The 288,358-nt window shown below is 38.4% G+C and overlaps 10 protein-coding genes and 1 long non-coding RNA gene across 15 annotated transcripts in view; 5 read left to right on the forward strand and 6 right to left on the reverse strand.

Moving 5' to 3' along the window:
* The first annotated feature begins 18,718 nt into the window (after positions 1–18,718).
* LOC129417766 (snake venom vascular endothelial growth factor toxin ICPP) lies at positions 18,719–56,584 on the forward strand. Its single transcript, XM_055172591.2, has 7 exons — positions 18,719–18,937; positions 42,631–42,667; positions 45,561–45,757; positions 49,807–49,886; positions 50,079–50,108; positions 50,194–50,256; positions 55,274–56,584. Exons 1-7 carry the CDS (start codon positions 18,815–18,817, stop codon positions 55,293–55,295), a joined length of 552 nt encoding a protein of 183 aa, XP_055028566.2. The 5' UTR covers positions 18,719–18,814; the 3' UTR covers positions 55,296–56,584.
* LOC141362543 (uncharacterized) lies at positions 49,745–55,388 on the reverse strand. The gene is made up of 3 exons (XR_012368289.1): positions 55,251–55,388; positions 50,010–50,089; positions 49,745–49,874 (listed from the first exon to the last, which is right to left on the reverse strand). It is a non-coding gene; the product is annotated as an uncharacterized lncRNA (long non-coding RNA).
* Positions 56,585–57,191: 607 nt separating the features above from the next.
* On the forward strand, positions 57,192–63,559 carry LOC141362542 (CLOCK-interacting pacemaker-like). Its single transcript, XM_073864775.1, has 4 exons — positions 57,192–57,514; positions 57,916–58,085; positions 59,349–59,518; positions 61,659–63,559. Exons 2-4 carry the CDS (start codon positions 58,040–58,042, stop codon positions 62,493–62,495), a joined length of 1,053 nt encoding a protein of 350 aa, XP_073720876.1. The 5' UTR covers positions 57,192–57,514; positions 57,916–58,039; the 3' UTR covers positions 62,496–63,559.
* Positions 63,560–68,968: 5,409 nt separating this feature from the next.
* On the reverse strand, positions 68,969–71,395 carry LOC141362600 (palmitoyltransferase ZDHHC22-like). Its single transcript, XM_073864889.1, has 3 exons — positions 71,249–71,395; positions 70,131–70,688; positions 68,969–70,057 (listed from the first exon to the last, which is right to left on the reverse strand). Exons 2-3 carry the CDS (start codon positions 70,684–70,686, stop codon positions 69,771–69,773), a joined length of 843 nt encoding a protein of 280 aa, XP_073720990.1. The 5' UTR covers positions 70,687–70,688; positions 71,249–71,395; the 3' UTR covers positions 68,969–69,770.
* Positions 71,396–71,819: 424 nt separating this feature from the next.
* On the forward strand, positions 71,820–150,827 carry LOC141362532 (calcium permeable stress-gated cation channel 1-like). 2 transcript variants are annotated; one of them, XM_073864760.1, is made up of 23 exons: positions 71,820–71,958; positions 95,044–95,314; positions 98,732–98,811; positions 104,088–104,175; positions 104,676–104,713; positions 106,625–106,767; positions 111,516–111,567; positions 111,669–111,777; positions 112,192–112,265; positions 114,222–114,302; positions 114,853–114,973; positions 115,303–115,436; positions 131,191–131,313; positions 134,207–134,360; positions 134,488–134,594; positions 142,869–142,955; positions 143,183–143,248; positions 143,356–143,518; positions 143,839–143,944; positions 144,383–144,550; positions 148,867–148,982; positions 149,664–149,738; positions 149,961–150,827. In XM_073864760.1, the coding sequence occupies exons 2-23, from the start codon at positions 95,081–95,083 to the stop codon at positions 150,183–150,185; spliced, it is 2,544 nt and encodes an 847-aa protein (XP_073720861.1). In that variant the 5' UTR covers positions 71,820–71,958; positions 95,044–95,080; the 3' UTR covers positions 150,186–150,827. The 2 variants fall into 2 exon arrangements, with proteins under 2 accessions (XP_073720861.1, XP_073720862.1); XM_073864761.1 differs by having other exon boundaries at positions 111,519–111,567.
* Positions 150,828–180,953: 30,126 nt separating this feature from the next.
* Positions 180,954–190,947, reverse strand: LOC129418155 (neuroglobin). Of its 2 annotated transcripts, none has more exons than XM_055173076.2 (5): positions 190,791–190,947; positions 190,316–190,556; positions 189,585–189,693; positions 185,325–185,444; positions 180,954–185,159 (listed from the first exon to the last, which is right to left on the reverse strand). In XM_055173076.2, the coding sequence occupies exons 2-5, from the start codon at positions 190,411–190,413 to the stop codon at positions 185,007–185,009; spliced, it is 480 nt and encodes a 159-aa protein (XP_055029051.1). In that variant the 5' UTR covers positions 190,414–190,556; positions 190,791–190,947; the 3' UTR covers positions 180,954–185,006. The 2 variants fall into 2 exon arrangements, with proteins under 2 accessions (XP_055029051.1, XP_055029052.1); XM_055173077.2 differs by having other exon boundaries at positions 190,316–190,612; positions 190,791–190,939.
* Positions 190,948–201,904: 10,957 nt separating this feature from the next.
* Positions 201,905–220,292, reverse strand: LOC129417631 (protein FAM161B). The gene is made up of 9 exons (XM_073864735.1): positions 220,155–220,292; positions 211,662–211,954; positions 211,118–211,551; positions 208,575–208,906; positions 208,379–208,500; positions 208,128–208,295; positions 207,202–207,301; positions 206,927–207,105; positions 201,905–203,382 (listed from the first exon to the last, which is right to left on the reverse strand). The coding sequence occupies exons 1-9, from the start codon at positions 220,170–220,172 to the stop codon at positions 203,301–203,303; spliced, it is 1,728 nt and encodes a 575-aa protein (XP_073720836.1). The 5' UTR covers positions 220,173–220,292; the 3' UTR covers positions 201,905–203,300.
* Positions 220,215–234,425, forward strand: LOC129417633 (ubiquinone biosynthesis monooxygenase COQ6, mitochondrial). 2 transcript variants are annotated; one of them, XM_073864736.1, is made up of 13 exons: positions 220,216–220,352; positions 220,926–221,093; positions 221,369–221,503; positions 222,414–222,472; positions 224,672–224,798; positions 226,067–226,197; positions 226,269–226,376; positions 228,263–228,325; positions 228,486–228,593; positions 230,198–230,400; positions 230,707–230,822; positions 233,376–233,542; positions 234,291–234,425. In XM_073864736.1, the coding sequence occupies exons 1-13, from the start codon at positions 220,277–220,279 to the stop codon at positions 234,318–234,320; spliced, it is 1,491 nt and encodes a 496-aa protein (XP_073720837.1). In that variant the 5' UTR covers positions 220,216–220,276; the 3' UTR covers positions 234,321–234,425. The 2 variants fall into 2 exon arrangements, with proteins under 2 accessions (XP_073720838.1, XP_073720837.1); XM_073864737.1 differs by lacking the exon at positions 220,926–221,093 and having other exon boundaries at positions 220,215–220,352.
* A 3,056-nt stretch (positions 234,426–237,481) lies between these two features.
* Positions 237,482–246,135, reverse strand: LOC129418330 (ectonucleoside triphosphate diphosphohydrolase 5). Its single transcript, XM_055173274.2, has 13 exons — positions 245,362–246,135; positions 244,601–244,680; positions 244,070–244,213; positions 243,519–243,594; positions 242,970–243,005; positions 242,778–242,866; positions 242,614–242,693; positions 242,457–242,518; positions 242,260–242,361; positions 240,839–240,982; positions 240,688–240,744; positions 239,422–239,537; positions 237,482–239,178 (listed from the first exon to the last, which is right to left on the reverse strand). The coding sequence occupies exons 1-13, from the start codon at positions 245,639–245,641 to the stop codon at positions 239,095–239,097; spliced, it is 1,350 nt and encodes a 449-aa protein (XP_055029249.1). The 5' UTR covers positions 245,642–246,135; the 3' UTR covers positions 237,482–239,094.
* A 19,633-nt stretch (positions 246,136–265,768) lies between these two features.
* LOC129417636 (methylmalonate-semialdehyde/malonate-semialdehyde dehydrogenase [acylating], mitochondrial) lies at positions 265,769–287,606 on the reverse strand. Its single transcript, XM_055172456.2, has 12 exons — positions 287,448–287,606; positions 286,847–286,888; positions 283,953–284,027; positions 283,499–283,660; positions 283,232–283,310; positions 282,766–283,068; positions 281,960–282,081; positions 279,975–280,164; positions 275,323–275,504; positions 275,032–275,211; positions 268,416–268,514; positions 265,769–266,400 (listed from the first exon to the last, which is right to left on the reverse strand). Exons 1-12 carry the CDS (start codon positions 287,484–287,486, stop codon positions 266,296–266,298), a joined length of 1,578 nt encoding a protein of 525 aa, XP_055028431.2. The 5' UTR covers positions 287,487–287,606; the 3' UTR covers positions 265,769–266,295.
* A 252-nt stretch (positions 287,607–287,858) lies between these two features.
* The window catches only part of LOC141349095 (maleylacetoacetate isomerase-like), a 5,921-nt gene continuing 5,421 nt past the window's right edge, over positions 287,859–288,358 (forward strand). Inside the window, exons 1-2 of one of the 2 annotated variants that reach the window (XM_073864922.1) lie at positions 287,859–287,905; positions 288,329–288,358. The exon at positions 288,329–288,358 is cut by the window's right edge and continues 25 nt beyond it. In XM_073864922.1, the coding sequence (XP_073721023.1) occupies positions 288,354–288,358 (5 nt within the window). In that variant the 5' untranslated portion in view covers positions 287,859–287,905; positions 288,329–288,353. Of the gene's footprint in view, positions 287,906–288,069; positions 288,102–288,328 lie in introns of those variants that run through there. The other variant, XM_073864923.1, reaches the window with a different exon arrangement.

Raw genomic sequence — 288,358 nt, forward strand, 5'->3', positions numbered from 1 at the left:
ATAGGATTTTTTTGGGCCGATACCGATACCGATTTAAACAGACAACTTCTGGCCGATACCGATGCCGATACCGATATGAAACACTTTACAACACTATACAGTTGTTCTATTAGCTAGTTTATTTCTGCATCAAATTATTTTTACTGAACATGGATAGTATCTAATTAACATTCAACTGACCAACATAATAAGAGGCACAAATTAAGCTAAAACAAATATAATAAGACAACATGACAACCTTCAAAGGTGGTTTTTGCTATTCAGCATTTCTTTTATTAACAACATTAACAATTTATTTTTACATATAATGGATTTCTTTAATAAACATAAATAATGCCAGTGCTATTTCTTTAAACAGAGTATAAATATTGCTACTTCAAAAAAAGTTGGACTTCTTGCCCCACTAAAGTGCAGTCTGTTTCTTTTATTGTCCAAGACATTTGAGTCAGCTCAACAAAGGTTTTCTGTCTGTGCTTAAGTATAGTGCACACTAGGGCTGGACCAGAATGTTCGAATATTCGTTCCGTTGGTTGACATTTGATTTTCAGTTTTGAGATTCGAATATATATATATTTTACACCGTTAATGCAGAGCTTTTGCCAAGCAGGAAGTGCGCTTCACGCTCCAGCTCTATAGGTGGCGCAGAGAGATCAACATCCATAGCCAACAGCCATCAAACGCAGCCAGTAGAAGAAGAGATCGCCTCAAACAGAAAGCGCGCTTCCTGCTTTGGCATTCACGCTAATAGTGTTGTAAATAACGTTCAGTTTCTTGCAAAAACGGATTGATTTGCTTCACAAGACGTCAATATGTCACACGGAGTTATGGGGGATTACTTTTGTATTAGATATATATGCTTAAAGTGGCGGATCGGTTGACTTGCATGACGGAGCACTGGGGTTTCTGCAAAATATCTTCTTTATTGGTTTACTGATGAAAAAACATATTGGATGGTGTAAGTGTTAGTAAATAAACTTGATTTTGAAAGTATGCTACCGTTTTATTACAGTTTGTTGAACTTCATTAATTCGTTCATTTATTTACGTTGTTTTATTTAAATGGCCTAAGTTACCCTTTACGTAATAAATAATTACTATGCTTCTAATTTCTGATACGGGAGTGTTTGTTTGTTAGAAAAATGTTAGGCTACCTTATTAAAAGTATTGCTGGTGTTTTGTTTCACTAATGCTGTTCTCGCAGCACGCGTGACAGGCACGCCGCTACATACACACACAGATTCCTGCCTTTATTAAAGAGAAAAATATGTTCAGCTCCTCCTTCCGAAGCTTTGAATATTTGATTTGATTTCTACTAGAGCTTCGAAGCTCAAATGGTATTCGGAACAGTCCTAGTGCACACCCAAACATTAAATCATTTTAATTGAACAACAGACATGCAAGTCATTGCCTTTATGCGGTTAATTAATAAACAATCGGTATCGGCCTTTCTCGTGCTATTGCCGATATGCCGATGGTTTCAAATTCATCAAAAATCGGCCGATAAATATCGGCGGCCGATGCATCGGTGCATCACTAAATGAGAGAGAAATGATCGACAGAATTTTGGCTCAACCGCATACTTCTCCGGAATAGGGAGGCGTGGTTCAGACTGGGAAATACCCCCGGTGACGATCGGCGGTGTGGGTAGCGTGGGAGGGGCAGCGGGTGGCGGTTGATGTGGTTGTTGAGCCTGGAGGGCGAGCTCGGAAACCTTCGTCACCATTGCTTGGAAAGCTCTACCCATCTCATCTATCGCCTTGTCCTGGCGATCCATACGACCTACGGCTCTCTGTAAACACTCCTCCAGATGAGATGGGGAGCGATCGCCTGCTGCTTCCATGTTGGTCAGATCCTTCTGTTACGACACGATAGAGAGGAGGAAGCAAGTGAAGGCAATCAGAACAGGTTTATTGAAAATTATGGTAAATACAATGATAGAACTGAAATAATGACAGAGTCCAGAATGTTGGCAATGGTGATCGAAGGTATACGGTGGCGTGAGAAGTGCTGAATGGTGAAGTCGGTGGTGAGTGTGAAGATGGCCAATGGATGAAACCAGGAACGGACCGGAACACTCACACGGAGACGACAACACGAAACACTAATCCAAACACACGAACACGGGAGACGATAATCCAAACAGTGTGGCTGGAACATGAATGAGGATCTGACAACAGGGAGAGAGATGAGTGAGTATTTGTAGCTGAGTGGAGATGAGGATCAGCTGGAGCGAGACAATCAACACACAGGTGACAACACTTAATCAAACAAGCACATGGAGACTACGTGAGTACGAACACAAACACAAAACATGACACAGAGGAAACAATGGATTTCCTACCGTGACAAGTTTAGATTTTTTTTATAAATGATAACATGACTTACAGTGAAATGGTACATCTAAATGATTTTATTTTGTATTATTTTGCACTATATATTTAACTTTTTGGTAACATGTTAAAGTAACTTTCCTCTCCTGCCAACTTTAAGGGGGGGCAACCCAGCGCCCCATATTACCCAGCCGCCACTGGCCAGTCATGAATTAAAGTGGGGCGGTCTAAGGCATGAAACTCCAGGGCTGAAAATGAGTCCCAGTCCGGCCCTGGTAGTCAGGGGACTGTGCTTATTGCGGGAGAGTGAGCTGTGATCCTTGTGAATCCGTAACAGTGGCATTATGCTGTGTGATAAAACTGCACATTTTAGAGTGGCATTTTATTGTGCCCAGCCCAAGGTATCCCTGTGCAATAATCATGCTGCATCTTGATATGCCACATCTGTTTGGTGGATGGATTATCTCGGCATAGGAGAAGTGCTCACTAACACAGATTTAGACAGATTTTTGAACAATATTTGAAATGGGGGCGAAAACAAAAGTGTTGCATTTATAATGCTGGTGTACTATATCTTTACCATGAAAACAGTATCTATTAAGCACTCCGGGCTAGGGATGCATAACGATTAATTGTGATTAATCTATAGCAGAAAAATAAAATTGTTTACATCATATGTGTGTGTAAACAGTGTATAATAATTATGTATATATAAATATGCACACATGCATGTATACTTTTAAGAAAAAAATATTTATATATTAAGTATTTATATATATAATATAAATTATACATAAATATACAAATGTAAATACACATGTAAACATTTCTTAAATATATAAATGCATATGTGTGCATTTATCTATACAAAGTTATTATACACAGTTCACATACATATATGATGTAAAAACTTTTATTCTGCTATAGATTAATCGTGATTAATCGTTATGCATGCATACCTACTCCAGGCCAGATCCACACCAGATCTGGCCGGAGTCATCTGACGTCTACAGAATTTCGTTTGGAAGTAGACGTCCATTTAGTTGGTCACAATGCTAACAGAACCAGAAGTTTGTTCACCTAGAAAGTGGTCCCACTTCAAAATGTTAGAAAATTTAACCCAAACAAAATATGAACCCATACATGTTCCATAAGAATTTTAAAAAAATGTAGGAACATTTTTAATACTTTTTTGTAATTGACAGCAAATTATACTTAATGTGTGTCATTGGAAATGTATACATAAAGTGTAGAAACCTTTTAAAACTCTTGCATTTGCCTTGTTGGGGAAAAAGCGTATTAGTAGTGCTTACATTAAATATTATTTTACTGCAATAATAAACAGTACCGCTCCAGCAGAGCAGAAGTCTGGAAGAGCACATTGTTGTTATAGGACTCCTGCACTTGCAAATATTATTCAAAACAAATACAATTAAACAGTTTAACCTACCTCATTTCAGATACAGTCCTGAGGCATCAGTGTGTCGGAATGATTTAGTGCTTAACCAATATGTTGTGATAGGTTTTTGTTTCACCTGAAGGCATCATGATGTTCAATTGCATCAGTGGATCGGATCAATGTTTTTCTAACTTGACTGTAAAGCTAACATGATCCAGAAAGCAGCTTAGTTTGTTGCAATACAGGCTACATCAATATAAAACTACATCAAATTTAGCAGCAAACTACACATTGTCTAAAAAGTACTTTAAAGGGAAAGTTCACCCAAAAATGAAAACTCTGTCATCATTTACTCATGTTGTTACAAACCCGCATAAATTTCTTTGTTCTGATGAACAAGGAAGATATTTTGAGAAATGTTTTTAACCAAATCATTCATGGACCCCATTCACTTCCATAGGTCCCGCCCAGCGCTCTTTGATCTCCGCTGGTCCTGCCCAGTGCTATTTCGTCTCTGGTTGTCCCGCCTAGCTCTTCTTCGTCTACACTGGTCCCGCCCAGCTCTCCTTCATCTCTGTTGACCAAAACCATAAATATGCACAATGTACCACCATCGTGTTTAATAGCCAGCTACTTTAATTACACAATAATGTCTAATTCTGCATTCAGAAAACAAATGTACCATTAAACAGCTATTTGTGGTTTTTTTATATGTCGCTAATGATATCCTGACATCCCCTAAATATACTAATTTAATGAGAAATAATCCACTACAAACACACTGATGCACAAAGTGATTTGATTCACATATAGTGCTAATATACAATTTTATTTTTTTAAGCATCTTAAAACTTTAAAAAAGTTGATCACATTCAGTCTTTTCTGCTGCAGCTCTATGGGGCTGACAGTAACTTCCAGGAACTCTTGAGAGGATCCATGATCCGCCATTGCTGTAAAAATTACTCTTCCATTGGAGTGAACGGAAATGAAGCGACTCTCTTTCTAAAGAGCTCTGGCTCCTCCCACTTTCATCACCGCCCTATCTCCTCCCATCTTCATCACCACTCTGATTCCATTGACTGTAATTTCGTGTTATTTGGGTCGTCCTCACATTTGTCTTGTTTTGTAATCATCAGTCTTGAGTATTTATACCCTGTTTAAGTTCTAGCACGGGTCGTTTATCGTTAATGTTTTGTGTGAACCCATGCCCATCAATGTTATAAGTCATTCTATTCCAGTCTGTCTGTTTGTCTTGTTTTTATTAAACATATTCACATTAAGGTGTTACTTCTCATCTCCTCGTCTCACTCCCCAACTGTGAGAACAGGCATGCAAAAAGCACTTTATTTTTTAGTAAATACGAATGAATGCAGAGGATTTAAACAGTTTATATTAAATGTTAGGGATTGACATCCATTTCATGTAAATACATTCTCATCTGAATGAAAATATGAAACTAGTCCTTAAATGACTTAAATCTCATACACATCAGATTTCATTACAGTATGGGCCTGCAGCACATATGCATACATGCTGTGTAAAATAAGTTTGCAAATACAAAAGATTTTATAAATGGCTCATAATGAATTATGATTATTTTTTCCAGTTGTTGCCCTTAAAGGGACACTCCACTTTTTTGCTCATTTTCCAGCTCCCCTAGAGTTAAAAATTTAATTTTTTATCGTTTTGGAATCCAGTCAGCTGATCTCCGCGTCTGGTGCTAGCACTTTTAGCATAGCTTAGCATAATCCATTGAATCTGATTAGACCATTAACATCACGCTCAAAAATAACCAAAGAGCTTTGATATTTTTCCTATTTAAAACTTGACTCTTCTGTAGTTACATCGTGTACTAAGACCGACGGAAAATTAAAAGTTGCGATTTTCTAGGCCGATATGGCTAGGAACTATACTCTCAAACTGGTGTAATAATCAAAGACTTTGCTGCTGTAACATGGCCACAGCAGGCGTAGTGATATTACGCACTAAGCTATGCTAAAAGTGATGAGCTAAATGGATTCCAAAATGAGAACATTCAAATGTTTAACTCTAGGGGAGCTGGAAAATGAGCATATTTTCAAAAAAGTGGAGTGTCCCTTTAAGTTGCCCAAAATGTATGCCCTAAATGAGTTCTAGAGGACCACCGTCCCACAGCGTTTAGCACCAACCCCAAGCAAACACATCTGCATGTAATTTTTAGGTATTCTTGAAGACTTTGATTTAGTGGCTCAAGTGAGCTAACATCTGTAAGACTGTTTCTTCCAAAACAGGTTTGTTGCCCCTGCTCTAAATAAACAGTTTTCTTGTTCAATTTAAACACCCACTGGTCTGATTGGCTAACATCATTGAATAGAAAAAGCGCCCCTGCCATAATAACCTGTAGAACTTTAAAAATCCATGTATATAATGAAAAACAGTAGAATACAGATACATTTTAACAAAAACTTTATCCAGAATGAGAATGAACTTTCTCAAAATCACAAGCCGTCCACAAATTAGAAATCTCACAGAGAAAATATGCAAAGTACTGCATGTTCTTTGGTCAACATGTTTGTTTCTGGTCCTGGAACAATAATCTTGTCAAACAAATTAAAGTCTAAAATCAGGAATGTTGTTATACCCTGCTGAAAATACCAGCATCTTTCATGATGGTTTTTCAATGTTTGAAAGAGTTGTGAAACTCTGATAGGCATTCAAGATGTTTGCTTGGGAAACTTGGAATTTAAATGGGAGGTTTTTGCATTTTTGATGAACGGATATATTGTAAGAAAAATACAGTACTATTTACAAAGTGTTGCCAAAATGTGATTCCTTTATGATTCCATTTTGTTAGTTTTGTATCATCCGATATCCGATTACAGACAAGGAAATCTCAGTGTCACACACAAATCACCAGAATTGGTTATGATTGTAGGCACTAAAATTTAGAGAGACATTTAATCTCCAGATTTATCTCCAGAAAACATCAGACCCTTGGGTATCAGTAAAAGAGATATCAGTAGAGTTCAGTAAAAATATCTAATATGTTTAGAAGTATTATAAAGCTCATTCTTTTGAGGTGGAAATCATTTTCTAGGAAGAGGAACTTTCCTGCCATACAATCAAGTTATATTTACTATTAAAATTTATCTAAAATAAAAAATGTGTAGAGAGAAAAGCTATAAAAACCAGTTGGGACTTTTTAGGACACCAAATTTTGCAGTTTTTCCTACAGTTTGCATGCAATGACAATAAGATTAATTCTTTCTGGTTGGACTTCTCCTGTTCTCCTTACTATATGTCAGCATGGGTTTACTTCGGGTACTCCGGTTTCCTTCTACAGTCTTAAGGTATGCAGGTGAATTAGAGAACCCAGGTTGTCCTTCCCAAACATTTGGGTGGTTCTCGCGAAATTAGACTTATGAGGTGTCATGAAACATTTTGATAAAAAAATAAACGCTATCAAAATAGGAAGCATACAGTTACAAACATCTCTTCACATACTATTTTGCACATGATTTCAAATGACATCATACATCATACATTTTGTTGTTTTTTCCACATTTAAGGGGACATTTTTCATTACAGCAACATGTCCATGACTGGAATTGGGCTCTTTGACATGGAAATATTTATAATTAAAAAATCTAAAAAAATAAATAAATAAAAAAGCTTCAGTGCATGTTGTACTATAAACATTTACAGCAAAGAAATATGTGGTATTTGGTGATCATTGGTATATGTAGAGACAATAATAAGGAATATAAATGTGTCCAAGACCAATTTACCCTCTCATCCTCCACAACAATTTTTAATCATTGTTTAAGCCCTCAAGGAAATAACATTTTCCAAAAAATAATTGTTGGAAAGGACATAATTGACTGTGACAAGATGGCTACCAGGTAAGCAGTTCTTATTTTTCTCTCCAGATAAAAGTTAAAATTTTGTTTGTCATAGTACATAGACAACTTTTTAGTTCCCATTACCGAAACATGAGTTTGTAAATGCATATATTTAATGTAATGTCATGTTGCGGTAATGATAATTTTTGATAATGGTAATCTAAAAAAATGTAAATAATTCTATAGGAAATATTTTTTAAATCCTCTAAAATAATGGTTATAGTAAGTTCAGACATTAGTCTTAAATGTGCACAAAAAATGGCTTCAAGGGCTTTTTAAAAATTCTGATGCTGGACACCTTCTGAAACTGGATTTCATGAAAATCAGCCATATGTGTGATTGACCGGTGTAGATGTGTGTAGATTGACCGGTTCTCATCATAAGTGTGGCCATGGATGCTGGAATGGCATTAAGAAATGAGTAAACAAAAAAACGTGCACACTGTAGCTTACTTACAGTACCACGTAATTGTGTATTTAGGGATGATACCTGAACTTAACCTTATCCCAGCCCTAAGCCATAATGACTAAATGTAGTTACAAAGATTTCGTATGCAACCAGAACCCATAATCTCATATGCAGCCACGGAAAACAATTATGAGACCATTCCAGTTTTACCTTTAATCATCATTTCCACAATGTTTCCAGTCCAGTGTCTGTTGAATTCCAACAAAAGCAAACTGCAGGAGTGACATAAAGTCACCCAACAGCAATGTACAGTCAAAGATCGAACGCATGCCAAGATACATGAAAGATGCATGTGATTAAAAAACAGGGTTATTCCATCAAATTTTTACTTTAGGAAATTGGTAGAAATGTTATCGCTAGTTGACAAAATTAAACAAAAATGAACTAAAATATTACATAATGAACAGAAAATGATATTTTTCACAAATAAGTCAACTGCTTTTAAAGATTTTTTTTACATTTTTTAGGAACAGCAGCAAATTTTTACAACATTTCACAGCAGTGACCTATGTATGCACCTGAGTTGAGTTAAAGTGAACTGAATCTTATTCCATGTGACACATCATTCCCAGACAATAATGACTATGTGCATGTGCTGAAGGAGACTTCCTACATAAACAACAAATCATAGCCCCATACAATAGAGCAGTATGCCTGAGGAAGCTGTTTAACACCTGTAGACCTTCTAGACGTGAGAAAGACTGTCATCTCCGTCTTGCAAATAGGAAGTGATACCCAAAAAACAAACAACAACAACAAAAATCTATTGCAGTAATATCAAAGCCTTTTTCTACAACAATGAAGAGGGGATTTTAGTGGAGACTCATTTCCAGAGCTGTCTAAGGCCGCATTCGTACTTAAACTGGAAACAACAGGTGCAAACACATACAGTACATGACTTAGGCCAGTCAATTGCAGGAAGGTAAATCACGCACCGTCATTTCCGGGTGAGGTGCTGGCCAGATGCTCTGCGGTAGCGATGACCTCATAAACACTGCAGTAATGGAGATTGCTAAATACCTTAAATCTCCATCATCATTTAAATGTTTATCATGTCGACTTAGATAATGTTCCCATGTGTAAAATAGACCTTCATGGAGGAAATCAGATCTCCTAAACAGCGATGAATAGATAACTTTAATGTAGATCTTGTTTTGCCCTTTACAATCTGGGAAAGTAACGATTTAAAAGATCTATGCTACATGGAGATTACAACTACATTTCTGATAATAACAAAAATCTGAAGCTTTATTTTTTAAGTGAGGCTTTTTAAACAGATTTTTCTGCTTGCTATTTCAGCACATTTCTGGTTTTGTTTTACATTAGCCTAAGAGAGCCGGTACCCTGCAGAGTGTAGTGTCACAGGTCGGAGCGGACCACAGGTGTCGTGAGTCTCGCCCCTCCCCAGTTTTCACCTCGAGGAGGTCCCAAGAACACCCCAATGACCAGACACACAAAGAGCATAAGTAAAATTTAAAACAAACTTTATTTAATTTAATTAAAAGGTAGGTAGGGGAGGGGAAGGGAAGGGAATCTAAAAACAAACTCTCGGGCCAGAGAGTGTTGGGCCTGGAATGCTCTGACTCCGTCACGGGGATTCCTCAGGTAGGTCTTCAGAGAGGCTTACACCTTTCTCTCACGTGACTTTAACCGCTGATTCCAACTAAATCTGGGTTCTGTGTTTCAGGGTGACTTTCGGGGGAGCCTTTCCTTCTTCCTGAAGGCAAAGAGATATACACTGCAGTATCAAGTTGGACTGAGGTGAGTACCTTGTGTCGAAGCGTCAGCTTCCGGGGCCCAGCTCGGGAGGTGCCTAGACGATGGACAGATGGAGGTTCCAAGGCCAACTGAAGCTTCACTTAGGACACAGAGATGGTTAGTATTTAGCTTTAGGCGCACAGATGTATATGCAGATGGATAACTGGATCTTCGCTTTGGGCATGCAAGTAAGTATTCACAGGTAAGTAGCTTTTAGCTTGGGCGTACAGGTGCGTGTACAGACAGAGGTGGAAAGTAACGAATTACATTTACTCACGTTACTGTAATTGAGTAGTTTTTTTGTGTATTTTTACTTTTTTGAGTAGTTTTTAAAATCTGTACTTTTACTTTTACTTAAGTATGTTTTATTTAAAGTATTGTACTTCGCTACATTTTAAATCATATCCGTTACTGAGTAAAAAAATATTTTAAAAAGCAAAGTGATAAAGACGCGAAACGGATGTAAATGGGCGGGGCCCGGGGGAACGCGCAAAAAGAACCATGGAGACGGACGAGACAGGCGCGCGCTAATGCAGACCCGCCTCAGTTCAAATCTTATGAAAGAAACCCCTGGTCATATTTAAGCGACCACTTTCCACTGACGCGAAGCGAGTGTTTCATTTCTATGAAAGGTAGGATTCATGCTCTTAAGTACGAAATTGCACGACGCGTTTTTAATACCATGCGCATTATCTTCCGAGGTCTAGCAGCTTCGCGTCAAGTCAAACACAACTTCAAAACGTCCTCGAGAATGCGCAGGTAATTAGACATTGCAGAGAGAGAGAGAGAGAGAGAGAGAGAGAGCTCGCGAGAGAGAGAGAGAGAAGAATAAATGTCATCAGGTACCCAGGTCAGGGAAGTACTGTAAGAAGATAATAAACGTGTCAAATGTATATAGACATGGCACTCATCTCATATGCTCATTTAAACTAGATATATAGTTTAATAAAATAATGTATGTTACCAGCAATACATCAATTACAACCTTACTATAGTGATTGTATTTACAAGCTGCTGACCACCTTCAAAAGTGCATAACTCACATGTAAAAATCATTAAACAATTCCATAAATGTTTCTTACTTTGAAAAAGCTTTTTATTTTATTAACTTTTTGTTATTGCACTTTAATTGTAAAGATGTTCCTAAAATTAAAAACAACTAGTTTGAGATGTATATTCCCTTGTCGTTTTTGAACTATACTAGAATCCTCCACCTCTCCCCGCTGTAAAAAAAGTAACTTTTACTCTGAGTAAAGTTAAAATGACTTACTTTTTACTTTTACGTGAGTAGATTTTTAGACAAGTAACTTTACTTTTACTTAAGTAAAATATTATTAAAGTAACTTTACTTTTACTTGAGTACAATATTTTAGTACTTTTTCCACCTCTGTGTACAGAAGTGTAACTGAATCTTCACTTTGAGCATACAGGTAAGGATTTAAAATTAAGTAGCTTTTAGCTTGAGCGTACAGGTGCGTATAAAGAATGGGGTAACTGGATCTTCACTTTGGGCATACAGGGACGTATTCAAGCGTAGGTAGCTTTTAGCTTGGGCATACAGGTGCATATACAGAAGGGGAACTGGGTCTTCACTTGGGCATACAGGGAAATATTCAAAGGTACATAGCTTTTAGCTGGGGCATACAAGTGCATATACAGAAGGGTACTTGGGTCTTTGCTTCAGGTATACAGGTAGGTATTCAAAGGTAAGTAGCTTTTAGCTTTTGCGTACAGGCGCGTGTACGAAAGGGTAACTGGATCTTCACTTTGGGCATACTGGTAAGTATTCAAAGGTAAGTAGCTTTTAGCTTGGGCGTACAGGTGCGTGTACAGAGGGGTAGCTGGATCTTCACTTTGGGCATACAGGTAAGTATTCAAAGGTAAGTAGCTTTTAGCTTGGGTGTACAGGTGCGTGTACAGAGGGGTAGCTGGATCTCCACTTTGGGCATACAGGTAAGTATTCAAAGGTAAGTGGCTCTAAGGCGCACTCACACTATCCAAACCAAACCGCGCTCGGGCTCGTTTGACCCCCAAAGCCTGGTTTGTTTGACTAGTGTGATCGCTCTGACCGCTGAGTAGGGAGGGGTGACAATCGCACTGGGTCATGGTTTGGTTTGGATAATGTGAGTCTCACTCCACAACAGGTAAACATACACAGAGGCCACACAGCTAGTGTTGCACGCAGCAGCCAATACTTCCCTCCGTTGACGTTTTTCCCACAATATCCACATGGTCCCTTACTTGCGGTTGTTGCCTCGCCACCGCCAGATGGGGAAAAAAGGATCAGTAGTTACGAGCGGGCATGCATAGAAAAGGTGGTCGTAGCCAGCACCAGCGCCCGTTCTCTTTCACATGATTTCCTTCTCGGCCTAGAGAGTGAATGCTGACAACAAGGACACGACACAACACTGCAATCTTCAGGTGTACACACGTCAAAGTAGGACTCACCCACTGCACTCCAGTGAAATAAGGTCAGCACTCACCGTTTGGACTGGGGTTTCGTCCTGAATGATCGAAGGCACTGATACCATAGATGGCCAGGGTAAACGTTGCAGCCACGGCAAGATAACGTCCTCCCACTTAACTGGTTCCGTCTCGCCCACCAATCCTTTCCACGGTGGGGCCGTTACACAATGTTTCACAACTCAACAGAGAAGACACTGGTATTCCATATTTAATCAGAAACCACAGACACGATGGCGACTCAGCGTACTCACAGTTCCGGTGTTGCTAATTCTTCTCTCCTTCTTTCCAGCTACTCACATAAACACCGCCAGAAGGGCAATATCCTCGTTCCTGCTTCTTCACACCGTATTCCCAATGGTTCTTCGATGAAGGCAGTCTCTTCACAAGAGGTAACACACCTACTTGTGATTTGCTAGTGATCATGAAGACATTGATTAGCTTAGTTCAGGTGTGTTTGATCAAGGTTGGAGCTAAACTCTGTAGGGCCTGGCTCTTCAGGGTAGGGTTTGAGGAACCCTGGCCTACAGTATATGCTTTGGCCTAATGTGTATTATTAAAAAAATGTATGTGTTTTGTTGGAAAAGTGTACACATTCTCTATAAATAAGTAACATCTGGTTTAATATTTTCTTAGTATTCTAAATAAAAATTAATAAAAATGTATAATTTAATATTTAATGTATGTTATAATGTACACTCACCTAAAGGATTATTAGGAACACCATACTAATACTGTGTCACGGTAGGAAATTCATTGTTTCCAATGTGTCATGTTTGTGTGTGTTTGTTTGTTCACTCACCCCAGCCATGTGCTCATTAGAGTGATCTCCTGCACCTGTGTGTTGATTGTCTCGCTCCAGCAGTTCATCATTACATCACCTCCATAAATACTCACCTGACTTTCTGTTCCTCACCAGATCATCACTTTGTGTTGGCTCCCGTGTTGTTTGGTTGTTCCGTGTGTCTTGGATTACGGTTTCAGTTGGATGTTGTTTGTCGTCGTCTTCATTTGGATTTACCCGTGTTCAGTCTGGATATCACCACTGCTCACCACTCCATTACCGACGCACTCAAAGGACAACATCTGCCACCGTAGTCAGGCCACCATTGCCCTCAACACCAGACAGAGCTACTTCCGCGTTGACTTTGAATACTCTCTCTCTGTTTACATTTCAATAAACATTGTTTTTTACCTGCATTTGCTTCCACGCATTTCGTGTCATTACATACTGTGTTTGACCCCCTTTCGCCTTCAGAGCTGCCTTAATTCTATGTGGCATTGATTCAACAAGGTGCTGAGAGCATTCTTTAGAAATGTTAGCCTATATTGATAGGATAGCATCTTGCAGTTGATGGAGATTTGTGGGATGCACATTCAGGGCATGAAGCTCCCGTTCCACCACATCCCAAAGATGCTCTGTTGGGTGGAGATCTGGTGACTGTGGGGGCCATTTTAGTACAGTAAACTCATTGTCATGTTCAAGGATTGACATGGTCAAAAATAATGCTTCAGGTAGGCCGTGGCATTTAAACGATGCCCAATTGGCACTAAGGGGCCTAAAGTGTGCCAAAAACCATCCCCCACACCATTACACCACTACCACCAGCCTGCGCAGTGGTAATAAGGCATGATGGATCCATGTTCTCATTCTGTTTATGCCAAATTCTGACTCTACCATCTGAATGTCTCAACAGAAATCGATACTCATCAGACCAGGCAACATTTTTCCAGTCTTCAACTGTCCAATTTGGGTGAGCTTGTGCAAATTGTAGCCTTTTTTTTCCTATTTATAGTGTAGAGATGAGTGGTACCCGGTGGGGTCTTCTGCTGTTGTAGCCCATCCGCCTCAAGGTTGTGCTTGTTGTGGTTTCACAAATACTTCGGTTGTAACGAGTGGTTATTTCAGTCAAAGTTGCTCTTCTTTCAGCTTGAATCAGTCGGCCCATTCTCATCTGACCTCTAGCATCAACAAGGCATTTTCGCCCCCAGGATTGCCGCATACTGGATGGATTTCCCTTTTCACACCATTCTTTGTAAACTCTAGAAATGGTTGTGCATAAGAATCCCAGTAACTGAGCAGATTGTGAAATACTCAGAATGGCCTGTCTGGCACCAACAACCATGCCAGGCTCAAAATTGCTTAAATCACCTTTCTTTCCCATTCTGACATTCAGTTTGGAGTTCAGGAGATTGTCTTGACCAGGACCACACCCCTAAATGCATTAAAGCAACTGCCATGTGATTGGTTGATTAGATAATTGCCTTAATAAGAAATTGAACAGGTGTTCCTAATAATCCTTTAGGTGAGTGTATATTCATATATTAATAATGTATATTTCAACAATATATTAAGAGCAACCAGGTATTTCAAAGCACCTGATGTTAACATGCTACATGTCAAAATGAAGGCTAATAAACACAACAAACTTAGTACCAGCTCTATAAATAATCAAGACTCCTTACCCTCATTCTCCGGAATTATCGCAAACCCCCCTCCACCCCTTCGCCTCACTACGTACATTTAACTCAGCACCGGGGATAATCCGGGTCAGGGCACGCCCCAGGCCTGGAGCTCCTTCCCCGGTCAAGGGACGAACGTTCCGAACTCGGGGGGTATTTCCCGAGCTCGGAACCTTCGCCCCGGGACAGCACGCCACTCACGCATATTAGCAGTCCCACTTTATTGTCAGTGAGGCAAACTCGGTAAATCAGACTTTTAGAGAAAGAGGGAGAAACAAGTAGTCCAGTAATACTAAGACAGAGAAGAACAGAGAGAGGAAAGCTAAGAATCAGTCAGTCAGAATTGGTTAGTTTTGAGCTACAGAGGTAGTGAGCTTATAATAAGAAACTTTTCTGAATTTATTCCATGCCTATTTTTTACATTAAATATTATGTTTAAATATGTTTTTTTTCAAATGTATTTTTTTCTCCAGGCAGGTGACAAGATGCACCAGTGGAGCCAATGACCGAGCCAGTGACCGCACCAGTGGAGCCAGTGACCGCACCAAAGGAGCCAGTGACCACACCAAAGGAGCAAGTGACTGAGCCAGTGACCGCATCAGTGGAGCCAGTGACCAAAGCCATTGACCGCACCAGTGGAGCCAGTGACTGCACCAGTGGAGCCAGTGACTGCACCAGTGGAGCCAGTGACTGAGCCAGTGACCGCACCAAAGGAGCCAGTGACCGAGCCAGTGACCGCATCAGTGGAGCCAGTGACCAAAGCCATTGACCGCACCAGTGGAGCCAGTGACCGAGCCAGTGACTGCACCAGTGGAGCCAGTGACCGAGCCAGTGACTGCACCAGTGGAGCCAGTGACCGAGCCAGTGACTGCACCAGTGGAGCCAGTGACCAAGCCAGTGATCACACCAATAGACCCAATGACCAGAGCCAGTGATCGCACTAGTGGAGCCAGTGACCGAGCCAGTGACTGCACCTACCAGTTTACAAATTGAAGAGCTCAGGGCTACTCAGAAAAGAAGAAACAGGAGATGTGTTTCAAATCCTTAAAAATGGAAAGCATGTCCCAGCAACAAACTTTATCAGGAGGGCAGGAACGTATAACTCCAAATTTCTGCAAAAATGTGTTTAATTTCCCACCAAATTGGTACCAAAAATTAACATCTGCTTGACAAAATATTTGCCTTGCTTAATTTGAAATGTCCTAAATACATGGAAGTGCTGAAAATATGGAATAAATGTCAAAGAAAGGATTAAATTTTACCTTCTAACATATGTTGAGACATTGTTACAACATTAATTTTATATTTAATGTTCAAATAATGTTTTGGCAGATAAAACCTTATAAGTCTAAGCGAAAAGTGTTTTCTTTTTATTAGAAGGTATTATCTGCATTTGACCCGTTCCAAAAATCCCCATTTACAAATTTGAGGGGATTTTGATATTGTATATTTAGATAACATTTAGGGTCCCTGTTATTTTCATGTTGGAAAGAAACCTGTTCCCCATATAAGTTTTCCTATATGTAATGCTCAATATCTTAAAATTGCTCAGAACACAGATAGAACCTTATAATTCCAAGGGGACATACTATGGTTACAATCAGCTGTGTGCTTACCATCATTTATTAAAATATCTTCTTTTCTGTTCATCAAATTAAAAAAACTCATACAGGTTTAGAACAACATGAGGGCGAGTAAATGATGACAGAATTTTTTTTGTAAACTATCCCTTTAATATTGCCTTTTTAAAAGATCCATAGCAACCAGTGGAACATTTTAGCAACAGCATATCAAAGTGCCACAACCACTTAAATTACAACAATTTAGTATACCAACACCATACCAACAACCAAACCAGACGGTGAGCTATACACTCACCAGTGTGAACATCAACGTCATTTTAGGAATCACTTATATAGACATTGCGGCAGTGAGTTCTGCATTCACCTCATTTCTCAGAAAATGAATAAATCTTTATACTTATATTATATCACAGTATAAGTATTTTTGTTTGTCTCACATTTGAAAAAAGATGAAGGGTCATGTTGAGTTAAAAATGCATGACTATTAAAATCTTTTGGTTGCTTTCAGGCTCATAGTCCACTGACTTCCTAAGTTTTGCTGGCGCACAAGAGCAAGTGCTGTGGGAATGGTTGGGTTGGGGAGGTGGGGGTAATCTAAAGCAGAGCAACTCACACTATTTGCTGACACCATCTACTAAAGCGTGCACTTCACAATAGCACACAGAGGCCCTGTCAGTCAACATAGCGTGAAGAATGTAATGAAACTGAAGAATCTCTAGCCTGTGCATTCCAGCACTACAGCAAACACCACATCCTTGTATATAAACATTGTGTGAGTGAGATAGGAATCTTTTACACGCACACACAGTGGCAAAATTTGCAACAGCGCATCTCTAAGCATCATCTGATTCACCACAATAATCCTGTTACATGTGTTCCTTTAAACGTGCTTCATTGCGGGTGGTAAGTTACGTTATAAGCATTCCAAGAAAGGGATATTGTTTGTTTCTCAGGGTGTCTATTCTGAGCCTGTGCTTTTTCTGGTCTGATTGTAGACCCCATACTGCTTTACTCAGAATATGAGATGAATCATGTATCTTTTGACCACACAAAAGAGTATTGAGCGGACCAATATCAACATGCCTGCTTTCAGGTTTTTATTGTGTTATGACGCAATTACAACTGCCAAGTACAACGAGCATATATTGTGTAATAGTTTGATGAGTTGGGACTGATGTCAAATATGCAGTTATGCATATTAAACCTTTGATGTGAGACATCCACTAGTGGACAAAACTTTAAAAGCCATTTTAACCATTTGTGGAGCATTATTTAGACCAGATTTTAATTTTGACTCTTTAGATGCAGCATAACTCTATGTAACTGTCATCTATGTCAGTGTGGTTTATATTTAAATTTGTAATAAAAGTATTGATGCACCATTAACTTCTATAACATTTATTTATATTTTGTTTATTTATCTGGAATAGATGTACAATATTGCATGGTGTACAGCAGAGGATAGATGTACAAAATATTTAGGGAAAAGGGGAATAATTGGACATCATATTACTGTTGTTATGAAGTAAAGAATTAAAATTTGCTGTACAAAAAGTTTGTTTTGTGTATTGGCGCTTACCAATGACAGTAAAATCAAATATGATCAAATATAAAATATTTAAAATATCTAAAAAGCTATAAAATCTACCAGAAGCTAAGCTAATATCATTGTGATTTGATGTGAAGCATGTGATTTAATGAATCAGATGGTTTTAAACAACAACTTTAAAGACACAGAAAGATGATACTAATGTTTTATGACGTCCACTTATCACATCTATTCTTTTCTATTATATTATATTATATTATATTATATTATATTATATTATATTATATTATATTATATTATATTATATTATATTATATTTATTATATTATATTTATTATGATATTTTGTATAATTATGCTGCAATGAACTATACTCAAAAAAGTAAATCATGATGAATATTGTGTTTTACAGCTTTCATTTCTTTATACATTTGGTGGCAGCACATAAAAAGAAAAGCATACATATCATTTATTAATTAAAAAAGTAAAATAAAGTGAGAGGTTGGGGCATGGATGAGAGGGCAGTACTGTATATGAGCAGGGCTTTAGGAGGAGGAGGAGATTGAAATGATCCACTTGTTGAAAGGTAGTCACGGCGCTCGTGTGGAAGTGTGCCACACTGTTCGGAACATGCGCGAGCAGGAATACTTTACTTTAAAACGGACGCTGGATCTTCATCGGCGCTTGGGGAAGATTAAAACCAGCAAACTATAATTAAAAACAATATTCACACCTGCTTTCAACATTTTACCTTTGAAATGTTCGTCCATCTTCCGATTTAATAACAATTGGGAGTCAATTTTTTGGCGTTTTTAATTTTACCTTGAGAAAGCTATACTTCAGTGCCGTCAAGGAAAGCAGAACCTGGGACATTTCTCTGGAATATTTGTTGAAATATACACATATTCAGCGTATTGTTTGGATGGACAACCGTTTGGATTTCTTTGTGATCAGATTTGCTATTGGACTACACTTCGAGATGAGTTATCTGACGTCATTGTTACATATTGCTGCTACGCTCCAACTGAGCCTTTTACCTGCACAGGTGAGCATACGGGCCGTCCTGTATTAAAGGTAACCTGCATGTAATGATACACCATTTACGAGACGTGATGAAAGGACAACTCTACTGTTATAATCAACAAAGCGTTTGTATAGCGTAGATTTGTCGCGTCACTAATGAGTATTCACGCGCTTTCTTGCATTCCTCTCACGTTGAGCCTAGTCAAAAGTATTGATAGTTAAAACTTATGTTAATGTAAAGTATAAAGATTAGTAAATTTAAAAAAGAGTGCATGATATGGATTTAGGTCTACGTGCAGTTTGACACACATAAAGTAATTGGTTGAGTGAATGGAGTCGGTTTACTTTTGTCTCAGTAAAGCCTCACAGGCGTCTGTTTTCACAACTGGATCTCTTTTTGAAGTGCTGCCACAGAAATTGTTGAGTCATGAAACGTGATGGACTGCATCACTAAGCCGCAAGCGTGTGACACAGGGGTGTGTTCATAATACCTTTTTCAATAACAGAAATGAATGCCACAAGTATCCAGTATTAATTATATTTGACATAGTACTGTCATAATTTTATGGTTTTTGGACATGTGCCACCGTAATAAAATTACATTCTTTGAAGTAGGCCTATTTTTGGTAGTAGTGTAATGTAAATGTCACGCTCATGTATTAGTGGCATGCTATTTATTAGAATTAGCTCATGTGGTTTTCCACATGATATTATCACTGTATCATAATAGCCTACTGTTGTTTTTCTAATGCACGAAATACTTTTTCTCGCTCAGGTACTTTTGAGCATCTCTACTGACAGATGTTGAGTAGCCTACATGCTGTATGTATGTATGTATGTGTGACTGAGCGATATAGAAGATCAAAGTCAGGCCTATTTGTTTTATTTGCTTTAAAATATATATTTTTTAAACATTTATATGTTTCTTTCAAGAATAGCCCATTCAGCATTTCTCTTCATTTACACTCTCAGAAATAAAGGTACAAAAGTTGTCACTGGGACTGTACCATTTGAAAAGGTCCAAATATCATTTTGATACAGATACTGTCACTGTTAATCCGTGTCATGTCTTGTCTCTGTTCCGATTGTTATCACCTGGACATTCATTGATTAATTACCTGCCTCATCACACCTGTTTGTCATTTAGTCTGTGTGTATATATACCTCTGTCTTCTGTTTGCTCACTGCTGGATCATTGTCATTGCTACCCCGTCTGTTCCCTGTCTTGGATGTTCCTGTGTTCACCGTATTCACAATCTTATCCCTCGTGTTTTATTATTAAATGTTATTTATTTTTGAACTTTGCGTTTGCGTCCTCTCTCTCCTTCCGTGTCGTGACAGAATGATCCAGCCAAACTGGATGCAGCAGGTTCACGGAGGGCGGCTCCCCCAGGAGTTTCGTCGAGGGGGAGTAGTGACATCGGGGTTCATTCCCCATCAGCCCCGATGTCTCTTGGGGACCACCATGAGCGATCGCTCACTCCTGCGGGCCTGCGGGAGGAGGATCGGCCCAGGCGGTCCCCCAACGGTTGAGTCGTCGTCGACGGTCCCTCGGAGGACCACCATCCTGCTCGCAGGGGGATCCGGAACGGACCACGCCCGATCATTTCCCCGGGGTGGCTACCGAGGGTCTCCGTTTCCGCGAGGGGATGGGAGATGATTTCCGGGGGCATCTGATCGTCGACGATTCCCAGGAGGGGGGTAATTCGTCTGCCTCGGTTCTCGGAGCGATCGCTCTGGTTCTCCTGGCGCAGTCCGGCCAACCGTCCTGTTGGTCTCATCCCGGCGGCTGCCGGCTTCGCCAGGGTCCCCAAGCCCTCCACCCCTCCCTTGGACTCTCGCTACCAGACTTTGTTTTTGTTGTGTTTTATGTGAGTGTCTGGTAGCCACTCGTAGAGGGGAGGGTAATGTCACGGTTAATCTGTGTCATGTCTTGTCTCTGTTCCGATTGTTATCACCTGGACATTCATTGATTAATTACCTGCCTCATCACACCTGTTTGTCATTTAGTCTGTGTGTATATATACATCTGTCTTCTGTTTGCTCACTGCTGGATCATTGTCATTGCTACCCCGTCTGTTCCCTGTCTTGGATGTTCCTGTGTTCACCGTATTCACAATCTTATCCCTCGTGTTTTATTATTAAATGTTATTTATTTTTGAACTTTGCGTTTGCGTCCTGTCTCTCCTTCCGTGTCGTGACAGATACAGTAGGCGCTACAGGTACCAATATGCACCTTAAAGGTGCAGTGTGTAATTTTTAGAAGGATCTCTTGAAAGAAATGCAAAATAATATACAAAACTATATTATCAGTTGTGTATAAAGACCTTTTAAAAAGAACCGTTATGTTTTTATTCGCACCAAACACAAAATGCACAAAAAGCACCGCGCACAGCACTCAATTTGCGCCTTTCGCTCGAGCTAGACGCGCAAATGAGGCAGAAACGCATCGTCCACGCCAAATGCCTCATCCGCGCAGTGGGACCTCAAGATGGGCGTCAACACGTCTTCACATTGAGTTAACATTGAAATCACTCGCGCTTCATGCCTCTTCCGCGGTTGGTGTAAACGCAGCATAAAACCTGGTGTGTCCACATACGTGGACATCACATTTTTTGTTGTTTGCACCATAATACTTAATTTTGTGTAACTGGAACCTGTTGTACACAAATGTGGACAATTACACTGCTTCATGTTCAAGAAAAATATTTGGTTATTGGTTCTTCCTAGCCCCAAATAGCTGGAAGAAATCTAAAATGCAAAGCTCGGGTCTTAGGAGGTTAAGGTACAAAAGGGTACTTTTTGAAAAGGTACTGCCCCAGTGACAACTTTTGTACCTTTATTTCTGGGAATATAGTGAAAAGAATAGGTAAATTTGATATCAAGGATTTGTTTTCCTCCATTAGTGGGTGAGGCGTACCTGCTGAATATATCTGTGGTCTTTGGTTATTTAGCATTAATCCATCTACTGGGCACGTCAGAACAAGGTAAACTAGCGTAACAACCCCCCACCAACACTTTTCAGACCCCACAAATGCCTTGAATCTCCGTTCACATTTCCAAAATACACTTATGCTGTCTCTAATATCACTGGATTAAACCAGATGTCTGTGTGTGAGTGTGTGTCATCTGTCTCCTGTTTTCCCCTTACGCCCATGGCAAAAGTTTGCGACTGTTTGTCAGACTTTATTGTAGTAGTTACAGGAAGTTGGCAAACACCTGCTGATACTAAAAGTAAAGGCTCAATTAGGAACTTCTTTTGTTCAAATGAATGGACTTGGACATCCTCCCATCTTACCACAGCTTGCTGCTTGTCTTATTAAATTTCCATGAAGCTATTCACTTCTGCTAATACATCTTTTTGAAACTGGTCGTGTTGTCTTTGCAAATGAATGGATATTCACATTTCTTTTTAACATTGTGATTTTAGTCCTCGCGCTTTCCTGTTGAGATGTGACAGTCTCCCGTTCCCTGTTTTAAGAGGATCTATATAGAGCAACATTGTAAAGAGGAGTCGCTGTATCATTTCTAAAGCCGGATAATCTCTGAAATCCTTGGTTTAGGTGTGAATGTTTAAACTTATACATAACACAACAAAAAACTCTTCACTGAAAGCTGGAAATAATTGTCGAAATTGGCTCACGCTTCAAACCTCTAGCTTTGTTATTCAAAATCTGATGCAGAATCACGAGATGCTTATTTTTGCGGTCAAGCAAACACAGAAAACCCCTTAATGCAATAGCATTCAAGCAATTATTTGGAGAGGATCTTAAGTACCAAGCATTGCACGTTTTAAACATATGCTATACATTATAGTCTATAAACGCCTGGTTTTACCGAACGTTTTGGGGCGGTTTCCCGGACAGGGATTAGACTAGTCCTAGACTTAAACACTTTTAAGAGCTCTCCAAACTGAAAACAACTTGCACTTACAGATCTTAAAATACATCAGGGCCCTTTGTTTTACTTCAAAATGCACACAGGTAATGTTTTCAGTAAGATATGTTTGTTAAAACTAGTTATATTTCCTAATTAAACTAAGGCCTAGTCCTGGATTAAGCTAATCCTGGTCCGGGAAACCGCCCCTTTAAATGCTAACGATTGAACATGTAATACTTCATAAACGCTTTACTCCTTTAGAAGTCAAGATGCTGTGAAGAATTTGTATAACCATATGAGATGCACTCTGCAATTGCAAACACATAAGCTGTGTCATTTGGATAAAGTCCAGGCTTTAGAATACTTTTAGCACCTTAAACTGGTTTAAGTTCATTTAAGTTTGTCTGAGACTAAAAAACATCAAGTCTGCACTTTCGATGTACACACTGGCCACCTAGTTGTCCATAATACGGTGCAGTGCATTCAAATCACTTTTTGCCCCTGGGCGAATAAGATGCATTTCCCAGTGGGCCAGGACGAGTCCAGTGTGTGCTGAATAATGTGAACTCCATGCTCCATGGTTTCTCCTCCCAAGAGAGAGAGAGATGTCTCCTTTATGCTGTCTGTCTCATCTGCTTTTCCACCGTTAACCATTCTAGAAAAAATCAAACAGAATGGAAAAGTAAATATTGGCCATGTGGTTGTGAAGACTGTATATAAATGTTTTCTTGTGCTCTCTGTCTTGTGGGGTGGAGTGCCTGGTTTACCCGAAATATTCGCAATGTTGAGTCAGACACTTGGAGAGATTCTTCCATGTGTCATTGTTATACAAGCTTACGTGTCGCCAGTGATGATGTGTCCATAATGGTTTCTGGTTTAAAGTGATACATCATCATTTTCATGTGACATCCAACATCATTTTAATGCTTGTTTACAGATTATAAATATGTGACCCTGTCTTTGAAAAGCCAGCTAAAGTATTTTTTTATTTTCTAATACATAATAATGTTAAAACATTCTGTAAAAATATAACTTTTAGATTGAGTATATAAATACATGACAGGTGAGTTTAATGTGAGCTGTTTATCTTGGTATTAGACATCTGTTGTTATTATCTATGAGCGAGCAAGGTGTTTAACCGATGTTGGGAGTGAGGAGTGTTTCTGCTAAATTTAAAATAAAATGTGCAGTATTTTAATGCAGGGTATGTCTTTAAAATTTTAAGTAGGAAAACTTTTTAAGTGACAGACATAATACATTATAGGGGCAGTGGTTGTCTATTTCAGTCCTGAGGGCCAAAGCATTCCAATTTGTATAATTACCTAAAACTGGTGTTTTGGATGGAGACAACAAAAAAGTGAGATGAGTATTATTGTAGTTAAATTGGACTGCAGTATGAACAAAAATAATTATTATGAACTGCATGAATATTGAAACAGACCTCTGTTTGTGCTGAAAGAAGTTTATGCTGACGCAATTTACGTTTATGCCTTTGACAGACACTTTTATCCTAATTGACTTTTAAGCTTTGCATTTTTATCAGTATCGAACCCTTTGACCTTTGCACTGCTAAGGCAATACATTATGAATTAAGTTGCTGAAACACTAGAGGGAAAGATGTGGTGACTGCTGTACTGTAGGTGGTGGGACTACTTCTTATTTGGATGTTGTAGACACTGAGGCATATTACGTACTCTGTAATTACAGAGGTCTATAATCTCATATTGTCCCTGAATGTTTACTGTATAAGTTGATGTGACATGTTGCAAGTTTTGACCTGTTAATCTGTCTCTCTGAGGATGTGTTTTTAAGCTTTTAGTGTGTGCTACTAACAGGCTAAACAGTCAGGCTCTTAAATACATCCACAGCCAACCCATTTGATGAGAGAGTCTGTAATTGCTTAAAGGTCCTCTGTGTAGATTTTAGCGGCATCTAGCGGCGAGACTGTGAATTGCAAAGAACGGCTCTGTCCACTGCTCACCCCTCCCTTTCGAAGCGCATAGTTAAGCTACGGTAGCCGCAGGACAAACATGTCATCATCTGAGACAACATTGTGTGCTAATTTACAAATTTACCAGTATTTGGTTTTGAAAAGTATCTTCTGGTCATCTGATCTTATGTCAGATGTTGGCAGTGTTCCCTCTAAGCCGCATGCAAGCATGACTGTGCACTTGTGATACTGTCCCTGCACCGCTCCAGAAAATCCAGGCAGAAGGCAAATCACACAGAGAGAGGCATAATTTTTTTCTGTTTTGTTTCTTGAGTCATCTGTAGTATAGACAGAAGTAATGTTTTCTAAGTGTTTTCCAAGTCTATGCCATAGCAGCTTTCACATGATGCCTAGGACCACCCAAGAGTCCGTCTGATTGACATGTAAAGCAACCAGTCACACTTTCCAAGCAAACTGTTTGAAATTCTGTATAATTCAACCAGTGCACGACATTCAAGCAATACAAAGCAGACTGCTCCTATATCTGTTAACATTTTAAGTCTCGCTGTTAATGTCATAAGCCAAAGGTTAGATGATGGGTCATTTGGAATGCGATGACACGGGCCTGTATGTTTTTGTGCTGCGCATATCAAAAGAGTGTTTTACAGTGACAGCTGAAGTTTCGCATTCCGGCACGCGTGCCCAGCCCCCAAATCAAGGGAACCGTACCTGAGATCACCTCTGCAAAGTGTACCCAGGTTCACTCTGGGGTGTCCAAACCTGTTCCCGGAAGGCCGGTGTTCTGCAGAGTTTAGCTAAAACTTCCCTCAACACAACTGCTTGAAAGTTTCCAGTCTGCCTACTAAGACCACGATTAGCTGTATCAGGTGTGTTTGATTAGGGTTAAAGCTCAACTCTCCAGAGACAACGGCCCTCCGGGAGCAGAAATGGACACCTCTGGCTTAAGGGCGCACTCACATTATCCAAACCAAACCAAACCATGCCCCAGCGCGATTGTCACCCCTCCCTACTCCCCCAGGTGCACGCACTCACACTGTACTTTTTATCGATCCGAGTCCGGGCGCGCTTTCGTCATTAAGATGCGATTGTTTTGAAAAAAGCAGGAAGTAAAGCTCTCTCTTAACACTGGAACCCACCGTAATGATAAGTCTGTGTTTTTTTATTAGGAGTCGTTTGGTGCACAATTACAGACAGCCCTTTCACATGTCATCATATTGCTTAGTTGACCTGTCACGTGCGCAGCTCGGACATTCACGTAACCCTGCTGCGCGCATAAAAAGGTTTTTACAGAGGCAGATGAAGGTGAGTGGTCGCGCAGCTGACGTCTTCACCTTTTGAATCGCGCTCAGGCGCGATTGCGCTCACACCACAGCCTTCCACGCCTGAGCCTAAGTAGAGTTGTTCCGATTCCGATACCAGTATCGGAAATGCGGCCGATACCACAAAAAATTCTGGCATCGGAATCGGCGAGTACTTGAACCCATGTACCGATCCGATACCATTTTCCTAATAAACCTAGTTATGCCCGTTATAGCTAACACTAAAGCTAACGCTGCAAAGCGAAACTCATTTCTTCTTCGCTGCTCTGAATGCGAACACCAGGAAGTTACCACACGCGTGACGCAACCATTGTTTACTTAGAGCGGCGAAGGAATGAAAGCATGCAGCCGTATGTCCGCTGTTTGTAAGTATTTCAGACTAATAAAACATTGACATGTCTCAACGGAATCCGCCCCCGCAGATTTCCACGGAGAACTCCGCAGATTTAATGCCCGTGATTGACAAGCACACATACCCCGCGCTTGAGATTTGAGATGTCATTGACAACAAGCACACATACCCTCATGCGTTTGTGAGCAGCATTGACAAATACATGAACCCCGCGCGTGCTGTTTGCTGTGATTGTTTTTAATGATAAGAGTATGAGCCGTTTGATATATGAGATTAAATAAAATTTACCACTGAGTTTAACCGCAGATCTTACTTGTCTCTGTCGTCTATGTGACGCGAAAGTCAGCACACATCATCATTTCAAATCAGTTTACAAGACTGCTCTTGTTAGTTTACATTGCGTTGTAAAAATGATGAAATTATCTTCATACGTGCTTAATTCATAATAAGAACGTAGTAACACAAGCTTTTATTTTGCTATAATATATATTAACAATAATATATGTCATTTTAGGCTACAAACTATAATTCTATATTGACAATCACATTATCTGTTTCATGTTGGTCCAGTTTAATTCAGAGGACTCATTGGTTTGGTGTATTCATTTTAATTGTAAGCCTTTAAAAAGTCATTATTTTAGATGCAATTTTATACTATTTAATAGCTTAAATTCTTTAATTTAAAACCATCCCGAAGAATTCCACAGATTTTTCCAGTAATTCTAAAACTAAAACAGCCTTTCAGTTTACAGTGTTAGATTTGTGGCTGATTTTCTCATAAGAAAAATAAATATTACTGTTAAATGTCTTTCAGATAATAAAAATACTAGTTCACTGTATGTATTTGTTAATGTTTTATACAGGAATAAGTCTGAAGCACACCATAAAACAGTTATGTCCATTCATACAGGGCTAGTAGTATGTACAGCTGTATATTATACAGAGACACACCCAGGTATCGGATCGGTACTTGGTATCGGCCGATACCCTGAGTCCAGGTATCGGAATCGGTATCGGGAAGAGAAAAATGGTATCGGAACATCTCTAAGCCCAAGTGAACTGTGCTCCGGCCCACCTCTGCAACCCGGCCGCGGCGCGATTAACCAATCCGCGCTCGGGCATGGAACAGAGCGATCACACTTGTCAAACAAACCAGGCTTTGGGGGTCAAACGCGCCCGTGCGCAGTTTGGTTTGGATAGTGTGAGTTAGGGCTGTCAAAATGGCTGAACAAGTACATTCGAAATTCGTCCTTGAAAAATAATAAAATTCGAATTATATTCGAATTATAAAGAGCTACTTTATCTTGGAGAAAATACTCCTAAAAGCCCACAAGAGGGGGCAGCACAAAGCCCCAATAATATAAACAAATCATGCACAGCATATTTTTGGTTAAAACGAATGTTATAAACACTAATAAATTAAAGATAATTTCTTAAATTCATATGCAAAGGAACAAAAGTGCACATAGATATCTGAAAGTGCAAAATGCCTCAACAGCCAGCGTGTGTAGGCTATTAACACAAAAAAAAACTATCCATGTATACATTTACAAATTATTTTATGTACCGTACATTAATTAAATTTAAAAAAAAATTACAAAGCCTCAGTTAATACAGAACACAACAGTGTCTTAATGAAATCAAAATTAACCAGTATATTTGTGCACCTGTAAATGTACAAAACGAATGCCATACATAGACAATGCATATTAATATAGGGCATTTTATATAATATATAAGTAGATAAATGTACGTGTTTCTAATAAAGTATGAAAACGAATGAATCTTTATTTAAGCCAAAATAAGTGGGAAAGATCATTAGTCATTTAAATTTTGTCAAGCTTAAACGCGATTCACAACAACTTATATTATATTTTGTGTGTTCCTTGGTTGAAAATATGTAGAAATATAAGCGAGTAATAAAGTACAGAACAGAAATGTTTAACTTACGTGCAGAGCGAAGCCGTTAATAAAGCAGACTCTCCGTAATTAATAGAAACGTACTGAAACAGTCGAGTTGGCAGATGATCATCATGTTTATATTTCACGCAGATAATGTTGATGAAAAACTTGCATATCAAATGTCCAGGTGAAAGTCAAGTTTCCAGTCAGTCATAAAAATAAAGCCACCGCGGCGCTACATTGCAACTCTCTCATATGCGTTGTGGACTCTGTAGATGCACATATGGTTTTAATGTTGCTAAACAAGCAGCTGTATTATGGCACTTTCGTGTTGATCAGTTATTTTAAACTTTAAAACTGCATTTAGAACCAGACGACACTAATTCTGTCATCTCAGCTCACTTTGCGGTTGAATTCCAGTTGATGCTCCAAAAACCAAAGAAGCATCACACAGCCCTTTTAATACGTATTCTGTCCGACTCGTAATCCCCACTGTCTTTTCTTGCTATTTTTCAAATGAATAACGCTGGCTTGCTCCGCAAAGTTGGCTGAGCCGCTAACGCTCTGTATAACAATCCGCGTCAGTTACGTCATCATAACGTTGCGTGAGCTTCCTGACACAGGTAAAATTCGAATGCAAAGTTTTACGTTCGAATATGCATATTTTTTTTACATTCGACGAATATTCGAAATTCGAATTAAAATTTGACAGCCCTAGTGTGAGTGCGCCCTAAGTGTACCGCACCCTAGAACAGTATGGAGGGATCAAACTAGCTAAAAAAAGACTTACTTTAGGGTCAGTATTCAGGTATGTATTCAGTAAGTTACTGGCAGCTAGTTGCCAGTAATACCCAATAATACTGTAATTTTTACAGATTTTTTTTACAGTGTACACCCTTATAGTACTTAGGATGTTTTTGCTAATGCTAACCACACATTATACAACTTTTGCTCAGCCCTTGGTGCACATCAAATCGGTAACACTATTACTTATGAAAATTTACCATGGTTTTACTACAGTTAAAACAAAAAAAACACAGTTGATTTTTGTAAGGGGTCAAAAGGAAAAGTTGGATCGACTTCTAAAACACTTTGTTCATTCTGAGTTTTCTCACTTTAAGGGGAAAATGTAGGTTGAAAATGTTTAAATATTATAGGTGTTACCAATTGAAGTTTTTTTTTTTTCATTTTCACTTAAGTAGCTACACAAGAGATTATAGACAACATTTGATGACAAGAAGATGACATAGTTTGAAATCTAGACTATATATTTATATTGGGGCACTCTGCGACCTACAAGCATTAAATGGCTAAAAAAAGAAAAGGATTAGTTTAGGGTTAAGGTTGCAGTTAGTGTATTCACAAAGCAACATGGATGCAGATCCTTCATAATTGTCTCAGACGGAAGTCATAATGAGGATGTTATGCAGACAGTGAAGAGCAGTGTATAGAGACCTACGCCAAGGAAAAAGAACTGAAGCAATAAATCAGGAAAACTCCCAAATAAGGGATAAGAGGCAAGGGAGTGTCAAGAGCGACAGCGACCGTGTCATCACGCACAAGCTCCGAACATGATTCACTGCAGGTGTTTCCTCTCCGTCAACACTCCGAGCAAAATAATACTTGAGACGGGCCATCTGCGTCTGTGCTGGTTTCCTCTGCCTCTGTAACGTGGTGTGGCAGCTATTTATACAAGCCCCATTGACGGCGTTGCTGGCAAAGCAAACACCTGAGCCCTGAGGTTACAGAATTGTTAACCGATCCAACTCAGATCTTCAGCTCTGCCAACATACTCGATTCACTTACAGTAAGATTCTTTTATGAGTCCGTAATGAAAACCCAGCTGTTCATTACACCAGTAATAGATGTTTTATCTAGAGACTGCACATTCAGTGCATATTGCTTTTCTTGCATTGCCTGTTGTAACTACACTGTGTGCATGCTATTGTGTTATGTAAGTGTCTCACAGAAACAAAGCCTTTTCAGCCTGGTTCAAAAGGTTAACGTCTGCTTTTGCTACCAAACACGTCCGCTCATCACCACAGACTTTAGCCTTTTGTGTCAGTGGATTTAAAAGAAAACACAGGTCGACACGGATGTAGCACATCCTGAAAGTTTTCCCCTGATGAAATCAATCCGGGTTTAAGAAATTATTACGAGGATCAAGTTAATGACAGCAAATGTAAGATTCAAATAATATGTAACGTAGGCGATTTATGAAATTATTTATGTGTATGTTTAACTCTCATTAAACCAGTGGCGGCCGGTGACTTTTCTTCCGAAGGGTGCAAATTCAAAACATGTGTTCGGAGTGTCATGTGTGTTGCTCGTCATTTCAAAATATGTGTTTGTTGCGTCATGTAAAACATGTGCATCATGCCTTTTGTCAAAGTAAGTGCCTGCTGCACAAGAGGTTTTATGATAAAAGAGACGCTCGTTTTCACAAAGTACTCGCAAGACACAAAAAGAAGTCACCGGCCCCCATGCATTAAACACATAAATTATTTCTTTCATGTATTTACTGTGGTAATATCTGTTTTTATACAACAAGAGCTGCCACTATAGTTAATATTGATTAAAGCAATCAGACAATTAACGCCACAATATGTAAGCAGTGTTTCCCGCAGCACTTTTCAGTTTGGGCGGCCCGCCTAAGCTGGGAAACCCTACCGCCTTAACTAGGTCGTTAAAAAAATTTCGCTGCAAAAAAGGCCATCAAGTGCATCTCGGAGCATAGCGCGGACGCTCTTCACACCGCGAATGGGCACACACGTGGTCCGTCATGTCTGGAGGATAGCCAGTTGATAAAACACGTGTCCGTGAAAACTGTAAGTGCACTTGTGTTTTGGGTTTATTTAAGCCTGTTATTGTATTAGTTTATAGTTCTTGCAAATTTAAAGTAAGTTAGCTGGTAATTTTGTTGTTTGAGCAACCTGCTAGCTAGGTTTCACGTGCCTGTTGATTAACGTTAGATATAATTGTTGAGCGCTCTTGCTCACGTTATTTATGTGCATTATTTACATGCTACAGTAGTTACACCCCTTTCAGATAATGTATTAATAGTGGAAAATAATCAGTTTTTACCATTTTTGCGCTATCTATCATCATTCGCCAGATGTTCTACAACATCTGCTTTAGTTTGTGTTTATTAACCCTTTAGTTTCACTTCATCACGCAGCTATTCCCGTTAGAGGTAAAACATTTAATTAATTAATAATCTAGTATGTGTTCATTTTCTGTCATAGTTTCTTCAAAATTAAGTTTATTTGAGTGTTTTAAATAAAAATATTTTAATTTTCATCATGACGCACCCGGCCCCGTCCAACCCTACCACCTTAACTAACACATTTTCTGCGGAAAACTGATTTTGTATGTTAGAAAATATACTTGCACTGTGAGATATGTTTCATGCAATTGTGTACGTACCCAAAAGTTCCCAAGGATTTAAAATCCAGAGAAATTCCTATTTTTTTTAAATGTAGAAACTACGGCAACACGTGTCCACAAATGCTGAAGTTATGCAGCATCTAGCATGTCGCTGTTTTGCCTGGCATGTGATCAAGCGTTTAGGTAATAAAAACATTAATTCATAACCCCATATGTGAACATGATTAGTGCTACGCCTCTGTATGGTGTCCCCATCGTTCCACCACTTTTAGTACTTTTAAAGGGCAGGTCAATTGGTATTTCATGCATTCTGACATATTAACACAGTTAAAGAGTTGGATTCCTCATGCTAAACATTGGCAAAGGTTCAAAAAAGCAGTTGGACATATGACAGAATATTTCTGAGCAAATACACTCCTCCACTACTCCAACTTTATATCGACTTCTGAATCTGGTGCCTTACAGAGCCCCCTGGAACATTGGAAGTCTTTATATGGAGATATGGAATAGTGCACACACCAACCAACCAACCAACCAACCAGCGAAATCAACGTCACTGAAGTAGTGTGTTGTTGTTTGTGAGTGAAATATAAGCTTGTTCAGCTTCCCAATGAACCCAGCCTTATGGAAACAATGAATATGGTTTGTTTATAGGGGGTAGCAGCAGAGTTGTGTGTGTGTCTTTGTTTAATGCTGGATTTCGTTGAAATGGGCGGTCCCAACCGGGTCGGTACTCGCAGGTGATTTGCTCCTTCGCGTTACGCCTCAAGGGGGCGGGTTTTTGCAGAAATGATCGGTAGAGCTGATCTGTCTCTTATATAAATCTGATAAAACGAAAGACTCTTTGGATATGAAGACTGCAGTACTACTCTATAGGTACTCAAGATTAACGTGAGATAAGCAGAAACAGCGTGTGTTACAGTATGTGAGCTTATAATGAGCGCCATATTTGCAATGCCTCCAAGTCTTGTTATATCAAGACACACGAGACCTGTCGAATCTGTGCATGCGCAAAGTCTCTCTCCCAGAGGATTCTGATTGACAATTGGCTCGTTTTACTGGGAGGCGGGACTAGAGCGGCCATTCTGACCATTGCGATCATTGACCATTGCGTTCATACTGTATCAATACCAATGACACATCTTGGTAATATTAAATTACCTTAAATCTTTGGTTCCAATCACATTCATAATGTTATTAAGCTCCGCCTTTGTTTTTGTTTTAAAAAATGTGACTTCTAGTGGTGAAATCTTACATTGAGTGCATTTAAGTGACTTATTTGAACAGCAATAAGGGCAAAAAAGTAAAAATGTTAAATTTTATTAAATTAAAATTTTATAGAAAATTAAAATTAATCAATAACATTAATTAGTCAATAACATTAAAAATAACATAAAAAATATTATTGATAAATAAATAAAAAATCTGTAATTTCAACATTGTAAATTAATATTTCATTTAATAAATACATATATACAATTAAAAATAACTTTATAGCATTTACAATGTTAAATCGTAAAATAGAAATGTGCATTATTTTTGGTACTTGGAAAATTTCCGCTTTGGCAGATGTTTTTGTCCAATCTGATTTTATCTGTATGTGTTTCCTGGGATCAAACCCATGCTGTTGCACTTGCTGTTACGTAATGCTCTACCAGTTGAGCTGCAGAACACCAACATTTACCAGTTTGCGATCAAGAAGCTGCATTGTTTTCATTATAGAAAAACTAATAAATAGAACCCTCATAAAACCGTGCACCACACCCCCTTAATCTGTGCCACTGAGTACATTAACGCACACATTGTACTTATAGACAACTCATGTCAGCATTGGGCTGTTTTGGTGACAAGACCCCAACTCTTTCCTGTACGGATCTGGTTATGACCTAGGGGGCGAGGTGCAATCACGATCAGGAAAAAATGGATCTCTCCTTCCTTCAGTGGCACTCAAGGGACTGTCATCCACTCTGTCCGCTTTAATCTCTCATCTGGAGGCAATTTGCTTCCATTTACATAGCCACAACAAGGTTTACTGTAATAAGGAGCATAATTATCCCTGGCTGGCCAGTTTCAAGGGAGTTTATGTGGAGATGTTTTCGAGCAAATGAATATAGTTTGTCTCCAGGATGTTTTGGCAAAATATGTACTATAATAATATTTAACCCTTTATTGACATAATAACATAATGCTCAACAGATCAGTAATACGTGTACTTGTTAATACTTGTAAAATATATATATATTTTTTCCCCTATTAAATTTCAGAAGCTTTATTTTGAGTTTCCTATTAGTTTGCTAATCTTTCATTTATTCACTGAACCCTAAAAATGAATAAATAAAATAAATTTGTGTTTCTCTCAGTTTATTTTGTTTTCTTCCATCATTAGACTGTTAACATATGAACACCAGCTGTTTAAAGAAACACTAATCGACATGCTTATATGTATTATCGCAAAAGGCAAAATTAATTCTGAAAATTGCTTTCACGGCTGACTGAATGAATGTACCATCAGCTATTCTGTTGACATTAATAGTATTACCTTGTGGTTATTACGCATCACAGAAATATTTCAGTGATCCTCCCAGTCTCAATTAGTTTTGCCAATAAAGGCATGCAGCCTGGCAGCAGTTTAAAGGACGTTTGTCTTAAGTTGTAATGTTGGAAGTAGAAGTTCCCATAGACTTTATGTCTGCTTGAAGTCTCTTTTTCAGTTTACTCTCTTGTTGTAGCAGGCCAGCACATACCCACACTGTTTCATCAGACACTATAGACTGAGGATAGATGGATGCTCTTTCTGTTTGACTTCAAGTCACTGTGGTTTTTATACAATATTTAGACAGGTCATTTTTGTATGATGCCGACGTGCTTTCATCTATGAAGTTACAGTTGGCAGCAGAAATTGAGTCATTAATTGTGCATTTATTTTGACAGTCCCATTGAAGGTGCACTATAAAGATCTCTAACACAACATTCCAACTTGACCTCCTCTCAGCCTAAACAGCACCAGAAGTGCACAAAGTAACAAAATATTTAGATAGCAAGTAAATGCAAACTTTCATTTTTTTTCCAGTTACAAGCATAAGCCACTATCTCTGAGTCTCTGACAATGAACTTAGTAGGCCTACTTGATTTGTACTGCTGTTGTAACCGGTGAAGCTTCAGTGTTTCCCAGAGGATTTTGAGAGACTGTGGTGGTGATGACGTCACCCGCTAATTAGCATATATGTGATGTCATCATGTCGTGTTTGCGTTTGATCTAGTATCTTTTATCTGTATCTGTATTTGATCTGTATTATATATCAAATTATATTTTAAGCCAAATTAAGCTGTTTTAAATAGTGAAATAAAAATGTAAATGGGAATCATGAAAATTCTATTTGTGGGGGCCAGTGTTGATTCTGTGGTGGGCCACCACAAATAAATCAATGTATGGGAAACACTGAGCTTGAGTGTTAAAGATTAAATTATTTAAAGTCAGGGTTATTTTTCAGTAGTTGTGGGATTTAAAATAGTGAGCACATGAAGTAGTAGTACTTACATTTACATACATATTGCTGAGGCAACGACATATGCAGTACCTGTTTAAAATGCCCTATCCTCTCATTTACTGTGCATGCCAGTGGGTAAAAGACAACCCCATGTTCACTTTGCTTATTCAGTGAGATTTGCCTGCCCGATGTTCTGCCTCAGCAGATTTGTAATTTTTGGGCTGTATCAGCCGTTTCCGTTGCAGCTTTACATGGTAACTTCACCTGTGCGTTGTTATTGGCTGACAGCTAGGCTACATACCCACCCACTGGCCAAAGTTTGCAAACAAGAAACATCCCAAGCACTAAAAAACCCATACAAAAACAAGAAAATACAGGCAGAGGGCAGTGATTAAGTAGACAAACACCACCACATACTAAGATGATGGTATTTTATAAAAAATCTTGCATAGTCCACCTAACTATTTAAGTATATTATTTTAGCAAGTAGCTTCTGTATAATGACTCATTTTTGTTATTTTTTAAAATATTGGGCCCTAATTTAACGATCTAAGCACATGGTCTAAAGCAGTGTTTCTCAACCCTGGTCCTCAAGGACCCCCTTCCAGAATGTTTTAGATGTCTCCTTAATTAACACACCTGATTTAAATTATTAGCTTGATAGGGAGACATTCTGGAAGGAGGCTGATGAGTTGGTTCAGGTGTTTTAAATAAGGAGACATCTAAAACTTTCTGGAAGGGGGTCCTTGGGGACCAGGGTTGAGAAACACTGGTCTAAAGTATACGGCGCACGTGCATTTAGGGCGTGGCCGAATCCACTTTTACTAGTTTAACGATGGGAAAAATGATCTATGCGTCTGGCGCATGGTCTAAAAGGGTTGTTTCTGTTAATGAGTAATGGGTGTGTTTTGGGCGTAACGTGCAATAAACCAATGAGAGTCTTATCTGTCATCCCCTTTAAAAGCCAGTTGCGCTCCCTCCATGCCAATTCCCTATGGGAAAAAACTGTAAGAAATCCACCAGTTTAAGATGACATTATTATTTTTTTTATTTATTAAAATTGTTATTTTTTTTTTAATTAAAGCTTTGGTTCTCTTCAGTTATTTCAGTAATGAAGTAAAATAAGCAGTGTTTTAATTGCTGATAAAGTTATGATGCATGATCACTGTAATCACTGTAATTATAAAGTTTTTTATAAGAATAAATATTTATAAGAGAAAATATGCACAAAAAAAGGTTTACATACGTAAAAATACTTTATTTGTAACAAACAGGAGATAAAAAATGTACAAGTGTGTAGAACCCTTTCAGCACTGGGACAGCGCCATGAGTGTTTTGAAAAATATAACTTAAAAATTGTTCTCATCTCACCATATTCGAAGGTACAAAGTCATCATATTACAATAAATCTGTGGGGTAGCATTTAAAAATAAATATATGCAATATTAGCACTTTTTAAAAGCAAAAAAATCTGCTTGCTTAAGAGGCTACAGGTGAAGCAGCTCTTCTGTCAGCTGATCTCAGCTTCACGCCTTTTAAAGTCATGTAAACTGTCCTTATTTATGTCCAAGAGATTCAATAATAATAATCTTTTACATTTTAATCCTTTTAATTTTTGATATTTAAAAATTTTTGTGTGCTGTCCATGTGTGTAATATGCAAATGCGTGTTGTTGTCTCCTTTATAGACGCATATTACTAACGCGCTCTTTAAATAACCAAAACAATATTGCGCCATTGACTTTAGACTTTAGACCAGGTTTTAGTTGGTCAATGGCATAGTCTATTTTAGTTTTTTCAAATAGCGATGTGCCTAAATGCACCTTGTTTTCAAGCCCCTTGGTACACAAATGGGCACAAATGCCTTTGCTATTTAAACAACGTGATGTTGGACGTGACAGTGATAACTGCGCCGGGCTGAAACTAGCAAAAAACACTTGCGTCGTGCATTGTGCTGCATTGCGCCGGGTGTATGATAGGGCCCATTAAGTGAAATAATATATAACATATAAAAAGGTTTACAATATTTCCTTGCAATTTTTGTTTATTTTCTTTGTTTATTTGGGAAGAAAATTTTACTAGGTCTACTGAATTTACTTGAAACAGTTCAAAATGTCAGTAGCTGGAAAGCATTAGAACAGTTGCAGTAGTAGGCCTATTTCAGTAAAATCCTTCAACCCAGGAGCCAGCACATTTTTCCCAAAAAAGCCTCTCATACTTTGCTTTTTCTTTTGTAACAACCTTAGATTATATCATAATTCCACATTTTAATGCCAAATGCCTGCAGTAATGTTTGGTTACCATTTTGTTTGCTTTTCTATTTCTCCCCAAACTTTTTCCCTGCATCCTCCAAACCGTGTGATTACGTATTTATGTATTTGATTGTAAGAGACCCTTAAGAGCATGGCATTGTGTTCACATGCACATATGCTCAGTATAAAAACTGACAATATAGACAGACAGGTACACAGACAGTGATTGAATGATTAAAGCTTGTTGTAGAATCTGAGAACTATTTTTTCTATTTCAGATTTAATGAAAAGTCAGGTATCTGCCTTCTTGTGTTTGCATGTACTGTAAACAAGTTCTGAATCTACAGTACCTGGTAAAACACCCTTTACACTTAAAAGTCCCACCCGAGTCCGACCCGTCACCCAAACCAGTGGCATTGTTTTTAACCCGACTGGACCCGAATGTAAACTGACGTGTGCGCAGTCTGCAGCCCTGGTGGTCTCACAACAAAAAATGTTTTAACCAATTTGGCGAGCTGCTCCATTTGTTTATATGACGATGACACCAAGGTAATCGCTAAAACGTACATTTAAAATGATCTGACATGTCGGTCTCAACGAAATTGTACCTATCGCCAGCCACACAATGTCGCAGGCGCTCTTGGCAAACAGAGTAGAGGTTTAAAAAGGACATTAACACACACATTAACACACATAGTTCAGGGTTTCTCGGGTCTGTTTCGGCAAAAACACATTCATTTTAAGTAACCCGATTATTGTACCTGACCCGAGGCCGAGGCACGCGTGAAATTTTTAGACCCGAACCTGATCGGATCTCGGGTCGGACCTCGGGTTTTCGGACCAGTGAAGACCTCTTCTTCACATAAGCCCAAACACGGGACTATGTTTACTGTGACGATTCGTGGGACCTAGCGCCCCCTCCTGGTTGAGAGGTTTTATGTCCTAATACAAAAATCATAATTTTAAAAGTATTTGATTACGTATAATATGGTCCAGTGGGCCGTATTAAAATTTACCCCGGGCTGTGTGCCGCCAATTGCCCATCCCTGATCTACAGAGCATTTGATTGGACAGAAAATTTGTTGAGAAGCTGAAGTGTATGATGTAATGAAAATTATTTTTTTTTAGTGCACGTGCCAAACTGTAAGTTTTGAATGCTTATATCTTCTGTATCCAAATTTTCTCAACGTTTTGGACAATACCACTTTATTTATATATCATAAAGCCTAATGTATTTTTACTAAGAGGAAAAATGTTTCATTTTGATTTCAGGGGGACTTTAAAGGTTCTTAAGGTCCAGTGAGGAACCAGTGTGTTTTTTTTATAACAACACTACTAAGAACTAACTTTCTAACATTTTTCTTTAAAAGTGTTGCTGACAAAAGCTTTGTTGTATAACTTGAATGAGTTGCCTATATCTAGACAGCAATTTAAGGAAATATTGGCCTCCTTCTGAGGTAAAGAATGTTCCAAAGCTTTTAAAGGTACCTTATTATGACAAAAATCCAAGACGACATTAGTTAATTTGCAGACTAAGCAATCACAGATCAAACTAAGTGAAACACTTTTTTAATGCTTCTCTATAGCTCAGTGGTAAAGCATTGTGTTAGTAGCTCAAAGGGTCATGGGTTTGAACCCGGATCAAACCCAAAAAGTTCGCCACCTTGTAATGCACTGTAATAACTTATAGAGCTTTAATAGACATTGATACGTACTGTAGTCAAAGTGGACATATGCCGTAAACTCAATTTAATATATAATTTCATTCACACAGCACTTTGGTCCCAAAATATTTCTGTAAAATTGGCAGTGTGAACAAAAACGCTTCTCGTAAATGTTCTGTGATCGCTCCCGTAAAGCGGACCTACAGTAGTAACATTGTCGTAACATACACGGAAAGCATTCTGTGTGAACAAGACACAGAAACAATGCCGTAAGGGGCGTGCCGTAGTGAGGACGTGAGTGTCATTGCAACCAGAAATTTTGGTTCAGCTCAATGACAAAGGGATTTAAATGCAGATCAACATTCACATCGAAAAATGTCGACAAACTGGATGAAGCAGAGATCAGGGAGCTTCTCACTATCATTCACCAGCATGACAGAACAGCGCATCACGCGCTCCTTATGATCTTGTCATAAAGTAGAATGCACGTGCCTGGTCTCTCAAGAAAGAAATCACAGATAATTAGCAAAGTTCAGACGCTGTGGAAAAAAACTACCTGCATTTTCTGTATATTTATCTCTGTGTGAAAAGGGCTGGTGGGTAGTAGCTACCTGAATAACACACCCAATTATAATACACATATATTGAGGTTTGTAACCTCACAGCAAAGCATTTTGTACAACGTGACCACATGCTTTGCATTGGAATCTGAATTTTGGGCTTTAGAAGGCACCTGCTACAGTAACTGCCTATATGTAAGCAGTAGACTGTGAGGCAGCTCAATGGGTTTTGGGACTCATCCGAGGTCACATTATGTGCACAAAGAAGAATGCTGTCTATTCTTGAGGAGTGCACATGCTTGAGGAGACAACAGGAACTTCTGTGCTCTCAATTGTGTTTTACAGTGTGTGGGTCATTTAAAAACTTTCCTGTAAATGTCTCTCTTCCCTCTATTTAGAAATGCAGATTGCAGACCACATAGTGACCACACTGACCTTGTAGGACTTCCTGACACAATGAATAAACTAGGTTTGCTGTGGTAGCGGAACTTTAAAAGAACAAATGGAGATGATCCCAGATCTTTTTATTGCCTAACTGTAGCCATTAAAGACCCAAAGTGTTCATATTTTGTGGGTAATTTTCAGTTTCTATGACATGGTGGTAAGTTAAAGTAAATAATGTAATTTCATTTATACCAAATTGTGTTCAAGCTGAGCCATTCGAAATGTATATCTAAACAAAATCACTAAAATACTTTAATTAAAGAGCCAGTAAGATGCCAATTTTAAGCGTCATATCACTGAGCTTGTTTACATGCACACCAATAATGTGATTGTAATGGGATTTTGTCAATACTGCGATTATACTTTACCTCATGTAAACTCAATAATTCGATAAAAATAATGCGATTAAGCTCATAATCGCAGTAAGTATAATCGCATTAAAAGAGGTGGCGTACGCCGTTTATAATCGCAGTATGTGTCCATGTAAACGCTTTAATCGTATTTATACCGCACTAACTGAAGTGCGCGTGTGTTTTAGTCACGCACCTTAAGCACAAATTCGTTTTAAACTTGACATTAGGAAGTTTTACGTGAACTCTGCCAACACGACTCGCTGTCAGCAGTCTGTCTTCATTCAGAAATAGCTCAAATAACACAACATCAGTGTATTAAACCGTTAAGGGACATTATAACAATAAATATATTAGTGACCAAATCATAATAATAACTTCATGCTAATTCGCTCAACCAGCGCGACACAATTTTTTTGCAATTGTTTACATGTCAATGAATATGCTGTTCTTGTTGCATTTACACAGCGGGAAACCAGCAGATGTCCTCAACTCGCTCATTTCGCGTAACTAAACAATGAATGTAGTAGTGTGTAATAATATCTTACCTTTTGGCGTAGTTAGTGTGGTAGAAAAATTTCACAGCAACTGCATCAGCGCTGGATACCTGAGGTAATTTTATGTTATAACCTCAGCAACGAATGAGCTTTCTACTGCATTTTAAATGTGCGTGCACTTCAAGTTCAAATAGATTTGATTGGCTGTCAATGGTTTATCGTTCATCGTGTGCCAAAATCGCTATCGTTATAGTTGTTATTGCTATTATCTTTAATATAAAACGATTTTAAAACTATATTTTTATATCGTTTTAATATGAACGCCCTTTACAGGCACTGTCATATTTATATCTTCATCACAGCACCGGATAATGAAATGCATCTATAACAACGTGTTTGTCATTGAACGTAAGTAAATTAAAACAGTGGACCATATATGTGAGTTCATCATTTGTGCTCTGCATTGGGCTATGTGTGAATAATCCGAAAATAAAAACTGCATGTTAACCGGAGTGAATAGGTTAGCTCCAGTCATGTAAACATCTTACTGCGATTAAGACCTTACTCGCATTATTGGAAATAATCGCATTATTGGTGTGCATGTAAACGAGCTGACTGTTTATAAGTCCCGGACAACAGGTTTTAATGCATGCAAGGTCAAAAAACACTGTAATTTTCTCAAAATATAAATGTAAAATTAGGCAGAGATTATTATGCAAAGTGTTGGTATCACGTGGATAAAGTCAGGAAGGAGATTCATTCCATATGATGACTCAGTTCAGCGATTCAAAGTCGACTCCCTACTTTAGAAGCCAATAATTTTATTAATCGTGCACTTTTTGGTTCAACTACTTTGCGCATTGTTTACATTGATGGACAGCTACATGACACACTGCAGTACAGGTCAGTTTCAATTTTGGATATGGGTGGCTCTTTAAAATTATTGGAAAGGTATAAATAAAAAAAAATTCCAAACTAATGTTTGATCCCAAATCCCAAAGTTTGGTGAATGTGTCTTCCCAAAGCAATTTCCCTCAATGAGAACATTTGAAACCACACCAATTCCTACAATTTCTGGTCAAGAGAACAAAAATAGGCTAAATTAAAAATAACCACAAAGGGAACTGGACCAATGGGAAATTAAATAGCTAACTCTAAAAGGAAATTGATTTTAACTTACTTAAAAAGCACACACAAACGGCAATATGATGTGGCTCAGCTTCTTGTCCTGCCACAAGTCTTGTTACCGGGGATAATGTCATGTAAGAAAATGCATTATTTTCTTTCACCACTAGTTAGTGCTGTTGTATTTTTATGCCATTCTATGCTTTATTGAAGCCACTTACAGTACATTAGGCCAGTGTGTCCTTTAAACTGTATCTTACATTCAGCTCTACAACAAACCGTATGGAAATTAATTCAGTTGCTCTTTAAAACGTAACACCTTTCTGTTGTGATGTGTGTATTAAATCGTGCATGGATGTTGGTGTATTATTTTAATATTCTCATTTTTTATTCTCCAGATGTCCTAAAAAATGTATTACGTTTACTGCAATCACTACAACACGGAAGAATACATGTTTACAACTATTTGTTTGTTTTTCATAAATAAATGAGCTTCAACTTTTACGTGACTTCTAATCTGTGTTTATTCACACTGTTTTTTTGCAGAGTTTTCCCTTAGTAAGCGTAAACAGCACTGCTAAAGGTAAGAAGCATCACTATGCAACACATTAAACAGATTATAAACATTAGTATCTTACAACCTATTAAACTACATTTTACTTCCTTTACTTATTTATATTGAGGTGATATTGTTGAAAAACATGACTGTAGAAGCCGCTTAGGTGCAGTAAATGTTTACATTGATGTGTTTAACAGATGTGTTTAGCAAAAGCGTTCTCTGGGAATTAAACCCATTACTGTGGTGTTGCTATTCTCTGTTGAGCTACAGGATGAACCAAGCATAATGAATGATGATTTTGGACATCTTTTGTTTTGTTTTTCCTTTTCTGTGTGATAATGAGAAGCACCCATAAATACCAAAAGAAAAATACCACCGAGAAAAAGAACCTTACATCGGCACTTACATCTCTTATAACAACTGTCCAGTTATTTTCTATTTGTGATTTTTTTTGGCATTGTAAAAAATTCTCACATGAAAAACTGTAGAAGATATTAGTAAACTGTAATAATATAAGATGTATCCCAATTTGAAGCTATACGACCTTCTAAGGACGCAACCTCAGAAGGTGAGCACTCAGTCTTTGAAGGTCGCAACCTCCGAAGTCCACAAGAGAACTGAAATGGGATGGTCTAGCCTTAGGAGGACCCATAAGAACCCACCGCACCTGTCAGCAGGGACATAGCGGAGACGTTTCTGACTTATTAGAATGAATATGGAACCAAAAAAATATTCATTTTATTTTAGAAAATATGACACGTTGATGTAGAATAGATTAAAGTAACCAAAAGTATATCAGATTTATCAAACTTAGAAATATACGCAACATATACAGAATATTATTAATACAAAACATAACTTATAATACTAAAACAGAAACTTTTTTTCTACTAAATAGACACTTTTATTTAATAAAGGATTTATGTTAAAATATCCAGCCATTATATTCAGCCGTTACAGGCGCACAATGAATTTTGGGATAGCCTCGGTTGTGAAGGATCCATTCGTTCTATAGCAACGCACAGAAATAAGGAGCATTTCGAGGCTTCATTTTAAGCAGCCTTCAAATTGGGACGGCCTTACTAACCTTCAGTTGCGCTGCTGTGACGCAATCTGTTTTATAATATGTCCTTTGAAGGTCACAGCCTTTGAATTGGGACACAGCTATAGAGTGCCACAGGTGACATATTTTTGTAGGCTTACCCGGTAGTAGTTATCTGGATTCTGGTTCCCTAACAAAAAGCCCATTCATAGACTTTTGCATTATCACAAAATAAGCTCTTTGTTTAATAAAAGTTTATGACACTTTTTATCCAACAAGTTAGTCTTCACAGATGAACACAAATTGGATAAATTTTTATAAAAATGTCTAAATTGGGTTTTTTTTGTTTCTAGTTAAAGGTGCAGTGTGTAATTTTTAGAAGGATCTCTTGACAGAAATGCAAAATAATATAGAAAACTAAATTATCATGGGTGTATAAAGACCTTTTTTATAATGAACCGTTTTGTGTTTATTACCTTAGAACGAGACCTTATCTACATACACTGAGTGTTCCCTTACATGGAAGTCACCATTTTGTGCCGCCATTTTTCTACAGAAGCCCTTAACGGACACATTTTTTACTAAGTTGTCTCCGACGATGATATGTTTGTCCGTTGGTGAGTTCCGTGGCTTCTCTATGTGTTTCAAAAGCGAGGGGTGAGCAATGGACTAAGCGGTTGGTTGCAATTCACAACCTCACCACTAGATGCCCCTAAAATTTACACACTGCACCTTTAACGCATTTAGACTTTTCATAAAAGTTGTGTTAATTTGTGAAGATTAACTTGTTGGACAAAACGGAAGCAGTGGCGGTCGGTGACTTCTTTTTTCGAGTGTGCACGATGCAAAGCTTGTCACAACATGTATTTAGCCCGTCGTGTGTGTGGCTCGTAATGTCAAACCATGTGAACCACATCGAAAGGGTTTATGATAAAACAGACGCTTGTGTTTGCCAGATACTCACTTCAACATGTGTAATCAGAGTTTACTGTTAAGTTAGTGCCTTGTGAGTATTTGGTGAATTTGAGTGTCTATTTGATCATAAACCTTTCGACGGGTGTACAGTATGCATGTATTTTGACAAGACGCATGATGCACATGGTTCACATGACGCAACAAACACATATTTTTAATTGGTGCCCCTCTAAAGACTGCTTGTAAGTGTCTTAAATTTTTGTTAAACACACATCTTTTTTGTGATAATCCAAAAGTCTATGAGAAAAATTAATGGGCTTTCTAGCCAGAAAACCCAGTGTCCCGCTAACTTCCAGGTTTGCTTACAAAAATACGTCATCCCTGCGGCACTTTTCTCAGTTTAAAGGCTGCAACTTGCAGAGGTTGTATATGCAGGCTCCAAACTTTGTTTAAGTTAACTGAGCATTACATTTGCATGTCATAAGCATATTACAACAATTTACGATTAACTAAGAATAACAATAAACTTTATAATTGTTAATATTCTGAAATAAGACAGTCTTGATGACGTATGCAGCCTGGAAAGGTGACCTCCATAGGGTGCGGCCTTCAAGATTGAAATATGGCCTTTATTTCAAAAGGCGAAACATAATGGCTGCCTCCGTAGGATAAAATGAGTATTACATGTTGTGGTTAGAAAATATTTCATGTGTTTCTATCAATTAACTTTAGTAGTTGAGGGCAAATATAAAGTATTACAGCATACAAGTCTTCATAGTCGGGGTACATTTTAAGTGTAATAATAATAATGCTTAATTTTGTGTAGAATGTGGCAAGAGGTGCACCAAGTTAATCTCATTTGCAGGTTTCAGTTTCTCCAAAAAACACATCAAATGATGAAATATTTTTGTTTACATCTGCTGTGGTTGTAACTTATTGGCTTTCAAATTTTTTTTACAGTTTTGCTGTTTCAAGAGGTGTGGGGAAAAAGCTTCTGCCGCACTATAGAGAAGCTAGTGGAAGTTGTTCAGGAATATCCCGGGGAGGTTGAGCACATTTTCAGCCCCGCCTGCGTGCCATTGGTCCGCTGCGCTGGTTGCTGTGGAGATGAGAACTTGGAGTGTCACCCTACGCTTACTTCCAACACCACCATGCAAGTAAGAATTTTCACTTTGACAAGGTCAACAGTGCTTAGTGGCTCAGAAGCACCCCAAAAGAGCTTAACGTTAATTAGAAACACATTTTAATATTCTTTACACTTGGTGATTTTTTAAATAGCTGTTATTAATGAGAATACATCAATGTTGTAATGGGTTCTAGGTAAGCAGGTTCATAAGATGAACTGTAGAGTATACAGTGAACCGTGAAACACATTCATTTAGTTGTAGGAGAATCATAGTGTTCCCGACAATGTCACATTGTCTTTAAAGTTATTTCTTTTGAAAGGATCGAACTTCCGTCCGTGCTAGTTTATCAACCTGGCTTGTGACAAAACCGACCTCTGGGACAAATACCTTGTGGAAAATAAAAATGTTTCGGTTTCAAAAGATAAGAGGAGACAATGAGCATTGATCACCACTGTGCTGATTTGGCAGCCAGGCAAGAATTTAAGAAATTGTAGCTAACATTGTATACATTCATTTTACACAGTAAAATTAGCTAGTATCTAGAGCAGGGGTCGGCAAGTAACTTTGGCCGCGGGCCAATATTTTTTTTAGCCAGTAGATGGCGGGCCAACTGTTGTTGGCACACTTACGTCTTATTTTGAATTAGCCTAGTATAGGCTATCTGATCTTTTGTCAAGAAACATTGTCTTTATTTCCTATTTAAAAGACGAAAGACGGCATTAAAAATTGCTAAAAACATGGTAATGGGTCTGTGTATCATTCGTTCAATCGTTTTTTTTTCAAATTAAAAACAAAAATGAAAAAATTTACCACCACGGGTTTTCTGATTGTGTGCTCAGATAAAAAAATTAATTACTGGATTAGACATTTTTTTATTTAACTCCTTTATAGGCATAATATATCAATGAAATCATTTTAAACAGATCAAGTACTATAGTGGTAATATTACAGGCATTTATGCTCTCATGAAATACTCTTACAGTCCGACTTTTGAACTATTCCTTTTTTTATTAATATTTAACCGGGACACACACATACACACCTAAGGTTTAAGGAGGTCTCCGCTGGACTGTTTTTTGTCCAGCTCCGACAAGGTTCTATTCATTCATTTGTGTTCACCCGCTTTATTTCCCGACCTGACGGGTCCGCAAAACTTAACGTCACGTTTCGTTTCCAGAATTTCACATTCAAATGTCTCTAACGAAAAGAGACAGATAATTTTAAATGTTATACAAAAATTGTGTTCGTGCCAATAAAAATATTATTTTAACATTGTATTCATTGTATTTATAATGAAATATAAATAATAAATTAAATAGGACAAAGCCTCTCACTCAAATTTCTCACCATCATAAACCGAGTTGGTTGCGGAGTTGCTGTTCAAATTGCTGAACATCCTCCTTTGCCAAATTTATAACGTTTTAAACGGAGGTAAAGATCAAAGAACTATGCGTTAGGAAAATTAATAGTGGCTTTATTTTAATAGACATGTAAAACCATATTTTGGCGGATTACTTTCATTTTTTTAACGAATTTACCTGCCCATTTAGTCTTAATAATTAACGGTAAACGAACTTGACTTGCTGTTTTCGAAGGCAGGTCGAACCTTAGGTCGGGCGCTCGAGCCCCAAGTTCAAGTAGCAGAAAACAACAGTATTCCTTTCAAATCTACTTTAAAAGTGTATTAGTTAAAATATTATTGCAGTAAAAGAGTTTATTTTTATCATATTTTGTAGTGGTTTCTAAAAGCCAGCAATTACTTTTCAGTAATTTGCAATGTCACGGAGTTTAACGTCTTCACGCGTGATGAATTGACATGATTTACGAGGTAAATTTGCAAATGATTCATGAAGTCATACCTCTGCAATTATTTGATCGATTGTGTTTTAGAAGTATGCTCAAACTCTAATGACAATTATGATCGCGGATGCGCTGTTAGAGAAAGAGAACGAGAAAAAGCGGCCCGTTAAGATAGCTATTATACGCATTTTTTTCAGGACATTCTTGCTATTTGTCAGTGTAGCAATAAATAATAATAATAATAATAATATACGCGAATAAATAATAATGAAAAAAGTTCAAAAGTCGGACTGTAAGCGAATGAGACTTACAGGAAAGCATGGTTGCTATTCAAACCCTTATTAAAACCCTTATTAAAATGTAATCTGTTAGTACCTGATCTGTTTAAATTTATTTCATTGGTATATGTCTGCTAAGGTGTTCAATTAAAATTTGTCCGAACCCGTTTTCATTCATTTTTTTATTTGTGATCTGAGCGCACATTCAGAAAACAAGTCGTTTGATTTTAGTTCAGGAAATAAATAATAGAAAAACAAGTCGTTTTTCTTTATTTTCTTTTTGGTTTTGATTTGAAAAAACGAATGAAGGAATGATACACGGGGACATTTTTGTAAACTGTTATTGTAAAATAAAAAAGTCTGATTAAAAAAAAATTAAAAAACGGACTTCAAATTAATCCGGCGGGCCAGAAAATATTGCTGGCGGGCCACTTTTGGCCCGCGGGCCGCCAGTTGCCGACCCCTGATCTAGAGGGACTCTAGAGGGATCTAGAGGGCCTAATGGAAGTTTGCTCCAGAAACCATATAAAAAAATAAAATTTAAAAAATCAATATTCATAATTCCATTATTGACTTCATCATTGGCGGCCAGTGACAATGTGACGATTTTTTCGTGGGCGCTCGATACATGTGTAGCTCGTCATGTGTGTGGTTCCTTATTTCAAAATATGTGTTCTGCGCGTCGAGTGTGTGTATGTGCATCACGTGTCCTGTCAAAATAAGTGCCTGCTGCAGATGCGTCTAAAGGGATTGTGATAAGAGACGCTCGTGTTTGCCAGATACTCGCATAATCTCATGCGTAATCTGATGTTAAGGAAGTGTCTTGTGTGTATTTTGTGAACGTGAGCGTCTCTTTTATCATAAACGGTTTGACGCGTGTGCAGCAGGCACTTATTTTGACAAAACACATGATGCACATGGCTCGCATGACGCAACAAACACATATTTTGAAAAACGCAAGCAATACACATGACACTCCGAACCAAGGGTGCCGCACAAGCCCTGAAATGTGAAGCCAAAACGTCTCGATCGCCCCCCAGTGACTGGTCCCAGTATAGGTCATAAAGCTCGCCTCCCCATGTTATTCAATGGTACTTGAGACTAACAAAAAAAATTTAATTACACTTCAATTATCTTTTTTTCCGAAGCTGGTTTCTGTCATTTACCGTAGTTTTTATCACGCTGATGTAAATTAAAATGTTTGTTTTTAAAATAAGTTTGTGTTTAGTTAGTTATTTAATGATATAAAAACGGTGGTGTCACGTCATGATTGACAGCTGTGATATCGTGTGATATGCGCATTCTGTGAGAGTGAGGGCGGGGTCTTGATTTCGCGGCTTTGCTTCCTGCTCACTACTGCGCAGGACTGGTCCCGAAATTGCTACTGCGCAGACTCAAGACCCAAGATGTCAGCGCCGTTGTCATGAGCAATTCAGTCACCCCTGGCAATTCAGTCTACCCTAGGACCCCGATTGGTACCTAGCACTAATGCCTGGTCAAAATGTTGTCATTGCGATATCTCGTCTGCGTTAGTGGTCTAGTAAGCTAATTACGTTGTACAAAATAGAAGCATAATTTTTTTTTTAAATAAACATTAACAAAAAAAATAATCTAGTAAACTAATATTCATGTTGCAGACACATAAGTACTTTTGTGTCATCATCTGCTTTACAAAAACAATACTTTTACTTTTGTAAATTATTAACAATGGAATCACGCGGGGTCCTAAGAAGGCAGAATTGCCAGGGGGGACCGAATTGCTCATGACACCGTATCGGGACACTGGCGGCTTCACTTTTCACCAATGGAAGAGAGCAAACTGTTTTTTACAGTCTGTGCTCCGAACACTTATTTTGAATTAGCGCCCCTCAGAGAGCAGTCACGAGCCCCACTGGACTTCATGTTGACGCGATGGTTTTGTACCTGAAAGAATGACTTTGTTTTCTCTGTGTCAACGCTGGATTTAAAATAGATGAAAATTTAATGGTTTTTTTTCTCCAGTTATTGAAGATAAAGCCAGCAGAACAGGGCCAAGAATATGTGGAGATGTCCTTTGTGGAGCACAAAGCCTGTGAATGTAGGTAAGGACAAAAATCAATTCAGTGTATTTATGTAACTACCTATGTTTTACACTGTGATAGAGCTTTGCACTGATATATTTATCCAAATTCAATCAAAAAGTTGTTTTCCAAGTTTATGTATACCTATGTAACAGTATCTTATCTTCTCTCATCAACTACCTGACATGGTTTCTCTTGCATTGTGATGCCAAGACTAAGAAAACCTACGACAAAACATGACAGGTAATAAGTTGCAAAATGCAATCAAAGTTAAACATACAGGCAAACTGAATTACAGTGACTTCAGTGACTCTTCATTTTAATTTAGACGGAAACCAAGAAACAGAGGGAGAAAAAGGAAGGAGAAACAGAGAGTGAAAGATTGTGACAGGTAAGTTAAATATAACAAAATGAGTACATAACAAAGCTTATTTGGCACAGTGTATATAAATTTAAAGGGATAGTTCACCTACAAAAGAAAATTCTGTAATTATTTACTCACTCTCATGTTGTTACAAACCTGTATACATTTCTTTGTTGTGATTAACCCAAAGGAAGATATTTTGAGAAATGTTTGTAACCGACCCGTTTGTGGACTGCATTCACTTACATAGTAGGAAAAAAAGAATACTATGGAGGTAAATGGGGTCCACAAACGGTTTGGTTACAAACATTTCTCAAAATATCTTCCTTTGTGTTCATCAGAACAAAGAAATTATACAGGTTTGTAACAGCATGAGAGTGAGTAAGGGTGCTTTCACACCTGCCGTATTTAGTTCAGTTGAATCGTACCAGAGTTCGATAGCTCACTTGGTGTGGTTCGTTTGGGCAGGTGAGAATGCAGCAATCGAACTCGGGGTGCACACCAAAACCAGACCAAACAAGCGGCCCAAGGCCTACTTGAAGAGGTGGTCTCGGTACGCTTTCAAACAAACTCTAGAGCGGTTCGATTGTGGTGAGAACGCGATCCGAGATCGAACAGACTTAACGGCAAAAGTACTGGACTAAACCAGCTGCCGTAGTCAGTTGCGTTGTGCATTATGGGATGAGGAACAGAGTATGTGAGCGGAGTGGAGTGGAAAGAATTTGCGCTCCGCGCTCAAAGCATTTCATAATTACTCCGCTCAAGCTCCGCTCTGGGTATACAATTTTCCGCTCCTCGCTCACTCCCCGCGCCGTTCTTACTTACGTATCGCTCCGTTTTCGCTCTACGGCAATTTTTTATAAAAAAAAAAAACGAATATGCAGCACTAAGAGAAGATCATCATATACTTTATTGGAATTTGAAATAGTAGCTAATATTAGCCCAAATTAGGCTATCATTTAGCTCACGTTTAAACAAAGCAAAACAAAAAAAAAAATGTGTTGAAATTAAATAAATGATTAAATGAAAAACCTCATATAAAATAAATTATCAAACGAAAAACATTACATTAAATCAAAGAAAGAAATCACAAACTAAAATATTAATTTAAACAAATAGCCAAACGAAAAAATATAGGGCTACTGCCTTCACTTTATGCCAACTTTTATAGGCTATTAATTATAGAACTATTCTGAACAAAACAAATGCTGGCTGGTTGAACATATTTTTATTTTATACGCAGTTATTAAGTGAAGAACATCACATACGGAAATAGTAGCTAATATTAGCCCAAATTAACCTATCATTTACATAACTTTTAAACAATAATGATTAAAGGGTTATTACTTTTAAATAAATGATTAAATGAAAAACCTCATATAAAATAAATTAAACGAAAAACATAACATGAAATAAAAGAAATAAATCAAAAACTAAAATATTAATTTAGACAAATAGCCAAACGAAAAAATATAGATAGTCTACTGCCTTTACTTTAAGCCAAATGCTGGCTGGCTGAACATATTTTTAATTACAGCTATATCTCCAATGCCGCATTCACTTTAAGAAAAACGAGCTTTTGCAGAGTGGCAGGTGCCAAGCACATGCACTGAATTTCTCTCCGCTCTTGCACGCAATTTATATCTCTTCAATCACTTCCATGCAATTGTTCTATATTTCCCGAAGTGTGTATGCGCTCAGACTGCGTCCTCTTGTGCATTCGCAAATCCATCAGCTCTCTCGCGCTCTCTGGAATGTGGGGCTTTGGTCCGAAACGCTCCGCTGATCACGCGCGCGTCAAACGGTCTCTGTGCGTTGCGCTTGGTGCAGAGTGCTCATGGGAGTTGTACTTTCCCAGTGTCGCATTGCGTATTGTTTATCATTTCGCATCTTTTAAGAAAACTACAAATTAAAAAAATTATATTCAACCTGCCAAAGTGGCTAGTGGGATTGGCTGTCTTACCCGCCACAACCGAAATCTACCCGCATTTGGCGGGTGTTAATGTCAAGCCCTGTATATAAATGTTTGTGAAAGTACTAGTGAGACAACAATACAAATGCAAACGAATGCAAAATATGTTAAGAAACATTTTAAGTTCCCCTCTGTTTTCAATAGCAATAGTGGAGCGTTTTCGGAGCGAGAGAAAATCACCACGCTCCGACATGAAAAAAAACGCTCCTCGCTCCTGGCAAAATTATGCCACTCCACTCCTCGCTCCGCTCCCACTCCGCACCGCTCACATACTCTGATGAGGAAGTGTTTTATTGACAGTTTCTATTAGCAATATTAGCACAATGACAGGTCGCGGACATACCTGCAGTTGCGAGGAGGTGTGGGCGGAGCCCAGAAATTTGGTGGTTGCATTAAAACATTGTTTTCAAGCCTCATCTGTGCTTCATTCTGGAAATGAACAGTTTGTCTAGAATGCTATATACAACCTATGTACCATATTTTCCGGACTATAAGTCACACTTTTTTCATAGTTTGGCTGGTTCTGCGACTTATAGTCAGGTGCGACTTATATGTCAAAATTAACATGAACCAATATAAAACATTACCGTCTACAGCCACGAGAGGGCGTTATATGCTGCTTCTGTAGCCTACCCCCTGAAAAAATTTACTTAAAACAACTGAAACTGTAAACTTAAAGACAACTGAGAAAGACTTAAAGGCACACTGCGGAACTTTTTGGCCACTAGGGGGCACTAGACATGTATTTTTCATGCCTAGCGCCCCTAGAGGGCACAAGCGCCGCAGCACTGTCGCAAAGGAAAAGAACTGGCCAACCTTAAAACTTAAAACTAAACTAAAAACTAAACCTTTAAAGCGCTAAACGATCAACATTTTGAGGCATCAGGGAGAAACGCAGTCTTGTTACAACTTTCTGATGAGGAACTCGGGGCAGAAGCCATTTCTCAATCTGAAGGTTGCAGCCTCCGGATGTCGTATTTCTAAGCTGCATACGTCATCAAGACTGTCTTATTTCAGAATATTAACAATTATAAAGTTGACTATTATACTTAGTTAATCGTAAATTGTTACAGTATGCTTATGACTTGCGAATGTAATGCTCAGTTTACCTTAATAAACCAGGTTGCAGCCTGCATATTTGACATCCGGAGGCTGCAGCCTTCCAATTGAGAAACGACCAGAAGTATTTCCTTGCCTTTTTCGAAACAAATATTGTTGCATCGTCCCTCTCTCCCTCGCCACCAGGATTTTCTGCAATTGTGCTCGTTTTTCCTCTCTTTTGTGTGAAAATTTTCGCTCCAAATCCAAGTAAACCGATGTGTTTAGGTCTGCCACTTTGTAATACAGCGAGTGACAGCGGAACACAGCAAATGAGGAAGAGAGAAGAGAGAAACGCTCGGATCTGATTGGTGAATGAGTAGGGATTGGTGAATGAATAGGGTTTGGTTTTACACTGTGTGAGTTTGAGCAAGTTTGACTGCTATAGCATCCTGGATTGTAATGTAAATACCACAGACAGTAAAAGAAAGGTAAATACGTGAACACGTGAATGCAGCATCTGAATACAGGGAACTATATGCAAGATAACCGCCGTCATTTATAAAGAAGATCGCATTTATGTATGAATCAAGATCGTGAGTTTATATAAAAAATTGCCTTAAAGGGGAATCGAACCCAGGTCGCCGATGTCATAGGTCCGTGACACTAACACGATGCCACAGAGTCACATAATTGAAGTTGCTCTCTACACTTATTAGCCTCCAGCAAAATTCACGTTAAAAAAAATTGTGTTGAGGCAGTGGAGGAAGTGACGTATGCCGTAAAGAAGTCAAATTTTGTAGTTTTTTTTGTGCTCTGGTTACTACCCGAAACCCTAAGTTTTAAAGTACAAGTAAAAGCGATACAGACCCCGTCAGGCTATGGTAGACATGTCATTCAACCTATTTAAAGTCGATGTACTATCACAAGGGTCTTGAAAATGTATTATGAAGGTTGAAAAACTACATGGTGTCGCTTTAACAAAATGCCCCCAAAAAGAAAATCCTATTCTGCAGATTACAAACTGCAATTAGTAAAAATTAGAAAAAATAAATTTCTAAATAAATGCAACTTATAGTCCAGTGCGACTTATATATGTTTTATTCTCTTCATGATGCATTTTTTGACTGATGCGAGTTATACTCCGGAGTGACTTATAGTCTGAAAAATACGGTAGTATATTACAACCACGGACATAATTACAGCGCGCAGTCTGTCCATGGTGTCTGCTGTATTTTTCTCCTTTTTGTTTACTTCCAGGGTTCCGTTGAAATTTCTGCACTTTGAACCTGACCAACCGAGAAGCAGTTTAGGAAATACGTTCAAAGACATGTGGCCAATGAATAATGTGGATGTTATCACATGACTGCATTTTGGTCCGTTTCAACTGGTGCGGATCAGAGCAATCAGTGTGGTGTGAAAAGGAACCAAAACTGCTAAAAAAGTTACAATGTATCGTTATTTGCTTTTGGTCCGGAGCAAATGAACCGAACTACAGATGTGAAAGCACCCTGAATGATGACAGAATTTTCATTTTTGGATGAACTATCCCTTTAAGGCCATTTATTGTAATACACAGTAACAGAGATAAAGCAACACAGTACAGTACTGTGAGTACATAAAGTACCTAAATTAAGTTTTGGAAAACTGTACACAGGCATAAACTATGTAGGTAGAAACATACATATAATGTAAACATATACATAGCACACACAAATATTAGGTAAAATCACCATTTTATTAGATTGAACATTTTACTACACTTTTCTCTAATAAATGAAATGTGTTCATTATCAACACTTATTGGATTTTTAAAAGTTTGGTGCAGTGCTTTCTGGGTTTTTCTTTGGGAGTGATATATTCAACACTTTCCCCAAATTTAGCCTGTGCATTTTAATAAGCAAACTTTAGGCTTTAGTACAAAACTATAAAGAAGCCTCCATATTTCAGTCACAATTTTCATTGTTTTTCAGTTAGGTTATTGTTCTGTGAGTATTAGCAGCACACTTACCTCAATGTATGTTTTTTTCACAGGTGTCAGCCTCCTCGCAGGTAAACTCTGTCTCATCGTGATCTCAGCATATCGCGTGTATCCGGCCCCTACTGTGTGACCCTCATCATCATTATCTTTCACTTATGGATACTGACACAGCTCTGCACCCCAAGATCCCAGAAGCAGAGTTGTTATGGTGATAGGGCTTCTCTCTAGCACACGGGGGCCTGTTAATGATCTACACAGGAAGCTCCTGTTGTGCAGTGAGGCATCTTGACGATAGCTTCTCACAGCTCTTTTAAGAAGAATACTGTAAAAGCAACGGGATCAAAGCCAAAACCTAAGACTGACAAAACACAAAGGACCTATATTATATTATATTATATTATATAATAATGTTATTTTATTATATTTATACTGTTTGTAAAATTAGAAATAGTAGTAGTGATAGTAGTGGTAGTATTGGGTTACACCATTGTCAGTTCTTCCCTGTTATTTATTAAAATTCACTACAGTAAATCTAAATGATTCCAAAGATTTGTGATTTATCATATCACAAACCATTAATAATAATGTTGGTGTATGCGTTTTAGATTAGCCATGCTAATGCTAAGACAATATTACACTTATGTTCTACCTGAGCTTTTCTTTTAAAGTATTTGACATCTTGTTATTCAAAAACTTTTCTGTGCTTCATACAGTATCTCAGTTTGGGCATCAAATGGATTGAAATCCTGACCTCTAGTGGTAATACTAATACAGACATCATTTAACATTTGATAACACTAAAAAAGCCATTCCAATTTAAAATAACAAAACTTTTAAAATATGCACTGTGCAAGGACAAAAGCCTTAGTACTCTTAAAGGGCCAGTCAACTCCCATGAGACAGACATTCATCATGATATGAGAGAATGTTGGTGTTTTGTATTATTTTTTGTCAGTGAAACATGACTGAATATCCCAAAGTTTGGATTTAGGTCTGTAAAATGAACGAAGAAAGCATTGTTATTTATGCTGCTGACTAAGTGTAGGGCCCTAAATACAAATGCACCAGTTTTCAAAGAGGGCAATGTTATTCCCAGCGTATGAAAAGTGGTCTACTGGTCAAAATGTTAATATGTATGAATATTTTACAGAATTAAGAGTATCTTACTTAATAGAGTGTTTATGGTTTTATATTTCTGATTATTAACAGATATGCTGTCAAACATTATAGTGTATGTGTGAATGAGGGTGTGTAAGCATTTTTATGAGAGTGAAAGTTGTTGCGGGTTTGATTTGGTTAATACAGATATGGTCTTAAAAAATGTAACATATGTATTTCTCCTAATAAAGAGATACTTTCTTCCATTCTGTGGTATGGTAGTTTATTATTATCATAAATATGTCTTTATTAGGATTCAAGAGTCAAAATAATATCATTATGGATTCTAATTTAACGTATGGTCAAAACGTATATTTGTCTTATTATTGTGCCACCCCTAGTGTACGCCACGATGTGTGTAGGTGGCTTGAGAGCTTTGGCTGGATGTGATACAGCTTCTGCCAAATCTCGCGAGATGGTAGGTTTAGGGGTAGGATTAGGATGAAAACAGCGCTCATTCGGCGAGATTTCACGAGATTATGGCCGTAGCTGTATCCCTTATAACCAGAACCGTAGCTAAGTAGTGATGCACGTTTGGGAGCATCCAGCCGAAGTTTGTGTTGTGTCTCCTACTTTCAAAAAGAAAAAGATTACTCAGTAATAAAGAAGGTTAATCAAGTCAAAACAAACACAACAGGATTCAAGCATTTTTAAAAAAATAAGATGAACCGTACTCAATAACTCTCAATAAACTGTTTTTATATCGATCAGAGGGCGTCAAAACTCATACAATAGTTTTTATGTTGCTTATATTCATAACTACCGTATGTTATGATCAGATGGAGAGGATGACGCTGAAGCGCGTGCTAGATTCACTCTTGACACAGCAGTGCAGATTTCACGGTTTATTATTAGTCACGTTTACAGTCGCAAGGGTTGAGTCCGGCACCAATCAGAACGCGATATGCAAATAGAGGGTGGATCTTGCATGCTTAAACGGGCCACGATTATGCCGTTGCCCTGGTAACAGCCTTTTAAACCAGCAGTGTAGGCGGACCTACGTTTGTAAACTCACGTTGCACTCAAGGCAATCCAATGTCAACAGCAACCGAAATGCACGGTTAGTTTCAACAGTGAGGCATCGTTTCACACGCGGATCTCCACAAAAGGAGAAGGTTGATCGAAACTGTTCTTTGGTGAGTAATAAAAACGTTTGTCTTGTGCTGTAATGTGTGTTTATAGGAAAGTCTCGTGTTTGGCATCGTGTGTCAGGTGCTGCAGTAGTAGCTCGTCGTAGAAATTCACGCTGTGAATATGGCAAAAGTATTCATTTTATTTATATAAATAAATAAAACGAACTGCTACTATTTTAAGATAAAAATGTGTGTTATAAAACGTTGAGTTGTCTGTATGTGCATCGGATACATTCGGGCGGTTTGATTACTATCAAACTTTTTAGTATAATCTGTTAATTCGCATTAAAATGTTATTACTAGCACAAAACAACGTATGGGTTGTGCTGTTTGTGTTAGGTTTGAGCTGCATTTTGTTTTGATTCGTAGTTGTACTCATGTTTCACTGGACTATCATTTTACAGGGTTTAGATTTTCCTTCATTTAATCCAGTGGCTCTGTTCTGCTCAGTCACTGCCTGCATCAGGCCAGTAGGGATGGACATCACAAAACACTGAAATCAAACTGGACTGACACTCAAGATCCAACATGGGAAACAAACGCAAAACATCTAGTGAGATCGATAAATATTCAGGTTTGTTACTTATTTCCTGTATGGGTTTCATATAGACATGACAAAGTAGTGTGGTATTTGTGAAATTTGTAAGTCTTTTTTTATATATTTCCAATGCATTTATTGTGGGAACATTTTATTGATATCTCTTTGACAAATTGTTAAATGCTCTCTTTTGTAAGTCACTTTGGGAAAAACTTCTGCTTAAATCTAATATTAAATCTCTATTTGTAATAAAAGGTTTTGCTTTAACATTTTTAAAATGTATTTTAAAATTGATTTTAAACATATTTCTAGTTTTACTTTATTTAAAGGACAAGTTCGGTATTTTACACTTAAAGCCCTGTTTTCAGATTGTTTATGATGAAATAGAACGGTTTTGACAGAAATTTTGACATATGATGCTGGCCCGAGAATTTTTTCGGGTGTTTGTTGTTTCACCTCCCACCTCTACAATGGCTGAATAGGTGCACTGGAACAATTCTTCCTAAAATGCATTAAACTTTCGTTTACAAAGACGTGAAACTCACCGAGTGGTCAGGGGTGTTCACTGATATGCTCACACAAAAATCGCTGCAAAAGATGCTTTCTAACAGGTGTTTTAGCATTCGTTGTAAACTTGTGGACCTATTTTTCCAAACGCCTCACACCTGTATATTCTTCCGTTGAGAGCTTGAATAATAGATGCTCCAGCCCAGTTGGTGGCGATAATCCACCTTTGCCAATTCCAAGAATACAAACAACGTTCCCGGCGCGGAGTAATACCGTACCTCACAGCACAACTAATACAAGTCAATGGAGTTGGCAAAAACTACGATAAAACAGCTGTTGGAATGCGTATTTTGCAGCGATTTTTGTGTGAGCATACCAGTGATCACCCCTGCCCACTCTGTGAGTTTCACGTCTTTGTAAACGAAAGTTTAATGCATTTAAGGAAGGATTATTCCAGTGCACCTATACACCCATTATAGAGGTGAGAGGCGATACAACAAACACCCGAAAATTCTCGGGCCAGCATCATATGTCAAAATTTCTGTCAAAACCATTTTATTTCATCATAAACAATCTGAAAACGGGGCTTTAAGTGTAAAATACCGAACTTGTCCTTTAATTACACTTTATCTCGCCATGAATATAGACTTAGTAGCTGGTATGGCGTTTAAAAGAAAAGAAATTACACAAATATATAAGTTTATTTATAATAAATAGAATATAGTCGTCTCTTATAGGTGTATAACTGCACAAAACTGCTGGTTCTTGCTAAATTTCTTTACATTTCCATAGATGCCAGCTCAGGATATTTTAGCGCTTTGGACCAGACAGATTATGAAGATGTGGGTCCAACCACTGCTGCACCACAGAGCATGCAGACAGCTTCACAGATCCCTTTCATTCCTGGTTCGCATTCAAGCGTCTCTCCCATGATCATAATGAACAACCTTGTACTAAAGCAGGTAATGCACGTTTCAAGCTTAAAAATATTTTTGACATATAATAAGTAACTAGGGTCAGGATGATTGTTTAAATACATTTAAATGAAGGCTGTAGTTTTATTTTAAAGCCATCTGATTAATGTCATTCTTGAGCCAATTGCATAAACATAACCACTTGTAAAGTAAACACCATCTAAGAACTAATCTGACAAACTAGCAATTAGTTAGGACTGAACAGTCTTACTTTTCGGCTTCAAATTAGACCAATTTACATTTTTTATGACTTTAAAAAGTAAAAAAAAAATTGGATGATGCACGCTTACTGTGTTTTATACGGTAATTTAGTCACGTCGAGTTTTGTTTCTACTTTAATATACGTATTGTCATTTATGTGCATCATCTTTAGCACCCAGAATCTTTTGTGGCTCAAACATATTTGTGTTCGGCTGCTATTTTTATCACATTAATGTTTTTAAAACATTTCCCCACATGTAATGACGGGGAATGAAGCTGTCCAATCATAGCAGTGGGTGTTTACGTTCAGGTCTTCAATGCGGCCCGCCCCTTCAAACGAACCATTTCTCCAGAGAGCCACTAATCCATGTTACAAAATAGCCTATTACTTATTGCTTTTGATGGTTTTGAATGTAAAAACCATGCGAACATTATAAGTAGACATCAGACAACAGTATAAAACAATAAAATCAACAAATTCACCGCCCCTTTAAGATGTTATATTTGTCATTATGCTTTCTTTTTTAAACAACGGTACTTTGTGTATCCTAAAAAGGAGACATTTTTCATTGACAAATTGTTTGTTTAATTACATTTCTGCAGAGTTTAATTAACCTCCTAAGACCCAAGCTTTGGTTTGTCTTTTTTTGTCAGATATCTTCCAGCTATTTGGAGTTAGGAAGAATATAATAACCAAATATTTTTCTTTAAACATGAAGCAGTGTAATTGTTCACATTTGTGTACAACAGGTCCCAGTTACACCGAATTAAGTATCATGGTGAAAACACCAAAAAATGTAATGTCCATCCAGGTCTTAGGATGTTAACTTCCTGGGGTCCAAAAACGCGGCGCCTCGTTTTGACGTGTTTTCTCCTTATCATAGCAGAATCAACTTAAAATGCTCCATCATTAATAATCATACACTTACGTGTCTGACATCATTTGAAACTGTGAAGGGTCTTCTTTAATTTGTGTACATTCACAATAACAACAAATCTTTGTGTTTTTGTCAAATAAAGAAAATAAACAGGGTGCGCATTCAGACATTTCTGTCTCCGCCAGCTGTCTCTCAAAGCACGTTACAAAAATCAATTGAAACTCCTCGAGTACTCGTCACACAAACATGATACACATATCCAAAGAAAGCCTGAAATGTCTTCTTTTAAACAAGTAAAACTAATTATAATTGAAAACAAATATTGCCTGTTTATATAATCTGTATTAAAGTAAAGAGAGTACAGTTTTCCTGGCTGAGCTCATTATCTCTAATGCAGTCACGTCCACATTAGAGATAAATAATATGTATTTTACATGCATATTATTGTAGCACAGTTTGTGCTGAATACAGTGTTATGTGATATTAGCCGTTAATATGTTTTAAAGAAACTGAAAAAAGGCCAAATGTAAGAGCATGTCAGAACCTCTGCCAGTGTCCCAAAATGGTCGGACCCCAGAGGGTTAAACCACTATCGTAGATTTGTATTATTTTAGGAATGGACATGAACAGTGTAGATCTAGATCTGATTATTTTCACTACATTTATAGTGTAACAACTGTGAACTTTGCTTTTTCAATGGACATAATTGATTGATTAGTGGCAGTCTATGGCAGTGTTTCCCAATCCTGGTCCTCGAGGCCCCCCTTCCAGAAAGTTTTAGATGTCTCCTTATTAAACACACCTGATTTAAGTCATCAGCTTGTTAGGGAGACATGTTTACCATTTTGGAAGGAGGCTGATTAGTTGAAACCGATGTGTTAAATAAGGAGACATCTAAAAATGTCTGAGAGGGGGGCCTTGAGGACCAGGATTGGGAAACACTGGTCTATGGTGTTTTTTTTGTATCAGCTGTTATGTAGCTAGTCATTATTGTGAAAGAAAGCTGTCTGTTTTTAAAAAATGGTCATTGAGTATTCTCTTATTTTCAGCCTAATTCGGCGGCCCCCGCATTAAAACCATGGAGCTTAAAGCCTTCATTGGATGTGGTTCCTCAGTCCCAGCTACTTTTCCTCCAGCCGGTCACCTCCCAAAACTCGGACAATCAGAAAAATTCCTGGACGTGTGCTCCCATGCAAAACACCTTACCAAAAATTGCCCCATACCATTCAAATGGGACTAATGCTTACCTTGGTCCCAATGCCGCCAGTAAAAAGTCAAACCATAGTGAAAGGCATCAGCGTCATCGTCATGACGACAGACTTTTTCACAGGTTGAAGCAGGATGAGACATTTAAGAATTATGACGAACACCACAGTGATGTTTCCTGGGGAGAATTCAGTCACTCTGCCACAGACGTTGATGTGGAAGACTCCAGGTCCGGTTTTTCTGACTCTGAGGAGCCCCATACCACATCTACACCCTTGTTCCTTTGCTCTGACTCAGTCCTCAGTTCATACCCTCAAAAGTGTTCCAAAGCAACTTTTAACCAGACTGATGATGAGGAAAATATCTCGGAGGCGCTCTCTCCAAGTACCAGCAAACGCAAACGCTTCTGCAACACATACAATATTCTGAATAGGTCAGGTTTGCTGGGCATTACATTGCGTACCAAGGAGCTTATGCGACAAAACAAACGATCCCAGGCCCAGCTTCGGAGTCTTCAGGCTCAGACTGACCTATTCTTGGAGGCCATGGGTACTGGAGACCCAAAGGTCTGGACCAAATTGCAGCTTACCTTCCAAAATCTTGGAGGCCGTGAGGAAACTGCACTGGACTTTGTAAGGGATGTAGATTCTGATATTAAAGTGTCTGGTTGCATGATGTAGTGTACACAGTTGTGTAGACCAGAATATTTCAAATGTTGTATTTTCCTGGGCCCATTTGTAAAAAAATACATTACATGTAATTGTAGGGTTATTATTTTCAGTGTTGGGTGTAACTAGTTACTAAGTAATTAGTCATTGTAATTTATACTTCTGACGTAATTGAACTAAATACTGTGTATAGAAAATTTTATATATATAATACAATAGTGGATTTAACATTGATCGTAGATTTAAAGACTTACGTTGAAAGCGGGGTGCATGATTTTTGAAAAACACTTGGGAAAGGGAGTCAGGCCGAGTACAAAAACACACTTGTTGCCAATCAGCAGTAAGGGGCGTGTCTGCAAACCGACATCATTGCCTGGGTTGTGTATGTGTGGGGCGGGTCTATAAAAAAGAAGGTCCAGATTCTATTGGGGTTTGTTTAGGTGATTTCAAATGTCAACTTGGCTTTCAGAGATCATGTACCCCCCCTTTAAAATGCATGTTTTTTAGGGATCCTTCTCACTTTAAATACAGGGTTCCCACGGGTCCTTGAAATCCTTAAAAGTTTGTGAATCTGGGGGAAATAATTCAAGGCCCTGGGAAGTTTAAATATACATACATAGATAGATACAGGTCATTGAATGTCTTGAATCTATTTTATGGAAGAAGTTTTCTGGAAAAAAATCCATATTATTCTCTGTGTAGTATAGGATAATATCATAAAATTTCTAGCCTTTTAAGCACACGTGCAAAACTCTTCCCTTTAAATGCTTATATCTTCTGTATGCGAATGTTGATTCATACCAAAATGCTTTTTTGCATAGTTGTGTTTGACACATGAAAACGTCTCGGTTACGTATGTAACTGTTGTTCACTGAGAAGGGAACGAGACGCTGCGTCTCCCTTGCCATACTTCCTGCATCCCTGTAACGCCGTCTTTGACAATATTTCAGATAGCGATATACTTCCTGGCTCCCGTGTCACCCTGTCTTTGTTGTTAAGCCTCACCATTGGTTGAATTTGATATACACATTCAGACTCACTTACCCCTGGAGGCGTCCCCAAAGTGTCACCGCAGTGACGCAGCGCGAGTTTCCTTGAAAGGGAACTGTAACATTCTATCTTAAAAGGTAACAAGATGTAACCTTGCTCTCACTTGAAATGTCTCCCCACATTCAGTCCTTGAATTTGATGTTATTGGACCTGGAAAGTTCTTGAAAGGTTCTTGAATTTTAAGTTAACAAAGGTGTGGGAACCCTGTAAATACTTTGGAGGGTTAGAATAATGGTAACAGACTAGTTTAATTTCCAATTCGCACTAATATTCCTGGGATATTGGCTGTTTTTTATTTAAAAAACACATGCCTTATTCTACATCCTTAATCAATATTTTACTAAGTACTAATAAAGACTATATCTGGTCTCTAGCAGTAAATGTATACTTTTACTATCTATAGGCAGTGGACTTTGTTAATTGTATTCTCATGATGTTTTATGTAAGTCAGGGCATATTTGAGGTACAGTAGCACTTTTGTGGTTATTGTTTGTCTTGCCTTGTATCATGCTATGTTAGTTGAATACTTTTTTAACAGATTGTGACTCACCATTAGTTTGGGTTGTATCTGCAATGCTTTTTTTACAGCAATCTGCATGCGACAGAGATACCATTAGGCTTGTCAATGCACATCCGTATTCTTGCAGAGGTTCTCAATTCCAGCTCCCAGGACCACTTTCACCCTGTCACATTTTATATGTCTTGCATAACAAGACTGTTTCAAATAATTATTTCATTAGCAGAGAATCTTTGAACTGAGTTGTGCATGTCAAAAGGGAAACACACAAAATGGGCAGAATTGAGAACCGTTGCACTATGACCATGTGCACTGCTGTATAATAAGTCATGTTTCTTACAGTACAGGTGTACTGTAATCTGAAATGTGTTTGTATTTGCTTGCAACAAAAATAAATGCATTGTATTTATTAGATCATAAGGATAATTAATGGAATTTTTACAGCAAAAATATGCAATAGCCTTGTTTATCATTAGTGACATGCTGTTTTGTATTCTTTTGGTATTCATTTGACTTTTTAATGTGCCTTCAAAAATAAAGGCATTTGTTTTCTTACACCAAGCCCTGGTTAGTAGTTTTTTTCTCACATTAGTGTTTTTTAGCATTAAGCCCTAATGAAAAACAAATGTCAATCCCAAAACTTCCATCTTCATCTATCTTCAGGTTTTAATTTTAAAGGCATACCTAATATATCATTTTATTTTACTACATAAAATATGAACATTTCAAATAACCTAACAAAATCCTAATGTAAAACACTCAGATTTACATTGTGAAAATGATTATTTCACCCTATGTACATACTGTTTGTTGTCATAAAAAGGTACAAGAAGGTACAAAAGTTGTCAATGGGGGGGTACCTTTTAAAAAAGTATACTCATGGTACTTATTGGCACAACTTTTATACTTCTTTTTCTGAGAGTTTGCATAAATAAACAAATGAAGAGTTTCGTTTCAAAACGAGATAACCACCGTTTTTTTAATTGTTCAGAAATCGCGTTTTTTGGTTGTGCATTCCAATTAATTTCAATTCAACTGCAGTTGGTTTGTTTTGATTTAAACCTTCATAACTTAAAAAATACAGCTAAGTACCACCATAAAATAAAATAATAACATGATAACATAATATTAAACATGTTTTGACAAAAATGTAAAAAAAATTGATTTATCTTGTTTTGCAACGAAACTCTTCAAATCAGTAAGCGATTGTTTTGGGGAATGGAAAACAAAACTTGAGTTACAAAAAAGATTTAAAATTCCCATTGCTAGATGGTTTAAATAACTTTCTGAAAGTGTATTTATAGAATTAACTGCTGTTTTGAAAGAGTATTCAATTTTATTGTTATTATTTATCTCATTTTATCCCTAATTTAGCACTATTCTTACAAGTTCCTATGCATTTTACGATTGTGCATTTTGTTCAAGAATAACTGTTTTAATATCAATAAAATTGCTATTAAAGTAAACTATGTATTGATCCAGTCAATATGTTCAATCACTGGCCACTTTATTACTGCAGGTACCTGTTCAATTGCTGTTAATGCAAGTATCAAATCAGCAAATAACCTTGCAACAACTTAATGTATGGTCAAGAGGATCTGCTGAGGTTCAAACTAAACATCAGAATGGAAAAGACATGTGATTTAATTAAAATTAAACAAAAAACAGCTGGGACTGTCCTACATAATTACCTTTAGGGGACAGAATAGAGGGTATGTATTGACGTCACTTTCCACGTAACCACACCGGAGCGTGCTCTGTTGAGTGGCAAAAATTTAGCAAAAATGGCTGGCTGTTCTAGCGGCAGCCACGAAAATGTCAGTATAACTGACAATTATCAGCAAAAAATACATTTAGTTGGACTTGAAAGTCTTGATAGTTGATAGTCAACCCACCTGTGGTCAGTGGATGTTGGCATGGATGATCAATTTACAGTACTTCTCCTTTCTGTGTTTTTTGGCAGTCTATGAAGCGATAGCTCTGAGTTCTTGTTAATCTGTTAGTACAGTCTATCGCACAACAGCTTTTTTCCATTTAGATGCGTTTTCCATGTGTTTTCGCTGATTTCACATTGTACCTAAATTCTGCCGCTCTGTCTTTTGCCACTCAGTGGGCGTAACCACAGTCACTTTCGCCGAAGGTGACGTCACGTGCATACATTCTATTGTCAATGGTGGCAAAGTGGCACAGTGGGCACTGTTGCCTCACATCAAGAAGGTCCCTGGTTTAGGCCTAGGTTGGGTCAGGAGGCCTTTCTGTGGAGTTCCCCATATGCCGGGTTGGGTTTATTCTGGGTACCCCGGTTTCCTCCACAATCCAATGACATGGAGGTTTCTGTGACTTGGAGATGCCAAATGTTCTTCCCCAGCTTGTGAATAGATCGACTTGTGATTCATTCTGCCATGAATCAACAGCTCAGGCTGCTGGTGATGATGAAATAGGAGATATTTAGGGGATATTTTCCTGGCACACTTTGTGCCCCTACAAGCTGAGCATCTTTAAATGCCTCAGCCTACCAGAGTTGCTGACCATTACTTTTTTCTTTAAAAGGCCAAATCCAACGGGACAAGGAGCCATGTCACAAACCTCAGATCATCTAAAACCGGTTTCTTGAACATGATAATCAGTTCACTGTACCCAACAGCCTCCACAGTCAACAGATGTCAATCCAATAGAGCAAGTCTGGCACGTTGTTGAACAGGATGTTTGCATCATGAACGTGCAGCTGACAAATCTGTAGCTATGTTATATACATGACTAAATATGAATGTTTCCAGTACCTATGCCATAAAGAATTAAAGGAGTCATATGATCCGATTTCAGTTTGGTTTTTTTTGCCTTTAGAGTGTTTAAAGATGTCTGTGCATATAGAAGATCTGTAAATTTGCAAATTAAAGGTCATATGGGACCTTTAATGTATTTATGTAGATCAAACAGAGTCCAACTAGTAAGGTGTTTCTAATAAAATGTTCAGTCAGTGTACTGTATGCAAAGTGCGTCATTTTCAAATCAACAGCAGTCAAAGGATGTTAAGTACCCGGTTTCAAAACAGCACAGCTGAAAGTGGAGCACCTGTAAGCGAGCACTTACAATAATTAAAACACTGACATGAAACTTAATCATGGATTGTTGTTTTATAACAGGTTTTCTATTATGGAATAGTGTGACCCTCCAGTGTTACTTAGGATGATTTAGGAAATATGATATATAATGTATTTTCATTAAAAAAATTACCCTTGTATGGTACTCCTTTTTCAGATGTGTGTTGCCAGATTACAGTATCAATATAATACATCTCTGGTTATTTCTTATGTGATAATAAAAATGCATAAAAAGTGTCTTCAACTTATTAGCAAACACACTAATGTTCATTATTAGGGAAACATTGAGATGGCCTTCTATGATAAACCTGGTCACTAGCAGGCCACTTGTGTAACTTAGCGTGCTTGTTTTATAACAGTTTGAACTTATCCACCCTTTTATGGCCACCTTCCCTGATAATCACTGCTGGCCAAAACTAGGGATAAAATGAACAGTGCTGATGGACATCTATATGGGTCCCCCAACATTTTTTATGATATAACCATCTTTGTGTCATGATGACAGCAATGTAAAAAATGGATCAGTTGCATGGTCTTACACAAGCCCACTGTCTGAATTGAAACCCCAGTATCACACTTAATAGCTGATTCATACAGATTAAATAATAATGAACTCATTTACTGTTAAAAAAATCCAAATGTTAACCTTACTAAAAAAAACATGTAGACCATTTACTTTGAAATAAGATAGGAATATATGTTGTTAACTTACAAATTAAGCTCAGATGCAAACCCTCTAGGTGCATCTGGCATGTTTTCTTGAAAATTAGCATTTTTTTATCAGACTCTTATGTATTCTGCAAACCAAACAGTCTTTCTGAATGGCCTGAGATTTGAAGTGAAAGTATTTGAGGTATAATACAGGCCGAGAGCATTCGGTTAAAGGTGTAGTACACCCCAAAATGAAAATTCTCTCATCATTTACTTACCCTCATGTTGTTACAAACCTGTATAAATTTCTTTGTTCTGATGAACACGAAGATATTTTGAGAAATGTTTGTAACCCCATTCACTTCCATAACTTTTTTCATACTATGCAAGTGAATGGGGCTCATAAAACATTCCTCAAAATATCTTCCTTCATGTTAATTAGAAAAAATACATTTATACAGGTTTGTAACAACATGATAGTGAGAAAATGATGGCAGAATTTTCATTTTGGGGTAAACTATCTTTACCATTATCTTATTTATGTCGGCTGTGGCGTTTAGCGGCTTTTGCATCTGAGCTCTTATTGTTAGTAAATTATTATTATTAAAATATATTAGTAGGGGTGTGACAAGAAGACACTTACCCCACGAGACGAGACGAGACACAAGATTGGGTTTACAAGAACAAGATGAGACGATTATTACACTTTTTAAGGAATTTGTGTTTAACTTAGGGCTCTTACTTACGATTGTTTTGGTAATTGATGATGATCATCTGATATTTTTTGGTAATAAAATAGACCTAAGTGAGCAATAGCCTTTAAAGCAGTGGTCTCCAACCTGGTGCCCACGGGCACCAGGTTGCCCGCACTGAGTCTGTAAGTTGACCGCCAAAGCACATTCTATGAATAGCCTTAATTTTGATAATTATTTATTACATATATTTTATATTAGCTTGGCTTCTTTGATGTATGTTAACATTTTAAACAATGATAAAACATATCAACAAGTAAAATAAAATAAAATAAACAAAACAAAAACGTTTTGAGTATACTAATTCAAAAAGTAGCCCGCCAGATTGTTTTATCCGTTGTGAGGTTGGAGACCCCTGCTGTGTAACATATAATAATAATAAGTTACAAATAAAGAATTAAAACCAAGTAAATAGATGGTTTTATTAAACAATAATGATAAAATATATAATGCATTTCACCTCAACAAGAAATCTTGTGATGTTTAAACATTGTGATATTTATATTTAGTACATATTACATATTATTTGTAGTACTGTACTACAAATTAATATTTATACTTTTTGTTTTATCTCATTAAAAACACTGTACTTGTTACTTAATACATGTCGTTTTATTTCAATTATCTAAATGTCATAAAAAAATTAATTTTGTGAAAGTTAAAGGGACAGTAAGTAGGGTTTACCCCGATCTAAAGGTGAAATTGTATTTTGCATTCAAACGAATAGTGCTCTCTTGGATTTACCCGTTCAATTTAAGTAAAGAGAAGAAAAAGGAGAAGATCATTGGCAGAGGTCATTTGACACCAATGAGGACATATATTATGTATAAACAAATTGATTTTGACTAATAAAACACTTAAAATCCTACTTACAGTCCCTTTAAGGGTCAAGAACCCAACTGAAGGAAACATTGATCACCTAAAGGTGACTGCAAAATAAAAATATTTAGGCTAAATTTCTGGTAATTCTTATTGATATGAACTTTTGCAGACATATGAAATACAGTCAAACTTGTAATAATGTGGTTGTGACATTTTTTATCTTTTAAGTTAGTGTTACTCAAATCAATTACATTGTTTTATTCACCAAACAGATTAAGTATAACATAACAAAAACTACTAATAAGTGATAAAGAATAAAATGTACTAACTTTGTCTTAAGTCAGAACAGATATTAGAATTTACAGTGTTGATCCAAAAGTGAATCCTTTGGTCTTCATTCATGTTTATGGTCATGGTAAACCTGCCAATTGCCAGGTATGGTCTCAACAGTCCGTACAGGCAGAAAAAGGCCCAGAGCCCAGCGGGAACCGAAAACGTCACTTAGGTTGGCCATCCAGCTGCCGTGACTCTCTTCCAATTGCCCTTTTTGGAGCTGACACCAGGTCTGCCCTCGGGCTACTAGCAGAAGCTGTTGACAGCAGAAGCCCGCACTCACTAGCCCAATACCCAGCCAAATGTACAGCATTAAAACCAGAAACAACTGGAGACCAGATATCAGACCTGGAGAAAGGGAAAAAAGGTTTAAGTAGGGAAATAAACCAGAACACTAGAAGCAAAGCAAAAGCAAACTTACCAAGAAAGAAGTAACCTGTGGAGAGCGGCAGAAGTGTGAGGAACGTCAGTGGATTCTCAAAGGAAATGGAGTACTCCACTGTTAGATAGGCCACCCCAATTACCAAAGAGTACAAGCAGCAACTGGACGTGTAGATGCTGAACATAATAAAGTAGCGCATGTTCCTATTTCCAATGCAATTTCCTGTGAAAAAGCAATGGTGGTCCCGTTTCAGAATGACCTTCTTACACACTTTACAAAAGTGGCATCCATTCAGAAGGTAGTGTGCATCAATTCTGTCTGGGCAGTCAGGTGAACACACCGGGACAACTGTCTCATTGGCACTCTCAGATGGGAACCATATAGTCATTGTGTAGTTACCCAGAGCATTTGCCATGAGGTACAGAAGGACCACAGCGTGGACCAGCATGGTGGGATTAAACATCACATCTGGGGTCCGGAAAATAGTGGGCATGAAAAGGAAGAAGTGGAGGACAAACGTGACCACAGTGGCAGTGAAGAAGTATGCAGGTGCGATCATGTTGAGTAGTCGGAGTTTAACCATCCTGAACAGCATGCCTGTGTAACATTTATAAAAGAAAAAGATGACATAAAAGTGTTATGGGCCGAATTGGATTTATAGGATTTTTGATAATCATGCTATAGGAGAACTGATATGTGGCAAGTATGGCACAAGTTTTGCATTAGTCCCGCCCAAAGAAAGATGACTGGTAAACTTAACATGCAGTTCAGACCGATTTTGAGCATGCTACAGATGCACGTGTATTGGGATTAGTAATGCATTTAACATCAAACTAATAAATATATTACATAAATACACCAACTTTAAATTTTAGCCAACACATTTTCAGGAAAATAAACAAATAATGATTTACGTTCACTTCAACACAAAACAAAATGTTATACTGGCTTATTAGCTTCTCTCACATTGCATGCCATACGTTTAAAGACATGATCACGCGTTGACATATTAAAAGTCCTTTTAATTACTATTAAATAATAATTTATTGACAGGGTGATGTTCTTGATGAACGTGAACACATTTAGAAATTATACAGCCTATACATTACATTTGCCTTAAGCTTGATGCTAAAAAATAGGATGTTATTGGATATTACCTGACGCCGGTTAGATCAGACGAGCTGCTGTATCAGCACATACCTTACTATCAATTTGATCTATGTAGACCACATAAAATTCATCCAGAAAAGGCAAATATTTATAATACTGATTATCCTGCGCACTAGCGGAGATGTCTTAGAATTGTTTAGCACCACCTGTTGGTGTGGATATAGTATAACAGCCCCTAGAAATAAAAAAACATCAAAGAGACAAAACGTGATACCTATATTTTTTTACCATGCAGTTGTTTATTATTTACTTGATATTGTAATTATTATTATTTACAATCATACTTATATAAGTATTATTATAAATATTTAATTTGTGTGCATTTGAATTACACATGTTGTCTTATTAATATGGAGGGAATGCAAGCACTTACACTTGTCTACCAGTAGATGGCACGGCAAAACAATGCTTTTTTCATCAGATAGATTGCGTCAGCATACGTGCATTTATAAATCATGTTTTAAAACAAAGATATCTTAAGATACAGGTCTTTATGCTAACAAGTGTACATATGTGATACGTATAGGTATTAACACATACTATAGGCAACTTTTTGATATCCCCAACCCCTTGGTTTTCGTCTCTGTTGATGGTTTGTCACATTATACATAGTCCCTAAGCACATGGGCGCTCCCCGTGTGTTTCTGGTGCTGATGCAGACATACAGACGTAGCATCTAACCGGAGGTGTTGTAAAGGTAAGCCATACTATTGTTGTATTCACATCGGGTCTAATTAACTTTTAATTACATAACAAGGTACGATTCAATGATTCTTAACTAATCGTTTTTTTTAAGTGGGCGTATGGATTTAACATTTGTAAATAGTGTATATAAATCTCTGCAGCGAACTATGCTTTGGTGCTATACCTAGAGGAAAGGAGTGATAAGTTAATAATTTAACATCTGGAGGTGTCTGAAAATGCTATTTGTTTGAACTGCGTTAGAAAGATTTGCTTTGGCTTGTTTGTTTACTGCCTCGTGCATAACACCTCCACGAGCCGCGCTGCTTTATTGTACCATGGGAGTGTACGTTGTTAATTTATCGTAAAATCCTAATATTATCTTATTAAAGTTTTGGTTGGTTTGCTGTTACTGCTAATATTTCTCAGTACTCTCACGCCAACAGAAGAGAGTTTAATGTTTGGATAAGATAAGAGATTTGCGTTGCAAATAAAGGGATGGGGCGGATATAATTCTCCACGCTGTTGCCAAGATGCCTTGATGATGCTCAAGCAGATAGCAGGTATACTGTACTTAACTTTCAAAATAAGACACCTCTTATCTTACACTTAAAAAATAAAAAAGTATTACATATAAAGGGTTTGGTAACAGGTATAGCAGGGTCAGTCTCACAAATCATGCCAAGAATATATAATATATATAATATTTTAGCCTAAATTATATTTTGCTTAAATAAAATGAAGCCTATTTTAAGAACAATTCAGTTAAATTGCTTTGTGACTTTTCATGACTTTTAATATCTTTCTGTAAGGTATAAATTTATATTTTATAAATCATGTTTGTATTAGCCTATTGAACTTCCTTTATGGTGTTTTTAAATGTATAGTATTATAGTAATTTCTTTATGTAATACAGTAGAAAGTAGTAGAAACATAAAGAAGTTTACCATACTATGCACTAAATCATTAATCACAGTAGTATAGAGTTGTGCTCTTACAAACATAGCACTCACTGGCCATTTTATTAGGTACAGAAGGTCAATTGCCCATAAATGCATATTTAATCATGTGACAGCAACACATTTCGCCATATGTACATGGTCCAAAGAATCTGCTGCAGTTCAAATCAGCCTTTTAGTACCAAATTATTTAAGCATCATTTAAACACAACCGCATGTGTGAGTATTGTTGATGACAGTATCATTCCCTTCGTCACCAAAGTGTTCCCATCTTCTAATGACTATTTCCAGGATAACGCACCCTGTCACAAAGCTTACATCATCTCATATGGTTGCTTAAACAGACAAGGACTTCAGTGTATTCAACTGACCTCCAATGTCACCAGATCTCAATCCAATAAAGGCTCTTTGGGATGTGATAGAATAGGAGATTCACAAAAGGAGTGTGCAGCCAACAGATCCTCAATTGTGTTATGCTAACATGTCAATAAAAGCCAAGAGGATTGTTTCCAGCACCTTCCAGAATCTATACCACAAAGAATTAAGGCCGCTCTGAATGTAAAATGGGGCCCAACCACTTCTAACATGGGGTACCTAATAAAGTTGGTAGTGTCTGGTATGTCTGTGCCAGTTTAGGCTAGGTTATAATATAGTGAAGTGGCCTAGATAGTAACGTTAACATGCTGTTCACAAACAAAACAGCAGCAAACAAGCTGGTTGACAAAGGTGTCACACCTGTTAGTGAAACAGTATATTCATAATAGATAAGCAGGGTACAGTACACTAATTTGGTTTTGGAGGTTTGCACTAAGGACGTTAACATGCACCTGTATCAAATAGTTGGCTTGCAGTCAGATTCAGGGCATTTTTCGGACTTAAAGACTACAGTATGTACTGTAAATCCCCTAAACGTTTCGAATCAAGTATTTTCGCAATCAAATAAAAAACTGTGCAGTGCAATGGTGCATGTTTATTTTTAAACACCTTACACTGACGTGTTAAAGGGACACTCCACTTTTTTTGAAAATATGCTAATTTTAACTCTAGCTCCCCTAGAGTTAAACATTTCATTTTTACCGTTTTAAAATCCATTCAGCCGATCTCCAGGTCTGGCGGTACCACTTTTAGCATAGCTTAGCATAATCCATTGAATTTGATTAGACCATTAGCATCGCGTTAGAAAATAACCAAAAAGTGTTTCAATATTTTTCCTATTTAAAACTTGACTCTTCTGTAATTACACGTGTACGAAGACTGACAGAAAATTGAAAGTTGCAATTTTCTAGGCCGATATGGCTAGGAACTATACTCTCATTCTGGCGTAATAATCAATGACTTTGCTGCCATACCATGGCTGTAGGAGGCACAATGATATTACATAGTGCCAGAAAATAGTCCCCTGCTATTGGAAGTTACCAAGGGGACTACTTTCAGCCGCTGCGTAATATCATAATATTGTAATATCAGGAAAAATATCAAAACTCTTTGCTTACTTTGGAGCTAAATGATCTAATCAGATTCAATGGATTATGCTAAGCTATGCTAAAAGTGCCACCAGACCCGGAGATCGTCTGAATGGATTCCAAAACGGTAAAAATCAAATGTTTAACTCTAGTGGAGCTGGAAAATGAGCCTATTTTCAAAAAAGTGGAGTGTCACTTTAAATATTAACTATATAGTAACTCGTATTACAAGAATGGAGCTGGCAGTGTACATCCTGCAGGGCTCATGTGTTCTTTCATAATATTACATAATGCAAAAAAAAAAGAGTTGCATCATTCATCTGAAAACTCCTTACAAACAACTGACCAGTCATCCCCCATTCATACAGAGATGAAGTGTGAACAACAGATGCTGTGCAATGTTGCTAAGTCCATGGCTTTCCAGCTATAGTGAATGGCCATTGGCTTATTTTTGCTACAGTGATCTGGCAACCCTGCCTGTGCCATTGCGCAAATGTTTTGTTTGGAATATACAGGATGTACATGTAAAGGAAATTTTTTAATTGGATTGCAATGTTTAGTTTATATATAAAATAGGGCTGTCAAAAGAATAATCACGATTAATCACATCCAAAATAAAAGTTTGTGTTTACATAACATATGTGCGGGTACTGTGTATAATTATTATTTATATATAAAAACGCTCCCAATAATTTAGATATTTAAGAAAAATTGGTAATCTTTATATATAAAATATTTATATTTATATATAATATAATTTATATAAATGTATATACAGTATTTAAATGCAAATATTTCTTAAATGAATGTGTATGTTTTTATATATACATAATATTTACACACAGCACACACACATGTTATGTAAACACAAACTTTTATTTTGGATGCGATTAATCGTGATTAATCTTTTGACAGCCTTAATATAAAATACTCATAATCTGTAGTTTAAATGAATTTAGTCGGATAGACGAAAATGTCATACTGTGTCTAAAACAAGTGTGATTGAGAAACAGTGATGAAACCTCTTCCAAACTCATAGAAATTCATGGAAACCGTCACACTACATTTTCACTTTCAACATTCACAGAAAATAAAAATATAAAAAACTTGGTTTACCCAAGTTAGGACCCAGTTTGAGAAGTCAGTTGTCTGCAGTTAACCAGTCTGATGGACACAAACCAGTACATCAGTTTCACACAACATGTGTTGGCAATTTTTGAAATGAAATAATCAGCATTGTTATGCAACAAACTTGTTATATCTTTCTTGATCTTAAAAAAGTTAAAATAAGATTGTAAACCGACAGTAATCGATTTGTAAATCGACAGTGATAAATGCCTGACATTTGTGGCCTTCATCAATGGCCAGTGTCCATCTGACGATTAAAGATCAGACACAATAGTATGGCACAGGTCTTCTAGTCACTTTCCATCTGCTTTACATATAAATGGTGCATCATGGTATGATGTTTATAGCAATGCCTGATTATCAAACTGGTTGAATAAAGCAATTAGTACAAGTGGAAATGTCACTGCATTTGTAATAGAATGATGGTAGTAGCTCATAATTGGATCATGAATAAATCATCAGAATAAACACATGCTCTTGGCTGATGACTGTTTCAGCCTTTAGTTCTTCCTGTTCTCTTTAACTAAAAAATATTAGTGGCAGCTTGCTTACATTGGACAAAATAGAGGCTGGGTTTTATAAGAATTAGCATCAGTTTACATGCGTTTTAAAGTCACAAGAAGAGCGATGTGCCCAATTTAACTGGATATAAAATTCTGTAATGATTTTTCTCAACCTTATCCCTCATTCAAAACCCACATGAAACACAAAAGGCAAATCTGGCTCATATCTTGAGATTTGAGATAATTTATGCACCGTAAAAATGCAGCATTTTTGTCAAATCAACATATTTTATGTTACATTTACTTAACAAATTAAGTTAAACAATTTCAACTTGTTTTTATAAGTTATGTTATCACCGGCCTAAACTTAAAATAGTAGGTTGAATTGACTTGCAAAACCAAGTTGTTTTAACTTCATGTTGCATTTTTTAAAATTGTGTAAGTATGATAGTAGCCCAGATTGTCACGTTCAATGACTGGGGAAGGACGATAGAGACAAGGAGTGGAATAAATGATAAACTTTAATATAATAATAATAATACAAATAACAGGCAGACTGGAAAAATTATGAACTTTAATATAATATAATAATAATGTCCATGCTATCTAGTAGAAATGTTGAAAAATTAATTCACGATTTTATTACATCTAGATTGGACTACTGCAATTCCAAAAAACAGAAGCATATTACACTGGTTTTCTCTACACTGGCTACCCGTGCGCTATAGAGTAAATTTTAAAATTCTACTTTTAGTGCTTAAATCATTAAACAGTCTGCCCCCCAGCTATCTTTCTGACTTATTGACTGAACACTGGCCTTTTGTCTTTTGAGTCATCCAAAAAGAGATTATTATGCATCTTTAAGTCGTGATTGAAATGCATTGGACACCGTGCTTTCTCTGTACAGTAGCTGACCCTAGATTGTGCAATGCCTTGCCCCTTTATATTGGATATGCACCTTTACTATCTGTTTTTAAATCTATGTTAAAAACTTACCTTTTTGATCTGGCGTTTTTGAAATTGTAAATTTTCTTCTGTATGGTTTTATAGTATTAACTAGAAAATGACAACATTATCAGAAGCACCTCTCTCTCTCATTCGGTCGGTCAATCGATCGCGCGCACATACACTGTGCGTGTGGATCAACTTCTGCATGAAGGCAAGAATGTGCATCCAAATTTCGGAAGTTAGATGACTCTGCTGCAGCGGGCAGGCATAAGATTTATAAAAACACACTTGAGAAGAAATGCGCAGCAACTCAAAAAGACTTGTTTCTAAGACCATAATGCCATTTCGCGCTTTGTTTTCTGAAGCTGGTGGAGCAGCATACACAGTTATTAACTTATGTGCGATCTACCGCCATTGCATTTGCGATTGACTGGTTGTATTGGACACCCCTGCATTAAATTAACATTAACATGTAGCCCTGAGATGTATGAACCTGTTTTAATGAACAGTACCTTAAATAAGAACAACAAATGCACACATAAACAACACATTAAAACACAGTGCACCTGTTACTGCCTTCTGCCATGCCTTCTCGTGCAAAAATCCAATGTTGCATGCGCGTGCCTGCGTCAAGCTGATTCTGGCTGGACAGGATTTACCGCGATTTTTCAAAATCATGGTAATAAAACACGGTTGTAATGATAATTTCATTTTAAACGATAATACTAACCGTCAGGACATTTTATCATGGTTAACCGTGAAATCGGTAATCGTCCCATCCCTACTGCAAAGACAAAGGGCGAACAACAGGTGAAGACAATAATTAAAAGAGGAACAGATGATGATGATGAAACAATAATGATTAAATAAAGTTCAGACTGTTACAGTACTCTTAGGAGTGGTTTCTCGGACAGGCTGATCCTAGTCCCAGGCTAAAATGCATATCTGTGCTGCCTTAATTTGAAAACGGCTTGAACTGACATATCTTAGCATATCAGTGCCATCGCTTTGTCTCGAGATGCACATCAGTATAGTTTTTCGTAAGGTTTGTTTGTAAAAAACGACTTAAATGTCCTAATATAAGGCCTAGACCTAGATTAATCTAAACCCTGTTTGGGAAACCATCCGCTAGAAAACTATGATAGTAATCTAGAAGAAGATTAAGATCCAAATGTCCGGTCAGCTTGCCAAGTGGGGGAAAAAACTCTCAGATGTGCCTTTAAAAACATCGGTCCAGCAGAACGTGATTTATATTTTAAACACGAGGGATGTATTGCTTCAACTCCTTGAAATGCATATCATAAACAGGATTACTACCTAGTGATCTGGCTTCGGACAGAGCTCAGCTCTCTGCACGTGCGTGAGAGTGAGAGAAGTGCCAAGATGCAGCGGTTATATTTTAAGCAAAATGGATAGTTTGCCTCAGCTCGCATGAAACTACTTTAGTTTATGTTAAAACTTCGGACAGATGCGAGAGAAGCGCAGCTGCTTATGATGCTCTGAATTTATTTCAGATGCTAGGAGTCCAAGACGCGCACATTAAGTCTATGCGCGTGCAAGAAGGAATCCTCTCTCTACAAGCTCTCTCGCGTAAAGTGAAGCCCACAAACCCCCATGCGAGGAAAAGCATGCATTGTGCATGTTAATGTGAAACTATAATATTAAATAATAATGGCATAGCATTTTTTGTCTTTCAAAAAAAAGAGAAAAAAATCGAAAATCAAATCGTGACCTAAGAATCGAAAATCTAATCGAATAGAAGATTTGAAGAATCGTGACACCCCTAGAGCAGACGGAGAAGTTGGCGGAAGCAGAGACTCCGGAGGGTCAAGGCGGAGCTGGCAGCTGGTGACGAAGGTGGAGCTGGAGGGAAGAACAATTCCAACATAGCCGCTGGGACATAGGGATAAGACATAGCTGGAGGAGTGGAGTCCTGAGGCAAGGGCAGGATGACGACTGACCAAGGCGGAGCCGGAGGGACGAGGGAGCCAAGCGGAGCTAGTGCAATGACGGGCCATGGTGGAGATGAGGAAGCCAAGAACCATGGTGGAGCTGCTGGGTCAAAGGGCCAAGGTTGAGTCAGGGTCTCAAAGGCTGAAGGCAGAGTTAAGGGATGCTCAAGCCCTGAGTTAGCTGGCAGCTGGAGACCCCGAGCACCCCCGACCCAGCGGCGATGGCGTGCTGAGGATGAGCTGAGGAATCTCCTGCAGACAACCCAAGGCTGGCGATTTGACTGAAGTGAAAAGAGGAGGAGGAAGGCTGAACCTGCAGAGACAAAGGGGAGCTGGGCGGGACCAATAGGCAAAGGGGAATCTGGGCGGGACCAGCGGAGGCAAAGGGGAGGCTGGGTGAGACCAGTGGAGGTGAAGGGGAGCTGGAAGGAACCAGCGGAAGCTGCAGACAGCAAAACAATTCATTCACACAGTCAATATATCCAAAGTAGTTGCTGCTCACCCTCAGCGGTGGGAGTGTGGGCGGGGCTTTCCTCTAAGCCCTCGTACTCCGTCAAGACTCCTGTTGCCGGCTCACACACCTGTTTAGACGCTCTGTGAGGCTCTGGTTTCGGGGGGATGATAGGCTCATTTGCCACAGGCTCTGGCTCCGCATCTGCGGTGGGCATGGGCTTTGTGCAGTCGGGTGAAGGCAGGCTGTTCTCTATTAGGGGAATGGGGCTGGCATCGTCCTCTACTGTGTACGATGATCCACATTTACCAATACCCACTCCACGTATGTGGCAAAGCTCCCTCAAGGACCCTCCCCAGACAACAAGCACTTGTGGTGGTGTTAAGGCTAGCACGGAGAAACGTGCACAGGCAGTAGTCCGGGAAGGGGGAGTGTGGAACCAACATCAGGAAGTCCAGTAAATGTTCCTCAACGGAGCGATTCCCCTTGCTCCTGGCACAGGAGCTTTACGGCGGGGATTTCCATGAAGTGCGACGGGGTAGCTAGACTAAACATGAACACTGAGACAAATAAAAATAAAACACTAAATATAAACATTGTAAACTGTTGTTGGTCGGATCTTCTGTCACGAACTGTGACGGGGAAAGGAAGATGGAGACGAGGAGTGGAATAAATTATAAACTTTAATATAAAAATAATAAAAATAACAGGCAGACTGGAAAAACTCACATGTAACAGACGAGATCCGACAAAGACAAAGGGAGAACACAGGGCTTAAATATACAGGGATGATAACAAGGAACAGGTGAAGACAATAATTAAACAAAGGAGGAACAGGTGATGATGATGAAACAATAATTAAAATTATTAAATAAAGTCTAGACGATGACACAGATGCAAAGTTTAACATTTAGGGGCGGTTCCCCAGACAAGGTTTAGATCAAGACCCTGTTTACACATACATGGTTATTTTGAAAACCTGAGACATTTCCCTTTGTTTGCGCCCTTCGTTTACACACAAACGGAGAACTCACCTCTGAAACAGATTCTTTCTAAAAACTCCGGCCAGAGTGGAGATTTTGAAAATCTTCGTTTGCATGTTTGTATGTAAACTGAGACAAACGGATGTTTAGGCAGCCAACGTAACAGTATGCGTCAGAGCTCGCACATACGCCAAAAGTGCGACCTTTTTCAAAAGAACAGGAAGTGCTTTGTTTCTATTTTCGGGATTCTGTTTGTTTTTTGTGAGCTTGAGCTTCTCGTTACACCGCCACCTAGAAGTTTGTCATGCTCATGACGCTATATATAGCGTATAAGTTACGTGTCAATGAACACTTTTCTGAAAACTGACATGTGTGCACAAAGTTATTTTTGAAACTGGAGAGGTTGAAATGTCAGCCCACGTGTAAACATAGTCTAAGCCAGGACTAGGGCTTAGTTATATTAGGCCATTTAAGTAGTTTTTACAAACACACCTTACATTAGTTGTGTGCATCTTGAGACAAAACAACGGCACTGATATATTTTAAGATACATCAGTGCAAGTTGTTTTCAGTTGAGAAAGCTCAAACGTGCATTTTAATCTAGGACTAATCCAGGACTGAAAAAAATTACATTACCAGATTCCAATGATTCATACATAGACAGATGTGGTCATTTAAAACAGTTAAATCAGATTAAGTGAGTAACCGCACATTGAAGGGTTACTTTAGCAAACTAATTGTATACCATAAGAAGACGGGATTACATTCCTGAAAACATACAAATAATCCTCTGATAAATGTAAATTTGGCATTTCCATGCAGCAGATCCATAAATATTTAATGGAGTATGTAGCTAAGATTGGAAGTTGCTGTACACCCAGAGAAGCTAGGATAGTTTGAGCTACAGGTAGGTTATAGTAAGTTCATGCAGGTAGTGGTTAGCATTGATTGTATGGAGCTTGTTTCTCAAAGCTTCAAATCTTCACTGCAACTGGATCAAAGCATCCAACAGCTGGCATGTGAACTGGCCATGTTTTCAGCCCTTGTTCAGCATCTGTGGCAAAACTGTTGTATAAGGACCTCGTAAGAGATTTGTTTCTAATTTTATCTTTGGCGCAATATCGTTCACTCACCCACACACTCATACAGACAAGATTAAGGCTGCCACCTGAGGCCTTTTACACAATGCAACAGTGACTGTTTATGAGTAGAGATAGTAACATACTTGCTGTTATATAGATATAGAATAATATGAATCATTTGGGTACTTGATGTTAGTGATTGTCAAGACTATATATTTGGACATTTTTAATTATACATTTTTTTTAAATCAGCCAATAAATCTTTCTTTTTCTTAGTAAAAAGACAATCAGATGTAAATCTAATGTCTGACATACAGTACAATGACCAATCATCATTCACTTAAGCTACAGAATGACCAAAAGGGACATGAAATATATCGGTTAATTCCTATGGACTACTTTTTGATGTTTTTTAGTCATTCTGAAATTCTTATTTCTATTCCATAGCACAAAAGTAAGAATAAATATGGAGAAAGCGTAAATAATGACACAATATTTCATATTTAATTTGCATGAGTTATTACTGAAGAAGTCAAAATAAGTTTCCTTTCCCTAATACTAATCGTGTCGCCTAGTCTCCGGCATCATGGTGTAGAAGCTGGTTGGGGAAATAATTGACCATCTTTTTCTTTGAAACTGGAATTTATAAAGAAAACAGTGCACAGTGAGCTGGTTATTATTGTAAAAGTCCAGACAATGATACAGTCTTATATCAGCCTAGAAGTCTTAAGTGACCAGCTGACTATCCCACTTATTAAATGATATTTTTTTGAAAGATAAAGGGCCATGGACTAATATAAGATATGTAAAACACTTTATATATTCCACAAAAAAATTTTTTACCTGCAGATTCTGATATTGACCAATTAGAATCATTTTTTTAGAAAGCTGTGTAACAAATTGTCTTGATATTAGGTTGGCTGCTTCAGTTTATGTGCATGCATGCGTGTCATAGAAGAGAGTGATATGCCAGATTGCTGCTTAGATGTCACATTACTGCAATTATGACTCACATCCTTTCAGTCGAGAATAAACCAAATCAGATCATTAACATTACACTGCTTGTAATAGCTATAGTGTGCTTAACTTTAACCGAAAAAGGACAGTGGCACTTAACAATTAGGGCTCAGTCACACCAAAAGCGCTTTAAACGCTTGCAAACGCAAGGCGCGACGCACTGCCTTTTTTAAAAAAGAGCAGTGCAGCGCGGCTTTTCATATTGCTAAACAACCACCGAGTCAGCTGTCTTGTCAATCAAATATTGAAGCGTGAGCGCTCTTTTGCTGTTAACTGTCATATTAGCAGAAACTTTAAAAAGAGGGCGCTTGCTCTGACCTTGTTTGAGGATAAGAGGAGCACAAACACGCAGGAGAGAGTGAGCGAGTGGAGTCCGGTTCTTCAAAGCAACTGTAAACTTCCCTCGCCACAACGTAAGGCCCGCCTCTCCCCTCATTCGATTGGACAATGGAAGACGCGAATGACGTCAGGCGCTCCTCCGCTCTCAGCGCTCCTTCAAAAACGCGTGCGCGGCAGGCGGCAGAAAACCGCAAGGCGCTCGGCGCGCATAAACAGCGCGCAAACGCGCCCTGCCCATAGAATATCATTCAAAAAAGGCGCCTGCAACTGCCATAAACGCTTTTGGTGTGACTGAGCCCTTAGAAGGTTCTTTTTTTTATTTAGAAGGTTCTTTTTTTTATTTAGAAGACATAAAAAATCATAGTAAGCAACCTATTTCAAATGAACAAATATGAGATAAACAGCAACATAAAGCTTGTATGTAGCATGAAATCGGTGTAGATTGTATAGGTAAAATAATCCAGATTCTTAGTTAATTTTAGCGTAAAATGTTTAAATTGAAATATTCAGTAATATTCTAGATTGCAGACTTGGCAAATCTAAACTCATTTTACTAGGTTGAGATCTGTTCTAAAACTAATGGAGACATTTATAAGATTTCTGGGTTTCTGGCTTTTTCTCAGGAGAAATAATCTGAGATGTACAGTAGGAGATTTAGGGCCTGTTTACACGAGAACGCTCGAGGTTGAAAACGTAAAAATATTTTATCGGATGTGCCTTTCGTTTACATGGCGACGGCGTTTTGCAGGCTTAAAAACGCAAAAAAGTGAAACCACCCTTCAGAGTGGAAATCTTAAAAACGATCTACCGTCGCGTTCTCGTCTAAAGAGTAAAAACGCAAAAGTCTGCTCACGGTGGCTCTCGTCGCGTACGCATTTACGTCACAGGCATGCGCCAGTTCAGGAAAATAACAACAAACATGTCGGATTATTTCCATACGTCGGACCTTCAAGTTGCCATAGCAGCTCTGATAAATATACAAGTCTTTCCAGCAGTTGTACGAAATATTCACAGCTAGTATTACTAATCAGAGAAGGCGCCAATTGGTCGGAGGCAAACCAGACGGCTTTGGACGAGACCTGGGAGAACCAGGAAGAAGGTTGTACGCAGGCACACGGACTTGGTTTTGTTGTGTGTCAGTGCTTCACATTGCCACCTAGCCGCCTGGAGTGCATACTACATCGAATATCACACACTTTTGCGTCACCATGTGCACGCAGATTTCCCCCTCAAAACGCTCGTATAAACGCGGAATAAAAAGTGATAACGCAACGCCACTTTTGCGGTTTCTTTTCAGATCGTTTCCATGTAAACGTAGCCTTAGTGGGTCAGTGACAAAAACAGTTTGGCAAGATGACATATTCAAAAATATTTTTAAAAAACTTGTTTTAAAAGCATGCATCAGGTTTATTTCAATGCACATAGTGTTTTATGTTGATATAATGCAATAAAAAAATAACATTTGCAGCATTTTTATGAATGTTAAGACTTAATGGACCTGAGAATGTCAAATGGTGTAACCGCCAATTGCACCAAAGAATGAGAAATCTGAAATATTTTATCCACCTTGATGGCATGTAAGCGTCATTTATTAGGTATTTCTAAATGTAAATTTTAATGCGTTTTTGTAATATTTGTCCTGAAATATTTCCAAATAATCTTTGACAAATTATGTAAAAATGTATGTAAAAAAAATCATATTACACTAAACTAAATAATTATATTTTATTACACATTTTTTATGAATATATTTTATTTTTATTTATAAAAATAGTAGTTACACCACATTGACATTTTTGCAATTATCCCCAAAATATTCTTTAAAAAATTTTTTTTAGATTTGGTCCTCAAAAAAGAAAATGTATGCAAGTAATCTGCAAATTTATTTGAACCATACGAACACAAAATAATTAACATCACGTCATTGACCCGGGTACCTAACGCTATTTCATGCATTCTGACTTAATAAAGGGTCATGAAACCCCGCTGTTTCAGCTCCAGTCTACCTCACTATCATTTTGAAAAATGCAACTTAAATGGGTGTGGATGCTCTGAAAAGAATGGCGAGGAGTAGGCAGGGCACCTGATATAATAGTCTAGTGTAACAAATATTAAGAGTTACTAATAGCGGTAGGCCTATTCCAGAAATAATTCAACTTAATTATAATATTTAATTACTAAGGTCAAGTAAAACTGTTATAGTTCTTGAAATAATAGTGTGTTTAAAGATGAGGAAAAGTCCTCAGTAGGGCTGAACGATACATCGAAAATTTCATTGTCATCACGATATGAATGAACTCATGCGATTAACACATCGCAATAGACATCCTTGACGCAATGAATAAAGGGAAAACAGTAAGTGCGCGTAGTTAACGTTTGACCTATCACGTTTAGCCCTAAGACATGGTTGGCACGTTCATGCTATTAGGCCAATCAGGGGAACCCCCAAGTCAGCTACGCACAGATTGATTTGTGAGGTGTCAGTTGCGACGCTGTGCCTGTTAGCAAATACGATGGTGGAGGAAGGAGAGAAGAGTGAGGAAAATGTGGTGTCTGACGAAGACCTTGTGGTGAAAAGGAACAGCACTTCAGCTATGTCATGGAATTACTTTCGATTTAGGAAAGATGACGGCCCAAACACAGGCATTGTGGAGGAGGTGATTCACATATCGCGTATCACGTATTGCGCACTTAAGTTCGCTATTTCAAATGTAGGTGCGCGGTATGCGCGCTTGTAATGGAAGCCCACACTCAGATTTTACTTTACGTAACGGACGCGCAGCTCAAAAGAGGGTGACATCTAGTGACGAAGACTAGTAATTATATTAACGTTAATCTTACGTTCAATGTTTGCGGAAATAAATAGGAAAGAAAAAAATCGATTCTGCTCTTTGAGAATCGATTTTGAATCGACCACGTAAAAAAAAACGATTAATCGAAGAAAACAAAAATTTGCCCAGCCCTACATTTTGCACAGAAATACTCTACGTGTAACACGTCCAACTGCTTTTTTGACACTTTGCCTACATTTAGCATGAGGACACCAACTCTTGAACAGTTTTAATAAGTCAGAATGCATGAAATACCAGTGAACCACACCTTTAAATGTGATATTTTTAAAGAGCAACTATTGTCCGATTCACGATTTAAAATTTCCTTTGGTGTGTAAGTGTGTTTTAGTACATGTTAACGATATGCAAAACGTACATACCCCAAATGTAAATCTCTTTTTTGGACTACAACAAACACACAGATTCTAGGCAATAGTTTACTTCCTGGGATTGGTGATGTAGTAAAGACCGACATTATCATAATTCCTCTCGCTTTGACTCAAACCACGCAAACACATTGTATTATACCAAATACACAAAATAGCGTTTTTTAGCAATGAAATAGGTGCACTTTAAGGTTAAAACATTTTTGCCTATCCCAGATTAATATTCAGAGTCAACTTAACTTCTACAAATGTGAAAGCATTGACAACTCAAGCTCTGTCGGGGCTTTTTGTATAATCAAACAATGGCTACATGAGTGAGTATTCTGGAAACCTATTTTAACCATTAATTTTGCAATTATGTTTGATCCCAGTAGTGGCACAGAAATTACATGTTTTACTCACTTTTAGATATTGAAGCCCTACATTAACTGCCTTGGATACATTTTGTAAAATGTCCTTTTGCTGGATAAAACCTTTAACAACGGCCTGGACCCTTTTCATTTTCTACGCTTCTAAAATGCATCAATTCAAAAAGATTGTGACACTGTCAAGGCATATTTGTATTGAGGAGCCTTAAAGGCAGGGAGCGTTATTTTTGAATAACACTTTGGAAAAGGGAGTCGGGCCGAGTACACACTTTTAGCCAATAAGCAGTAAGAGGCGTGTCTACTAACCGACATCGTTGCCTGGGTTGTGTATGTGTGGGTTGGGTCTATCAAATGAAGGTACAGATTCTATTGGGGTAGGGCAGATTTGTTTAGGTGATTTCAAATGTCAACATTGGCTTTCAGAGATCATGGACCCCGCCTTTAAGGACATAAAGGCTCATTTAGAGAAAACAGAAATGTAACCGTTATTTTGCATGACATTTTGCAATCAAGCGTAGAAGTACAATCCAACAACAAGTACTGAGAGACTAAAATTGCATTTACAGTAAACACTCATTTCTGGTTGCGCAACCAGGCAGAGGAATACAAGCTGATATTAATATTTATTAATGGTAATTGTTTATCATTGCTTAGTTGCAAAGCAGACATTTATTTGAACTCCTTTGATGTAACAGCTTTTGTCAATTGAGGCAATTAGAGTTCACAGTGTTATATATGTCTTGCTTTGTTGCTGTCTCAGGTCTTTCTCTGTTTTTCAAACATACTCCAGATTATATGCTTACCCAAGCAGGAAATGGGTTCTCAAATGACAAATGGTTTTACTATGAGAACAACACTGTAGTTGATTTGTGGTTCAAAAGTCAGGGAAATGTAATATCGAATTCCAGGCTCCCAGGCCTCATATATCAGGCAAAAAAAACTTAATATAACATAATCCAATTTCTGGTGGTGGATCACATATCATTGTGGCACTGGTTCATTAATATGTGTAAGGGTTCTCTCAATAAAGTTTTCTGCTGAAGGACTAAGGATCAGAACTTTGTGCATCATTGTTGAAATGTAAATAAATAAATTGCTTTACAATGCACTTCTGTAATGTATTTATGAGATAAACAGTAGGATTATTGGTCGATATATTATTACTCTCAATGCTCACCACCGCAGACACCAGACTTGTTTATTCTTTAACTCATTCTTCTTAAATGAACTACTAGTCTACTGTAACATTAGTTATCATAACAAGCTAAAAAACACTGTATTATGAGTATAGACCTTTTGCGAGTCGACATCACAGTTACGTCACGCGCGCAATGTGGTGGAAATGAATGAGACACGAGTGAAACGAACAATATAACTCACTAAAAAATGTCTTCTTGTGCTGTTGAGTGTCAGAATAGGAATGCCAAAATAGATGACCTTCATTTTTATATTATACCGTCGTCGAAGACACCATTTGAAGATAAACGTAAGTGTTTATGGTTGCAATAAGACCTCAAGCGGACAGACTGGAGTGATGAAATAATCTGAAAATCTTTTTAATAATTTAAATAGAAAAGAATTCTTCATTGCATTCCTCATAAGCATTTCCACTTGCGAAAAGCTATATTAACAACTCAAGTGTCTATTTACCTCCATCTATGCTTCTCAACAAGCTACTTCTTCTTTGGCTTTTGCCTTGATACTGTAGGGCTGTCACTTTTGAGAAAAATCAAATTCGAACGGATATCGAATATCATGCAATGTATCCGAATATATTCGAATATCTAGGTGCCCCCCCCCCCGCGCATAAAAAAAACGTAATAGAGATTAAATTTATTAACAGTGGCAGTCATAAACAGGGCTGTCTGCATTACTTTTTTTACTTAATGTTTGAAACAGCAGGTTATCAAGTTATGAATAACAACGACTCAGAACAGGTGACCACTTAAACAGCAGCAGGAGTAAGGCATATAGCCAAGCCCAAACGAAATCCGCGCCCGCAGATTTAGGTGGAAAACTCCGCTGAATTCCGTGGATATAATCCTCTTCATTGACAAGCACACATATCCCGCGCTTGAGCCTGTTTGTGAAAAGAAATCTCATTGACAACAAGCACACATACATAGGGCCCTATTTTAACGATCTAAGCGCATTGTCTAAAGCGCACAGCGCAACGTGTAAATGGGCGTGTCCGAATCCACTTTTGCTAATTTAACGACGGGAAAAATCGTTTGTGCGCCGAACGCATGGTCGAAAAGGGTTGGTCCTATTGTAATGGGAGTATTTTGGGCGTAACGTGCAGTAAACCAATGAGAGTCTCAGCTCTCATCCCCTTTAAAAGTAAGTTGCGCTGGCGCTATGTCTAATCCCTATTTAGATAACGGACTTTGTAAACTGAAAAACTAAGCGGAGGAAGAAGATCCCCAGTTTAAGATTAATGTTAAATAATTGTGATGATTATTACTTGAATTGAAATTGTTATTTTTTTAAATAAAACCTTTAAAACCCGTTTTCTTTTAGTCATGAAAGTAAAAAAGCAGGCTTGTAATTGCTTTAAATGTATGGCTATCCAATATCATCAAAAAATAATTTACAAGTATGTAAGAAAAGGTTTGTACTGTTAAAATACTTTATTTGTAACAAACAGGAGATAAAGAATTTACAAACGGTTCTCCGCACGTTTCAGCACTTTGGACAGCGTTTTTTTTAGCAAAGAGTTTTTTTTAAGCATTACTTAAAATGTTTTTCATCTTACCATATCCACAGGTACAGAGTCATCATATACAATAAATCCGTGAGGTAGCATTAAAAAAAAACATTTAAAAACAGATACATTTTTTTAAAGCAAAGCATTTATTTACTTATCAGGCTGCAGGTGAAGCAGCTCTTTGTGCCTTCTAACGTCTCATAATAAGTCCTCAATTATGTCCAAGAGACTCAATAATAATCTTTTACATTCAATCCTTTAATCTTTCATATTTAAAAGCATTTTTGTGCTGCTGGGCATTCATGTACTTTGTCATAAGCAAACCCGCGTTGTCCTCCCGTTTATAGGCGCATATTAATGCGCTCTTTAAATAACATAAAACATATTGCGCCATTGACTTTAGACTTTAGACCAGGTTTTTGTTGGTCAATGGCGTAGTCTATTTTAGTTGCCTCAAAATAGCAACGCGCCAACAATGCGCCTGAACACGCCTCGTTTTCAGACCAGAACGCCCATGGGCGCAAAAGGGGCGCAAATGCATTTGCTATTTAGACAACGCGGCGCTAAACGTGAAAATTAGGGTGGAAACTAGCGAAAAACACTTGCGTCGCGCATTGCGCTGCATTGCGCCGGGTGTAAGATAGAGCCCATAGACTATCTCGCACGTTTGTGAGCCGTCATTGACAAGTGACAGCCCTATGATACTGTAACATGCCTATTGACATTGCCTACTAGTGATATGTGTGTGTAATTGCATGTTGACGCGAACAACGATGCAGAAGTATGAAAACTGACGCATAGCCTATGTCGTAGGAGCTACGGCTGACAGCCAGGGCACACAAATGAGTGACAGCACTAGAGAGTCAGCTGACACAAACAGCCGCAGCTGCCTCAGAAAAGTAATGGCAACTGCCACAAACCCTGTCAGATGCATCAGGAATTATGTGGCACCTGCCAAAAACAGCGACAGTTGCTTCAAAAGCAGTGGCACCTGCCAAAAACTGTGTCAGCTGCCTCAGAGAAAGTGGCAGATGCCGCGAATTGAGCTTGTCCCTGCAGCATCCTAGGCCTGCGGCCTCGTGCCTCTGGCCTAATCACAGAAGTGCTGATATAGGGCTATATCACACTCCTACTTGAGCGATATTGCATTTGTGTGTGTGTTTGTGTGTGTTTTACACGTTTATAGGAGGAACCTGCTGACTCATGGTCATAATTTCCTAGGCTGTGACAAGTGAATAAGTTGTTTATTGTTTAGCTTGTAAAGAAAAAGAGCAATTTATGCACCATCTGGTCTACAAAAAGCGTGGTGACCTTGGGTAATATTGAATATTTACAGTGTATGTGCTGAACATATAAAAATTGTGAGTTATGAGGATTTTTTCCATCAATTTGACCTGAATCTGAATAACTGTGATGGTTTTGAGATCATGTTGGTGGGTTTTGTTGATAAATTTATTTTGGGTGAAGTTAGTAAAAGTTTCCCTATTTGTGTTGGTGGATTTATTTATGTTTCCTGGTCATAACTAGCCTGACCCTCTTGAACTCATACTGTCCCTGAGTGCAGTGCAAAAACTATGGCAATCGGCAGTTTAAAAGAATAGTTCACCCAAAAATGAAAATTCTCTCACATTTACTCACCCTCATGTTATTACAGAAGTGTATAAGACTTTCTTTCAAAGCATTTATCATTCATCAAGTAATCCAAACAACTCAAACTGAAACAAAGATACTGAACATAACAAGATTGAGAACTCCTATTATAGGGGAATATGCAACACTCAATATGGCCACTTTGGCAACGGAAGTCGTGGCTTTCTGTTAAAGAACCAATCATAAATCAATTAGACAGACAATTCACCCTAGGGAGAGGCTCTATACAGAGTCACGTGGGGCGCTTGCCAACTGGTGTGTATGCGTAGCTGAAACAACCTTACAAATACTTTATGCTGCACCTAAAGTGAAATTTTAAGTTGTAGAAACTTGCATGAAAGCCAAAGATTGTGCTGAACAACATGGATTTGCAGTAGAAGTCATGTCCAATCGGAAAACATTGTGCTCAGTACATTACATTAGATCAATAGGCGACCACATGCAAGTCTACACCACAAAAGCAATTCGGTCAAATGTACTTCACTGCGGTTGAAATGACAATAAAGCCTCTCTTTACTCTTGACATGAAAAGGTATTTCTAGCGCAATTTGAACAAAAGTTTTAACAAAAAGAAACATACATTTTAAGTTTTGGTACAGTTGATGCCAGGAAATTGTTTTATTGGGATTTCAGCACGTGATGTAGTGATGTCTGGTTCGTGAATGAATCGTTCTTTTGAACCGTTTTTTTTTTAGTTAACGAGTTGAATCAGTACACCAGATCGAACTGAATTGTTTAAAAGAGTTTGTGTATCAAAACAGTAATGATCCACAAGTTACTCACTTTCAGATGTGCTCGACAGTCATTTCGATTCCAAGGTTTCCCGCAGCACTTTGCAGTTCGGGCGGCCCGCCTAAGATGGGAAACCCTACCGCCTTCACTAGATCGTCCAAAAAAAATGTTGCTGCACAAAAGGCCGTCAAGTGCATCTCGGAGACGCGCTTCATACCGCGAGCGGGTACGCACGCCACACGGCCAAAATGAGAGGAAGACGTGGTCCGCGTGTCCGGAGAACTGTAACTGTGGACTTATGTTTTGGGTTTATTTAAGCCTGTTATTGTATTAGGAAATAATCAGTTTTTACAATCTTACGTTCTACAACATCTGCTTCAGTTTGGGTTTATTAACAGTTTAGTTTCACTTCATCACGCAGCTATTCCCATTAGAGGTATCTGTTAAAAACATTTAATTCATTAATAATCTAGTATGTATTTCGATCATAGTTTCTTCAAAATTAAGAATTTTATTTGAATGTTTTTAATAAAAATATTTTCATTTTCATCATGACACGTACTAGTCCCTTTGTTTGCCACGCCCCCCAGCCCCGAACACCCGCCCAACCCTAAGACCTTAACTAAGAAATTTTCTGCGGGAACCCTGGATTCTAAATAAAAGAGAGTAATCTGTATCTAATGAATCAACTCTTTATAGGAGCTCTTCCCAACAGTACACTGACTGAATCGAGACCTGGTGAACTTTGTTGATACTGAGCATGCATGGGTAGCAAACATACTGGAATTCCAGAGTCACCAATACACTGAATCAAAAAGATTTTTATCAGACATTTCCAACTTGATAAGCCGTTAATACTCCGCATGCGTTTACTGAACAGCATGATTTATGAAGGCAACAGTACACTGATTCGAGAACGGTTTCTGTCGGACGCGTCTGAAGAACTAAAAACTGTGGATACTAAGCATGTATGAGTTAAACAGTACACATGTTGGACATCAATAAGTTGGTGTGCTTATGCTATGAACATGTACAAACTGATGAGATGATTGACAGACATAAAGTAAGTTTATTTAATTATCATAAAACGTATGGGAAATATGCATGGTACAGCTTAGTATGTTAAACAGCGTTTTGACTTAAAATGTGAGCTTCAACTGGCGGACAGCCACCGTGACATTATCCTGTAGGAAATTTAGTTAAACTTTGGAATAAATTTTTCCCTCGATGATGACAAGTGGTCCAGGCCCTCAGTCAGCAAAGCATGCCCAAATCATGATGTTCCTTCCACCATACTTCACTGTTGGGATGATGTTTTGATGATGGTAAGCTGTGCTCTTTTTGTGAATTATGGGTTTTTTTTTCCAAACAATTCAACTTTTGTTTCATCAGTCCATACAGTATGTTCCCAGATGCACTGAGGTTTGCCAAGGTGCCCTTGTGCAAACTTCAGGCACATAGCAATGTTTTTCGGGAGAGCAGCGGTGTCCTCCGTGGTGTTTTGCCGTAGACACTGTGCCTGTTCAAAGACTTACGTATGGTAGACTCATAAAAAGAGCTGTGTGCCAGTTTCAATGATGTCTTCAAGCCTTTAGCTGTTACTCGAGGGTTCTTCTTTACTTTACTAATGAGTATTCTGCGTTGTGCCTTATAAGTCATCTTGACTGTGCGCCCCCTTCTAGGAAGGGTAGCTACAGTATTATACTGTCTCCATTTATAGACAAGTTGTCTAACTGTCGCCTGCTAAACATTGTAGGATTGTTTTGTATCCCTTTTCAGCCTTATGGAGGGCAACAACTCTTGATCGGATATCTTTAGAGAGCTCCTTCTTGCGAGGTATGGTTCATAAGAGCTGATGCTTCTTAAGGACAACAATCTTAAAATGTTTAAGTGTCTTTTATCAATAAAAGTATCACTAAACCACACATTTAAACTCATTTTAGTTAGCTTTGATTAAAGTAATTAATCTATGGTTTCACTCACATTTTCTTCCAGAATGTTTAATGGATGTTTTTAAAAAGACACAAGAAACTAGAATTATTTGTGTTTTGTCAGCTTATGCACATTGTATTTGTCTATTGTTGTGACCTAGATGAGGATCAGATCACATTTTATGGCAAATCACCAGTTTTTGAACTGGTAGAAAACCAGTTCATTTCTAGAGGTTCACATACTTTGTCTTACCACTGTATCTGTTGCTTCGGTGTCTTTGTAATGTCTTTTATTTTGTACTATGTTAAAGGCGGGGTGCATGATTTTTGAAAAACACTTTGGAAACGGGAGTGGGGCCGACTACCAATACACACTTGTAGCCAATCAGTGTAAGGGGCGTGTCTACTAACCGACATTGTTGCCTAGGTTGTATGTGCCCTTTAAATGTATCTCCATATTTAAATACTGTAGCATATGTTTCCCTTTATTTTCATGTGTAAGTACACCTTTGTGCTTTCCATGGTCTTTTGTTGGTTATTGAATGTAGTGTGTTTTATGCATGTGGGGTTTTGGTTCATGTGTTTTGTTCACGCCAATTTTCCAATTGGATTTATTAAACTTTCATTGCAGCTTTCTTGTGTCATGTTTAATTCAGTACATGACGAATCTACAGTAGACGGCAATGAGATTAAATTGAAATTAAACTGAGCATGATAATCGTATTAAAGTGCAACCCATTCTCACTCCCCAAGGCGTCAAAATCTGAAGCATGTTCAAATGCCTTCAGCGTCAGTATGAAGACGCGAAGGGTGTCCCTATGCATCACTATATCGACGAAATGGGAACTCCGTTGCTTTCATGCTAATCCCTCAGCGTCGGATATAGACGAAAGGGAATCTCGGAAGGTGATGCCGTCACGTTATGCGACGATCGGCAGGATCATGCCGCTTCTGGACGGTAACTACTAAATTTTTGTTTCAAATTTTTTACCATTGTCGCTTGGGGTTGGGGTTAGAACGACTTTCTGTTACATAAAATTAGCCCAACCCAAACCCAACTCTAACCCTAACCCCAAGCGACAATGGTTTAAAAATCAGAAGACAAAAAGTATAAACCAATACAGACATCTTAACCCAAACCCGAACTCTAACCCCAAGCAACAGTGGCTTAAAAATTGGGAAAAAATTGAGTAGGTACCGTCCAGAGGTGGCATGATCCTGCCGATCGTCGCATAACGTGACGGGCATCACCTTCCGGGATTCCCTTGCGTCTATATCCGACGCTGAGGAATTAGCATGAAAGCAACGGAGTTTCCATTTCGTCAATATAGTGACGCATAGGGGCACCCTTCGCGTCTTCATACTGACGCTGAAGGCGTTTGAACATGCTTCAGATTTTGACGCCTTGGGAAGTGAGAATGTGTTGCGAAACTGAAATTTCCAAAAAGCCTTGAAAGACCAACATATAAACATATACAACATATAAATCGGATGTCAACAGAAAAAGTATCAAAATTTTTCATCAAATTCTCCAGATTCTGCATTAAGCATTAACTCTTATAGCAACTAGAAATTTGTTCTTGTTATAAATTCTCCTATAGAATTTTGTAAATTATTCGCCTGTTTTTCATCTTATTAATACTGCCAATTGTTGTCTGTCTGTCTTCACAGTGATGATTTGAACGGTTTCCGGAGACCCGCCACTGCCATGGCGTCGCGCTCTGACCTCTTGGGTACGGATCAGCCGAGGCTTGAGTTCTGGCCTGCAGGTGGTGGCAGCCCATCGGAGGAGCTGGATGTCAGAAGTTTCCTGGGCTCGTTGATAGAGGAGAACAGCACAGCAGAGAGATGTTATCGCTCCCATTCTCGTAGCAGTGTGCTGCAGGGCCTGCCCTTTGGAGGAGTCCCCACTGTCCTCGCCATCAACGTTGTTCTCTGGCTGGTACAGGATCCCTGATTACATGCTTTCAGTATTTGCTCACACACATTATATTTAGGGTTTTTTAACTACTATATACGTACATAAAATGTATACAACGTAAAGGTTGTGTACATACATGTTGTTACATTGTACTTTCATTGAAAGATTCTTCATTTAAAGGCAGGGTACGTGATCTTTGAAAGCCAATGTTGACATTTGAAATCACCTAAACAAACACGCCCCTACCCCAATAGAATCTAGACCTTCATTTGTTAGACCCGCCCCACACATACGGAACCAGGGCAACAATGTCGGTTAGTAATCACGCACCCCGCCTTTAATTACACTCTTGACCCCACAAGTAAACCTAAACCAACGCAGAACAACACACATGTGCACAATAATTACAATAAGTGCTTTTTTTCTTTTGTAAGCACACAGTTAAAGGCACCTAATATAAAAGTGGGACCTGGTATTTTGTGGTATTTACGTAGAATTAGAGCAGTACATGACAGAATCCTATTTAGCAAGCCAAAGAGGGCCACACTAACCACAATGATCTTACAAACACAAAGCACATGAGGCAAAGCAATCTATTCAGCCCTCATCATATGACAGACACTGTAAATGGAGACAGCAAACACAACAATATTCCTAATAATGGCAGCAAAGTGAAAAGTAAATATGTTTTACTGTAATACATTGCGGTGCATGCTGGGAACATTGCAGAACGTAAAGGTTTTGCTGCAGCACTGGCTGCTCCTTGCGTTAAAGTCTTGGTGAACAGAGACACTTGGAAACTTAATAGCTACTGAAATGAAAATACCGAGCTAAAATTAGCTGCTTTTCTCCATAGGCTCAGCAAAAATTCCTTAGTTTAGGAATCTTATACTGTAAGTCTAAAGTATAATACAAAATATGCAGGTCTAATACAAATATATAATACTTTAAATATTAAAGCTCGCATAACACACGCTGTTTCTGCATTTCTGATGTTAATCTGGAGTACCTATAGAGTAGTATTACATCCTTTGTCTTTAGTTTAATCAGATTTATAAAAGAAAGATTAGCTTTACCGATTCTTTCCGATAACGTACGAAATAATGAATAAGGAGGAGTTACTACCGCGGGAGGAGCGAGTACGAGTCATGCAACACTTTACAACACTGTTTAACTTATGATTCACTACATGTTCGTGTCATTTATATAATATGCACTTACGCGCCTATTCCAACATAACACAGAAGTCTGTCTTACCGCATGCAACTCATGACCCAGTTGGGACTTTTCAATGAAATCCAGCACATCAAGCACACACGCAAAACTCTGCTGCTAGCTCGGATAATAAAATAAATACATTCTTTCGTGCCATTGTTGAGTTTTGAAATTAAACAAAGCTGTCGCGTGATGTAATGTTTGTAAGTTCTAGCGTCTCCCGCTGATTGACGGGTGGGCGGGGTTTTCCGGGGGAAGTGCCCATAAAAAGAAGTGATACGTATAGAAACCCCTGAAACGTCAGCTGGACCCGTAATCAAAAAAAACTTTCAGAAAATTGTACAAACCTTGGCGAGGTGCATTCGGTACAGAAATACTGTGTAACACGCCCAACTGCTTTTTTGACACTTTGGCTAGAATGAGGAAACAACTCTATAATTGTGTTAATTAGTCCGAATGCATGAAACGTCAGCTGTACCCGTAATCGAAAAAAACATTCAGAAACTTGTACAAACCCTGGCGAAGTGCATTCGGCACAGAAATACTCTGTAAGGGTCCAGTCACACCAAAAGCGTTTATGGCAGTTGCAGGCGCCTTTTTTGAATGATATTTTATGGGCAGGGCGCGTTTGCGCGCTGTTTATGCGCGCCGAGCGCCTTGCGGTTTTTTTGCCGCCTACCGCGCACGCGTTTTTGAAGGAGCGCTGAGAGCGGAGAAGCGCCCGACGTCATTCGCTTCTTTGCATTGTCCAATCGAATGAGGGGAGAGGCGGGTCTTACGTTGTGGTGAGGGAAGTTTACAGTTGCTTTGAAGAACCGGACTCCACTCGCTCACTCTCTCCTGCGTGTTTGTGCACCTCTCACCCTCAAACAAGGTCAGAGCAAGCGTCCTCTTTTTAAAGTTTCTGCTAATATGACAGTTAACAGCAAAAGAGTGCTCACGCCTCAATATTTGATTGACAAGACAGCTGACTCGGTGGTTGCTTAGCAATATGAAAAGGCGCGTCGCACTGCTCTTTTTTAAAAAAAAGGCAGTGCGTCGCGCCTTGCGTTTGCAAGTGTTTAAAGCGCTTTTGGTGTGACTGGCCCCTAACATGCCCAACTGCTTTTTTGACACCTAGCATGAGGAAACAACTCTATAATTGTGTTAATAAGTCAGAATGCATGAAATACCATTGAACCACCCCTTTAAAAAATGGCTCTCACGTGTAGTTTAAGAGTGTATGATCTAGGGATTTGACGATTAACCACGATAAAATGTCCTGACGGTTAGTATTATCGTTTAAAATTTAATTATCATTACAACCGGGTTTGATTAGTGTGATTTAGAAAACTCGCAGGCGCGCACATGCAACATAGTTTTTTTTGCACAAGAAGGCATTTAAGGGATAATGTATTGTATTCATTCACGGTAAACTTATTAGACAGATTTATTTATTTTTTACCACATAAATAATTTCAGGGACATGAAATATTAAATTGTGATTTTCAAAAATAAACCTTTTTTTGACAAAATCATATTTATAACCATGATAACTTTGGTCACTATAATCATGATATGAAATTTTCATACCGTCCCATCCCTAGTATGATCACATATTTTATTATATAATTCTGGTTACTTGTATGTTGTATGCTCATTTTACCTTATTGGAACTTATTGTAATTCAAGGGGTGACTTTAATGTAAACTATTCCGAGCAATAAATGTCTAATTAATTGTGAACTTTAGAAATTGCATGAAACTGTAACTTGTAAAACTTTATCTTGGTTTAATTTCATAACAAAGAAAGCCAAATCGAGGCCTGTAGCTTCCCAGCAGTCGGAGTTCTCAGTTGTGTTGTCATTGACTGTTCCTACTGGAATCATTACAAACACATTGTGTGCATGCTGACCTCACTGACTGTTAGTTTCCAAGACAACCACTCACCTCTTGTCTCTCTTGCCTAAGAAAAGACGAATAATTACTATTGCCCTGAAGTCTAAGCAGAAGGGTTTGCCTACAAAAATAGTTTTGACAGAGTATGAGTTTGCATTTTACAAAACTGTTGAATAGAATATAAAATGGTGCAATGCCTTCTGGGAAAATTTCATCACATTAAAAATGTCAATCATTGTGCATGCCATTTTTAACTGTAAATTATTATAATTTATGTAAAGGCAAAAAGAAATATGTTTTGTATTTATGCATGCTGATTTTACTCTGTGTTTGTTGCTTTTTTTAGTTCCTACTTCTGATCTTCTCATGTTTAAGAAAAGCAGCATGGGACTATGGCCGCCTGGCTCTGCTTGTGGAAAATGACAGGTATAATTTCTGAACTGTTGGCTGTCAGAACACATTATACTGAAATATGAATAACCAAACAACTTTAGGGATCTACAGTAAGTGAATTGAATGCTGGTCAATGTGATACAATGGCTCCACCTGCTGGACAAACAGGACATGTAGTTTGATCAAAATGTTGTAGTTCTTTAGTCTGATATTTAATGTAAATGTTCTCTCATATTCTTCATTTCATGACACGGTGACAATATATGTGAGATGTATTATTATTTACAGTAATTTATAAAAATTTAGTTTGGAGTTTACAGATGTGATCATCATTTTACTTGCTACTGAAATGTGCATTTATTAAATTTTGCATTTATTAATCAATTTTATATTACTATAACTTATTTAGTATGCCATTTATTTTTTAGGAAACCTCATAGCCTTCTGAAACCTTTCTAGTTAACACACACAAACACTGAGTTCCCGTGGGACCCTGTGGGTGGATCATAAGTCTTAAACCTCATGCAGTTTTGCTGGAGCACTCGTGCTTTATTCTGCCTCAGCATGCCGTATAAAAATCTGTGTATGTGCAGCCGATTCTTACACAGTATTGCATCAGTCCACTCGGAGAGACAGAGATTGCCTCATTAATATTGGTATCACATTTATAGACACTAGAATTTAACTTTGTTATTTTCATTTCCTGAGATAACAGATAAACCTTTAAGAGGATTTTTTTTCTTGTTTTTTTCTTACCCTGAGGGGAATTTCTGGAGGAATTGCATTGCAATGCCTTTGGCTCTACCACAGATGAGAACTATAGGGGTAGAAATGGCATCATGTATATTATGAAACATACATCATACTATATATATGAGAGGCTATGGATAGTTGTTAAAAGTTGAAGATATACAGTACTGTGCAAAAGTCTTAGGCCACCATGCTGCCATTAGATTCATCTGCATCACCCTATTCATCAAACTAGTCACGAGAACCAAAAAATTTGACGTTATTGATTTGCCGCCATAACACTCTGATTTGTATGTTTACAATAATACACGTATTATTTGCTAAATCATTTTTTCTCACAAATGTATCTGTTCGCTTCAGAAGACTAAGTAATTCAAGTAATTTTAATTACTTGAATGATAGATGTGCTTTGTTGAGCTTCAAAACATTGAACACCATTCAATGGCTTTGCAAAGATTCAGTGAACCAGAATAGTATTCATGTAACTTAGATTGTGTTTAGCTGATAGTCAAATATACTTTTGATGGCATAATCCTTTAATTGTGTTGTTTCGTGAATTGTTTTGTATTTAAAAAGCGTGTTGTTGTTTAAATCTTGCTTAAAAGCCATAAAATAGCCTATTTCAAAAACAAGCAGTAACACTTTACTTGAAGGGGTGTTCTTAAGACTGACATAAGACCTTCATAATCATGACATGATATGTGGCATGACCAAGAAGGAGATTTTATGCATGTTTATGACAACTGTCATTAAGTGTCATTCGTTCAATTATGTCATTTTTAACGCAAAGATGACATTGTTTGAGATGTCTTTGTTATGACACATTGACAATAACCAATACATCATAACTTGTCATGACAACATAACTGACCACGTTTTACCAGTGATACATTAAAATGTCATTAAGTGTTAATATTCTGTCATATAGTTTTATAACAGCGTAATGAATATTTTTCTTGACCTCAACTACAGTGATACAAATATAATTTGTCGTTAAAGGTCTGGTTTTTCTGTGTTTTTGAAGCTTTGATTGTGTTACAGTGCGCAATATAACATGTGTTCATGTTTCACGTGTAAAAAACGCGATATTTTTTACACAATTGGCCTATCTGTAAACCGCTGTTTTCACTGTCCTCAAAACAAGCTGATGTCTTCTGTGAAGTCCCTCCTTTAAATACGTATCAAGTTCTGTTGGTGTAGCCTGATTAGTCTGTCATGATTCGATAGCAGCTTAGCTTGCCGTTAGCTTAGCTAGTGGTTGAGTGGTTCATGTAGGTTGTCTACAAATCGAAAGGTTGGTGGTTCAATCCCCGGCTCCACCTGACCAAGTGTCGAGGTGTCCTTGAGCAAGACACCTAACCCCAGCTGCTCCCGACGAGCTGGATGGCGCCTTGCATGGCTGACACCGCCGTCGGTGTATGAATGTGTGAGTGAATGGGTGAATGTGAGGCAAAATTGTATAGCGCTTTGGATGGCCATTGGTCTATGAAAGCGCTATATAAATGCAGTCCATTTACCATTTACCATTTAGCTGGCGACTGATATACTCCTGTTGGCAGAGTTTATTCAACAAACTGTTCTATCTAGTGATGTCATTAATGCAGGAATTAGAGGGCTGTAGTCCATACCGGCCGTTCGCTGTAGGCTTTGAACAAGCGTGCTGCACAAGCCCTGAAAAGTGAAGCCAAAACATCTCGATCGCCCCCCAGTGACTAGTCCCAGTATAGGTCATAAACCCCGCCTCCCCCATGTTATTCAGTGGGACTTGAGATCAACTAAACAATTTAATTACACTTCAATTAAATTTGTTCCGTAGCTGGTTGTTTTCTGTCATCTATTGTAGTTTTTATCACCCTGATGTAAATTCAAGGGTTAGTTTTTAAAATAAGTTTGTTTTTAGTTAGTTATATAATGCTATAAAGACGGTGGTGTCACGTCATGATTGACAGCTGTTTTATGCGCATTCTGCGAGACCGAGGGCGGGGCCTTGATTTTGCGGCTTTCCTTCCTGCTCACTACTGCGCAGGACTGGTCCCGAAATCGCTACTGCGCAGATTCAAGACCCAAGATGTCAGTGCCGTATCATATATTTTTACCAATAGAAGAGAGCGAACGGGTGTCGTCCATCTTTTTTTTACAGTCTATGGCTTGAAAGGTGAATTCTGTTAAAGAAAATATATCGCCTTGCAATGAACTCTGGGCTTTATCATTTTACAGGTATTATTTATGCTATTATAGCAACATTACATACTAACTAGGGTTTAAAAAATGGGATCAGAAAGAACGTGACCTTTAAAATGTTATTAAGTGTTAATACTCTGTCAAGTAGTTTTATAACAGTGTCATGAATATTTTTCTTGACCTCAACTACAGTGGTACAAATATAATTTGTCATTTAAATGTCATTAAGTGTTAATACTCTGTAGTTTTATAACAGCGTTTCCCCTGTGTGTTTAAGAAATAAAATCAATCGTCCAATAATATTAATAATTAAAATTGATAAAATTTTATTTTATTGCATTTGAAAACCGATTCACCTAAAATTAAATGACAATAAATGAATGAAATGTTTTGTTAGTTTTTTATTTTATGTCAAAAAATTTCAGAACCCTCTTGTGTGAGGAAAAACAAGCTCTGTTAGTTGTCAGTTTTTTATGTATTGTGCACATACATAAAGTTAAAGGATTAGTCCATTTTCTTAAAAAAAATCCAGATAATTTACTTACCACCATGTCATCCAAAATGTTGATGTCTTTTTTTGTTCAGTCGAGAAGAAATTATGTTTTTTGAGGAAAACCTTCCAGGATTTTTCTCATTTTAATGGACTTTAATGTAACTCAACACTTAACATTTTTTTAGCGGAGATTCAAACGACTCTAAACGATCCCAAACGAGGCATAAGGGTCTTATCTAGCGAAACGTTTGTCATTTTTGACAAGAAAAATAAAAAATATGCACTTTTAAACCACAACTTCTCGTCTATCTCCGGTCCTGTGATGTGCCAGCGCGACCTCACGCAATACGTCATCACGTCAAGAGGTCACGGAGGACAAATGCAAAACTACACCCCAGTGTTTACAAGTGTGGAGAAAGAGGACCGTTCCGACGTTGTTGTATGTGGAATGATACTAATTAATGTCTTTGTGTTAGTTTATTGTTTAAAATGGTCCGCAAATGTGCGCTTCATATATGTAACACGTGACCTTTTTACGTCACTAAGCAATTATGTAAGGTTGCGCTGGCGCTTCACAGGACCGGAGATAGACGAGTAGTTGTGGTTTAAAAGTGCATATTATTTATTTTCCTTGTCAAAAGTGACAATCGTTTCGCTAGACAAGACCCTTATGCCTCTTTTGGGATTGTTTAGAGTCCTTTGAAACAACGTTGAAAAAAACTGTTAAGTGTTGAGTTAAGTGTTAAGTTTTGGGGTCCATTAAAATGAGAAAAATCCTGAAATGTTTTCCTCAAAAAACATAATTTCTTCTCGACTGAACAAAGAAAGACATTTTAAAGAAAATGGAATAATCCTTTAAGTATAATCTTTTGACATGTCTGCTGCATTTTGTTCAAGTATTTAAAATTATTTGACATAGTATTAACACTTAATGACATTTAAATGACAGTTTAATGTAATGTTAACCCATAAAGCTAGGTAGTTTTATAAGTTTGATCATTATTCTGCTATGTCATGTTTATGACAGATTTATTACAAGTTATTACACGGCTCTCTGGAATGCTTGATTCTGATTGGTCAGTTGAGACATTTGCAGGTTCGTTCTTTTCAAATAATAACCGCTCCAAAGTAATAACGCATAGCCAGTACTACTTACGATTAAAATCGCTCCGCGCCAATAAAGACCAATAAAGATTACTGTTTGGCGCCATCTTGTGACAAACACTGGACAACCACAATTAAGAATGGAAAATTTTGACATTAATTTTAACATGTACGGAAAAAACAAAACATTTAAACAGTGGATAGAAGAACGAACAACGACAAGACAGAGAGCTTACTGAGACTGAACTTGACAAAATAGAGCATGACAGCTACGAAGCCAACACACAAAACTTATGATGTATTGGTTTATGTCAAGTTGTCATAAGAAAGACATTCCAAACAATGTCATCTTTGCGTTAAAAATGACATAATCGAACAAATGACAATTAATGACAGTTGCCATAAATGTGCATAATGTCTTGTCTTGTCTTATGAACACCCCTTCATGTAAACTTGTACTGTAAAGTATAATGCTTTAGATAGTTTTTTTTCTGTAAAGAAAAGTATTTCCAAAACACTGTCAACAAATGCAGTTTCTCACTGTGACATCTTACAGTTATAATTGTAATTATTAAAATATTACTGTATATGACACATTGTGGGTCTTTAAATATATTGACATTCATAAATAACAGATTTACTAGAGTAAACAGGGTGACAACCAGCCACAGTCTCTCCCTTACAGCTTTTATACATTAAATTAAAATTCATTTTTAAAACCTTAAAAACATTGATAAGTCATATATGTCTGTACATTTTATTATTTGCTTTTGTTCTTTAGCTTAACATCACTATTCTATGGAGAACAAAGCGAAAAGGAGAAAACTCCTTCAGAATCCAGCCCGTCAGATTCAGAGAGCAAGGACATGGTGAGATTCCCACACATTTACCAAATATTTCATCACACAGTAAAAAATGCAACCACAAGTACAAATTTTATGGCAGCTGTTTTACCCAAACAACTAATAGATCATGTTTTTGGTCTCTCTTGTCTTCGCGCTGTGCTGCCGTAATGTATAAACATACAAAGGCATAAATAAAGAACAAGTTCAATCTGTCCACACGTCTTAGTCAGCCTTTGTTACTCCGCGTCGACCCGAAACTGATGTCAAAACAAACAGCCGTAGCATTTTTATGCCCTCCTTTTATCTGTGCCTTTACATTCTGACCTAACTCTCTCGCTTTGTGTTTTATGTGTATGACACTACAAGACATTGCAGACTAAGCATGTGTTTTCCACTAGTTAGACTCTCCGTGTTCACTTAAAGTACAAATGACTCTGACAGACACTAAAGTGGCCAGACGTGCTCTGCACTGGCGTGTTTTTATGTTCCAGACCTTTTTATGACACCGTTGTCTCTCTTTATAGGGCTTCTGTTCCTGGCTCTCATCTCTGTACCACATGAAGTAAGTGTGTTAGAAATGGTGATGTCATCAACCGGTGTCCTGTTTACTCACGTTGCATCAGAAAACAAGACAAGGGCAAAGGTTTACCGGGCACTTTACAAGCACTTCTGACGCCTGGATGCGTTTGACGGGCTTTCAGTGCCTTAAACCAGCCTCTTGTCTCCACAGTTTCTGAGATGTTATTTGGAAGACTAGGATAACATGTTGGTGCCATATTTAGCTGGTTCCTTTAAAAGCTTCTTGAACTCTCTGGAGACCTTGCAGAGAGCTTCCTTTCTCTGTGTGAGGCGAGGCCAGAGGGGCGTGTGTGTTTGTGTTTTTGACTGTTTTTGGTGTGTATGAGTGCTACTTGTATTTATAATAGCACACAACGCCCTTCTTTAAGTTGTGTGGTCTTACAAAAAGAGTGCCACACATAAAGTGGGGTCCGAAATTTGAGTCCAGAAATTTTTCATTTAAAAATCAACATGAATATTATTGATTCAATTCAGTACTCTTGTTTATTTATCAAAATCCTAAAGCTTTGTTTATTTCAAGGCTTAGATTTTGATTTTAAAGGGGACATTTCAAGACTTTTTTAAGATGTCAAATAAATCTTTGGTGTCCCCAGAGTACATATGAAGTTTTAGCTCAAAATACCATATAGATAATTTATTATAACATGTTAAAATTGCCACTTTGTAGGTGTAAGCAAAAATGTGCCATTTTTGGGTGTGTCCTTTTAAATGCAAATGAGCTGATCTCTGCACTAAATGGCAGTGCTGTGGTTGGATAGTGCAGATTAAGAGGCGATATTATCTCCTTCTGACATCATAAGAGGAGCCAAATTTCAATCATCTAATTTTTCACATGCCTGCAGAGAAAGTTGGTAAACAAAAGTTACTGGGTTGTTCTTTTTCACATTTTCTAGGTTGATAGTAGCACTGGGGACCCAATCATAGAACTTAAAGGCACACCACTGAACTTTTGGCCACTAGGGGGTGCTACACATGTATTTTTCACTTCTAGCGCCCCTAGAGGCCACAAGCGCCGCAGCACTGTAGTGTTCGGGCGCCAGACAGGACTTATATGCAAGCAATATAACATTACTTACTAGTCCAAAAGCATGACGGCCAAGTCAGCATCGGTCAGGAACCCCTCCTCCTCCTTTAGTTCACGCCAGCGAGCAAACACTGGCCCAATATTGATCCTTGTCCTTCTTTTTATTCTGTCACTCTCCTGTTTTCTATTCCTTGGGTTTCTTTTTTTAGTTGCTGCTTCGGCCATGACAAAAACATCAGGAAAATAAATAGTTGCGCTCTCACGTCCGAATTTGAGGAAGTGGAGGAAGTGACGTATGCCGTAAAGCAGATTTTTGTAGTTCTTTTTGTGCTCGGGTTACTACACGAAACCCCAATTTTAAAAGTACGAGTAAAAGACCCCGTCAGGCTCTGGTAGACCTGCCATTTAACCTTTTTTAAGTCGATGTACCATCACAAGGATCTTGAAATTATATTATGAAGGTTGAAAAACTACTTAAGTTTCACTTTAAACATGAAAAAAAACTGATTTTCATGATATGTCCCCTTTAAGATTTTCAATCTGGTCTCAGATTTTACTTACAATAAACTTATTTAAAAGGATCATTTAAATTTCTTTGTTCTGCTAGATAAGCAGATCTGAGGCACCATGACTTCCATTGTACTACTTTTTCCCAGATTGTGTCCCAGATCTGTTTCGTTACAAACAATTGTCAAATATCTTCATTTGTGTTTGGCAGAACAAATACATGTGCACAGGTTTGGGACTTGGAGTCATGACAAAATGTTACATTTTTGGGTGAACTATGCACTGTAAGTAGCCATAGTTAAAAGTCTATGCAAAATATACATGTTTTTAATTGAGGCTGTTTTGTCTTTTTGTTTCCCATAGAGATGAGGAGATCCGCAGTAAATGTGGTATTGATGCAGTCACTTACCTGTCTTTCCAGCGTCACATCATCCTGCTCATGATGGTGGTGTGTCTGCTGTCACTCACCATCATCTTGCCCATAAACCTCTCCGGGAACCTCCTCGGTAACTCCACCAGATCCTCAACTGCTTGGTTACTGTTTTCTCTAGTAGTACTCAGTTTCAAGGGACTCATGACAACAGACACAACACGTTTGGTATCCAGGAAAAGGCAGTGCTGTTTTAAACAACATGACTTTATTCATCAGCGGGGTGCACTTAAAAAGATGAACGTTTTTAGAATGATCTCATGAGTTTGTTGACAGATTGACTAATTATGAGTTAGCCAATGTTAGGGTTTATTTTAAGATAGATTTTCCTAAAAAAGATTTTCTTAAAATTTTCATTTATAAATTTCCCACAGAGCACATTAAATCACTCTAAAATACTTAAAGGGATAGTTCACCTAAAAATGAAATGTATGTAATCATCTACCCCTCATTCACACAGTTGACAGTACACATTGACTTCCATGGTAAAGTATTTGTTTATCATACTATGGAAGTCAATGAAATAAATAAACTCATACATTTTTAGGGGAACATGTGGTTGAGTAAATGATGACAGAATTAAAAAAAAATTAAAAACAAAATGTAAAGACGTGTAATTTTTATGTTAAAATACTTTCATAATTTAAAGTGTAAACTAGGGATGACTTGATGCCATTTTTCATATCCGACACAAATAACAAAACTGCAGCCCTGAGTATCTGCCAATACTGATACTAATATGATGCCATCTTTCCCCTCTCAAACATCTAAGCTGTTGTTAATATTTATCTGCTTGCCTTTTGCTTAAAGGTGCAGTGTGTAATTTTTAGAAGGATATCTTGACAGAAATGCAAAATAATATACAAAACTATATTATCAGGGGTGTATAATGACCTTTCATAATGAACCGTTATGTGTTTTTTACCTTAGAACGAGACCTTTTTATCTACATACACCGAGGGTCCCCTTACATGGAAGTCGCCATTTTGTTCCGCCATGTTTTTACAGAAGCTCTTAATGGACAAAATGTTTTTACTAAGTTGTCTCCGACGATGGCATGTTTGTCCGGTGGCGGCTACCGTAGCTCTATGTGTTTCTATGTGTTTCAAAAGCGAGGGGTGAGCAGTGGGCTATTCGCAACCTCACCACTAGATGCCCCTAAAATTTACACACTGCACCTTTAACCTAGCCATTTACAAAACATTATGCTCAACATGTGAAAAAATTCTACTCTGTTAACTCTTTCCCCGCCATTGACAAGTTATCTTGTCAATTAAGAGAAAACATTTGCATAAAAAATGTGAGGTTTTGTGTTAATCTGTAATACTACAATTATCCACTAGATGGGGCACATACCAATTTATAAAAAAAACGGAAGCAAACTTTTTAAAACTAATTTTAAACTCTGTGTATGTTTTGATAATCGTTCTGAATCTTATCTCTAACAACAAAAATGAAATTCAGCTTTTTGCTAAAAAAATGTAAGCGTTTATAAGCAGAGAAAAAATATAGATAGGAAGAAACGTTTTTTCCCGTTTTGTTTGTTTATTGTTTGTTTGAAAGCAGATGGTCCATTCTTTCATTTGATATACACTCATCTAAAGGATTATTAGGAAAACCATACTAATACTGTGTTTGAACCCCCTTCGCCTTCAGAACTGCCTTAAGTCTACGTGGCATTGAACAAGGTGCTGAAAGCATTCTTTAGAAATGTTGGCCCATATTGATAGGATAGCATCTTGCATTTGATGGAGATTTGTGGGATGCACATCCAGGGCACGAAGCTCCCGTTCCACCACATCCCAAAGATGCTCTATTGGGTTGAGATCTGGTGACTGTGGGGGCATTTTAGTACAGTGAACTCATTGTCATGTTCAAGAAACCAATTTGAAAATTGGGAAAAAAGGGTGCTCCAGAAGGCTAGACAGGTCATGAGTTGTCCTGACCATGTTCTCAGTCAGGAATTTTGTCTAATGCCGTCAGGACGACGCTACCTTGCTCCCCCAAGGAAAACTAACAGATACGCAAGTTCTTTTATTCCTTCTGCTATTACATTTTTAAATGCTGATTCCTAATTATTATTATTCCTGTATATATGGATGGAAATGTATAGATATACTGTGGACAGCGGCAACTATAGGTGCCAGCATCCTTAACCTTGCATTATTATTATTATTTATTGTTTTATATTGTCTATTTATTATTATGATCGTGAGCAGTGGTTGCTGCTTAGTCAGTACTGTGGCTGGTGCACTTGTTGCTTGTTGGTTGCTTTTCTTTTTTTATTTATTTTTTTTATTTATGCCCATCTATGCAAAATGATGTCACTGACAGTGTTTCTCTGTTTGTGTGTAGGCTCAAATTAAGTGTTGTGTTGTCTTGTCTTGTCTTGTTGATACGACTGGTAGACTAGAAACTGAATTGCCCTTCGGGGATAAATAAAGTTGTTTGAAGTTGAAGTTGAAAAGATTCAAGCTTTGTGACATGGTGCATTATCCTGCTGGAAATAGCCATTAGACGATGGGTACATAGTGGTCAAAAAGGGATGGACATGATCAGAAACAGTGCTCAGGTAGGCCGTGGCATATAAACGATGCCCAATTGGCACTAAGGGGCCTGAAGTGTGACAAGGAAACATCCCCCACACCATTACACCACCACCACCAGCCTGCACAGTGGTAACAAGGCATGATGGATCCATGTTCTCATTCTGTTTACGCCAAATTATGACTCTACCATCTGAACGTCTCAACAGAAATCGAGACCCATCAGACCAGGCAACATTTTTCAAGTCTTCACTTGTCCAATTTTGGTGAGCTTGTGCAAATTGTAGCTTCTTTTTCCTATTTGTAGTGGAGATGAGTGGTATCCGGTGGGGTCTTCTGCTGTTGTAGCCCATCCGCCTCAAGTTTGTGCGTGTTGTGGCTTCACAAATGCTTTGCTGCATACCTCATTTATAATGAGTGGTTATTTCAGTCAAAGTTGCTCTACTATCAGCTTGAATCAGTCGGCCCATTATCCTCTGACCTCTAGCATCAACAAGGCATTTTCGTCCACAGGACTACCGCATACTGGATGTTTTTCCCTTTTCACACCATTCTTTGTAAACCCTAGAAATGGTTGTGCGTAAAAATCCCAGTAACTGGGCAGATTGTTAAATACTCAGACCGGCCCGTCTGGCACCAACAACCATGCCAAGCTCAAAATTGCTTAAATCACCTTTCTTTCCCATTCTGACATTCAGTTCAGAGTTCAGGAGATTGTCTTGACCAGGACCACACCCCTAAATGCATTGAAGCAACTGCCATGTGATTGGTTGATTAGATAATTGCATTAATGAGAAATTGAACAGGTGTGTCTAATAATCCTTTAGGTGAGTACATTTCAATGTTTATATATTTTTAAAAGAACATTTTTCTGGAATGTATTTTGTGCAAAAAAATATTAAAAAATGCTTGTGGGCAACTTTTCAAAAAAAAAGGTTAGCAACGAATGAGTTAAATGATGATATACATCATATAACATGAAACAGTTATGCAGTAAAAGACAAACATTATCCTTATTTTCCCAAAATCCGATTCAGGATTTTTTGCCAGTATGAAACAGATTTGTATACTAAATATCAGATTGGCACATCCCTAGTTTAAAAATTGTGGTGCTTACTCTGTTTATTTAAGCAAATCAACATATCAGCTTCATCAGGGGTGTCATTTTGGAAAGAGGCCACCTGTTAGGCCAAATGTACTGTAAGTGGGAGGGAGAGTTCAGACCCAAATGTGTTTTTCCTAAAGCAATAGATATTTGGACAGTTGGTTAATGTTATGATTATCATGTATGAATCAAAACTTATTTAAAATTTGTAAAAATATTCACCTCTCAGGAGCATAATAATGAGGTAAATTTTGAATTCATCTGTTTCATGTACCTCCAGAAAGTATCTGCAGATAGATAGATAGATAGACAGATAGACAGATAGATAGATAGATAGATAGATAGATAGATAGATAGATAGATAGATAGATAGATAGATAGATAGATAGATAGATGGATAGATGGATAGATGGATAGATAGATAGATATTTGCCAGTACATAATAAACAACCATGCAAGGAGCAGGGGATGCTTACAGTTATTTTAATTCTGCGGGCGCAGATTCCGTGTGGGCCTGCTTATGAATGATTCCCAGGAATGGCCTGGGAAAACTCAGGAAGACTTAGAAGAGCTCATTCTCAACCATCCATTAGTGGATGTGTGTAAAAGCATCATTCAGACCACCCTACAGTGTTTGAAGATGGTTGGGTGGCACGATAGAGGGTTAGAACGAGCCAAATTAAATATGGGAAAGGCCCTGAACGTCCACACCACAAGAAGTGCATTGTGAAAAGCCACCAGCTTTACCTCGTGTTGTTCTCAGACCTGCAATAAGCGTTTCATATGACTTAACAGACCTTGGTGGCAGGATTTTTACAGTGTGCTTTTAAAAAAGTGGTGAGTGATCGTTGCATGTGGATGTGCGGTAGACCAATCTGTGGTGTCATTTCGGAGCCGGCTGGTTAGGAGAGGGTGGGGGTTTCGACGCTGACCATAATCTCCATGCAACCGTTTGACACTGTATTGGTTAAGTAAACTGGCACGTTCACAAATTTGTCATAGCAACCATACTCAGAGCATAATAATCGGGGTGCAGAGATTTTTTTTATCCACATTCACAGCTCATGCTTTACCACACACGCCTTAAATTACTTTTAGAGTTTTATTTTTGATGCTGGTATGTGAGAAGGGCCTGAAATCCTAACACAAGTTGTTTATTTCTCTGCTTTTCAGAAGATAGCCCTCAGAATTTCGGCCGGACAACAGTGGTTAACGTCCAGGCACAGTAGGTCATTTTTTATGTGCTTCATGTGAAACTAAAAGTACATACTGCAGTTTTGAAGTCGTTGACATGATCTAAATTGGTCTCTCTTCCTCTTTTATTAGAAATACGTTTCTTTGGTTGCACAGCATCTTTGCACTGCTGTATTTTGTGATCACTGTACTGTTTATGGCCCACCACTCCTCACGACTTGAGTATAAAGAGGATGAAAAGGTCGGTGGACAAACACATTCGCGTTTCATAACTGTTTAATTGCAGCATTACATTAATAAAAGCAGGAATAATGATAATAATAATAATTTAAGTTAAATTATTCTTTACTTTAATTGGTAAAACGAAATATTAACAGCACTAGTAATGCTTGCCATTGCAAATATTTGAACAAGCCTCCTTTCATAAAGATTCAACTTAGGTAACATTTTTTGCTATGGACATGAATGATACCTCAGTTCTTACTTGCCATTTTTTCTGCCAGGCAAAAAAACGTCACATGCTTTATGAGCTTTATAAGCATCTCTCCAAAGACAAAAGAGATTTCTACTGTACAATATACTGTAGTACAATATTTACAACATTTAGTTGAGAAAACCAAAGCCTGTTTTTTATTTTTTCTCGTTTTTACTGCAGGTGGCCAGAACTTTAATGATCACTTCCATTCCCAGAGAAATCTCTGATCCCGGCTTGATCACCAAACACTTGCAGTGAGTAAAGAGCACAATGTTCACAACAGAATTAAAAGTCTGGTTTGATATACATTTTTCAGCATATTGAATATTAAATAATTTGTCTGTATCTTAAAAAACTATTTAAACCAAAATGACACACATTTTTTATTTGTTTATGGCAGTTGTTTTCTACAGTATGTTGGTTTGTCTTGAATTTCAGATGTTGATTCAATGTTACTGTAACTAAAATTCCTATATTATCATTTTTAAATAGCTTTTGGATAATTAGTAAACACAATATAGCCACATTGACACACGTTTGAGAAAAGGTCAAAAATTGAATGAACCCCTTTTATAAATGTCACATAAGTTGTAATTTCATACTACACTGTTGTCACAAGGTATTAATATGTTCTAGGTACAGATATGTATACATTTGGTACCAATATTTAAGGTAGCAATACTGTATATACCGTCAAAATCGCGTCCACCGCGTCTAGTTTGCCGCTTGAACATTTTGAATGCGTTCAACCAAGCATTTGGCGTGCGTCAGAGGTGAAATCTGCTTCTTGTGGGGGGGGGGGTGTCAAGTGCTATGCGGTTGTCTGTTTGCAAGATGGCTGATGTTGATCGTGCATTCATCGAGAGAGTTAGTATTTTTCACCTAACTATAGGGGGAAAATTGTTTAAATAAACTGTGGGAATGCTGCGGGTCGATAAACATTAGTGACTCAAAAGTGAAATGTGGATTTACAACTTACCAGGTTACCCAATTTTATTCCTGTCTCTATAGAAATAAGAACTTGTGTCGTATAGCTCCAGGTGACTACTCGAGGACAATATCAAGCGTTCCTCCATGTTGAATGAGTGACTCCGGGCGGGGCTGCCGCCACAGCAGCTAGCAGACTCCTGATTGGTTAATGCAGCACGAAAATCCGCCAAAGTTCAAATTATTTAACTTGGGCGTCAGCTGCAAATTTGTGTGAAACACAAAATGCCAAAAAGCACCATACACACGTATTGCGCATACCGCGCCAGACGCTCAATTCGCGCCATAACTAGACACGCGAATGAGGCGGAATCGTGTCTACCGCTCCGCGCTAAACGCCTCATTCGCCGAGCAAAACCTCCAGTCAACGCGTTTTCACATTGACTTGACATTGATTTTACTCGCGCTTGACGCCTCCACAGCGGCTGGTCTGAACGCAGCATTAGGCCACCATGCCAGAATTAGATTAGTTGTTTTTGCAATGTTATAGTGATCATATATAATTGTTTCTCATTCTCTTTAATATAATACATCAAGAAAATACAGGAAATGTGTATATAGTATTAAAAACTATATAAAAATGTAAACTGATGTGTCAAGTTTTTAGGGTAAACTCCCCTTCCACTTGAGCAATAGCAGGAAACTGCAGAATCTCTTAAACCTAAATAAAATAAAATCCTAATTTCTAATTTTAAAGAAATTTGTCTTTTTACTTCTTCTGCTCAAAAACCCTCAAGATGTGTTTAGTGCCAAAAGAGGTCACACTAAACACAGATGATGCCTAAAGAAGACATTTAGTCCTGAAAATTTTTTTTTATTTGTACATATTTACTGTATTTTCTGTTTATATCTTAATAAAATAGATTGAACAACAAATATGGATGGACATTAAAACTTCTAAAACAAGTCTGGTGGTGGTGGCCTAAGACTTTTGCACAGTATTGTACATGTTAGGTGCACACTGTACTTTTTGCCAAAAAATGGTTTGATATTTTTGTACCATATGTTTAAAATGTTTAGTTTTGCATTTGTAATTATGTTACATGTTTTTATTAATAAAAATGTATCAAAAACTTTGTATTGTTAAATTATAACATTTGCAGAATATCCTAAAATAGTATGACAACATGCCCTGCTAAACCTTTCCTAAGAAATATTAACTAGTGTAAATGTGTAGCTACAGTCTCCCTATATGATTTTTTGTCTTTTTGATCTTCTAATAGTGAGGCCTACCCAAGCTGCACTGTCACAGACATCCGTTTCTGCTTCGACGTACAAAGGTTGATGAAGCTGGACTTAGAAAGGTCATTCCCACATTTAAACATCTCCAGTGTCATAAAGCTGATTGATTAACATTGATGTTTTATATGCCAATTCTTTCAGTTTTAAGCAATTTCTCCAGAGTTATTTTGCAGTAAACCTGCAACAGCAAGTTGAACTTTGTGTCCTAAAGGTTTAGGGTCAGGAGCAAAATTATTTAATCTTAAAAGATGTGTCAATACTATTGCTATGAATCGATATGATCACAACGGTCAATACGGTCGCTGTAGTCCCGCCTTCCAGTAAAAAGAGCCAAACGGGAGGTACTTTGCGCATGCACAGTATTGAAGGTGTTAAAAAGACTTTAATTATGTAATTACTATTGAAAGATTCCATTAGGATACTGTTTACTAATGTGAAACCGTGCATCACGCAATGTTGTGCATGTATTCATCAGTTTCGGCATCTACCATCGGGGGGCAGTTTGCAAATTCGGAAAGCAAAGAAAGATTTAAGAGACGCAAGAAAGAAATTCAATGTGCTTTTGCATATTTTCCACAAGATAATTTTTTTCACATTTGCTATTCTTTACAGGCGAAAAGCAATGAAAGGTCGACTGTATTTCACAACCAAAGCTCAGAAGGAAGGACGAATCATGATAAAGATGCATCCATGTGCACAGATCTTCTGCTGTGATGTCTGTGGATTTGATCAGGTGCATAGCTCGAACACATTCATTATACTTGTCAGAATAATATTGTAGCTGCATTTGAATATGAACAGATTGTCAACGACAGAGATAGAAACAATACGGAGGGAAATACCACATATTCGGCATGCCATTTGAAATTTCCTGTCTTATCTGTTTCACACTGTTCATACTTAACCAGGGGTTAAGCTCAGTGAGAAAAGCCTTTTTTATGTGAAATTGCTCTTGAGTTGAGATGTGGATGGTACTGCAGCTCCTCGTGTTGGCCACTGGAGACCACCACACACCAACCGTCAGTCATGCAGTATATATGAGAGATGTGATCTCTTCTTCAGGTGGATGCAGAGCAGTACTATAGTGAGCTGGAGGAGAAACTGACAGATGAGTTTAATGCTGAGAAGAACCGCATTTCTATGAAGAGGCTGGGCATTGCCTTTGTTACCTTCAGAGATGAAAGAATGACAGCAGTGTAAGTGTTGGGTGGACTGATTGTGGCAAGTTTTAAATGTTGTAGCAGCTCATGACGTAAACAACTCACATAATGTAAAAAGAATTACATTATTATTGTAATTATAGTTCATAGTGTAACAATTTTCTTAAATCTTAAGCTCATTATTTAATAAAAATTACTACATTATGAAAAATTGATTACATTATAAACTCACCAAAATATTGTCATAACTGTAATAATTTGAAACATTGCAAACGTATTATTAGTGGTGCTTGCATTTATGCAAAGTATCACTATTATTGCACATCATAGAGACATGGGGGTGGGCTTGTTTCACTAAGCATAACCATTGGTAGATGCCAAATCTCCCTAGCAACCAAAGAAAGTACCCTAGCAACCGTTTAGCGAGGCCTTTATCTCTGTATCATATGGGTGGTCTTGTTTCCTTCGTGGCTTGGACTGCAATCATTGGTGGATGCCAATTCACTCCCTAGCAGCCCCCCTCGGGTACCATAGCAACCGCATAGCAACACCTAGCAACTACATAGCAACCACCCCAGGGACCCTAGAAAACCACATAGTAACACCCTAGCAACCACCCCAGGTACAATAGCAACTGCATAGCAACCAACAGAATACCCTAGCAACCTTAAGCAGGACCTATATCTCTGAATCAGAACAAGTGTATGTGCTCTTTTGAGCAAACAGAACATCACATTTCTTCTCTCATTACTTTTTGTGTATAAATTAGCCAAAAACTAAATCTTTTATTTTCCAGCCACATAACTCAGTAAGAAGTGTGAAAACAGGGATTAAAAATGAATGCCAAATGTAAAATATAGCTGCAAGCAGCAATTACCGGGGTCAAGCCAAAAAGGGCACAGAAGAAAGTAAAGTTGAGTTCGGATGAGCAGTTTAAAGAACCTAGGAAAATCTCTTGATTTCGGACAACATAATATAACAGTTTCCAGCAAAAAAGCTGCGTTCTCATTCAGTGAAGTCACTCCCTCTGTTCTCGAATATCATTGACAACTAGAACACTGAAGGACATGTGAGTGGTGCTTGCAGTGGAAATACTCAGCTCACAAGATGTTACAGTGGTGTTAATTAGTCAAAAGAGACCATCCCCGTGTCTCTATCTTGTTCTGATGCAGAGATATAGCTTTTGCAAACACGGTTGATAAGGTATTCTCAATGGTTGCTAGGGAGTGAATTGGCAACCAACAGTGATTATAGTCAAAGCCATGAAAGGAATAATCCATGATGACTCATGGTTTTAGATGTGTTGTTGCAGTAGTTTTAGGCAAAAAATGCCATATTCTATCTCAAAACCAGTAGGTGGCGCAATGACAAAATTGTGCATGCAGCATTAGGTCATGATTGTGTTACATCTAGCTAGTTTTATGACTATAAACATTAATTTAGTAAAGAAACAGTTGTATGGCCATAGAGCTGGTTTGATATCAAAGGTTTTGTTTAATTATAAGGCCATCTAGTGGTGCAAGCATACAATTTTTTTTGTGTGGCCTCAGAATGTGCTCATACATCAGTGTATCAAATCTGGTGTAAAAATCTCATTTTGTTGCAGAGTTATAACCATTTATGTGTAAAAAACACCAAATTTAAAGTTAATTTTTAGTTTTTTGCAATTTTCGGCCATTTCTGATGAAAATTTTGATATAATGCCAATAGAACTTTTTGTTCAGAAGGTAAGGTTAGTTTCTTCCTATGGTATTTTCGAGTCGATCGGAAAAACGTTCGAGGAGATATTCACGCGTGTTTTTTAAGCGCTATTTTGCTGCGCAGGGTTAACCGTAAGGCGAATTCTGGCATGTTTGGTATCGTTGGACTCGGCAACTATTCAGAACTGCAAAGAAACAAGTCCCGTGAAAATATGTCAATCGGAGCCAAAGTTATAGGCGTGTAAAGCATAAGTCTGACCACTAGGTGGCGCTGCGACGAACCTGTGCATGCACCCTCAGTTCCTGACTGGCATCTCAAGTACCAAGTGTCGTGTCAATAGACCTAAGTTTGGCGAAGATACAGCCTAAAATCTGTTTTTTTGCGCTCTATGTAAAATTCGTTGACACGCTATACGACAACGGATTGGTTTATCGAAATTCTTTTAATAACTTTTTGCCGTGAGTGTCTCTAGATGCTGCATACCGATTTTCGTGGCAATCGGGTAAAAACTCTAGGACGAGTTCGCAAAAGTAGGTTTTACGATTAATTCAAAATGGCGGAAAAATTTTCATGACGGAAAATGACGTCATAGAATCTAATCGAATCGTCTTAAGCCAAGGAATCAGAGGAAACAAGAATTTCGTTTCTAGGACTTACGGATCAGAAGTTATAAGCAAAAACGTAAGTGCAACTTTGGACTGTTGGTGGCGCTAGCGGGTTTGAGATAGAGACTCCAAAATTGCTATGGATATTATTTGGACTGTCCTCTGTCAGTGTGCCAAATTTCATAACTTTCCTACGTACGGTTCTATGGGCTGCCATAGACCGCAATGGAACAGGAAGAAGAATAATATATAAGAAAAAGAAAAAGAAAAAGAAATATAGCTGCAAGCAGCAATGCCGGGGTCAAGCCAAAAAGGGCACAGAAGAAGGTAAACTTGAGTCCGGATGAGCAGTTTAAAAAACCTAGCAAAACCTCCTGATTTCAGACAAATTAATATAACAGTAATCAGCAAAAAAGCTGTGTTCTTATTCAGTGAAATCTCTCCCTCACGTCTTGAGGAGCATTGACAACTAGAACACTGAAGGAAATGTGAGTGGTGCTTGCAGTGGTAATACTCAGCTCACAAAATGTTACTGTGGTGTTAATGAGTCAAAAGAGCCCACCCCCATGTCTCTACGCTGTTCTGATGAAGAGATATAGCTCTTGCAAAAACAGTTGATAAGGTATTCTCATTGGTTGCTAGACAGTAAATTGACATCCACCAGTGATTATAATCCAAGCCATGAAATGAATAATCCATGATGACTTGTGGTTTTAGATGTGTTGTTGCAGTAGTTTTAGGCAAAATTTTCAATTTTCTATCTCAAAACCACTAGGTGGCGCTGTGACAAAATTGTGCATGCAACTTCAGGTCATGATTACGTTACATCGAGCTAGTTTTATGACTATACACTTTAGTTTAGTGAAGAAACAGTTGTATGACCATAGGGCTGGCTTGATATCACAGGTTTTGTTCAATTATAACGCCAACTAGTGGTGCAAGCAAGCAATTTTTTTTTTGTAGCCTCAGACTGTGGTCGTACATCAGCGTATCAAATCTGGTGAAAAAATCTCTTTTCGTTGCGAAGTTATAACCATTTATGTGTAAAAAATACAAAATTTAAAATGTAATTTTTCGTTTTTTGCATTTTTCGGTCATTTCTGATGAAAATTTTAATATAACGCCAATAGAACTTTTTGTTCAGAAGGTAAGGTTAGTTTCTTCCTATGGTGTTTTTGAGTCGATCAGAATTACGGTCGCGGAGATATTCACGCGTGTTTTTTAAGCACTATTTTGCCGCACAGGGTTAACCGTAAGGCGAATCCTGGCATGTTTGGTATCGTTGGACTCGGCAACTATTCAAAACTCCAAGGAAACCAGTCCCTTGTAAATATGATGATCATAGCCAAAGTTATAGGCCTATAAAACATTCGTCTGGCCACTAGGTGGCGCTGCAACGAAACTGTGCATGCTCCCTCAGTTCCTGACTGGCATCTCAAGTACCAAGATTTGTGTCAATAGGCCTAAGTTTGGAGAAGATACAGCCTAAAATCTGTTTTTTTGCGCTCTATGTAAAATTTGTTGACGCGCTATACGACAACGGATTGGTTTATCGAAATTCTTTTAATAACTTTTTGCCTTGAGTGTCTCTAGATGCTGCATACCAATTTTCGTGGAAATCGGGGAAAAGCTCTAGGACGAGTTCGCAAAAGTAGGTTTTACGAATAATTCAAAATGGCGAAAAAATTTCATGACGGAAAATGATGTCATAGGGTCCAATGGAATCGTCTTGAGCCAAGGAATCAGAGGAACCAAGAATTTTGTTTCTAGGGCTTACGGATAAGAAGTTATAGGCAAAAACATAAGTGCAACTTTGGACTGTTGGTGGCGCTAGTGGGTTAGACATAGAGACTCCAAATTTGCTGTGGGGACACATTGGACTGTCCTTTATCAGTGTGCCAAATTTCATAACTTTCCTACGTACGGTTCTATGGGCTGCCATAGACCGCAATGGCGGAAGAAGAATAACTAATAATAAATATAGCTGCAAGCAGCGATACCGGGGTCAAGCCAAACATGGCAAAAAATGAATCATACGTGATGACTGTCATGATTTAAGATCTAAGTTTGCATTAGTTTTATGAAAAAAATAGTAATTTTCTTGTATCTTGAGACCACTAGGTGGCGCTTTGCAGAAACAATAGATAGTGCCTCAGGTCATGACTGTGATGACACATACCAAATTTAGTGTAAATACAATAAAGCGATACGGAGATATAGCCTTAAATGACTTGACCACTAGGGGGCACTGACCAAACAATAAATTGTAACTCAGGCCTTGATTGTGATGACACCCACCAAATTTGGTGTAAATACGATAAAGAGATGCAGAGATATAGCTTCAAATCTCTTGACCACTAGGGGGCGCCGAAAAGTTTACAAGTCCTTCCAGAACATGTTGCTGATGAATCATACCAAGTTTCATAACAATACGCAATTGCGTTTCTGAAATACTTGAACTTAAAGAAAAAATTCAAAATGGCCGACACACAAAATGGCCGACCAAAAACTATTTGGTATCGTTTGACTCGGCATGCCTCACGAAATCTAACAAGAACACTCTCATAATTTTACATTCAAGTTTGCAGTAGTTATAAGCAAAAATAGACATTTTTTATATCTCGTGACCAGTAGGGGGCAGTGTGACGAAATGGTGCATGCACCCTCAGGTCATCACTGTTATGACATATACCAAGTCTCATATCAATACGCAAAAGTTTTGCGAAGATACAGGCTCAAACACATTTTGGCGTGCTCACCCTCACATTCTTTGATGCGTTATACGACAACGGATAGGTCTACCGAAAAGCTTTTGATAACTTTTTGTCTAGAGTGTCTCTAGATGATGCATACCAAAAATCAAGCCAATCACACGAGCGCTCTAGGAGGAGTTCGAAAAAGTAGGTGTTCAATATAATTCAAAATGGCCGACAGGAAGTAGGTTTGACTCAGACATGTTTGGTACAGTCGGACTCAGCATGAGCCAAGGAATCAATAGAGTGAAGTCTTATGTCATAGTGGCAAATTAATCAAATGATATAAAGATTTTAAACAATTTATTTACATATCCTGACCACTAGGTGGCGCTGTCCTAAAGATTTATAGGTGCGCTCAGAACATGTCACTGATGAACCATGCCAAACTTCGTAGCGATACGCCATTCTGTTTGTGAAATACTGAACTTAATGAGAAAATTCAAAATGGCCGACACCCAAAATGGCCGACCGAAAACCGTTTGGTATCGTTTGACTCGGCATGCCTCAAGGAATCTAACAAGACCAACTTCATGATTTTAGACTCAAGTCTGAAGTAGTTATAAGCGAAAATAAGCATTTTTCGAATCTCGTGACCACTAGGTGGCGCTGTGACGAAACGTTGCAGGCACCCTCAGGTCATGACTGTTATGACATATACCAAGTTTCGTGTCGATACACCAAAGTGTTTTGAAGATACAGCCACACGTCCGTTTTGGCGTGCTCGCCGCCATATATGTTGTCAATTTATATGAGAACGCATTGGTCTATCAAAAAGCTTTTGATAACTTTTTGTCTTGGGTGTCTCTAGATGCTACATACCAAAGGACATGCAAATCGGACAAACGGTCTAGGAGGAGTTCGAAAAAGTAGGTTTTACGAAAAATTCAAAATGGCGGAAAGATGTGCATGACACAAATGACATCAATGTGTGCATTTGAATCATCACGAGTCAAGGATTCAGAGGAAACAAGAATTTAGTTTCTAGGACTCACGGGTCAGAAGTTATGAGCATGAACATAAGTGGATTTTTGGACTGTTGGTGGCGCTAGAGGGTTTGAGTCAGACACACCAATGTTGCTATAGTAACTTCTAAGACCGTCCTCTACATGTGTGCCAAATTTCATAACTTTCCTATGTACGGTTCTATGGGCTGCCATTGACTTCAATGGCGGAAGAACAAGAAGAAGAAATATAGCTGCAAGCAGCGATACCGGGGTCAAGCCAAACATGGCAAAAAATGATTCATACGTGATGACTGTCATGATTTAAGATCTAAGTTTGCATTTGTTTTATGAAAAAAATAGTAATTTTCTTGTATCTTGAGACCACTAGGTGGCACTTTGCCGAAACAATAGATGGTGCCTCAGGTCATGACTGTGATGACACATACCAAATTTAGTGTAAATACAATAAAGCGATACGGAGATATAGCCTTAAATGACTTGACCACTAGGGGGCACTGACCAAACAATAAATTGTGACTCAGGTCTTGATTGTGATGACACCCACCAAATTTGGTGTAAATACGATAAAGAGATGCAGAGATATAGCTTCAAATCTCTTGACCACTAGGGGGCGCCGAAAAGTTTACAAGTCCTCCCAGAACATGTTGGTGATGAACCATACCAAGTTTCATAACAATACGCAATTGCGTTTCTGAAATACTTGAACTTAAAGAAAAAATTCAAAATGGCCGACACACAAAATGGCCGACCAAAAACCATTTGGTATCGTTTGACTCGGCATGCCTAACGAAATCTAACAAGACCGGTCTCATAATTTTACATTCAAGTTTGCAGTAGTTATAAGCAAAAATAGACATTTTTTATATCTCGTGACCAGTAGGGGGCAGTGTGACGAAATTGTGCATGCACCCTCAGGTCATCACTGTTATGACATATACTAAGTCTCATATTAATACACAAAAGTTTTGTGAAGATACAGGCTCAAACACATTTTGGGGTGCTCGCCCTCGCATTCTTTGATGCGTTATACGACAAACGATAGGTCTACCGAAAAGCTTTTGATAACTTTTTGTCTAGAGTGTCTCTAGATGATGCATACCAAAAATCAAGCCAATTACACGAGCGCTCTAGGAGGAGTTCGAAAAAGTAGGTGTTCAATATAATTCAAAATGGCCGACAGGAAGTAGGTTTGACTCAGACATATTTTGTACAGTCGGACTCAGCATGAGCCAAGGAATCAATAGAGTGAAGTCTATTGTTATACTGGCAATTGAATCAAATGCTATAAAGATTTTAAGCAATTTATTTACATATCCTGACCACTAGGTGGCGCCGTCCTAAAGATTTATAGGTGCGCTCAGAGCATGTCACTGATCAACCATGCCAAATATCGTAGCGATACGCCATTCTGTTTGTGAAATACTGAACTTAATGAGAAAATTCAAAATGGACGACACCCAAAATGGCCGACCGAAAACCGTTTGGTATCGTTTGACTTGGCATGCCTCAAGGAATCTAACAAGACCACCTTCATGATTTTAGACTCAAGTTTGAAGTAGTTATAAGCGAAAATATGCATTTTTCGAATCTCGTGACCACTAGGTGGCGCTGTGACGAAACGTTGCAGGCACCCTCAGGTCATGACTATAATGACATATACCAAGTTTCGTGTCGATACAATAAAGATTTGCGAAGATATGGCCTCACGTCCGTTTTGGCGTGCTCGCCGCCATATATGTTGTCAATTTATACAAGAACGCATTGGTCTATCAAAAAGCTTTTGATAACTTTTTGTCTGGGGTGTCTCTAGATGCTATATACCAAAGGACATGCAAATCGGACGGACGCTCTAGGAGGAGTTCGAAAAAGTAGGTTTTACGGAAAAATCAAAATGGCGGAAAGATTTGCATGACACAAATGACATCAACGTATGCAATTGAATCATCATGAGCCAAGGATTCAGAAGAAACAGGAATTTAGTTTCTAGGACTCACGAGTCAGAAGTTATGAGCATGAACATAAGTGGATTTTTGGACTGTTGGTGGCGCTAGAGGGTTTGAGTCAGACACACCAATGTTGCTAAAGTAACTTCTAAGACCGTCCTCTACATGTGTGCCAAATTTCATAACTTTCCTATGTACGGTTCTATGGGCTGCCATTGACTTTAATGGCGGAAGAACAAGAAGAAGAATAATATATAATAATAATAATAAATATAGCTGCAAGCAGCGATACCGGGGTCAAGCCAAACATGGCAAAAAATGATTCATACGTGATGACTGCCATGATTTAACATCTAAGTTTGCATTAGTTTTATGAAAAAAAGCAATTTTTTTGTATCTTGAGACCACTAGGTGGCACTGTGCCAAAAGAATAGATGGTGCCTCAGGTCATGACTGTGATGACACCTACCAAATTTAGTGTAAATACAATAAAGCGATACGGAGATATAACCTTTAATTGCATTGACCACTAGGGGTCACTGACCAAAAAATAAATTGTGACTCAGGTCTTGATTGTGATGACACCCACCAAATTTGGTGTAAATACGATAAAGAGATGCAGAGATATAGCTTCAAATCTCTTGACCACTAGGGGGCGCCGAAAAGTTTACAAGTCCTCCCAGAACATGTTGCTGATGAACCATACCAAGTTTCATAACAATACGCAATTGCGTTTCTGAAATACTTGAACTTAAAGAAAAAATTCAAAATGGCCGACACACAAAATGGCCGACCAAAAACCATTTGGTATCATTTGACTCGGCATGCCTCACCAAATCTAACAAGACCAGTCTCATAATTTTACATTCAAGTTTGCAGTAGTTATAAGCAAAAATAGACATGTTTTATATCTCGTGACCAGTAGGGGGCAGTGTGACGAAATGGTGCATGCACCCTCAGGTCATCACTGTTATGACATATACCAAGTCTCATATCAATACGCAAAAGTTTTGCGAAGATACAGGCTCAAACACATTTTGGCGTGCTCGCCCTCGCATTCTTTGATGCGTTATACGACAACGGATAGGTCTACCGAAAAGCTTTTGATAACTTTTTGTCTAGAGTGTCTCTAGATGATGCATACCAAAAATCAAGCCAATCACACGAGCGCTCTAGGAGGAGTTCGAAAAAGTAGGTGTTCAATATAATTCAAAATGGCCGACAGGAAGTAGGTTTGACTCAGACATATTTGGTACAGTCGGACTCAGCACGAGCCAAGGAATCAGTAGAGTGAATTCTTATGTCAGTGTGGCAATTTAATCAAATGATATAAATATTTTAAACAATTTATTTACATATCCTGACCACTAGGTGGCGCCGTCCTAAAGATTTATAGGGGCGCTCAGAACATGTCACTGATGAATCATGCCAAATTTCGTAGCAATACGCCATTCTGTTTGTGAAATACTGAACTTAATGAGAAAATTCAAAATGGCCCACACCCAAAATGGCCGACCGAAAACCGTTTGGTATCGTTTGACTCGGCATGCCTCAAGGAATCTAACAAGACCACTTTCGTGATTTTAGACTCAAGTGTGAAGTAGTTATAAGCAAAAATAGGCATTTTTCGAATTTCGTGACCACTAGGTGGCGCTGTGACGAAACGTTGCAGGCAACCTCAAGTCATGACTGTAATGACATATACCAAGTTTCGTGTCGATACAATAATGTTTTGCGAAGATACAGCCTCACGTCCGTTTTGGCGTGCTCGCCGCCATATATGTTGTCAATTTATACGAGAACACATTGGTCTATAAAAAAGCTTTTGATAACTTTTTGTCTGGGGTGTCTCTAGATGCTACATACCAAAGGACATGCAAATCGGACGAACGCTCTAGGAGGAGTTCGAAAAAGTAGGTTTTAAGGAAAATTCAAAATGGCGGAAAGATGTGCATGACAGAAATGACATCAATGTGTGCATTTGAATCATCATGAGCCAAGGATTCAGAGGAAACAAGAATTTAGTTTCTAGGACTCACGGGTCAGAAGTTATGAGCATGAACATAAGTGGATTTTTGGACTGTTGGTGGCGCTAGAGGGTTTGAGTCAGACACACCAATGTTGCTATAGTAACTTCTGAGACTGTCCTCTACATGTGTGCCAAATTTCATAACTTTCCTATGTACGGTTCTATGGGCTGCCATTGACTTCAATGGCGGAAGAACAAGAAGATGAATAATAATAATAATAAGAAAACTAACAATAACAATAGGGTTCTACGCCCCTTCGGGGCTTGACCCCTAATAAGAAAACTAACAATAACAATAGGGTTCTACGCCCCTTCGGGGCTTGACCCCTAAATATAGCTGCAAGCAGCGATACCGGGGTCAAGCCAAACATGGCAAAAAATGATTCATACGTGATGACTGTCATGATTTAAGATCTAAGTTTGCACTAGTTTTATGAAAAAAATAGCAATTTTTTGTATCTTGAGACCACTAGGTGGCGCGGTGCCGAAACAATAGATGGTGCCTCAGGTCATGACTGTGATGACACATACCAAATTGAGTGTAAATACGATAAAGCAATACAGAGATATAGCCTTAAATGACTTGACCACTAGGGGGCACTAACCAAACAATAAATTGTGACTCAGGTCTTGATTGTGATGACACCCACCAAATTTGGTGTAAATACAATAAAGAGATGCAGAGATATAGCCTTAAATGACTTGACCACTAGGGGGCACTGACCAAAAAATAAATTGTGATTCAGGTCTTGATTGTGATGACACCCACCAAATTTTGTGTAAATACAATAAAGAGATGCAGAGATATAGCTTCAAATCTCTTGACCACTAGGGGGCACCGAAAAGTTTACAAGTCCTCCCAGAACATGTTGCTGATGAACCATACCAAGTTTCATAACAATACGCAATTGCGTTTCTGAAATACTTGAACTTAAAGAAAAAATTCAAAATGGCCGACACACAAAATGGCCGACCAAAAACCATTTGGTATCGTTTGACTCAGCATGCCTCAAGAAATCTAACAAGACCAGTCTCATAATTTTACATTCAAGTTTGCAATAGTTATAAGCAAAAGTAGACATTTTTTATATCTCGTGACCAGTAGGGGGCAGTGTGACGAAATGGTGCATGCACCCTCAGGTCATCACTGGTATGACATATACCAAGTCTCATATTAATACGCAAAAGTTTTGCGAAGATACAGGCTCAAACTCATTTTGGCGTGCTCGCCCTCGCATTCTTTGATGCGTTATACGACAACGGATAGGTCTACCGAAAAGCTTTTGATAACTTTTTGTCTAGAGTGTCTCTAGATGATGCATACCAAAAATTAAGCCAATCACACGAGCGCTCTAGGAGGAGTTCGAAAAAGTAGGTGTTCAATATAATTCAAAATGGCCGACAGGAAGTAGGTTTGACTCAGACATATTTGGTACAGTCGGACTCAGCATGAGCCAAGGAATCAATAGAGTGAAGTCTTATGTCATAGTGGCAATTTAATCAAATGATATAAAGATTTTAAACAATTTATTTACATATCCTGACCACTAGGTGGCGCTGTCCTAAAGATTTATAGGTGCGCTCAGAACATGTCACTGATAAACCATGCCAAATTTCGTAGCGATACGCCATTCTGTTTGTGAAATACTGAACTTAATTAGAAAATTCAAAATGGCCGACACCCAAAATGGCCGACCGAAAACCGTTTGGTATCGTTTGACTCGGCATGCCTCAAGGTATCTAACAAGACCACCTTCGTGATTTTAGGCTCAGGTTTGAAGTAGTTATAAGCGAGAATAGGCATTTTTCGAATCTCGTGACCACTAGGTGGCGCTGTGACGAAACGTTGCAGGCACCCTCAGGTCATGACTGTAATGACATATACCAAGTTTCGTGTCGATACAATAAAGTTTTGCGAAGATACGGCCTCACGTCCGTTTTGGCGTGCTCGCCGCCATATATGTTGTCAATTTATACGAGAACGCATTGGTCTATCAAAAAGCTTTTGATAACTTTTTGTCAGGGGTGTCTCTAGATGCTACATACCAAAGGACATGCAAATCCGACGGACGGTCTAGGAGGAGTTCGAAAAAGTAGGTTTTACGGAAAATTCAAAATGGCGGAAAGATGTGCATGACACAAATGACATCAACATGTGCAATTGAATCATCATGAGCCAAGGATTCAGAGGAAACAAGAATTTATTTTCTAGGACTCACGGGTCAGAAGTTGTGAGCATGAACATAAGTGGATTTTTGGACTGTTGGTGGCGCTAGAGGGTTTGAGTCAGACACACCAATGTTGCTATAGTAACTTCTGTGACTGTCCTCTACATGTGTGCCAAATTTCATAACTTTCCTACGTACGGTTCTATGGGCTGCCATTGACTTCAATGGCGGAAGAACTAGGATGAATAATAATAAGAAAACTAACAGATACAATAGGTGTCTACGCCACTTCGTGGCTTGACCCCTAAATATAGCTGCAAGCAGCGATACCGGGGTCAAGCCAAACATGGCAAAAAATGATTCATACGTGATGACTGTCATGATTTAAGATCTAAGTTTGCATTAGTTTTATGAAACAATAGAATTTTTTGTATCTTGAGACCACTAGGTGGCGCTTTGCCGAAACAATAGATGGTGCCTCAGGTCATGACTGTGATGACACATACCAAATTTAGTGTAAATACAATAAAGCGATACGGAGATATAGCCTTAAATGACTTGACCACTAGGGGGCACTGACCAAAAAATAAATTGTGACTCAGGTCTTGATTGTGATGACACCCACCAAATTTGGTGTAAATACAATAAAGAGATGCAGAGATATAGCCTTAAATGACTTGACCACTAGGGGGCACTGACCAAAAAATAAATTGTGACTCAGGTCTTGATTGTGATGACACCCACCAAATTTGGTGTAAATACAATAAAGAGATGCAGAGATATAGCCTTAAATGACTTGACCACTAGGGGGCACTGACCAAAAAATAAATTGTGACTCAGGTCTTGATTGTGATGACACCCACCAAATTTGGTGTAAATACGATAAAGAGATGAAGAGATATAGCTTCAAATCTCTTGACCACTAGGGGGCACCTGAAAGTTTACAAGTCCTCCCAGAACATGTTGCTGATGAACCATACCAAGTTTCATAACAATACGCAATTGCGTTTCTGAAATACTTGAACTTAAAGAAAAATTCAAAATGGCCGACACACAAAATGGCTGACCAAAAACCATTTGGTATCGTTTGACTCGCCATGCCTCACGAAATCTTACAAGACCAGTCTCATAATTTTACATTCAAATTTGCAGTAGTTATAAGCAAAAATAGACATTTTTTATATCTCGTGACCAGTAGGGGGCAGTGTGACGAAATGGTGCATGCACCCTCAGGTCATCACTGTTATGACATATACCAAGTCTCATATTAATACGCAAAAGTTTTGCGAAGATACAGGCTCAAACACATTTTGGCGTGCTCGCCCTCGCATTCTTTGATGCGTTATACGACAACGGATAGGTCTACCGAAAAGCTTTTGATAACTTTTTGTCTGGAGTGTCTCTAGATGATGCATACCAAAAATCAAGCCAATCACACGAGCACTCTAGGAGGAGTTCGAAAAAGTAGGTGTTCAATATAATTCAAAATGGCCGACAGGAAGTAGGTTTGACTCAGACATATTTGGTACAGTCTGACTCAGCATGAGCCAAGGAATCAAAAGAGTGAAGTCTTATGTCATAGTGGCAATTTAATCAAATGATATAAAGATTTTAAACAATTTATTTACATATCCTGACCACTAGGTGGCACTGTCCTAAAGATTTATAGGTGCGCTCAGAACATGTCACTGATGAACCATGCCAAATTTCATAGCAATACGCCATTCTGTTTGTGAAATACTGAACTTAATGAGAAAATTCAAAATGGCCGACACCCAAAATGGCCGACCGAAAACCGTTTAATATCGTTTGACTCTGCATACCTCAAGGAATCTAACAAGACCACCTTCATGATTTTAGACTCAAGTTTGAAGTAGTTATAAGCGAAAATAGGCATTTTTCGAATCTCGTGACCACTAGGTGGCGCTGTGACGAAACATTGCAGGCACCCTCAGGTCATGACTGTTATGACATATACCAAGTTTCGTGTCGATACAATACAGTTTTGCGAAGATACGGCCTCACGTCCGTTTTGGCGTGCTCGCCGCCATATATGTTGTCAATTTATACAAGAACGCATTGGTCTATCAAAAAGCTTTTGATAACTTTTTGTCTGGGGTGTCTCTAGATGCTACATACCAAAGGACATGCAAATCTGACAAACGCTCTAGGAGGAGTTCGAAAAAGTAGGTTTTACGGAAAATTCAAAATGGCGGAAAGATTTGCATGACACAAATGACATCAATGTGTGCAATTGAATCATCATGAGCAAAGGATTCAGGGGAAACAAGAATTTAGTTTCTAGGACTCACGGGTCAGCAGTTATGAGCATGAACATAAGTGGATTTTTGGACTGTTGGTGGCGCTAGAGGGTTTGAGTCAGACACACCAATGTTGCTATAGTAACTTCTGAGACTGTCCTCTACATGTGTGCCAAATTTCATAACTTTCCTACGTACGGTTCTATGGGCTGCCATTGACTTTTGGGTGGAAGAACGAGGAACAAGAATAATAATAAGAAAACTAACAATAACAATAGGGTTCTACGCCCCTTCGGGGCTTGACCCCTAATAATATATAATAATAATAATAATAAGAAAACTAACAATAACAATAGGGTTCTACGCCCCTTCGGGGCTTGACCCCTAATAATAAAATTAAGAAAACTAACGGATACAATAGGGGTCTTCGCCCCTTCGGGGCTTGACCCCTAAAAAGAAGAAAACTAACGGATACAATAGGGGTCTTCACCCATTCTGGGCTTGACCCCTAATTATAGTAGAATATTAACATTAGATTAGTAAAGGTTATTGGGTGGGAAATCTAAATTTCATCAGATAGATTTTCATGAATGGCTTTAAAGGCGGAGTCCACGATGTTTAAAAAGCCAATGTTGATATTTGAAATCACCTAAACAAACACGCCCCTACCCCAATAGAATCTGGACCTTCTGTTGATAGACCCGCCCCACACATACGCAACCCGGCAAGGATGTCGGTTAGTAGACACGCTCCTTACTGCTGATTGGCTATAAGTGTGTTTTGGTAGTCGGCCCGTCTCCTTTTCCAAAGCCTTTTTCAAACATCGTGGACTCCGCCTTTAATCTCCAAGTACAGCCAGATAAACGTACAGGTATATTCTGTGTCAAATTATTTGACATATTTGCAATTCACATGTGAATATAAAGTTTCAACAAAGCCTATTCTTCCCTATTGACTATTTTTTCTCACAAGAGCTTTGTAAAGTTTACTGCATTAATGCACAGGCCATACTTTCTTTTGCTCAAGGCTGTTGTTGTGTGCATTGTGCAGCAGAGTGCAACCCATTCAGCTGTGACCATATTCACAAAATAGCACAGTTAAAGTGTGCTTACGTAGGCATGATTAAATACATTCGTAAGGTGTAGACTGGAAAAACAGATATGTACAGTATATACATGTAAAATATGTACAGTAAGTCTGCTGTAGTAGTTCTCTGCTTCTTTGATGCACATTAATATACAAAGCTGCTACGTAAACAGTTGTTTTGTGTTACAATTGTTAATAAATGGTGTATTTTAGGCAGAGCTAGAATAATTGATCCCTTCTAATTTATTCTTTTAAACTCTGTTTGTATTTCTATAGGATTGTAAAAGACTACAGCAGAGCTCATTGCCGACACAAACCCCAGCAGTCCAGCATCTCAACAGTAGTGCGTTCCCATTATTGGGGCGTTTCTTATGCGCCTGCCCCTAGTGACATAATCTGGTAAGTATTATGAAGACCTAAATACACTTATATTATTCTTGTGTAACATGCTTTTGAACTGTTTGTTGGCAACTGTAACTTTACATACACCTCCTGTGGATTTCAGCAACTTTTTCTATAGTTTTGTGTCTGTTTAATTTGATTAATTACATTTTATTTAATAACGTTCATCCACCGGTAATATCACTGTAAACCAGTTTAAAACAAATAATTTCGGTGTTGATTAACAGCTGTTAACACAGCACTACATTGTTGACACTAAGCAGTTCATGAACTATAAATATCACAGATCAATATGCGGGAATTACATATAGAAAGATTTAGATAGCTTGCAATATTGTGCAAAAGTCTTAGGCCACCACCACCAACTTTGTTGTTTTAGAAAAGTTTTCTGTGCTTATGACAAAAGTTATCAGAATAATAATCCAGCAATACAGGGTCTTTGAAATCCTTGACAGTTTGTGAATCTGGGGGGGAAAATTCCAAGGCCCTGGGAATTTTTTGAAATATACATACATAGATACAGGTCATTGAAAGTTCTTAAATCTATTTTGTGCAAGAAGTTTTCTGGTAAAAAAGCCATATTATTCCATGTGTAGTGTAGACTAATATCATAAAAACTGTTCTCTTTAAATGCTTATATCTTCTTTATGCAAATGTTGATTCAAACCAAAATGCTTTTTTGCATAGTTGTGTTTGACACATTAAAAAAGGTCTCGGGTTAACTGTTGTTCCCTGTTGCCATACTTCCTGTGTCCCTGTAACGCCGTCTTTGGCAATATTTAAGATAGTGATATACTTCCTGGCTCCCGCGTCATCCTGTCTTTGTCGTTAAGCCTCATCATTGGTTAAATTTGATATACACATTCAGACGCATTTACCCCTGGAGGTGTCCCCAATGTGTCAATGCAGTGACAAAGCGCAAGTTCCCTCGAAAAAGGGAACTGTAACAATGTATCTTAAAAGGTAACACGATGTAACCTTGCTCTCAAATGTGTCCCAACATTTAGTCCTTGAATTTGAGGGTATTGGACCTGGAAAGTCCTTGAAATGTCCTTGAATTTGAAGTTAATTAAGGAGTTCCCTTCCCTTTTGATTGCCAGGATATAATCTGCTCTGATCATCGGCTTATTTTTAAATAAAGTGATAAAATTCCTTCTATCTGCCGATACTGATTTTAGGCTGATATATCACTGCATCCTACTATGTATAAAAATGTAATGTGAAATTAAAATAAAGTCACAAAACAAAAATATGTCCATCCATAATTATAACTTTTTATTAAGATACAAATACAGGAAATACGTACACAAAATTAAAAACAAAGCCATTTTCAGGACTAAATGTCTTCTTCAGGCATCAGTCAATATTTAGTGTGACCTGGCACTAAACACATCTTGAGCTTTTTTGAGAAAACTAAAGTCCTGTAGTCATTTGATTAGAATTAGACATTAGGATTTAATTTAATTTAGGTTTAAGAAATCCTGCACCTGCCTGCTATTGCTCTATAGGGAAGTTAACCATAAATACTTGACCTTTTAGCTTATACTTTTATACTGTTTTGAATACTACATACACAATTCCTGTATTTTCTGGTTGTATTCTAATAAGGAGATGGATAAATAATTATATATGATCACTATACAATTGCAAAAACAACGCATCTAATGGTGGCACAGTTGCCTAAGACTTTTGCACAGTACTATATATAAACACCACCATTGTCCAAGTACCAATCATGATGATCCAGATATACGGTGTGTGACAGTATCATGTTTAGTGTTTACAAAGGTAATAAAAGAGCACGGATGTGACAACTGGCCAATCAGAATTAAGCATTGGAGAGATTTGCATAATAAATGAGACAAATAAATCAAAAACACAGTGTTTTTTATAATACTTGTATATATACAGTTGTGCTAAAAGTTGTGTACAATTATTTGTTCATGACCCACTTTGTTACGATATATTACACTTTTTGAAATGAAATTGAATTAAGTAAGTCTCAAACTGAGTGTCTGCCTAGACAGCCACAGTGAAAGCCATTATATCTGTTACATAATATGTGTTGAGAATCATATATTGAGTGAGTGTTAGTATGTGTGTGGGTGTGTGGGGGGGAGACAGTGTCAGCCTGTCTTTCTGCTTTACTGAGCAAGTGTGTGTATGTGTGCGTGTGTGCGTTGTCTGAATTCTTTTGAGCATAAGCTCTTATGTTGCAGCATCTTTGCATCTTATTAAAAAAAATTATTGATGTGTGAATGCTTTCCAGTTTTGCAAAGCCTGTGAGCTCGGTTTTGTAGAACTCAGTGTATGGATTTGCAACAAAGGAAATCATTACTGTCAAAAGGCATTTGTGGGCTGTCTACATCTGTACCTTTAAGGTATTAATGTGCACTCTTTGGTAGCAATACCTCAGAGGTACTACTATGACCTCTATAGATGCAAAAAAGTGTACTTTTTAAAAGGGTACCGGCCCAGTAACAGCTACTGTAGGGACCATTCGTTGAGGATTTCTTTTCTGATAGTGTACTTAAAGGGATAGTCTGTCATCATTTACTTCCTCTCATGTTGTTACAAACCTGTATAAATGTATTTGTTCTGATAAACACAAAGGAAGGTATTTTGAGGAATGTTTGTAACCAAACTGATTAGAAGCCCCATTGATTTCCATAGGAAAAAGAAAACTATTGAAGTCAATAGGGTTTCTGATCTGTTTGGTTACAAACAATCCTCAAAATATCTTCCTTTGTGTTCATCAAAACAATACACTTTTGTTTTTATTTTTCCAAACCTTCCTGTTTGTGTAATAGTAGCTTCCCGTTTGTTCAGTTTGTGTGCTTGAACTGTACTTAAGACCTTGTTGTGTTGATTCTTGGTTGTGTCTGTCCAGGGAAAATCTGTCAGTATGCGGTTCTCGCTGGTGGCTTCGCTGCGTCCTGCTCAACATTGCGCTCTTCCTCTTGCTCTTCTTTCTCACCACACCAGCTATAATTGTAAACACCATGGACAAGTTCAACGTCACTAGGCCTGTTGAAAGCCTAAGGGTCAGTGACCATCAAAGAAGTATTTTTTAACCGTACGACTGTATTACGCCACATAAGAATGTAAAATAAAACTAAAAGTGCTTTTGTGTGTTGTTTTTGATGTTGAATGTTGTGTCTTACTGTCTAGAACCCGGTTATTACCCAGTTCTTCCCAACCCTGCTGCTGTGGGCCTTTTCAATTCTTCTGCCTTTCATAGTGTACTATTCATCATTCTTTGAAAACCACTGGACCAGGTATGACTCTGTTTTCACTGTTTGACAATAAACATTGCAATTTGTGTTTTGTGAGATGAACAAAATAGTCTTTATGTTGACCCCAGTTTAGTCTACCCAGTCTCATGTAGTTGCGTATGAATAGCACGAAGGGTTAAAATCATGCAATTCATACGCCAAATTCCAATTTGGCGTGCATATGATACACCAGTCCTTTCCATTCACTTAAACGGTGCATCATTTTTTGTCGTTTTATTTATTGGTTTCTCAATTTTTTTAAACCATTTTCGCTTGGGTTTAGGGTTAGATTTCAGATTTGCTCAAGGAGGTTATTTAATATACAGGTTTCTCCATGTTTTTGTCTATATTTAAGCTATGGTTGTGAAGGATTTTGTGTATATTTCTTTATGCGAATCTATGTCTGATGTGTTACGTTGCAACTGTGCCCTGATGTTACCAACTTTATTATTAGTCTGATTCCTTACAACTGTGACCTGATGTTATCAACTATCCAAATGGCCCATACAGTTACCCCTCAGGTCATTATTAGGTCACATTCTCGTAGGTTCTTCGGGGGTGTGATTGTCACCTCAGAGATCAAAGTCTCCATGGGGTGCCATTGTATTGTTTGTGTAAGATGTATAAAGGTCTGCTCACACAGGCAGATCTTTGGGTTAAGAATGTAGAAGGTTGACACGACAACATCGCTCCTGAAGAACAATGCTACATAAGAACCTTCATTAAATCTCTTTTCCCCACATGCACTTGGTCCTGCTTATTATTTTACGTATTAGATACATTCTAATACGTTGGCGAGCCATGAAAGACTGAGCAGCCAAATTCAAGAAAATCTAACAATTTGGCGAAGCCAGCCAGGAGAGACAGATAAGAAGAGCACTCATCACTGCAACAAGACGAGAACTGAAGAATTTTGAAGATTCTAGTTTCTGAAGATTATTGAAGACAAATCGACTATGTTTGTGGACTCTGTTTGTGGAAGCAACCTTCTTGATGACTTTGTCTTAAAAATCTTCATTTGGTGAGTGAAACTTATCAGCTCTTTTAAAGAACTACTTAAGAAATTAAGCAGACCAATGTTCATAGTGTAGCATTGTTAATCATTTAAGCTTGGTCCTTTCTCTAAATGTCTGTAGGAATTGTTAAGAAACAATTTAGTCCATTCATCTAGAGATTGTAGAAGTAGAAGCTTGGTCCTTTCTCTAAATGTCTGTAGGAATTGTTAAGAAACAATTTAGTCCGTTCATCTAGAGATTGTAGAAGTAGAAGCTTGGTCCTTTCTCTAAATGTCTGTAGGAATTGTTAAGAAACAATTTAGTCCGTTCATCTAGAGATTGTAGAAGTAGAAGCTTGGTCCTTTCTCTAAATGTCTGTAGGAATTGTTAAGAAACAATTTAGTCCGTTCATCTAGAGATTGTAGAAGTAGAAGCTTGGTCCTTTTTCTAAATGTCTGTAGGAATTGTTAAGAAACAATTTAGTCCGTTCATCTAGAGATTGTAGAAGTAGAAGCTTGGTCCTTTCTCTAAATGTCTGTAGGAATTGTTAAGAAACAATTTAGTCCGTTCATCTAGAGATTGTAGAAGTAGAAGCTTGGTCCTTTTTCTAAATGTCTGTAGGAATTGTTAAGAAACAATTTAGTCCATTCATCCAGAAACTGTAGAAGTCACAGAAATAGTTTGGGACTGATATTGCTGCAAGATTTTAGGAATCTTGACTGGGTACTAATCAGTAGCCACTATTTGGTTAGATTCTAACAAGGTTAGAAAAAGATGGTCTAGAACCAAAATTATGGAACTTTAAGTCAATTTGCCTTCCATTGAAAGATATGGAAAGTTCTGAGTGACAAATAGAAACTAAGAACTGTAATTGAGCATTCTGAAGTAGGATTCAGAAAGAATTTGAGAGTTTGAACTGTGAAGTCTAATGTTTATTGGTGTGCAAACAGTAGACACATTTTATTATGGTTCTCTTGCTTTCTTAATTGTAGTATTAAGAACTAAACAATAAGATAGCACAAACGAATTATTGTTATTAAGAGTACATTTAATGTATGTTTGACTGGGTTTGTCTGTATACTCTAAATGGTCAGTCTGAATAAGCACCTTTAACAGATCTAACACCTTTTGTTTTGTTTTCACACCTCTGAGGGCACTTCTCCTGTACTGGCCATGGCTGAGTCTATTATGAAAAACAATGGTTGTGGATCTTACCCGAGACCAACTACAGAAAGGCATGGAACAGAACCTCCAAATGTAACCATTGATCAGATGATGGAAAATCTGAATGCATATTTGGACAAAAGACTGGAGATAAGGACATGCCATGATGACATCTGTAGGAAATACAGTATCAAGCACTCAGAGAGTGGACAATGGGCTTTGCCGGACATCAAAAGGGCTTTTGGAAAGACACAGCGCTTAAGGACAAACACCAGGAAAGATGGATGGTCTGTGATTTTGCTCAAACAAATTCAACAGCACCTGCAAAAGTGTGAGATGGACAAACTACAATGTGAGATTGAAGCTGAGAAGGCTAAGGTTCGAGGATTATCTGAACGACTGCAAAATGAAAAAAGAGACAAAGAGAAACTGTTAAACCAGAATGAGATGTTGCTAAATTTGATTTCAAGACAAATTGAATCAAAAGACTGTTTTATAACACAGGCATCAACTAAAGAAACTAGCAGCTGCAACAAGCAATTAACTGAACAAGTTACTGAAAATCAACAACGAATGGCTCTGCTGAGAGAGCTACCACATAATCACTGTGAAAGCGGTGATTTAGATAGAGAGACTAAATCACCTATTCACACCTATGTCCCAAAGAGCAGATCTATGGTCAGACTCGCTCCTGTTATTGTCAAAAACAGAAGGACTGAAATTGAAGTTGACAATGAGGAGGAATATGAGGAGAATGGAGAGAGACAAACTCGCACTGTGACAAAAATGGTGAAGACATATGTTCCACATAGAACATACCAGCCAGCAACACCTGAGCAGATTGACAAATGGTCAAGGGAACTGCCCGATGTATACAAGCATCCACGGAAGGTTTAGCAAGTTCTACAAAGACTGCACAAAATCTACACACTACATCCATTAGATGGAGTAGTCATTCTCAATGTCAATTTGAGGGACAGTGACCAAAACAAGCTAACTGAAAGTGTCAGCATCAAAGTTGGTGAGTCTCAAGAGAACATTGAAGCTGGATGGGAAGCCGTAAAGACATTCTTATTTGAATTAAAACCTGCAGAGATTAATTGGGGTAAAATTACATCTTGCATGCAGAAGACAGGGGAAAGTGTCACAGAGTTTGAAGATCGCTTTAAACAAACTTGGCTGGAACATGCTGGTTTGAATGACAGTGAGGATTTTAACAAGGACACTGGTATGCCTTTAAAAACTGCATTTGTAAATGCACTGAAACCAGAGATCTCTAAAGCTCTGAAAATGCGTTATGATGACTGTGACAGCATTGGGGTTGCTTTTAATCAGCTGGTTGAATGGTCAACAAAGATTGAAAGAACACAAGATGTCCAGCTGAGAGCCTTACAAACGAAACCTGTGAAGAGCAACAAGAGAGTGGAACATCACAAACACACAAGTGCAAACACCAAACATGGAAGATGCAGGTATTGCAACAAGGAAGGACACTGGATTCGAGATTGCAGCCTGAAATTAAGAGACAAAAATGTTGATGAGGACCACCTGGATAGAAGATTTCAGCAGCTGACAGTAGAACAAAAACAGACTCTACTAAACGCTGTTGAGTGGCAGCGAAACTAGAGACCCCCTCTCTACAGCACCAGCTAGTGGCATTTCATCCAAGACCAGATGGAGTTTTTAAAACAGAAGCATACAGAGAAAACTCAACAATAGAAGCAAAAGGTGATGTCCTAGCAGATGATGCTGTTAGTCAAGCCGTGAAGGGAGAGGGGTGCAAACAAGAAAGACACTTGACTTTAGACATTAAGCAAGTTGAAGATGACATTTCCTGAGAACAAATGTTGTTGATGAAAGGTTCAGCAAAACAGAGGGACGTTAAGCAAGACCGCAATTATGCCCATAAGAAACCTGGATTAAGCCTTTTAAAAAATGTCACAGGCAGGCCCATGCCCATACTCAGAACAGAAGACATGCTTAAAGCTCATATGAATGACAGCCAAGTCCTGAACGACCCTGAACACCTCAGCCTGGCAGTACAGAATCCTGAAGAGCAAGTTCTAAATGTGTGCCATTGCGAGTTAATTAGTCTGCCCAGAGATGAGGGATAGATGGCAGTAGTGTTTATTAGAGTCCATATATTGCGGGACTAGAGTTTTTAGGCTCTAGCATGTCGTCTGAGGATGAAGAGGTACACATACCACCACTGGTAAACACTGTAGTGTCCTGCCAAAATTAAATAGGGACAGTTTTAGGTAGAAGTTGTTTGTGAATAATCTGTTTTCTTTGGCAAGATACGTTTCCCTTTTCTCTTGTGTGTGATTGCAGGTGTTCCGGTGTTTCAGTGTTCCTGAGAATAAGCAAAGACCTCCTATGTTTGACACCTTTACCAAGCAGAAACCTGGGAAGATCCACAGAGCACATCCACATTCGCCATTTCCACATCTCCACAACGTGCTATAACCCGCAGGACTCAGCAGAGTGCAAAAAGACCAAAACGCAACCACATCCGTCAAGTCCACATGATTACAACTTTTAAATGAAAGTTAAAAAAAAGGACTCACAAAGAAATCCATCCATTTTTACAGTGAAACCTTTTTTAGGGTTCACAAGCGAGAACCTGTATACTGCATGTGTATGATTGACAAAATCTTTCATTTTATTTTTTGTGTGATCAAATATGATCAAATGGGGGATTGAAGGATTTTGTGTATATTTCTTTATGCGAATCTATGTCTGATGTGTTACGTTGCAACTGTGCCCTGATGTTACCAACTTTATTATTAGTCTGATTCCTTACAACTGTGACCTGATGTTATCAACTATCCAAATGGCCCATACAGTTACCCCTCAGGTCATTATTAGGTCACATTCTCGTAGGTTCTTCGGGGGTGTGATTGTCACCTCAGAGATCAAAGTCTCCATGGGGTGCCATTGTATTGTTTGTGTAAGATGTATAAAGGTCTGCTCACACAGGCAGATCTTTGGGTTAAGAATGTAGAAGGTTGACACGACAACATCGCTCCTGAAGAACAATGCTACATAAGAACCTTCATTAAATCTCTTTTCCCCACATGCACTTGGTCCTGCTTATTATTTTACGTATTAGATACATTCTAATACGTTGGCGAGCCATGAAAGACTGAGCAGCCAAATTCAAGAAAATCTAACAGTTGCTTGGAGTTGGGGTTAGAATTGGGGTTTGGGTTAGGATGTCATTATTATATAACAAAAAGTTGTTCTAGCCCTAAACCCAAGCAAAATGGTAAAAAATAGCAAAAAAATTGAGAAACCAATAAATAAAACAACAAAAAAAGATGTGCCATTTAAGTGAATGGGAAGGACTTGCATATCATATGCACGCCAAATTGGAATTTGGTGTATGTATTGCATGATTTTCACACTTCGTGCTATTTATACGCAACTCCATCAGACTGGGTTCGTTTAGTAAACATTAACTCATTCCCCGCCAGCCTTTTTTGAAAAGTAACCCCCAGCATGTTTGTGATTTTCACAAAATTTTTACAAAATGCTTTCCAGGAAATTTTTCTTCTAAAAATATATAAACATACAAATATATCAAATAAAAGAACAGACCCTCTGCTTTCAAAAAAAATAAACAAACAAACAAAATGGGGGGGGGGGGAACGTTTCATCCTATCTATATTTTTTCTCTGTTTATAAACTCTTAAATATGGGTATTTTTCTTAAAAAAAAATAGCAAAAAGCTGAAATAATTTAATTTTTGTGAAGGAATTTTGTTAGAGATCATATTCAGAATGATTATCAAAACATACACAGAGTTTAAAATTATTAAATAATTTTTTTGCTTTAGTTTTTTTTAATTGGGTAAAAATCTAGTGGATAATCGCGGTATTACAGATTAACATAAAAACTCATCAGAAACACTTTTTTTTCATGCAAATGTTTTCTCTTAATTGACGAGATAACTCGTCAATGGCAGGGAAAGAGTTAAATTATGAAAATGTACAAATTTAACACATTAATGCATTTAAAATTATTCTATTTAAATGCTTTTGAAATTCTTTGCAATATCTACAATGCTTTAATGAATAAGCTGAATAAGAGGCACTTCACATTTTACTCTAAAACTGTGCAGAAAGCGCAACCGCGCCACTTTTTCCTTTCTTTCCAAGCACTTGGGCACTCTCATAGCATCTGCCATAGCTAAGCATCCTAAGCGCTGCCTGACGTTGTGCCGAGCACCCATCGGCGGAAAAAGAAATCTGTGCTTATGCCAAAAGTTATCAAAATAATTACCCAGCATGAGTTGTTGCGTTTTTCCTTCCCTTTTGATGTAATCTATAATATAATCTGCCATGATAGAATATAATCTGTCCTGATCATGCCTTTTATCTGCCGATATTGATTTTAGATCTATATATCACTGCATCTCTACTATGTATAAAAATGTAATGTGAAATTGAAATAATGTTTTTTTCCTAATCAGTTTTATCACCTGATTTTGTAATGAATATGAGCCATATTCTTGACAACCTTGGGATCATCAGAAAATGTCTTTATCTGACTTTGTAGTAATAACTCTGTAGTAATAATATATATATCACTGTCCTAAAGACCAGGGTAAGGAAGTTTGTGCTTTTGCTAATCTCTAGTGCAGTATATATGCATTGCATAAACACGTTCATATCAGTGCACAAACATATTGCATAACAGCAGAACAACCCCCCAACTCAGTCTCCCACCCACCCATGCACGTTAACACGGTGTCCCTCACTCCTGCACTCTCTGCTTGCCTCTCCAGTCTTGTTGTCATAGTGATCATAACAAGGGCATAATCTGCACACTGGCGGCGTCTTTCACGCAGTCACATTATGTAGTGCATCTGGATCAAAATGTCTGTATTCTGCAACTGTGATTTCTCCACTTGAATATGATATCTACAAAGTGGAAACATTGTGATATAATTGTGCACTCTAAAGTAAACAACATATAAATAAAATTTGTCTTATTTTACACATTCCTTATCTTATTGTTAATACTTTATGGATGTTATTCAAAGAAAAAAAAATGTTTGAACTTGCTCCACCCTTAAAACAACACTTATTTGTACCACAAGTATATGCACAACCTTAAGCCTTTCACTAGTAGCTGCCCTGAGCTATGCAATGTAAAATATAGCGAAATATTATATATAATTTAAAATACAGATCCTTTTAAATTTGAGGATTTATAAACCCAAAGACATTAGTCACTTGCAAAAGATGTAATAAAATGTCACTGTTAAAGGAACAGTATGTAAGAAATGAATATCAATTAATCATAAAATGGCCCTGATATGTCACTAGACATTAAGAAAACATTTTAATTTCAAATACTTATCTCACTGATAACAGTGGTCTGGCCAGGATATTGTCATTTAACTCTTTCCCCGCCATTGACGAGATATCTCGTCAATCAAGAGAAAACGCTTTCCCGCCAATGACGAGTATTTCCGTCTTTTTCGCAATACCGCTATTATCCACTACTTTTTAAAACCGGAAGTATTGCCCTATGACAAGCTGCTGCATGTCCGTGTCTGTTAAGATCGCTCTGAATGGGAACTCTATGAAAAGTCCGTCACAAAAATGGAATTATCTCAGCTTTTTGCTCAAAATGTGGTGTTTTTGCAGAAACCAACCCATATTCAAAAGCTGATTACAAAAGAACTGCTGAAAGTAGGATGAAATGTTTTTTTTTTTTTTGAAAGCAGAGGGTCTGTTCTTTCATTTGGTATATTGTATGTTTATATATTTTAAGAAGAACATTTTCTGGAAGGCATTCAACTTTTGTGAAAATCATGAAAAGCGCTGGCTGGCAACTTTTTTAAAAAACGCTGGCGGTGAAAGAGTTAAAAAGTGGAGTTGCAGCCCTCTACTAATGTTTATGTTGTCATGTTGTGTTTTAGCCACAAGTTTTGTGATTGCAATACCAGTGTTGGCCACAATCCTACATACTGTTCCTTTAACTAAAAAACTACCATCTGACTAATGTTGCAAACTTTATATTGACTTGTCTACATAGTATGCATTTCAGAAGAACAGTTTTAAAATGACTACCTAGATTTACAATACATTGTAAATGTCTCTTTTAGGTCCAGTGAAAATCAGGTCACCATGCATAAATGCTTTTTCCTGCTTGTCTTCATGGTCATTATTTTACCATCACTGGGTCTGTCCAGGTAAATATCCTTTAATATGAGTGCAGAATCTCAATTCAAAAATAAATGGTAGTTAGTCTAGCATCACTTGAAGTTTATGATGTAAGTTGGATTCAATACATTACCATTTTAAGTTAATATTTCAGACATTTCATCAGGATAATTCATTACTTTGGTGTACCTTTTAGGGGCATTGTAATAATTTTTAGAGCAAATATTAAACACTAACCCTCTTCTCTGCTCTCTAGCTTGGATTTGTTCTTCAGGTGGCTTTTTGACATCCACTTCCTGGATGAACCAGATGTGAAGTTTCAGTAAGAAATTGTTATTTTTCCTGTTTCCAGATATTTTTATTCATTATTGATACATACAGTACAATCTAATTTGTTGAAACTGACATATGTTTCATTCGACCCATCAGGTGTGTGTTCTTGCCGGACAATGGGGCATTCTTTGTGAACTATGTGATTACATCCAGTCTAATAGGAACAGGAATGGAGCTGCTGCGTATTCCTGCACTGCTGGTGTATTCGCTTCGCCTCTGTTTTGCCAAATCTAAAGCTGAGCGCATCCACGTTAAAAGAGTAAGTGATTATGTACAGTAAGTTTGCCTATGAATGTTCACATATAAAGAAAGATCAAAATGTTAACAGTCCAAAAACGTCAACAATAATAATAATATTTTGAAAATAAAGTTAAAATTACACAATTAAACTTGAGAGTAAAGTCATATGAGAGTAAAGTCATAACATTTCAAGAAAAAACTTGCAGTACCCTACTTACATATTTTGGATATATGAATAAATAAATGTGATTATGCATTTTTGCACCCATTGGTTGAAGAGAATAAAGTTTTGACTTTCGGACTTATCTTCTTTAACTTATTTCTCCTCTCTCACCTCAGAGTCAAGCCTATGAGTTTCAGTTTGGTCTTGAATATGCCTGGACCATGTGCATATTTTCAGTCAGCATGACCTACAGCATCACTTGTCCCATCATTGTACCTTTTGGTGAGTCTTTAAAGTTAACGCCTTCAGTTTTACCTCCTTTCATGTTCTTGTACCTCGTTCTCATCCTCAGTCGGTGTGTGGGCGTCTGAGCCGTATCTCCAACAGCATCTCAATATCGGCGTGTGACACGGCCGCTATGTGAGAACCCGCTGCAGTCTTCCAGACGCTCCGACCCGTCTAGCCGAGATCCAGACGCCCACTCCACGCCTGTTCTGTCACCAATACACGCCATGACTGTTTATTTACTATACACTGATCATGGTTTTTTCGCTTAGTTTTGAATTGTTCGGCAACTTTTAATAACGTGGGATATACATACAAATTTTATATAATATAGCTGTGTAACTTTTTGTTTAGTTGACTTTATCCGAACGCACTTGGAATAGTGATTGTAATTTGAAAAGTATTTTTTTAACACAAACTATGCTCATTTTGTAGGATTGCTCTACCTTGTTCTGAAGCATATGGTAGATCGCTATAATATCTACTATGCCTATATACCCACAAAGCTCAGCCAGAGGGTCCACTCGGCCGCAATCAGTCAAGTGGTGTTGGCACCTATTCTTTGCATGTTCTGGCTGCTATTCTTCTCTGTGCTCAGACTCGGTAGGTTCACACTCACTCTTTAGACTCATATCTGTTGTTGTTGTTTGGATAATCTGCAGATTAATCAGAAATAGAGAGAGAGAGATCAACTGATGATGTTGCTTAGATTTGAGTGAAAATTCAAAGTAAAACGGTTTGTTTCTGATTTGTGTCTCACATTTCTATTTTATTTCTACACTGTAAAAAAGCTGGTTTAACTTAAAAATGTAGGTTACCTGGTTACCTTAAAATTTTGAGTTAAGTCCCTGTAAAGTCAGATATTAAATGTGTTTTTAATTTATTACACCACAGAAAAATACATAACCACCTAGCCAAATCTGAATGATGGTAAACAGGAATAAACAAGTCCGTAAAATCTTGGAAAAGGCAGCATTCTCTGCTCTCAAGCAGTGGGGGTGTGTCCGTTGTTGCACTGAAACCACGCCCACTCACAGGAAAGCTGCCGTCTCTCTCGACTTTCAAATACTGCTTCAGCATGAATGTTTTATGGGCGGTGCCAGGGCGGGACTCATTTTGAGCCCTGGAGTTTTATGCCTTAAACTGGCTCACTTTAGTTCCAGGGGTTCAAACTTGCCACCTTTCTGCGAAATTCGCCGTTTTTGATCCAAAATGAGGCGTGATGGGGGTCTGTGACAGGGTCCCAGTAAATAAAATTATGAAAATCATGTCCAGCTATTGTTATGTTTTACAATTTATAGTCACCTTTTTGCTATCGAAGTTTAAGCAGTCTGTGCAGATTGAGGGCACACACTTGTAGTATTTTCTCATTCGAGGCTACAGGCCCACGTCACGTTGCTTTGCGCGTGGTCCCAAAAGCGTAACATTTGTACACATATTTAAGCACAGCAGTTTTAAATTAAGTGACTTTAAGCCGTTGAAACACAAACAACAGTGCTATGCACGCGCTGTTTCTGGGCGTGCAAGCCGCGCATTCACTTCTCATTGAGCTTGTCTGTATTTTTGCCACTGTATTATCCTTAAATACACACATGCGTCAAAATTCCAGGCTTTTTCAAGTATCCTCATGAACACGACGATTTACGTCTTAAGAGAAAGTAAACAGCTAAAACAGAAAACGCATGTGTAACAGTATAGTTGATCCAGAATTTGGTCTTAAGGTGGAAGTTACATAATTTTGCTCCTGTCTATCACTTGTGTTAATCTGCTTTTAACTGCTTTCAACTAAATCACTTTTCTACCTTTAATAAGATTTGTATGTCGAATTGTATCAAGTTGGATTCGAGTTGCTCATTCATGGTTCATATTCATACTGTATTAGAGCTATGACTTTGAACAGAACAAACCCTGAATGATTTGTTTATGTGTAGGCCTACTGAATAATATGAAATAAATTTCTGTAACACTTTACAAAAAAGGTTATTTGTGCACATTAGTTAATGCATTATGAACCAAAAATAATACAATATATTGTATAGTATAAAGCATTTATTAATTCTTATTTATGTCATTAATTGATGTTAGTTTGAGGTGCGTTAACTAATGTTAACAGTTTAAAATTTAATTTAAAAATGAAAATGCTAAAATTAATAACATATATATGAGTTTGCACCCCTGAGTTCACAACTATATTAAAATAATATAATTTAATCCTCAGTAGCCGTAATAAGCCTAAACAATTATGCCATAATCGTGCAGCCCTATCATAAAGTATTTTAATATTACTCAATTTAAACATTTATTTAAAAAACTACAAAAAGGGAACAGGGCCCGGTTCCCCAAAACTTTCTTATCGCTAAGTAGTTCTTAACCTAGTCCTTAACCTCTCTCTTTAACTCTATGGCACGATTCCCAAAACGTTCGTACGCTAAGTATATCTTCTGTAAGTCACACTTTCGTAAGGTTGGTCTGGACCATTCGTAAGCTCTCTCTTAGCGTTGTTTGAGCGAAAAAAAGCTATCGCCGCCACTGTGCAGCAGTCTTTAGACATGAGCGCAGCGCAGTACAAGTCAAACTATAGTATGTTGATAATGATTTTATGTTATGGACATTTTAAGACTTATAATACAATATGTTTGCAATGGATACAGGACTATTTATGCAGTTGACTTTATTTGGTATCAGAACTAATGAATCAAAGACGGAACCGGTGTTGTGTCAAAGTTTGTTCCCCATCGAAGTCTATTCCCTCAATGTTTATAGCGTTTTCAAAACGTTAAATGTATAATTTATTTAGAAAGATTAAAGATTGAATTGATTATACTAAAAAGCAATATGTCATGTATTCTATAATACTTTATTATTATAGATAATAATTTTTTAAATATTTCATACATTTGACAGTTTTATATTGGGGTATGTCTTTTAACATATTATAACATTATACTGTTTGTTTTAAAAATGTATGTTTGCATACATAATAAATATATATTATACATATAATATGATTCATACTGTAAAAATAATTGACTTACCATTAAGAACAGTAAAGATACATTACATAAATGCACACACACACATCTCAGTAGCCATTAAAAATTTCAATGTATATAAAGAATAAACATATAATGTGATAAAAACGCTATAAAAACACTACAATAAAGGGAAACAGGGGGAACAGACGTCGACACAACACCGGCCGCGGAGCCGTTTAGTCCATGCCAATTTTTTTATTCGGCAACATTTAAATCCTTTTTACATTTTGCCTAACGTGGCTAAATAAAAAAAAAATAATGTGTACCAAGACAACTCATTATGGAGCAGCTGGACCTTCTCAGACCATATTTTGTATCTAACTCTCTCTCACTCTGTGTTCATTGTACATAGGTTGCTTATTATTGAAAACATTAACCAATGGCAAGCAATACCACATTAAACAAAAGTAACTGCAGCTGCTTGCCAATCAATTCTGATTGTAAAGTGCCTTACCATTAGTATAAAATGTATTGCATAATTGTTAAAAGTCGTTAAACCCATGTCAAGAAGCGGCACAAGTGGCACAATGGGATAAGAATGATTAGCGAGGGATACCCGGTTCGTCTACCTGTATTACTGACTTTGATAATTTAATTAATAGTCTATATTTTACGGATAACTTAAACTATGTTAAAATAAATGTTACTGGAATAATTAGAGTAATGTTCCATTTGTATAGAGCGTGTTGTCTTTCTTAACGCCGTACTGCACCTTCGCGTGAAGTGGAAAATCGATCCCTGAGAGATCGATCGCAAATAATTCAGCACCTTCACTTGGGACAGCGCCATTTTTACGTCAAACTTAGGCAGCGTGTTAAGAAGCATTCAAATTTATTTTAAATCTAGATGCGTAGCAAGTAAATAAACAGACCGGCCCACCAGGAATTCTACCGGTCCTCATGATGGCCAATCCTGGCCTGGGCGGGGACATGCTCAGTGGGTCAAGTGCGTCATTGAGCCACCGTTTTAGGCCTGCCTAAAAATGCAAAACTCAGAAATGTTGAAAACTTTTTAACAATCTAACTCTGCAATGCAGTACTACATAGTTTACAGTCTTTGTGGTGTGTTTCATTAATACATTTTTAACATTTATATTGTGTTCAGAAACAATTTTCAAGATTAACTTTACAGAGACTTTCAACTGGAAAATATTAGTTGACACAACATTTTACAACTTTTTAGTTAACTAATATTTTTTTACTTTTTTCAGTTGAATTTTTCATAATAATAACTTACAATAATACAACTATAGTATGCATATTTAAAGCTTTAAATACTAATCACAGATCCAAGACAGTGAACTTCCAGACTGAAAGCCATAACACAGAGAAATTAGACCAACACCAGAGCCATGGTTACAAAATGTCTGAAGACTAAAGCCTGGGATACACTGCACGATAATTGGCTGTCCCAGACGAAAGATTGCCATCGTGAAACTATCGTCGCGATTTCTGTGATCGTGGCTCTCCATCGGTGGTCCTATGTCGTACAGTGAGAGAGGTTCAAAGACGGCCGTTTTCCCGGTCTTGCGTCCAAAGATAGCCTACGATAGTTTTCTGGCAGTGTCAGAAATTCGGCATGATCACCGCACAGTGTGTTTGCTGCTACGACCTGCACGCCGGTATTTGTTTACCACGAGCGCATGCTGGTGACGTTGCGCAACGTGTGACGCAGCCGCCGAAGCTTCCGTGTCATCATCGTACAGTCTACACGCCTCTCGTACCCGAGTTTAAACGATACATGTCGCACAGTGTGATAAGGTAATCATCTTATAAGAGGACAAAAATCGTGCAGTGTATTCCGGGCTTAAAACCAAGAAAAACGAAGACTCCAATAATGTGATATTATTAGTACTAATAATCTCATGGTTTATCTCTTGTGCAGGTCCAATGCAGCCCATCACTCTCTTTACTTTCATAACTTTAATATCCTGTATTGCCTTCTCCTGCTTTGGCATATGTCTGAAAAAACTCAGACCTGACAGATCAACAAGCTATCAGGTCAGTTGTGGAAAACTTCATGTTGCAGTTTTATTCATGTTGATTTCAGATAATTGTGCAGATGCTGGTCAAATTGATACATCAGTTGTGTATTAACTGTGAACAGACATACTGATAAAGTGCATTATTAAAAAGTGTATAAATACATAAATGTAATGGCAGCATCTTATACTACTTAAATCGTATTTTTTATTCGTACACTCTCAGAAATAAAGGTACAAAAGTTGTCACTGGGACAGTACCCTTTCAAAAACGTACACCTTTGTACCCAAAGAGTGCATATTAGTACTTTGAACTGCCAAAATGTACCTTTAAATATTTTCTTGTTAATGTGATGTCACACTGACAAAGCCCCACTCATGGCCACTCACTGACTGGTTAACGTTACCCAAAAGCTTTTCTAAATGTGTTTGTTAGCATGTTGTAGCACTAATGCAGGAAAAGATACCAGACAGGAATCAGATCTATTTTTAACGGAAAGCTGTGGCTCATTTGCATTTAAAGGTACATACATGAAAACCACACTTTTTTGCTCTGACCGAAATAGGGCCATCTTGCTATATAACAAATTCTTTGTTGGCTAAAACTTCACTAAAACCTGTCAATGATGACTTAGGAATGGGTTAGATAGAATAATATATCCAAGCAGTAAATGCTGATCGCACTCCTGTTTGGTTTCAGATGTCTGATCAGACAACAGAAGGAGGCTTCAGCAATGCAGAGAGAACCACTGTTTCCACCACAACCACAGCTAATGTACCTGCTCTCATTCTTTCTCATTTCATTCAACACACTCTTATTTCAAGTTCCTCTTATCAAATTAATTCATCTCTCTCCTCTCATCCCTTTCTACACGCCATGTCAAAGGCACTCATCTCATCTTCACCTGTAGCATGTTGCATAAACAAAAAAAGAAGCTTATGAGATAATCACACTCTCGCTATACACCCACTCACCTCTCCATCTTTCCCTCGACAGCTTTTTATAGCCTCCGTCCTGCTGGAGCCAGAGCTGGGTCTCACACCCATGCCCTCCCCGGCCCACCAGAGCTACGGCACCATGGTGAACAGTCAGAGTTCGGTGCGTGACGCCGAAGGGGGGGAAGAGAAAGATCTGGAGGAAACTTTGGAGACGGAACTCAAAGATGATCCAAATCCGTGCAGCCCCAGCCCTCTCATGGACAGCCCTGTGGGTTTCCAGTGACCAACATCGCCCCGAAAACTCAAGCCCCATGCCTCCTCTTAGCTAGCGGCTGATAAAGAGGCACCATGCTGCAATTTTGTTCCTCAACAATCTCCATTTACAAGTAAAAGACTAATTAGGGTCAGCCAAGCGACCTGCTTCAAAAGCTGGACGGGGAGTTTACTGAGATGGTGGTTTTAGGAGGGCTTTGATGAGCTTTTAGATTTAATGTGGGACTTTCAGAGAATTCAAACATGTACCGCAACCTTCGTCTGAAGTGGATAAAAGCAAAGATCTGTTTAAAAAAAGAGACCAGTCCACTTCCTTTGTTTGGACTACGCTTTCTACTTTTTCAATTTTCTCTTGTATCTTCCTTTCCTCTGTAATTAGGTTAATGGGTGTTATGGTCGACTGAAGGTTAGAACATCATATTTTGAAAGGTTTTTTGATGTACTTTTATATGCGTACTGCCACATCCAATAGCCCCAAAGAGATGCAGTGGTTCAGATATCCAAATCTAACTTGCTTCTTTTGCTGTTACAGTTTGTGCTTGTTGTCTGTTTATTCTGTACTTGTATTTTAGCAGTGCTATGTATTGTGTGACATTTTGCTGAGAGGGTGCTGTTTTAATCTGTTTACTATTATTAGATTATTTGCCACCTTCACATTGTACTCTAAAGTGACTTCACTTGTTATTGTTTTGTTTTTTTGCAGCGCATGCTGCTGTCAATTGGCAAAATTTCCCATTGAATCTTCTGTGGAAAGTAAAAGACAAAAAGTTAGGATATTTGCTATAAAGTATATATTTGACAGACACAACTTTTTGAATAAGTGCAAAAAAGCTTAAATGTGCTTATTGAGTACAAACATCCAATGTTTTGGGTTTAAAAAAAATTAAGATCTATAGACAGAAATTAATTTTAACTGACCCCTTAATATGTAAAAAACAAACAAAATATTATATTAATTAAATAACTTTTTGGTTTAAGTCATGGTCCCTGCCCCACACACATAAATATATGACAATCTGATCCACCAACCCTCTTCATCCATCTTTCATTTTCATTTTGCGGTCACGTTAAAAAAGCATGTTACAATGGAGTGAGAAAAATAGATTTTTATAAGAAAATATTTTAACTACCTTATACTGTAAGTATGAGATTTAACAAAAAATTAGAGAAACATTTTATGCATCTTTATTTAAAGCTGCAGTCCATAACTTTGGCCTCTATAATGCCATCTCTGATTCAAATATAAAATTGCAGTTAGAAGTACATCCGAAAACGACTGATCTAAACCCATATTAGTTATCTATTTTCATCCATCCACCTGGCGGATGTGCCGCCAAGCCTGTGGGAAACACTGAAGTGAAGTAATATACTGTACCTGCCGCGTTTGTTCCGTCTAAATGATAACTAAATGATAAAAGTGTTTCAACAGATGGTTCTGGTAAATTGCAGTTAACAGGTCATGCGTGAAGAGAACCTTTCTGGTAGATCAGTGCTGCCAATTTACCAGTAAGAGTACTAGTAATTTACCGGTAAGCCCTATGTGTGATCAAAAAATATAGATTACTGGCATTTAGAATGGATGACGTCAGACCGCGCTGTCAGCTTCAGGCCAATCATAACGTTCTGATACAGATGACACGTTTACCCCCGCACTGTTCCACAAACACGCTGCTTAAATGCCGAACACACCTGAAGTTAACGTCCACATTTCTTCACCAAAACAGCTTGCCATCTATTTGTCGAATTGTCGAGGTCCTTAGCACACCCTCTGTGAAGCTTAATGTGCAAACAGTACTGTTGTTTAAAGCCCTAATCAGACGGGATTCGTTTTACGGGGGTAGATGGCGTAATGTAATTTTACCACAGGACGTCTGTAATATTGATGGTCAATTCGGACGGGATTAGAAATATCAGTAAAACATGTAGAAGTGGGAGGGGTAACTCGATTGCGCAGCGCATTACCTCTCGTCGTCGCGTGCACATTACCTTGCTTCCTGATATCACATGTGCAAACAACATGACACAGATGAGGAAAACGTGAAACACTGTGTTTAATTTCAGTTTGGGGAGAACGTCAGTTTCAGAAACATTTCCGTGCCTCTGAGAAGTAAATGTGACTTATTTTAAAAAGTTTGTGTCGTTATTCAAGAACTGACTTGCCACTGACTTGTTTTTCTGCCTAGAATGCAAGTAAATGCTTCTTTAACTCTTTCCCCGCCAGCGTTTTTAAAAAAAGTTAAAAAAATGTTCTTCTTTAAATATATAAACAAACAATATATCAGATGAAAGAACAGACCCTCTGCTTTCTAACAAAAAAACTTTCATCCTACCTTCATTACAAAAACCTTTTCTTCAAAAACACCCAATTTTGAGCAAAAATCTGAGATAATTCCATTTTTGCGAAGGACTTTTGATAGAGATCAGATGCAGAGCGATCTTTAAAACATACACAGAGTTCTTTCTCTTTCACGTGAGGCGCTACTTCCGGGTTGTATAAGTTGCGGAAGTGCCCACCTGGTGGATAATAGCGGTATTGCGGAAAGACGGAAAATCTCGTCATTGGCGGGGAAGCGTTTGCTCTTAATTGACGAGATAAGAGTTAAGCGCTTTTATATTTAAAAGAAACCTGCAAATTAACAGGAAATAAAGCAATTTACGTGTATATTTACAGCTGGTCTATTCGCACTGGATTAGTATTACCTGAGGTAATTTCTCCAGATCTTTTTACAGAAGGTAAAAGTCGCCGTAATCTTTACTGACATTGTCCATAATGATTACTGACATGGAGCATTCGGACAGGACTAAAATCACTGATAAAAATTGCTTTACCCCACATCCCTATGTAAAACTCATCCTGTCCAAATAGTACTTATGGCGCAGCTTTAGTTTGACGTCGCGTTGTTTGGTCACGAGCAACTTCGTGACCGTCAGCGTTTGCCACAGGTGTGAAACAACAAAATATGGACTGTGGATATGAAGTCATAACCCGCCATTGTTTACAAATAAAATAATGACGCTGCGCGACACAGGTAACTTCTGCTTTCTCTCCGGTATTTTGATACTGATGTGTAAATGATGTCTTACTGGTAAAAAGATGGAACGTCACTGCGTGTGTGAACAGATTTTTGTATGTACTGGTAAATTCATTCTGGTAAATTCATGGTAATTTACTGAAATTACTGTGTGAAAGAGACTACTGTCTCTGCTCCAGTATTTAATGTTGATAAGCCCGGCTGATATTAAATCTCGCAGTTTGAGCTTTTACTGTTTTAACACATGATTCCCTAGATGGAAGAACGTAATAAACGGACATATTTACATACCGTTCCCGAGATGATTGTCTTTTGAAACTTTACAGATCAAACACCACCATCTAAACAACTGTCGGGAAAACCGAACCGACGGCTCAAATTATAAATCATTATTATAAGCTTTCCATTGTGAATTGGGGCAAGGAAAGGATACAGATTTTTTTCTACATATTCAATAACTGATTTTTGTTTGTTCAGATTGAAACTGAACTGAAAAAATATTACGGATTGCAGCTTTAAACTCAAAGCATACCTGTCCCTGCGTCCTCTCTGTGAACTCTGGCACCCCCTAAGGGTGGCCCAGTCCCCAGGTTGTGAACCATGCACTGTTGCAGTGTTTCCCATACATTGATTTATTTGTGGTGGCCCACCACAGAATCAACACTGGCCCCCACGAATAGAATTTTCATGACATTACATTTTTATTTCACTATTTAAAACAGCTTAATTCGGCTTAAAATATAATTTGATATATATTACAGATCAAATACAGATACAGATCAAAGAGTAGACGTGAAACATATTTCAGGTGCCAACACTAGATCAAACGCAAACACGACATGATGACGTCATATATATGCTAATTAGCGGGTGACGTCATCACCACCACAGTCTCTCAAAATCCTGTGGGAAACACTGCTGTTCTATGGCTTTTCTGTGAAGAACTTTTTTAATACCTTTATTCTAAAGGTGCAGTGTCTACATTTTAGGAGGATCTTTTGACAGAAATGCAATATAATATACATAACTATATTATCAGTGGTGTATAAAGACCTTACATAATGAACTGTATTGTTTTTATAACCTTAGAATGAGCCATTTTTATCTAAATACACTGTGGGTCGCCATTTTGCACTTCATGTTTCTACATTAGCCCTAAACAGACAAACTGGAGAGCGTGTTTCGTCACTACGTTGTCTCAGACAATGACGTGTTTGTTCTGTGGTGGCTACCATAGCTACCTTATGCCTTGCGAAAGGGAGGAGTGAGCTGTGGACTGAGCCGCGTTGCAATTCACAGTCTCACCGCTAGATGCCACTAAAATCTACACACTACACCTTTAACAGACATGTCATGGGCTGAAAGGTTAGATATAATTTTGCACGGATACAGCTGGTAAGCAATTTTATTTTAATACATGTTCAGGTCTTTGTGCTATATTTCCAAAACGACTGCAGCTACCGTACTGCAAATCGTAACAAACGAAGGGGCAAGTCAAAATTATAACTGTCAATTAATCTTAACCCATTTTAAATCTGGAACATTCCTTTAATAATTATTCAACTGGGATCCTTGGTTTCCAAACTGGTTTCCATGTGTGTTATTTGAAAGTGGCACATGAAAGTGGTCAAGTCTTCTTCAATCCCAGATTCACTTACTGCATGCCCACCTTTATCACACGCTAACACCAGCCTACAGCTCTCTTTACATTTGTCAAATGTTGCCCTGCCTTCTCTAACACTCTACATTTCTTAGTAATTTTTGTACTTTTGGTCTTTGCTGCAAGTTGTTTCAAGGACTGGAGGGGAAGGGGGTGGGTGCAGGGTTTATCTTGCCAAAATGAATGTAAATGAGTTGTGATTTGTATTGTGCTCTCTTGTTGTGCCTTGAAGAAACCGATCTTGATTAAAGAAGAAAAATAAGTTATTTCTGACAATCCAGCATGATCTGCAATATGCTGCATGGACAAAACTCAATTCTAATGTGCATTCCACCAATGAGGTGAGGGATCGACAACGTTGTATATGAGGGTATCGGTCCTCTAAACTGGGGCTGAAAACAGAGTACAAATGTGATTCTGTCTGTGAAAACCCAGCTAAAGTTGACTTTGTGATTTACGTTTGTGACTAAGGTTGTGTCAAAGATTGAAATGAATGTGAAATCAATGAGTTAAATAAATGATGCTCCTAATCTTACAGTTGCTCCTAATCTTACTACTGGATTTCACAGGCAGGGTCAGGAAGAAAGGCTTGATGCCACACTGTGTTGGCCAAACATTTGCCTGTACTTGATATAAGTATCTTTTCCCGGTCGTGCATTGTTAAAAATGCAGCGTCAAGCTATTATTTTAAGTTTTGACCTGTGATAAGTTCACATAACTTATAAAAACAAGTTGGAAGTTGTTTAACAAAATTTGTTTTGAAATTTTTTTTACAAATATGCTCATTTTCATTTGAGTTTTACCATTTTGGACAACCTGATCTCACGAATTTCCGTGGCATAGTCACGGAATTTTTTGCTCATTTTTCCGTGACATTCTCACGGATCTCCGCATATTTCCTTGGCCCTGCCACGGACTTTCTTTTCCGTGGCATTCTCACGGATTGGTTACTCAACTGTTTTGTCCTATTTTCTTACCATTGTCGCTTCGGTTTAGGGTTAGATTTACATAAAATGACATCCTTACCCAAACCCAACTCTAACCCCAATGCCAGGTGACAATTGATTAAAGTTTAGAAAATATAAAAGAATACATCAGAAAAAATTGTATAAACCAATACTTACAGTGACAAAGTAACGCAAGCACCAAATCTAACCCTAAACCGAAGCGACAATGGTTTGAAAATAGGAAAAAGCAGTTGAGTAACCAATCCGTGAGAATGCCACGGAAAAGAAAGTCCGTGGCAGGGCCACGGAAATATGCGGAGATCCGTGAGAATGTCACGGAAAAATGAGCAAAAAATTCCGTGACTATCCCACGGAACTTTGTGAGATCATGTTGTTTTGGAATCCATTCAGCCGATCTCCATGTCTGGCGGTACCACTTTTAGCATAGCTTAGCATAATCCATTGAATCCAATTAGATAATCTCAAAAATGACAGAAGAGTTTCTATATTTTTCCTATTTAAAACTTGACTCTTCTGTAGTAACATTGTGTAGGCTACTAAGACCAACAGAAAATTAAAAGTTGCGATTTTCTAGGCAGATATGGTGAGGAACTATACTCTCATGTTGGCGTAATAATCAAGGACTTTGCTGCCGTAACATGGCTGCAGGAAGCGCAATGATATTACGCAGCGCCTGAAAATAGTCCCCTTGGTAACTTTCAATAGCTGGGGACTATTTTCGGGCACTGAGCAATATCATTGTTCTATATAAACTGTTTGGTTACTTTTGAGCGCGATAATGGTCTAATCAGATTCAATGGATTGTGCTAAGCTATGCTAAAAGTGGTACTGTACTGTCAGACCCAGAGATCAGTTGAATGGATTTCAAAACGGTAAGAATCAAATGTTTAACTCTCGGGGAGCTTGAAAATGAGCCCTTTAAGTTAAAGTAACATAAAATATATGTTGATTTGACAAAAAACGCTGCCTTTTTACGGTGAACCGTTTAAAACAACTTCTACAACTGCATTCAAAACATCCATTCCCACTAGACTAATTGATAACATCAGTCGAGTAAGTACACATTAACATGTGCAAACATTATGTCTGTCATACTCTGTCATAACAGGTACCAAGCAGTGCTCTTGTGAAATATTTTTGATATTTATTTAATTTGTTTTGTTTGTATTTGCAGACTGTTAATGTGCAAGTTTTCTTTTGTTCTTCAGTGAAAGTTTCCAAATTGTGTCTTGAGGTGCCATATGTCATGTGAATAGGCGCTTATGTTGCGGTTATAACTGCTGTACCTCGTTACACTGCAGCACAGCCCTGTTAAGGATATAAAACAAAATGAAAACTTTGAAGTTGTCCATGGTCATCAATTCCATTCTTAGTAATGCAGGCATCAGTAGCAGAGTTTGTTTGAAGAACACATAATTATATTGAACGTTGCACGAAAAATTCAGCTTACGTTACCAAAAGGTCCTGAGACCTGACAAAGGTCTTTTGACTTGGACCACTAAGGAACCACCCAGAACACCATGGTACCCACATAACAACATCCTATAGACCATTTAAGTAACCACATCGCAATGCCCTGGCAACCAACAACATCCGAGCATCATCTGAGCTGGAGAATCTTGAGAAAAACATTTTCATTTTCTCTCAGTGTTTTAGAAAATGAAACACCACCCCTTAATTAAATTTCCATGCAGTACCAGAGGACAGGCAGTGGTCAGTCGGAGACTGGTCATCGCTTGATAAATAACAATTATGTTGTTTTGCACATTAGAGAGCTAGAGAATACAGCATAAAAACTGCAGCGACGTGGGAAATCAGAAAGAAATGTTCTGTGATATTCTGCTTCGACACAGTCTTTTAAAATTCATGATTTCTTCCACTATAAATATCTGGTACTGTAAGACCATAACCGATGCTTACTGATAAAAGAGAATCAAAATATATTTCAGGGTCTTAGTTATGGAAGTTTCTAGTTTAGTTTGGTGTTTTTTTTTTGGTCTAAAATTGTCGTCGTAGGTGCATGTCCACCGTGAGAGACATAATCTAAAAAAGAATCCAGAACTCACAATGTATGATTTTTAACTATTTATTTGTACGATACAGCTGCAAATAAGTATTTTAACACCTGTCTTTCAGCAAGAATTCTGACCCTCAAAGACCTGTTAGTCTGCCTTTAAAATTAGATGCACCTGTTTGAGGTCGTTAGCTGCATAGAGACACCTGTCCACCCCATACAATCAGTAAGAATCCAACTACTAACATGGCCAAGACCAAAGAGCTGTCCAAAGACACTAGAGACAAAATTGTACACCTCCATAAGGCTGGAAAGGGCTACAGGGAAATTGCCAAGCAGCTTGGTGAAAAAAGGTCCACTGTTGGAGTAATCATTAGAAAATGTATGAAGGCTAAACATGACTGTCAATCTCCCTCGGACTGTGGCTCCATGCAAGATCTCACCTTGTGGGGCATCAATGATCCCAAGAAAGGTGAGAAATCAGCCCAGGACTACACGGGAGGAGATGGTCAATGACCTGAAAAGAGCTGGGACCACCGTTTCCAAGGTTACTGTTGGTAATACACTAAGAAGTCATGGTTTGAAATCATGGATAGCACGGAAGGTTCCCCTGCTTAAACCAGCACATGTCCAGGCCCGTCTTAAGTTTGCCAATGACCATTTGGATGATCCAGAGGAGTCATGGGAGAAAGTCATGTGGTCAGATGAGACCAAAATATAACTTTTTGTTCATAATTCCACTAAACGTGTTTGGAGGAGGAAAATTGATGAGTACCATCCCAAGAACACCATCCCTACTGTGAAGCATAGGGTTTTTTTGCACATGGGACAGGGCGACTGCACTGTATTAAGGAGAGGATGACCGGGGAACAACCTCCTTCCCTCAGTTAGAGCATTGAAGATGGGTCGAGGCTGGGTCTTACAACATGACAATGACCCGAAGCACACAGCCAGGATAACCAAGGAGTGGCTCTGTAAGAAGCATATTAAGGTTCTGGCGTGGCCTAGCCAGTCTCCAGACCTAAACCCAATAAAAAATCTTTGGAGGGATCTCAAACTCCGTGTTTCTCAGCGACAGGCCAGAAACCTGAAGATCTGTGTGGAGGAGTGGGCCAAAATCCCTCCTGCCGTTTGACCTCTGTAATTGCAAACAAAGGCTACTGTACCAAATATTAACATTGACTTTCTCAGGTGTTCAAATACTTATTTGCAGCTGTATCATACAAATAAATGGTTAAAAATCATACATTGTGATTTCTGGATTTTTTTTAGATTATGTCTCTCACAGTGGACATGGATCTATGATGACAATTTTGGACTCCTCCATGATTTCTAAGTGGGAGAACTTGCAAAATAGCAGGGTGTATATTAGACAGTGTTTTTTTAGGTGAAGACATTTTTATTTTAGGAGTTTCAGGTTTTATTTTATAGTCTTATAGCAGGCTCCTCAAATTAACCTCTACAGATTTAAACTAACAAAACTAGATATTGCAAAGACTTAATAACATCTGTGTTTATCTTCACGCAGGGTTCCTCATGTTTGTAGAGATGAAATGTTGAAGCAGTCTAATGTGGCTGAGTATATTCCAGAGCTCACCTCTCTAATGGCGGCCTGTGAACAGCAGTGTGTATGCATACTAATCACTGCAGTTTGGGATGGCCCTGCATATAGTCAACCTTATTATTTATGTGTGTGCGTGTGTGTGTCTGTCTGTCTATCTATCTGAGGGAGAATCTGTTGGATTCATTAAGCAACAAGATTTTGCATGCCTCATATATATAAAGATACAACTTATATAAAATATATAAGATCAAAATCTGAATGTAAAGCTGTTTTTACACAAAATATAACCTAAATTTGTTGTGCGGATAGCTTTAGATTATGTAACTATTGGGACAAACTGTACTAACACTTATCAGTGGTAACTATTGTTCCCTGAATAATCACATAAAAACTCTCCTTGCATTCTTTATTCATAATTTCTTGTTTACTATTTCATTTAGATTATTAATTTATGTAGTATCACTTACATCAACAATTACTCCTCGTAATGAGTTGTGGGTAATATGAGCGGTTGGAGTGTGCATTGATTCCACATATCAAATACTAGACCACTTTACTTTAAAGGTGCAATTTGTAAGATATTTGCAGTAAAATCTCCAAAAACCACTAGGCCAGTGTTATATATTTTGTCCAGCTGATTACTATCAATATCTGTAATGTTTTCAACTACTTGTAAATCGTGAGAAAATTTCCATTCAAAACATTGACACGGGGCAGTGCAGTCTCCTGCCAATGACGTTAATATCCATGTGACCCTTTGTCACCGCCTTTACTGACGTAAACCACATGACCACACTGGTCGAGCTCGGCCAAGGAAGCGGCTGGAGCACAAATTTAGTGAAAATAAACGTATATTTTCACTTTTTAAGCATTTTAATTTCATTTCTAGCGAGAAATTAGTATTGTAGTTTTCAAATATGTGATTAGTTATCACAAAGGCGCTCTCTGTTTTTATTTCAAACACGCTGCCTTTGAAGTGCGTTGGCAACTAGCTGCCAGTAACTTACTGTAGATTTTACATTTATGTTATTTACTGGCAACATTTTGTTCAAAGTTAAATGAACATGAAACATTTTCAGACTTTATCTTCTACAGTAAGTTACTGGCAACCAGCTGCAAAATTACAGCTAATTTTTTACAGTGTTTCTCTGAGCGGCCTTCAGGCCTCCGAGTCCGAAGTCATGTCCTCATGAGGCAGCGAGGCAAGTCCTCACTGCCTTGAGTTTTCGGACGCAGCCAGTGTTGTGGACAAATGCGGAACTATGCGCTTGCTTATGGACTTATGGATATCTCTGTACCGTCTGCCGCTGGTTGTGTCAGCTCCTGTAAGCGTACGGGCCAACCAAACGACCCAAGAAGAGTTTGGAACAAAACGAGGGACGATCAATTTGGTGTTGCATTATCTGGAGAGAGAGAGCTTCACGACAACATTTAACTAGACCGAGATTCTGATCCTGCTTGTGTTTTACGCGATGGGTGAGTTGTTTTGATTCGTAACCCTTCAAAAAACGTATGCTATTATATTGATGACAACATTAGTGTGTAGACTGTAATCAGCGCGTCTTCCCGCGGACGATATGCACATCAAAAGGTATTGTACAGCAATATAAATGGTCATTTTAAGACACTTCACAATAAGATTTGTACTGTTAATACATTATGTGAAAAATCATTGTAGATTGTAAGTTGAAAACTTAATTCTGAGCTGTGTTTACCATCGAATTTGGACTAATACTGTAATATCAATATGACTAACAATTTCGTTTTGAACATCACATATAAACTTACATAATGAAATAAACGATGTCATCAAACGCAACATTTATAAGACTTGATTACCTTATCCATCAACGTGATTTCTCGTTCTCGTCTGATTGATGGCTAAAGTTAAAGACTACAAATCCCATAATTCCACGCTGCTTCAGAGCGTCAGTAAACAACATCATTGTTTTTGTTTGATCTGGCGCCATCTTTCGGCGCATAAATACAAATTGTATCTTTAAAAAATACTAATTTCAACATTCCATGATTTGGGACATTTAATTCGAAAATATTTTAAAATGACTTTATTTCAGTATGCATGCAGTGAATTAAACAGAGGAAGCAGGTGATATGCTGTTGTGTGCAGTCATAATGTATTGTTGTGCCAAAATCTTTATTGGTTCTCAGCTGTCTATTGATAAACACTTTTTAATCTGATTTCATCTTTGTGCACTTTTGCACGGGACTCTTGTTTGCCTTTGTAGACAGGAAGACTCAGGATTTTAGATAAAAAAAAAATTTCCTTGGGTAGAAATGTGCCATTACAGGTAATTATTTTATTTTCTCATCTATCTTTCTGTAGGTTTATCTGTCTGTTCAGTGTATTTTTTAATGTTTTCTGAGACACCAAAAACACCAAGAGCCTTAAAGTCGACTATTGGATCTTTTAAAGTTGACATTTCACAAAATTTGTTGTATATTTGTAGTGTTTAGAAGTACAGAAAAGTTGAAATTAGTCTCTTCAGGTGCTTTGTTGATATCTTTATATTCTGTTTTGGTCATATTTTCCAACCTGTTCTGATTTTTCTATTCTCTATTACGATTTTTGAACAATAACGTCACAGTATTTGCAGCGGAACTGCCAAATAAGGACATCTACTCCTAACTCTTTCACCGCCATTAGAGATGTTCCGATACCATTTTTCTCTTCCCGATACCGATTCCGATACCTGGGCTCAGGGTATCGGCCGATACCGAGTACCGATCCGATACCTGGGTGTATATCTGTAAAATATACAGCTATACATACTACTAGTCCTGTATGAATGAATATAACGGTTTTATGGTGTGCTTCAGACTTATTCCTGTATAAAACATGAACAAATACATACAGTGAACTAGGGTATTTTTATTATCTGAAAGATTTGACAGTAATATTTATTTTTCCTAAGAGAAAACGAGCCACAAATCTAACACTGTACACTGAAAGGGTAGTTTAGTTTTAGAATAATTTGACAAATCTGTGGAATTCTGTGGGATGATTTTAAATGTTTTTAGAAGAAATTAGAGAATTTAAGCTATTAAATATTATAAAATTGCATCTAAAATAATTACTTTTTAAAGGCTTACAATTAAAATGAATACACCAAACCAATGAGTCCTCTGAATTAAACTGGACCAACATGAACCAGATAATGTGCATGTCAAGATAGAATAATAGTTTGTAGCCTATATAAAATGACATATATTATTGTTAATATATATTATAGCAGAATAAAAAAGCTTGTGTAAACGTTCTCATTATGAATTAAGCACGTATGAAGATAATTTCATCATTTTTACAACGCAATGTAAACTTTATATTAAACATTACAAGAGCATTCGTCTTGTAAACGGATTTGAAATTATGGATGTGCTGTGCTGACTGTCGCGTCACATAGACGACAGAGACAAGTAAGATCTGCGGTAAAACTCAGTGGTAAGTTTTATTTCATCTCAAATATCAAACGGTTCATGCTCTTATCATTAAAAACAATCACAGCAAACAGCACACGCAGGGTTTATGTACTTATCAATGCTGCTCACAAACGCGCGAGGCTATGTATGTGTACTTGTTGTCAATGACAGTACTGGTCACTCACAAACGCGCTCAAGCGCGGGGTATGTGTGCTTGTCAATCACGGGCATTAACTCCGTCGAGTACTCCGCCAAAATCTGCGGGCACGGATTCCGTTGAGACATGTCGATGTTTTGTTTTATTAGTCTGAAATACTAACAAACAGCGGACATACGGCTGCATGCTTTCATTTCTTTGCCGCTCTAAGTAAACAATGGTTGCGTCACACGTGTGGTAACTTCCTGGTGTTCGCATTCAGAGCAGCGAAGAAGAAATGGGTTTCGCTTTGCAGCGTTAGCTATAACGGGCATAACTAGGTTTAGTAAGAAAATGGTATCGGATCGGTACATGGGTTCAAGTACTCGCCGATTCCGATGCCATAATTTTTTGTGGTATCGGCCGCATTTCCGATACTGGTATCGGAATCGGAACAACTCTAACCGCCATTGACGAGATATCTCGTCAATTAAGAGAAAACGCTTCCCCGCCAATGACGAGTTTTTTCGTCTTTCTGCAATACCGCTATTATCCACCAGGTGGCTTCCGCAACTTATACAACCCGGAATTAGCGCCTCACGTGAAAGAGAAAGAACTCCGTGTATGTTTTAAAGATCGCTCTGCATCTGATCTCTATCAAAAGTCCTTCGCAAAAATGAAATTATCTCAGCTTTTTGCTCAAAATTGGGTGTTTTTGAAGAAACCTACCCATGTTTGAGAGGTGATTACAAGAGAACTAATCAAGGTAGGATGAAACTGGGTTTTTTGTTTGAAAGCAGAGGGTCTGTTCTTTCATCTGATATATTGTTTGTTTATATATTTAAAGAAGAACATTTTCTGGAAGACATTAAACTTTTGTGAAAATCATGAAAAGTGCTGGCGCTGACTGGCAACTTTTTTTTAAAACGCTGGCGGGGAAAGAGCTAACATCCCAACACTTCGAGCATTCCGCCATTTTTTATTTCCCGCTGCAATATTGTAGTCCAAGCTCAAGGATGCAGAAGTTATCAGAGAGTAAGTCAAAATGTTTGGTTGTTGAACCTGTGCCTGGTTGAGTTTTATTTTTCACGGAAATGTACCGACATCTGTGGGTAAAGTCATTTTTGTGTGCGCGAAGGACTTCAAGGATCACTACTTCACCAACCTCCGCCAGTATAAAGAAGGATTTACCGATAGACTTCGTCTGATTGAGGGGTCAATTACTTCTATCTTTGGAGACGAAGAGCAGAGCACTTTGGTAAGCTGTAAATAACTTAACTAAAGTAAAGTATATAAATATAAAAAAGTAAAGTACACGGTGGTCATGGTTTAGCAGTGCCGTTTTTCAATCCGAAGGCTGCAACCTGCGGAGGTCGCATATGGTCATCAAGCATGGCTTAAGTTAACTGAGCATTACATTCGCAAGTCATGAGCATATTACAACAACTTACGATTAACTAAGAATAATAGTCAACTTTATAATTGTTAATATTCTGAAATAAAACCGTCTTGATGACGTATGCACCCTAGAAATGCGACCTCCGGAGGCTGCAGCCTTCAGATTGACAAACGGCAGTAACACACCATTGCGATACCTCCATATGAAGACGTTGTTCTGCAGGTTCGTCGTCTTCATTTTCATCTCGCTCTGGCTCGAACATGTAAGGCTGGATGGACAAGTCTTCCGTTGTTGACATTTTGTTAATAACGTGTGAATAAAAAGTTTCTGTGCCGCTAGATAATCGTATCTCTGCTATAAAACTACAAAAATGGCCGAACGGGGTGGAGTTTAACCGAGTGTCACCTCTGCAACCTGGAGAGGGGGCATGGTATGAAGTGTCTCATTTACATTTAAAAAGACAGCACCAAAATCAGTTGCTCTCAGATGCACATCAGAAAAGGGGTAGAAAAGGGACCTGTGGACTTATAATAATGAGGAATTCAGACCCAAGCATTGCAGTTCTGCTTTATATAGACCACAAATATATGATTTATATGTAAAAAGGACAGATTTAAAAGCATGATATGTCTGCTTTAAGATCTTTGGTGTCCCAAGAGTACATATGTGAAGTTCTAGCTCAAAATATCATATAGATAATGTTAAAATTGCCACTTTGTAGGTGTGAGCAAAAATGTGCCATTTTGGGTGTGTCCTTTTAAATGCAAATTAGCTGATCTCCGCACTAGCTAGATGGCAGTGTCGTGGTTGGATAGTGCAGATTAAGGGGCGGTACTATCCCCTTCTGACATCACAGGAGAGTCAAATTTCAATGACCTTTTTTTCACATGCTTGCAGAGAATGGTTTACCAAAACGAAGTTACTGGGTTGATGTTTAACACATTTTCTTGGTTGATAGAAGCACTGGGGACTCAATTATAGTCAGATTTTCATGATATGTCCCTTTTAAGAAATGTCCTGTATAATTGCTAACAGTTTCATGTCTTTATATATATTTTCAATGATTACTATTCATATTATTATACATTGCTAAACAAAACCAAGTCTTCATTATGTTTCATCAGTGATAAAACCACTCATCGAAGCTTTGGAGAAAGCAATCTCTCATACCAACACACACCTGCCTTAAATGCAAGTGTCAACACAAGAGAAAAAAGAAACCTGCTTGACATTTTCTTCCTGTCTCCTAAGCAACCTTCCTGAACAGGCAGTCTTCAGAAGGTGAATACCCCTGGGAACAGCACACGCTGCCACATGCTTGGAATAGAACTGCTGCTGTTTATCATTTATTTGACTTCAACCTGTGCTTGCTTTGTTTCCTATGCAGTGCTTGTGCACTGTGGCAACACATCTCTTACACATCTTATACATCTATACACTGTAGCACTTACCTCTCCCACATATATACATGTTGTATTATTTTGTGATGAATGTCACTTACAATAAAGCTATTAATCACGTTACTGTGATAGTAAATTTAGATGTAGAGATGAGGCACATGTATTGTTAAGACAATTTTATTTGCAGCAGCAAAGCAAAAAACAAGGAGGTACAGCAGGTTCCTATGGACTACTCTCTGATGTCCATCTGACTTTGGACTGTGCCTGCTACGTGATGACTTTCATCAGCTCACTTTCTGATTGGGTCTCATTTTATTCTAAGTGTCAGTGTGCATGTTTGTCCCTGGTTCCCCCCCACACAACAGGATTTATGATAATAAATATTCAGCATGTTGAATGTGCTGCATACCTTGATTGTAACACATGGTTATTTCAGTCAAAGTTGCTCTTCTATCAGCTTGAATCAGTCGGCACATTCTCCTCTGACCTCTAGAATCAACAAGGCATTTTCGCCCACAGGACTGCCGCATACTGGGTGTTTTTCCCTTTTCACACCATTCTTTGTAAACCCTAGAAATGGTTGTGCGTGAAAATCCCAATAACTGAGCAGATTGTGAATTACTCAGACCGGCCCGTCTGGCACCAACAACCATGCCACGCTCAAAATTGCTTAAAGGTGCAGTGTGTAAATTTTAGCGGCATCTAGTGGTTAGGTTGCGAATTGCAACCAACAGTTTGGTCCACTGCTCACCCCTTGCTTTTGAAACACATAGAAAAGGTACGGTAGCTGCCACCGGACAAACATGTCATCGTCAGAGTAAAAAAATTGTCCGTTAAGGGCTTCTGTAGATACATGGTGGCACGAAATGGCGACTTCCATGTGAGGGGACCCTCTGTGTATGTAGATAAAAACGTCTCATTCTAAGATAATAAACACATAACCAGTGATGCCACAGTTACTTTGAAAAAGTAATCTGATTACTGATTACTGATTACTCCTTTAAAAAGTAACTAAGTTACTTTACAGATTACTTGATTTTAAAAGTAACTAAGTTAGATTACAAGTTACTTTGTTAGTTACATTCCAGTAGCTGCCAACACCCCCACTGCCTCAACATTAAAAATGACAACCGGTTTTGCCAACACTCAAGAGAGAGACGCAAGAGAGAGACGCAAGAGTGGCAACACTGCTATCGGAGCTCCGCCGAGTTCATCATCTAAATCTTACTTTCTTACTATCTTGTTCCTATCTATATAATATAACTTACTAGTTCATCTTAGGAATACCTTACCGTGACGATTATTCAACAGTTTCAATAAGTGAAACGATTTAAACACCCAGTATTAGCATATAGCCCGGTAGCATTAGCAAACGAGGAAACGCTGCTCCGTGCATTGGAGCTCCGTCGAGTTCATAATCTAAATCCTATTTTCTTACTATCTCGTTCCTATCTATATAATATAACGTACTAGTTTATCTTAGGAATACTTTACCGTGACGATTTTTTGAACAGTATTAATAAGTAAAACGATCTATCACTAGTAAACACCTAGTGCTAGCATATAGCCCACTAGCATAAACAAACGTGCCGGTTGAAGTTAGCACTTGCTCACTGTCTGTTTACTGTAAATCTGCCTTTTTCGATCTAATGGCGGACTCATCCGATGTATGTTTTTCAGACCTTTCCTCACCAGAGCGGGAAGCTGTGGAGGAGTTGTGTCCCGGCATTAGCACCAGGCGGTACAGCATGCCTCACATCACCCTGGCTCCAGGCACCCGGAGACGACCGAGGCACGCAACGAGCGAGCACCCATCTCGATGCAGCTTCACGGACCGCTGTCTGGCGAACGGAGACGCCATCGCCCAGCATGAAAACGGTAAGACTCCGCTTGTCATTGTAACCTGCACTACTTGCCACATGTACAGTTTAGCTTCTTCCGTCAGCATAGAGGGGTTTACATGTGCTAAGTGTATTGAAGTAGTAAGGCTGACGGAGAAGGTTGCAGAACTAGAAGCGCGCATCCGAACGCTAGTTGAGGACAGAGAGACCGCTAATGTTAATGTTACAAACACTGTTTCGGGTGCGCCTAGTGTTAAACGTAATACACATGGCTCGGTTCCGACTTCAGAGTCAAGGCGGCTGACTAACTGGGTGACTGTCAGGCGGCCTAGTCGCATTCGGCATCCAAATCACGTTCCTGTTTTAATATCAAACAGATTTTCTCCACTCAGCAATACACCGGCTGAGACATCTGTTAAAGGTGCCCTGGTTATTGGAGATTCTATACTCAGGAACGTTGGCATTGAGGCACCAGCCACCATAGTCGATTGTATACCGGGAGCCAGAGCGTCTGACATTAGATCCAAACTTAAAGTGCTGGCTAATGCTAACCGTAAGTTTTCTAAGATTGTTATTCACGCCGGCACGAATGACACCAGACTCCGCCAGTCGGAGATCACCAAAGATACTATTAAAGAGGTGTGTGAAATTGCAAAAACAATGTCAGACAATGTAATTTGCTCTGGTCCCCTCCCCGCCTACCGGGGGGATGAAACTTACAGTAGATTAGTGTCTCTTCATGGCTGGATGTCAAAGTGGTGCCCTCAGCATAACGTAGGGTTTATAGACAATTGGAAGCATTTCCGGGGAAGACCTGACCTGCTAAAGAGAGATGGCCTCCATCCGTCTCCGGAAGGAAGTGCTATACTCTCTAGAAATCTGACCAATAGTCTTACTTTTGATATTGTCTGACTATCCAGGGCCCAGGTCAGGAAACAGACAGATCGGCTTACCCATCAGTCTGTTAGCTGCCTTGACATGTCAAGATCACATATATCCCAGCACATAGAGCCTTTTTTAACAGAGTACCAACACATCTCGACTGTGTCTGTTCCTAGAACAAATAAATACAGAGCACCGTTTACCTCGTCTCGCACAAATCTTATTAACATAAAACTAGAACATAATACATTAACAGATGAAACTCAAATGTTAAAATTCGGCCTTCTTAACATTAGATCACTTACCAACAAAGAACCAATTATCAATGAAATAATTACTGACCAAAACTTAGATGCACTCTGTTTAACAGAAACCTGGCTTAAAGCAGACGATTACACCAGTTTAAACGAATCCACCCCACAAGACTATTATTATAAACATGTTCCTCGTCTAATAGGGAGAGGGGGTGGTGTAGCTACAATATACAATAAAATATTCAAAGTAAACCATAAATCCAACCTAAAATTTAATTCGTTTGAAATAATACTGTTAAATATGGAAATAACTGATCGCAACAACAAACGACTTTCGTTCATTTTAGCTACCATATATAGGCCTCCAGGCCACCACACAGATTTTCTTAAAGAAATAGCAGACTTCCTATCTGAGCTTACAGTCACTGTAGATAAAGCTCTTATCGTTGGTGATTTTAATATCCATGTGGATAATCCAAAAGATGCATTAGGACGTGCGTTTATGGATGTTCTAAATTCTCTCGGCATTAAACAAAATGTGTCAGGGCCCACGCATACTCGTAATCACACACTAGACTTAATTCTGTCACTCGGACTCAATATTAATGACATCGAAATATCACCCCAGAGCGATGCCGTTTCAGACCATTGCCTTGTGTCATGCACAATACTTCTAGATAGGACCGCTCAGTCTACAACATGCTACAGATTAGCCAGAACAATAATTTCCACCACTAAAGATAGCTTTATTAGCACTCTTCCAGACCTGTCCCAAATGAAACATGTAGCAGATAATCGTGAAGATCTAGATATTATAATAGAAAACCTGAACAACGTCTGCTCTAGCACGTTGGATGCCGTTGCTCCCATTCGAAAAAAGAGAATCAAAGAAAAACCGCCAGCTCCATGGTATGACCATCATACTGCAGCCCTTAAAAAAGTAGCTAGAAAAATGGAAAGAAACTACCGAAGCACAAAGTTAGAGGTATGGCGTTCAGCATGGAAAGAGAGTGTTCAACACTACAGACAGGCTATTAAAACTGCCAGATCTACCTATCTCAGTACGCTTATTAAAGAAAATCATAACAACCCTCGTTTTCTATTTAGCACAGTTGCGAAACTGACTAGAAACAAAGAACAAACAGAAACCAATAGTAAACTCCAACACAATAGTGACGACTTCATGAACTTCTTTACTAACAAAATTATGTTTATTAGGGAAAACATAGAAACTATGCAAGCAGCCATCAAACGAACATCTTGAGTCATTTAATCCTACTACAATAGAAGAGCTCTCTAAACTAGTAACGTCATCCAAATCATCGTCCTGTATACTAGACCCCGTTCCCACAAAATTACTAAAAGAGGTATTTCATGTAGTGGCAGACACTGTACTTAATATCTTTAACTCATCTCTAGAATTAGGATACGTTCCAACAGCTTTCAAACTAGCAGTTATTAGACCGCTCATTAAAAAGCAAAACCTTGACCAGGGAGATCTTAATAACTTTAGACCAATCTCAAATCTACCTTTTCTTTCTAAAATATTAGAAAAAGTAGTGGCAAGCCAGCTACGCACATTCGTAGAAAATAATAATACATATGAAAAGTTCCAATCAGGATTCAGGCCCCACCATAGCACAGAGACAGCGCTGCTTAGAGTTACAAATGACCTCCTATTAACATCCGATCGTGGTGAAATCTCAATCCTTATATTACTAGACCTTAGTGCAGCCTTTGACACAATAGATCACACAATCTTACTCAATAGACTAGAAAACTATGTTGGCATCAGTGGTCAGGCGTTAGCCTGGTTCAGATCGTATCTAACCAATCGATATCACTTTGTTTATGTAAATGAGGAAGAGTCATATCACTCCCCCGTTAAATACGGCATACCTCAGGGATCAGTTTTAGGCCCTATCCTATTCTCGTTATATATGTTACCTCTAGGAGACATTATCAGGAAACATAACATAAGTTTTCACTGCTATGCGGATGATACCCAGCTTTACATCTCGTCGCATCCTAGCGAAACCCACCAGTTTTCTAAGCTAACAGACTGCATTAGTGATATTAGGGACTGGATGGCACAAAACTTTCTTATGCTAAACTCCAATAAAACAGAGATACTTATTATTGAACCGAATCGCTACAAACATAATATGTCAGATTACAAGTTGCCCATAGATGGCTGCACGGTGGTGCCATCTTCCACGGTTAAGAATTTAGGCGTAATGTTCGACAGCAATCTATCTTTTGATAGTCATATCGCCAACATCTGCCGCACAGCATTCTTCCATCTTAGAAATATCTCAAAAATACGCCATATGCTGTCTGCATCAGACGCAGAAAAGCTTATACATGCTTTTATGACCTCTAGAATAGACTATTGTAACTCGTTACTCGGGGGATGCCATGCAAATCAGGTAAACAAGCTACAGCTGGTTCAAAACGCCGCCGCAAGAGTGCTTACTCGATCTAAAAAGTATGACCACATCAGTCCAATTCTGGCATCTTTACACTGGCTACCAGTTAAATATCGTATACAATTTAAAATATTACTAATCACCTACAAAGCCTTAAATGACCTAGCGCCTTCGTATATTAAAGAACTACTATCAGAATACAATCCATCACGTAAACTGCGCTCACAAAATTCTGGTCACTTAATTATCCCTAGAATATCAAAAGTGTCTAAAGGTGGTAGATCCTTTTCCTACTTAGCCCCTAAGCTCTGGAATGATTTACCAAACAATGTTCGAGTATCAGACACAGTCGATCAATTTAAATCTAAACTTAAGACATTCTTCTTTAACAAAGCATTCACATAAAATGTCCAGTAAATGTACATTTCCCGCAGTAGTTAGTTTGTCCAGAACAAAGCACTCACATACCTCATATGGGTAATATACTTATGCCGCAATAGTTAGCCTGTCTGGAACCGAGCCGACTTGAACCACTATAATGTTTGACACTTGCATTGCATGCGAACGGCCCCTACGCTAATAGAATTCTGTTTTTCTCTCCCTGTCTCGTCCTCAACCACGAGGACCATGAGACAAACAGACCCAGTTCCGGTTGCTGTGAAGATCATTGCATCACTGATCCACTGGCTGTCCTTCAACGTGATGACCAGCCGATGCCCGACCAACGACCACCGGCTTAACCAGTTTAATTTGCTTACCCGCCTCCTATCCCTACCGTTTCTATATATATATATATATATATATATATAAATATATATTAATTCCTCCCAAGGGTTTTTGTCCTTCTAGGACTTTTTCCCATTGGGTTTTTTTTCCTAGAGGGTTTTTAATCCCAGGGAGAGTCAGCCAACTTTGGCTTAATTTAGCACTTTACAGTATACGTTACTTTATTAATATGCTCGCTTGTACGGTTTAACCGCTTTCTCTACTTCTTATATTATCTATTGATTTTCTGTGTTCTCCTCTACATCTTCTCATGTAAAGCTGCTTTGCAACAATTAACACTTGTGAAAAGCGCTATATAAATAAAATTGAATTGAATTGAAATTGAATTGAACTCACTTTATTGGAAGTGCATTTTTAACAGTAACGTCAACAATGTATCTCCTGACATTTTAAGTTGAACTGTTGTGTTTTAAAAAACTAATATATATATTTTTGACCTTGACAGCAGGGACGAAAGTAACACACAGGTGGGTCAAAAGTAACACAACAAAACATGATAGATTTTTGTGTTACACTTGTTTTTATTAAATATAAATTACTATGACCTCTTTAATATGTAACTGCAAACTTATTTTGTCATTTATCTTTGTAAAAAATAATTAAATTACATTTTTATTTTAAATTTCAGTTTTATCAAATGTTTCAAAAGCAACCAACAGTACAAACTTAAATTGCTGAGACTAAAAAAAAAATTTAATAGTTTGAACACTATGAAAATAAAATTAAATCAAATTAGAATAATATAAATTTTTTAACATATTATACACAGTATTAGCAGCGGGACAAAACTAACAAGTGCTACTTACTCTATAAACTCGACTTACTTTTATTTTGAAAACCTGAGAAGTCTTCAAGATGTTATATAGTAAATACCTTGTAGATTTATCAGTATTGTGACACATGAAACGAGAAACACAACGCGTTGTAAGAAAAAAAGACCGCTTTTGGAATTTACTTATCATGGTTGAAAACACAGTTCTGGATCTACACGTAGAAATCGGTGAGTAAATAACGCAATATTTGTCAACTCTTTCAGAGGTTATGTGCTAATATGCTGTCATAGTGAGATTTAGATGTTATCAGGGCTCGGAGAAAATCGCTTTGTTACTTTCGTTCTTCAACTCTCCCACACTTACTGGTTTTGCACTGAAGTCCAGCTTTTGTTGTTTGGGTAGTGGATGACCTCCTGCTCACTGCTTTGCTCTTATTTGACTGTCTGTGCCGTGGTGCGACTCCAAATGTTTTTTTTTTAATTTGACGTAGTGTTTTTGTAGCTGCATCTCTCCTCTCTCTCCATTGTACGTTGTTTACGTTTGTGTCGCTTACACGTGACCTGAGTTGTCCTCGTGCTGAAAACGTGAGTTGTCGCACACCTGACTTCACTTCCCGAGACGCAAGAAGAAATATACAAGAAAATATATATTTTACTAAGGAAAATTTCAAAAATAGTAACGCACAATGACTTGGATAAGTAACTTTAATCTGATTACTGGTTTGGAAATATTAACGCGTTAGATTACTCGTTACTAAAAAAAGTGGTCAAATTAGAGCAACGCGTTACTAAGTAACGCGTTACCGGCATCACTGCACATAACGGTTCATTATGAAAGGTCTTTGTACACCCCTGATAATATAATTTTGTATATTATTTTGCATTTCTGTCAAGAGATCCTTCTAAAAATTACACACTGCACCTTTAAATTGTCACGGTAGAAATAAGGGAGAGAACCCAAACGCAGACACTGTAAAAATAAACTGAAGGTTTATTTAAATAAACAACACAAAAACCCACGAGGGGGTAAAACAAGTAATAAATAACACTGTGGATAACAAAACCAGGAAACAATACTGAATACATAACACAGACTCTGATGATACGATTCATGAAACACGAAGGACATGAAATAACACACTGAATCTAGACGAACGAACGAGCACAAGACAGAGAACAAGAGGGCATTATAAAGACAGCAACTCAAATGGGGAACAGGTGCAAATCATTACATAATCAGGACGAGAGCACATAAGGGAGTGGGGTAAAAGTGACAAGACACTGCGAACATGTGGCCAAAGCATACAATGATACTCCACATGTCCCTACACAAAACACAGTACTACCATGATCTTGCCCTATGAAATCAGACCTGAATCTAACACAAAGGTCTGGCAAGACCATGACAGCGACAAGACACTGGGAACACATGGAAGCCACACACACAATATGACTCCACGTGTCCCCACACAGAACATAGTACTGTCATGGTCTTGCCAAGTGAACTTAGACCTGAATCTAGCACAAAGGTCTGGCAAGACCATGACATAAATCACATTTCTTTCCCATTCTGACATTCAGTTTGGAGTTCAGGAGATTGTCTTGACCAGGACCACACCCCTAAATGCATTGAAGCAACTGCCATGTGATTGGTTGATTAGATAATTGCATTAATGAGAAATTGAACAGGTGTTCCTAATAATCCTTTAGGTGAGTGTATACTCTCATTCTGGCGTAATAATCAAGGACTTTGCTGCCGTAAAATGGCTGTAGCAGGCACAATGATATAATGCAGCGCCTTAAAATAGTCCCCATGGTAACTTTCAATAGCAGGGGACTATTTTTGGATCATGCTAAGATATGCTAAAAGTGGTACCGCCAGACTCGGAGATCGGCTGAATGGATTCCAAAACAGTAAAAAACAAATGTTTAACTCTAAGGGAACTGGAAATAACGACCAATACTTACAATAACAACCTACGGCTATGTTTATGCAACTGCCCACAGATACCCTGATTGGTATCTTTACTGACTGGTGCATGAGAAGAAAACTTTGTATTGTGAGCGGTAGAGTATGTCAGCATGGTACAAGACCTCAATCTCTTCAATTTTAAAAAAAGCAAGAACAGTCGTTACTGTATATGGCCTTTTGTAATCATTTTAAAGAGAAATCTTCATTTTTATCTTGATCTAGATATGTGGTGGTACATTGCTTGTTGAATTCTGGCATTGATGTCTAGTGTGAACTCGTTCTGGGAATTACTGTTAGGCCTACAGTCTGCTGCAAATTTTGGCAGATGCACCATGACAACTTTAAATGTGCAGAGAGAATGTGATAACCATGCGACCTCTTACTGTGCATGGTGTATTTCCTATCATTAGTGGGATCCTGTGGGAAACTAGTGGACATATAAAGGAGAGGTGTGAAGACATTGGCAGAGACTGAGTCACAGAAGGACTCTCATTAGAAGCAACATCAACACTAGAGACTGACATGCACAGTAAGGCGCCACAAACTATGGTTTCTTGTGGAGGGTGTTGAAAGTACAACATGTACAGTACTAATGACTTCACTGTAAAAAAAACTGTTTGCCGGTAACTTACTGTAGATTTAAATTCATGTTATTTACTGGCAACAGTCTGTGAAATTAACATTAAAGTCTTTGTTTTTACAGAATAAAACTATAAAATAACAGCCTCATGCAAAGCATTCTGGGAACCAGAAATCCTCCTCAAACTTTTTTGTTTTTTTCCTTCAGATCTTGGATCCCAGAATGCTTTGCATGATCAGTTTTAGCCAACCTGATCTAATTTTTCCGTAGTATTCTCACGGATTGGTTACTCAACTGTTTTGTCCTATTTTCTTACCATTGTCGCTTTGATTTAGGGTTAGATTTACATAAATGACATCCTTACCCATACTCAACTCTAACCCCAATGCCAGGTGACAATTGTTTAAAGTTTAGAAAAAAAATGAATAAAGCCGAAAAAACTAGTATAAACCAATACTTAAAGTGACATACTAACGCAAACACCAAATCTAACCCTAAACCGAAGCGACAATGGTTTGAAAATAGGAAAAAGCAGTTGAGTAACCAATCCGTGAGAATGCCAGGGAAAAATTAGCAAAAAATTTTGTGACTTTCCCACAGAACTTTGTGAGATCATGTTGGTTCTAGCCTTTAGAGGTGTCACATAGTGTTGGCCTCAAAATTACATGAACGTGAATATAAATAAACTACATATTTTGAAATTACTGTTATACCTTTAAATCTTTCAAATGAGGGTTGGTGGACACACTGTAAGCCCATACAGGTTGATTGAACCTAAAAAATTTATGGAAACTCGTTGCCCTAAAAAAGTTGATTTTGCCTGGTTGAAATAACAATTAATTTTAAGTTTAATGTACTTAATGTTTTAATTTCTTCCAATGCACTCTTAACCCAGATTAGATGACATTACTAGAAATGTGTGAGGAAACCTGTTGCATATAACTTTAGTTTTTATCACTTTATATTACTTTTGATGTTATAAATGGTATTATAACAAAAATTAATTACTGACTTTAAGTCAATCATTGAATAAATGTGATTCTCCACAGAAACACACAAAAAATGTGTTTTGACATACATTGTAAGTACAGTGGAGAGAAATACAATAAAATGTTTTGAACAGGGTTAATGTACGGAAACACTGATCACCTGAACGGTGACTTCACAAAATTATCATTTACAACAAAACAACATCAATAATATAAGAGCTTGAACCTATATGACATTTTATTAACAAATATTTGAATAGAGAAAGTTCTTATCAGTTTTTAATTTGTGAAAAAGCAAAAAATAATCTAAATAGTCAGGCGCAAAGGATTATGGGTATTCCTCACAACATGAACTAATAATTTTAAGTTCATTTTACTTGAATGTTTTAGTTTAATAGATTTTGTAAGGTTAACAGTTAAATCAACTAAACTTTTTAAGCTTTGGCTTCAAAACAATATTAATGATTTTTCCTTGATTGTTTGAGTAAAGACAATTTCTGGGTTAACAGTGCACCTGGTAATACAGCCTGATCTCACGAGAATTTGTACATATTTTACGAGTTGGCTAATTCGTATGAATTCACACGAAGTTAACCATGCAAAAACGTACAATTCTCATGAAATAAACAACAATAAAAAACCCATCACCCCGCCCCTAACCCCAACTTCACAGGAGTCAAGGCAAATCTTACAAAAACTTACAGATGTCATACGAATTAGCCAACTCGTAAAATATGTACGAATTCTCGTGAGATAGCGTTGGGTAATTCGTAACTATATTACGAGGTCGCTAATTTGTATAAATTCATACAATCACATAGGTTTATAGTATGATCTGCTTTTGCCCCAGTGACATTAGACTTGTTCGACTTCATGTTGAATTGTTCATGTTCATGCATTGTCCCCTATTCATACATACTTGTTCGTTCAACTTAAAAAAGTAAGTAACCTGTTTGCCCTAAAATTTTTAGTTAATTCTACTTAAAATTATTAGTTGACTCAAAAAAGTTTAACAATTGTTGTGTCACATATTTAAGTTGAATTAACTCAAAATTTTAAGGCAACCAAGTAACTTACTTTTAAAGTTAAACCAACTTTTGTAAAGTGTAGTAATAGGAATGCTCAATCTTGATTTATCCAGTATCTCTGGGCAAACACACACCTGGGTTTAGGGGTACTATAAGGTTAGGGGTGTAGTTATGTAATACATTTTGTATGATTCACGCTACGTCATATGAAAACACCACCTCATGAACATGTTTTCATAAGAGATTGAGTTAAAAATTTTGTTTTGAATAACATAAGAAGACAACACAACTGAATACATGTATACCTTAAAATTAGTCAGAATTATTGAAGAACATACTGAATATTTGTTATTTTGAAACTACAAAAGCATCAAAAAGCCCAGAAAAGTGGATGGATCTGAACTAAAGGCAGTCAATGAAAATTCACTTTCGCTTGAACCCAATTTCTTCCTGAACAACTTTTCTGTCTCAGTCTGAAAATATAATCACTTCACACACTCATGCTCACTGTGCTTATCATTGTTGTCATGGTAATTTCCAAATGCCCTGCTTTCAAAAACACATTGCAGACTTTCTAAAAATAATTATATCTAGTCTGTATCGTTTTTATTATTTTTGTGCTATTCTCTCTTTCTCTCTCCCTCTCTCCCCCCCCTCCCTCGCTCTAATTGTCTTGCAATTATATACTTTATTTAGCATTTCTGGACAGATATAGCATACGTTTTTGTGGCTTCTATTCCTTGGCATTCTTATACAGTAAATGTTGCATCATATAAATTAAAATTAGAAATCTCATAAATGTAATTCACTCAAATCCAATTAAAATGTAGTGGTGAACGATACCATGAAGTATATTGAGGCAGTTGTTTTAGCCCACAAAGACAAGGCGGACTGTCCCTACTGTCAGCCTTCAAGACATTTACAATAATGCAATGTAATTGACTCCAGTATGGCTCATCTGATCCAGAAACACAGCGAGCGGATCTTGCTTCTGGAGTTTGCCTCAATATCTTATGCCCTCTGATAGTGTCACATCAGAGAGGAGAGACAGAGTACAAAGGCGTGAACAGTATTTTCTGGGATTTTTTTCGGAATTGGGACATTTTTCGGAATTGGGACCTTAATAAGGTTAGATAAGACTAATCTCAGGAGCCGGTACCATTTGTGTGAAGTGTGTGTCCCTATGACTATGTAATTAACAATATACGAACTAATGCAAAATAAATTGTATAATTCATCCTACACTTTCAGTTTAATGTGGGGTATGTAGGTTTAACACGGATTGAAATCATACATTGCGCCGATATATTTGTTTTTAATCATCAACGAACACCACAAACCACTTGGTGAGTAGCACAGTTTTGAAAATGAACGTTAAGTGTTGTTTAATGTTATGTTTGTGCATGGCCCTTGACTTCCATTCTGAAGCAGTCAAGAGACGCTTCTAAACGAGCCAACGAGACACGACCCATTGTCAAAATTTCAGTGTCCATCATTGTAGTTCATCCAAAACAAACCAGAAATGAAACTCAAAGGGTTAAATACTGGAATTATCGTTTAAGCTGAAACTTTGCATATTTCGAGGTTGTTTTAGCTACGGCGCATGTGCACAGGTTGGCAAGTCTTCCTCTGCATAGAGCCCCTCCCCCAGAGAGTTATCAGTTGTTATCGATTGATGATTGGTTCTTTTAACTGGAAGGTGGGACTTGCATCCTCCTATAGGGCTTATTCGCAAACACCGGAAGTCGCTAGCCGCGGCCATCTTGTTGACATAACATCTGTCCTGCCCCTAGCCGCACGTAGATTTGAGTCGAGGGGAGCAGTAGCCTAATGGCTTAATCTCGTCTGTATTAAAGGAACAGTATGTAAGAAATTTATATTAATTAATCATAAAATGGCCCTGATATGTCACTAGACATTAAGAAATCATTTTCATTTCAAATACTTACATCACTGACAACAGTGGTCTGGCCAGGATATTGTCGTTTAAAAAGTGGAGTTGCAGCCCTCAACTGATGTTTATGTTGTCATTTTGTGTATTGGCCACCAGTTGTGTGATTGCAGTACCAGTTTTAGCCACAAGTTTTGTGATTGCAATACCAGTTTTGGCCACAATCCTACATACTGTTCCTTTAAGAGAAGATGAGCTTGATCATTGTGGAACAATATCAAATAGACCCAATAGCCTTAAGAAAAGATCCGTTCTTATTGCCAGCCGTAACTTATCCGGATATTTATAACTATATCGTTCATACAGTATCCGCATTCATCATACAAGCACTGAAGGGCCGTTCACATTATAACTATAACGATAACTATATCATCGTCCACATCACCAAACAATACGTTTATGCTAATTCGCTCACGGCACTCGCGCAAATCACTTGCCTTTAATATTGCTTGTAATAAAAACTTTTGCAGATGTCCTCAACACGCTGCGTTTCACGTAACTCTAAACAGTGAATCTAATAGTTTGTGTAATCTCTTACCTTTTGGCATAACAGTTAGTTAATGTAATAGATTAAAAAGCATTACGTAGTCAATTTTCACAGCAACTGGAGGTAATCTAATGTTATAGACCTCAGCAATGAGCTTTACTGTCATTTTAAGTGGCCGTGCACTTGAAGTTCAAATAGATTTTAATGCTGTGAATGGTTTATCCTTAATCAGGTAGGAAAAATCGCTCAGAAAGTGATCCCAATGATGTCGTTCATTGTATCTGTATCGTTATAGTTTTGGTGTGAGCTCCGCTATTCTGTTTAATATAAAACGATTTTCAAAACTATGTGAACGGCCCTTAATTCCCTACCTAGTATCAATGCCAGACCTATTATTATGTTCATGTAGTTATTAATACTAATTTAATAACGGTCTCAATTTATGGCAGCTCATTTGAAAGAGCAGTTTCAGCCACTGCTTACAGCTAACCATATGTGATCAAATTATGGGGACAGACTTTGCTGTGAGCATATATCCCTAACGTTACCTGGGGTAAAATGATGGGGACAGACTTTGCTGTTGGGAGTCTCTCCTTCGCTGGTTCAACTCCTCTGTCTCCTTCCTTTCATGTTTTCTGACAGTCGGTATCGCATAAAAACTAATTCCGGGGTTCTTTTTGCTGTTGTTAGAACATCCGTGTATTACACCACACACCATCGCGCGGTTTTAAAAAAATTACACCGATAATACCATGCATAATACCCACGCTGCCTCGCTTGTCAATTGACAGACTGACAGTTTTATGTCAACAATATGGCCGCCGCGAACATTGATGACGTAGATCGAATAAGCCCTATATTCATATTAATTGCAGTGCTAAATTTTGGTGATAGTAATGAGTTGAAGTTTTTGACATTACATTTACATGTAAGGGAGCTAAATCTGACTTTTCTCATCCATATGAAAGTCTTTATGAGTATTTTATTGTTCACTGGGCTTTCCACTTATATTTGCATAGTGTAATAGGAAAAATATAGGTATCAATATTTGCACGAACAAATTTTTCTTACCAAAACTTTAACCATGAACAGTAACATTTAATCTGAAACATTTTGAATGAAACAAAACTAAGGTAAGACTTCCCTAAGGTATCCTAAGGTAAATTATAAATACATTCATTAAATTCTGTCAGAGACATAATTTTAAGATACTCTTTATTTAATGTCATTTTTTACAAATAAGCTTTAAACACGTTTACACAGAGCCTTGACTTATCCTGATACGTGTTGGATTGGTGACCGGCTGAGGAAACAGAATGTACAGTGTAATAGACATATCACTTTTTTTGGTTACTGAGTCAGGTCATAACATCGCTGTTTAGTAGCAGCTGCTTCAGTGAGGTAGACATTGAGACACTTCAGTCACAGAATATAAAGAGGAAAATCACAGGGGCAAACACTGCGCACGAACAATTATTCAACGCTCAATTAACATAGATTAGCACAAAGGAAAGTTTTTCACTTGAAAATGCTGTAACCATTGCATCTTTGTAAAAAGTTGAATCAATACTAAAAAGATCATCATTTCATAAAGACTGACATCTTAGAGGTTATTGGAAAGCCATCAGATGGTACATTGTCATCAAGAACAGTCTTTGATAGAGAGAAACAAATTCTAGTATATATAGTATGCTTTACACAAAAAATATCATAGTGCGCCATTAAGCACTACATAAAATGATTAATCCACATACACCTAAATATACACAATATATAACTTATACCTAAAGTAGGTAATATACAGTAACAGATCAAATGTAACATAAAACTTTACATATCAAGTCATGACACACAGTTTCCCCTATGCCTTTTGAGGCTCGAACTGATTTTGCCAAGTGGTTGATGTCCTCAGGGCAACATATTGTGTTGACCCAAGGACAACATTTTTCTAAATAAAACCTAAACCCACCCCAAACCCCGACCCTAACCATAATCAAACCCTAAAATCAGAGGGACATGATAAGTGAAAAACAATGGTCTAGAAACAGCTAATCCTTGTTGTAAGCTTAAACTTAAAACAAACTGTAAACTTATTTCTGAAATCTGATTGGTTGATTGAAATGTTGTCCCAGGGTCAACATAATGTTACCCTGAGGACATCAACCACTTGGCAAAATCAGAAGAGCCGTGTGATACGTGGCCAGAACAGAACCATTTAAATGGAGAAATATCTCTTCTACACAGAAAACCATATTTCTACAAAGATACTGAAATAATGATAGCAGCAAAACGGTTATCATCGCTTTGTAACATTTTTCTATAGCTCATAATAACGACAAATGTAACTCTGTACGTAGTACAATAAGAGTCTGTTCTGACATAGTTATAATAATAAGCCAACTAATACTATTTTTTGTTTTTTAAAAATGAGGAGTTCAGATGCAAAACCCCCTAAATTTTTATCAGGCTCTAATGTGTAGGTCATTTTAACATTGATAGTTAACAAATTTGACTGTTTTTCGCTGCAAAACACTCTAAGTGCATGCAACTTTTTTGATAAAAACTTCCACTTCTTTGGACAAGACATAGTAAACAGTTGCAAAATCACTAAAGATGCAACTAAAAACATTGCTAATGATGAAGTCAGAATGTAAAAATGAAAAAAGAACCATGCATTTGGGGCCGCTGTGATTCATGTCACTGTAACATTCGGGTTGTATTCAGGTCCAAGTACTCACAACGGATACAAGTTTGAATGTAATCCATGGTAGTTTTGCGACACTTGTCATTTATCCAATTCATGCAGTTAGAGGACTTTGTTAAAAAATCTGATTTTAGCAGATTCTGCTTACAAACTGGTATTACTGAATGATTTAACGGTGCAGTGTGTAATTTTTAGAAGGAACCTTGACAGAAATGCAAAATAATATACTAAACTATATTATTAGGGGTGTATAAAGACCTTTCATAATAACCATTATGTTTTTATTACCTTACAACAAGATGTTTTTATCTACATACACAGAGGGTCCCCTTACGTGGAAGTCGCTATTTTGTGCCGCCATGTTTTTTACAGAAGCTCTTAGAGGGTGGGTTCAATGGTATTTCAAGCATTCTGACTTATTAACAGAGTTATAGAGTTGTTTCCTCATGCTAAACGTAGGCAAAGTGGCAAAAAAGCATTTGGGCGTGTTACAGAGTATTTCTGTGCCGAATGCACTTCACCAGGGTTCGTACAAGTTTCGGAAAGTTTTTTTCGATTACAGGTCCAACTGACATTTCAGGGGTTTTCTATACGTATCACTTCTTTATATGGGCACTTCCCCCGGAAAACCCCGCCCACCCGTCAATCAGTGGGAGACGCTAGAGCTTGCAAACATCATATCACGCCACTCAGCTTTGTTTAATTTCAAAAGTCAACAATGGCACGAAAGATGAAGTGTGTTTTTGGATGTAAGGAGAAGAAATCCAGCCTTATGAAAACAATGGATATAGTTTATTATCCGGGGTAGCAGCAGAGTTTTTTGTGTGTGTTTGATGCGCTGGACTTTCCCAACCGGGTCACAAGTTGCATGTGGTAAGTAAGACTTTTGTCTTATGTTGGAAATTGGCGCGTTCATATTATATAAATGACACGAACATGTAGTGAATCATAAGTTAAACAGTGTTGTATAGTGTTGCATGACTCGTACTCGCTCCACCCGCGGTAGTAACTCCTCTTTCTTCATTTTTTCATACGTTATCAGAAAGATTCGGTAAAGCTAATCTTTCTTTTATAAATCTGATTAAACTAAAGACTCTTCGGAGATATAAAGGATGTCATACTACTCTATATGTACTCTTGATTAACATCAGAAATGCAGAAACAGCGTGTGTTACGTGAGCTTTATCGAACAAATCTTTTTTACGAAGTTGTCTCCGACGATGACATGTTTTTCCAGTGGCGGCTACTGTTACTTTTCTATGCATTTCAAAAGCGGGGGGTGAGCAGTGGACTGAGCCATTGGTTGCAATTCGCGGCCTCATCACTAGATGCTGCTAAAATTTACACACTGCATCTTTAAAGCTAATGTATTTTATAAACATATAATACATGCCGGGCTATCAAAATATAAACTTTTTACGGAGATGGGGTTTAGCGTCTTTTGCATCTGAGCTCCTCAAATATTATTCACAATGATTGTTAACAAAACCGCAAAGAGGTCATTAAATAAAATAATCGTTATCCTTAGCTCATGTCCATTTGACATAAAAATTTATTATCTACAACTCTAAAGTGAAAAATTCATCTAACTAAAATGATATACTGTAACAGTCACATTAGGTCCACACATTTAAGAGCATTTAACAGTCTATACAAGTCTGTTGGTAAGCATTTGAGTATGCTGTATGAGTCCCATACAATGGAAATGTAAACTTGATGGCACAGATTGACAAATTAACAGTCGAAAAAATCCAAAAGCTATTTTGGATGTAACAGTTCTCGTCATTAACTCTCATCGCCAGAAAACTACAATGGTTGTGTTAACCTACACTTTATGATTACATAAAACCGTAACGTATTATGGCTACAAATTTTTTATTTGTCTTTCAAAAAAGACAACAATCTTAAGCGGTCTTTTAATATATATACATAGCATTTAAACCATGTTCAGGTGATTTATTTAACATCACAAACCTCAACCTGACAGTGCACAGGTATGTTTGGGAAGTCAAACCAGCTTTATTTAGGATCAAAATGTTGTAGCAATTGTAAAGGTCTTATCTTCATTCCAAGAGGTGTGTCAGAAAAAAATCATCTTTCAAATTTTTTAAGATGACCAAACTCCTGTGCATAGTCAAACCTCTGTGTTGAGCACGCTCACATGAAACATCAATACATCTAGACAGTCATTTAAGATAGTTTGAGGAAATACATTTAGTCATGACTATATGTACAAAGCCTGTTTAGCTTTTACAATTTCAACCATAAACTATCAATGTCCTGGATTTTTACCCATCAACCTCATAGGCGATGTTATCTCTGACACCTCATACATTCTCACACTACAGTTAGAACAAGCTATCAAAACTAGGACTGTTCGTGTAGCCAAACGCAACTTGACCGAACAGATGTTCCCTTCAACCATCAAGCTCTTTCAAAAGACTTTTGTGAAGTAACTGTACATCTGGTCAACCTCCATAGCAATCATTTATTACATATGGTGTTTCAGCGTATCTTCAGTGTGAATCTTACATCTACCTTCTTCTTAGTTGGACTTGTGTTCTCCATTTTTGGCCCAGCCTCTGGTCATGGTGGACACCACGAAGCCATACATATTGAGCCAGGCCTGGCGCAGAGGTGCTGTGTATGCTGGACCAAGGCTGGACTGTAGCATATAGAGAAGAGACTCTCCGACCAACTGATGAAAGAATCCAAACGATTAAACTCACTGTGAACTCACTGTCAATCTCGCTGTCATTTTGAATGTCACGGCTGCAGTGTGTAATTTATATTATCTGTCAACACATACACTGAGATCTCTAATACATAAATGACTAGACTGGCCATAACAAAATCTGCTTACAGTGAAAGACTGGGTCTTAACTCCAACTGCCTGATGTTTCCTTCCCAGGTTCAATAGGAAGTCCTCCAAAGTATTTAGATCATCAAGATGGCTCACAGCAGCATCAATCACCAACATTACCTGCAAAGACATGCAACCATTCTGGACCAGGATTTTCGTCAAATATGGGTAGTATGAGCTCACAGTAAGTGTGCAGTGACCTTATATTGTGATCTTCATACGAAAAAACAGTGAATGTGCGGTGTGGTTTCACTTTTAGATCACTGTGACCCATTCATTGGGACCACAATATGAGGATCTTTTAAAGCTCATGGTGACTTCACTGAGAGATCAGATTGTTGACTGGGACCCTCATAAATCGATTTTATTGATTGCGATTACAATCGGGCTATGTGAATAATAACCACATAACCAAATAAAAACTGAATGTAAACAGGACTCAAGAGGTTTGCTGGAGTCATGTAAACATCTTAGAAATCTTTACTCTGACTATTACTCACATTATTATTGTACATGTAAACAGTCACTGTTTCAATTTTGTGTTTGGGTGGTGCTGGGAAGCACTTAAAGAGATACCCTAGCCAAATATCAAAAATACCCCATGATTGACTCACCCCCAAGCAATCCAACTGACATATGTGACCTGTGCTGGCAAATTCGGTCAGAATGAGGACATTTTCAAAAATGGGTTATTTATATTTTGACATTTTCTAATAAAAAACGTCAAAACGATGTATGATTTGTTGGAATCTGACAGAAAATAACAAAAAAATTACAGAGGTGTTTGAAGTTAATTTTGAGAACAATCAAGACAAAAACAAAATCTCTAAATTCATACCTCAAAATTGCAGCTAAAACTAGTCAAACAAATTCAAAAACAAAGTCCAAAGTTGGTTCCAAAACAGGATAAACACCTTTTTTTTAATTAATTACCGCCAAAATCAGTATTGTATCTGGTCAGTATTAAAAAGTAAATTGTTAATTTTACGTAAAATCCAATATCTGCTGTGTTATTCCTACCCAGTCTCACGAGGTTTCGTGATATAGTCACGTATTTCTTTTATTCTTTTTTCGTGATATTGTCACAAATTTTCGTGATCGTATAACGAATTCCTGTTTTCGTGTGATTATCATGTATTGGTTACTCAACTGCTTTTTCCTATTTTTAAACCATTGTCGCTTCGGTTTAGGGTTAGATTTGGTGCTTGCATTAGAATGTCACTTTATATATTGGTTTATACTATTTTTTCTGATTTTTTTTTATATGTCGCCTGGCATTAGGGTTAGAGTTGGGTTTGGTTAGGGATGTCATTTTTTGTAAATCTAACACTAAAGCGAAGCGACAATGGTAAGAAAATAGGACAAAACAGTTGAGTAACCAATTCGTTATACGATCACGAAAAAACGCGGAAATTCGTGACAATATCACGAAAAAAAGAATTAAAAAAAATATGTGACTATATAACGAAATTTCGTGAGACTGGGCTGGTTATTCTGTCATCTTTTCTCCCTTTTTTCCCAAAACGCGATAAACACCAGTCCTCCTTCTCTGCAGAATGCAATAAATTCGCTTAACCAATCACAGCACACCATTCCACGTATTGTAAACAACAATGGCGGCGTATTGAGTACATGGAATCCTAGTTTTCATCATCTACTTTGTACTTTGTGATCAGCAAATAAACAAAAACAAAATAATACTTTGATGGCATTGATAAACCTGTAGTGGTTTTCTGTGGCGGGGAAGAAACATAACCCATCAAAATCGAATAATTTATGCGAGAGGCACTCGGGCAAAGGAAAAATGCCGGCTGTTGCTGTTCACGCACAACAGCATCAAGCTTCTGTCATGCTAACACATTGACCCCAGGGGATCTTATGAAAAACTTTCCATTATTTTACTCGAAGTCAACGAAAATCGAGCAGGACCAAAACATTTTACAGCTGATCGCTGTTAAAAAAGTTCAGTGACAAAATCCCAAGGATAACCCCAGCAGTGACAGTGTTCTTAATATGACAAATTAAGTGTTTTGATTAATGCATTGATGTTTATTTTTTAAATTGGTGTATACCACTAGTCAACTAAATGAATATAACATGGCAAAGATGAATGCACATTTATATATTGTTTAATAGATTTATAGCATTTTGAAAAAAAAATCAGTTTTTATAATAAATCTTTGAAAATCAAATTATGGATTTGAATTTTTTATGTTACTGTAACCTAAAGATGCTATGTGAAAGTTTGTAACAGAAAATAGTGGTTTTCATCTTGTCACTTTCTTGGTATAGATAACACGTTTTTTACCGTTTACCGTTTTTAATCATTTTAGATGTTTAAAGACTATTTAGTGCATTGGGATTGCTAGACGAGGGCTTAATGCACTTATTTTTAAGAAAATCTCTAAAAGAAAGACATTAATACTTAATTTTGTCTCTGGCTCAAAATTGGAACAGGCGCATTCCGATATTTTGCCAGCGCGGGTCACATATGTCCATCATCTTTTAGACGAGCCCATTAGTTATTTTAGTAAATGGCCTTGCTCTTCCAAGCGTTATAATGGTAGAAAACAGGGATCAGGGAATGTCTGACTTTAAACCCCAAAAAAGTGCATGCATACTTTATAAACTGTAATAACTAGTGTTCGGTAATGGCACAATCTTGGCAATTCACGCAAGAAGTTGCGTAGTGAGCGTTCTTTGCCATGGATACGTTGCACAGTGACTCTCGTTACTGGAAGCTAGTTATTATAGTTTATAAAGTTAAAATATGGATATTTTTCGTACAATATTGCATCGATTACCCGCAAAATACCCTTTTTAACCCCTTATTATTTATGTGAAGGATGGATGCACTTTTTGCACAACTGTTATTTATTACTATGATACTTAAGTATACACCATATCATTAGATTATAATTTATTTATAGGGACAATAAGTTTTGCAATAATGCTATATTCTATTATGTATTCCATATATTTAAAAATGTCAGTTTTTCTGTGGTGGTTATATTTATTTATTTTTTTCGCCTTTTTTGTAAAGCTACTTTGAAGGAATGAAACATTGTAAAAAACATTGACTTGACTGTTATTTGGACAATTCCAGTTATTTAGTAATCCTGAAGATATCGATTTGCCTGTTCAGATGCACTGTAAAACCCGACAAGTTCAGAGTACTCAAAAATTTTGTTGAAACTGATTACATAAATTTTTTTAAGTAAACCAACATCAAAAATTTTAAGTAAATATAACTTAAAAAATTTCAGTTAACCCAAATGTAAAAGTTTATGCTTCGTTTTATTAAATCTTTAAGTACAATATACATAAAACTACTGTTTATTATAAGGACTGTTTTACCATATATATTTTTTGTATACCGTACTTAAAACCTCTTTTTACCAATAAATTTTGTTCACAAGTCACAGAAACAGATCATGTGACTCATGAAAATTTAAGACAAGTGAAGTGAAAGTATATTGAGACTGAACTCAGTGCAGACTTTCACACAGTCATAGTTTATATGATAAAGCAACATATATCCGACCTACATCCTAACTTAAGCACAGGCACTACACTTCTGAACAATGGTAACCACAAAACTAAAAAATAGCAAACTCTTCTAAATCTCCAACAGAAATAAATGTTTAACACTACTGAGTCTCTCTCTTTACTAAAAAACACATAAAATAGCACTTAATTTCAAAAAATGCTCTCGTATTGCAGGCTCATGCAAAGCATGCTGGGAACTGGAACCTCCTCAACCAATCGTGTTGATTTAACTTTAAACTGAAGTAAATTTGCAGTGCCAGACTCTTTCTTAGCTTACCTGGCAATTTGAACTCATCACAACTACCAAAAGTTTGTAATTATTTGCAGTGTTTAGTACAGTGAGGCAGTGGTATTGAAATTACTCCGTTTGGAAGTAATAAATACATTTTTTGAGTTCTTTGACTCATTTTATTTGAGTTTGTGGAACTTAAAATGGCGAACTTGTTGAAAACACATAAAATTTTTAAGTCCAATAAACTTTTTCACAGTTTTGAGTTCAGTTCACTCATTTTAAATGAGCACATTATACTGTTTGGGTTTACAGTGTGTGTTTGACCAGGATTGGCACTAAACTTTGCAAAATGGTGGTCCTCCAGAAGCCGATTCAGTATTTGGTCTAAATGGAAATCTTTTTGCTGTGAAACATTCATTGAGTTTTCTTCTGTCGACATAATTGTGTGTATCACATATTGAGTACAAAGAAAATCTTACCTTGGTGACATGCTCGAGGAACTCTGGGCTAGAGAGGCATTCAGGTAGAACACCACAGTTTGTGCTGTAGCTAAAAAGATCAAGCAGTGCTGGGTCCAATTCAAAAAGCCTATCAAAGAAATTTTGCACGTCAATCAAAACATTTTGCACGCTACACATTTAACTGACATGGGCATCTTCAACAACTATTGCTTTTTACGTTTCAGCAGATATTATGTGTCACTGTTTAATCACTTTAACTCTTTTCAAAAAATGTAATTGATGTCCTTTAGGCTGAAATTGAAGACGAGCTAAGGAGCATCTTTTCACTGAGAAGGCAATTCAGATGAAAATGATCTTGCAGCTCCTGTCGCCAAGCAACAAGTCAAGCCTCTTACTGAGCTGTGGTTAGAGGAACAGACAGCGGGAGACTGAAGGAAGATTTATGATGGATTTGAAATAAATGCTATAGCCAGCGTGCTAATTGTGTGTTCCTGTAGCTCAGCAGTACCGGAAACGCCAAGGTCATAGGATCGTTTACAAGCCGGAAAACCTTATCAAATGCCATCAAAGCACAATAATGAATTTCATCTGGTAAATCTTTGAACTATAGCAGACAGCTATGCTCCGGTCCTGACAATTATCTGTTTTATTTACGTTACATATTTTTATTGAATTATTTATATGCAATTCTGTTTTTTTACTTTTTAAATAGACATGTAGATTAATTTGCAGTATGATGAATACATTACCTAGTAAACAGTACAATTCCGTGTGGCACCTTGTTCTTTCCCAGGCTCTCCCAACTGTCCCGGATCAGCTCCTTCTCTTTCTCCGAGAGTTTCTCCATTGTGACCCTCAGGAATGCTACAATCTCCTGTCAACTTTTAGTGATGTGGCATCAAAATGTATGTCCGTCAGTTCAAAGCAGAACCTCCTGAATTCCCATTTCCAGCCTTCCACTGAGAGTTTTGGTCTTCACGTCCGACCCACCTGTGAAGTGACAATATATACAGAGACAATTCACCAAGGACAAACAAGAAACAGGACTACAGTTAAAAAAAGAAAAACATTTTACAAATCAGTACACATCAACAGATGTGTTTTTCAGCCTTTTTGCATTGTGCTGACACTCGGCTTTCCCAAGGTGCACCCAATACCAAGAATATAAATCCTAACTTAACCTTGACTTATTATAATAATCGGTCTAAAGCGCCGACGACATACCGTTCTTTCAATGTTCTAGAGATGACCTTCTTCTCTCAGTTGCTTCGTCTCTCTGGCATTAGGATTTGTGTTTGTTCACTGCGAATATGTATATGTCAAGCCTGCTATCCTTGTGTTTGCTCTCTCTCTCTCTCTCTCTCTCTCTCTCTCTCTCTCTCCTTCTTTGCTCCCCCCCGCACTCTCACATGCATAAAACATTCACTCTGTCACTCATTTTCTCTGTATCTCTCCCTCTATCTTCTCCCTCTCCCCTCTCTGTTCCATGTAACCTCTTACAGTAAATGCTGCTTGATGTGTTTACAAAATTATGACACTGAAGTATCTTTACAGCATTTGGAAATTGCAGGATAGTCATTGTATGTTGTCTTTATTCAATCACACTATAATAGTCCTAAAGCAATTTATCCCTGAGATATGTTTATGATATTGTGCTTATGGACAGTAAATAAAGACTGAAAGGAACAGTCTCAGTTCTCCTAGTATTAGCACATGTTATGATCCATAGCTCCTCCTACAGGTGAGAGTCTGGTCTTCAACAAAATAATACCTATGGACCTTGGATTTGCATTATTAAGCAAAAAACACATTTAGGAAACAGTATAAGTATAAAGTGTTGAAGAAGAGTCCATGAGGAAAAAAATGCATTTTATTATAACGAACTTTACATTTATGTTTTGTTGATTTTTAGAAAAAATACTGTTTTTTAAAGAATCAAAACTAAAGTTCGATTGACAAATATAAACTTAGTGGATATTAAAATTACTAATAATTGGTATAGTAATTGACAACAAACTTTTTTATGGAAGATGAAAACATTTAATGTATGCCCCAAGATGATGACTTTATTTTATAAGTCCTTTATGGAAATAGGGTTTTATTTTGGGATTGATGTTTGGTTTGGTAATCTTACATTGTCAAATAGGAATAGGTTGAATAGTCTTGTCAAGTGGCAGAAAAAGTCATAGGTGTGAGTCAAATTCAATCTATTGACATTTATCATACGCAGGTTTTAAATAAGGCACAGTCTATTTAAATTAATTTGGATCATATATAAAGAGTTTCAGCTGTTGCCTTCAGGACGTCGATTTAGAGTTCTTGGTGGAAGAACAAAACATTTTAAAGTTTTTATTTTTTTAGTAGCTATTGGTTTAATGTCTTCTTAGGACTGGTGAACTTCAGAAATTATGATCTGTGTAAAGTGTTTTCATTTTTTTGTTTTATGTATTATTTGTATGTGTATGACCTATTGCTGCAAAACCAGTCGCCAATAAAGGCAAACAAACAACAAAAACGCTTCCAGAGGAACTTGTTATTCACACTAAAAAATTGTGCAAAATAGCACTAAAAGTGGTTTTATTGGCTTGTAATCATATCGGGGAACCACATTTAGTACTCTATTGCACCTATGAAAGCATACTGTATACCCACCAATATAGCAGCGCTTATCTAAAGCGTACCATACAGTATATAACCCTTAAAGTGGTTCTCCTACACTGTCAAAAATAAAGGGTACAAAGCTGGGGCAGTACCCTTTAAAAAGGTCCTAATTATATTAATAACTAATATGTTCTTTGAACTGCCAATATACCTTTGAAGTACTAATATGCACTTTTCGGGTACAAAGGTGTACCTTTTTAAAAGGGTATACTGTCCCAGTGACAACTTCTGTACCTTTATTTCTGAGAGTGTATGATTATGATCAGTGTTGGTAATTTGTTACTGTAATTTCATTATTTTTTGCTTAGAAATCTCACTTTAAATACTTTGGTAAGTTAATAAGAATAATGGTAACACTCTAGTTTCTAATTCTCACTATTAACTGGTTGTTAATTAGCATTAATATACCGAGATGTTGGCTGTTTATTAATACTTAAATAGCACATATTAATGCCTTATTCTGCAAAAAATTTATTCTACATACTTAATCCTATAAGTTTATAGTTAGTTAATAGTGAGAATTGGATCACAAGTTGGACCAGAATAATTAATGTACTTTTATATTATTTATTTGAGCCATTTCAAGCATAGCTTTGTGTCATTTAGATTTAGAAAATAACTAGTAATAAGTATATTTTGTGGATTAATAAACTGTGTAACACTTTACAGTAAGGTTGTATTTGTTAACGATCAGTTAACTATTAACCATGAACTATAAATGAACAATACTTCTACAGCATTTAGTAATCGTTATGGTAAATTGAGTGTGATGATATAAACAGGCTGGAAACAGATGCAGGAAAAATAACACAGGTTTATTTTTGAGAGGCAGACAAACACAGGAACACAGAAAAACACAATGTCCAGATGATGGTAGTGGTGAACGAAGGACTACGGTGGTAAGCGGGTGATGGTGGTTGTAGTGGTCGTTGGTGGATAGGTCTGTAGTGAAATATAATTCAGGGAACAGAGACCGGAACATCCAACACGAAGACGACACGAATACAATCCACACACGCTGTACAAACAATCCAGATGAACACGGAGGCCAAACAAAGAGCAAGGATCTGACAAGGAACAGAGAGCAGAGTGAGTTAATATAGAGAGTTTGTAATGATGAGCAGCTGGAGTGAGACAATCAACACAGGTGAAGGGAATCGGGATAACGAGCACATGACATCACAGGTGAGTAAACACCATACACATGACACAGAGAAAGCAGTGTGTTTACCCACCGTGACAGTACCCCCTCCCCTAGGACATCACCTGACGTTCCTAGCCTGCTGTACCTGTTGATGGTAATCATCAATAAGGGAGTGATCCAATATGTCCCGAGCAGGTACCCAACTTCTCTCCTCCGGACCGTAACCTTCCCAGTCCACCAAGTACTGAAATCCGCGTCCCCTCCGCCTAGAGTCCAGAATACGATTAACCGAATAGGTAGGTTCCCCTGCTACGAGACGAGGCGGGGGGAACCGGGACTGGCGGGTTAAGTCGTGAACAAAAAACGGATTTGATTTTAGAAATGTGAAACGCCGGATGAATTCTCCTGTACGCAGGAGGGAGGTTAAGGCAAACTGTCACCGGGTTAATAATTTTGGCAACAGCAAACGGGCCAATAAATTTGGGAGCAAGCTTGTTCGAGACGGAACGCATCGGAATGTTCTGAGTAGAAAGCCACACTTTTTGACCGACGACGTATACGGGAGGCTTAGACCGGTGGCGATCGGCTTTAGCCTTGGTGCGCGCCCCCACCCGGAGTAGAGCTTCACGAGCTCTAGTCCAGGTGCGGTGACACCTCTGGACATAGGCGTGAGCGGAGGGAACCGCAATCTCGGATTCCAGACTGGGAAAATTAGGTGGCTGGTAACCTAGACTACATTCAAACGGAGATAGGCCCGTAGATGACACTGGCAACGAATTGTGTGCGTACTCCACCATAGAGAGATGTAGGCTCCAGGACGAAGGATTCTTGGAGGCCAAACATCGTAACACTTTTTCCACATCTTGGTTGGCTCGCTCGGTTTGACCATTGCTCTGGGGATGAAACCCGGAGGACAGACTAACAGTCGCTCCTAACAATTTACAAAATTCTCTCCAAAATTTGGACACAAACTGGGGACCCCTGTCGGAGACCACGTCTGTCGGAAGGCCATGTAAACGGAAGACGTGATCTACGACAGTGACCGCTGTCTCCTTGGCTGAAGGTAATTTGGGCAAGGGGATGAAATGAGTCGCCTTCGAGAATCGGTCCACTACGGTTAAAATCACCGTATTACCCTGGGAGGGTGGGAGGGCGGTAATAAAATCTAGTGCGATGTGGGACCAGGGTCTCGAAGGGACTGGCACCGGTAAAAGTAACCCGTCAGGAGGGCGATTGGAAGTCTTACCAGTGGCACAAACCGAGCAAGCCAAAACAAAATCATGAATGTCACGAGCCATACCCGGCCACCAGAATCGTTGCTTGACTAAAAACTTAGTGCGACTCACCCCTGGATGACAAGCTACCTTGGAACAATGACCCCACTGGATTACGTTGGACCGTAACTTTTCCGGCACAAATAAGCGGTTCGGTGGGCAACGAGACGGGGGCGTTACCCCTTCTAAGGCTGTCAAAACCTTTTATTCGACCTCCCATCTGAGCGCGGAGATAAATAGAGTCTCCGGTAAAATTCGCTCGGGAGTAGAAGTGCGATCGGAACGCTCAAAAAGTCGAGACAAAGCATCGGGTTTGATGTTTTTGGAACCCGGACGGTATGAAAGAGTAAAATCGAAACGTCCGAAAAATAAAGCCCACCGAGCCTGCCTGGAGTTAAGTCTTTTGGCAGTCTTAATGTATTCGAGGTTCTTGTGGTCGGTCCAAACGATAAAAGGTACACCCGAACCTTCTAACCAGTGACGCCATTCCTCCAATGCCAGTTTGACTGCCAATAACTCTCTGTTACCAATGTCATAATTACTTTCCGCCGGAGATAAACGATGAGACAAAAACGCCAGGGGTGAACCTTTCCGTCTGAAGGTGTGCACTGGGAAAGTACTGCTCCTACCCCCACCTCTGATACATCGACCTCCACTATGAACTGGCGTGTGCGATCAGGGGACACAAGAATGGGAGCTGAAACGAAGCAGCTTTTGATTTTGGCAAACGCAGCCTCGGCTGCGTCTGACCACCTGAATGCAGTACTAGGGGAGGTCAAGGCAGTCAGAGGAGCGGCTAGTTGGCTTAAATTGCGAATGAAACGCCTATAAAAATTGGCGAACCCCAGAAATCTCTGCAGGGCCTTGCGAGAATCTGGGGATGGCCAATTCACCACAGCCTTAACCTTGTCAGGATCCATGCGGACACCCTCAGTCGAAACGATGTGCCCTAAAAAAGAAACAGACTGTGCATGAAAAACGCATTTCTCCGCCTTGACAAAAAGCCCATTCTCTAACAACCGCAGAAGCACTCGTCGTACGTGTTGCACATATTCCTGGAGAGACGAAGAAAAAATCAATATGTCATCCAGGTAGACATATATGAACTGATCTATCATGTCTCGCAACACGTCATTAACGAGTGCTTGGAAGACCGCTGGCGAGTTCGTCAAACCGAAAGGCATGACGCAGTACTCAAAATGGCCTCTAGGGGTGTTAAAAGCAGTCTTCCATTCATCCCCCTCCCTGATGCGGACCAAATGATAAACATTACGTAAGTCCAATTTAGTGAAAACGGACGCTCCTTGCAACCTCTCGAAAGCTGAAGACATTAACGGCAAAGGATACGTATTCTTTACCGTTATGTTGTTCAACCCTCGGTAATCAATACAAGGTCGCAAGGATCCGTCCTTCTTCCCCACAAAAAAGAACCCCGCCCCCGCTGGAGAAGAGGAAGGACGAATGAACCCCGTTGCTAGAGAATCAGAAATGTATTTCTCCATGGCCTTCATCTCTGGAACAGATAAAGAGTATAACTTGCCTTTAGGCGGAAAAGAACCGGGAAGTAACTCTATAGCACAGTCATAGGGACGATGAGGAGGTAGAGAATCAGCCCGCTACTTACTGAACACTTCCTTCAGGTCGTGGTACTCTGCGGGCACGTTAGATAAATCCACTGCTTCCCCCTGAAACACAGACTCAGAAACAGTTAGACACGCAGACAAAAGACAAGACTTGTGACACCCCTCACTCCAGCTGATAACAGTCCCAAGACGCCAGTCGATCTTCGGGTTATGTTGGTGCAGCCAGGTGTGTCCAAGAACAATGGGTGAGAGAGGTGAGTCCGTGACGTAGAAAGAAATGTTCTCATTATGATTGCCCGATGTGATGAGGGAGACAGGTTCCGTGATGTGGGTAATAGTAGGAAGCTTGTGTCCATTGAGTGCGAAAGGGGCAATCTGGTGAGTAAGCTGCGTGAGGGGTATCTGAAGCTTACGTGCAGTGGTGTGATCGATGAAACTCCCCTCAGCTCCTGAATCCAACAGTGCGTGACAGTCGTGAGAATGAGTGGACCACTGTAGTTTCACCGGGAGGAGCGTAGATGTCGATGAGGTCTTCATGGAGGAGATCCCGCCCGATCGTGCTTGGTCTTTTACCGGGCACTGATGGATTTGATGCCCGGCGTTACCGCAATATAAGCACAATCCCAGGGACCTCCGCCGGAGCTTCTCCTCCCGGGAAAGCCGAGCTCGACCCACCTGCATGGGCTCGAGATCGTTGGGGAAACTGACCGCACCGCCGTGGCTGGTTTGGAGGAGATCCAGTCTTATGGGTAACGGTGTGGTAGTTCTCCGGCGTGCTGCTTGGATGAGACGGGCGTCAACCCTTATGGCCAGGTCGATGAGAGCATTAAGTGAGGTGGGTAAGTCAACCACATGGATCTCCTGTTGGATGCGGTCAGCCAGCCCATGCAGGAAATGATCCCACTGCGCTTCTTCGTTCCACCTACACTCCGCCGCCAGGGTGCGAAACTCGATCGCGTAGTCTGAGACGGATTTGTCCTCCTGACGGAGCTCTGAGAGGCATCTCGCGGCTTCCCTCCCAGCGACGGAGCGATCAAACACCCTCTTCATTTCGTCGGATAGGGCGGAGAACGAAGAACAGCAGTCGTCACGGTTCTCCCACACCGCCGTCCCCCAGAGGGCAGCCTTCCCAGTCAGGAGTGAAAGCATGAATGCCACCTTGGTCTGTTCGTTGGAAAAGGTTATGGGTTGTAAGGCAAAATGGAGAGAACAGTGAGATAAGAATGTACGGCAAAAATTCGGCTCACCCGCATATATGTCTGGGATAGGAAGTCTGGGCTCCGACTGGGAGGCGCCCTCTGGTGATGAAGATGTAGCTGGGGGTGTGTGAGGCGCAGTGGGTGGTAGTTGTTGTTGTTGTTGTTCTAGGGTCAGCTCGGACACATTCATCACCATTACTTGGACTGCTCGACCCATCTCCTCTATAACCTTGTCCTGACGGTCCATCCTCTGAACCGCCCGCTGGAGAAACTCTTCGAGAGGAGATGGGGAGTGATTTCCCGCTGCTTCCATTCTTGGTCAGATCCTTCTGTGATGATATAAACAGGCTGGAAACAGATGCAGGAAAAATAACACAGGTTTATTTTTGAGAGGCAGACAAACACAGGAACACAGAAAAACACAATGTCCAGATGATGGTAGTGGTGAACGAAGGACTACGGTGGTAAGCGGGTGATGGTGGTTGTAGTGGTCGTTGGTGGATAGGTCTGTAGTGAAATATAATCCAGGGAACAGAGACCGGAACATCCAACATGAAGACGACACGAATACAATCCACACACGCTGTACAAACAATCCAGATGAACACGGAGGCCAAACAAAGAGCAAGGATCTGACGAGGAACAGAGAGCAGAGTGAGTTAATATAGAGAGTTTGTAATGATGAGCAGCTGGAGTGAGACAATCAACACAGGTGAAGGGAATCGGGATAACGAGCACATGACATCACAGGTGAGTAAACACCATACACAAGATACAGAGAAAGCAGTGTGTTTACCCACCGTGACATTGAGAGCATATGACACAGGAGTAAAAAACAAATGGTTTATTGTATGAGCTTTAACACAGGCAAATGGTTTTGGTAGACAGATGAATGTTGATATGAAGACGATGATGAGAACAGGTAACTTCACACACACACTTCTTGACAGTCACAGAAAACAAAAAAATAAGTTTCCTTATCGTCTGGGTGAACAGATGGCAAGACGACAGCAAGACGACAGCAAGACGACAGGGATGACGACAGGGATGAACAAGGATATAAATCTTCAAAAGAGGAAAGTAAAGTCAGTTAGGTTTCCACAATACACTCAGATTAGATGTATGCTTTAACGAGACCGGACGAAGAATGAGTGAATGGTGGAGGTTTATATAGAGTGCGCTAATGATGAGGGACAGGTGACGGTGATTAGAACCGAGATGTTTTAAAATGTAAAATAAGTTTTTGGTGTCCCCAGAGTGCTTATGTGAAGTTTTAGCTCAAAATACCACACAGATAATATAACATGTTAAAAATGACCATTTTGTAGGTGTGCCATTTTTGGGTGTGTACTTTAAAAGGCAAATGAGCAGATGAAATGCAAACACTGATCGAAATGATGGTGGTTTGTTAAAATTGAAACTCAATTGTGTTACCAAATATCTTTTTTCTCTCTCTGTTTCTCTCTGCACTAAATGGCAGTGCCATGGTTGGATAGTGCAGATTAGGGGCGGTATTATTGTAATTGGCCTTGCTACCTATGTCACAAAACAGGTGAAATCTGAACAACCTAATTTTTCACAACGGTTTACCAAAACAAAGTTACTGGGTTGTTCTTTTTCACATTTTCTAGGTTGATAGAAGCACTGGGGACCCAATTTTAGCACATAAACATAAAAAAGTCAGTTTTTCACACTATGACCCCTTTAAAACAAAAAAATAAGAAGGTTCTTAAGATAAATTATAAGTTTGTAAGAATGTTCCTAAGTGCAATTCTTGAGCATTTCTTAAGAAGTTAACCAGATATATAAACAAGTAATGTGTTAAGGCTATAAAATATGTTATTCGCTGTTGTAACAGAGGCCAGCTAGTGTAAGAAGGCGGTGCAGTGAGTAAACATCATTCCCTAATCTCCCAATCGGTCCGTCATGCGGGTCAAGCACTCTGGGCCGTGCGTACTTTACCGTGCAGTTCCGTCTCCCATTCACAATTTCATCTCTCAGGCACATGCGTCCACTCGACTCACATGACGGAACGATTGCCGGATAGACTCCTGCTCAGGTCATCTTTGAGTAGAGCTGTTAGTAATTTTACAATGAATGTATTATGAAGGAAGTAAAATGTTATAGCTTATATTATTGCTATTACTTATGACTTATGTGCTTCATGACATATTACTGAAGTAAGCCATTAAACTTTATTATTATAAGAGTATGACATTCCTCATTAAACTAATCTTTGTGAAGTTAACAGTTTAAATTGCCATTTTCGACTACAGAGTACATGTCACATTTTAAACAATCAAATTAACTTATAAAACATCTTACATTTTGAGATTTAAGACTACTGAGGTTATCATAATTTTAGGATGTGATTTAAAACAGTTTCTTTTTTTAAGAATTTTAGTTCTTCTTAAAGGAATATTCCATTTTCTTAAAAGAAAAATCCAGATAATTTACTCACCACCATGTCATCCAAAATGTTGATGTCTTTCTTTGTTCAGTCGAGAAGAAATTATGTTTTTTGAGGAAAACATTGCAGGATTTTTCTCATTTTAATAGACTTTAATAGACACCAACAATTAACACTTAACTCAACACGTAACAGTTTTTTTCAACGGAGTTTCAAAGGTCTATAAACAATCCCAAACGAGGCATAAGGGTCTTATCTAGCGAAACGATTGTCATTTTTGACAAGAAAAATAAAAATATGCTATTTTAAACCACAACTTTTCGTCTAGGTCCGGTCCAGCGTAGTGACGTAGGGAGGTCACGTGTTACATATATAAAACGCAAATTTGCGGACCATTGTAAACAATAAACTGACACAAAGACATTAATTAGTATCAGTTGACATACAACAAGGAACGGTCCTCTTTCAACACACTTGTAAACACTGGGGCGGAGTTTCGCGTTCGTCTTCTGTGACCTCTTGACGTCATGACGTATTGCGTGGGGTCACTTGGCGCATCACGACCAGATCTAGACGAGAAGTTGTGCTTTAAAAGTGTATATTTGTTATTTTTCTTGTCAAAAATGACAATCGTTTTGCTAGATAAGACACTTATGCCTCGTTTGGGATTGTTTATAGTCCTTTGAAACTCCGTTGAAAAAAACTGTTACGTGTTGAGTTAAGTGTTAATTGTTGGTGTCTATTAAAGTCCATTAAAATTAGAAAAATCCTGCAATGTTTTCCTCAAAAAACATAATTTCTTCTCGACTGAACAAAGAAAGACATCAACATTTTGGATGACATGGTGGTGAGTAAATTATCTGGATTTTTCTTTTAAGAAAATTGACTATTCCTTTAAGTTTTTTCTTAAGAACATACTTAAGGAGAAATAAGAACTTTCTTAAGAAGCTTTTTTTGAGAATACAAAATATTCTTAACTTTGTTCTAAAGCTTGAATTTAAGAAAAAAATGGCAGTTAAGAAGAATTTTCTTCTTAAGAATGTTTTGTGAATCCGGCTCCTGGTGAATCCGTAACAATAATCTTAGTTCATGTTAATTTAATACATTTTTTAAATTAAACGTTGTAACTGTTAACATTAGTTAATGCACCAAGAACTAACATGAATGACTATTCACATTAAATTACATAAATGCTGAAAAACTATATTGTTCAGTGTTTGTTTATGCTAGGTATAACAACCTTATTGTAAAGTGTTACCATAACGAATTAATAAACTGATCTGTAGCGCAGTCAGCATGCTTTAGATCAATAAGCCCTGATATGAATTTCAAGGAGCAAAACAGATGATACTGCAGGGGAACTGCCAACGCTATCTCATGAAAATTCTTACATATTTTAAGAGTTGGCTAATTCGTATTAATTCATACGATCACATTTGTACATTTTTGTACGATTTGCCTTGACCCCTGTGACATTGGGGTTAGGTGAGGGGTTAGGGGTTAGGTTTTGTTGTTGTTATTTTCATGAGAATTGTAAGTTTTTGCACGATTAACTTCGTATTAACTTCGTGAGATCAGGCTGGAACTACAGTAGATTGAAGAGTCATTTGAAGGTTTTAAATAGCTGGTAAAAATTTCTCAATTTCTTTATTTTTAACAATTTATTATCATCATGGCAATTAAGGCACAAATTGAGAGTTTCCCTTCAGAATGACAGATCCTGATTTCAGGAACAAGAATTATGCATGATGTCCCACCTGATTCAGAACTATATCTGACATGTCATCAGTATAAGGGACATTCAGCTGTGAAAGCTGTAGACCCACAGCACTTGATGATAGTGTAACTGGAGAGAGCACAGTTGCCATGGTGACCTCGCAAAAGCACTTGAACTTTCAGTTATCTGGCACTCAAAGCTCAAGATAGGGCCTGTCACTCAAACACTGCATTCTGTGCTTCATGAAAGACTCGAAGTCTGAAGTCTCAGTTTGTTCCTGAATCAGAGAGACACTGAGATTGCCAGGCAACTTTATTGACTCAAAACATCCACAGGCACGCCAAAAATACATTTTCATACATTTTTTATTAGATGATGTGAACATTTCATGCCAAAGGTACCCAGATGGTATTTTACACAATGGAATAGGAGGATTTTCTGTTATTTTATCCAAAGTGACTTACAGTCCATTACAAGGCATAATTTTTTCAGTTTCAGATCAAGTCTTCTCTGGATTCAAACTCATGACCTTTTGCAGTGCTAATTGCTAATGCACTGCTTTACCACTGAGCTATGTTTCTGCTGCATGCTTTTACAGAATTTAAACTAAAGGCTGTGAGCACAAGGATTTTTTTGTGTTGCCAGTCCTTTAATCACAGAATGTACAATATAATCCTCAAATGGACAACACTGGAAATCATATTGTGTTTAACATTGAGATTTAAGCTTTGCATGGATGCTGCACGGGTCATTTGTTTCAACTGAAGACTCTGAAAGCACAAATTATGCCTTTAAAATGCTCTAAAATAACTCCAAATGCTGGAACTTTCCATTAAAAATGCAACTAAGGCCTGAAGAAATGTTCACCTTGAAGGCCAATTGGATGAAAATTCTCTTGATGTTGCCAAGGACTGCTTATAATGTACTAACACAAGATCTTATCCAACTGCAGACAAATGTCCTGAGCTGTTTACTAAACCAATCATACAGCTCTTTAAATACCCGGACATCAGAATGGGAATTTCAGATGAGTCTTGTGCTAAGGGGAGTTGTCACAAAATGTAGTTTGTGTATTTATTAAAATCCAGTTTTGTGAATAAAGCTCACCTCTGTGACAGTTATAGTTCATAATTATAGCAGTCATTCAGAACTTCTTTGACGGTGTGTTTATGCCAGGTCAGTGCTTCCCCAATTTACCATATGCAAACTGAGGCAGCCCAAAAGCTGTTTATGTGGTTTACAAGATCATTTAAAGTGCAATAAGCAGAACTCAAGCAAATATATTTTAATATGGTTGACAAGAATTTATTTTATTTTATGTTTTTTCTCTGTTGTTTCTGTAGCCCCCGTTTCTGTATTTTCAATAGTAAAATTAAACTTGCTTTTGATTTTCGATTTAAATAAAAATGTTATGACACCCAGATGGAATTTCTTGGACATTCATAATCCCCTTTGTATTGTAAAATCTTTATACAAGACAACTCAAAAGTTCCTTTACCAGGACAATTTGTAAAATTACATTATTAAAAACTATAAAATATATTTGTTGCAGTCCCCTTTATAAAAAAGCTTAAAAGACAAGAAAGTAAGAGGGCTGCTTGCCAGTGCGAAAGGCTTGCACTGGCAACTAATGAACTTTAAAAATACACACAACACATAATGTTAAAAACACTAAAAATGATTAAAGCAACAGCATGTCACTGATTTAGAGTCCAACCACAGTGATCTCCCTTTGCAAATGTTCTTTCAGCACACATCCTCCTTTTCAGTTTCAGCGTTCCCCTCTTTGTCCTCCTCTTTTTCGACACTGTCTTCCCCACTTCCTGCACTGTAAATAACGCTTGTTAGAACCCCACATATACATCTGACCGCTACATCATAATATTTGCATGGTTACTTTTCTCTTATGCCAATGACAATAAACCCTATTCATAGATGACGGTCCATATGTCGCGACCACAAAATGTTTTGTGTTTCCATTAAGTAAGATGTCTATGATTTTAGTTTATATGGTATGGGTCATTAAAGAGGAAGTACAATCACAGTGCTCAGCTAAACTGGGATAAATGCTTTAAAATACGCTGTTAAATCACTGTACTGAGGAGATCTGTCCGCTCCGTGACACTCATAAAATATCATACACATACATACAATATTACAGTGTTCTTGTGCCTGATCTGGCTGGCATAGTGGAAAGTAATGTGTAATTCTTTATTTAAAATAGTCCAGGCGTGCCTAATGGCCAATACCACATTTGTGTACCAAAGGCATAACTACATATTTTTAAAAGGGCAGTTTTAATCAAACCATGTTTAATTGATTTCCACCCGGGACCCCAACCAGACACTGTTTGGTTTTCCTCAACAGGAGTCACATTTTCAAAAGCCGGACAGTTTTTAAGAATATAGCACCTTAAACCCAGTGCATGGCCCATATCGCTATAAAGCTGCTAAAAAGATTAAAAAGATGTCCATCTGCACTGACTTACAGTATATGCAGCCTTTCAATTGGTTAATTGGCAGATGTTTAACAAATACCGTAAATAGGCTAAATACATAACTTTTTTACTGCACAAAACAGTCCCCACAAAAGACATGGACCTACATTTGTGCACAAAAACAGGAACGTTGCTCACAGTACTTGATCTAAAGTTTATTTACTGAAAAAACAACTTCAAATTTGTTAATTGTCAAATTTGTAAAGTGCTCCTTTGATGGCTGCAGTGGCAATTAGCACTATAAAACCATCTCTGAGAGACTCCATCTGTTTATTTATCCTTTTAAAAGCACTTTTAATAAAATCTTGTTTTAATAAATAATATTGACTAGGGATGCATCCAAAGGGGGTTAAAAACACATTAGAACTCATGCTCTGTGATTACTTTGAATTAGGTCACAATGACAAAAGAGTTGCAGTTTGTACGCTCTGCACTATTAGGGCGTACTTACATTATCCAAACCAAACTGCGCTCAAGCACGTTTGACCCCCATAGCCTGGTTCGTTTAACTAGTGTAATCGCTCTGTACTGTGCCTGGGCGCAGTTTGGTTAATTCCGCCCTGGCCAAATTGCAGAGGTGGGCTCAGGCGTGGAGGGCTACAGTGTGAGTGCAATCGTGCCTGATGAGCGCAATTCAAAAGGAGATACGTCAATTGACCTATGGCTAAGCCACGCCCCCTCCACTCACTTGGGCAAACAATCAACATTCGTTGACAGGCCCTATGGCAGCTGTCACAGGAGACATTTCACAGGATGCCATTGGTGATTTTTGGAGAAAGAAAGACTATATCATCTCGAAGTCACCAAAATGGAATGAACTATGCATTGGAGGGTTATATTAATTATTTTATTGTTGAGAAGGTCGATGAAAACAACACAGTCTCACACCCATGGCGTCAGTATTTGACGACACTTGACCATGCGTCAATATGTTGACGCGGAGGGTACCCCTTTCGCGTCACTTTTTGACGAACTAGGGACTTCAATACTATTAGGTTCGCGAAATTAAACAGTTGTCACCTGACATTGGGGTTAGGGATAGGTTTGGGTAGGGATGTCATTATGTAAATCTAACCCTAAACTGACGCGAAAATGGTAGAAAATGGTAAGAAAATAGGAAAGAGAATTTCGCGTACCTCATAGTATTGAAGTCCCTAGTTCGTCAAAAAATGACGCGAAAGGGGTACCCTCCGCGTCAACATATTGACGCATGGTCAAGTGTCGTCAAATATTGACGCCATGGGTGTGAGACTGCGTTGATGAAAAGCTTCAGCTCCAGGCAAAAATGTACAGGTCACAGTGTAAACGCGATACATGATATGTATAGGTCTAAGTTGCATCAGTTCAGGACAAGCGTTTTTACCATCGTTACCAAGAGTACCTATACGTTAGTTTGGTGCTACAGCATTTACATAAATCATTCAGCACAACATGCTATTACAAAAAACATTTGTTATCTCGGTTATTAACAGATACGTTAATGAAGCTAAGTGACATGATGTACAACGCAGCTAGAAGCTAACGTTAACGTTTCTATTGTTAGGCTAACGTTACGTTAGAGATGTTAAAGATAACGTTCAAATACATTGTTTACTTAGCTTAGAAACAGATGTAGAGATCCTTGTTTAATTTATCCACGTTTAGTTGGTGTTGTGGTTTCCCGCATAACTTAATCCAGAGCAAACACTTATTTCGGTTGAGATGTGGCTTGGGAAAGGGTAAAAAAATACACAACGTCGCCCAGCATCTCGGGATACCTATTGTCGGAGTTGCATGTACCCATGCACACCGTTTGACCATTTTAAACTTAAAATGACAAGAAAAAAACATATAAAAACGAATGAAAACTGACTAACTGCAATGCATTTCAATGGACGTGAAAGCAAAGAAATGTCAGAGTGCATTGGGTTAGCTAGCGCACTGTGATTGGCTCATCGGGTTTGGGGGCGTGGTTTAGCAATAGGTTAATTGCGTGACCACTCACATTCATCTGCCTTCATTAAAACCTTATGATTCATGCAGTAGGGTTACATGAATGTCTATGATGCACATGCGCCAGATCAACTAAGCAATACGATGGCATGTGAGAGGGCTGTGTGTCATCCCGCACAAAAACAAAACAAAACACAGACTTAACATTTTGATGGGTTCCAGTGTTAAGAGAACGCTTTACTTCTTGCTTTGTTCAAAACAATAGCATCCTAATGACAAAAGCGTGCCCGGGCTTGGATCGATAAAAGTACAGTGTGAGTGCGTGCTCCTGGGGGAGTGGGGGGGGGGCAATCGCCCTTGGGGCATGGTTTTGGTTTGGATAATGTGAGTGCGTCCTTACTTAGTATTTCAATACATATCTGAAACTAGGAGTAAACTATCAGTATCGATAGATGTTATTCTAAGTAGATGCACCAATATATCAGCCAATAATCGGATCAGTCGATAGAAGCAATTTTTCACACTAACGGCTATCGGCAGATAGTTTAAAAATGCTGATAGTCATGGCCATTATATACTGTCAATCAAAAGAGAATAGGAAAAAGAAATACATTTAAGCTCTGTGTATAGAAAATGTAAAGAAACATCAGTAGTTTAATGTTCAATATTAATGGTCATTATATAAATGAATGTAATCTTCAGACCTTAGTTAATGCAAGTTTATATAACCACCAAACTATCAATATCGGCAGATATCAGTCTGAATAATCGGCTATCTGTGAAAAATTTCATATCGGTGCATCTCTAATTCTAAGTAACCGAATATCAGTATCGGATTCTGTACAGAACTTTAGTATTGGTGCATCTCTAATAATAACTGTACTTTTAATAATTCTATATCAGTATGTTTAGATGAACCATTCCGCCAATCTCTATTTCATACCTCTGTTGGCTTTCACTTTTTGTGCTGTGATAATCTTCATCCTCTGAGTCACCATGCACATTGTTTGATCCATGGATGCTTTTATCACTTTCTCCCTTTGATCTCACAAAGTTTTCATCCAAACCTGCTCGTTCCAAAGTGTACCTGTATCTGCGTTCGGCATTACTCTTGGCATTTTTCTGAAAACAATAGGAAAATTTCTGGTCAGAATCAATATGACTACTTTAGTTTATTGATAATGCATTTACAAATGCAAATTATTTGTTTTAATAAACCTGGGACATTTGCTCAAAGAGGTATGGACGAGCTGTCACTCGAGATCTTATGTCCCTTAGCTCTTTTTGATAATCCTTCACCCTCTCTTGATCAGCTTGCCTACATACACAAGGACATACAATCAGTTATAACATGCATGATGTTAATAAATTAAAGAAATGTTCTGGGTTTAAAACACTTTAGGAACTATGGACAGCAACTCTACAGGGGATTATTTTAACTCATCAGTTTGAAACAAAAAAACAGGCATCTCGTACAGGACTTAAAAGGACAAATTGGTTGCTTATATTTATATTAAAGTCTAGTTATGTAGTAGGGGAGACTGGGCTAAGTTGTCACATGGGTAAGTTGTCGCTCTCCCCTATTGATGTAATATCATCCACAAGGATATTTGAGTTATCCAAAGTTTGCTCCATGTAAACAGTCCTTTGTGGTATCCTGGTATCGTGTGAAAATTATCAGTTTTTCTGACTCAACAAGGTCATGACAAGAGTTAAATGAAATTAATTATAATTTTGTACTGACAAGGTTTTACCTCACATACACTGTTTTAGGTTTATGCCTGAAGTACCTATTTAAACTTATATTCAAGTGCAGTCCCTCCCTAGCCCCTTTTCCTTTTTAACTGTATTACTGTAAATTACCATAACATGATTGATTTTACAAATTGAGAGTTAAGTCAAAATAATTTTCTCTAGTAAGCAGCATGTCACACCTGTTGTTTTAACTCGTATTTCCTGTATTAAACCTAGAACATTCACCTACACTGGGCTTTACAGACCAACAGATGCCATGTCCAGACTATAAGCTAAAGCAGGGGTCTCCAACAGGCAGATTTTGTGTTTATACCATTTATTAATAACATAATGCATTAATCAAAGAAAACTTTGGATCCATAACCAACTGGCTATTCAAAATTTCTCACCTGTGCTGTTTGAGTTTCTCCTGGTAGACCTCTTTTAAGCTTTTATGGGGGTCCATAGCTTTGGCTCGCATTGCCACTGCCTTGCTCATAGCTTGAGATCTGATGCTGTGTTGTTTCATCCACTCTGCATGCTCCTGCTCTTTAAGGTTACTCAGCTCCAGAGATCTCCTATATGCATGGTAAAGAAATCATTAAAAACCTTTCAATCATTTGAGGTGTAGTAATTCGCTTGTTGGCAGCTCCCAGTTCACCTTATGGCCATGGATCTTTTCCTGGCAGCATCAGTTGTATAGATTGGAAGTGTATCCATAGACAGTGATGTTAAACCACCATACGAACAGCTTCTCTTTAAATTCATCTTGTTTGTAGAGTTCTTTAAAAAGAAAAAATCATTATAAAAGAATCAAAACCATCCCTTAAACCATCTAACCATAAATCATATCTAACCATTGGGTTTTCTGGACTCCTGGAGCGTGGCTGTTGTGTTGTTGTGTGGAACTGGAATGGTTTACAGTGAGTGACATCTCTCCTCTCTGCTGCTTCCATGGCCTTTTGTTGAAAGGCTTGGTACAGCTTGTCAAAGTCAGGCACCGCTGTGTTAGTCTTTGGTCTAAATGATGGCCTTTGGTCCAAATAACCCAGCATCTTGCTTTTGGTCTTCTGAGCACTGCGGCTTTGGCTCTCTGCATTAGCTTCCTGAGTTTGAATCGGCGCTGAGGAAGCTTTCAAAGTCTCCTGAGCCCTCAAATGAATGCGAATCTTCCTCTGATGCTCCTGTTCTGAACAAAACATTACAAGTTGAATGAGTGAACATGTGCTAACATAAAGGGTTAGTTAGAATTCGTACACATTTTACAAGTTGGATAATTCGTACAGCTAATCGTTCAAAAACAACTATTGTCATTAAAAAACACAATAACAAAACCCCACCCCTAGCCTTAACGTCACAGGGGCAAAGACAAATCATACAAAAATGTACCAATGTGCTTGTAAAAAAATTATACAAATCAGCCTCCTCGTAAAATACAGTGACGAAAATAAGTATTTGAACACCCTGCTATTTTGCAGGTTCTCCCACTTAGAAATCATGGAGGGGTCTGAAATTGTCATCGTAGGTGTGTGTCCACTGTGAGAGACATAATCTAAAAAAAAATCTAAATCTAAAACATCTTAAACTGTGTTCTGAAGATGAACGGAGGTCTTACGAGTTTGGAACGACATGAGGGTGAGTCATTAATGACATTATTTTCATTTTTGAGTGAACTATCTCTTTAAAGGGATACTTCACCGATTTAGCATTCAGCTTTGTATCTGTAGAAACCCGGCAGTATTACTGAATGACCATGTTTCCCTCCCTCATTTCCCCCTGAGAGGAGAGATATCTGCATTTTGGTTCTGCAAAAAAGTCCTCCGATGATGTAATATAACGATTTTTGCATCATCGGAGGACTTTTTTGCAGAACCAAAATGCAGATATCTCTCCTCTCAGGGGGAAATGATGGAGGGAAACATGGTCATTAAGTAATACTGCCGGGTTTCTACAGATACAAAGCTGAATGCTAAATCGGTGAAGTATCCCTTTAAACTTATATTCAAGTGGAGTCCCTACCCCAATTTCCTTTTTAATTGTATTACTGTAAATTACCATAACATGATTGATTTTACAAATCGAGAGTTGAGACAAAATAATTTTCTCTCAAAAATCACAATGTATGATTTTTTAACTATTTATTTGTATGATACAGCTGCAAATAAGTATTTGAACACCTGAGAAAGTCAATGTTAATATTTGGTACAGTAGCCTTTGTTTGCAATTACAGAGGTCAAATGTTTCCTGTAGTTTTTCACCAGGTTTGCACACATTGCAGGAGGGATTTTGGCCCTCTCCTCCACACAAATCTTCTCTTGATCAGTCAGGTTTCTGGCCTGTCGCTGAGAAACAACGGAGATGGGGCTCCCTCCAAAGATTCTCTATTGGGTTTAGGTCTGGAGACTGGCTAGGCCACGCCAGAACCTTGATATGCTTCTTACAGAGTCACTGCTTGGTTATTCTGGCTGTGTGCTTCTGGTCATTGTCGTGTTGGAAGACCCAGCCTTGACCCATCTTCAATGCTCTAACTGAGGGAAGGAGGTTGTTTCCCAAAATCTCGCAATACATGGCCCTGGTCATCCTCTCCTTAATACAGTGCAGTCGCCCTGTCCCATGTGCTCCAACAGTGGACCTTTTTTCACCTAGCTGCTTGGCAATTTCCTCGTAGCCTTTTCCAGCCTTGTGGAGGTGTACAATTTTGTCTCTAGTGTCTTTGGACAGCTCTTTGGTCTTGGCCATGTTAGTTGTTGGATTCTTAGTGATTGTATGGGGTGGACAGGTGTCTTTATGCAGCTAACAAGCTCAAACAAGTGCATCTAATTTAGGATAATAAATGGAGTGGAGGTGGACATTTTAAAGGCAGACTAACAGGTCTTTGAGGGTCAGAATTCTAGCTGATAGACAGGTGTTCACATACTTATTTGCAGCTGTGTCATACAAATAAATAGTTAAAAAATCATATATTGTGATTTCTGGATTTTTTTCTTTTTTAGATTATGTCTCTCATGGTGGACATGCACCTTCGATGACAATTTCAGACCCCTCCATGATTTCTAAGTGGGAGAACTTGCAAAATAGCAGGGTGTTCAAATGCTTATTTTCCTTACTGTATGTACGAATTTGTTATGTAGCATTCTCCTTACGGTAATATTGACTTAAATCTCAAATTATAAAAATATTTTTAAATGTTGTCTCTTAAACAGGTTTGAGATAATACAAGTAAAAAATATTTTGTGCAAAATAATCCTCTAAATATCATTAATAAATAAATAAAACAATGGAATATGATTAAATTTTCCTTGTAACCTGTGCAACAAGTTCTAAAATGTAACTAGTTTACTTTGACACTTTCACATTATTTTCACTGATCTCCTCTATGCATAATTCAAATAAATGGCACCTTTCAACTGTTCAGAGAACCTAGGATCTAAGACAGCTTTCGGTATTGGCTTCCGCGCACAAACAGGCTTTGCTTTTTCACTTTTATTGGCAGATGTCATCTCATCCTTTCTCTTTTCTCGCTCCTTCTCCTCCCTCTTGTGGAATCCGAAGGGCTTCTGCATTGCCAAGAGGAAAGTTCTCCTCTGGTCGCGGCCCTCCTTCCTCAATCTCTCCTGATCCTGAATCAAATCTTTATAAAGAGACTGGGAGACATGATCTGGGATTGGGGTTACGCGGAACTGCTGCTGACACTCAGCTAAGTCTGCTTCCTCTTTGACTTTCTGTGTTTCTTTTGGCAGAGGCTTCCTATGACTCTCTCTCACCATTCCAATAGAATTGGTTAGAGTACTTGAAGCCTTAATCCTATTTGAGGTAAAATTCTGACGAGTCACCCTTGAGAGGAAAAGAATAGATGATAATGAATAATTTGGTGTCTTTAACAGATGCAAGTACTGTGCATTCACATTTGCTAATGTCTTTAACACATCTAAGTTAGAAATTACCTGCAGTGTCTGTTGTCTTTGAAGTTTTGACTGATGCTCTCCTGCAGTAAACTGGTTTTAAGTATCCACTCAGTACTTGTGGAGAGCAGTGAGTTCTGCAGAACCCTCTTTTCCAGGCCATCCTGATGCTGAAGCTCTAAATTCTCCAGCTGCTGCTTGTGTGTGCTCTTCAGAGCCTCCAAATCCAACTCAAGGTCAGATTTCTTTCTGTTCTCATAGACGGACAACAGGCTTTTCGAAACTTGTACATGTCCCCCCTTTTCAGACTGAGAGTTACCTAAAATGGGAGAGTTCTGAAAAGAGTGTTTAGTTTGTTTGTGAAACTGCTATACATACAGAGAAACACATATATCAGTATATGAAGACTTTGGTTCCAAAACGCGATAAACACAATTAAAAAAAAAATTAGTAACCGCCAAAATCAGTATTGTATCTGGTCAGTACAAAAAAGCTAATTCTTTATTTTACGCAAAATCCGATATCCACCGTGTTGTTCTGTCATCTTTTCTCTCTCAGAATGCAATAAATCCGCTCAACAAATCACAGCGCAACATTCCACTCATTGTAAACATTAATGGCTGCGCATTAAATACACACAGAATCCTAGTTTTCCTCATCTACTTTGTACTTTGTGATCAACAAATAAACAAAAAATAATAATACTTTTGGCATTGATAAACCTGTGGTGGTTCCCTTTCAATACGCTTCACTTCACATTGCGTCAGTTTGCAGGTGGAAACTCCTGTTTACTCTGTGATTGAAGCCTATTGGTTAACGTCTGTAGAAAATACAGACCAATGACGTTTGAGACTGTGCGGGGCGTGGCACACGTCCCTATATAAGCCCGGGGAAATACGTCAAGAATTCATTACTTTTCTCCTTCAGCGCGAACCTTCTCGCTGCTCCAAAGAAGAAGCCCTTACTTGCCGTCGATCTGAGCACTGCAGCGGACTACTACACAGCAGCGTGTTCCCCTGCCGCTTTCCGGTTGGGTATAAAAGAGCGAATTTCATCTAAAAGAGCAGAAGCGCGTTGAGATAATGTCGCTTCGGCACTGTGGCTCATGCCGAGCCCCTTTGCCTGTGGAGGATCTCCACAAAGAGTGCGTCATCTGTCTGGGCTGCGCCCACTGCGAGCTCCTTCCCATCGCGGTGCTGCGCTCCCACCTCGATATCTTCAAAAGGAAGGCTTCCCGTGCTCTCCCGCCTAAACAGCAGTGGAGCCGTGAAGTTGAAAAACGCCCCGAGACCGAGTCCACACCGGCTCATCCCCCACGTGCTCTGTCTCCCCGCCGTCGTCCTGTCACTTTCGTTCATGAGGACCAACATCCCCTGCCGAGTGTTAGCGGCATGGTTTCCTTTGGGTCCGGTGACACCGTGGAGATGATGTCATCCTCTGAGGAGTTAGAGGATTGGGCGACTTTGGATGACGACAACCACGGCACCGCCGCTGAAAAACCAACCGAGTCGCGTCCTCACGACTCTGAGCTCATCCGCATCCTGACACAACCTACAGCGGAGCTCAACATTCAGAGCCTCAACTCAGCCGGCTGGATGAGTGGTTTCTGCAGCCCGGGCGCCGTCAATCATCCCGCTAACGGCAGGCGTGGTTCTTTCCGGAGGTTCACCAGGAGCTCACCAAATCCTGGCGTGCTCCCCACTCCACCCGAGCTCAGAGCGCCGTCTCCCACGTCCTCTCCATAGTGGACGGCGCCGACGAACACGGCTACACTAAGCTGCCGCCGCTTGAGGAATCTGTCGCTGCCCACCTCTGCCCGTGTTCAGCCGGCGGATGGAGAGTGAAGATGAATCATCCGTCAAAGCCCTGCCGTCTGACATCAACTCTGCCGTCGAAATCTTACGCCGCCAATGGCCACGCTGCATCTGCTCTCCACACGATGGAGCTGCAAGTATACCAGGCAAAACTCCTCCGTGATATGGACGAGGCAGGCCCGGACCCGTCAACCTTTAAAGACCTGCGCAGCGCGACTGACTTGGCCCTCCGCGCTACTAAAGTCGCCACTCAGGCTGTGGGAAGAGCCATGGCCAGCCTGGTTGTTCTGGAGAGACATCTGTGGCTGAACTTGACAGAGATCTTGACTCGCCCGTGTCACCGTCGGGGCTCTTCGGCTCTGCTGTGGAGGGGTTCACCCAGCGCTTCACTGAGGCACAGAAATCGTCGCAGGCTATGCAGCATTTCCTACCAAAACTATCTGCCTCAGCGTCTGAGACCGGCCTCCCAAAACCGCCGCCAGCTCAGCGCCCTAAGCCAGCACCAGCTCAACCCCAGCAGAGAGCTGAACCGGAGGTTAAGCGCCAGCGTCCTGCACGATTGGCTGGTCCACCTCGACGCCGCAATCCCTGTCCTCAGATCACGCTGGACCCGGCGCCGCCGCCGCCTCCCTGAAGAGAGTCTGAGGAGGAAAAGAGGCTCTGGTCCCGCTTCGGCCGGCCCGCCCTCAAAAGTTCTGCGTGTTTCAGTCCCCTCAGGCACTGGACACACCCTCACTGTAACGGCGAAAAACAAATTTTTACCTTTTCACAAAAAGAGCAAATTTCCTCCTCTGTACACACACACGGCTTACCATCCATAAGTATATTGACGCTCGCCGTCAAACTTCACGTTTGGTAATCCACCCCCGGTATGCCGGGCTGGATTCTAAACGGCTGGATTATTCACTTCAATTCTCTACACCACTGTCCCGGACGATCGCATGCAGATCCTCAGGGAAGAGGATGTGTTCTTTATTACTAAAAGACGCAATAGAGAATCGTGCTCTTGTCAAACGGCCATTCAAAATGCTTAAAGCCAGACGAATCATGGCGTTAATTCGACCGGGCGATTGGTTCATATCAGTGGATCTAAAAAAAAGACGCTTACTTTCACATTCCGATAGCACCACGTCACAGTTTGACGGGACAGCATACCAGTACAAAGTTCTGCCCTTCGGATTATCTCTGGCACCACGCACATTTACCAAATGCGTGGATGCAGCGCCCGCCCGTCTCAGACAGAGCGGCATCCGCAAATTGAATTACCTCAACGATTGGCTTATTCTAGCCCAGTCAGAGAGGGAAATTATCATGCACAAGACCGTTGTACTCCAGCATTTGGAGAATTTAGGGATCAAAATCAACCTCCAGAAGAGTTTGCTCACCCCCACGCAGCGGATTGCGTTCTTAGGCATGACGCTTGACTCGATAAAGACGCGAGGCGGCATCGTTCAAAGCGGGTTCACATCTCCCTCTCAAACGATTCCAAAAAATGCTGGGTCTGATGGCAGCATTCCCACTAATACCGTTGGGAATGCTGTTCATGAGACCGCTTCAGTTTTGGTTGAAAGCGAAAGTTCCGCCCCGTGCTTGGTTGTCGGGCCGCTTATTAATCAAAATCACGTACAGCTGCGTGAAAGCACTTTCGATGTGGACATCCCCTCACCTTTTCCTCTCGGGCACAAAGCTCGGCTCCGTGAGCAGGAGGAAAGTGGTGACTACGGATGCATCCGCGACGGGTTGGGGCGCGCACTGCGACGGCGAACCTGCCTTCGGTACGTGGAACAACCAGTTGTCTCAGCTACATATCAACCACCTCAAGATGTGGGCGGTTATCCTAGCGCTACGACACTTTCGACCGAAAAGCCAACATCAACACGTTCTAGTGCGGTCGGACAGTATGACGGTGGTCTCATTCATAAAACACCAAGGAGGGCTGAGATCTCGCTCCCTATCCAGGCTTGCGAAACGGCTTTTATTATGGGCTCACGTGAACGTACATTCGTTAAAAGCGACTCACGTACCGGGTGTAGCCAATACGAGTGCAGACATTCTCTCGCGCAGCGGTCCGCCGCCAGGAGAATGGAGGCTGCATCCTCAGACGGTCGAGAAAATATGGACCGTTTTTGGCCGAGCAGAGATCGATCTGTTTGCATCCCACGAGAACGGCGGTTCCCACAGCGTGTCTTCTATATGCTTTTCCTCCGGTGGCTCTGTTACCACAGGTCCTTCAGAGGATAAGAGAGACGAAATGCGTGATAATTCTGATCGCCCCATTTTGGCACAATCAACCGTGGCTCCCCGACCTATGGTAGCTGAAAACATCAGCACCATGGCCAATATTGCTGAGGAAAGACCTCCTATCTCAGGCGAGAGGGACGATATGGCATCTACAGCCGGAGCTATGGAATCTACACGTTTGGGTTCTGAACGGCAACCGTCGCGCCTTTCAGGACGAGTGTTAAATACTCTATCGGAAGCTAGGACCCCATCTACCAGGCGCCTTTACACTCAAAAGTGGTCTATTTTTTCTGACTGGTGCACGACGAAAAACTTAAACCCAAACACCTGTGAAGTGGAGCATATTCTCTCCTTTCTACAGGAAATGCTGAACAGCGGTCGCGCGCCCTCGACGCTTAAAGTATATGTGGCGGCGATAACGGCGAATCACACCCTTATCACCGGTCACACCGTGGGAAAACATGATCTCATCATTTAATTTCTCAGAGGCGCTCGCAGACAAAACCCACCGCGACCTAACACGGTCCCGTCTTGGGATTTGTCCATGGTTTTGAAAGCGCTGCGCGGTCCCCCTTTCGAGCCCCTCGAGCAGGCTGACCTGCGCGCTCTCTCGTTTAAAACCGCTCTCCTCCTGGCGTTGGCATCGGTTAAATGAGTGGGCGATTTACACGCGTTTTCAATTGACAAGTCGTGTCTGGAATTCGGTCCTAACGATAGAAAAGTGATCCTTAGACCGAGAGCATTCCTAAAGTTTTGACCACGCCATTTAGAGTTCAGGTGGTTTCACTTCTCGCCCTCCCCCCGGCGGACGGCGATCAAACCCCTTAACATGCTGTCAGAGCGTTAAGAATATACACAAACCGTTCTGCCTCATACCGCAAGTCAGATCAGCTGTTCGTAAGCTTTGCGCAACACTCTTTAGGTATGCCACTCACTAAACAGAGGCTATCTAAATGGATCGTTGAAGCCATTGCTTTAGCTTACGCCTCCCTGAATGAACATTGTCCATTTGGTTTAAAAGCTCACTCCACGCGAGGTATGGCTTCATCATGGGCTTGGTCTACAGGGATTTCTATCTTTGACATTTGTAATGCGGCCGGCTGGTCCTCGCCGTCTACGTTTGTCAGATTTTATAGCCTGGATGTCCCTGCCTTACAAGCACAGGTCTTATCGGCTTAATGTTCACGCGACTACAAACATCTACGCAGGGAGTGTTATTCGGCTGCGCGCTTCAGTCGAATAATAATGAGCTCTTGACGTATTTCCCCGGGCTTATATAGGGACGTGTGCTACGCCCCGCACGGGCTCAAACGTCATTGGTCTGTATTTTCTACAGACGTTAACCAATAGGCTTCAATCCAGGAGTAAACAGGAGTTTCCCCCCTAGCGTCAGCAAACTGACGCAATGCTTCTTTCCCGTTATTTCAGGGAACCGGGGTTACGCGAGTAACCTAAGTGTTTTCTGTGGCGGGAAAGAAACATAAGCCATCAAAATCAAATAATTTACGCAAGAGGCACTTGGGCAATAGAAAAATGCCGGCTGTTGCTTATTCTCACACGACAGCATCAAGCTTCTGTCATGCTAACACATTGACCCCAGAGGGTCTTATGAAAAACTTTCCATTATTTTAAGTCAACGAAAATCAATCAGGACCAAAACATTTTACAGCTGATTGCTGTCAAAAAAGTTCAATGACAGTGTTCTTAATATGACAAAGTAAGTGTTTTGATTAATGCCATTAATGTTAATTTTTTTAATCCATGTATACCACTAGTCAACTAAATGAATATAACATGGCAAAGATGAAAGCACATACTGATTCAATAGATTTATAGCATTTTGAAAAAAACTTGCGGAAAAAATTATTTTAATAATAAATCTTTGAAAATCAAATTATGGATTTGAATTTTTTTTATGTTATTATAACTTAAAGATGCTATGTGAAAGTTCGTAAGCGAAAAAAGGGGTTTTCATCTTAATCAGGGTATCTTCCGTCCATTCCATATCCGTTTTAAAATCAAAAACGGAAAACGAAATAAACAAATCGTATTTACATTTATCGTTTCCTTTAATAAAATGAAAAATATTGAAAGCTGCTTTAAAAAGAATGAATTTATACATTTTTCTATATTTAGTTTTTCAGTCTTACTTTTTAAAACTAAATTGTAAAAAAATGAAATAAAGAAAATATTAAAATGCTTTATTTTCCAATGTTTCAACTAAGGAGCTACCTTTTCTCCCCATCATTTACAAACGTTACCGCTGGGGGGAGCAAATACACGGAAATTGCACCTTTAGCAGGGCACGCGGATGTAATCATTAAGATTTTTAATGATCATATGAATTATAATTGTTTGCACACCTTTTAATGGGCTTACAAAAATGCTCTGCAACGAATGTTTGCAGGTTTTGCAGAGAACACAGCATGAAAAGTCACTGCCACATAGATTATGACATGCAATCTGCCAGTGGCTTGGAATTCATGATCACTATAAAAGAACCCACCTCATCACCCCCCAAGATCCAGCCATGGACACAATCATCATCATCATCATCAGTAATAACAATTAGCTTTTGCCGGTTGAATGTGTTTTCTGTAATGTACTGCACTCATAATAAATCTCCCCTTACATAACATGAACAAACAATAATGAGCTTAAAAAAAATAGTCCACAAACTTATCTAATTTATAGATATCTATGATTGGAGTGGCAGTAACTTTACACGTTTCAACTTTTCACAAAATCTGCAAAACATTGCAGAGCATTGTATGCCCATGTGGGAAAGGTGTGCAGAAAAAAACATTCCCAGTTGGTCCCAAATTTCTTAGTGGTAAAGCATTGCGTGGTAGAGCATTGCAAAGGTCATTGGTCATGAACCCAGGGAACACAAATATTGATAAAATGCCTTATAATCCACTCTGAAGCCTCTACTAAATGCATAATTGTAAAAGTTTATTAGTCATAGGATAATTAATCATGTTAATGATTAAATCTGCGTGCCCTGCTAAATGTCATTAGAAGTCTTCGCTTCCCTCGTCTCAATAAAGAACCATTCACATTATAACTATAAAAAATATTGTTTTAAAAATCTTTTATATTAAAGAGAGTAGCAAAGTTACCACAACTATAACGATAAAGTTACAATGAACGGTATCGTTGGGATCAATTTCTGAGCGATTTTCCCAACTGATAAACCATAAACCATTGACAGCCAATTAAATCTATTTGAACTTCAAGTGCACGCGCATTTGAATGACAGATGCCACTAAGAAGCTGAGGTCCATTACATGAAATTATATCAGGTATCCAGCACTGATGGAGTTACTGCATGTGAAATTGACTACGTAATGCTTTTTACTTTACTACATTAACAACGCCAAAAATGTAAGATATTAGATTAAACAAACTACTAGATTCACTGTTTAGAGTTACGTAAAACGCAGCGTGTTGAGGACATCTGCTCGCTGTGTAAATGCAACAAGAGCAGTATATTTACACATTCTATAAACAACTGCAAAAGTTTTTATTAGGCTACAGAAAATATGCAATATCATGCCTATGAAGGTTAATGATTTGCATAAAGTTGCAGTTATCGTCCGGTGATGTGGACGCTAATATATTTATTGTTATAATTAACGTCTGTTACAATGTGAATATGATTAACGTTATAGTTAATGTGAACGGCCCTTAAGAATTTTTCAGTAAGACTAAGAAGTTAACTAGAAAAATGTATACATTTTTCGTTTTCTTTTTTCATTTTGTAAATGGAAACGATAAATGAAAAATCGATTTGTTTTTTCATTTTCCGTTTTTGATTTTAAAACGGATATGGAATGGACGGAAGATACCCTGATTCATCTTGTCACTTTCTTTTAGAAAAAACATTTTTACCAAAATTAGTCAAAATGGATTTATTGCGTTTTGAAACTCTTCAACTTGGTTTTGCAAGTCAATTTGACCTGTGATAAGTTGACATAACTTATAAAAACAAGTTGAAATTGTTTAACTTAATATAGATAGATAAAACTAAATTATATAAAATAGTATGAAAGCAAGTCGCAAATATAAAATAAGAAAATCATAGAAATGAATGAAAATGTATTAAAAAGAAATAAAATTGCAGGACCGATGTGACACTTCATAGCAAAATATTGAGTAAATCTGTTCCTTTTAATATGTATAAGTAAACAGATCGAGCGCTTGAATATCAGCACAACAGGTGTTACCATGACAACCGTAAACGCTCCCAGCAACGCGCTATTATTTTTACCGTCGAACTGCAGTCAAACAAACCCAATATATAATCATTTGTAAGAACAACAAAACAAGCAGATTGTTATTAACGTATGTATTTTATAAAGAATTGCTGCATAAATATACTGTATGTATGTACTGGCGACATAAACCTTCGTTTCCTTGACAACGTACACTCGTATCATTCAATAACCTTCTACGCAATCTTTGCTTTTTTTCTCACCAGTGTCATCTGATCCATGGTGCGATCAGACGCGAAATGAGGACATCACTTAAACACTCATCCATTAACTGTCAGAGATCAGCAGACCCTCCATTTCTTCAGATTGAGAATCGTCAAACATCATGATCTCTCTCTGCGGTGTTGTGACAATCTCCGCCCACCGACGGCTGGCAGCTAAATCCTTTAAGTTTCAACAATGTAAATTCGTTAACTTTTCCTGACCTATCAGCAAAATAAGGCTTCGTTTCAAAGCAATTTAATACAGTAATCACTGAAACACAGATACAGTAAATGCAACATGGGTTCACATGGAAACGAGTTTCGTCTGTCCTCCGGGACGGCAGATGGCGACAGTACTAGTTCATCAGTCATCTGAAACCATAGAAACATTCAAAGAAGGAAGTGAAAGCAAACTGAAAGTTGTTTATAACACAAATGTGCAAGTTTAGTTTAATTTCAATTAACACGCATTTTTGTTTTGTATAGTGAAACCAAATTAAGTGCGTCTAAAATGTGATTTTATTTATTTTTTTGAGCGGCTCTTAAACCGGAAGGACAGTTGCGAACATAACTGTTACGTATTCTCTATCATCAACAAACATGGCAGGGTTATAGTGTGTAGGTTTATAACAGGTCAATAACAGGACAAAGTTAACGAGAATTGTTTAGTGCTTTTTTCCGGAGTCGTTACTTGTAACAAGCAGTTTAACGTCTGGGTCTTTGCTAGAATGTACACTTTTACAAAAGTTAAACTAGCTGTTGTCGGTATAGGGCGACAGTGTTTTGCAGTGAGGAGGACGCTTAATGGAGCGCGAGCAGTGAGCAGAGGATTAGCGTGCTCCGCGAACGAGAAGGAATCCAGCACATCTGAAAATGAGTTATATGACATTATAATATCCGGCGGGGGTATGGTGGGCACAGCGATGGCATGTTCACTGGGTAAGTGTAAAGTGCCACTGTCATGAAACCCTGCCCACTCTCTTCCGTGCTTTTTCATGCATAGGAGGGGGTTTCATTTTTCCTTGATGGAAGTATTTAGCTTGAGGTAAAGCGTGCAATTGCGTTTTTAGTGTATTTTAACACTCCCAATCATGCAGTAGAATGCTAAATAAGCAATGTGCTTTTTAATCTCTCAACAATGTTAAAACCTATTACTTACAAACATAACTCCTCAAAAGACATCCTTCAATGTTTTGTGTCGTTCCTCTTTGCAGGTCTGGATCCAAATTTGGCTGGGAAGAAGATTCTTTTGCTGGAGGCGGGTCACAAAAAAGTGATGGACAGTGTGCCTGAGACCTACAGTACAAGGGTCAGCTCCATCAGCCCAGGCTCAGCAACACTTCTTAGTGGTATAAACAAATTTTAATTTTTTTTATATGTTGTTTTTATGTTTAAACAACTGTTCTGTTCATCTGTCAAGAGATCTTTGTGTTTTTTTTAATACTGTCATCAAACCTGCCAAAAACATGTCTATGTCATTTATCAAAAAATAACAATAATAATATATACATTTTGCTTTATTTTCTTTATACAAGTATTTTTTTCTAGACTTTTATATTGTGATTTTTCATGACAATTAGGCACCCCACCACCATTTCCTATTACAACGTGTAAAATTTATATACAAATTGTAATAATTTAATACCCTGCAGTAAATAAAAAAAGTACTGCCCCATACAAATAAGATCTATCTAAAGTTAGATACTCGGATCACTACTCTGCTTTCCAATAAATGCTTTTGAATGCCTTCCACAACTGTCCACAAAATGCTTGTTTACATTTTGGACGGTAAACATAATTTAGAAACAGCACTTCGGGAAGCTGAGTAGTCAAATGCTAAGAAAAGTACATCTCTTCCAGTCAAAGCTCTAAAAGAGGACACTACTGTTAGCCTATATTTACAGCTATGCATGTATATGAAAGATTTGCTAGAAGTGGGTCAGTAGGTATCTCTCTTTGCCTTTTCATGGAGTGTATAGGACAAGTATTGTGCTGGCATCTGCATTGCCTCTTTCCCATGTCTAGTTATCTTTCTTTGTTGATCATGCTGTGCATCGTATCCAGTTTTTGTGCAAACAGTGATGTTTGAAATAACAAATCCCTATGTAAAATGTCAAAAGGGTAGCATTACAATGAGCAAGGGTAGGGGACATGTGTTTTGCATTTAGTTTTTTCTGTTTTATTTGAAAATGTTAAAAGAAAAAGTGAACAAAGGACAGATTTATCGTGCCTTAATCATTTTATTCCTTGATTTTGTAGGTCTTGGTGCTTGGGACCATATTGTCAAAATGAGATGCAAGCCATATAATAAAATGCAGGTCAGTAAAATGAGCAAGTTTTTCCATCCCAGAAATATTGGTGGCATCACCGTAATAGTGATAATGTGAGATGGTTATTATTATTAAAAGGTACTCGGTGGTAAACATTCTCGTACTATAGTGTTTACCTGGCTCTCCAAGGTACTTCATAAAATATCTTGGTATTACCATTGTCATATTGTGGTAATTATTGTGTAAATTAAAGGGGACATATATCAAGAAAATCTGACTTTCCGTGTTTAAGTGCTATAATTGGGTCACCAGCACTTCTATCAATTTTGAAAACGTGAAAAGATCAACCAAGTAACTTAATTTTTGTATACCATTTTCTGAAAGTAGGTCATTGAAATGTGGCTCCCTTGTGATGTCAGAAGGGGATCTTATTATATTAATACAGCCCCAATCGGCATTATCTAATAACGGCACCGCCATTTAGTGCAGAAATCAGCTAATTTGCATTTAATAGGACACTCCCATAAACGGCACATTTTTGCTCACACCTACAAAGTGACAGTTTTAACATGTTATAATAAATTATCTATATATGATATTTTGAGCTAAAACTTCACACATGTACTCTGGGGACCCTAAAGATTTATTTGACATCTTAAAAAGTCTTGTGAAATGTCTCCTTTAATTGATCAGACCTCACAATATTTAAATCTCTGTTCTCTAACATTAAACCAAAACACATTTATGAGCAACCAAAAATGCAGCACCGGTCATGTACCTGTTTAAGATCATGAGGTCACTACATTACAGCTGTCTGGTATTTTGCTGATCGCTGTGTGCATCATACTGTCAGCACCCATAAATTAAGTTATGCTCCAAAAGCACAACCTCAAAATACAAAACATACATTAAAGATGCAAAACCTCAAATGCCTCAATGACCCCAGGGAGTTTTTGTATTAGAGCCTGGTTTTGCGAGTTGGCATAAATCTCTGCGTACGCTTCAAATTGTCATCTAACTCCTTTATCTACTAATTTCGAAGATTCATGTAAAATGCGGGGAGAGAAATTATAAGCTGCAGAGATCAGCAATGAACTGACCCTCAGTTTCTACGCTGTGGTGGGAATACTGGTTTCTCCTGTAAGATGTGGCCTTTTTACTCCCAAAATGAAATCCTGCGGTTTTTGAATAAACGAAGCCATGTCATCAGGGTGAACTTTATAGTGATACTATTCACCCACTACACCTCCTGATTTTTTTCTGTATGTGTGTGCATTTATGTCCAAATAAGGGTTTAAACTGTGGAGTGCCTAACTAGGTTCTCCCTCAATTAAATTTAAAGCGGTTAGAAGAAAGTGACTAAAACGGGTTTGAGAAATGCCACGTACCACTAAAAGAGTTTTTTTTTTAAGTGTTCCCTAAAGTGTTATCAGATCGTGGGCGGTCGGAACCGTTTCTGGTATCTTTATTTGCAAAAATAATCACGTTAAAATTGTCTTTTTTTCATGGGACGGCCAATTTGGCAGAAGCTGATTGTACATAGCAACTATAGAAACTTATCACCAGCCGTACTTTTCCTATGTGTAAAATCCTCGTAATTGTGGGTTGGTCACATTTTAAATCTTTCACGTAACCATGTTTCAAAAATCACAAGACCACTACTATTAGTGGTTTTTGCATGGCAATACGCAAGCAGCATAGAACAGTCTTTTTGCATCATGTTTCTCATGGATTCTATTGTTTGTCTGTCACCTAAGTTACAAGTCACTTTAGGCTTTCAAAATAAATATATATATCAATCACCCAAGACATTTTGTGCTTTTAAAACGAGCCCAATATTTCATTAAATTGCAGGGCATTCCAAAACTTGGCTTGTTGGCTTTCAACTATAACAAACAGCCAACAGAATATTTAGCTTGACAGTAATGTTCGCATATTTGTTATTTATTATCGGCTTAACTATAAATACAGGCATAATCGGCAAGAAGAATGAAATTTTTGTATGTCTCCTCGCCCCAGTACACACACTAAGTCAACCATGCAACCTCAAAGGCTGCTGGTGGTTTTTGCCGAACCTAGTTTGATGTTTGGTTAGAGTATCTGGCAAAACTCTTTGCTCAGTAGAACGGCTTTGATGTGTTCAAGTTCAGTGAAGCACGTGCTCTTTTGGTAATCCATAAATAGGGTGAAGTGGTCACTTAAAGATAGAGTTGTAAACCACAGCAATATTTTCGTCCTCTGCTTTAGGTTTGGGATGCTTGTTCGGATGCCCTGATTACATTTGATAAGGAGAATCTGCAGGATGAGATGGCATACATCATTGAGAACGACGTCATTGTGGCCTCTCTCACTAAACAGTTGCAGACCCTCTCTGGTAACGGACACGATTTGATGTTTGCTACATGCCATTATTTTGGTGTTTGTTTTTGTAATCATTGCTTTGAGTCCTCTCCAGCACGCTGTACAATTTGATTGTTACACGATGTTTGATTTAGTGATGTTTTGCTGTACTATTTCTGTGTTGCTTAGTGTTTCCCCCAGGAGGAGCCGGCACACTCGAGCGCCGAGCGGATGCTCTGCTAATTGGTTTTAGGGATGGCTTGGCAAATGATGTCACCACAAGCCATCCTTCCTCTCTTGGCGTTATGATTATTTGTACTTGTTCTTTTTGAACATCTTACTTCTATCCCTCTTTTAAAGATTCCTCTTCTTTGGACACGTCTATGTTTCTCCTGCTATTTTGATCGTCCAGTACGTTACTTTGTTGGGAGTTAGGAGCCCCACGAGAATTGCCACCCTGTTCGTACACGTGCAGTGGTCTATTGACCCATTTAAAAAAACCACATTCCCCTCCGGTCGGAGCATCTCGCTCGCTCAGGGTGCCCAAGCAAGGATAGCGTTTTACTGTAACGTTTGGTTGTTGTAATTAACTAAACTGTTCCAGGGCTCTGCATTTGAAATCATTACTTTGCTTTTCCATGCCATGCTCTGTAAAACTGCATATTTTTAAAAACAAGCCTTTTTTAAACACATCTTACGTTTAACAGATGTGTGGTAGCACGTGCATTTTCACATGTCTGTATTTTAGCAGTCCTCTATTTCTGCTGAAGGACTGAACATAAAGTACTTGCATACATCTGACATTCGCATACATGAGCCAGCTGTTATGTTTAGTAAAACACTGCTTTCCAATCAGCAGAAGCCAATAATTCTTACACAAACTAACGTTCAATTTTGTGCACCAAATGGTCTCCAATTCTGAAACGTAGGCGTAATTCTGGATCTTTTTGGGCGCTAGATGACTGATCGCCAGTGATTCTAAGAAAAGTGAATTTTTTTCCTCCTACTCTTTCTTGCTTTGTAGTGTGCAGGCTGTTGGCAGCTGGTCGTATGTATGGCATGGTCTGCTTGTAGATAAACACTATTAGTCAGTTTTAAATGACTCAACAAAGCCATTAAGAGACATGGTCTCAACCAGAGAAAGGGAAGCAATATTTTTTATATTTTACTTTGCTGCAGACAAAGTCCATTCGGATTTGTTTCCCTATTTCTGCGGAAGATACTGTTTTGACATGCTATTTTTGTCATATCAAATGCATAATGATATTTAAGCTTGAATTGTATGTGTCATGTACCAAACAGACCATGTTGATGTGAGATACCGAACAAAAGTGGTGAAATACACCTGGCCCAGACCGTACCACATGGCTGAATCCATCCCTTGGGTTCAGGTGACACTGGCCAGTGGAAAGACTCTCCATACTAAGCTGTTGGTATGTAGAACACAGAAGGGCACAGTGTCATATGCAGAACTTCAGAAGTGCTAAATGTTTTCCTCTTTCAGATTGGTGCCGATGGTCCGAACTCAATGGTTCGGAGAGAAGCTGGCATCCCTACTGTCAAATGGAACTACGACCAGTCAGCTGTTGTCGCTGTTCTGCATTTGTCTGAGGTATAATGATCCAGACAAAATTCATATCATACAGTGAGGAAAATAAGTATTTGAACACCCTGCTATTTTGCAAGTTCTCCCACTTACAAATCATGGAGGGGTCTGAAATTGTCATTGTAGGTGCATGTCCACTGTGAGAGACATAATCTAAAAAATCCAGAAATCACAATGTATGATTTTTTTTAACTATTTATTTGTATGATACAGCTGCAAATAAGTATTTGAACACCTGAGAAAGTCAGTGTTAATATTTGGTATCCTTTGTTTGCAATTACAGAGGTCAAATGTTCCCTGTAGTTTTTCCACCAGGTTTTCACACACTGCAGGAGGGATTTTGGCCCACTCCTCCACACAGATCTTCTCTAGATCAGTCAGGTTTCTGGCCTGTCGCTGAGAAGCACAGAGTTCTAGGCCACGGTTGAACCTTGATATGCTTCTTACAGAGCCACTCCTTGGTTATCCTGGCTGTGTGCTTCGGGTCATTGTCATGTTGGAAGACCCAGCCTTTTCCCATGACTGCTCTGGATCATCCAAATGGTCATTGGCAAACTTAAAGCCCGGAATACACTGCACGATTTTTGTCCTCTTATAAGATCATTACCTTATCACACTGTGCGACATGTATCGTTTAAACTCGGATACGAGAGGCATGTAGACTGTACGATGATGACACGAAGCTTCGGCGGCAGCGTCACACGTTGCGCAACGTCACCAGCATGCGCTCGTGGTAAACAAATACCGGTGTGCAGGTCGTAGCAGCAAACACACTGTGCGGTGATCATGCCGAATTTCTGACACTGCCAGAAAACTATCGTAGGCTATCTTTGGACGCAAGACCGGGAAAACGGCCGTCTTTGAACCTCTCTCACTGTATGACATAGGACCACCGATGGAGAGCCATGATCACAGAAATCACGACGATAGTTTCACGATGGCAATCTTTCGTCTGGGACAGCCAATAATCGTGCAGTGTATCCCGGGCTTAAGACGGGCATGGACATGTGCTGGTTTAAGAAGGGGAATCTTCCGTGCTATGCATGATTTCAAACCATGACGTCTTAGTGTATTATCAACAGTAACCTTGAAAACGGTGGTCCCAGCTCTTTTCAGGTCATTGACCAGCTCCTCCCATGTAGTTCTGGGCTGATTTCTCACCTTTCTTAGCATCACTGAGACCCCACCAGGTGAGATTTTGCATGGAGCCCCAGTCCAAAGGAGATTGACAGTCATGTTTAGCTTCTTCCATTTTCTAATGATTGCTCCAACAGTGGACATTTTTTCCCCAAGCTACATGGCAATTTCCCCGTAGCCCTTTCCAGCCTTGTGGAGGTGTACAATTTTGTCTCTAGTGTCTTTGGACAGCTCTTTGGTCTTGGCCATGTTAGTAGTTGGATTCTTACTGATTGTATGGGGTGGACAGGTGTCTTTATGCAGCTATCAACCTTAAACAGGTGCATCTAATGTAGGATAATAAATGGAGTGGAGGTGGACATTTTAAAGGCAGACTAACAGGTCTTTGAGGTTCAGAATTCTAGCTGATAGACAGGTGTTCAAATACTTATTTGCAGCTGTATCATACAAATAATAGTTAAAAAATCATATATTCTGATTTCTGGATTTTTTTAGATTATGTCTCTCACAGTGGACATGCACCTGCGATGACAATTTCAGACCCATCCATGATATCTAAGTGGGGAACTTGCAAAATAGCAGGGTGTTCAAATACTTACTTTCCTCACTATACACAAAGTGTTTTGTATATTAGGGTCAGAATAAGTCATATTTGTTTACTTTTACCTCTGGTTTAACAGAGGTAAAATGTGTTGCAAATGCTTCATTATGTTGTCTTTGATAACTTCATTTCATTCGTTTTTTTGTTTTTTCAGCCCACAGAAAATAACGTGGCCTGGCAGAGGTTCCTTCCCACTGGACCCATTGCAATGCTTCCTGTGAGCTGATCTTCAGTGTTTTATTTACTTGTGAATGATGTCAGACTTAATTGATTTCTTTCACTGGCTCATTGTGATATCACTTAGTAGTCAAATGGAAAATGCATCTGTTTGTATTAGTACTTTAAACCCAGACATGTTGTATGTGTCTGCTGTACAGTTGTCAGACACGGCGAGCTCACTAGTCTGGTCCACCAGTCATCAGCATGCTGAAGAACTTCTGCAGCTGGATGAGGAAAGCTTTGTGGATGCCATTAACTCTGCATTTGTGAGTGAACACCAAGCCTGCTTCCACTTTCCTAGTCCACACGATTTAGTCATAATTTTCAGTTAAATGCCTTAAGACTGTTCTGTCCCATAACCCTCATATTAAGTTCTTATTTAAAGTTATGAAGCAGTGGTTTTTTATTGAAATTGAATACTCTTGGTTTCGTCTCAGTGCCCTCAAGCTGACCCTCACACCCTTTTTTTGTCTTTTGTTTGTGTTTCTGTCAAAGAATCACTTTTCCCAAGCAGGCTATTTTTACTGGTCTTCCTGGTCACAGGCCTTTGCATCTGAGTCACGCTTGCCATCAAAACTGGTTTGCTAATTAAAACCCAAGGTTTGCCAGTGTTGGTCATTACTCCATGGAATGTTTTTTCTGTAGACCAAACTCGAATTTATGACCTGGTCAGCGTTTTACTTTAATTAGCTATGTTTCTTCTATATGAAATACCCTTTCTTTGTCTTTTTCTTTGTGTATTGAGTGAAAAAGAAAGAAGGTCATTGTATCTTTATTTTTGTATCACCTGTTAAATGTTCAATTTGTCATTTATTTACTCTCCAAGAATTTTTTGTGCCCCTGGTCCAAGTCATTTAATTTTAAGTTTCGGACGATACCGAGTCCCAAACCGATATATGTGTATTTTTCTAGTGTTTTCTTACCGCGTGCAATTCATGACCCGGTTGGGAAAATCCAGTGCATCAAACACACACGCAAAACTCCGCTGCTACCCCGGATAATAAACTATATCCATTGTTTTCATAAGACTGGATTTCTTCTCCTTACATCCAAAAACACACTTCTTCATTCGTGCCATTGTTGAGTTTTGAAATTAAACAAAGCTGTCACGTGATGTGAATGTTTGTAAGTTCTAGCGTCTCCCACTGATTGACGGGTGGGCGGGGTTTTCCGAGGGAAGTGCCCATATAAAGAAGTGATACGTATAGAAACCCCTGAAACGTCAGTTGGACCTGTAATCGAAAAAAACTTTCAGAAACTTGTACGAACCCTGGCGAAGTGCATTCGGCACAGAAATACTCTGTAACACGTCCAACTGCTTTTTTGACACTTTGCCTACGTTTAGCATGAGGAAACAACTCTATAACTGTGTTAATAAGTCAGACTGCTTGAAATACCATTTTACCCCAGCCCCCCCCCCCCCCCCCCCCCCCCCCCTTTAACATTAAGCTTAGTGCAGCATTATAGTAAAAGTAGTAAAGTGTTTTAAACATGAAAGGAGCTCAGTCAAAGTCAGTTTCTACTCATTGGAGTAGTAGCATTAAAGTTAAACCTAAAAATAAAATGGCAAGTCTTTCATCAAGGGGGTTTAGTTCATAAGTGTTTTTATTGCACAACATTTTATTGTTTTGTTCCTCATACGGTGGGAGCAACAGAGCTTCATTCAATACTGAAAAAGGAAGTCATATTCATTTTCGTTTTGAATTTTTTTCATCAACTTGCCTCTCCGCTTCATCCCATTTTTCCTTGCATTGGCTCATTGTTCCATATGCTTTTAACTATGTTATGTAGATATTTTCCTGCCATAAACAGCATATGTTCAATCCTTTTTGGCCATTAACACCTTCTCTTCGTGCTTCTCCCTCTTCAGTGGAGTAATGAGAACCATTCTCAGCTGGTAGAGACTGCTGGCTCTCTGTTTCGGACTGCAATGTCTGTCCTGATGCCTGACCGTGGTTCTGCACGCCAACTTCCACCTAGCGTGTCAGGAATTGGCCCAAAAAGCCGGGTCATGTTCCCACTGGGTATGGGTCATGCCACAGAGTACATTCGTCATAGAGTGGTCCTCATTGGGTATGTTTGAGGGTAGATTTTTAGTTTTGTGTTCCTGTTCAGAATTGTGTGTTCTTAAATATATATAATTTTCTTTATATATGAGTAATTATATAAACCTATATAAGTTTAAAGGAGAAATCACTCATTATGTTAGGTTTATAGTGTACTCATAATGTTAAGTGATTGACTGAGCCTTTAAAGCAGTGATGTATTTAGATTTGTTGTTCTTGGCGATATTGCTGTGAATGTATTGTAATATATGGTCATCATGCTAAATATGGTTCCAGACTCAAGGTCTGTGTTTTCTGATCTTTCTAATTTCAGAGATGCTGCACACAGAGTCCATCCTTTAGCAGGCCAAGGTGCCAATCTAGGCTTTGGGGATGTAGCCTGTCTCACGAACGTTCTTAGCCAAGCAGCATTTAACGGAAAAGACATCGGTAAGGATTTCAACAACAAGGACAGTCAAGCCGAATAGATGCAGGCAGTAGTTTTATGATAACACAATAGTCAATAGTCACCCAATACTTTCATTTAATTTAGGGTCAGTCATTTCACTTTAATGGCAATGAAAAAGTGAAACTAAACTGTTATTAAAATGACTTATTTTAACAAATGTCAATTTGGTCAATGGTAGTTAAAAAAAGGATTTTGCTGCAAAACCCTCTAAGTACATTCAAGCAATTAAAAAAATCAACTTCTTCTTTTAATTAGACAAAATCTTTAAGATGCAACTAGAAACATTGCAAATGATGAAAGTAAGAATAAAACATGTAAAAATGAATGAACTGAACCACACATGTTGTGATGCATCTGGCTGCCACATTTGGGTTGTATTCAGATCCAAGTACTCGCCAAGTTTAAATGTAATCCCAATCCTATCTCTCTCCAGTCACTATTCACTGTCCTTTCTGAATTAAAGTAAAAAGGCTCAAAAATTCGGTCAATATCCTAATATATTCTGTAAACATCCTTTAAACCAAATAAGAACCTTGGGGTCAATCTTACCCCCAAGCCACTTTTCTTTAGTTAAAAAACATGGTTACCTTCATCTCAGTGGAATAAGATTTTCTGACTTTTCCAGATTATCTGTCAAGATTAATATAAAAAAAAACTGGGCTTGATTCGGTGGTTCTAGTCCCTAAAAATGACCCCAATTGAAAATGAATGGGAAATGCAAAACATTTTTTTTTCTTTTTGTCCAAAAAAAAAAGAATCAATGCATCCAGAATAAATCTGAAAATTTTAACACAGAAAGGTAGGCCTGGTACTAGAGCACAAATGCAACATAGAAAAGACATGCTCAATCACACACACACACACAAACCAAAAAATTGGCAAAAAAACAGCCACAGATGCAAATCAAAGATGTAAAACACACACAAAGACACAGTTAAACTTACACACACATAAAGACACAGACACACACAGAAAGACAAAGTCACACTCAAACACGGACACACACACTTACATTCAGTCAAATTTCTCTGGCATTTCGTAAAAACAGACAATTCAAAATGCATAAAAAAGTACAAAAAAATCTACCATTTGAAATCATATTTATTTTTAATATCCTTTCTAATGTTTATATAAACATAAATTCACAAAATGCATCACTAAACTAGTAATTTGAGCAGTTGGCCACATCCAGTAAAATGAGTGGGTCTCTATGGGCACCTGCTGGTTGAAGTGATTTATTTCCTAAACTGTAATTCTTTTATGTTTTTTTTTTCTAAACACCAAATGGCAGAATTCAACACATTACATCTAGATCAATATCTAAAAACAATTTAAATCAAATTTAGATCATAATTTATGTGAATTTTTCATAAAAATTTTATATTTTACAATCAAGGTAATGATGTAGTTGAGGAATTGAGTGGTAAACGGGTACAAAGGTTCTTCATATCTCCCAAAACACAGCATGAAGGTATAGATGGGAAGTAAACAAAAAAAATTATATATTATTTGTATCATTAAAAATGTATATATTTATTGTAATCATTCTATTAATTTCTGGGGTCATTTTTTTACCCCTGCGGAACTATAACATTAACCAGGTAAAAAAAACTCTTGCAACACAACTCAACACCGCTTGTTGCCGTTTTTCCAGTTTATTGCTGAAAAATCAGTGTGCCGTTTAACTGTCAACAAACTGGTGTTTCTGAATGACCTGATGCCAGGATAAAGCGGATTTGAAACTAAAGTATTTGATAAATTTATGATACTTGCCGAGAGCATTCGGTCAATATCACATTCAATATCAATATTTCATTTTTGACAGAGGTGGCGTTTAGCAGCTTTAGCATCTGAGTTCCCTTTAAATCGGTCACTACGACGTCACGTCGTGACCGACGAATTGGCGCGTTCCCAATTCGTCTGTCACGACGTGACGTCTCCGTTCCCTTCCTTCAGGGAACGAGGGTTACATACGTAACTGAGATGTTTTTCATATACTGTAAATGTATTATATTGTGAGGTTCCACCGGGACAAAAAACTTTGACAGAACTCCTTAACGCAGGGGTGGGAAACTCCTGGTCCTGAGGGCCAGTGTCCCTGCAGAGTTTAGCTCCAACCCTAATCAAACACAGCTGAAAAATCTAATTGAAGTGTTCAGGACTGTTTGGAAATTACATTCAGGTGTGTTTGATTAAGGTTGAAGCTAAACTCTGCAGGACTGTGGCCCTCGATGCCCACCCCTGCCTTAACGTATGCTTGGGTGTCTTTTCATAGCCTGAGGTATCTTGCTTTTTAGCAGTCTGCTTTTTCCTAAGCTCTTTTCCAATTTCTTTTAGGGCTTACTGTTTTTAGAATTGTTACTCTCTGTCAAACTGTCCATAAATTTTCTTGCAGGCACAAATTGATATTCTGTTGTGAGCAATTGTTAACAAAAGTTTATTTAATATACAATACATGTATAATAAACGAGCCATTGTCTGATACATTGGTAATGTGTTTTTCAAAAAATGAACATTTGGTCTTTAAATTCCAGGAGCCATGCAACACCTGTTGGAGTACGAAACTGAGCGTCAGCGACACAATCTTCCCATGATGGCAGCCATTGACCTCATGAAGAAGCTTTACTCCACTAACGCTGCACCTGTGGTTCTGCTTCGAACCTTTGGCCTTCAAGCTACCAATATACTGCCACCTCTTAAAGTATGATTACGTGATGTTAAAAAGGTTTTCGATTTGCCACTTCAAAATGACTGCCTTGGTTTCCTTCCTCCAACGTATTCCTTCACTTGCATTTTATTCTTTTTTTTCTCTGGCTCTGTGGCGATTCTCTCATGTTTTCTTTCCTCTTTGTCATTCATGCCTCTGTCTTCTCTCTGTTCTGCTTCCAGCTTCCCATTTAGCCTTTTTCACCTCTCCAACTTTTTCTCCCTCTTTCACTGTTCCTTTGACTTTTTCCTCTCTCTCTAACCCCATCACCCCCCCATCCCCATCTTGTCCTCTGATTACATGCCTTTCTACTCTCATCCGTGCCTGTAATTTGCATGGTCAGGAGCTACTACTATGGCTATGTTTAGCTCTAAATTTACTCTTACCGAAAGCGTGTGGGTGGGGTTGCAGGGCCGTGCATGGTGGTGTTGGCTTGTGTTTTCACACTCCTTTTATTATAGGCCGCTCTTATGAAATGGCTTCATTCCTTTTACTAAGCGATTTTCAACCAGAAGGTCCCTAACTTTTCATAAAGGGTTTTCACTGTGCTTATACCCTAGAGAAATATCTCTCATATTCTGTCTTTCTGTTAAAATTTAGTTGCGTGAGTCTCTGAGAACCATGTTTATGTTTAAAGTGGGGAAGATCTCTAGTTTCTCTAATTAAACTGTATATAAAATATCGCTTGCGGTTTGAAAGTTGTCTTACTGACCTGTAGTTATATTGTTTCTTGTACCCACAGGAGCAGATCATGGCCTTTGCAAGCAAGTAAAGACTAGCTGAAATTGGATGTTTGCTGATGCTCTTAAAGATGATGTGAAGACTTTGTTCATGGAGTGTAAAAGTGTAAATTAATAAATTATATTTTATTCCTCTGTCTACATGAATTTCTACACATGTAAAACATATCAGTGTCATAAACTTCTTGTTTGTCGACTCATAACAAGACATTCAACCAACCGTATAGGTTTGTGTATATTCTTTGTATATTCTTGTAGAGTTCTTTGAAGAGGCCTATATACAACGGCATAATAATTGTAAAATACATACAGGCCCACAGGTATTTGTTTATTATTTATTGTTAAATCTCAAAGTAATGTGGAAAATAATGTATGCATTAAACAAAAACAAAGCATTCAGTTTGAATAACTTCAAAGGTAGTTATTTTAGGGAATAATGAACGTTGAGTGCCACTATATATATAGTATATATTTTTTACATTTCTTGACAAGAACTATGCAAGTAATCTTATGTGTTAAAGGGGACTTTTTTAAGATGTAAAATAAATATTTGGTGTCGCAATGTACGTATGTAAAGTTTTAGCTTAAAATACCATATAGATAATTTATTATACAGCGGGGAAAATAAGTATTTGATACATCAGCATTTTTATCATTAAGGGGATTTGTAAGTGGGCTATTGACACAAAATTTCCACCAGATGTAGCCATCAAGCCAAATATTGAATTCATACAAAGAAATCAGAACATTTAAGTATACAAGTTGAGTCATAATAAATAAAGTGAAATGACACAGGGAATAAGTATTAAACACATGAAGAGAACAAGGTGCAAAATGGCATAGAAATCCAGGAGATCACCTGAAATCTGTCAAATCGGAAATTGAAAGAGCATCAGTTCACCATAAACAGGCCACGATCAGGTGCTCCACGTAAGATCCCTGTCAGAGGAGTCCAAAGAATAATCAGGAGAGTTCTCCAAGAGCCAAGAACCACTTAGGCAGAACGTCAGGAAGACCTTGGGGCCAATTGTCACTATCTGCTGTGTGTTTACCATCATTTCTCAAAATATATTTTATGTTTGTCAGAAAAAAGAAATTCATACAGGTTTAGAACAACACGAGCATGAGTAAATGATGACAGAATTTTCATTTTAAAGTGAACTATCCCTTTAAAGTGTGTTCAGTACTTATTTCCTGTGTCATTTCACTTTATTTATTATGACTCAACTTGTATACTTAAATGTTCTGATTTCTTTGTATGAATTCAATATTTGCCTTGATGACTATATCTGGTGGAAATTTTGTGTCAATAACCCACCTAGAAATCAAAAGGGGGCATTTGCAGGCTGTGCCTCCCCAAACAGGTTGTTGTGCCCCCTACACAGTTTTTTATTAATTTAATATATATCAAGAATAATTAAAATTAATTAAACATTTAATGTTTCATGACTTATAATGTAATCAATTGAGGAAAATATAGTTGATATGTTTTCTTTAATTAAAATAGATTAGTTTATCTGATTGGTTGTATTGCGGCGTCTCATGCGTCTTTACGTCTTTTAGCATATTTGTGACTTGATACTAGCAACATGTTTTTTGCGGCATTTTATGGATGATGTAAAATATAGATATTAGAACATTTAGGACGAATCAGCACCGCATGCTCCACCTGACTTAATGCACCGATTGGCTCAAACTCTGAGATTAGAGGTCGAGGTGGAATTTAAAACTCTACAAGACACTGTTTTACGGAAGTTTAATGTTCGTACACGCCGGCTTCAGCTTTTTTAAAGGTAAGTTAGCGTTGTTTTAATTTACGTAAGCTTAAATGTGAAGTGTGGATGTAGACCGTTGACAGCATTGCAACATGATTATGGTAAAGTGGCTTTCACTTAGGACGCGGTGTGCGCTGCGCTATGAAACCGATTCATTTCAACGTGCCCCCCTGTTAGTTATGGTCTGGCGCCGGCTCTGTAGAAATCCCCTTACTGATAAAAATGCTGATGTGTTAAATACTTATTTTCCCCGCTGTATCATGTTAAAATTGCCACTTTGTAGGGGTGAGCAAAAATTTGCCTTTTCGGTGTAACCTTTTAAATGCAGATGAGCTGATCTCTGCACTAAATGGCAGTGTTGTGGTTGGATAGTGCAGATTAAGGGGCAGTATTATCCCCTTTTGACATCACAGGGGGAGCCAGATTAATGACATATTTTTTCACATGCTTGCAGAAAATGGTTTACCAAAACTAAGTTACTGGGTTGTTCTTTATCACATTTTCTAGGTTGATAGCACTGGGGACCCAATTATAAAAAAGTCAGATTTTCATGATATGTCCCCTTTATTAAGCAGGGCTGGAAATGTGGGGGATTTCGAGTGGAACAGAGTTCCACCTCAAACTAGAACTTTTAAAAAGGAATTTTTATTTAAGCAACTTAATAGCATTTAAAAATTATTTCCCATTATGATTTTTTTAATTGCAGCTATTATTTTATAATGCATCATCAAGTTTGTCACGTGACACTTCACAGTCACAGTGGCACTGTAGCCTATTTGTATGACTGATGTATCAGTTTTCTAAATTAAACAAAAACATTTTGTTAAAAGTTTGTGACTTTAATAATCAAACTAGAGAATTTCTGTCATTTCCAGCCCTTAAAATGTACAATTAATCATATAAAAAAATCTATCATCTGCACAATGAGTAAACAACGCTAAATAATTTTCTCGCGATAATTGACAAACACTCGCGATGACTGTTTCGTCACTTTTAATAACTGGCGCGAATAGCTAGCATGTCATGAATCCAAAGTCACTCGAGAACTGTAACGTAAGTTTGTGGATTCTATTACCAAAAGGTAGGCTAAAAATCGTATATTGTTTAAATGCCTTGATGTCCAAGCAGTTGATTTAAGTTTATACAAAGTGAACTAATAAACGCAGTTATATTGTGAATATATGACAGGCTATGTTAATATAAGAGAATGTTATGGAAGTCAAGTTGGACTTGTGTAGTTCCTATACAATGATTAGGTGGAAAAACAATTAGGGTTTATTAATGTAAGTCTGTAAATGTGTTTTTATCTTAAATAGTTTTATATAAGAAAGTCAAAAACAGATGTGTCATACTTTTTTTATTAATACATACAATATCACTTCATAATATACAGCATTTATTTGAAAAGCATAGCCATATTTATAGCATTTGTTGCAGGTAATACCTCAAAAAAAGCAAAAAACAAAAACAAAACATATGTTGTACATGATAATCGTTCGTAAACACAACTTGTGGCAAAGTTAACCATACTGATGAGGCCATTTGCTGATATAGTAACTACTTATATATCATATTTTTTATAATGATGCTGGTTTAGAGATGTTCTTGGATTAACAAGAAAAGGAAGAACAATGCCACACTGTAATAAATATTTGTACAATAATTCACAAAAGCATGTCATGATGCTAATTGAGTAAAGCCTGTTAAATAAGTCAGGGTATCTACAGGGGTGTGCACATGTAACACTTAAACAAGTTAAAATTCTGGAAGACTTGGTTCTTTGCAATGCTTTACACATAAGCATGCATGCACAATGACCCCTTGTTTCACAGACAAGGCTTAAGACCAGTCCTAGTTTGAGCTCTTTCAACTGAAAATATTTTGCACTGACAGATCTTAAAATATGCCAGTGCCATTGATTTGTCTCAAGATACACACCAGTAACACCTTTTTCTAAGGTGTGTCTATAAGAGATGCTTAAACATCTTTTTCAGCATCAATGTTTGATTCAGCATCAATGTTTAATAAGTAAATTTAGTGTAATATACAGTACCATAAAGTCTTAATTATTAACTTCCAGCCAGTAGTCACTTGAGTTACATTTAAAATATTGACAGAATCTTACCATGTGTCTGTTTTTTTGTTAATAAGTAGAAAGCACCATACTGTATGCTACTCAATAATCCATGGCTGGTAAGACCTTGGTTGAAAAAGCTCCTGTAGCATTTCACCAAGAGCAATGTCCATCTGAAGATATTATAATCCAACTACAGGTCAACTTTACATACCTTCTCAACATAAGAATAAAACCAAAATAAATAACTCATTAATTTACATCACTCATGTATTATTTATCAAATTAGTATATGGTATGATTTTGTTCCTATCCCTACTTGTACTATTATCTTCATTTTGAACTGTTGCTCCCACATAATTTTCCAAAATAGCACGGATGGCTCTTACAGCTACATTTAAAGTGTTATGTGCTAGAATAAGGGCACTAAAGACTTAGGGAGTTTTCAATATAATTGACGATACCCTAACAGAGTACTACACTAGTGTACAAGCACTGCTGCAAACTAAAGACAATAGACCGTTTATGGATGCTATACTACCTCACACAAGGCTTTTTACAAATATCACACTGCACATTACCCTGCACAGCAACATAGATCGAGCTTAAACAGCTCTGATTAGTTGCGTTATACATTGAAACTTTGAAAACGTCCAAAGTAGACATCAACAGTATATTAGATGAGAGACAAAAGAGGAAAAAATGTAAACATACAGTAGAAGTAGCAGGCTGGCCTTGCCATCTGTACATAAATAACACAGTAAATAAGAACAGTTTTCTGGGGGTTTGATTTGGGATGGTAATGATGGAGATTGTGGTGGTTTAGGAGTGCAGTGCATATCTGAAATTCACTGAGGAGTGTAGGGTAAAAGGTGGTGGGGTTACTTGATTAGGTGAGGTGTCCTCCTGCGTGGTCCCTGTGCTCCCCTTACTGTTTAAAGCCAGAAGATCGCAGGCTTAATGAATGTTAAGATTGTGCAAGTGATCAAAGACTGCACCGAGCGCCCAGCTCGTCTCCACATTATTCACCTTTTTAGTAAGCTGAAAAAGAAAACGTGAATAAAAAGTCATATTCTTGCCTAATTCGTGGTACCGTAATGTCAGTCCACAAAAATAGCGATCTCCGACTGCCAAGGGATGTTAATTTAGGCTTGCAATTTACTTGTGTACACAGAAAATGGCAAACAGGTTTGAGACCTATTTTAGATCCTTCCCCACAGTGTATTTCCTGTTAACTTTTAGTTTTACCTTTATATGTTCATTCTTTGTACATTTTCCACTCACCTGCAGAACAGTGCTGTCCTTGAAGCCGAATCCCTCTTTTAGTAAGCAGGTGATGTAAGTCATGTCCATGCACAAGTAAGGGCTGACTGCACGATATTTGGTCATCTTATTGCACACTTGAAAAAGAAAAGAGTAAATTAAAAAAAAAAATGTTGAGCTATGAGGCTTGAATTGCAGAGATTGAGCATTATACTGTAGTGTAATGTACAATGCATTCAAGATATTCAACTGTGGACCCTCAAAATTTTACCCATGACCTTTGCCCTGCTAACGCAATACTCTACCAGTTATGCTATAGGAATGTTACAGTTATGCCTTGGCATGAGAAGTTAAAGGTAGAGTATACACTATCCAGTATAGCCCTTACTGTTGATTGACAGGCCACAGTTTGTCAGAGTCTGGGAAAAATTACAAAAAACGTTGAGGCACCAGTGCTGTGTATGCTCCAAGCGTCTGGCACATCTTTGTGAAACAGCTCTTCACAATGTTTTGTTTTTCCTCAAGCTGACAAGCTGATTTGTGAAAGTTTGGGAAAAGGGGACGGAAAGTGTAAAATAACTATTTCATACCCTCAGTCGTGCACATGTACTATGTGCGCCAAGCCACGAGAGGGGACAAGCAGTGCCAAGTGTTCCCGCACAGGGTGTGACATTAAGTCCTGTCTGCCTTCAGTTAGATACTGGGCATAGGTGTTGCCCTCGGTCAGTGAAGAGAGGGGTGCCCACAGGGCTGCGGCCATGGATTACCATTGCGCCAAGCGTGGTTTATCAAGACTATGCGACAGTACAAATGAAAGCCTTACATAAGACGCCAACTCATTCCCCCTAATGATAAATCTTCTCTACAGACATTTATTGTTTGACACATTCTTTCGAAGGAGACAGATTTCGTGAATCCATTTCAGTTGTCAGACGTGCCAATGTGTGGTCATTGTCCTCAGCAGCATGTGCACCTATACTATACTTCACATTCTGTACAGTATGACAATGCATAATATATTCCTCTATTTGAAGCGCACGAAAAAGCTGAGATAACGGTTGGGAGGGTTTCAAAAGATGATGAACACACACAGGCAAAAGTATTTGTGTGGGAGAGGTGCAACCCGTGTTTATGTGGTGGCAGAGCTATCATTTTGTGAAGCCAGTGTGATTGTCGAGAGCCTCAAATGCAAATAAGCACAGAGGGTTTATGTTTGTGCAATGTGTGCGGCAGGACTTTGACCTGCATGTGCTTTAGAGGATGGAAGGAAGTCATCCAAAGTCTTACCTTCTTTGGCTCTCTTCTTGAAATCCCTGACTTCCACAGTACCACCACGGGATCCGTCTAAAAGATTGAGACAGTACGTTCTTGTTCATTTAGAATGTAAAAAAGAATGAACTTCTTGAGGCACACTTATCCCAAATTTAACCCCACTCACCAATGAGACCAGAATCCACAGCTCTGTCGTAGTAATAGGAAAAGGCATAGAAGACACTGCTTCCCTTCACTTCCAAGGGCTGGTGCACAATCCCTTTCACTACACGCATGACTTCGTGGTAGCACAGCTTATACCCTGCATAACCTGAAAGTAAAGTTTTAGAGTATGAGAATAACATTGTATATTGACATTGTCATCTTACCAATACATCTTATTGACACAGATGGCACCAATAATATCCCTTCGCAACAGAATCTATCTGACCAACAACGACCAATCACAGTTAATGAGACTATGCTTGACATTTGTGACACTCAAAAGAGAAACTGGAAAAGTCTAATTATAGTTCTGCGTATGACCTGCACCATAGTCTCTACTCTATAGGCTACGAGTCGGACGTTGTTCGCGTCGACAGGGAATTACAAAGTTTGCAGGTAAATAGACAGTGACTTTTGTTGCAACCTGAGTTGTTAAGACTTGCAGTGCGTGTGTTCACTACTCACTGGTATGGGATGCAGAGGTTACATTTCGAGTATGGGTTCCTAAACTTGAGAGAATATGTCACATTTTTCACATATCGCTTCTTAACTTGGTCCATCTTTGTTTTTACTGTTTCAAGCAGAAATGTGTATGAGGAAATGCAGGCAGATTTTTTTTCCTGACAAGAGGGGTTCTTGCGGACCGATCACAGCACTTGCAGTCCACGTAGAACTGACGCGTGGTTACATGTTTGTAGAGGTGCGCGCCGGGATACACAGAGCTATGCACAGCCTTTTCTAGAATTATAAATTGCTCTTTAGCCTTGAAACTAAATAGCTGAGAAGTCTTGAATGTGGAAAAGTGCATTTCAGGAGATTGCCTCACGTCTAAATAATGAGGTCAATTTAAGGGATTGCCACAAACATTTCAGGAAGAGGTTTCCTCACAGAAAGCTCTAAATAGGCAAATTTCATATGGTCTGGAGTGAGCTCACTGGTATGTCAGCTCTCCCAGTCAGAAATCATGTGGACTACTTAACAAAGCCCCTCATAGCTGCTATTCTAGACCACAATGTGGTGTTCAGCCAAGATCAAGCTGCAAGCAACATGCAGTAAGGCTAAATGCCAAACATCTGACTAAACTAGTTTCTTTTGGCTACATGCCTCATGAATCATTTAATGAGCGAACTGACTATTTTCTCTCACCCTACAGTAAATATTTTGTTTGCTATTTTGGTATTTATGGGAGCTTTGAATGACACTAAATAGACAAGACCAGAGTGAGGTTGAAGTTTAGTGAAGTCCATTTTACAGAAAAATTAACCTTAAATCCAACATGAAATAAATTTATATTATATTTAAGTATAGAAAATATTAAAAAGTTAAATCAAAACTTGATTTGATCTTTCGGAAGTAATTAAAAGTAATTTTAAGACCACTCACCGTCTGGGTTTCCACTGACTTTGTATGTGAGTCCACCAAAGGACCACTCTTCACTGAATTTTTTGGGCAAGCACGAACTTCTAAAAACTTTCCAGTCGATATCTGATGATTAAACATTGCCAGAGAAAACAGCGAGATATTAATAACCAACCATTTTGAAACATGAAGATTGAAAATATAAATACATTTAATATTACCATCAGAACCGAGAGCACCAAGAGTTGCCAGCCGAGCTGCAAAAATTCCATTTCCAAGATAACTACAAATGACAAAAGAGAAAAATTGCGTATTTTACACTGCTTATAAATTCCTAAAATTATGTTTTAACAACCTGATAGAAACAAGTTATCTGACCTGTGTGTGTACAGCTCATATGTGCTGTTAAACATGTTAAATCTGGCAATATAGTCTAGTGGAGCATTCAGTACAGTTTTCTGTGAAAGAAAGGAGAACAGTGTCAGTGTATGACATATTTGTCTATTTGTCTAGGACTGTGGGTTTGTTTCATATTATCATACCTTTAATTTTGGGAGGAAAGTAATTTGGGTTGAACCTCCACCCAAATCTAGAATCCCAACAGTTCTTCTTGTTTTAGCATACAAATGACCTGCAATACAAAAGTTAAATAAACAGTGTTACTTTGGAGTTATGTTAATCACTAATAATCACTACAGTTTGGCAAACCCTTATGAAAGTAATAAATATTTTACCTGTCAGGAAGTTTACTGTAACCCATGCCAAGACCCCTGCAAGAGAGAGAATCCATTCTATTGAGATTTTATGTATCAATTTACAACAGTATTTTAGTATTAAGCACCCATCAGCGATCTTATTATGGGTATTAGTTAAGGAATTAAACCCTTTAAAAGTACATGGTTATCAGACAGACATATTCTACTGTATATGTTCTCCAGGTTTCTTTATTAAAAGTAATATCCTGTCAAAAAAAGTGCCTTATATTGGGGTCATCAAGGACTAACCTAGGTAATCAGACTGTCTGAGATTGGCCACACCTCATAAACAAATTTGACATTTGGCATTTAAGTGAATGTGAACTTAAATTAAAAAATGTGGATTTTATAATGAGTGTGGGAGGCTTCCAGACAAGGCTTAATCTAGACAGTTATATTATAAAACACTGGGGTCAATATCACAATAACAGACACAGGGGAAACCTGGTGTCAAAGGGTTCACTATAATACATCTAGGCTTCATTGTCTTGAATTTCAAGGACTAGATAAAGAAAACGTTTTTAGTACCCTCATTGGCACCATTCATGATGGACACACTGTTGTTTGGCACAAAGAAAGGAGAGTCATCGAAGACTTCTTTCACCTATGGACATAAAGCAGAAATTGGATTAAAATGTCATTTTTAATACTGCAATGTATTCTGAAAGTTCCTGATTCGTGCTCCTCTGTAATATATAAAGGAAGAAAAGAAAGCGCTTAGTTGTTACAACTTGAAAATGCAATTGTTGTATGTTTTTTTAATCTGAAGTCAAAAGGAAGTGCACTGAATCAATCTTAGGCAAATTTGTCTGAAAACTGAGCAAGCTGAAAACCACAAGTGTGGCCGGTGTGGCGGAGTAGAAAATGATAATTCAAAAGCCATTCGGTTCCCCGAGGCTCCAGACAGCCTCAGAACAGCTGCTTTTGCACAGTATGGGTTTTCCTTCTCTCTCACTTTCTGTCTTTCTTTTTCTCTGTCTTGCACACAATGTGGTTTGCTTTCCTTTGGGATGGTCAGTTTCTCTAACGAAATTGTCTGAGAAAGCAGGCAGTGAAGTGAGAAAGCGAGGAAGCCTTACCTCATCCAAGAGGGCTTTGGCTTTTTCTTGAGGCAACAAGCGCAAGCCTGCAGTGGCTTTTAGAACCACAGGTGTCTGTATCCATAACTCTTTGGGAATTGTCTTTTTTGCCACTTTCAGCAGCTGCCTAATGGTTTCTCCACCCTAGGAAATAAAAATTAAACATTATTTATTTAGCATAATTCTTTAAAATGAACTCAAGGGAAGCATCCTGTTTCTGTGCAAACTGGAAAACTTATGTACAGTATCGTCTTTAACATTTCATTAATCTGATCTGCAAGTAACCTTATTTTAAAAGAGATATAAATTACTATGGTGACAAACTACACTACTGTAATGGATAACTGCAAAGTCTAGATTCAAATTCCACACCGCTAAGTATAGCTTTTCTAGTGTTTTGCATGACATTGTAATGGGAAAAATTTAATAAAATATATACTTCCTCTGTCTGCATGATACTATTCTGGAAAAACTCAAAGCTCTAACAATTTAATAGAAATAACATGTTCGTAGATGAAATTAGCGGCTTACCACATCAGGCTTATCCGCATAATGTGACAGTCCAGGCTTGACGGCATGATACATCTCATTGTCCAGCACTGGGAGCTCAACTGTGGGATAGACAGAAATGTCAAAAGACAATTTAGAAGGTGCACATTAAAGATGGTCTGTAAGAAGTTCTAAAGTTTATTTTGCATGAGCAGACATGTTTGGTTATTGTATGTTTACCACAAATGGCGACCACTAAGATTTTTCCAGACAGACAAATTAAGAGTTTCTGCAGGCTTAAAGTTTACCTCATCAGGCATGATGCCATGTCTCCACTTGATGGGCATTTAGGATTACTGCATTATCAGCCCAAACCCATAATCTTTAACAGATTGCTTAGGGTTGCAATTTATTAAATATAACTGCTGCTGCCTGTTACCTATCTTTCCCTCTTTTTCTCTTCCCAACCCGCCTTTACAGCATGCAGTGATTAAGCCCATGCCAAACAGACACTTAAAGCAATCATACTATTACATACAGCCTTCTTAGAAAGGTTGCAGTGAGAGGGCGAGAAAGAAAGAGAGAGAGAAAGTTGGAGAGGGCAGCCGTTCACAGAGTCTACAAGGCGGGACTCTTCAAGATCATTCTGAGTTCATGGTGTAAGCTACTCTAAAGCATGGATGTGAATGAAAACGGTTAGAGCTACAGATCTGTAGAAGTATACAGATTTTAGCTCTAAGAAAAGTATCTGGATTTCTGCATGCAAAAACTAAAAAAAAAACAGGCATGGAGAAAGGACATACCTGGGTCTTTTTGAATGAACTTGTAAATGTGGATACGAGTGCCACTGCTGCCAGCATCGAACATGATCCCATAAAAGGTGCGACTGAAGTTGACTCGTCGGGGTGCCACTGTCTCTGCCATCACAGGTACCTCTGGTGGAAGCTGATTGTCCATGTTGGCATGGTGATTGAACGCACGGTAGCGGTTGTACATGTGGCTGTTATATGTCGCCTCTGCCAGGAAGAACCCGGCGAAAAGCCACATGGACACCGCCGTCAAGAGCAACATCTGCTGAGACATGGTTTCTCTCACCCACGCTGGCACTACGAACAGCTGAAGGCTTGAAGGGTGGTTTCTCCAAGAAGTGACTCAAGACTTTTAACAGATGAGGATGTGTTTGCTGTTTTTGCCCGGTCTTCTTAAGAAAAAGTCTTGAAGGTGTACAGATGCAGTGTGCAGAAAAGAGGATGAGGAAGGGAAGAGAATAAAGGTGCAGAGAGTTGGAAAGAGGGTGAACACAGAGACACACTCGGGACTGGTTGGTCATCTGTTTACAGTATATAAAGACATAAGCGCTTGGCAGGGGGCCATGCCAAACAGGAGCATCCACCAATCCTGAGCCTCACCATCGCAAGCCCTCTGAAATCCATCCTCCACCTTCTCCTCCCCTTACTTATAAAATGGACATGGGATACCTGCTAAACAGTGCCGTTTTTTCTCATCAATTAGAGATGGTGTAACTGGTAGTTAACCCCTTGTACCCTCCCCATCATTTAAAGTCCAATAACTGCAACAAAAATTTCTTTAAAAAGCTGGGTTTCTAAGAGTGAATGCATTCGTTTAAAAATAAATTTTATGGGCGTACTTAATTAAAACTTACAGCTTTGCTTTCTACTTACGGCCGGTTTGTTACTTCACCACTCTTTTCTTTCTTCTAACAAGCATTTAAACCTACTCATGCAAGCTACCATTTGCTGCAACAAGCTTCCTTTTCAACAAAGGTAGTGATATCATGAACTGGCTTTCATCTTAAAGTCCGATTAACAGGTTTCTTACGACTCTGGATTACACATAAAAACAGTTAATTCTTATCCAGTGAATATGAGTTAATTGTCTCGTAACTTCTAAAACAGGACTTTTTCCTCCTTTGTTCATTTTAAAAGAGGTGTAAAGCGATGTAGACATTATCTAATTTATTGTGGGACTGTGTGGCAAGGGTATAAAATGTCATTATTATAATAAAATCTCAGGAGCTGAAATATAAGATGCACATGAAGAGAAGCTATTACGTGTTGTTTTCGCATCAGTGGACAGATATTTTGGCACGGCCGATTGTAAACTTCAGTGTCCGTTTACTTTCAGTGCCCGCAGAGTAGTGGAAGATCCTGTACCAAGGACACCTAGGTTCAAACTTTTAGACTTTTAGACAGTTCTTGAAAGAATACTTCTACTAAATTTACCAAAATTTTGGCTCAAAAATGTAAAGTGTCTCTAAAATAAAACATTTGTAAATTGGTTGTTGGGTTGAAGGCTTATTCAGCATTGTCCCTCAATTCGATTTTCAGTTAGACAAAACTTATTTACTGTTTTTCCAAAAAGAGTTTTTTTGTAGAATCACTCATGCGATTTCTTTATTGGTTCAAATAGATTAAAAGCAGCTACTGTAGGTGTTAGCAAGAAGACACTGTTCAGGACCTCATATGAACTCAACAGTAGAGGATAGAGGGGGTTTCTCCGCTCTGTGAACCTTGGCAGTGAAACAAGGTTTGCTAAACTGTTTTGCACAATTCTCAAGAATTCAGTCCTGACAGTGGGATTGCATTGCTATGACATGTCTTTTTCTCTCTTACTTGCAACTAATGAAAGTGGTTCACCACACATCAGGTTAAGATTGACTCTCTCTGCCATTGCCGGTGAGACTCAGCAGGGAACAGGGAAGAGCAGAAATAAGGGGCGGTGGAGCCCAGTATGTGATTTTAGAGCAAAGAGGGGAGAGGAGAAGCACAGAGTGGACATAGGGAGGGGGCCAGGGTGGAGTTTGGCAGTGCCTGTGCTCCCATCATGCCATTCCAGTCCCCGGACAGTCGGCTGAGCAAAGCAACAGTTCCAACGTTGTAATTTGGAACTAAAAATATTACACTTTCTTTCCTCTTTCTCTTGTTTTTTCAAACTGCGGTACCCCATTATGGGCTTTTCTCCCGTGCCAAGCATGCATGTGCAGGCCCTCATATTGACTTCTGACAATTTAAAAGAACACTTTCAACTGTGCCAAGGCAGCAGTATAAGGGCACCGTGAGCTTATTTAATAGGTTGCCGGCTATTTAAGTATAATAGAAAAATGTTCCTGCTTCTTTTGGATTACTGTTTTACATTTATGTTTTTACTAGACAATATGATTAATTTTACAGCTGCGTTGCAATTCATTGCATTCTCAGTTTCTTCATCCTTTTCCCCATGCTTTTCATCCATCCAGTAGTTATAATTATGTTCATACATAACTAAAGACAATTACTGACAAGGCCGCATGTATATCCATGGGATTATCACAGTACATCATAAACAATATTTATGGCATAAAGCAAGGCAATTACAGTACACAGTTTAACTGATTCAAAACCAGTTGTGCAATGTGGACTATAACAAGTTTAGCCACAATAATAATTTGGAATAATTGGTTGCCAGCCCATTAAAATGTACAATGCATGCACAATATACCAGAAAATAAACACTTAGAAAACAATAGACTGCTCTACCAGTGCATAAATCAAAACATGTGACAACAAAATTGTGAGGTTTTACTATGCTCAAGTGAACTGAAATGAAATGTGTTATCCATCAAAAAAAGTGGTAAACAGTAATATTGCCATTTTCATCTCTAATTTCTGACATATAAGTTGCAGAAAAATGCAAGTTTAATATGATGTCTGCAAATGTAATTTTAAATTATAATTCTAAAATTTAATTTACAGCAAATAAAACAAATTTGACTACAATTGTTGAGAAGCATGGCAGCAATATATTTTCAGGATACTGTAACAATTTACAAAACAATACCTGTACCAATACAAAAATACATGCTTTGAGACAAATTCAGCATTTATAGAATAAAGCTTATGTTGTTACATTATGTTGGCATAAATTTATGACCCCCTTGCTTTGTAAACTAATCTTACATTAAATAACAGCCACGAAAATGCCATTTTTGTGGGTGTCCTGCCCAAGAACTCCTATTGAAGAGACCATAACCGTGTAATTACAGTTTTGATGATAATGACAGCTTGAAAATGTTCACAGTTATTTGTATATGGTGGGGGGAGGGATGGAAGTCTGCTTTCATCTCTGTCATAGCAATTAGCTTTAAATTTAGTTGCCTAACACACATGAACCTAAAGCCAAGAGCCGCTATAAGGTTACAGTAGCTACACCCTGACATTTTGACATATGCTCTTTTGGCTTTTCCTGCCTGTGGAATGTTTTATGGATACGCTCCAGTTTCATCAAAAAGCTGAACAAAAATGAGTAGCTGGGAAGCCGGCATCTGACTTGAGTACAAGGCATGCAATGCGAGGGTGGTGCTGCTGGATGGATTCGAAATTGTTCTGAGCTAAGTTTACATTGTTTTAAGAGGCTTGGCCCCGGAGAATCTGCTAAGTCAACGGCAATTTTCTTTAAAATTTTGTGGCCAGTCCACAGCTTATGCAATACTTGCTTATAGCTCAAGTCTGTGTGGTGGCTGAATGACCTGTCAATCATTGCTGAAGTTCTGTTCAGGAGTACGGGAAATGAACCCAATCTGCTTACATAACCTCATGCACTCTTGGTTACTCTTCATCCCACATTTCTTTGATCGGCGAATATCACATTCTGATTTGCAAACAACAGCATCTGTGACCCCCCCTTCCAAAATTAACTTTAAACCAAACATGCCCATTGGGGTTGGATTACTGTCCATAAACAAAGCCATGGTCTGTATTTTTAATTATTTTATACAACATGATCTCACAAAGTTCCGTGGGATAGTCACGGAATTTTTTGCTAATTTTTCCGTGACATTCTCACGGATCTCCGCATATTTCCGTGGCCCTGCCACGGACTTTCTTTTCAGTGGCATTCTCACGGATTGGTTACTCAACTGCTTTTTCCTATTTTCAAACCATTGTCGCTTCGGTTTAGGGTTAGATTTGGTGCTTGCATTACTTTGTCACTGTAAGTATTGGTTTATACAATTTTTTCTGATGTATTCTTTTATATTTTCTAAACTTTAATCAATTGTCACCTGGCATTGGGGTTAGAGTTGGGTTTGGGTAGGGATGTCATTTTATGTAAATCTAACCCTAAACCGAAGCGAAAATGGTAAGAAAATAGGACAAAACAGTTGAGTAACCAATCCGTGAGAATGCCACGGAAAAGAAAGTCCGTGGCAGGGCCACGGAAATATGCGGAGATCCGTGAGAATGTCACGGAAAAATGAGCAAAAAATTCCGTGACTATGCCACGGAAATTTGTGAGATCAGGTTGATTTTATACTATGACAGTGGGATTATTTAGCTATTATGTAACTGCATGTTAGTAACTTTCAGTCACCGACTTGCACACGTCACAAAAATGCAGACTCATCGTAATTTTGTTCTCTAATATTTGACTTTTGGCTAAGAAGTATTCAATACTGTATGTGTCACTGCTTGACCTTCAGAAGTTTTCACTGTAAAGAACCGTAGATAGGATCTGTATCGTTGTCGCAATTTCTTTAGCTTGTTTGGTATGCTGGCCAGTAAGCTTGAGGTCATTCTACTTCCAACATTCAGCACCATAAAGACCAACAGATAATGGTAGATCCTTAAACTGAGGTCACTTGTCTTACTGTTGCACATAAAGCTGGTTGTGACATGCCACTTCAGCCAGGCAGAGTTGTATTGTGACTTTATGGCTCAGATTATTATAAACTGCGATCATTGAGCCATTTGAACTATAGTACCTGTGATCCTTGAGGAACTTTAATGCCTCAGTTCTTGGTAAGTCAGTGCCATCGATCTTGATTTTACTATGCTCATTCGGGTCCATCACCATCTACTCCATCCTTTTAATAGTAAGGCATAGGCTGAAAATTGCCAACCAATTACTTCATGCCTGGACGTCCTGCTTGAGGCTGACCTTGCTTTCTCCTCAGCAGCAAAAATAATGTTGCCTTAATAGAGAAGTGTCTGTCCGTGGCACTGGGTGTTCTAAGTCTTGCATGATGACATCTTTCACAAAATAAATGACCAGCTGTACTGGGCTGAGAACAGCATGTGGGGACTCCTTGGTCGAGATATTCTCAAAGTAATCCTTCCAGCATTCTAAAGCCTTTTTGCTGTCAGTTGTTCATTTTTGTCATTAACTCTGAAGAATTTCTTTATGTCCTCAAAATGACAATGGTGTGACTTCATTAGGCAATGTCTTTGCGAGTGCCAAGTTTTTTGTAGAGCTTGTCATTATGAGCAGCTTTAACAGTGGCTACGGTCACAGTCCTTATTAACAAGAAAAGCATGGTAAATACATTTCTTTTCACAAATCTTTGCCCTAACTTTGTCTGTCCACAGCCATACTTCCTTATCTTGGCTTAGTCATGGCAAGTTCTGTGTATGTGCATCATCCTATGGTTATCTAAACATCTTCCTAATATCGACTGGCAAAACGGTGAAGTCGTCAGCTGGAATGAGAATTGTTTCCAGTCATGCCTTTTGCCCGTTCGAAAGTTCAATCCGCTTCATCATTCTTCTTCATCCAAGTCCGAAGCCAAACTTCCTATTGGATCCACTACTGTCGAAAGTCCCCCAGTTCAACACCAGGTAGAGATACACGAAGAATACCGGGCGTTCCAGGATGTTTTCAGTAAACGACTGGCTACTAAACTTCCACCGCATCGGCCATGGGACTGTGCCGTTGACCTGCTACCTGGAGCCTCATTACCCAAGGGTCGCATCTATCCGCTGTCTTTCCCCAAACAGAAGGCCATGGAGGAGTATGTGGAGGAAGCTGTACATCAGCAGTTTATTCGGCCATCTACATCCCCTGACGCTTCAAGTTTCTTCTTCATGGCCAAAAAGGACGGTGGCATGAGACCCTGCATCGACTACAGACATCTCAATTCTCATACTGTAAAGTTCAGTTACCCCGTTCCTCTGGTTCCAGCCGCTCTATAACAACTATGAGGAGCCCGTATTTTCTCCAAACTGAACCTGAGAAGTGCCTTTAACTTAATTTGCATCCGTCGAGGTGGAAAACTGCCTTTGTAAACCCCTCAGGTCACTTTGAATACCAGGTCATGCCCGGTATTCATCCGCTTCACTTACCTGGAAATACTATGATCTTTATCCGATCCCGTCCGCTCATCCTGTCATCTTCATCTGCAATAGAGACATTATTATCCACTCAGCTAAGTGCTCTTATGAACTGCCTATTATCTGATACTCACATTTCTACTTACGTTCAGTCTCCTTACTGGTTCCTAACATGACAATTGCATTGTGAGCGAATCTTTCAAACATGGTAATGAGCGTCAAATTTCAGAGGTATTTAGGCCAATCACAATGTTCAGATTAGCTGGCCAATCAGGGACATAGAGCTTTTCAAATCGATGAGTTTTGTACAACATCTGTTTCAGGAAGAGAGCTACAACAATGTACGGTATGTGGAAAATAATGTGTTTTTAACCATAAACCATGCGAACACATTGTATTATACCAAATAAACAAAATAAGGTTGTTTTTAGCAATGAAATAGTAAAAGTAATAGTAATAGGTGCAAAATAGTAAAAGTAATAGTAATAGGTGCCCTTTAAATCACAAATCACTCCCAAATAAGAAATGTGAAAAATGGTCTAACATTGCACTCGCATTTAGGAGCCCTACGAAGAATAAAGTAAATAAAGATTGGTTCCTTAGATGCGAGTACCGATCAAGTAATTTAATACGATGATCGGTCAATACCGATCTACGGACGATCAATCAGAGCATCCCTTATTTCAGTTGACACTGATATGACATTCATACTGATGCAATGGGTTTATTTTTTCATTGACCTGTCTTGGCTTGTCACAAGCTTCTCACAAATACAGAAGAAGCAGTGACATCACATATACTGTACTGCAGTGTTCCCCAAATCTTACCCTGGAGGGCCAGAGCACTGCAGAGTTTAGCTCCAACCCTGATCAAACACACCTGAGCAAGCTAATCAAGCTCTTCATGATCACTAGAAAATCACAGGTGGGTAAGTTTGATTAGGGTTGGACCTAAACTCTGTAGTGCTCCGGCCCTCCAGGGTAAGATTTGGGGAACACTGCTGTACTGTAAACGTACAATACTGAGAGTGGCATTTAATGAAAACCCACACAGAAAAACAATAGTTTATCAATGATCTGCTGTATTTTTTTATGTCACAGACACCCAAATAGTCACAGAACTACCACAATAATAATGTACAGTTCGCAGGGTAATGTCAACATATGAAAGAAGCACAGATTTGATGCGCAGAGACTTTACAGTAGGCATGACTGCAACCATGGCTGCTGGGTTTATCAATATCGAGTAAAAATGTCATTATCAACATCAAATTTATTGTGATCCAGTTGTGAAATTGTTACATCACCCAGCTTTACTTTAGCATTATGTCAGTGCAAACCCAGTAGTTTAAAGCCATAGCAAAGACTTTTATATACATGAAATTCCAAACTGTAGCATAACGTCACACCATTTGCCATTTGTGTTAAAGAGAAAAATGTGTTAATTTGGTCAACAGATGTTTTCCACTTACTATCCCTTACTTCATGCTGGTAAATAAATGAGTCCCAATAAGTGTTAAGCAAAACATGAGAAGTTCAGTCTGGACAATCTTAAAAAAGCATCCTTTTTTAGACACTAATGGAAATGTCACATTTGCCAGCATAGCAAAATCCTGGAAAATGTATTGTTGTGGTGGACTCATTTCAAGTCCCACCATCCTTGGCCTTCACATTATATGATTTCAAGTCACACCATCCTTGGCCTTCACATTATATGATAAAACACTTTGTCTTGAGAACGGGCTTAGCTAATGGAAACAAGTTGAACGTGAGTGTCTGCATTTGTTCTTTTTTTTTTTTACTGGAGAAGTGGTCTGACATGTGACTGAAAACAGGGTGAAATTCAGTCATCCAAATTGTTATTTTATGAAGGCTTTCCCAGCTGTATTCCTTGTGACCCAACCATTTTCTGACAAAAATTTAAAAAGGGTATAGGAGAAAAGCAAAAACCATGTAATTGACCCTTGAAGTGGAGATTCTTCTTCTAATTCAGTTTGACAGTTTGGTCAAAACCAAAGGATGCCGGAAGCTATCATTAAATGTGTATCAACCATTTTTCAGCAATAGTCTATGCCATTGACTGTGCTATTGTTATTTGTGTTTTCATTTGTCATAAAACAACTAAATGTATTTGTCTACATTTTAGTTCAAATAATCATTTGAAATAAAATTTTTTCCAGTAATGTGATTTTGCACCACAAACATTTATTTAAGACAAACTGACCATGTATGCCCTGTTTATCCAGTAAATAACATAACACAAGAGGCAGAAGGTCAGATTTCTATTTTGCAACAATTGAAAAGCCGAGACAAACATGCTGGACAAACATGCATTCTGTGCCCTGCATGGGCCCAAGAAAAGGCCATAAGTCAAAGTTTGTGCTTCTCATCCTAGTAAAGGGTGGTTTTGGTCCTGGCTTTGGAGAATTACACAGTGTTCCCAAATGTCTTTTTAAGTCTTTTCTTCCTCTATTCCAGATTCTGGAATAGCTAGTTGTTTTGTCATAGCAAAAACATTTTCTATAAAATACAGTATATATTTTGATTATTTTTGAACATTTTTTTTTAAACATACTTATTCAGAAAGCTTTGCATTAAGGTTATTCCACCTGTTCATAAACTAAATTTTAATTAGTTTCATAATTTTTTTAAGGTTTAGTTTCAAGATTTTCTATTTCATAATTTTCTTAGGGTTTACAAAGAAGGGAAAAACATCCAGGATGCCTTGTTGATGCTAGAGATCAGAGGAGAATGGGCCGACTGATTCAAGCTGATAGAAGGGCAACTTTGACTAAAATAACCACTCAATACAACCGAGGTATGCAGCAAAGCAGTTGTGAAGCCACAACACGCACAACCTTGAGGCAGATAGGCTACAGCAGAAGACCCCACCGTGTACCACTCATCTCCACTACAAATAGGAAAAAGAGGCAAGAATTTGCACAAGCTCCCAATTGGACAGTTGAAGACTGGAAAAATGTTGCCTGGTCTGATAAATCTAATGGTGTGGGAGATGTTTTCTTGGCACACTTTAGGCCCCTTAGTGCCAATTGGACAGCAGTGTCACACACTAAATGAAAATAAATAACCTTAAGTTGCAAAAAAAAACACACACAGAAGGTTATTATCTTCTGTTTTTTCTCTTGTAGACAGTACACATCACCTAAGCTAATGATTACATCTTCACCAGAGGGGATTGTTCTCCAAACACAGCGTGGGAAGTACTGGCATGTGCTTAAATTTTTGCGTAATTGAGTCTGAATGTAGAAAGCCGTGCCATTGTATTTATGTTCTCATAGCCACACTAACAGCCATGTTAGTTTAGCGTGATTAGTTTACCAAATCCATGTCAGTGAAACACCTATGTTGCTCATTCATTCTGCAATGTGTGGGAAGGCTTTTTGACGGGTAGATTAGAGTACTTTAGAGTGTTTCCACGGGGCAATCCTTCACCTGCTTTTCCAAACCTAGCACTTGAGGTTAGCCTAATTCAATTAGATGACTCAGAGTTCAGTGAAGCCAAGACCAACCCAATGCCTCAGAATTGTAAGCTGGTGAAATGTAAAGGCAATTTGTGGGAGCTTCATACCAATTGTGCATCATCTGGTCTCCCCTTTGACACTTTTCCAAATACCCACGGTAATTAAGATGGATGGTGTACACACAACAACGTCTTTCTGTGCTTAGATTCATGACATTTTGGAAGTAAACAAGAACTCAAAATTGATTGTATTTACTTAAATACTCCAAGTCTTATCATGCAAGATATTCTTATCAGTGTTGTACCAAAGTAAAAAGCTACCTAAACATATAAGCTATGACACACAAAAAAAATTAGATAAAGTCTTTAGATCAAATTAGATTCACTATAGTTTGCATGCTTATTCAGTCTTAATAGTTAATGGTAAATTAACTTGACTTGCTGTCCTCGAAGGGAGCTCTGAACCTTAGCTTTGGACCTTGAAGGGGATCGCACACCGGCTGAGCAGCTCAGCGTCGCGCCTAGGAGAACTTGGAGGTATTGTAAACCGGAAGTGCACATTAAATAGCGCGAGCTTCGTCAGATAGCGTCTACTTCAAAATGTAAAATATACGTTAGCAGCCAATGTTAATCATTAATGATGTGGGACAAATATGATGTTATTTAATGTTAAACTATGTGAGTGGCGCTGTGTGGCGCGACTGGGATTTGAGCAACTTCCTGAGTCACAGCTGGGCGGCGCGGACAGGCGCCACCTGGCGGCGCCAGTGTGCGTATACTCATAGAAAACAATGTGTTCTATTTTTTTTAGACAGCGCGGCGCTGAGCTGCGTGGCCGGTGTGCGATCCCCTTTAGAAAGAGCGAACCTGAGGCCAGAGCTCTAGCCACAACGAAACTGCAGAAAGGAAGAAAAAAGCAGCAAAAGAGGGGACGGGGAGGAGAAAGGATGCCGAATAAAAGGCTGCTGGGTGTGGAGGCGTGGCCTTATATACGCTCTTAATGATGAATGACAAGCCTGAATGTTAAGGATTTTCTGAACCTTTAGAACGTCATTAAAATTACTTAATACAATTGAGTAGTATTATCTCTCTGATATTAAGTAAGCTTAGGCAGACTAAAACTGCTTTAAAATGCTGCTGCACGATTACTGACAGGTACTCAAAAATATCAACATATCACACCAGTACTACAACAGCTACGTTGGCTAGCAATCTCTTATAGGATGTAATTAAAAATACTATTATTTGTTTTTAAAGTACTACAAGGATTGCTGAATTAATCCAGTTAAAAAAGTGTTAAGAACATTACACTCTTAGTCACCAAATCTTTTAGTAGTACCGCGGACACACCGAAAAACACGAGGTGCAACCGCTGCACCTAGATTATGGAATGGCTTACCACATTATATTTGGCAATGTTTCTCTCTCAAAGAATTTAAGCGCCATCTGAAAACATTCTTTTATGATAGCCTTTGAATAGACAGGAGTGTTTTTGGGTTTTACTTGTTTTTATATATATATATATATATATATTAGTAAACATAGTTGAATAAGCTCATGCTTTTTAAAAGTGTTTCAGTCAGTAATAGGGTTGTCACAATGATTAAATAATTGTCTCACCGCAATTGTTTGACCTCATCGCGATGATTTCAGATCACCACAATGATTGCACATCTCTTTAAAAAACACAAGGGGGAGCTGCAGAGCCTGTATAAACGAGACTGTATCAGATGGCGCTCCTTAACTGACAGTGGTACACAATATATTGCAAAGCAATTCAATATAGTACAAAGAGTAATTTAAAGAAATGCTGCAAAACTTTGATAAGCAGTATGAACAGCCAGGTGACAGCAATTTAAAATTTAGGAAAGTAAAGTGTCACGGCCGGGGGCGTACCCGAATAACTAAGGGTCACGCCCCTCTCAACTCTTCCACCTCGAGGAGTTTCCCCAGACCACCCCAATGACCAGACAGACGAGTAAACTACAGTTAAAATAAACTTTATTAAATATTTAAAAGGAAAGGGGGAAGGGGAAAGGGCAATTTAAAACTAATAGGTCGTCTTCTCGCCTCCAGGGCCACTTGGGACAAGGACTGGGGACCTTCGTTTCGCACAGAGCCTTCGTCGAGACACAGATAAGTGGTTGCTGTAGGCAGAGGTCAATTTCACTTCCCAGGATACGTTACTCACAGCACTGGGGATCTTCGTTCTCACACACAGAGCCTTCACTGGAACACAGGTAAATATTTGCTATAAGCACAGTTTGATTTCACTTCACAGGATGCGTTACTCACAGCATTGGGGATCTTCGTCCACACACACAGAGCCTTCGCTGGGACACAGGTAAGTAATTGCTATAAGCACAGATCCATTTCACTTCACAGGATGCGTTACTCACAGCACTGGGGATCTTCGTTCTCACACACAGAGCCTTCGAGACAGTGGACTTTCGCTACAGCGTTGGTGCACCGTATTCCTTCACCCATCCAGTGGGCCCAGTGGCGCGGAGCCGAACGCTTCCCAAACTCCCCCTCCTACTTCCACGACCGGGGTCTCGAGTTGGGGCGAACTCTCGTCGGGGCTCCGCACACCACTAGCTTCTGTTAGAAAGGTCAATACACACACAGCTATGACCCTCAATCCGCACGGTGCACTTTCTACAATAATCACTGGGTTTCACCACTGTCTGCTCTTTGGAAGAGTGAAGCTCTCGTTGACACGCCCGGGGGACAAGGCTTGGTTTTCTCTCTCTCCGTATGACTCAGGCCACAACAGAAGTCGTCACCTCGCGACTCGTTCGAGGCTAGGCAGTTTGGTCGCTACAAGCACAGCATACACACAGCAAGCATAGCGTAAACACCATCAATAAGTGAAACTCACCCACAGTATTCCTGTACACACTTCACGTGATTTTTAGATCGCCCTCGCCACCTGGCTACGACCCCCTCGAGAGGATAGTTGGGCGATAGCGGGACCGCCAATGAGAGTGAGATGTGTGTTATTCACAGGCCCGGCGTGTTGTTTATCGCTCCTCTGGCTCACCTGCGCTTCCTTTTTCCCACAGGGCCACTGCTCTATAGGTGAACGGTGCTTCCTACCAATGGTTTCGTCCGTGCTTCCGGTCAACCCGCGGCTCGCTCACGCTTCCCTCTCCAGTGGGGCCAGGGACCTCAAACACAAGGAAAACACACACCAAGCAACTCCTCTTCGGAATATTTCACGGTAAACACGACGGCTGTTACTCACTCTTTGTTGTCACTAGTTTCCTGTATCTGTGATCCTGTTGGCTCTGTATCTGCTCACTCACGAGTAAAACTCTCCTATTATTCCTTCGCTTGTTGTCCTTCCTTTCTTTACTTCCCCAAGGGAACGATCAGGCCAGCACAAAGCGTCTGCAAAGCAGCAACACAGCGCACACAAAGTACATAACAAGCACACTCCGGTGCAGTGCTCCTTTAAAATCCACCGCTCCGTCCTTTTCGCCTTTCTTGGCTGCCGCACTCTTTCCATGCGCTATAAGCGCTTCCGTGGATCAACGGCGCCCTTCGGCTCCTCCAAGGACGGAGCGTGTGATCGGGTCTACCCTAGGCAGTGCAGCAACTCGTGCCCAAAACAACTTCTCCTCTTTGGGCTTCTTTGGGCCTTTTTATGTGCGTCGTCTGTTCCATCCTCCAATCATGAGTGCTCAGCTTGATTTGTCACACCTGTTGCTCGTTTGTCCATCATCTGTGTCGCTAGGGAGACCAGGAAGTAAAATGGTGCAGTGAAAAACCGGGCCCGGGCGGAAACCATCTTCAGGCGGAACCTTTCTTCGCCACTTTTGGTTCCGCCCTATCATAGTCACCCGGTGACAAAAGGATGCTATTCTTAAGGATCTGTAAGGAATTTATTTTTTGTAGGCACTACAGACATAAGACAAAGATTTAATTTAAATAATCAAACAACGTGTGAAAATTATTTCATGAACAAACAAAAAAAATGTCATGAGAATTAAATGTCAAAGCAATACAACAGACAATTAATTTTCATAATCGTCAAAATCCTAAAACAGGCAATTAAATTAGACAATTAACTGCCAAATTTCATAATCGTGACAGCAGAACCAGAGTGTAGCTGCAAATTATTAAGTTTTTATGATGGGATTAGGAGAAAAAAAACAATCCTAAAATCATAACAATGCCTAGAATTATCATTGGTATTACCATTATTACTGTAAATACTATTATTGCATAATATACATGATATTATTATTATTATTATTATTAATAATACCCAAATATGTATTATTATCTGTTTAACTTATTATTATTATTTTGTCTTATTATTTTTATTTTGCTTATTATCATTGCTTCATAACAATAATCTGTTATCAATATTATCATCTGTATTACTATCCTTTTAATTTATTATTCATTTATTTTTTATATCATTGAGCAGAACAAATCATTGTCACAATTGTTGTTTTTGTTGTCTGTTTTGTTTTTGTTGTTTACTACTTAACTATCTGTTGTATATTTTGCATTCATGTATATTTGTTTTTTTAATGTTTACTCTTTTGGAAGGCCAAACAAAATTTGCCTTTCACAACGAAACACACAGCATCTACTCGACATGGCGGAAACAACAATACTACAGCATGATTGAAAGTTACACCCTCTATCTTTGCGTATAGGTTAGGGCGGTGTTATGCAAAATCTAACAGATTTTCAGGGGTTGTATTTACCACCCTCCTGGATATTTGTTTACAGTGTTGTTTATGTAACCACACAACTTGACAAAGAAGCTTTCAAGAACCTCTTTTTTAAGAGTGTAATATTGCAGGTAAAGCAGCTAATCTAAATCTCATCCATACCAAAGTAAATGAATTCTGGTTAAAGTTTTAGCAATGAAAGTTATGGCAATAATAGACATAACAGATTTGAAAAAGGATTTCACTTTTATGATGCTTGAGAATAAACCTCAACATCCTGGTCAAAAAACCTTTCCAAAAGTGGATGCTGGCAGTGTTTTAGGAGTGTATTCGCCACAATCTAACAAACTGACATTTACATGTAGGTCTGGCTTCATTCTCATATGGATCCATTTCATGATTTATCGCATAGTGCGTAAAAAGGAAAGCAACTGAATGAAGATGGGACGAAAGCAGAGTGTACTGAAATGAACATTAAACAAGCATTTAATATTTAAGTTTATATTTCCATTCATAAATAGGAACCATTACTGCATGGAAGCACAAGCTGTGCTCTGTGAAGGATAATATTTCTATGAGGTTAGTGTGCCAGCTCAAATTCCCAACCACATTCTTTTTATTTGTAAATTAGGGATTGTTTGATCAGTCAACTTCTTGATGTCCCTAGAAATATAGCAACTACTTCCAAAAAAGAACAAAAAAAAACAAAAAACAAATTGGCTGGATGCACAGAAAACCTACTAGTTTGTAGTGATACTAAATTTAATCTCCTTATGAAGAAAGTTTTCAATCTCTTATGGATGCAGCAGGTATGCCGTTTCCCTCCCAAGGTATTTATTTGCACTATTCTGTGTATTTGTTTTGCTTGTGGTCGTTCGTTCCCTGCACCTCCACAGTAGGAGGCAGTCTGCTGTCTCGTGTGGCCTGGCGCTCAGTGCTCTTTCCAAGTCTATTGCTTTCCAAGCCGGCAGTTCCACCAATCCCTTTGTTGCCTTTGGCACACTGCTGGGAAATGCGAATGCTGAAGACTGTAAATGTGGAGACACTGGTACTGGACACACTCTTCCATCTAAGATATGATCTCAAACCCCCAACCACATGCAAACCGAACATTTATTCTAATCTTGTTTCCAGAAGAGACCAGAAATTCCGCTGCCGATTTTAATCTTTTTACAACATGCGTAATGCGTTATGTAATAATATCCAACCTTAAAATCCTATTTCCTTGCTTTTTAAAAAAATCAGTTTCTGTTTAGGACTGTTGTTTTTCTAAACAGTTTGGCTTATGATATTTATCTGGCAGATGATAAAACAGGCGTGAAAATTGCAGAGACTTACACTTAAGGAAGGACCAGAATTATATTTAGAATCTTAGAAACTTGTGAATTGGAGATGGGCTCTTTTGACCTTTGCTACTATAGAAAGAAACCACTCCGAATATGTAACCAACCCAATTCAAACCTGCCTCGTTTAGGATTCGAACTAGTGATCGGTCTGGCATAGAAGTCGGATGCTCTAATAAGGAGTCTAAAGGCCACCGCCTCTAGTGTCTATCACTAGAGTACCTCTTGAGGTCGAGGAGTGAGGTTTACGCACTGAATGGCTCTTACACGATTGCTGGCCTCCGTTACACTCACCTCCCTAAACCTCATACTTATCTGGATAACGGCACCACTATAAGTGGCCCTACTGGAATTGCTCTGAGCAGGATTCAAAATGGTGATTGGTCTGGCATGGGGTGGGTGCTCTAATGTAGCGTTCACACCAGCTGCGGAAGAAGCAGCAAGCACGTGTGATTTACATGTTAAGTCAATGCAAAGACGCGAATAGACATCCTGTGGCGTGGTAAGCGCGAATGGCGCTGAACACGCATTCCGCGTGAATTGAAAAATCTGAACTTTGGCAGATATTTGCGCTGCATTAACCAATCAGGAGCTTGCTCTAGCAGTGACGTGATTACAGGAAGCAAGCGGAGGTAGAAGAAGCCCCCATGATGCGAATTTCCACATGAATGTCTTGAATGAGCAGATCACCAGAGGCGAGTTCAACGATTTGCGTGAGTAGGTTACATACAAAGTCAATGCAAAGACCCGATCAGATGCCTCCTCGCATGGGGCGATGCGAATGATGCGATATGGGCGGTGCGTTTGCCACGAAAACATGCGCTATTTGCCTCAAACGCATCTTCGCCAAAAAAAATTTGCATGACACAAAGTTAAATCCAGCGAGTAATCTAGAGCGAGTAACGCGATGCCCTGCGTTTGTTGTGTACATAGCATAAAATTTCATGCACGAATGAAGCGAGTAAACTCAAAATGTTCAAGCGTCCAACTACTTGCGAATCGCACGTTTTTGCCGCCTCTTTCGCTTCTGGTCGGAACACACAACAAGGAGGCTAAAGGCCACGGCCCGCTAGTGTCTGTAGTGTCTTGGTTTCCCAAGGAACCATTCAGTAAAAGGATTCTAAAATAATTTCTTACCTTTTATAGTTTAAGGAACCTTTCTCCACTACAAAAAACCTTTGTTTTTAGATTCTGTAGACGTTAAAGGTTCATTATAGAACCATACAGCCACTGTTAAGCACATTTTTAAAAATTTACTGGTTGTTATTACAACCATATCTTTAATTACAATCTCATAGATGCTATAAAAACATATATTATTTGTATCCATGTCTAGGTTTTCTTCATTTCAATTTGTTACCATGACCATTTTTCTTTCAAAACGTTTACTAGCTCGCCATTAAAATCAACAAGTATTTTGCCAACTACATCACAGTTTTTGTAACAAGTGCTTTCTACTGAGATTTTCTTTTACTGACTAAAGCTGCCCACTTTTTCCAGTTTAAATGTGGGGGTGGCATAAAGCATCTGTTAGCATAATTTTTTTTAGCTGCGTAGAGGTGGTGTAGTGAGCCTAAACCAGAAAGGTAAAAATAGGCCTGAAATGGCTGTAGTGTCATGCCCAGGGAACAAATGCATGCTAGGTTTTAACATGCCACTTAAATTCACATGCACAATGCAGCTCTTTGAAGTATTGGCAGTTCTCTTGAGAAAGCAGAAGATGTAACCGAGATGCACTTAAGAAAGACAAAGGAGGAAACACAGCCACTGACAGTCGAGAAATAGGCTCTATAGGCAGAATCTGACATACTGATGAGAATTGAGATCATTTAGGTTGTAAAAATAAATGAAAAATGCATTTACTGGAAAGGAAGTTTAAAAGTAGCCATTTGAAGCATTTTTTAGCATTTTTGTTCTGATGAAAATTGTACTGTTGTAGTGAACGGAAGCACTTCTGTGGTGTATGTATGTGTTGAGTTTGCTGAACTAAAGATTATGTTACATACCCCTCTGGTATCCTTGCATAGACTCTAAAGTTTAGTATTTTAACCACATGAGGGGCCTCATTTATGAAATGCTCCGTAGAAAACTTCCTAAATTTGATCCTAGATCATTTCTCAAAAGTGTGATTCATAAAATGCATGTACGCATAAAAAACATGCGTAGGCTATGCCTCACTTTCAGAATAAATTGCAAATGGGCTTAAAATTGTGCGCAGCTGAACCGTTGCAGATTTCCACCTTTAAATGATGCCTAATGTCACTGACATATAAAAAGAGCACCTTTTAATGTTTAAAGGGGACATACCATGAAAATTTGACTTTTTCCATCTTTAATAATTGGGTCCCCAGTGCTTTTATCAACCTAGATAATGTGAAACAGAACCCAGTAACTTCGTTTTGGTAAACCATTCTCCACAAACATCTGAAAAAATAAGTAATTGAAATTTGGCTCCCCTGGTGATGTCAGAAGGGGATAATACTGCCCCTTAATCTGCACTATCCAACCACGCCACTGACATTTAGTACAGAGATCAGCTCATTTTTTTTGCTATAATAAATTATCTATATGATATTTTGAGCTAAAGCTTCAAAAACGTACTCTGGGGTACCAAAGATTTATTTGACATCTTTTTAAGTCTTGTGAAATGTCCACTTTAAATCATTTTTGGGCAGCAAGAATGGCTTACATTTCCAAATACCTGCAGCAGTCGGACAAACTAATGTGCGTTTGTCTGCTTAGACACTGACACTTTTCCACGTCAATTTTTATAAATATGGACCTTGCAGTGGATTTTTGCGTATGCGCACTTTACGATCCAATCTGTGCGCATGCATGCTTTATAAATGAGGCCTCAGGTGATTTTGTTAGAAGATTAGATTAGCTCAAGCTTCCCGGACAGCAGACGACTCCGAGACGGATCCGCACCGGAGCTGCTGATTCGGCGTGGATCCGGTGCGGATCTGTCCCCGAGTCGTCTGCTGCACACACATGGCTGGTAAGAGGTTCTGTCACAGCAGTATCATGTAAAATGCTTTATGACTAAATGTCTTAAACAGTGATTTTTATTTTAAATATGCTGTGCAATTTAAGTGCATCTATTTAAGTGCCCCATCAGTTCTTATTCTTTCACACCAAGCATAAAATCTCAATTTTTAGGCACAAGGGCTTATGGGTATTCTTAAAATCACATTGAACTGATCATTTTAAGTTTATTATTGCATTTGGGTTTATGGATTTAACATGGTTAAATGAACTAACATTTTGAAAGTAGGTCCAAAACGCTACATTTTAAGTGATGTTTACTTGATAAAGACAACATGTGGGTTTACAGTGTACACTTACATTGTCACTGAGCTACTGTAAATGCATGTTCTGTTTGTTTTTACAAACTGAGGGACAAAATTATTGTCTTTGGTGATCCACAGCCTACCATAGAGGGTGAACCTAGTCATTTGGTTGTAAATAACCTACAATACACATTTTGGATAAACAGTTCAAAATGTCAAAACCGGGAAAGTTCAGGAATAAACTTGAGCAGAAATTCAGTTTAACAACACAGTTACATGGTGCTTCAGCAGGTACATACTCCCTTCAGTTAAAATGTTTTATATCATCACTACATTTTTCTTTAACCACATGAGAAACCAGAATTTTTGGAATTGCCAGTATTTTCCAATGGACCAGGGTGGCAACCATCCAAGGATAGAAACTACCCATGGACGCCATACAAATTACAAACCATCTTAAAAGATTTATATTTCATCTGAGGTTGAGTGTTGAGCATGCAGAACATTCAAGATGTAAGATGAAGATCTGTGATTTATGGTGGTTTTAGATTTCTCTTCTGGTTTGCCAAAATTATCTCCCAAATTCCCAGCTAAAAGTACTGCTTTGTTATGTAGGATGAGTTCATGTATAAAAACTTTCTGTGAGAATATAATCTTGATATCTTTTATATTGACCGAGTAAGGCCATGTCACCAATTTAAATCAATGTGAAATCATCATTTGATCATTAGACTTTAGCCTGGATTTCACAGACAGGATCTTATTTCATAACCTATAAACATCATGACCTATGTGACCTCAGTGGCTTTTCATAACTGCAGAGTACCTGGCCGCGATTCGGTATATAATATTTAAAGGCGGGGTGCATGATCTCTGAAAGCCAATGTTGACATTTGAAATCACGTAAACAAACACACCCCTACCCCATTAGAATTCTTCTTTTTGTAGACCCACCCCACACATACGCAGCCCAGGCAACGATGTCGGTTAGTAGACATTCCCTTTACTGCTGATTGGCTAAAAGTGTGTTTTGGTACTCAGCCTAACTCCCTGGGAATATGACATATTCCCAAACTTCTATTCGTGATGACTTCTACATCTAATTTATGACCTTCTACTCAGGACTGCATGAAACCGCATGGAAGTGTCACTTAGTGCTGTCTTTCCTTCATAATGATATAAAAACAAAATGTAAACATTTGAACAAAAATAGAAATTAACCACTTTGTTTAGAAAATGTGAGTGGCTGTTACCATGCAAAACAATTGGATTAACAAAATAAGGGTGACAATTTAAACAAGAGCAAATTCTTTGCCTTATTTATTAAGACAAACATCCCAAATCAGTCAACTATTTTACCATGGTCAGTAGGTTAACAGTTGCTTGCGTATGCATACAGATGCTCAGATTTAATCTGAGATAATGCTGGAGGTTAATAATTCTGAATTAATGCTAGCTACAGACATTAGAAGTTATATTACTTAACCTTTTAGAAGATTTAAGACACTACATTCACAATTCAGGCAAATTTACGGTTAAACTGAGTCAAATTCTTTATAAATCATAGGGAAACAACTTGTGCTGTACTGTATCATGGTGACAGCTGACAGAAATTTCAGTCTCATACAGATGTGTCACATAATGGTTTACAATATGTGCAACATTTGTTATACTGCTTAACATTTCCACGAGAATGAAGAAAAATCACATTTAATTGGCGTATTCCAGATATCGAGGTCATTTTTAATTGGTTCAAATAACAGTCTGTACATATGTTTGACTAAAGTTTGATGGTAGTGTTGTTTAAGAAATACTACTGTTGATAAACACTTAACGTCCCATTGTTGGCATGGTAACGGCAGGAGATTTCAATGTCGCATCTTCTGCCTTCCACTGTGAGGTAACGGTCTTAATCTGTGTGTAAAACTGAATGCCCTGAAATAGAAAAGTAGCAAATCTTCAGAATAAGACCAAACAATGAGTCAGGATTATTAGTCATTCATTCTCTTGTTAATACCCTCTTAAAATGACAATGACATCACATGAGAAATGATGGCAGGTGGTTGGCAACTAAATACTGGCAAAAGCAACAGACCACTTTTGTCAAAACACAGTCAGTCATCATTTAGCTTGATACAAAATAGAGCTGAGAAAATTTTATACCAAAACAAATTTAACAGCCAATCTCTTGCCAAAATGGTAAACCAATCAGACCTGATGCAACCTAATTTTATACTTGTGGCTATTTGACATCTGGGAAAGATATGACATGACCTAATGACGGTAAAATGATTTTATGCTTGAGGACTTCGATCTACGTAAAATTAAGGGCAACTTTTAAAAAGTTATTTTAGTTTGCATATGTTTTTATGAATAAAAACTGTAGCCTTTATGATACTTTGGCTTTGACTGCCCAATGAGAAAACAAACTTAACTCATTCCCCGCCAGCCATTTTTTTTTAAAGTTGCCCGCCGGCATTTTTTGTGATTTTCACAAAAGTTTCACAAAATGCTTTTCAGGAAAAATGTATTCTAAAAATATATAAACATACAAATATATCAAATCAAAGAACAGACCCTCTGCTTTCAAACAAACAATAAACAAACAAACAAACTTTTTTAGCAAAAAGCTTAAATAATTCAATTTTTGTGAAGGAATTTTTTTGGAGATCAGATTCGGAATGATTATCAAAACATACACAGAGTTTAAAATTAGTAAATAACGTTTTGTATTCAGTTTTTTCATAAATTGGGTAAGTGGATAATTGCGGTGTAGCAGAAACACTTTTTATTCAAATGTTTTTTCTTAAAGGATTAGTCAATTTTTTTAAATAAAATCCCGATAATTTACTCACCACCATGTCATCCAAAATGTTGATGTCTTTCTTTGTTCAGTCAGGAAGAAATTATGTTTTTTAGGAAAACATTCCAGGATTTTTCTCATCTTAATGGACTTTAATGGACTCCAACACGTAACAGCTGAAACTGCAATTTAAACTGAATAAAAACTGAGTTTCAAAAGGACTCTAAATGATCCCAAACAAGCCATAAGGGTCTTATCTAGCGAAACAATTGTCATTTTTGACAAGAAAAATAAAAAAATATGCAACTTCTCATCTATCTTTGGTCATGTGACGCACCAGCGCGACCTCACACAATAAGTCATCACGGCAAGAGGTCATGGAGGACGTATGCGAAACTACGCCACAGTATTTACAAGTGTGGAGAAAGAGGACCATTCCGACGTTGTTGTACGTCGAATGATACCAATTAATGTCTTTGTGGCAGTTTATTGATTAAAATGGTCCGCAAATGTGCGTTTCATATATGTAACACGTGACCTTTCCACAACATTACGCAATTACGTGAGGTCACGCTGGCGCGTCACAGAACCGGAGATAGACGAGAAGTTGTGGTTTAAAAGTGCATATTTTTCTTGTCAAAAATGACAATCGTTTCGATAGATAAGACCCTTATGCCTCATTTGGGATCATTTAGAGTCCTTTGAAACTCTGTTGAAACTGTAATTTTAACTGCATTAAAATTGTTACGTGTTGGGGTCCATTAAAATGAGAAAAATCCTGGAATTTTTCCTTAAAAAAAACAATTTCTTCTCGACTGAACAAAGAAGGATATAAACATTTTGGATGACATGGTGGTGAGTAAATTATCTGGATTTTTTTAAGACAATGGACTAATCCTTTAACTGACCAGATAACTCATCAATGGTGAGGAAAGAGTTAAAACACTGTAAACATGATGTGACCAGTAAGTCAAGACAACATACTGTATGTTCTTACATTACTTTAATTCATAAGTGATTTTAAAAAGTTATAGTAACTATAGTCAATACTGATTATACTTAATTTAAGGCAGCAAAAATGCAGTAATAAGTGCAACTACCACACGTGTCTAACTGATGTCTAATAAAACTGCAGATCAACACTTACTTGTTTTCCATAGAAATTGGTGTCACCTCTAAAGGAGGCTCTGGAACCGGTGAATGAAAACATGGGCAGGGGGACAGGGATTGGTACATTAACTCCAACCTGTAAAATAAGTATATTAACACAAACATTAGAGGTCAGCTGCTTTAGCCCTCGGGTCACATTTTCCTCATCTCACTTATCTGACACACTCGCACCCTGATGACAGATAAAGCAACAACGCAACCGCCAGACGCAAATGCATTTTTGTCTGCCGCAGAAAGCTCTAGATTTTCCTTCACGTGCTGTAGGTAGACACTACGTGGGAGAGACGGATTGTAAATTCCATACATTACCAATTCGACATAGTTTCCCTGCTTAATGTATACTTAGAAATCTCACAATATCACTGCAACTTAAACCTTGCCAATTATGTTGTGGAGAAAACATGTCCATTGCTCTGTAATGACAATGTAGCAATTAAAGGCCAGAAATAGGGCTATTTAACAAACTACAGTTCGTGATTACTTTTGTCCTAACAGTGGAATGTAGGATATTCAAGCCGGTGGGGTTAAAAGCAACAGTTCACCCAAAAAATGCATAAGACCACAGAAAAATGGTTTAATCACCAGCTTTGTTGTTTCAAACCTATAAAACTTTATTTAAATCAAAACACAAAAGTGAAAATGTAAATGAAATTACATTTAATGAGCAATGGTTTTCTGTGAATATCACATGGTTTCCAAAACTTAAAAAAAAACACTATAAAGTAGATTTATTTAAGGACTTTGGTTCCATTTGAGCCCTGGGTATAGTTTGTTTTTATGCATATGCAAGCAAACGCACACAGTCTCACAAAGCATACCGCTTACATGTAGTTAAGCCCGGAGTATAGTCTGTTTTTTATGTGTACGCAAATGTACACACACGGTGGACCGCAGAGCCATGCAAAGTAAAAGTTTATTTGTACGTGTACACAGACGTTTGACGCAAGTGCATTGCGACAAAATGCAATGCATCTCCTGGGCTACATACTACATTCTCCTATAGGCGCATGCTCGACCTACGTGTACAATGTACGCAAGGTTTCAAAAATCTGGCAGTGCGCGTACAGTACATGTGCACTCTTTTGAAGATGAAAATTGCTTCACTGTACATGAATGAATCCTCGCGTATGCGTAAAACATGAACTATACTTCAGCCTTAAGGGTTGTGCTGATAGACGACGATAGTCAGACATATCGCCGATAGCAATCATGAAGTTGGCTTGTTTGCCCATAAACTTTTAAAGCGTCATGAAACACTAACCAACACTTTTTTTAGATGTTAAAGTTAGTGGTGTTGCACATCATAGAAGACAATGTTAGTATCTGTTAATTTTAAAATTAGGAGAAATAATCCAATGCGAAGACGTAGGGTTGCCGCGGTGACAGAATTTTCCCACCGGTTAATCGGCGCGTCACAAACCCGGTGATCCCGGTATCACCGGGTGGGAGGGGCTTATAAATGCGCATGCAGACGTGCACATTTTACTTTCACTTTTGAATCACGCAACTGTTTAAATGCAGTGCTTGCGTAAGCTGCGTTAAATCCACTGATCTAATCGCGTATGAATTTGCGTGCAATGCAAGTGCAACAGCTGGTTTAATTAAGTGCTTGAGTCAATGTGCGCAGGTAATTCTCACAGAACCCGCCAGTCCCAAGCAGAGCAACCGGCTACTTCTCTATAAAGCGCTGCTTGAATGTTGGGTTTATTATTTTTCTTGATGAAAAACACAACAACAAAACGATCTCGCTTATATTAAACATCGTATATTATAACAAATACGAGTAAGCACGCGGCTTCTGCCATCGTCTGGTCTGTCAGCTCGCCTGCACACTGACAGAAATAAATAAAATCTGACACCTGCTGCTCAGTGACGTGACGCGCGTTCAGCTCCGCTGAGCAGACACATTCAGTTCTTAGTGTTTGCTCTCTCTAACGAAACTAAATGATTTAATTACACGAAAATATCAAAACAACGGTGAAAGACGGTGTCGCGGTGGGCAAGTGATCTAACCTGTGAGAGGCTGAAGCACCGGTTATCACCGTTTCACCGACTATCGCGGCAAGCCTACGAAGTAGAGATGCGCGGTTGGCGGTTACAGCCGCGGACTCCGCGGATAAACCGCGGATCGGGCGGATGACGTGACGAAAAATAATATTTTAATTAAATTCGGGCGGGTGGCGGATCGACTGCTTGTTATTAGCTGTGTCCTTCAAAGCATAAGACTTTAAAAGGTGAGCACTCTGTCTTTCAAGGTGGCAGGCTCAGAAGTTCGCGAAGAGAACTGAAATGAGACGGTCTAGCCTTCTGAGGACCCATAATTTGGGTCACCTGTTGCACGCGCCCACAGTAGCGCCCATCGCGCCTGTCAGCAATAAACAGCGGAGACATTTCTGACTTATTAAAATAAATATGTAGGCTAATCTTAATCATAAAAATATGAATTTATTTTAGAAAATATGACACATTGATGTAGATTAAACTATTCAACAGTATATCAAATAATCAACCTTAGAAATATACGCAACATAAACCGAATAATATTAACACAAAACATAACTTATAAAACAGTGACAAGAAAAAGTTTTCTAAATACACTTTTATTTAATAAAGGTTTTAATTGTTTGGGATAGCCTCGGCTGTTAAGGATCCATTCGTTCTATCATTAACAGCGCAGAGAAATGAGGACGCATTTTACACAGCTCTTATCAACGCCGGCGAAGGAGGTACGTGGCAAACTAAAAAAAATGAGAATTAAAAACAAAATGACATAAAAGGTCAGAAAAGGTTTGCCTGAAATAAGTTTTACAAAGTGGTAAATCAGGATGACAGTGCAGACTATGTAATTTGTGCGTTAAATTAAGGCTATTTATTTATTTATTTTTGTCCCATGTCATGTGCGCCGATCGGAGACTGGTCTTTATGATTTAAAAAGAAAGCATTCAAGTGAACAGTACTAAACGAACTTGAAGCAAAAATAAATTTCAGCAAATGCAAACTTCAATCAAACATAGTAAGAGGTGATAGCTTTAGCCTACAGAAATGCTTATGCATTAATTTTTAAATGTGTGCGAGGTCCGTGCACGTCCTCCGCTAGCAACACAGAAATTGATGAAATTGCTAAAAGCGCAAGCGGCTAAACGAGCATTAAATATTAGTTTATTGTTTATTGTTTTTATTAATTTATATTCACAAAACTTATCAACAAAACATCGATTAAAATTAAGAGACAAATTATCTGAAATGAAATTCATTTTAAAGTAGAAAACAAAACTTAAATTAAACTCGAAAATAATGTCTGACCCATTACAATTCTCCCTTCATATTGGCCTTTACAACGCCTTTAAATTTAGTTAGCTTATACGAAAGATAGACTGTAATTTTAAACGCCATATAAACAAAACATAAACACATTACAACAATATTCAAACCCAACAATACTCAAACATACATATAAAATAGACATTATCTATGATGATACATGTTAAAACAATCCGATATAGCGTGTATAATAGCTGGTTGGTAGATGTTTACTATTTTTGTCAAAACCTCCGTTGCAAACCTCCATTTACCTGAATAAAATAATTTTTAATTTGAAAATGATGCGCTGTCACGTTAACATCAGCTGTTCGTTTACATAAGACTCCATCTAACATAGCCTGACTTCACTGCTTATATTCTAGGGCTTTCTAGTCTCGCGGCTGTCATCAGCAGCGGCTGTCATCAGCAGCGCCTTGCATCGCCCAGTCAGCGGATGGCGGGCGGGTGCGGTTTTGAAAACTGGTCAGAAACGTTGGTGCGGATGGATGGCGGACGGATGATGAGTTTTGTGATGCGGTTGCGGATGAAATAAAAGCCCATCCGCGCATCTCTACTACGAAGACGTTTCGCTTTTGTGTGTGCGCGCGCATGCATGTGCTCCGTCCGGCCAAGTCAGCCGGGGGAGGGGTGTCTGGGGATAAGGATAATCGCACATGGATACGGTTCTGAAGTAAATGTGTAAAATATTATATTCAGTTTAATTATTTCTGTAGTTTTGCTAATCTTAGTAAATCTAAGCTTATATAAGTTGCCCCGCCCACTCTTCACCATTCTTCTGACAGCATCCACACCCATTTAAAGGGGACAGAGAATGAAAAACCATTTTTACCTTGCCTTTGTTGAATAATGGTAGTCTACCCACATTCACAAACATACAAAAAGTGCTAAACATCTCAGTCTCATAGAAATTCCTCTTTTAGAAATGTCAGCCAGAAAACAGCCCAATCTGAAAAATTGATGCTTATGACATCACAGGCATCTAACTGCCCTTCCACTTTAAAATAATTGGCTAAATTTTTTGAGTGGCAGCAAAGTCAGCCAATCAGTAATGAGATTGCAAGTTAAGCCAGTAGGGGGAGCCAAATAGGTGCAAAACCACTTGTTTAAAATCTCCCACCCTAATAGAGCTTTCTTGGAGAGGTTTTTAGGAAGCTTCTAAGGCATTACAGACCCAAACATAAATTTTTTTTCTACATGTCAAATCACAGAACAAGGATAAATACTCCGTTCAATCATTCTATGTCACCTTTAAGTAGCATTTTTTAAAATGATAGTGAGGTATACTGGACCTGAAAGAGCAGGGTGTGACTCTTTAAATCATAATGGTATGTTCACACGGGGCGTACGCGTTAATGCTTCCCATTCACTTTTAATGGGTGACGTCAAGCGTTGGCGAATTGAATTGTGGATCCTTTGGCGCCGCGCCACTGCCATTGCTCGCGGCAGAAGTTGAACATTCTTTCAACTTTAAGCGGCAACACATGCGTCAACCAATCAGATTGCCTAATGCAAATAACCTAGGCAAAGCCAGCCAATTACGTTTATGGAAGACCGGTGCATGTGTAGCGGCCACTGTGATTGGCTGTTGGTCACGCTTCAGACAAGCCTTCCGTCAAGCCTCAACGCTTCTGCCCCGTGTGAATGTACCGTTAGGGTTTCACATTAACATTGCCACATAGCCCACACTTGCAACATCAGGGGTCTCATTTATAAAACCGTGTGTAGGATCCTTACTAAAAGTCTACGTATGCACAAAAGCCAAAAATGGCATATGCCAAAAAATATTATGACTTATAAAACAAAGCAATGTTCCCTTTATAAATCGCAGATAACCTGCAAGTGTGCATACACCAATCATCCTCAGATCCACCCTGCATTCTCCCATCAAGTTATTTTTTATATATTGCAACCTTTGGCGCAATCTCACAGGCTGACGATAGGACGATCTCACTATGAAGAATATTGTCCAACACTAGTAGACGGTTTTATCTAAAGTAACTTGCAGTGCATTCAACAAACATTTTATCATTATGTGTGAAACTCAAAATCATGACTTTTGGCTTCAAATGATTGCATATTTACAGTAGAAAGTCATATATGTATTTTTGGGTGAAATATTCCTTGTTTTTTCTCCACTGGTGCATCTTTGCACAGACAACAAACTGCTGTTGGGCTTCCACAACCATGCACGGAAAACGCTGAACAGCCGTCTCATTCAATAGCGATGCTGTCAACACCAAAACTGAAAGCCACAATCATTTGTTTGTGTAACAGCCGAGAAAAGTAATGCATGCGGAGAATAACTAAACAAAACATTTTGTTTTTGGGGTGGAGTGAGGATGGAAACTGGCAGAGCTACTTAATGTTTGAAAACGCGGTTGCAGAAGTCGAACCTTTTGGCCGAAGGTGATTCGAAAGGCAGAGAGCAAAAAGGAGGTACTTGTGTGTTTTGGAGGACAGCGAAGCACATGTCTCGTGCTATGCACTTCAGCATGTGATTCGCAAACACACGGCATAACTTCTTGCCACGGGCAAACAAACACGGTAAAAGTGGGCCGTTTCTGCATAACCACCGGATCAACAGGTTGCAAGGAATTCCTTTTGAGTTTAATTTCAGAGCCCGAGCTTCACCAGCAAAATATTTAGGAGTAACACTGTAAAGCACATATTTGCTATGAGCTATTTTGTAAGGGATGTTTAGTGGTTGCAACTGTATTTTCTATCATTTTCAAGCTGTGGCAAACAAGATGCAAATGAATTAAAATGATCATGTTCACAGACATTTTTCAAGGGAGGGGTTGTGTTACGTGTTATATATGGCAGCCACAGGCAACACTTAGACCTCAACCATGGCTCATGGCTTTGGGTTGGGGAGTGGCGCCAATGGATTTTACACATTACATTTACATCACGTCTAATATTTACTTTAGAGGAGTGTCTGGAACTCTTCATCTACATTGGCCATGTCAAAAGTCTACACGGCGTGTATATATATAAAAATAAATATAGAGAGGTGCCTAACATGACATAACAGAGGACGAACATGTCTACACCATCTACGAGGAGGGAGTTTTCCAAAGTCAAAGACTGATTGAGGTCTCTGAATGTCTGACTTCTGCATGCACCCCTCTCAGGACCCGGCCCGCACATCACGGTTCGGTTTTACATTATGAACTACACTGAAATACTATATTACCAAACCCCACTGACTAGGAAAGTTGCATATTTATATAAATTCAAAAATGACAAACAAAAAAGTTAAACCATCTCACCTGCCCAACGTCAACTTCATGGGTGTATTTACGTGCTGTGGCACCGTTGGTGGTGAAAATGGCTGTTCCGTTGCCATAAGGGTTTTTATTGACTATGTTAATGGCATCATCCAAACTGTCGGCCTCCATAACCACCATCACCGGTCCAAATATCTCCTCTTTATAGCATTTCATATCAGGCTAAAATCAAGATAAAACAATAACAGACATCCAACATGAACATTTCTATAGAAAACACTTAGAGAGGAAGCTTATAGGCCTATTGAGAAAGACGATGCATGCAACCCTTACCGTGACATTGCTAATGATTGTCGGTCCAACAAAGTTTCCGTTCTCGTAACCCTTGACCTTCACATTTCTGCCGTCAAGCAGAATCTTCGCACCTTCATCCACACCGCTCTGAATAAGGCTGTTCACGCGCTTTTTAGCCTGGGGAGTGATGAGAGGTCCAACATCAGCTCCGGGCTGGTCACCTGATTGGAATTGAGAGTGTAAAAATAAGCAAATTATACACAATAGAGAGTAAAACATATTACAACATTTATTAAAACATGTTCAGCTTATGAAAAAATAAGAATGTAAATGTATAAATTTCTTTGCATTGCATATTGCAAAATGGCAAGAATAAAAACAAATGTATATGATTATGCAGATTTTTACCTGTCAAACTAGAAATTGTTTAAGCTTTTTAACTCTTTCGCCGCCATTGACGAGATAACTCGTCAATTAAGAGAAAACGCTTCCCTGCCAATGACGAGAATTTCCGGCTTTCTGCAATACTGCTATTATCCACCAGGTGCGCACTTCCGCAACTTATACAACCCGGAAGTAGCGCCTCACATGAAAGAGAAAGAACTCCGTGTATGTTTTAAATATCGCTCTGCATCTGATCTCTATCAAAAGTGTGTTTTAAGTGCAAGCGTGTGTTTTAAGTGCAACTTAGCACCTGTAGCCTTAGCTGATTTATTAGTCATTGTCAGACAGTATGTTTAATACATAAAATATCTTTCTAATTCTCTCTCTCTTTGACAGTATCAGCCAGAGGAGGATGTACACCAAGAGAGTCAGGAGAAAAGTCAACAAACATAAATACAGACAACCTAAACAGAAGCTCTTAAAAGTTTTCTATAAAGTTGAAATGTTTTAATAAAAAAAATAATAATAATAACGTTTAAGTATAATTGTTCTTTTTTACACACTGTGGTACCGACCTAGGAACCGAGTACCTGTACTTTTTGTGGTATTGGTACCGTGACATCACTAGTGCCGTGGTTGGATAGTACAGATTAAGGGGCGGTATTATTGTAATTTGCCTTGCTACCTACCTCACAAAACAGGCGAAATATGAACTACCTAATTTTTCACATGCTTGCACAGAATGGCTTAGCAAAACTTAGTTACTGGGTTGATCTTTTTCACATTTCCTAGGTTGATAAAGCACTGGGGACCCAATTATTGCACTTAAACAAGGAAAAAGACAGATTTTCACACAATGACCCCTTTGAAAGGGAGAGTTCACCCAAAAAATGAAAATATTGTCATTTACTCCTCGTGTTGTTTTCTTTTTTCTGATAAACACAAAAGAAGAAATTTTTATAAAAGATAAGCAGACAGCTGGTGAAAACCATTGATTTCCATAGTAGGATAAACAAATACCTACTATGAGAGTGAGTACATGACAGAATTTTCATTTTTGGGTGAACTATTCTGGGTGTCCCTGTCTGGTAAATCCAATCTAGTCTTAATATTTTATGTAGAAAACATGAATGACTTGAGCTGGGTTTCCACAGGAAGGATCACATATCAGTAAAATCACTATTTTGGACAGAAGGCCAAGCTACATTTCCACAAATATTATCAGAGGTTTGCCACACCAGTCTGCAATGATGGCATTGTAAAGTGTACCTTTGCCTACCCTTTAAATGGCAAGAACAGACCAAATGTGCTGTCTTTTGTACTGTGGTTAACTTCTGGAAAGCGGGTTTCTGTCTCATTTTACAGAGAGTGACATCCCTGTAATCTGTCCCATTTAACTCAGTTATAACCAAGAGGATTTGCTATACTGACAGATGCAAGTGCACACACCCACACAATTTTAGATACCCTGCGGCAATCTTAGAGGGTTGTTATGGGGTTTCAGAATAGCTGCTGTGGTTTAGCTTCCCTGCTTACAATTGCAATTTTCATCTTCAAACTTTTTTCTTGCATTTGAACAGCGCATACAAATTTCTGGTCCCTTCCACACCACAAAACGTGCTTTAGATCTGTGGCATGAGCAAGACAAATAGCGCAATCCTCTGGGTAAGCTGAACATGCTATAGGGCTGTTCAGGGAGAGGTGTGGTCACAAAGGCATGGGTGGCCTACAAGGAAAGATGAATAAAGCAAATTGCATGAAGAAGAAGGTATCATTTGGAGGAACGTAGCATAAAGAGAGAGTGGATATGAAACTTCGTTCATGGAAAGGAGTTGCCTCGAGCACTTAGAAGCTATGAAAAGTAATCTGTGTGAAGGCGTGTGTGGTTTTGGGAAAAGATGTGGAAAGGAGAATCAAGTCCTAACTATGTGCTCGGCAAGTAATGTTGTGTTCAAGGTGAAATTGCTGCTTGAGGCAACAATAGTCAGCCAATCAGAACAAGTTTTTGGGATTTTGAAACGATGAGACTTCACTGTGGGTGGAGATAACAAGCACATCATTGCACAATATCACCCATGGCTGTTTAAGACAAAAACTCATTAAGTTTTGTAAGAGAGCCATAATTGCTTGTTGCTTTGTTGCATCATCATGCCTGACACTGTGTAAACAAGGTTGGGTTGGTTAGCATGAGTCTGTTGGATACTCTGAACTACAACATTATAAGGTCAAAAAGCTTTTTCTCCACTAAGAGACCGTGTTAAAACACATTAAGTTATTTAAAGGAATAGTTCATGATAATGAAAAATACTCCATAGTTTGCTCACCCTCATGACAAAACAGGTGTGTACTGTATAACTTTATTTTTTCTGTCGAAACACAAAATACTATCCTGGCTCTTTCAAGTTTTGTAAAGCCACTGAATGGTGGTCAACGTTTTGAAGCTCAAACAAGCACAACAATAAATGCCTTCTGAAGTGAAATAATACAGTTTTGATTAAGAATAAAAAATAGTTTGAGCTTATTTAAAAGGAAAACACCACCCTTTTTCAATATTTTACTATGTTCTTACCTCAACTTGGACAAATGAATACATACCTATCTTTTTTCAATGCATGCACTTCATCTTTGCACAGCGCGTTGTAAATGTGTTAGCATTTAGCCTAGCCCCATTCATTCCTTAGGATCCAAACAGAAATGAATTTAGAAGACACAAAACACTTCCATGTTTTCCCTTTTTAAAGACTGTTTCATGAGTAGTTACAAGAGTATGGTGGCACAAAATAAAACGTGGCGATTTTTTTAAGCAGATAAAAAATTAGAACTATATTGTGTGGCGGAAGAGCACTTAGTTTGCAGCACTTTGACCTCGGCGCAGTAATATTGACGGAAGTTTGAGCAAGAGGGGGAATAGTCAGGAGTGATAAAGTTAATGTGCACCGAGGTTGATGTGCTGCAAACAAAGTACTCTTCCCCCATAGAATATAGTTCTCATTTTTTATCTGCATAAAAAAAAATCGCCACGTTTTATTTTGTGTATACTCATGTCTTTAAATAGGGAAACATGGAAGTGGTTGGTGGATTCTAAATTCATCCCTGTTTGGATCCTAAGGAATGAATGGGGCTAGGCTAAATGCTAACACATTCACAACGCGCTGTGCAAAGACGAAGTGCACGCATTGAAAAAAGATAGACATGTATTAATTAGTCTAAACTGAGGTAAAAACATAGTAAAATATTGAAAAATGGTGTTGTTTTCCTTTAACAATATAAAAATTGTGTATTATTGTAAACATACAAATCAGCACATTTAATTATATATGGCAGCAAGTTTACAGCATCTAATCTCATTGGTTCTTGAGTGTCTTGTGACTAGTCATTAAATACGCGTTTCATGACTACACACACAAGAACCATTGATAGCAAATTTGATGAAGTGCCATGTTTGAACTTACTGTGCTGATTTGTATGCTAATAACATAATACATAACACACTAATACATATCAATCACGAAATAAGCTGAAACGATATTGATTGTTTTCACGTTTCAGTATTATTTAATATTACTCTGTGTTCAGCTGAAGAAAGTCAGTCATATACTCTTGGGAGAGCATGAAGGCAAGTACATTGTGGGCTATTTCTCATTTTCCGGTTAAATGTTCCTTTAAGTGATTACATAAAATTGATGTTATGTAACATTGGAAAACATTGTTTGAATAAATTGAAAGTGTGTAATGTGTGAAAAAAACATGTAGTTACATGTTTTAGTGCTAATCAATCCATAATAGACTTGAAAATAGGCAATACTCTTATTAATCAGGTAGAATCCAAGAGGTCTAATACTGCTAGGACAAACCTTTACACAAGAAATACCCAAAATTTAAAAGTAGATTTATTCATGTCAGACTATGCTTGCGCATCTAATGTAAAATTAATTTACTCTCGTTGTTTGTACGTAGTTAAATTGAGTTTATAGGGCAAAGATATTCTGTCTGAAAATCTGTAGCCCTTTTAAATGCATTTTTGATCCAACATTTTCAGCTAAAATTTCGATGGATCCCTACTTGGAATTGTGCATTTTTTGTTGTACCATATGCCACACAGCATTGTCACTATACAGGATGCCACTGTTCCCAGCTCCAGTATGGTCCAGTCTGACACATTAAATGCTCAGGGGACTGTCTCTCAATAGTACATCATTCCAGAGCCAAAAGTCAATGAACAAAAATGGAAGTAAGCAGGCTATATATGTACAGAGGTGCATGTACCCAAGAAACAGCTACACTGGTACAGAATAAAGTTTAAGTACCTGCATTGACACGAAGATTCTTTGCACGTTCAACAAGCTCAGGCAACCAGTTTCGAGCCTCTCCTACGAGAATAGCAGTGGAAAGTGCCATACATCTCTGACCTGCTGCTCCAAAAGCAGCACCAACCAGCTGGTTCAGTGTGTTCTCCTTGTTGGCATCAGGCATCACCACGCCGTGATTCTTTGCCCCCTGGTGGTCAGAATGATGAAAATGTACAATAGCACAAAATCTTCAATTCAAATGCAAGTGTCTCTTAAAACAAAATAAAAAAATTTGGCTCCTATACAATGGAAAAAAAGTAGTGGTATGATATACTGCTTCACGTGCAAAATTGCACAGATATGATAAATAACACCTCACATTTAGCAATTTCTCTACCGTGTGATCTTAAAAGGAGTCAGATTCTCTTGTTAGCAAATGCTGCCACCATGTGGCTTTTAGCAGAGTTGGGCTGACAAACAAATTTTAGTACAGTCCTAGATCTACTTTTAAACCATAGTTTCACAAATTATGCAGAATTTGATGCAGTTATGATGCAGAATCTTTTAAATCTCGTCTTAAAACTTATTTTCTTTAGCTTTTAACACATGATGAAAACTGTGTGATCATATATTTTGCTTTGAGGTGTTTTGGTGATTTCATTTTTATGTGTTTATATCTACATGTGTTTAAATGTGTTTTTATTGCACTATCCCTGTTCAGCACTTTGCAAACCTTTGGTTTTTAAAATGTGCTATATAAATAAAATTGAATTGGATTGGTTTGGTTACAAAACAATAACTAACTACAAGGTTGACTGAGATGTTACAAATAATATAAAAGAAAAAAACAAAACAAAGTTGCTGAAGTAAGCACTGCAAGGTGCAAATAATTTTCTTAATATATTGAATATAAAGTATGGAGTGATTTCATGGACAGGGCTTAAGTCTTGTCACAGAATAAAATGCATTTTTGAGCGGTCTTAACTGAAAACAACATGAACTGACATATCTTAAAATATCCAGATAATTTACTCACCACTATGTCATCTTTGTTCAGTCAAGAAGAAATTATGTTTTTTTTAAGATAAACATTCCAGGATTTTTCTCATTTTAATGGACTTTAATGGTCACCTACAGGTAACAGTTTTATGCGGTTTAAAATTGCAGTTTCGATGGAGTTTCAACGGACTCTAAAGATCCCAAACGAGGCATAAGGGTCTTATCTAGCAAAACTATTGTCATTTTTGACAATAAAAAATATGCACTTTTTAACCACAACTTCTCATCTATCTAAGGTCCTGTGATGCGCCAGCACTACCTCACGTAATTGCGTAATGATGTCGAAAGGTCACGTGTTACATATATGAAACGCACATTTTGCGGACCATTTTAAACAATTAACTGACATAAAGACATTAATTTGTATCATTCGACATACAACAACGTTGGAACGGTCCTCTTTCTCCACACTTGTAAACACTGGGGCGTAGTTTCGCATACGTCATCCGTGACCTCTTGACGTGATGACGTATTGCGTGAGGTCGCGCTGGCGCATCACAGGACCGGAGATAGACGAGAAGTTGTGGTTTAAAAGTGAATATTTTTTATTTTTCTTGTCAAAAATGACAATCGTTTTGTTAGATAAGACCCTTATGTCTCGTTTGGGATTGTTTAGAGTCCTTTGAAACTGCAATTTTAAACTGCATTAAAACTGTTAAGTGTTGGAGTCCATTAAAGTCCATTAAAATGGAAAAAAAACCTGGAATGTTTTCCTCAAAAAACAATTTCTTCTTGACTTAACAAAGACATCAACATTTTGGATGACATGGTGGTGAGTAAATTATCTGGATTTTTTTTTTTAAGAAAATTGACTAATCCTTTAGATGTCCTAATATAACCAATGCCTACGGTAGTCCTGGATTAATCTAAACCCTGTCTGGGAAACCACCCCATGCTATAATTTTATTGTCTGTAAAGTGCTTTATTTCATGTTCAGAACTAACCATGTTACTCTGAACTCTTTTGCCGTTTTTAGAACCTCTTGTGTAGATGTACTCTCCAGCCTGGTTAGAACCCACAAAACTGATGGCTTTTATATCAGGATGGTCACAAATGAAATCTACAGCTATAACAAAGAAGTGAAAACGTATAGTCATTAGTTGGGTTTCCATCCAAACGTAAAGTGAATCTTTTCAAAATTCGCAAAAATAAAAACAAACAAATGTGAATTAGGTGCGTTTCCATCAAGTTTTTAGAGTAAATGATGGTGGTATTGGTAATCTAGTAACCAAAACAATACGCTCTTAGAAAATGGAGACAGACCTGCATGTAGTGATGATGGGGCAAGTTATAAATTTAATAGTAATTGCCAAAATAAATGCTATGTACAGAAGGAGGAATGCAGCATTTTTGATGCAGGCACTAGCAGCAAGGGGATTGCGACAATGTCGATTCCCATATATGGTGAAGACAATGACAGTGGAAACAGCTAGACGGTCAGTCCCGTGGGTTTAATGTTCGCTACGTCAGAATTTATTCGGCAAATGCGTTTCCATCTCCCATTCTTCGCATTTACCCCTTTTTTGCATAAGTCAAAAAACACCTTAAGCAAGCATAAAAACTTTTTTGCAAAATAAGGGATTCACTTTTAATCGAAATTTGGCATTTCCATCACTCGATTTTGATGCAATGCTTTAAAATGCGCATAAAATTATGATGATGGAAACATGGCACGCATTTAAAAGTATGACATTCCATGTTTTTCTATTAACATTGGTCACAGCTCCACCAGCTCCATTCTCTTCTATACCTGCATGTTGCCCGTGGATGACGTTCAATGTTCCGTCTGGAGCACCAGCGTCCTGCAGAAGCTTGGCCAGCATCATAGCGCAACCGGGGACTCTCTCTGAGGGCTTCATCAGGTAAGTGTTCCCACACACCATTCCCATTGGGAACATCCACAGAGGAATCATGGCAGGGAAATTGAAGGGGGCAATGCCAGCACACACACCAACGGGCAAGCGGTATGTGTATGTGTCCATGTCTTTAGTTAAAGAGGGAAGAGTCTCACCCAGCATAAGGGATGTAATGCTACATGCGTGTTCCACCACCTCTGCAAGAAAAACAAACAACTGAATTATTTAATATTAAAAAACAAGATACAAATTATGTCTGAGAGAAATACAATATATACTTAAAGGTTAAAAGTTACACAACTTGACTGTCAAAAATTAAACATGGTGTTAATTACACCAATATAAGCATGCAAGACTTACGCAGTCCTCTGAATACATCTCCCTCAGCGTCAGCAAGAGTTTTACCCTGCTCCAGTGTTATTATTTTTGCAAGCTCTTTCTAAAACACAAATCATATTAGACATATATTTAGTAAGACAGGGGTGGATTTTGAGACGCAAAGGTTTCCTTCATAAAAAAGCTTTATGTTTGAACTATTTGCATAACCAATTAATAAAAAAAGATATGCACTTTTGCGATATTCCTGTGGATCCGATACCATATCTTGCTGTCCTATTAGTGACTTACGATATTGTCTTTAATGAGCTGCTGGTAGCGAAGGAAGATTTGCTGGCGGGAGAGGATTGACGTTTCAGACCAGGTGCGGTACGCCCGTGAGCACGCGTCCACAGCGGCCAACATTTCCCCTTGTGTGGCCTTTGGTACTCTGCCAATGACCTCATTGGTGGCCTGAGGAGACAGCATGAATCATAATTCAATCACAGCCACAAGGTAAATAAAACACAATGGGAATTTCAATGTGATATCATCTAGAATTAATAGTTTAGTATTGTTTCTCCACAATGTACTGAGTTAGAGTAAGACAGATGAAAACATCTAAACATTAACTTTTTCACCCGTTCCTTATGGCGTGCAATACTAAACAAAGTTATCACAATACAGTGTAATGTGTATTGAATACACTGTAAGCGTAAACCCTAAATGAATCTTTAAAAACATTCTTCTGTTATTAAAGACTTACAGGATTGTGAATGTCCAACCATTCTGAACTCTTGGATTCTACAAACTTTCCATCAATGAACAACTTGGTGGTGGGCTGGAAAACAGAAAGCCGTGTCATTGTGAGCAGCAAGCAGTACAGCAGTAATATTAAAATGTAAATCATAATATAATATAAATCATAATATTAAAACAAAATCCTAAAAAATTATTAGCACAGACAACTTCATAAGCACAGCAGATTCAACATGTATTGCCATTTCATAATCATTTGATCAAGCAACATTACATACAGTGCTTGTTTTCATGCTGGACTAAAATGAGTGTGAAAGGAAAAACTCAAGGACCACTTGTATTTCACACATAACAAGTCTTGGTGTTGTCCCAAACATACAAAAAAAAAAAGAATTATAGACTATGATGGACGAGTGATTTCTCTTGTGATGGTTGAGTGTCGACTTGTACAATGTCCAAGTGCAAGGTCCAGGTATGAGGCTCAACATACCGTGATTTTTAAATTCTTACTGCTGCACATTGCATTTTAGTAATAATGTGAAACAGTGTCAAAAAGAATCTAAAACAAAATAATATAAATAAAAATGACATAATAAATAGAAAAAGGTAAATAGTAGGGCTGGCATGATTACGAAATTTGGCTGACGGTTAATTGTCTAATAAATTGTGGTGATTTTGACGATTAATTGCTTGTTTAGGGCTTTGACATTTAATTCTCATACAAAATTTAAATTCTTTATAAGAAATAAACACAATAAAGTTAGTAGCCATTCCTACGAAGGTCATATTAGTACTGGATCACATGTCCCTAGTGCCTGCAAAAAAAATCAATTCCTTACAGATTCTTAAGAAGAGCATCCTTCACTTCCCTAAATTTGGAATTGCTGTTTTGGAAATGTATGTTTTGCCTGACAGTTCATACTGTTTCACAGCATTTCGCAGTTTTTTTTCACTGTATTGAATGGCTTTGCAATGTATTGCGTTACACTGTCAGTTAAAGGAATAGTCCATTTTCTAAAAAAAATCCAGATAATTTACTCACCACCATGTCATCCAAAATGTTGATGTCTTTCTTTGTTCAGTCGAGAAGAAATTATGTTTTTTTTTTAAGGAAAACATTGCAGGATTTTTCTCATTTTAATGGACTTAATGGACTTATTAAGAGCCCAACACTTAATACTTAACTCAACACTTAACAGTTTTTTTCAACTGAGTTTCAAAGGACTATAAACGATCCCAAACGAGGCATAAGGGTCTTATCTAGCAAAACGATTGTCATTTTTGACAAGCAAAATAAAAAATATACACTTTTAAACCACGTCCTGTGATACGCCAACGCGACCTAACGTAAATGCGTAGTGACGCAGAAAGGTCACATGTTACATATATGAAACGCACATTTGCGGACCATTTTAAACAATAAACTGACACAAAGACATTAATTGGTATCATTCCACATACAACAACGTCAGAACGGTCCTCTTTCTCCACACTCGTAAACACTGGGGCATAGTTTCGCGTTCGTCCTCTGTGACCGGGGAAGATGAGAAGTTGTGGTTTAAAAGTGCATTTTTTTTTTTGTCAAAAATGACAATCGTTTAGCAGATAAGACCCTAATGCCTTGTTTGGGATCGTTTATAGTCCTTTGAAACTCTGTTAAAAAAACTGTTAAGTGTTGAGTTAAGTATTAAGTGTTGGGCTCTATTAAAGTCCATTAAAATGAGAAAAATCCTTCAATGTTTTCCTCAAAAAACACAATTTCTTCTCGACTGAACAAAGAAAGACATCAACATTTTGGATGACATGGTGGTGAGTAAATTATCTGGATTTTTATTTTAAGAAAATGGCCTATTCCTTTAAGGCAGTGGTTCTCAAACTTTTTCAGCGCGCGGCCCCCCTTGTGTACGGCGCATTCCTACACGGCCCCCCCAAAGAAAATGTATGACAAGAAACTGTTTTAAAACTCAACTTTTAATTAAACAAAACATATTAAATGATACGAAGTAGTGCTGTTGGTTAGTAGTCTAATTTTTTTTTTTAGGTTTAATTGCACAGAATTCATGATAAATTAATTTATTTTATAAAATGTCATAAAACTGGGGCCCCCCTGGTACCATCTCGCGGCCCCCCTGGGGGCCCCGGCCCCCAGTTTGAGAACCACTGCTTTAAGGAACGCCATCAGATATTGTCTCGTTTATACAGACGCTGCAGCTCCCCTTGTGTTTTTTAGAGAGATGTGCAATCATTGCGGTGATCTGAAATCATCGCGATAAGATCAAACAATTGCGATGAGACGATTATTTAAACATTGTGACAGCCCTAGTATATAGTATAGAACAAGTATCTAGCAATAAGGTACCCAAATCCACCTTAACCCTAAAAGAGGTGACGTATCCTGAGGGATACAAACATTTGATGGGCAGAGACAGGAAGTGTGAGCCTTATTTCTTGGTATCAAGTTGAAAAGGTGTTTGTTGTGAATACTACGGTCAGGTAACTTTGTTTATAGTTTCTTTAGCTTTAGCTGACAGGCAGCCCTTAAAAAAAACATGGCTGCTTGTAGCGGGGTAATTTGTGCTGCTGTCAGTCTTATTCATCAAGAATTCAGTTTTTAATGACCTTATATGCCCAAATGGGCTTTTTAGGGATAAATAAAAAAATATAGTTTACTGTAGATAAGTAACTTATCATTGGGCTTCTTCATCTTATGACTACTGTACGTAAGAAGTAAAATATTTGGTCCCAGTGTGTAAGCCAATGTTTTGCTATTCATGTGAAAATGACACAAATGCTGCCCATAATTTTATTTTGAGTACGTTTCGGCGCCACTCACATTTAAAACCCCAAATACTTAAAAACTCTTGTAAACTTGTGGCATTGATGATTGTGTGATGAACTTACCACAGAGGAGGAGTAACACATTCGTCCCATCCGAAGAGGAACCTGTACAAGTAAGTAAAGAGTTATTGATCTCTTACTATCACATCTGGCCAGTTTATTTCATTGGTTACGTCAGTATTAAATACTGTAGTTAGTATAACAGCTCCCTGACGCCTGTCCTGTACAAATCTCCTGTCTTTAACCTGAATTATCAGCATAAAGGGTTAGACTATGGAGTTTGTGCGGTAGGAAATGCGTACATTAAAAGCTAATAAACCTATCGATATGCTCAAACATATAACGTTAGAGGGGTCGCACTGGTGCATGAAATCAAATGCTTTCTATGAATGTGAGACTAGCACTTAGCATGCATGAACTTGACCATGTTAATGGTTGCCAAATGATATAATAAGAATCAGAAGGTCATATCTGTACGGTGATACCAAACTCATTTGCAAAGTCCTATGCAAGCTCTTTTAATCATTTTACAGTACATTAGAAATTGTTTTGGGTAGCTAATGTGCAACACATCGTGGCTTATCGTGAAAGTTGATATTTTAACAACTTCAAAAGCATACGACTGAGTATCCCTGTACAACATGCAATTCTTTCTGTTTCTTACCCTCTTCTTTAGGGCTAAACGCATTAACGTCGTTGCCATGACGGGATTCTTGATTTAATGTTGTGATCACCCCCTTTATGTGCGTCCAACCTCCGCCAGAGGACGTGCCACGAGACCTGCACCTTCGAGTTGAACGAATGTCTTTTCTTACTGTCACTTTAAGAATAGGCGGGATATACTGTCCAAACATCCAATCAATTGCTGATGCTATATACTCCCCCAAATAGATGTAACCTATTGGTTAGACGTGAAAATTATGTACCAATGACAGTGCGCGTTTATGCAATGTGCTCTTTTAAGAGACACGCTCATAGGTTAAGCTAGTTTTCAACCATGCGATAGGGTATCAAACCTGTCAATCAATTCTATGAACAATGTGTCAGAACCTGATGTAGGCGCGTTATTTATCTACAAGAAAGACAATCGTCAGTTTTTAATCGCATTTTGTTAAATCACAGGTGCGCTGTCTTAACGTTTCCTGAGAACAAAACCAAGTAAATGCATTGTTTTGAACAGTGTGGAGCAGTCAAAATAGTTTGAACGAATCGGTTCAGTTTTAATTGTTCGAAACGTCACACTGAGACGTTTTACATTTTTACTCTAAATTTTTTTTATCATTAAGTGTCACGTGTTTGTTACTGTTTCACAATTATTGTAAGTATAATAAGGAAATACATGAATATATAAAATTAAGAAACAAAAACAAGTGTTTTTTTTATATTCTTAATCAAATATTAAAAGGTTAATGGTTCGAGGCTTTGCAAAGTCAGTTCGATCGAATCATTTTCGAGAATCGGTTCATATCAACGATTCATTGGTAAAACAGGCATCACATCTGTATAGTAGGTCCAAATATCTAACTCCCTGTTTTCTTTTTCAAGACGAGAAAACACAGTCAGTTGTGCTATGAA

The sequence above is a fragment of the Misgurnus anguillicaudatus genome, unplaced genomic scaffold, assembly GCF_027580225.2.
Source record: "Misgurnus anguillicaudatus unplaced genomic scaffold, ASM2758022v2 HiC_scaffold_28, whole genome shotgun sequence".
Lineage (NCBI taxonomy): Eukaryota > Metazoa > Chordata > Actinopteri > Cypriniformes > Cobitidae > Misgurnus > Misgurnus anguillicaudatus.

Bases quoted from the DNA above. Each gene is read 5' to 3' on its own strand.
- LOC129418330 (XM_055173274.2), bottom strand. From the start codon at position 245,641: ATGTCTCAGCAGATGTTGCTCTTGACGGCGGTGTCCATGTGGCTTTTC. The intron at 240,983-242,259 runs GTGAGTGGTCTT...CTTTACTTTCAG, and splicing joins AGTCAGTGGAAACCCAGACG to GTTATGCAGGGTATAAGCTG. The intron at 239,179-239,421 runs GTGAGTGGAAAA...TTTCTTTTTCAG, and splicing joins AGGACAGCACTGTTCTGCAG to CTTACTAAAAAGGTGAATAA.
- LOC129417636 (XM_055172456.2), bottom strand. From the start codon at position 287,486: ATGGCAACGACGTTAATGCGTTTAGCCCTAAAGAAGAGG. The intron at 286,889-287,447 runs GTAAGAAACAGA...TTACTTGTACAG, and splicing joins GTTTAGCCCTAAAGAAGAGG to GTTCCTCTTCGGATGGGACG. The intron at 275,505-279,974 runs GTACTTAAACTT...AATTCCAATCAG, and splicing joins GAATCTTCGTGTCAATGCAG to GTGACCAGCCCGGAGCTGAT.
- LOC129418155 (XM_055173076.2), bottom strand. From the start codon at position 190,413: ATGGAGAAACTCTCGGAGAAAGAGAAGGAGCTGATCCGGGACAGTTGG. The intron at 185,445-189,584 runs GTAAGATTTTCT...ATGTCTTTGCAG, and splicing joins TCCTCGAGCATGTCACCAAG to GTAATGTTGGTGATTGATGC. The intron at 185,160-185,324 runs GTAAGCAGATTT...TTCTTTCATCAG, and splicing joins TTAAGACCCAGTCTTTCACT to TTGGTCGGAGAGTCTCTTCT.
- LOC141362600 (XM_073864889.1), bottom strand. From the start codon at position 70,686: ATGCTGTTCAGGATGGTTAAACTCCGACTACTCAACATGATCGCACCT. The intron at 70,058-70,130 runs GTAAGTTTGCTT...CCCTTTCTCCAG, and splicing joins CACAGGTTACTTCTTTCTTG to GTCTGATATCTGGTCTCCAG.
- LOC141362532 (XM_073864760.1), top strand. From the start codon at position 95,081: ATGGCGTCGCGCTCTGACCTCTTGGGTACGGATCAGCCGAGGCTTGAG. The intron at 104,714-106,624 runs GTAAGTGTGTTA...TGTTTCCCATAG, and splicing joins TCATCTCTGTACCACATGAA to AGATGAGGAGATCCGCAGTA. The intron at 114,974-115,302 runs GTGCATAGCTCG...TCTCTTCTTCAG, and splicing joins ATGTCTGTGGATTTGATCAG to GTGGATGCAGAGCAGTACTA.
- LOC129417766 (XM_055172591.2), top strand. From the start codon at position 18,815: ATGGACAACCGTTTGGATTTCTTTGTGATCAGATTTGCTATTGGACTA. The intron at 18,938-42,630 runs GTGAGCATACGG...GTTTTTTTGCAG, and splicing joins TGAGCCTTTTACCTGCACAG to AGTTTTCCCTTAGTAAGCGT. The intron at 50,257-55,273 runs GTAAGTTAAATA...TTTTTTTCACAG, and splicing joins AGAGTGAAAGATTGTGACAG to GTGTCAGCCTCCTCGCAGGT.
- LOC129417631 (XM_073864735.1), bottom strand. The intron at 208,907-211,117 runs GTGCCATTTATT...TGTTTTGTTCAG, and splicing joins GTTCTCTGAACAGTTGAAAG to AACAGGAGCATCAGAGGAAG. The intron at 207,106-207,201 runs GTTTATTAAAAC...TATTGTTTTCAG, and splicing joins TCTTTGAGCAAATGTCCCAG to AAAAATGCCAAGAGTAATGC.
- LOC141362542 (XM_073864775.1), top strand. From the start codon at position 58,040: ATGGGAAACAAACGCAAAACATCTAGTGAGATCGATAAATATTCAG. The intron at 58,086-59,348 runs GTTTGTTACTTA...ACATTTCCATAG, and splicing joins TGAGATCGATAAATATTCAG to ATGCCAGCTCAGGATATTTT. The intron at 59,519-61,658 runs GTAATGCACGTT...TCTTATTTTCAG, and splicing joins ACAACCTTGTACTAAAGCAG to CCTAATTCGGCGGCCCCCGC.
- LOC129417633 (XM_073864736.1), top strand. From the start codon at position 220,277: ATGATCTCTCTCTGCGGTGTTGTGACAATCTCCGCCCACCGACGGCTG. The intron at 221,094-221,368 runs GTAAGTGTAAAG...TCCTCTTTGCAG, and splicing joins AGCGATGGCATGTTCACTGG to GTCTGGATCCAAATTTGGCT. The intron at 224,799-226,066 runs GTAACGGACACG...TGTACCAAACAG, and splicing joins ACAGTTGCAGACCCTCTCTG to ACCATGTTGATGTGAGATAC.